At 40.2% G+C, this 283,756-nt stretch overlaps 1 protein-coding gene across 1 annotated transcript; it reads left to right on the top strand.

Moving 5' to 3' along the window:
* Positions 1–34,293: 34,293 nt before the first annotated feature.
* Positions 34,294–240,766, top strand: zgc:172282 (leucine-rich repeat and fibronectin type III domain-containing protein 1-like protein). Its single transcript, XM_037775218.1, has 11 exons — positions 34,294–36,088; positions 124,034–124,143; positions 152,890–153,106; positions 153,925–154,076; positions 154,797–155,050; positions 155,210–155,453; positions 155,583–155,740; positions 157,209–157,589; positions 213,563–214,212; positions 224,603–225,667; positions 239,880–240,766. The coding sequence occupies exons 3-10, from the start codon at positions 152,914–152,916 to the stop codon at positions 224,608–224,610; spliced, it is 2,040 nt and encodes a 679-aa protein (XP_037631146.1). The 5' UTR covers positions 34,294–36,088; positions 124,034–124,143; positions 152,890–152,913; the 3' UTR covers positions 224,611–225,667; positions 239,880–240,766.
* Positions 240,767–283,756: the final 42,990 nt, after the last annotated feature.

The following is a 283,756-nucleotide window of genomic DNA, read 5'->3' on the forward strand; positions in this document are numbered from 1 at the left end:
TTATGATTTACTGTGACAATAAAGTATGGCACTGGTGCCCGGCGTTAAACACAATTGCAATTATTGATAAAACAGAGCAGAAGACACAGCGTTCTATATAATCTATGCAGTAACAAATGTATTACTGATAGAGCACTAGGGAAGACGGATCACTGCAATGCTCATTTATCTGCTTACATATGTGCACATACACACACAAAATGTGATTGTTCTTTATAGAATATCCACAATCCATACACATTTATAAAAGTGGTGCCCACACAATGTGCTGATCTGCTGCTTGAGTCAATTAAGCGTATGCATAGAGCAGAATGCCTGACTGACTCTCTCCAGTGTCCCATGACATTTTCTCCTGTGAGAAAAAAACAAAGCTGTGAGTTCTATAACTGTATCCTGGTTCTAATCAGTTCTCACCTCACCGTGCAGTCTTGGTATGCAGTGCAGTAACTGATGATGCAGAGTCATGATGGGGCTGCTGTTGCTGGAGTTAGAGAAATGTAATCATGGGAGAATGGTGACTATGAGACACATTTCACTGCTCTGCGGTGTCACCTTCAACGGGACACTTAACCTCAATTCAAACTATAATGGAATGACAGCAAAGGTGACATGGGCCATTTTATTGCTTCTGGCGATTCCGGGGCCAAACCAACAATGTTAATGTGAATTCTCAGTTTGAATGTCATCCCCTTTTTCTCAGGCCTGAAGCATCACACTGTATCTAACGGCCAGGCCACAGAGGCCACATGAGCGGCACGTGACGGCTGCCTCGCTGAACTGCAGCGTCTCTCACATCTGTGGTGTCCACACCAGCAGCGTTTCTGCTGCTGCTGCCAGCCCTTCCTTTCTACATAAAATTTGCCTTTCATAACTTCATTATAAATGTGATTCATATTTATTCAAGACAGAATAGGGTTAAGATTATACAGCTCTGTGTGTTTCTCTACCTCCACGATGATTTTCTTGCCATCCATCATTAATGAGCGGTCCGAAAAGTGAAGAGTTCTACCCGAGAAGAAATCACGTAATTTTTGTTTACAGACAGAGAGCACATAAGAAAAATACTGCCCTTCACCTGGTGTTCTTTTAACTTATTAGTATATCATAATTATAGCAGACCTGGGGTTTCTGCTATGACTACTGTGTTTACAAAATTAAAGGTCAGTACTCTATTAATTTATGGAGACCTGTAAGTAATTGCTTTTTCACAACCCTTTCTTGCAAATATTTCAGAATAAAAGCATTGTGTTAACGGATTAATTGATTCTTTCCACAAAAAAAACACTTTTACTTTTTACACTTTTAAGGCTTTTACTTTAAAATGAAGACAAGAAGTGTACTTTTTTTTTGTCTGTGACATATTCTACAGATATGGACATTGAAACTGCAGTAATGTTGCTGGTATGATGTCAATATACTGTCAAAAGAACATTTTCACTGTCTGTTGCTGCTGTGAACCGCGCACGTTGCTCGCTGTAATAAATAGGCGAGACCTCAAATCTCTAGAAGAGACGCAGCTGACACGCAGCCAAGCGGTCTTTTCACACCACTAGCCAATCTTTTCATTGAAAGATTTGAAAGATTTTGTCCACTGTGCGGATCAAGCTCGGTGACCTTGGGCCGGTAAAGAAGTAATTTTCCGGGGGCAAAGCAGATTTGGTCCTGTGTGTGCCTGCTCTGTTCTGTAATTTCCATGGCTTTCCGTCACATTGCTTGCACTGAAAACAGAGGAGTGCACTAGAGGGTACAGAGTCAACACAAACCGGGTTGCACAGTTCATTATTGGTCTACGAAATATGGCTTTACATCCAGATACTCGGATTATATTTGAATGCATGCAGAGATGTTGTTTTCCTCTGGAAATAGTTTTGGAAGTTGTTGTCAACAGCTGATCCATTTTTCATTGACAGAGGCCAGCACTTCCATCAACAGGTGAGCTCCATTCGCACAGCTGCTCTGATAACTATTGTATTAGTGAATCAATATTCATGATGTCTTTGTTATGCAATGTATTACTACTCTGCTGCTTATTTATATACAGGATATTCCACTTTGTCAGCTTGTATTTTTAGTTTTAGTGGAACACTTGCAGTACTCAGCTTTTCAAGCCGACTCTTTGTTATTGATTTGTGTATTCCCTAAGGCTCTGGCTTGGTCGTACAGTAATTCCTACTCAAAAAGACACATCCCTGCTTAGCGGATGTCCGTTTTGACTAATTCGTCTTGGCACTTTTATAGACTCCTATTAACCAGTGATTAACAGTTGACTTGAGACTATTATTTTGTCGTGCAGGTTTGCACTCCACTAATGCATCCTTTTATTGATTAATACCGTCTACCACGACTACCGTCGCCTGCTGTGATCGTTATCTTCTCCTGCCACTCTACTTTTTCCTCTAGTGTCTTTTTTGTGTGTGTGTGTTTGTGTGTGTATGTGCAGTGAGTCAGACATTTTTCTTCAACCCCCCTGGGGGTCTGCACTCTCTGCCCTGTCTGTCTGAGGAGCCCACACAGAGCCCCCCCCAGCCTCAGCGGGGCAGAGTGGTGGCGGTGGTAGCTGTGGTGCTGGCATATCAGCAGTATCTTACAGTAGAACCTGGAGGGCAGGGTAGGAAGATGGGCCAGAGTCCTGTAGAGTTCTGGCCCCTGTTCCACTTTACTGTGTTTCTAAGTTTTTACAGCAATAAACAAACCCTCTCCTCTCCTCCTCTTTCCTCTCCATGATTCCTCTCTCCTGCCTCCTCTGGATACTCTCATTACTCATGTGCTCCAGTGGAGTTGGCCGGGTTAGAGCTGCTGTACCTGAAACAGCACTCCCTCTCTGACTGACCTCGTCTTCCCACTGACATTTCAAATACCTCCTTCTGCACCGAGGAGTGGGTGGAGGGAGGAGCTGTCTCAGGATACAGAGCTGCTTTAACAGGGAATTCAACACTACCTTTAACCAAACCCATGCGGGCTCAGTTTTCAAGGATAAGGGGAGGGATGATACTGATATTATGTGAAACTAGAAAACCTAAGGAATCCATTGGTACCGAGCATATCATGCTAGCTTGTTGGGAAGAACGCTAAATAACGCTATGAAGTTTTGGTAAATTTTGACGAGGAAACACTGGCATGGCGATTTCAAAGGGGTCCCTTGACCTCTGACCTCAAGACATGTGAATGAAAATGGGTTCTATGGGTACCCACGAGTCTCCCCTTTACAGACATGCCCACTTGCATTTTGAATACAGTACAAGTGTGCTATTTTCGCCTATACTAAAATGGTTTATTTCAATATTTCTGCATACTGGGGTCCCTAAACAGTCTTGTAATTACATACATTGGGTATCACTGTAAAGCTGAGACTCTTGTGGATTCAATGAGCCCAATGGTATTCATGTGTGATGATGTTAGTCCCCATAGTAGCCGTTTCATTGTAGTGAGATCATTCCTTGAAATGTGACCTCACTAAAATGACCTGCTGTGACCTCTAGGATAATCACAGCCTCATGAAACTTTACAGCCATAAACTACAGACCTAGGGCATCCAGAGGATGGATGTCTCTTAGATAGATTGATAATAAGGAGGTTTATGAGCAGTTTCCAGAACAGAAGTGCTCGCCATCTAATAGCAGAAAAATGCAATTCTTGCAGAAATCTCCAAATGTCAAAAGTTTTTGAAACCAAATCACAGCATGGCTTTTTCCGTGGTGTTTCTCAAGATCTTGCTGTCTTAATGTGGTATTTTGGAAGAATTATTGCTAATTTTTCTCACTTCTCTTGTGGTAAAAAATTGATAAATTTAGCACCAAATCGGTGTAACAAATGGTATCAACCCAAAAATTGCTGCAACAATTTATGAGACATAATAGAGCATGGGAATTGCCATCATATACTTGTATTATAATGTTCTAAGCCCTGATACACTTTTTATTATTCATTTTAATTAATCAACTAATTTATTTATGAATTAATTTCTATTTCTTATTAATGACTAGAACAGCTTCACACGCAGTGCTGAGCTTCATCTCAAATTAATCTTCAGGTTCTCAGCGTTCAGATGAAGTACAAAAAAAAATTGCGGCGGTTAGTATTACCATTTTTAATCATGATAAGACATTTTCATACCATTTCATCTCTACTGACTACACATGACATATCTGTGATGTCAACCTATAGTGATAGTGAAAGTGTCCACTCTCATCTTGAGGACAATCCATAAAGAAACAGCTCAAAACAAATGAGAAAGAAGCATAAAAAAAAAACGTCCAGCAGACCTCAATTATAATAATCTGACTGTAAAATCCCAAAGAATAAATCACATCATCACTGTTGTTGTTTGGTTGGAGGATATCTCAGTGTGTTCTCTGTTCTCTGAACGTGCTGTTTATTTGGACTTCAGTATCACACTGCTGAGTCTCTCTTTAGCATGAAAAATGAGCTGTGTGAAAAGCCAGTGTGTGATTAGTCACTGTGTTTTTGAAGCTGGGACGGGCCAGTCTGTGTACACCACAGCTATATGCCATGATGATTAATTCACTGTGGGGCTCTTGTATACATTTGTTATTGTTGTGGCCATTTGAGCGCATGTGTGTGTGTGTGGCAGCATGTTACAGTACCTATCTGAGTGAGTGTATGTACAAAAAGCTTACTCGTTCCTTTGTGTACGGGATATTTAGCAGACTTCACATATTGCACATCATACACTATATATACATATATGATAAATTATCTGCTATTGCATGTTGGCAGAGATCAATCAATTTCCTCTGTGAATGGTAATGAGAAAGAGGGGGAGAGAAGTCAGCAAACCTGATGGTAATATAGCACCTGTTCCCGTGGGAGAGGAAATTGTAATAGATGAAATGACTGTGGAAGTGTCTATCTCATCTTGCTCTCTTTACTGTATCTCTATCCCATACTCTCCCTCTCTTTCTGAGACACTGTTTAATGCTCAAGGCAGAAATCTGCATGTGTCATTCAGTGTCAAATCTGTTTATTATGTATGAAACGACACTACACATTTAGATCTTGTCTTGAAGCCTCTCCTTGACAAAATAAAACCACATGTAACTGTTCCAGTCAGACCCTGAAGCTTTAGGAGCACAAGGACCCTTTTCACCATTCATTTATGGTGCTATATGTGCATATTCATATTTTCACATGTAAATATTATCACATGCTGTGCACATGCAATATTGTTGTTTTTGAAGATTTGATCAATTGCCGTTTTAGTCTGGCGCCTGCATTTCTACAAATGTGTCTGTGTATGTGCATGATATGCACCGCGGGAAATCCAGTGTGCTCAGGTTCTTAATTTATTGATACAACAATGATAACTTCACCAACACGACAAAGTGTGCCCCTAGGCTGAAAATAATAGCAGAACACCCCCAGAGCTGGCAAGGAAACAGTTTGAGAGACACACACGGGCATATCCGACACACAATATTTCAATTAATGTTGTCAAAAGAGATTAGAGGAAGAGAGAGAGAGAGAGAAAAAAATATGGTATCATGACGAAATGGCAAAATATTTGCTCAAATAGTCTTTAATAAACATTATCGCAGACAAATAGTTGAATTTGCTCTACTTTGATGTAGTTTTTATGCTGTAGAGTGTATCAAGCAAATTGGACGGAATGAGGTCCTAAGTGTTTTCTTCAAACTAAAAGCAATTTAGGACGAACCCCGCAGCACAAAGTGTTTGCTTCCTTATACATAATATCGCTTTATGTGACATTTCCAAGCAATCAATATGTGCGCTTGGCAGTTTTATGTCTGTGCCTAAATGTGGTGTGGAATTAGGCATGGTGTTTACAGGGCAGCGAACAGCCTTCAGCCTTTACTGAAACAAGCCCAAAAAATGGATTCAATATTAGGAAGTCTGTCCGTCTCTCTGCCTGTGCTTCCATCTGTCAAGCAGCTGGCCAGATGTAAACTGTCTACAATCATTTACAGATTTATCTCCCTAATTATGCATCCACTTATTGGTAAACAAATTTAAAAAGCTGGTAAAATACATTTAAAATTCTGCTTTTATTGGCAGCCAGCCTTTCTGTTTTTTGTTTTTGTGAACACATTTGTAACTGCAGGGTTAGACTTCTGACTGCATCTCTAATATTAATGTGTTTCCCAATTCTGGTCATGATGTGGATATAAATAAATCATTTAGATTAGAATGCGTGTGTATGTGTGTGTGAGTGTGTGTGCGCGTGTGTGCGTGTTTGTTGTGTCTCTCTGTCTTAGTGCAGCGTTAGTGTGGTTGATGTGTTGAATGTCATTCAAAACTCAAAGATGTTTTACAAATGAAGAGTTAAGAACATACAGTGAATGGCTTTGTGTTATAGGTGTTCTGTTCTATCAATCTACCTACCTACCTACCTGTTTGTCGAATTGGCAAGATACCCCCTTATCCTCCACCTAAACACATCATTTCATTTCTACTGCCTCTTTGTCAAACATGGTGCCTGCAGCTATGTGAACACTTAAAGCTGCAGTAGGTAGAATTGGAGCAAATATGATTTTAAAAAGTTATTTTTATAAAATGGTCACTATATACTGACAGGTAATCGGAAAAAAATCATGTGCCTTACGTGTCCTCCGGTGCTCCTAATGGCATCTGTAAGATCTTACAGACAGGAGGAAAACAACCAATCAGAGCCGAGCTGGAGCCTTGCCCTCTCTGAGCAGCTGTCAATCATTCGCAAACTCTGATCAAACGGTCAAACTAGGCAGCGCTGATCAAATATGAATTAATATTCTGTTAGAGTAATGCGTATTTCTCACCTCAAATGTTTTCAGAATCATCTTGTAGTGTATTGTTTAGCTGTAAAATGAGAAAGTTTGTGACCCATGTTGAGATAAGTTGAGGAAATACCAAGCACCGCCCAGCAGCCCGAGCACAGCCAATAGGAACGCTCTCTCTGAAATGACCTGTGATTGGCCAACAGAGCCATGAGGAGGAAATTACGGGAATATCCGAGAAGATGCCGAGAGCAGAAACAGCTGATCAGTCATGTGAGTTACAGTAAATGTTTCAGACGTCAGAATTTATTCGGCATAGGCTTTTCCATATCCCATTTAGCGGCATCAACTGTTGTTTGACAAGTTTTATCATGCGATACTTCAAAATGCGCATAGAAATATGTGAATGGAAACACGGCTATTTATTGTACTATACAAGAATGTCAGTTTTGTCTACCAGAATGGGATTGTTCATCGCACTGAGCTTTTTAGATTCTGATTTCAACAGTAGTAGTTGTACCTCCTCACAGTACCTAACACCATGTCATAAATGTTTATGTAATATAGATGTATGTCTGTTTGATAACTGAATAGATCATTTTGCATGTGACGGCTCAAATGATGAAAGACTGTTTAGAAGTTGTGAAGAGGAAGACAATTTCACTGAGATTCAACTCATCAGTTTTCATCAGCAAGACCTGCAAGTGGTTATTTGTGCAAATTGTTGACAAATGTACCGACTGTGCATTTTGCTTGAATGAATGAGAAATTCAAATCTGCTGTGAACAACAAACTAATTGTTCGGAGATTTGAGTTTATTGTTTTGAAACAAATAAAAGCTCATTGAAGGTTTGAGCCAAAGCGAATGAGACAAACTGTAATACAAGTAATTATGTGTGGAAATCAATTGGTTATTCATTAATTAACAAGCTTGATCACATCGCTTCCTTTCTTCTGGTTGTGGCTGCTATCTGTAACCTAACAGACATCTAACACCACATTCAGATGTGAGAAATGGACACTTTGCTCTTCCTCAGTGTTCTGAGCTCAGATGCAAGGAAAGGCTTCCTTTCCCTTTTTTTCAATTCTAACTAGTCCTTTGAACTCCCTTTATCTCTGCAGTTTTTGAGGATTATTCTACTCTGGATGAAAAAGAAACTCATTTCTGTCCCCTTTCCCCTCCCTCATGGCTCTCTCTTCCCTCTTCTCTTTCCAGCCCTCCTCTAATCCCATCGTCTCTCCCTCTCCTCTCCTCTCCTCTGAAATTTCCTCTTTTCTCTTTCTTCTCTTCTCCATTACTGTCCCATCTCATCCTCTATTTTCTCCAATCCTCACCTCCCTTAACCCCCTTTCTCCTTGACTCCTCTCCCCTCTCCTCTCCCAATGCCCTCCTCCTCCTCTCATCGCCTCCTCTCCACTTCCCTCTCCCATCTTTGCTTTGATCCTCTTGAATTTCCTCTCCAGTCTTCACTCTTCCTTCACTCCTCTCCTTAACTCCTTATATATTTCCTCTACTTCTCCATCCACTACTCCTGCATGCCTCTATACATCAGACTGGCAATACGTCATCCAGAATAGGCCTGCACGATCACCCCTGCTTTTGGGGGAAAACAATCCCATGTCCCTCAGAAGAACAGAAGAAGTTGAAACATGTCTCCAAACTTTACTTTAAACAAACCGGTATTAGTAATAACACTATGAAGAAGAGTAGCTGTGTAGTTGGTTACACCGACAACAAATCCCAAAACACTCATCTCCGATTTGTTCACCTGCCATGTCCTAATAAAGATAAAATAGAGAGGCTTTATGGCTCAAAGGAAGACCAGCACCGAGGCTGCGCTCCCTCTTGGGGGAAAGAAACTCACTGTCACAGGAGAGAAAATGGAAAATGCTGAAAAGCTGTTGTGTGTAGCGGGTTGACCAAGGCTTTCACAGTGAGATTTGAGGCACATATGATCAGCAGCGTAACATAATTGTGATTGGCCCAAGTGCAATTTCTTTTTTTCGGCCCCAAGCACTCTGGACAATTGCAAAGTAGACAATTGCTATGCCACCATGGAGAGTCTCATCATGCATCTCCCATACTGCGAACCAGCCTCAAATCAGCACCACGGAGAGTGCCAAATTTATCAACACTAATTTACCAGCCTGCCCTGGACTCAGCGGCCAAATGTTAGCACAGACACAGATTTTAGTAGGTGCACATTCCATTTTCCAACATATGTGATCAATTAAAGTGCTACAGATTTAAATCCTTGATCCCAATCCATAAAAACAAAAATAAACCACCCCTTAGAAGTTTATCCTGCAGGTCTTGTGCTCCACAAAGTCATTAACAACACTGCTTAAGAACCATGTCTTTTTTTTATTGGTATATCCCGGCCGTGAGCAACGCAGCGCAACGTGGTACACCGTTTTTTAACTGAGCTTTTGTCAGACACCCAGCTGTTGCTATTTATCACCTTGAAATCACCGAAATGGACCAGGAGCGGCTGATTGGTGAAGTTGAAATGAAGAGTTATCTATACAATACCTCCTCATTTCACTACAAATAATGAGGTGGCAGCTGGGTGGCGGGAGATCGTTGAAGCGCTGTCAGTGTGGTAAATCACTAAGTAATGCTGGTGACAGTGACTAGCATGGCTAGCTAATGTTGGCTTGTGTGTGGGAGGCTGCTGCAGCAATACAATCATACATTAACGTTATAGCAACGTTAGACTGTCGTCTCCAACTAAATCTAAGCCTGTGGATCTAACAGTTGCCTATTAACAGGCTGTTTATTTACAGCCAATGCTTAGCCTAACATGATTCAATCAAATATGTATAGATGTCTGGATAAGCAAAATCCGGCCACTGTGTTGGACGGGAGGACGACTGGAGGGGCATGGCAGCGATCAATCATAATTTATTAAGGTGGTATGCAGGTTCAGGCAAGGGCACAAAATAATTATTAGACATGTGTATAAAACAAACGTTGTGTAACAAGACATAAATGCATACGCACTTGTCAAAATTACAATCCAAACACATGTCAAAATTGCATTGAAGTCTATGGGATCTTTGATTTTCTTTTCCCCAAAATGGGGCGCGGCCTTGTCTTTTTGCAAAGTACAGTAAAAGTAGTATTTACGCCGGTCTGATGTATGGCTGTTAACATTTTCGGTTTCTCCGTCTTGCCTCTCCTCTCCTCTCCTTTGACCTCTTCTTTTACTCCTCTAACTCTTTCACCTGACTCCGTCTCCCGTCCCAAAGCGACCCGTCTCCAAACAGAGAAGGGGAGAAAACAAAATCTTGACAAAGCCCGGGGATCTGCCCTGCCAGTCCCTTCCATCTGCTCATCTATTCATTTGTTTGTGTTCCCCCATCCCATCCTCCCTCCGACTCTGGTGTGTGTCTAACTGCCCCCCCCCCCAGCTTGCTCACACACACACACACACATACACACATAACACACACATGCATGCGCACACAAACTCTGATTGCGACCTGACGGAGCGTTAAATTACAGCCTCACCAACACTGTTGTGAGGGAATTGCTGTGTGCTCTGCTCGCTGTCTCTTATCCTCTCCTCCTCTCACCCTCCCTCCTCTTCCTCGCTTCTTCTCTTCTATCTATACAGATCTTCCTCTCCACCCTGAATCCCGCTCCTCTCTCGACCCGTTATTTTTCCACTTGCTACTTTTCTGTTTGTGTTTTTTTTTATCATTGCATGTCTTGTCTCTTCCGCTTTCTCCATTCACCTGTTGATCTGCACACCTGTCCTCGTGGGTCACTTGGCCTTTGACCTTTTTCTCTCATCTCCTGGCATCATTATTTTTATCCATCCCTCTTCTGGTCCTCTATGCTGACATCTTCTTTTGTTAATCTTATATACAGTGCTGCCATACCGGCTCTTCCCGTTCCCCTTCTCTCCTTTTCCCCCTACAGCAACCACATGTTCTGTAGCTGCTCTTCTTCCTTTCTTTCCCCAAAGTCCACCTCCTTTATTTCCCTAATTCCCCTATCACTCTCTCTCTCTCTCTTGCGTTTCCCATCACCGTTCTCCTCTCTATCTTCCTCCTTTCCTCCTTCCCTTCTCCCTCCCAGCGCTCATTACCATGTGTGTGTGTCTGTGTCAGGTTTAATCCTGTCAGTGAAAGGTCAGCAGCAGGGATTTCCCTGGGCATCACAGCTAGCAGCTTTAGCACTCTGCATCACCAGCCTTATGCTCTATATTAATAATAGCGCCGGCAGCCGTGGCCCTTAATGCCACCAGCCTGCATGTTAAACAGCTAACACCTAGCCCCAAGCTCAAGTAACAACAAAAGCCTGCTACAGTGTAGGGTATTCAAAAGACCAGCGGCTTTAGCACTTATTGTCAACAGTTAACGGCAACAGCCTTTTTTTTGCTGCATGGCTAAAAGGCTAGCAGCCGTGGCAACGGGGTTAAGCACTGAGCCACCATCGTTTTGCTTAGAAGGCTCAGGGAGGTCAGGCAGCATTTGGGTTATAGCGCCCGTTACGCAATGGATTTTACAGATATGAAATCTAGCAAATGTTCAATACATATGTCATACAAAACAATATTTGGAAATGTGAACTCTATCACATTTCTACAGTATACAGCAGAATATACTTAAAGCCACTTTTCACATGATTCAGAAATCATACATGTTTCCACATACAGTAGTCTGTATCTGGAAATAGAAATCATTTTCTTGAAGAGCAATATTGTTGCATAAATTACTTCTTTTTTTTTTGAAGAAAATAATGCACTGTACTCATATTATGTTGTTTTTAATAGATGGGAATATATGTTTATTCGTATAGTAGTGTATATGTGTATACGGCCGGTAGGGGAGGTGGATGGGTCCAACAAACACAGGACTTTCAACCAGGAGACCGGTGCTTTGTTTTGTAAGTTACGTTAGTGATGTTTGTGACTTGCTTTTAGTACTTACGTTATGTTGTTTCCGTATGTATTTTACTTAGTTTACATTCTTATTTTAAGCCCAACCATGACATTTTCCCTAAACCTAACTAAGTGATGTTGTTGCTTAAACCTAAGTGAGTGGTTTTGTTGCCCCCTGCTCGTACTGCACCTTCATACACATGTCTAAAATTCATGCCTCGATGAAGCAAAATGTGACACTAACACGCAATCCTCTGGTGGATAGGCGGGTCTTACACGCTTTGGCGTGATATGGGGTTGTATATATCCACCTGCTGTAGCTTCTCTTTGTAGAGCTAAACTACATGAAGGTAAAAGGCAAAAGAGAAACAGAACGCAGGTTTGCGAGATGAAAGCAGACCCAGTCATTCAGAAGTCTGTCAAGGTGAGTGCGCCACAGTAAAAGTTGAAGTGTTGGCGGTCAGTAAATGTCAGTGTTCAATGATGGCTGTATTCTAATAGTACGAGTATAGCAATCTAGCAAGTGGGAGTTTGCTGGCTCAGCTCCCTGGACTAATTGTAGATATTCAGGTGTGACAGAGAAGGAGAATTTCTCAGGGCAACAAGTGTAAAACTACCTTTGACAAAAACCTCCAATGCCCAGTGACCGTTATACAAAAAATAATGGAAACTAAATAGACCAGAGTTCCAGAGTGCATTGTAACGGAGGACAATTAGCTTTTAAATCAAATGTTACAAAAGACTGGCCTTATGGTCTATAATAATGAAAAAGCCCCATCAAGAAACGACAATACAAAAGAGAAAATACAAAATGAAGTGAAGCTTGATAATGATTTCCAATTCCTCTTGCACAGTTGCAGTAATCCAATTTAAGACCCTCGGTACATTTAATTTGGTTTAGGCTAATATTGCATTTTGGCTTAAACTTTGTCTCAGCGAACCCTAATGACAGATCTCTGGAGATGCAATCAGTGTCCTGAGAGAGCATAAGAGTCTAGGGTTGGAAGGAAAGGCTCCGGCCACCAAGGGCTCATTCATTACTTTCATTTTCTCTTCACTAAGTTGGTTTGGTATAAGAAGTTGATGTGTCCCCGAATACCCTCTGTCTTGTTAGTAGAGATTTGATTTAGTGCTCCCTCCAGAGGGCCTCACACAGGCCGGGCACAGCGGTAATATATTACTGAGCAAATCAAAACAGGATTATACCATGCAAAGCGAAAGTTATCTTTGGAAATGGGAAATAACTTGTAATTTGTAACAGCAGTATTATTCCATTATGTGATGTAAGACTATTGTGGACCCAGCTGGTGGTAAAAAGACTCCAAATGAGATCTAATCAAAGCAGTAGCCTTTATGTTATAGTCTTTTGTGTGCCAACTATTTCACCTGTTGGACTAAATTTGACATCGGCATGACTCGTTCAAGCTTAGAAGGCCTTTCATCTCCTGAAGGCAGGGTTTAATTAACCCTCTGAGACCCACAATAGACGTGTTTTGTCTTTTTTAGGGGGATACAGGGGGTCTTTATGGGGAGATAGCAGGTCAGCAGTATATGACACATAGAAGTGGTGTACATCACCTGAAAGCTGGAAACCTGAGGTTTTTAATTTGAGATGGAGCTCAGCACTGTGTGTCAAATTGTTCTATTCATAAATCAGAAATAAACATGAGAAATTAAATAATTAATTAATTAATTAAGATAAATTGTAAAAGTGTTTTAGGGCATAGAACATTATCATCAAAGTAAATGATGGCCATCCCCAGATTTGGTGCAAAATTTAACCATTTTTTACCAATCAAAAATGCTACACCCTCTGAAATACATTAAAGTCTGTCGGGATCGGGTTAAAACCGTGGGATGAGGTCTTATGTGTCTTATATTTCAAGATTTATAGAGAGCTACTGCACATTTCAATGAACTTGTTTGTTTATGCTTATATCTAAATAATGTATGTCTGAGGTCAGGGAAGCTTCAAAAAGCCCTCCTTCAAATTATGAGCGGGTGCTACATATTCCTCTGCTACAAGGGGTTGTCAGCCTCAACTAACTCTCCACTTGTCAACAGGCTATTCATACATCGTTGTGTCTAAGGCTCCACATTTACATGTTTCACCCCCGCGACACGCTCGATGTATTAAAAGGTGATGGGGCTGCGAAGAAAACATTGTTGTTGCTAAGAGAGAAGAGAGAAATACAGTAATCCCTGCAAGATAAACATGAGCACACATTAGCATCGCTCAAAGATACTTAAATGCCCATTATATGGCAATTCAAAAACAGATACATAAGCATGAGGGCTCCAGCACGGGAGCGCATACCTTTATTATTACACTCTCCCATGTTAGCACTGAAGAATAAAGACGGCAAGCAACTAACAAGCACTGGAAGGAGGCTTTGTCTAACCTTTATAATAACTCGGGGAATTATGAAATTGACCTGGGATCATCCACCCGGCATGTTCGCCTTATCCAGGGCATCAAATTCAAAGATAGAACTTTTCATTATAGAGTTTCAAGCTATGTAAAGGATAAAAAGTAAAGGTGGCTGAGCTAAATACAGAAAAGGGGAACTGTGTGAAGGAGAATGACATCCCTTTAATTAGGTTAGTTATGTAATAGCTGTGCCATCCCCTGAAGAAACTATTTGTGCCCCATTATTGAATCCGAACAAATCAACCCCGAGGAGCAACACTGTGCCTGCTACTTGAATTTCATCTTAAAATTGCCTGCCAAAGGCATGTGAAGTGTACTCAAACTTATACTGTTCTTTCTTTGTTTAAATTACGATCTTGTCTACCAATAAGCAATATGATTTTGTGGGATATCTTGAGGGGGAAAACAAAACAATTAACTACCAACTTCCTTGTTTAAAGTTACATACTGCCCATATGCAAATCTAGCCTGTTTGTTATAGTTAGATTTTTTATGCATGTTGCTGTGTTTTGCAGCTGTGAATTGAATTCTGCATCCATATCTTCAGAAATAACCCTGATTTATGTTTGAGTGTGGACAAAAATCGAATGTAACAGCATACCTAATGACATTAGGCTGAAATTGTAGTCTTGGGAAACACTTGTTTACACACACACACTAGATTAAAGTGATGTAAAGCAGAATAATTGCATGCATAATAGTCTTAATAACATGGATTTTCCCTTTATATGAGATGAAATTGTCCACTTACTAGTGATACTGTGATTAACCCAGATAACATGTTTGTTCTGCCAGCAGCTGGTTTGCCGCAGCTACTGGGTGTTACTACTGATTAGCATATTGCCTGTTTGTTTTCACCTCTTTCATTTAGTTGTTCTAACAAGGATAACAGCCTCCTATTATCGGGAGTCCACATTCATAAACAAACACACACTAACACACTGGAAGGTTCACACATAATAGCGCAGCGGTACGCACACAGACACGCAAGTGCATGTGTGCACAGAAACACGCAAACAAGCGTGCAACACACTCCTCTGCAGAACTCCCTTATCGTTTTCATAATTTCTCATCCGATCTGGAAAAGACTTGTCTACGAAACGTTAATTATTTACTTCAAGAAATATAATGCGATTAACGTGATTAGCCCATGTATTCATCTTGTATGATCGTATTTAGGTGGGGATTATTTTAAGAGTGTGTGGGCAGTGTGGAGGTGTGTGTGAGTGGTTAGATGTCTGAGCATGCAAAAGAGGTTTATGTATGAATGCCTTTAAGCACTTGTGTGTGTACCTGCATGCGAGTCTATATGCGCCTGTGTGTATGTGCTTCAGCTGCAGTGTAGTTATGCTCGGTGTCCTTGAAGCAGTGCTTTAGTAGCTGGGGAGCTGCTATTCACTGTTTACAAGGCAGACACTAAAAGAAACTATTTATTGATGGAGGAGGACTGAGGGTTCTCTTTTTCAAGAGAACAAATCCGAACCTGGAAAAATGAGACCAATGTGTGTTGAGAAACCCCCGGTGGAAAGCTGTTCCAGGTGGGGAGAGGCCAGCTGTATCTGTTATGGATGGGTGAAGGTGCACAAGGCATTTATGTAATTATGACACCCTACCAGCTAAGTACCAGATATAAAAATCCTCAGCTTAAAGGTGAACAGTTACATAAAATTATATAGACATTTGTGTCACTTCTTGAGGTCGGAAGTTGAATTGAGGGCACAGAGGAACTTCTATTTTCAATAGATGTGATATTAAAACATAGTCCAAAACATGCATCTTTTGTATTTGCTAAATTTGTCTTTCTATTGTTTGTTGCTGGAAAGGTAGTGAACAACAGGTTTATCAGAGGTTTTTCACTGGAAACACCTGTCTGTCGTAGGTGGAAACAAGGCTGCTAGCCAGAAAATCAAAACAATGAGCTGAAACGCTCTGTATGCGACCAGAAAAAGTGATGCGCCCAGTATCTTTTTTTCAGAGTGCTCTGACTTCTTTGTGCAGCTGCTCCGAGCGCTTCTAATTGAAAATCTCTGAACTTTTCTGCCAGAAAAAAAAACTACATGGATACTTCTTGCTACATAAAAAAATACAAACCAAACACTTTTTTTATGGTGGACTACGAAGGATGAGTTTATGGGTCTTACAGCCGGAGGAAAGAAGCTGCTCTGTAGTCTGGTGGTAGGACAGCGGACACTTCTTTATCGCTTGCCAGACGGCAGCAGGGTGAGCAGGATGTTGCTTGGGTGGGTAAGTGTCTTTTAATATCCTTTGAACTCTGCGCAGGCACCTCACCTCATCGATATCACTGATGCTCGGTAAATGGATACCAATGATGTTATGGGCGGTTTTAATCACCTGCTGCGGAGCTCTCCTGTCCTGGGCCATACACAAACCATGCCAATTTGTAATGTTTCCGAGCAGGATACTTTCTATCAGTTCTCGGAATTTCGCTTTTTTACGTTTCCGTAAGAAATACCGCCGTTTCTGAACGTTTCTGAGCTTCTGATCTTAACCATGTTGGAGATGTGAGATGACCATGTCAGGTTCTCTGTGATGCCGACTTCCAGTTACCTAAAACTTGCTCCCCCTTGATGTAGACAGGGGTGTGTGTATTCGGCTCCTTTTTTCTAATATCAATGATCAGCTCCTTGGTTTTGCTAATGTTGGGCAGTAGGTTGTTCCCTGAGAACCAGTCTGCAAGATCTTCCAATCCGGCCGATGATGGTGGTGCCATTCCCAAACTTCACAACAGAGTTCTCTCCATGTCGGGTGTGACCACCAATCAAACCGACCACCACCAGAGTGCTTAGTTTCATGGGGGAGATTGTATTGAATGTTGGATTGAAATCAACAAACAACATTCTGATGTAGGTGTTGTTGTTTTCAAGATGTGTGAGGGCTGAGTGGAGGGCAGTGGAGATGGCATGTGGATCTGTTGGCTTTGTATGCAAACTGGTGAGGGTCCAGGGATGTTATCAGGCCCAGCAGCTTTACTCATATTCACTCTCACATCTGCTGTGGAAACTGACAGTGGCCGGTCCTCTGGAGGCGAGGGCAGACTTTGACAGCTGATTCTTTGTTGCGGAGATGAACGAGCATGAAAAGGAGTTAAGCTCATCCTGCAACATGGCCTCACATGATGGGGAAGCCACGTCTTTGGTGTTGTTGGTGTTGAGGTCTCTCTCCAGTCTCTCGCCTCCGCTTTGCCTCCTTGATGCCGGCTTTCAGTCTCGCTCTGGTGGGGGAATTATTTTACTGTCTTTGTGATCAGCACATCACCGACACATTTGCTGATGTGTGATGTCACCGTTTGTTTCTCAAGTTTGATGTGGTGTCTCCTGGATGGCGGCATCTCTGAACATGTGCCAGTCTGTGCAGTCAAAACAGTCCTGTAGCGCTGCTGTAGCCTCGTCTGTCCACACTTCGGAGTAAGTTGGCAGGAGAAGCAGGGAAATGTGATCTGATTGTCCTAAGTGGGGACGGGGGAGGGCTTTGTAGCTTCCAGGCATATTCGTGTAAACATGGTCCAGAGTATTGTTTCCCCGGTGGACAAACTTGTTGGGATTGAGGTAAAATAGATCTGAGGTCGGTTTGATTAAAATCCCAGGCTACAATAAAAATACCATCCGGTTGTTTTGTCGTTTCACTGCCGATGACCTCATACAAATCCTGTAGTGCATTTTTTGAAGGAGCAAACAACATCAACAAAAAAGCTGATTCTCTAGGCAGATGGTCGGCATCTTAATATTGAGAATTCAACATCTGGTGAACATTGTCCATCAACTTCGACTATGTTTGAGCACTAAGCATAATTGATGTAAACACAGAATTTGCCTGCCTTTGTATTACAGGACCTCCGGACCGGTGTGGCCATTATGTTTTCAGGTTGTCTGTCTGTCCGTATGTAAGTACATATGGCCCATTCTCGTGAATGCGATATCTCAGTCTGGAGGGAATTTCTGCAAATTTTGCACAAACATCCACTAAGGCTCAAGGATGACCTGATTGGATTCTGGTGGTCAGAGGTCATAGGTCAAGGTCACTGGGACTTCACATCCATCCAATTCTCATGAATGCAATATCTCAAGAAATGCCTTGAGCACATTTTTTTTTCAACTTTGGCACAAGCGTCCACTTGGACTCAAGGATGACCTGATTCAAATTTGGTGGTCAAAGGTCACTGTGACCTCACAAAACACGTTTTTTGCCATAACTGAAGAATTCAAATGCTAATTAGGACAATTTCAAACAAACGTCTAATAAGATAAAGTGACAAAGTGATAACATTTTGGGCAGACATGGATGTAAACTGCAACTTGACTGGTTGAATGAGGCATACAACTGCGAGATGGTAATTCTAGTTGTCCTGAACCAGACATCAGCCAGGAGTGGGCTGGGTAGTGGAATAGCCTTAGGTCCAAGGTGGGTTATCTTGGCATTTGTTCTGGCTGGTCTGGCTGGGTGGTTGGAAGATGTTGTGGGCAGTGATTGTCTCAGGGTCCGCTGCACTTAATCCAATTCCCATGCTTCCTTTTCCGATGTTAATCAGTGTATTTCTCTCATGGGCCATAAACGCCTCAGTAAAAAATAACAAATTAAAACCAAAATTTAGCAAAGTTCATGGGAGCTACTGGCCACCGCATCTGCATGCGCTGCCGTCACAATGGTTTCACATTACACACTTGACCCATTGTTAATATAAAACTATTGATTAGTGCAGCTTTAACTGAGTTTTTTTTGCGGCCTCATTTGTGACAGTATTTTGTATATATGCCGTCCTATATCTTTCTCTCTCCATCCCTCTTTGTCTCTCAGTTGATGTGTTGTTCTAAAATATGTCCTGCACAGGTCTCCATAAATATCCTGTCAGGAGGGTTCGGATAGCTATTTGGAGGGCCAATAAAAACAGACCCAGGGGCAGGAGCCAACAGACCCTCGTATGGTGGTGACTGCACTGCTGCTCAACCTACTCGGAGGAAGAACATCAATAAAACACTGATGTTTTTATGTACATGCGGAGGGCTTTTCTTCTTATTATTCTATGTTCGTACAGTCATCTGTTCCTATAAATCTGATCATTTGTCATTGCGATTATGTTTTTTTTTTTTTAATTTCAAAGTAATTATGATTGTTAGTAGGGGATTAATTTCCTCTCCAATGTATGGCTATGAGATTTCCAGAGTTACCCATAAGACTCTGGTCTGTGCTGGTCAAGAGAAGGAGCGAACCCCCTCAGGAACAAGCCTGTCATGGAGCTCATGCGAGAGACAGGAGACACGGGAGAATCAGTGGATCAGAAGAGTGTGAGCGTGTGAGAGCAAAAAGAGCCAGAGGGAAAGTAGAGAGGGACAGAATTGATGTTTATTTTGAAAAATTCCCTGGAAAAATCAATGTGTTTTCAAATTTAAACAGCAACAGATGACAGAGATGTGAAATATGGAAATTGTCCCCGGTCTCATCTCTCCAAAACACATAGTTACAGTTTCATCAAGCAACAAAAAACGCAGCAGATTGGAGTGGATGCTCTGAGCAGTGAACTGTTCTCTAACTTCTCTCTCCATCTGCTTTTTATATTTCTCATTTATTCATAAACATTTTGTTTTCCTCCTTAACTATATGCTTCTCCACTTTCCTTTTCTTTCTTTATTGTTTCCTTTTTTCTCCTGCTCACCTCTCAGCTATCTTTCGGACTCTCTGTCAGTCACTTATTTTCTCTCTCTCTCTCTCTCTCTCTGTCTCTCTCTCTCTCTCTCTCTACACACACACATACCTACACACACACAAGCAGACAGGGCAGTGAAGCAGATGCAGTTGACGCTCTGCACCAGCGAAGCATAACAGTGTAGTTAGCCTGCTTGGCATGAAACAGAATGCCTCAGCACGGAACAGAGCAGAGCACAGCAGGGCTGAGGGCTTTCTGGAGCAGCGGGGGCATCTCACATACTTGTCACGTTGTGAGTTCAAGTCCAGTGTATCACCTGTTGTTGCACATTGTTACCTCTCTCTCTCTCTTTCTCACACGCACACACTCCTGTTTTGTTTTCAATCTTTATTGGAAACTATCTCACACAGCTACAGTATGAGGGAAAGGATAATGAGAAGAAACACCTACACAATCTACTTTAAAGTTACTGTGTAAATATCTCAACAACTGTTATATGGACTGCCATGACATTTTGTACAGACATTCATGGACATCAGAGGTTAATCCTGGAGGACTTTGGCTATCCCCTTATATTTCCTATAATGCCACCAGCAAATCAAAGTTTCCATTGAAATATCTCAACATTTACCTGACGGTTTGGCACAAAATCTATGGTCCTCAGACTTACAGTAGACTGTATATAAGAAGTGCATGTAGTCATCGTGACGTATCCATTGGTTTTGTGGACTGCCGTTTTGAAGCATTGAGTTCGGCAGTTCGGCTGTCACCATGTTGTTTTTTTTGCAACCAGAAGTGACACCAAAGGGTGGAGCTAAGTACAACCGAACGCCGAATAAGACATTTTTAAGCGAACAAAATGTTCAAATTAACTTTCACGAACTGAAAACCCACTGTAAAAGGGTTAAAGTTCTACGGCGAAAACGCTGACATCTCCCAGACGGGACAACGCCGTGGTAGCGACCTGTCAATCACAAGGTAAACTGAGGTAATAAATCAAGTGAGAAGTAGGGTCATTTTCTCATAGACTTCTATACAATCAGACTTCTTTTTGAAACCAGAGGAGTCGCCCCCTCCTGGCTATTAGAAAGAATGCAAGTTTAAGGCACTTACACTGGATTCCCTTCTCAGACCCAGAGGATGCCCACACTGTTCCCAGACGATGAATACTAATAACTCTGGTCTTCTAGTGCCACCATGAGGTTGCCATTTTCACTCAGTCAGTAAAATGTCTCAACAAATATTGGATGGATTGTCATGAGATTTGGTACGCATTTTCATTACTCTCAAGATGAATTGTAATAATTTCTGTTCATCCCTTAATTTTCCATATAGTGCTGTACTTTAAATTTAGTGTTATTGGGCAAATCTTAACATGCTGCACCGAGATGGTAAACATACCTGCTAAACATCAGATTGTGAGCATTGTTAGCATACTGAAAGAGCATTAAGCTCAAAGCAGTGCAGCCTCACAGAGCAGTAAGTGTGGCTGTAGACTCTTAGTCTGTTTTTACTGCATATTGGCCTCGACAATGACTTTTAAAATGGGTGTTAATAATTCATACTGCCTTCATACATTTTCTGCTCATCTTGTCCAGGGTAGTTGGGAGCATGAACTGGGCGAGTTGCAGGGTATATCTACAGTCTGTTATAATAGGGCTAACTCACATACAAGACTCACATTTACACCTGCAGGCGTACATCTAAACTCCATTTTCCATTTGTCTGTGCTATGCTAATCTGCTATGCAACGCTATGCCGTGCCAAGCTGTATAATGCCATTTCAAGCAAGAGCAGAGTGGACCATTTATCTGTGCTTGATCGCTCCATTTTTCTTGTCCTGACTTAATCTAAAGTCAATCAAGCCTATATCCTATGCTGTGCCTCGCTGTGCTTTACTGCGCTATGGTCTTTCATGCTGTGCTGTACAGTACCATATCAAGCTGAGCTGAAATGTGATTTTCCATGTATAGTGCTGCTCTGTACTTTCGCTACGCTGTGCTGTCCCATGCCATTCTCTATACCAGAGACCTGAGGACGGTGGCGTTGCCGCAGTGCTCAGTTCACGCATGCTTCAGTGATCGCAACTATAAAATTCTTTGATGAGCCGTTTGGATCCACGCCATAACCATTTGAGAGTCCTGGAAACTGTTTAACAGCAACTCAGTGAACTCGGTGAACCGTTCGCAGAGTCGGTAATACAGTCAGTGGCAAAGTGTTGAGAAGGTTGAATAATAGAATTTTTTTCGAGTAAGGTAATAGCTGCAACTGTCACATCTTTTAAATAAAGACTGAAGTATTTCTGTTTGCTGCTGCCTTTTATTAAATCATTCCTTACACTGCACTGTAACTTGTATTCATGTATTTTATACCTGTCTTATTCTATTTTTGATTTCTATTATGTTGGATTTTTAATGACTGTTTTGAATTGTATTTAAAAGTCTGTTTATAATGCGTTTTTTTTTGCACTTTGTCCTGATGCTTTATGTTTTATGTAAAGCGCTTGCTGCTGGAATACTATACTATATAAATAAACTTCCCTCGCCTATGTCCAACTGTGTCATCTTAGCTGTTGAAAAGCCCAGTTCCAGCTCTCTATAAGGATTACAAAGATGGTATTGTTATACTAATTATTAGACTTGTTTGTTCCACATCTTTGCTTTGAGTCCTGCACGGTAAGTAGTTCTAAATACATGTAGTGCAATTTAATGAGCGCCAGAACTTTGAGTGATAGCTGCTGGCTTGACCTCCATTACTGAAAAAAACTATTTGGCCTTTACAATTTGTTGGAGGCATGTTGATTTATCTTTATAAGTTTTAAGGCTCCACTACAATAGATTTCATTTCATTATTACTGTCTCTGATAATGTGTCACCCTCCTACATACCATTCTCAACATACAATACCAAAACCATACTTTCTTTATATATCTTTTTTTAAAGTAAAGAATGTCGAAAAGTGCACTCAAGCACTTTAGTCCAGGCATGTTTTAATAACTGAAAGGATTTCTTTTCCCTTTTTTTTGTCCTCCTAATGGATGTGAGGAGGACAGCAGTGCGCTGGTTCGCTTTCACTGACTCATCACTTTCTAATTTGGGAAGCAACACATCTGCTACTAATTAACGAGACTGATTGAATCAAGGCTTTTACGGGCACACACATGGGTGAGCGGGCAGACGCACAAACACACTCACATGGGATCATTTAAGAAAGGAACCAGACACTGTTCGGGAAAACAGAAGTTTTCTTTTTTCAGTGTCTGTGGCTTAACATGTCAGGATTGGGAATGAGAAGTATTTTTTTTTTTTTATTATGTCTGATCCTTATTATTAGAAGTATTGCTCATTTGCATCACCTCAAAATTTTCAAAAAGCCAGTATTTTATTAAAGGAAGAGGGGATCTATAATTATATATTTATTATAATTCATTATTATTTCTCAGAGCTAAACTAACTCTGTCTTCTGTTCCACTAGCTCACTTGTTTGCTCACACACATTCACCTCCACTCTCTCTCTCTCTTGATTCACCACTCACTTCCCATGTAACACAAACTCTAGGTGTTCACTTTGGCCACCGTAGTTCTCCGACACACTAGGCACACGGGAGAAGTTTCATGTGGTTGCAGTCTGCAACCTCACCGCTAGATGGCGCCAGGTTCTACACACCTACACACTGCACCTTTAAGCCAAATTGCTTTGCATTTAGGATGTAGTAGTCTGTGTGGCATTATAGTGATAAATTATTGGATTAATCATCAATTACAGTTGATCTTCACATATTCTACTCAGGCAGCAATATTGTATTGCTACATCTTGACAAGAATAACTTGCTTCAGGTGAAAATTGGTATTTCCCTTTCACTTCCTTAAACTTACTATTCACATCATTAGTTGTGTTGTGAATACAACGTTTCCATTTCATGCATGCGGACCCAGTTTTATTGCTGCCTTTCTCTCTGTCTGGTGTTTGCTGGTGTCCGTGTTGAATATTTTCTTATCTGAAACACACTCACATACAGTTTGTTTTCTAGCTGAATATTTAATCTTGACACAAACACTAGAAATAGCATCTTCATATGCACCTTGTTATCAGACTTATCAGACAGAGTGCTTTGACAGCTTCACCTGATGCACGCCGTCTATCACATTTCAAATATATTATATACCTATTACCTGCACACACACACACACACATACTCACAGGTTATCTGGCTGAGTATTTGACACCAATACACAAGGTAGAATCTCAAGAAACGTTATATCTACGGCGGCTGTACATGTGTTCTGCATGTCTAATTCCCTCCCTAACACAGCAAACAAATAGTAAGAATGATAAAATGTCAAAGTAAACAAAAGACATATCTGTTGTGATGTACTATTCATACCTCATGTTTAACTGCACTTTGAATCAAAGCTCGGGGTAAAATGTCAAACTTTAATTAAAAGTAAACCAAATGTGTTTTTGAAGACACCGTGACACATTTACCCTTTTTTCGTGTTTAACTGGAGTCTTATCTCTCCACATTATTTGGTGTCGTACTGTTTTATTACATTTTCATGTACCTACTGTGTGAATATAATAAAGGGTTAGATCATGCTCTTGGTCATGTTTACTCTACGCCAGTCACAGATTTACGCAGGATTCCGTCTTGGCAAAAATACCAGTAACACGTCATTTTACAGGTCGTCAAATTTCATGGTATTAAGGTGATAATTAGCAAGTAACCTATTTGAAATTCCTTTGGAATTACTGCCAAATTACCCCAATATTTACTACAACATTTATCGAAAATTACTTTATTATAAACATCATTTAATAATTAGATGCTAAAATAGCATATAATCGTTAAAATAAGGCCCTTAGGCTATTTCCCTATTGGGAAATAGTTGAATATAATTATTAAATAATGTTTATAATAAAGTCATTTTCAATAAACTTTGAGGTAAATATTTGGGTAATTTGGCAGTAATTCCAAAGAAATTTCAAATAGGTTAAAAATTGCTCAATTTCAAATTTTACACTGTTTTTACTTGTAGACACTGGTAAAGACAATTTGTTAAGTTATATGAATAAAAAAATACCTTTTCCCTGAATCTCTATTCACAAAAATGCATATGCAAGATGCATACACGATTACTTTACTTCACTCTCAGAAAAAATAACCTGAACTGAGAATAGACTACTCACTCGCTGATACTGAATACAGATAACCTGAGCTTAATAACCTTTTCTTTCTCAGATACAATAACGTGTACTCAGTAACCTGCACTGGATTGAGAGTGCACTGACCTTAACAACCTCTATAGTGCAGAATACAGAATGAAAAAAAAGGTAGTGAGTCTCTCTCCTCCTCTCTCTGATGGTCTTTCTCCACCTGTCACTCAGTCATACTCTCTGTATTGACTTTTCCTCTCCTCCTTATCTTCTTCCCATCACTCTTTCCCAGTCTGAGCCCCCGGGAGATAGACATTTGCCAACTCTATCTCCTCTCTCCAACTCTCCTGTCCTCCATCTACTGATCTCCATCAGTCTATCTCTACATCCAAGTCCCACCCCTCCTCCCACACACATCTCTCTCCTCCTCTTTCTCAAATTCAGCGTTACTTAAGACCAGTTAAGTGTACAAGATCAGAATGTTCTACATTATTACTATCACTGTACACTTCACTATGTTATATAAACCTCACTCTCTGTCTCTACTCCATCCCTGTCTCTACTTTCAGGAGTAATGGATGACCGTGATGTGGCGGTGTCAGGGTCTCTACCACGTTCTCCGTCGCTGCACTCCCCCTCCATCTCCCTCTCTGCATCAGTGTGGTGATAGAGAGCCAGTCTTTCTCTCATGTTCCTCTGTCTCGCTCTCTCCTTCTCTCTCTCTCTCCGTCCGTCCCCCCCACTAATAGATGGCCATGGTGGGGTGGATGTGTCAGGAGAGGCATGCGTGTTGGCTCCATTAAACTGTAACCTTGCTGCTCTGAAGGACGATCCTATAACACCTCTGTTTCTCTTTCCCACACTCTGATTCTCTCATGGAAATAAACAGGTACCCTGGGAGCTTGATTCATTTTGTTGTCAGAAATTTCTTAAAAACTTCCCTTGCCACTGGAAAAACATAATAATTGACTAATTTATGAGCAATTACATCAAATTGCTAATTACTAAACAGCAGAAGTAATTAGTTGCAATACATGTTTCATTACTTTTCTCCTTTCCTCAACCCAGCATGGTCAAAGGTGCCATCCAAACAACTCCAAAGTTGCCTCATCACGTCACATTCTCTGTATTATACACGCAATAAAAAACAGAAAATGAGACATTTGGTTTAACAAGCAGCAAGCCGATGGTTTGAAGGTATTTACTGACCATCAATAGTTAGCTAAGCACCTAGCTTGGCGCTCCAGAAGTCTGGTCCTCAAAGTAACCTGACCCGCCAGATGTTTGTTACACAGAACCATCTGAGAAGCCGACATTGGAAACTGTTTGGAAAAGGGCGGGCACTTTCAGAAGAAATTCTTGGCAGGCGACTGAATGAACCATCCGTCAATCAAACTCTTGACGAAGCCAGCCGGGAAAAGAGCGAAAACATCTTTTCCATTGAGAAAATCCATCAGTGCCGTTCTTTGCTCTTCTTTCAATAAAGAAATACTCTCCAGTTCTGATATGACTGATGCTATTGCAGCATCTACGCTAACCTCCTCAGGAGCCGCCATTGTTGTTCAAAACGAACTGTCGCCCCTTTGTGTCGTCAAACACCTAAGACACACCAGTAGCTGCCTGTAGGTCCTCACAAGATGCTGATTGGTCCGTGCATTGGCTTGCCGGACAGAAACGCATTACTTGAAGCCTGACAAGATGGATTTTAGTGTAGTATGTGTGACATCGCAAAAATCCAGCTGCCGTGCAAGGTAAGGATCACACACCCTTCGACTGAACAAAACCCCTCCCACAAACACAGGACTTTCAAACAGGAGGCCGCTGTTCCAGACCGGTGTTTTGTTTTGTAAGTTACGTTAGTGACGTGTGTGACATGTTTTCTGTACTTATGTTACGTTTATTCCGTACGTATATTACTAAGTTTATGTACCTATTTTAAGCCTAACAATGACGGTTTTCCTAAACCCAATTAAGTGGTTTTGTTGCCTAAACCTAAATGAGTGGTTTTGTTGGCCCCTGGTACCGCACCTACATACACATATATAATATTCATGCCTCGGCGAGGCAAAACATGACACTGACATGCTGTCCTCTGGTGGACAGGTGGGTCTGTTACACACTTTGGTGTGATATCGGGTTGAAATGTCAAAGTAATAGAGCAGTACGGGGATTAGTAACTGTCACGTAATTACTGAATTTCAAATACTACTTGTTATCATAAAAAACTAGGAATATTGCTCTATTGCATTACTGCCCAACACATTATTACATATATAAAACAAAACAGTAAGACCTATTGAAGCAACAGCAGCTCTCCTAAATGACTCAGGATACCACTGAGCTCATGAAGCTCAAACCTCCCTGAAACCATGTCAGACCAAATATCATTCCTTAATTTACAGAATGGAAGTGTTGTGGTTCACCTTTGAGTGGTCTCTTTTGGCCAGAGCTTTCTTCCAATTTGGTCTCACCTTAATTCAGTAGTGTGACACCGCTGGAGAGACAGCGCTGGGTGAAGTGGTGAGTCAATCCGATGTATTTTTATTTCTTCTTAAAGCAGCATGGTGCTTCAAATGTGGAAGCTGATGGATCTTGTCTAAGCCATTGGTTAGCTGCCTGTGTTCTCTATTTCACTGATATGGGACACAAAGAATTGTGTTCGGACAAGCTGTCGATGCGGTGAGGAGCTGGCAAAAAGAAAACAATCAGATTGTACCATCCATCAGCACTGTTTCAAAATAGACGGTGCCAGTGAAACAGTCTTAGGATCAGATTGAAGTGAAATGATATTTGTTTTGATCGTGCTGGTTCAAATTCTATTTCATCACAAAAGAAAGATAGAAAAACTGAATTCTATTAAGACAGATATCTCCCCAAGATGAGGTGTGAGTGTTGCCAAGGCTGACTGATTGATAGCAGTGGTCTATCTTAACATTACTTTCCATAAAATAAACTGTTTTAAGGACACTAATTTGAGATTTTGACCTTTTGTGCAGAGAAATGCATTGTGCTGAAGCTTCGTCTGTTCTAGACCTACTGGTTGATTTGTCTGTATTAACAAGAGTCACCTCTGTTTCAACTCTATTCTGCATTTCTAAACAGGAGTGTGTTGTGACATGAATAAGCTTAATATATCTCTATAGAATATAATAAAGATAAGTGTGAACTTCACCGGTAAAGTCGATGAACCAGCCTCTGTTCCAATAGTCACCCCTGATCCTTTCTGTGAAACAGGCTTGTAGGCTTCTAAATGAAACACTTACCTGGGGCATTAACTAATCAATAACGATCAATGACTAAATTGTCCAATGGATTGTCTGTCAGCCTGATGCACTGATCTTGTGATCAGCTGATTGATTGATTGGTTTATTGGCTGGTTGGCCAATGTTGAACTGACAAGGGCAGACAGGCTGTGAGGAGTGGACAGGGTGTTGACGTGTGATTGTCACTTGAAAGGAGATGTGTGTGTGTGTGTGACTAGCAGACATGCACACAGGCACTAAGATTATATATATAATATGATTATTAGAAAGAAACATGCAAAACAATTGTTAATCCTCACATGAACTGTTGTGATATGACAATAATAGGGACATGGCACTCCTCCAAGACACTAATAACAGCTGTGCAACCAAAACGGCCAAAAGCCATGTTGTAATTTTTGGAAGTGAAGTGAAGCAAGAGTCGAAACCTCCAGAGACCTGGCAGTGCACACCTCCTCAAATACAACTTTTGGTATCATTTAAGGTTCTCTATATGGAATTCAGAGCATATCTCTTGCCTCCACACGGCTCTCAACAAGGTGACGGCTGAGCTGGCGACTCGCAGCTAACGGTGTAAACAACGGCAAGCAGTGCAGAGCGGCGGCCGTGAACTAGCAGAAAGACTTGCATGCACTAAACTGGCTATGTTAACAAAGCAAAGAGAAACTCAGATTACAACACACGCAGAGGGAAAGCAACTTCATTCACTCGACTTCATTCACTCATCACATACTGGTGCTTTGTCGGACCCCTCTGCGTCCCTTTTCGGTCGCAGTAAACACATGCTTAATGTTGTGAATTAAACAAAAACACTTGCTTGGGTTTAGGCAATTAAACCACTTAGTTAGGTTTAGCAAAAAACAACATGGTTGGGCTTAAAACTACTAAGTTTGTTGAGTGAAAATGACACTGAACATTGTGAACACAGGACCTGAACGAACGGTTGATTGTAAAGTGACGCACGAGACACAAACAGTGGTCTCCTGAATGAAAGCCCTGTGTTGTTGGGCTGATCAACCTCCCCTCCCGCCCGCCCTGTGTGTCTCTTTTGCTCTTTAAACTACGTCATCACAGCACTTTCCCTGAGCATTTAATACTGACGTGGATGGGTTTATATTATAGTGAAATGGAAAGCCCAGTGTGCCAATTCTAAAGGGTGCCTTCTGTGTCGGAATCAAACGCCGACGGTTGTGACAAAGCGTCGGTATTTGGCGCCCTGGGAATGAGAACGGGCTGGCAGTGCACAGCCAAGAATGACTGTGTGACTCAAGTTTGTCAAACATGGCAATTCCACATGAATCATAGGTTTGTTACTTGAAATTATATTGTGTATTGTGATTTGATTGTACTGGCTAAGTCATATGTATTGACTGATGATATTTCGTTTAATTTGTATGCTCAATTTTCAAGACAAAATCCCTTGCAGCAGTAAGGTATTGTCCCTATTTCTGTCTTTTTGTGTGTCATGTTCTTTGTACCCCTCTATTCTCTGTTTATCTCAATTTCTACAATTCATTTTTTTCTTCTTTCCTCTCCTCTCTGTTCATTCCTTGTACTCCTCTCTCCCAGGACCAAACACACTTGTCCTGTTTAGAAATCACTCAAGCGGTTTAGTGCATTGTGTCCTTTTCAACTCTTCCTCTACTCATGCCTCCTCTCCAAATTTGGTGACTTTAGAGACAAAAAAACCCCCAGCTTACCAGGCTGAGTGACAGACACCCCCACACACACACACAAACACACACACACACATGCTCGACTTATTGTCAACTATTTTGTGATGTCGATCCACAAAGAGAGCAGCCACGCAGAGAAATGATAAGAAACAAACTGTGGAGTGTTTTGGGAGGGCGGCAGGCAGGGGGGAGGCGATGACGAGAGTGTGTGTGTCGGGTAGAGAGCAACATGGATGTGAGATAAGTGTGTGTATGTGTGTGTGTGTGTGTGTGTGCGTATGTAAGAGAGCAAAAGAGTTAGAGTGAGAGAGATCAGAGCATGTTGAGAGGAGCTTTTGGCTTTTCTCTCTGAGGATAAAGCTTGTTCCGGCCTTGTGCTGCTGAGTCCTGCTGCAGCTCTGTCCGTGGTGCTGAATCGGCTGGAGGGTCTTCCGTCTCTCTTTATCTCCCTCCCTCCCTTCCCTTCTTACATTTTCTCTCCTCCTCTGTCTTTATCTCTTGTGCCCTCTCATTGTCTTCTCTATCTCTCCCTCTCAACTTAACAGACGCTTTGTTGTTAAGAATCACAGCATGTTGCCACGGCAATGTCAACACGTTCAGTATTGAAATGTCACCTCAAAGCAGCAACAAATACATAATGAATATACTAAATGACATGCGAAAATTAGTGAATCAGAAAACATCAGCTATAAATAGAAGGAATTACCATGGTAAAGTTTTTTTTTTTGCATTGGAATACATTGGAATAGTTTCCTCTATGACATATAAGGATGCAACTAAAGAAGTCTATAGAAGATGACTGCCCTCAGCAGAAAAATAACAGCATTGGTAATTTATTTTTTACGTTTACTTCACAAGGACTTCTCAAGGTCTCTTGTGGACTCTTCTGTCTGTTGTTTCCAGGAAACAAAGGCAGAAGTAATTATTATACCACCTCACAGCCTCTTAAGGAGAAGGCCAGGTCACACATGTCACTATGACAGGGAGGACCAGTGTTTGTATCTTTTTCCTACCAAAGTCAGTGTTGTTTTCTTCTAGCCATGATGATTCCTAGCCTCAACTAAGTAGTTTTGTTAACTATGACTATGATTGTTGATTGATTATGATTTAAGTATCTGTTGTATCCAGACTGTATATAAGACGTGGACATAGTTACCGTGACGTCACTGGTTTGTAGAATGCCATTTTGAAGCCTTGAGTTTGGGATTTTGGCCATCGCCATCTTGTTGTTTTTGCAACCAGAAGTAAAAGGGTTGAGGGTGGGGCTAAGGACAACCCAACGCTGACATTGAGACATTTTTTAGGTGACCAAAAAGGTTATAATTAACTTTCATGAACTGAAAACACAGTTTGAAAGGGTTAAAAGTCTAAGACCAAAACACGGACAACTCCCAGTTGCAGGTAGCGACCTGACAATCACAAGCTAGCCACGCTCTAAAGCATCCCCTGTTTTATGGTCTATTTGACACTAAATGGGACGATAATTTACTAAATGAAAATCATGTTGTATTGAAGAAAACTTGAAACTAGCGATTGAGACCATAAACTCATGTTTACAATGTTTACTGAGGTAATAACCCAAGTGAGAAGTAGGGTCATTTTCTCACAGACTTCTATACAATCAGACTTCTTTTTGCAACCAGAGGAGTCGCCCCCTGCTGGCTATTACAAAGAATGCAATTTTAAGGCACTTCAGCATTAACTTCACTTTTCAGACCAGCTCCACTGGTTGTACCTTAAACTAACCAACTATAGCAGTGCCATATTAGTCATGGTTCACATGGATTGTTCTGACAGGCAGTGACAAAGGACCTATTATGCCGTTTAGTTTGAAAGACTGACATGATAAACTATATTTTATCATTTTCAGTCACCTGCATTTTTCGTATCTAATCTAATAATTGTTTGGTCTCTAAAATATTATGAAAAATGCCCTTTGCCATTTCCCAGAAGCCCCAGGTGACATTTTCAAATTGCTGGTGTTGTCCAATCAACAGTCCAATACCCAAATATTTTTAATTTACAATGATATAAAACATATAAAACAAGCAAATCGTCACATTTTAAAAACTGGAAAATGCCCATCTTTAGATTCCTCGATTATCAAAATTGTTGGTGATTAATTGTCTATCGACTAATTGCTTAACCAGATAATTATTTATGTGCTAAAGAAATATTTAGCTGCAGTGCTGTTATACTTTTTTGACTCCTAGAATGTATTTTTATGGGTTTTTAGGAAAGAAAGTACATATTTCCTTGAGTTAAGGGACGTAAACATCTTGCATATCAAATGCCTTGCAAAAGGAAGTGCCCTCTCACCTTTCCTTTAAAGCAGTGTGATCACAGCCTGTCCTCCAGTTCTGTGTTCACTGAGTCTGTATTTTTTCCTCCAGGGTTTATTAGTCACACTGGTCTGGTAGTCTGCCACCACATAGACCTGCTGTCTATTTAGGGATAAATGTGTTTCCAGTTTGCGTGAGGATTGTGTTGCTCTCTCCATATTTGTGTGTTCTGTGTTAGCGTTTGGTTTGGACAGATGCTGTGAAGGGTTAGCTTGACTGAATGAAGCTGTGGGACCAGCTGGCGGATGAAACCTCTGCTTTGGCTCAGTGCAGTGGTGAGAATTAAAGGTGCTGTTTGCTAAATGATTGTCATATTTGATTGTTATTAGAGGATATTGAACAAATTATGCCCCGCATGCAGAGTCTCAACGGCATTTCTGAGGGCAGTAAATATTTGCAGAATTCTTCTATCAACACTCCTCTGTATCGCTTCTTATCTCTCTCACCTTCTTTCCAATCCTTTTGTTTTCATTTGCTTATGAACTCAATACCATGGCTGGATTTGTATGTGTCTGTATACCTATACTGTATTTACACAGCTCTGGTAACACAATTCAGTGGGATCCTTCAGGTTAGGGAGGATTTATCATTTGAGGTTCCCAAAATGAGCACATTTAGTTTTTCCCTGGGGACACCCAGCCTAATTAAAACATTGCAACTATGGATAGGAGCCATCAGAAACAAGACTCTGACCCATTTTCCTGTTCTGACCGATAGCTAAAGAAATGCTGCTGCAGGCTTATTAAAATCTCATCACATTACGCCTTCAAATGCCACCAGAAGTGACTTTCATGCATGTTGTTTCCCAAAATAAACTTCCAAAACCTCCCCACCTCGAATTTTGTGTCTCACTCAGTCCATCTCTCTCACACACGCACACACACATGTATTTATCTTTTATTACACTGACCTTTAGCCTATACAGCCCAGAGGTGTTTCTCCTTAGATTGAGGTTATAGAACATGAAGCAAAGCGTCAGAGTTTTCATTTTCCTGGCGCCCCATCTAATCTCCACCCGTTCTCTTAATGTGTTTCCTCTGTTATTCTCTTTATCTCTTTATTATCCCCTGCCCTCCCAGCCCAACCACCACCAACAACCACAACCCTGAACTATGTGGTGTTCTGCCAGCATTGCACCATATAATTCATCCCATCTCTTGCTAATCAGAGCATTGTAGAGCACTCACACTTTATAATCCATGAAATCCTGCAGAATCTATAAAGTGAGCACAGTAATCTGCCTCCTGCACCAGCTGTTTCATCCGTTTTTCTGATCCTAGCATTCATCGCCGCTGCTACTGAGTAACCGTGCCATCAGATGCTTTGGTTATCTATGTCAAAGAGGAAGTCACATACCTCTGCATCTATAGTGACTCCTAAACAGAAAGGTCTACACTAAATGCCACAGTCATTTCATGTTGTTTAGTGTTTAGCCATCTGATTACACTGTTATCAGGCCATTAAATAGGTGTTATCTGTGGTTATAAGCCCCATAGATGTGGGCCAGTAGGGCCCTGCTACACCCAATAGTAGGTTTTATCATCTATTCCATGTCTTGGCTTGGTTTTGTTGTCAATGTTAGGTTTCTGGCTGCTAGCGGTAGCTTTATATATACCGTACAGACATGAAAGTGGTATCAATCTTCTCATCGAACTCTCAGCAAGAAAGAAAATACGCGTACTTCGCAAAACTTCAAACTATTGCTTTAAAAGGTGCAATGTGTAATATCAGGCCACATGTTCCAAACAAATAGGGGGTAGCATTTCACCTCTACAACTGGGTACACACAATCTAAATTCATCGGTTACTAAAAAAAGCCAACTACTAACTAACAGTAGGGCACTGTAACCTTTTCACATTTTTTGATAATGTGACTTCTGAATGTTTTGAACTAAAATTCCGGCCAGATTTACATATTGCACTTTTAAATGTAAGATGTAGTTGCCAGTTCTGTCTCCAACGGCAACCAGGAGTCCATCTAAGGAAAGTAACAGCTTAAAATCAATTTTCAAACTAGAGACCATCTTGCTTGATGGGATCACACCAGCCGCAAAGCCAAATCGGGCCAGCGGTGTACAATACCCCCCTAACCCGGGCACCCTTACTCGGACCACACCCATCTTCAAACTCAACCTTTATTTTGATCTCGCCTACACTCTTGTAAAGCTTTGTGACCCCAAATTGGGCCGAGGGCGTAAAAAAACGCCTCTGTGGTCGTTCCTGCAATATCTCCAGGTGCCCAATTTGGATGATATACAGGGTGTGTTTGGGAGATTGGGAGCATATTTAGACGAAAAGAGAAAAAATGGGATTTTAATGGGTAATTTTATATTGTTATTAAAAAAAAAAAAAAAAAAAAAAGTTCTTTGTTTTGGATCCCAGAACATGCATAGACAGTATTTAAAAAAAAAAAAAAAAAGAATAAAAGTCAAAATCACTTTTGTGTTACCTGAAAAACTTAAAGTCATAATAAATAATACTAAAATCATAGTGTAGGCACTTGCATTTGCACGGCCCTCTTGAGGTCCCCGCCCCTCACTTTGAGGACCTCGCCGTGTCGGTGTGTGTGTGTGTCTCCAGACAGACCCAAACTATCTCGGCTACTTCTCCCAGGCAAACGCCCCATCAGCGATGGCATCACGCGCAGTCGTCATAACGTCTCCATCCGTTATTACCAGCTTGTAAATCCCGGAGCAGCGATTTGTCCATAGAACAGAGTAGGACGGAGGACAGAGGACACGGAGGACACGGAGGGAAGAAGACAGACACACAGGAGAGAAGAGGAGAGGAGAGGAGAGGAGCGGGTAGGCGTATATCGCCTCCTGGGACAAAAAGCCGCGCAGTGTGAAAGTAACTGCAGGAGGAGGACGGAGCGCTTTTTAACGACAGGGAGGAAAAAAGGACATGAATGATTTGAGGCTGCATGGTTTCCTGGATTAATCATCTTTTTTTTCCTGACCTATAACGCCTCCATCCATCCATCCATCCATCCACCGGGCAGCACGCACACTGCTGTCCGGCTGCCTCTCCTCCTTTGGAGAGAAACCGACGCCGGAGAGAAGAGAGAGGTCAAGACAAAGTCACTTCTGTGGCTGAATAAAGGAGGTGGACGAGCGTTTACAAGCTCCTCTGATCCTGCAGTTTATTTTGTACTCTTTATTGTTTAATCTCTTATACCTTGAGGCTGAAAAAAACACCTCCCTTTACGACCATGCAACAACAGAAAAAGGATGATTAACCAAGTGGAGATGCAAAGTGGATGAGTGAGATGTGATGCTGGTGTTTCTATAAAGGGGAGTTTAAACGTGGAGACCGGCTGAGGAGCCCAAGAAAACGACGCTTCACCGAGTACAGAGACGTTTCCTCCCTCTCCATATCCATCCTTTCTTCTCTGACTGGATCCCAGCGATATTAACCCCCCCGACGTGTTGGGTGTTTTCCTTAAAAATGACCGATTAACAGGAGTCTTACGCGAGGAGAGCTCATGTGGAGACCGAACGAGTGCGCAACGCGGCGGTGCGCCGGTTTCACGGCGTTTTTTTATTTCCACGCGCAAAAAGCTCTGTCCCAGTGGATCAGCAGCGGCGGACACCGGATTGCTGTAGGTTACCGGCTGCCACCGGTCCCGTAGGCCTGCCTGCCTACCCCTCTTTTTTTTTAATGCAAACTCAACGGGAACTAAAGTGAAACGCCTCGCTTGCCCCATCACCACCACCACCACCACCGCTCCAGGAGCCCCGGTGCAACACCATACATAGGCTATAAAAAAGAAAAAAAAGTGGATATATTTGTTTTTGACAAATGATCTGAGCAGGAGGAGGATTATTTAACATATAGGCTGAGTGGAGTTCTTCACCTGGCTTGTCAAAGAAGGGGGAGATAACCGGAGGAGAAACAGCCTCTACCTAACCGGAGAGGAGGAGAGGAAGAGACGCACCAGGTATGACCGTCTCCTTTATCTACTTTTCTCATCTGTCCGATTATCCCTCCTCTCCTCTCCTCCATCACCTTCTGCTTTTTTCTGTGTCTTCTCGCTTTATTTGTGCTGCAACGTTTTTTAAAAGGGTTCATTTGCAATTTTTTTTAGGAGAGCTGAGTTGAGTGCACAGAGATGGAGAGAGATGGAGAGAGAGAGGAGGCAGATGGGGAGATAATGGCGCTGGTGTTTTCTCTCTCTCATACGATTTACAGATGGTGATAGGTTATATATTCTGTAGATTAAAAGACAGAGGTGGAAGGAGGTGGAGAGAGATGATGAGGGGGTTGTAAAGCATGCAAAGTGTGAAGAAATAGGTCTGATGAGGAGATGAGATAGATAACAGCATGAGGAGGAGGAGAAGGGGGCAAAGAGGAGAGAGAGTTTAGAGGAGAAAGGGGCGACGAGGGAAGGAAGGATGGATATAGATATGGAAGAAACACTGAAGGGATGAGAAGGTTGCAATTGATTAAACTGGGGGGAGAAGTGAGACAGGAAGGACTTAAAAGGAGTTGGTATAGAGGAAGATTACATGAGGAGAGGGTGCTGAGATGGAATAGAGAGGAGATGGGCTGGGTGATAGGAGAGAGGTGTTCAGGGGGGAAAAAGGGAGAGAAGAGGACATAATGGCAGGTGAGAGAGAGGGAGGACTGCTGGAGAGGTGAGTAGAGAAAATAGGAGAGGACAGGAGAAGGTAATGGGTAGTGGGCCAAGAAGATAGGAGGTAGGAGATAGAAGAGGAATGGGAAAAGAGAGAGAGAGAGCAGGTGTTTGCAGCTGGCATTGAAATGATCCCTTAAGAAAGCTCTAAACAGCATCATGCTGGAGGCCAAGTGTAGAATACCCTGACAGTGCTTTGTGCTGCATGGTATTATCCAACGGACTGCTGCGTAATGGTCGTTGCTGCACCATGGAGACAGAAGGAGAGACACAAGAAGAGAGAGAGAAGAAGAAGAGGGGGAGACAGCTGCACACAGTTTAGTTTGCCATGTCAGCTCATCAGCTCCTCTTTCGTCCCTAACTGCCCAATTTGCATTTTGATGGGGTTTTTGCGATGGCTCTAAGCCACCGTAAAACACATGTAAACACACATGCAAGATTAAATGAGGTTTGGAGGGGAAGTCGTTCCGCGGTTTTACTGTTTCTGTCTCCAAATGTTGTATACCTGTGGCTTAGCTGAAGCCTTCAAAATCTTTCTCTCATTCTTTCTTGCTTGTATTGACACATCATGTTTGAATGTGGCTTGGAAACACTGGCCAAGTCTAGTTTTTAATGCATTTCAGATCACAATCTTAATGCATGTAATCATGGTGCACAGTTAATCAGGATCTTAACATGCTGGGAAATGCTGGAAGTAAATGGCATCATAAAGGGCACTCTCTTTCAGCGTGTATCTTTGATCATGACCCCATTTGCACCACGCCATTCACTCAAACACTGTCAGAAGATTTTATTAGGATTGAGCTTAGAGCCTCAAACTTGGCAAATATGCCCAAAGAAGATTGCCGGCTGACTTTTTCCCTCCAAACCGACACGAAAATAAATTTCAATCATGCCCGTGTGTAATTAGGAGTTGATGTAGTCCTAGAGTGGGCTGTAATGAGCTGGGCCTGGATTCTCTAAATCATCGTGGTTACTGACATTTCTGTCACACTGAGCGTGCCAAACAGGCGCACAGCATTCTGGGTTATAAGCTCATATTCTGGTCAAGCTCTTCTTTGAGATGCGTCTTCATATCCCACTCATGAATACCACTATACATGAACAGAATATTCTCACACTGCCATGGAAACAGAGTTTACACAGGCGATCAAAAAATAAAAATAACATTTTTAAAGAGCCTCAGGGAGACGTTGTTAGGTGCAGCTATTTTATTATTTTAGTTTTCTCATGGCTTAATCCTAAAGAATCCTTCAGACAAAATGGATATATCTGTGCATGCAAGCACACTGATAAAGAACTAATGTTTTCAAAAGCAATGGCTCTGAGCATTTTCTGGTTATGCCGCAGTGAGGTGAGACATAGAAATTGGACATAAACTGTTTAATGATCGCAAACAGCCCAATTTGTGAAGTCCCTGAATCCATGACACAACTCTGAATGTTACGTTTATTCATGTGGGAAGAGCTATTTGTGCTCCCTTTTTTGGAAAAACACATTAATTGTTTTTGGTTTGTTCTTTTAAAACACCTTTACTCATTGTGTGAGTCATTTTCGAAACAACTGAGTGCACATAAAAGCCCTCAATTGCTAACTTAGAGCATATTATAGCACACTGAGGGCTAAAACAACCTTGGGCTGCCGAGTTCTGCCCGGGGTTTCTCCTTAAAGGGGAGTTTTTCCTTGCCATTGTCGCAAAAGTCACGGGAGATCTCTTGTTGGGTCTCTAAATTATAGAGTACGGTCTAGACCTGCTCTATATGAAAAGTGTCTAGAATTAACTTCTGTTACGATTTGATGCAAATGAATTGAGTTGAATTAAAACAAATAAATCTATTTCATTTAAAGTTAATGTAATAAAGTTAATGTTATAAACGTCTTGGTCTTTACTGCGTTGCATTAGAATGGTGCTACAACTTGATAAGCATATTAGTATCATAGTGGGCAAGCAGTTTAAATGTGCTAAGACTCAGGGCCTGCCATACCGTATAAGCAAATGAAAATGACACCACTTTCTTGTCTGTACTATAAATACAAAGCTAACACCAGCTGCAAGTTAGCTTAGCTTAGCATAAAGACTGAAACAACCTGTCCAAAGGTAACAAAATCCACGTACCAGCACCTCTAAAGTTCATCAATTAAAATCTTATATCTTGTTCATTTAATTTAAAAGTGCATACCCAAAGTGTAAAAGTGACACGTTGTGGGGCTATGTGCTGGACAAGTTCTGGGCAGTAACTTCCTAGTTTTTGAATGAATTAAACAAATGAGATACAATGTGTTAATTTGTTAAGTTTAGAGGTGTTGGGTGGATCATGTTATATTTGGAGCTCGTCTAGTTTCCACCGGTTTCCAGTCTTTATGCTAAGCTAACTGGCTGCTGGCCCAATATTTATATTTACCAATGAGAAAGTGGCATCTTCCGTTTCATCTAACTCTCGGCAAAAAAGCCAAAAAACATATTTCTCAAAATGTACTATTCCTTTAAACATCAGATGTCAGAATGGATTAAGTAAGGACAGATTGGATTGACAGACTCGAATATACTGCGCAGCCAGTTCTAAGGGGTGTGCAGGAAAGGCAGAAATTCCCTGCAGAGAGGAAGGCCAAAGACACATTTGACCCAGATTTCCAGTATGAAAACAGTCCGTGAAAGTGGCGCTCCATGATCCCTCTGGCTTATTAGGGTTTAGGCTGAAGGTTACAGAAAACATACCAGAGGGATAACTGGGGCCAGAAAGCGTGAGAAAGCCGCTGTCAAAACCATCCGATCATTTTGAACATTGCAATCATACGTATACTGCTGTCCTATCACTCGGATGGCTATAGAGTCACTCAGATTAGCAAATGGCTGGGGTCTTTTTCTCCCTTCTAATTGAGTTCAGCAGAGGTGATTGATGGGAGACGGCATGGGACAATTGAAAAGGGAGAGTCCATTAAAGGAATACTTCACCCCCAAAATGACCATCAATTACTCGCCTCATGTTACCTTGAACTCTTGAGGAAAACTTTCTTGCATGCCTCCATGGCAAACGACAAATTCAAAAATGAGAAAGAGAACATTTTTGATACATTGAAGTAAATGAAGGCCACGCTTCACAACAACAAAACTATATCAAAACACCCGTTTACAAACTCTCACACAACTCGTGCACTATAATCCAAGTCTAATTTATCCAGTCGTATCCTCACTATTTCCAAAACACATATTCGCTAAAACCTTACTACTTCTGCAAGAACAGTCTCACATTGTTTTGATATAGTTTTTCTGGCCCACATTTACTTCAATTCATCAAGAATTTTCTCGGTTTTTGGGTTCTCAGTTCACCGTGGAGGCATGAGAAAAAAAACAAAGTTCTCTTCAAGAATTCGAGGTAACACTGGGTGAGTAATTACAAATAGTCGTTTTGAGGGTGAAGTATTAACACTTCCACTACTTCTGCAAGAGTTGGCAAAGCGCGGTACTTCTTGTTTACTGTACAGTTTATTGAATCATGTTGAGTCAATAAAGCAAGGAGGAAGGCTTGATTCTGAGAGGAAGAAGCATGGAATAAAATCAGTCCAGTTTTACTTTGCTACATTATTACAACAATCTGGGACTCTATAAAAAAAGTTGTACAATGGATTACACAATTATGAACCCTGAGTTGCATAAGTCCATGCTAATAGTGTGGTTCTGACTCACCAGTGGCCATGACTGATTGGCTAGAAATGACACACAAGCACCTTTTGAACTGACTTCGAACAATGGACCCTTCGTTTTTTTTTGACGCCATGTAAAATATCTTTCATTCTGTCAACCTCCGATTGAATAATGAAGCTTGAGAGAAGTGTAAATTCTGGAGGAGTGTAAGTCTAATTGATTGATGTGTCTGTTTGAGCGAGAGAGACGGAGCAGAAAAGAAATGGGACTCACACAGAGAAGCTCAATGAGTTTTAGAGAGAAGGAAAATACAGTTTCATCTCTGTGGGGAAATGATGTACAGAGGTCTGCAGGTACAAGCGAGGCTCGCGCAGTGGTGTTTGTTATTCAGACTGAATGTTTATTGCAACATATCCTCATACATTGGTTTGTATGATATCTTACAAAAAGTTATTCCTCATTTTCCGTGTGTTTTCCTTTGAATATTCAGCAACACGAGTCCAATTTAGGTTTAGGAAAAGATCGATTTGGTTAGATTTAGGCAACAAAACTCTTTAGTTAGGTTTAGGAAAAGATCTTAGTTTGGATTAAAAAAGTCGCGTTATCCTAGTATGGAAGTTATGTGACAAATAAATCAACATTGACTTCTGGTTTCACACGGTACGAACACCTGTCTCTTGGGTGAAAAGTACAGTTTTTTTTTACCCACCCTTCCACCCCTACCTCCTATCTACACAGCGTTTGTCTCTCTTTATACTATACCTGGGTCACGATTACGTGATTACCCCAAGTGAAGGAGTTCAAGTATCTCGGGGTCTTGTTCGCGAGTGAGGGGACGATGGAACGTGAGATTGGTCGGAGAATCGGAGCAGCAGGGGCGGTATTGCATTCGCTTTACCGCACCGTTGTGACGAAAAGAGAGCTGAGCCGGAAGGCAAAGCTCTCGATCTACCGTTCAATCTTCGTTCCTACTCTCACCTATGGTCATGAGGGTTGGGTCATGACCGAAAGAACGAGGTCGCGGGTGCAAGCGGCCGAAATGGGTTTCCTCAGGAGGGTGGCTGGCGTCTCCCTTAGAGATAGGGTAAGAAGCTCAGTCATCCGTGAGGGACTCGGAGTAGAGTCCTTGCTCCTTTGCGTCGAAAGGAGCCAGTTGAGGTGGTTCGAGCATCTAGCACGGATGCCTCCTGGGCGCCTCCCTTGGGAGGTGTTCCAGGCACGACCAGCTGGGAGAAGACCACGGGGAAGACCCAGGACTAGGTGGAGAGATTATATCTCTACTCTGGCCTGGGAACGCCTCGGGATCCCCCAGTCAGAGCTGGTTAATGTGGCCCGGGAAAGGGAAGTTTGGGGTCCCCTGCTGGAGCTGTTGCCCCCGCGACCCGATCCCGGATAAGCGGTTGAAGATGGATGGATGGATGGACGATTACGTGGATCACATACAAATTGATTTTGTGAGATATATGAATTACAGTGCATTACTTTTCGTAGGTATGGCTACGAATGGTGTATGCGAACAGCCTGGTTTATTTGTACACTTTGGTGTATGGATATTTGAACATACACAATGATGTGGCTGCAGTAAGGGCCTAACGTTTGCAAGATGAAAAATTGGAGTGATGTTGCAGTGATGAAAGACGTGCAAGAATGGACAGGCTGAAGAAATGGACAGATGAAAGGAAGGGAAGAAAGAAAGGCGAAAGGCTGGAGGTAGAAAGAAGAAAGAAAAATGGAACATAGAAGGCTTTTGGGGGGAATTGAACTTTATTCAACAAGACGGGTCAATTTAGAACAAATTCTGTGTTTGGGTGAAGCGGAGAGAGGAGGAGGAGATAAGGAAATGAGGGGAGGGGAGAAAGGGTTGGTGAGGAGGAGGAGGGGGAAAGAAAAGGACGGGACACACGAGAGGAAGAAGGAATCAGAAATGAGAGGAAAAAAAGAAGAGCAGAAGGTGAGAATATTTCGTCGTGAAGCTCTAGGTGTTAAGACTGTGATATGGCAACACGCTGTTTTATAGTTTTTAATGTCCAAAATATGTCATCATGATGCTCTCAACACAGCGACATGCTGTCCACTACAGTAGGGGTTTAAATGTCTACACAGTTAGTTTATGTGTGCATGTGCATGGCAACAGATGCTGGTTCAGTGGCGCAATCCCACCTCACCGGGGAAGAGCGGGTGAGAGATGCTGCTGAAAGAGAGAGAGAGAGAGGTGAAGAGAAGGAGGGAGGGATGGTGCCAGTAGAGAAAGAGAGGAGCGAGCGGCGTGCTGAATGCCAAGCAGCGTGGTATTAGAATGGTGCTGTGTTGAGAAGGCAGGCAGTGGGATATAACACCGCTCAGCTAAACCACAGTATCCTGTAAGTTCCCAAACTTCTTCTCTGGGGATGACAGATTTATTGTCTTCTTTTTTTCTTCTTCAACCAGTATCAGGCTTTGCCAATTTTAGACTGTGCCTTATTTGTTTGTTTTCGTCACAGCCCCAAAACAGATTTTGCCGATTTATTATGATTATGTAAACAGTCTACAGCCTATACAGTCGACTATACAGTTATAACCAGTAGCTATGGATGCCTCAAATTTGTCATATGGGGATCTATTTTTATCATCCTTTCACATCTTTGGGTCTTGGGAAAATACTGGTGTGCAGCAGCAATTCTCTGCCTTTGTTTCTTACTACCATAGACTGTATATAAGAAGTGAACATAGTCACCATGACGTCACCCCTGTGGACTGCTATTTTGAAGCCTCGAGTTCGCCATCTTGGTATTTGGCCCTCACCATCTTGTTTTTTTGCAACTAGAAGTGACACGAAAGGGTGGAACTAAGTACAACTGAACGCTGAATAAGACATCTTTAGGCGACCAAAAAAGTTATAATTAACTTTCATGAACTGCAAAAACACTGTGAAATGGTAAAAGTTTTACGACGAAAACATGGACAACTCCCAGACCAGACAACGCCGTGGTAGCCATAAAGCATACCCTGCTTTATGGTCTATTTGACTCTAAATGGGACCATAATTTACTAAATGAACATCATCAGAAGACTTGAAACTAGTGATTGAGACCATAAACTCATTTTTACAATGTTTACTGAGGTGATAAATCAAGTGAGAAGTAGGGTCTTTTATTCTTTATTCATAAATATTCATTCATTTTTGTTTCTCTATAATTTCACTTGAGACTGTTATGTTCATTTTGCCCTAAAGGTCTTAATTAAATGAGAAAATACTCAGTCATTTTCATTTGTGAAGTATTTAATTCACACAGGAGTATACAAACATAGGTTTCAATATGTCGTTATTTCCTATGGACTATTTATTCCTTGAATTACCAGAAAACATGCTATATAATGATATGTATCGTTATCAAGATGTGAAATGATCTATATCGTGATAGAAGCTTTTGGCCACATCACCCAGCCTTTTGATTAGTCTTGGTTTTATCTGGTGGAGGTACCGACCTCTGTAAAGTCACACACAGCATGTCATTATGTATTTCTACATTTACTCATTTGACAGATGACTTTTGTCCAAAGCGACTCACAAATGAGGTACAATCCAAGCCATGGCGGATCAAGGCAAAGCATTTGTCACAGCCCAAAGCATTTTTTATATGCTTCACCTGGCTTGAATTCTAATAGATTATTTAATATATACTGGAATTAATACATACCAATTGAGTGTCACCTTCTTTTGAAATGAAACCGAGTTGTGCATATGTCCAGCTCATATTGTTATGAGGAGTTAAATGTGAATTTTAGTCTGAAATATATTTAATTTGGGGGCTGGTTTTTACCGGTCAGTCATCCAAAACTAACAACTAGGTTACATGAGGGATTCCAGTATTTTGTGTTCCCAACCGACTATTTTAGGGATGTGGAACATGTGCCTCATCCAGTATGGGAATTTCAATCTTGGATAGCCTCAAAAGTCTGCCACTGGGGAACAAACAAGGGCATGTGAGGAGATGATATGATCAGCCATGACTGGTAAAAACATTAGTCCTATTCCTGCCACTTCTATAACTCTGCTGAAGCCACATCAACACGTCTGGTCACATTTAGGCATGTGAATAAATTATTGCATTTAAAATCATGATTACAGTATTAAATTAGCATATTTTATGACCATAGTGGCCCACTGGTACTTTCCATTAATAATTTGTGTTACGGGGCGTAACAGGCTATCTCACCGTCACTGCGTATTTAGAGATTTATGGCTCTGCTGTAAGCACCCACAGCTTTTCCAATTAGTCCACAGTGTAAAACCAATCCACCAAAAAATAGAAAACAGTCTTAATGTAGAAACGAGTGGCTAACCCCGGTTACCCAGTTACACTATTACTAATACTGACTTGTGCTCTTGCTTTATAATAAAAGCCATAATCAATATTGTTTTACTGGGAGGCTTTTACATTGAGTGCAGCTTTTACAGTTTACTGTGTATTAACAGCATGCAAATGACATTGCCGTGGTTAGATTTTAATATTGCATAAATACATTGAAACACTAATTTCCTTGAAAAAAATATTTTGTATAAAAGTCAAATAAGCATAGTTACTGTAACAGAAAAAAAAAGTTAAACAGGTGTCTAGACAGTTAATTAACAATTGTTGATAACTTGGGATTTTTGTTCAATATATTGATTTTATATGAATTCATCTTTTAATATTGGCTTTTTGTCATAATAATAATAATAATACATTTTATTTGGTGGCGCCTTTCAAGACACCCGAGGACACCTTACAAAGATACAATTAAACATAGAGAGATAAAAACAACTGGACATGACAGAGACACATTTATGCAGACACGTATGATGAACTGATGGACACTACAGAGTATAGGCCAGTTTGGACAGGTGGGTTATGTATTTTTTTATCTGGTCACATCTCGTTTCAGTAATACCTTACATTATGTTACACAGAAATGTGAGTAGTTGCTAAGGAACAATAATGAATTACTCATTAATGCATAGCTCCTGAATAACTCTAATTGGATGACTAATGAAGAGTTACTGGAGAACAAACTGGGAGATACTATATTAATGAATCATTAGAATAGGGTTGTCATGATACCAATACTGAAACGATACCATGGCAAAAAGCTAAAACATCAAGCAAAGTAATGGAATAATAGGTGACAGGACATGGAACTTAAATAACTTTTAAAATAACTTTAGAATATTTTGACAATGTTAATGTAAGGCAGTGCAGGATGTGAAAAGAAGCCATAAAACAAACATTTTTGGACCATAGTGTGTTCATATATTTTAATATCCAACCAAGACTGACTCGGAGAAACTGTTAATTTAAATCAGCTCTTTACAAGTTCACATCTCTCCACCATCACATGTCACGCTGCTTCTTTTGGCACGCCCACACTGCCCTGCTGTCACACATCGACGCAACTCATAAATATTAGAGATGCACTGACCGATGGGCCGCCGATCAAACCGGCCGGTTGTCAGCTGATTGGTCATTGCTGGCGACTGGCCGATCAGTCTCTTAAATCAGATTTTTTGCCGGTCATTTTTACACATGTGTGCCACATAATGTTGGATGCAAGCAAGCGTTGGATGTAACATCAGATGCTCTATGTCCACTGTAATGTAAAACAAACCACGTATCTGTCTGGAGAAAATGTAAGTTATTTAATAGACAATGTTTTATCATGAACATGAGATTGAAGCTCAATTTTCCATGAATTAAAAGTTAAAAAAAATATTTTTGTATTCTGTCAGTTATAGTTCTTCAGAAGAAAATCGGAACCAGCAAAAATCTGAATCGGCAGGTCCGACTTTTAAAAAAATCGGTATTCGGAAACAGCCAAGAAAATTTAAATCGGTGCACCTGTATATTCTTTTATTAAAACACTGTCATTCAATTGTAATAAAAAGGAGTATAGTTCCGTTTTTAACAGCAGGGTATTGCGATATCTTTCTAGTATCAGTATACCATGCATCACTATAAGTAATGATTAGTTTTGCAGTTTCTGTGCAGCTCAATGGTTGTTAACGGAGTTAATTAGGAACTAGTCATGAGGAAAGTGCTCTTTTTCCGATTCACAAACTAACCACTCATTCATTACTAATTACTTAATTGTTAGTTACTCTTTTTCTTCACCTCCAAGTAAAGTGGTACATCAGTATACAGTTTAAACTTTACTTGTCGTTCTCGTCTTCTCTTCAGTGAAACAGCTGTTCTGTGTCTGAGCGTGTCAGTCTTCCTGTTTGTACCCTCGTGTTTGCGTCCGACTGTACCCCTCTCTCCCCTCTCCTGTGTAATTGTCTTGGTCTGGGGTGACGGAGCAGACCTGACAAGCGAACCCAGATAGTGAACGGAGATAGATTGAAGAGGAGTGTCTGCTCTCTCCTCTATCTCTTCCCATCTATTACTCGCGTCTGACAGAGGCAGCGCAGCATGATGGATGGATGCCTCTCTCTATCTCTATCCACTTCTCACTCCATTCACTCAGTTTCGCTCTCACTCACTCATTTTTCTTCACTTGGTTTCTCTTCATCTTCCCGTCACTTGCTTCCTTCATATTTTTGTAATTTGTCTCTATGTTCTCTCTGTGACTATATTTTTCAGTCTTTATTTGTCTCTCTTTCTTCGTCTGAGGTTCTCTCTTTATTTCCTTTAGCATGTGCATGGTGGTTAAGGTACTGGGGCAGAGTTATCTATCATTCTGTGTTTGTTGCCATTTATCAGTCTGCTGTGTCTCAGACATGAGTGTCTGCTATCGGTGCTCACATTCAATTCTCCACACTTATTGCTGCCGGCATGGTAGCTTGACTTTTCAATTGTAAACGAACACAAACATGCGCAGGGCACACTTGGCCTAAAATAAACCTAAATTGAAAATAGTACAGCTGATGCAATTTAGAAGATAAGTTGTAGTAGTTCTGGGCTAAGAAAATACAGCCAGCACAGCAATATAGCTTTCCGTAATGGTTTCTTATAATGATGTGTCCTAAATTGTAGTTAGAGTATGTAGCTAAATAGACAATGCACATTGATCAACAGAAACAGAATGTAAAAAAGTTAACCAAATGGATAATTTTCATATGGTGTCTCTGGCCAGATATTAATATGTATAGTATCCAATGACTGTCTGTAATTGTTATGGCAGGAGCCAACAGAGCATGGATGGGATTTGAACACTCTCTCTTCATTCCCTGCTTTAGTAAAATACTAAAATTCATAATATGCTTTTCTTCAGTAAATAGTAGCGCTTTATATCTGCAAAATGTCTCTGAAATGTTACCCGAGACAAAATCTTTATCCCAATGCAGCTGTGGTCGCTTCACTCGTCGATGCTGTCTGTGTGGATGTCTTTCATTAAAACTGCTGTCTGCTATTTATTTGTTCACTCCACTCTGTGATTCACTAGGTTGCAACGCTTAGTCTTTGCAAGAGATTCCAGTGCAACATTTTTTTGCAACAGTTTTGACACCTGCCATCCTGGAGTGCAATGGGTTACATTGGTAAAATAAATGACTGGAAATGGATCGGGATGTAAAACCTGTTGATACTGATCACAAACAAATCCCTTCTCAGTATCAAATCATGCAGATTGGCTCAGGATATCCGTAGTTGTTACACTGTTGCACACATTAATCTCTAACACACACACATTACTAGGGCTGGGTAATGGCATGAATCTGGCCTTAAGATGCATATCATGAAACGGGGGTAATGATTTAATATATTGTGATACTTTAAACAAGGCGATATATTGCGATGTTTTAAATCTAATTTTAGGAAAACTGTCATAGTATAAAAAACACACCATCATATGCATAAAATCAAGTAAAAAAAAAAAAGTGTATATCATAAAGTGGGCTTGTCTCTAAAGGGGAGACTTGTGGGTACCCATAGAATCCATTTTCATTCACATATCTTGAGGACAGAGGTCAAGGGACCCCTTTGAAAATGGCCATGCTAGTTTTTCCTTGCCAAACAATCTATACAGTGTTTTGGAGAATCGATACAGTATCGCAAAACACAATATCGCAATACTCAAGTATATCGGTATTGTCTTACACCACTACTTTATACATCACCTTGCAACCTTTCTGATGGTTGATGTTTGCAAGAATACTAGACAAAGCCCACAGAAGTACTGGCATTCCTGTGCTATGTGGAACAAATTGTGTTTTGCAGAATGAACACAAAAGAAAACGTGGCCATGGTCCACATTGGCACATTTCATTGGTGAAATGAATTGAGTTTGCTGACGGTTTCTTAATTTACTGTGGGAAAGAAGAGAGTCTGAAAGAAATGCATTAACCTCCCAGTTTGAAGATCACATACCAATTATACACCACATGTAATGATTTCCCCATGTCTGATGTACTTCTACGTCTCTCTGTGTGTCTATCTCGAGCTTGTTCTTTCTGAAGTGTGCTCCTCATGCTCTGGTGTGTGAGAGTGCTCTGATATTTGTGTACAGTGGTGTGTGAAGGTTTCATTTGGCAATTTAATCCACTGTTAATGTCAAGTTTAAAATTAATTTTCATTGTGACTGAATATGAAACTGCCTAGCTTTTTGTCCAGGGCTGACCAGGCCTTTTTTGGAGCGTGGCACACATTGTTGTGCAGGATGTCAAGAGATTTGAGGCCTAATTACTGAATGCTCAGAGACACCACACTATTATAACCATGTCGGTACTGAGCACAACATTATGAGTTCAACATGAACATGAACAAGACATTGCAATTGCTAAAAATAGTTAGAAACGTGTTATTGCAGACACAACTGTGATAACTAAAATACACAATATTCTGAAGCAATACGGCTGCCAATTTTTAATACGATTATTTATTTTCAATTTTATAATACTTACAGCCAACTATACAGAGTCATTCACATTGTTTTTTGCTGCATTTGTCCTTTCTTTATTGCATTTGTTCCCTAAAAACTACACTGGTAATTTCTAGTTTGACAAAGTAATTGCAACTCAAGGTCCACTTATTAGCTTTTTCCAGAGCTTTCAGGAGCATCTCACAGTGTCCATCAGCCCCATTACCAGTCCTGCTGCTGGAAGAGATACAGAGATGTGCTTGGAAGCTCTAGAAAAAAGCCTTGAGTTAAGAATATTTTGTAAGCTGTTTTTGAGCTCAACAATGAATTTTGAGGTTTTGCAGTTTCTAGGTTTCCAGAATATGTGGCCCAACTAAAACGAGGTCGTTTTGTAAAACTGTATGAAAAAGAAGGAAAAATACCACAACATTCGTTCTGATTGGTCAAAAGTCTTGGCATTTGGTGCGGACATACTTTGGGCAAGTATTTAACAGTACAATTTTAAACATTTTTTGATCACATGAAAAATCGCATTTTTATAAATAGTCAAAGTCAGGATTTTTGAAAAATTAGAAAAAACTCCAACATTGTGTTTATTAAATGTTTTCCATATTAAATATTTTTTATATACTGCATATGTGTGCATATCTTTGATATTCAACCTGTTATGAGTTCAGAGATACCAAATACTTGATTGTGCTCCTTGTAGTTTCTGAGACACAGCCATTTTCTTATTATTTGGGCACATGGGACTACTATTTTTTTAGATATAAAAATTCACTTTTCAGCTAAACGGTTTGATTGATCTTGATCCAAATCATCCATGCTTAGGCAAGCCCAGAGAAAACTTCCACCAAAGGAAATAAAACAAATTCAGTTGCGGGCACAAATGGGTTAAAATATAATTACCTCATTATGGTCCCACCCTGTGTGTGTGAATGTACAGCACTTCTATCGTACTGCTCAGTGCACAAATGCACAAAGGGCTCTTGGGGCTTTAACGTTGTAGACTTTCTTCCCCTAATCAGTGCACACTGCAAACAGTATTACAAGTGAACACACAGATTAATGAATGCACAGAGCCCGGCTCTTATAGAAGACTTCCTCAGCACTTAAAAACCTTCCCATGCCTCTTGATCTTGACGTCACAGAACATTTACCATAACATAGGATGTAATGCGCGCTCTTTAGGGCATTGTCTGATGCGTTAAGGGCGATAGGTGTGAGTATGTCTCCCCGAATTAATTTGTAGCTACACCTACTTCATAGAATTACAAGTAATAAATTCCAACCTTGTCATCGGTTTTGAAAGCAGGGACAGTCAACCCCTCAGCCTTGATGCAGCCCGCTCAGCAGTTCACAAAATGAGTGTTTGTTAATGCAGGATAAAAGGACAGACCCTGCTGAGTTGAAATGGTCCACTTGACGCGCCGTGAGCCTGATAGTCTGCAAGATAGTCGGGAGAAATAATTAGACTTGAGAGGGCAATCTACTGTAGATAATGGCGCTCTTCCGGACCTAGCAGGTCAGCAATAGTTGTGGTTTGTGCAGCGGACGGGAAACGGAAAAGTCATTGTTTATCAGTGTTTGTAGCTTAGCTTTGATTCTAAGCTGGACCACCGCAGCTTAAATCTATTCATCTGATTTACATGGCTTTGCTTTGTCTTCTGAATTATACACAACACTGGAGCTCTGTAACTGGACATTGTAGTATTGACTGTGCTGTCATTGTATCACGCGCTTACAAATTCCCTCATGAGACACTGGGGAAATTATCTCACTGCAGCTTTCTGGAAAGCTTGTCAGTGGTTTAATATCAGAGTTTAACATCAGAAATTGCACTTCGAGCTCGCCCTCAAAGGCACAGCACTCTGTAAGTGCTCAGTGTAATTTGTAAACAAGAGTGGAAAAACCCACTTGCCAAAATTTCAGCCAATTGAGCTTTAATTAACAGTCTCAATTTTTAGGATAATGCGACAGTAAGTAAAAGAGAAAAGAAACATGCTTTACTATTGATTCCCTGTGTGCATAATATAGTGTTATTGGGATCAACCGCAGTTTAAAATCAATATTTGGAGCATATTTAGTTCCAGTATTAGAACAATGTTGATATACTATATCACCCCACAACTGTTTTAATAATCTGGATGGACATTTTTTTTCCCCCCCTCCACATCTGGCATTTTATTTCCTCCCAAGTAACTTTCTAGTTTTACTTCGGTTTAAATAAATAAATAAATAAAACACTGGGGTACAGCCATCCTTCAGTCAGTATGGGGGGCTGGGAGCTTTTACAAAAGTAGAATATGGGTTATATTTCCTTTGAATATGGAAGTGATGCTGGCAGAGTGGAGGCTCACTCTGCAGATGCTGTTTAGCTCACAGATCATAGGACATGAAGACATACAACACACACACACACACACAGGTATGTATTCGGTTATTCTGTCACAAACCCAAGCACACAAGTTAGCACTCATACTCAAATATGCAAGGTCTCTGTCACACACACATGCACACTAATTTTTTTCTACTTTACAGGCGCCTGTGAGGCTCCTGATGCATATTTGATGATGGTTTGACTGACAGTGGAGAGGCTTATGTCTGTAAGTGAGTAGAGACCAAGCAGCAACTCATATTGAGAAGAGTGCCTTAGGGTGGAGTACCACTGATGGTAGCTACTGTATATACTGACAACCTATGGCTCTATTACAAACCCATTCAAAAGAGTGCCAAATCTCTCTCAAAATAAAATGTTTGTCATTATGGTTTCAAACACATTTAATGTGTCCATATTAAAGATAAGATAAGATAGGATATTCCTTTATTAGTCCCACAGTGGGGACATTTGCAGTGTACAGCAGCAAAGGGGATAGTGCAAAAAACAAGAGGCATCAAAACCTGCAATAGGCAGAATGTTTTTGGCATCATCGGGCAAAAATTCCGTAATAACCTTTCAGCATATTGTAATTCAAGTACTCTGAGAGAAAAGTAGACTCCTGCGCCTCCTCATGGCTCTGTTTTCAGGCTTTAAAAAATATGTGACAGAAGACTTTGGCCAATCACAGGTCATTTCAGAGAGAGAGCATTCCTATTGAGTGTTCCTATTGGCTGTGCTCCAGCTGGTGGGCGGCACTTGGTATTTCCTCAACTGATCTCAACATGACTGCCGGGTCACAAACTTTCTCATTTTACAGCTAAACAGTACACTACAAGATGTTTCTGAAAACATTTGAGGTGAGAAATAGGTATTACAGTAACAGAATATTGATTCATATTTGATCAGCGCTGCCTAGTTTGACCGTTTGATCAGAGTTTGCGAGTGATTGACAGCTGGCTCATAGACGGCAGCTGGACGGCAGACTCTGGTTTATGTCAATCTTGCAGATGCTATTAGGAGCACCGGAGGACACAGAGGCACATGATTTTTTTTTTTCAGATTACCTGTCTCATGCACTACTGTCAGGATATAGTGACCGTTTTATAAAAATAACTTTTTCTATCATATTTGCTTATTTCTACCCACTGCTGCTTTAAGGTTCATAGAGAGGTATATTCTCTGATGTGTAGGTCTTGATTAAGAGGTTGCTATAGGTGCTTAGCTACCTGCTCAAAGCCAGACTTGTAGAGGGTCCTTTAGTCCCATTCCTTGCTGCATTATTCTATAGTAAATGTGAACACAGATAATGATTTTTTTTGTTGTTTCTAGCATTTAATAGCTACTGCGGCTGTAAAAGCATGTAAATAGCTAACACTCATGGGATACGTTGTTGAATGTTGTAAATTAATTGACCACTTAGCCACACTTGAAAAGGGATCATTTACTGCATCAGTTTGAAGTGGTGTTCTTACATTTCAAGTTGTCAACATCCGCTACGCAACAGAAAATAAAGCATTATTCATAATATATGACACTATATATAGTATGGCTCTGTAGCCCTCCTCGGCTTTACGGAGCTTTTCATAGTGAGTTTCAGTGCATTGTTTAGCTTTCCGGCCTGCAACTTTACTGTTTTGTTTCACGGAAGTATTGCTTTCCGCTGCAGCAGGCTGCTATTTTCAGCAAAAGAAAAACACTGTACACTACCTGCTCGGCACCAAACAGCAGACATACACAGTTACAGACTAGCTGATGAACATAGTGCAGCATTTAGCAGCTAAGACTATAATTCACTGTCTGTTGTAGCCAGAAATGATACTCACTCTTGCCAAACTGTGTATCGTCCGGGTGTATTTCTTGGCCATATAGGCACAAGCAGCGCCCACAATGCCTCAAATGTGCCTTTTGTGTGACTTGTGCAACTTTATCTTCCAAGCTAAAAGAACATATGTGGTGATACTGCACTCATTAAAATTAATTTATATAATTTACTACACTATACTGTTCTCTTTTAACGCCAATGTATTTAATTGAGCCAAAAGTAGATATTGAATGCAAGGACACATTTGGTTCAGTTTCAGAAAGCATTTTATCATAGTATGCAATATCATGCCACGAAATATCGCGATATAAAAACGTGACGACATGCATCGTCGAGATGAAAAACTGAATCGCGATATCAGGGCATAATAGGTGCTACGTACAGACGTACATACCATGGACGTATTAAGAGAACTGGATACAGCGTTGGAACGGGACCGTCTTCATTCCTATGAAAGTTGCTCAGTGGCGCATGACGCCTAAATGGCTCGAGTTCCGTCTGGAAAAGTACCCCGATCTTGGGCACATGGAACATGCGCAATAGTGTCCACTCGGTCACATGACTTGGTCACGAGATCCCAACGTCACGCCGTCGTCACGACTTGCGCTCGAGGCTCGGTCTGGGTCTCATTCACATGAACGGAGAAAGGGAAATAACTCTGGATTTGGCTATTAGTTCATTTTACAACTTTAAAAACTTAATTTTTTTAATTAGGGCTATTTAGGTGTTCGTACTGAGAAGTTGATTCACTTAAAAAAAAATTATCCGCTGAGTTACAGACGTCTCTTTCACAATGTCAGTCTATGGGAAAAAAAACCTGACTGACACAGAAGTTGCCAACACGATGAAACATTACAATCCGCTCTGTCCGGAGTATCTCATCCACTGCTGCTGTTTACACAAGCAGAGCACGTTAGCTGGGTGGTTAACAGCTAACTGTAAACACGCGTAAGTTATTTAGTTGAGTTGTGAATGACTTTAGTTCCCTTTAGTAAGCCGTGTTTCAGTGTATGTGTCCAGGGAGTTTACTGTGAAGGGAGGAATGGAAGACGTGAAGCGGTGATGCGCTGTTATTGACAAGGATGCAGACTACTGAGCCTCTGTGTCATCAATTTATTATCTTCATAAAGTAGGGCAGCGTATCCCTCGGCTATACAAGACTGAAACTAAAGCTGGCAGTAGGCTGTGTAGTCTAACTGTTTAGGTTAGTTTCTCATGTATCTTACTGGTAAACTGATCAGCTGGCTGAGACAAAGCACACTTTTTCAGTGATATATTTTCATCATTCAAGCTTTGTTCAAATTATTGTTATAATATCGTATCGAGATCGTGAACCCAGTATTGTGTATTGTATTGTATCGTGAGCTGAGTGAATCGTCACACCCCTATACTCCTTGAAGCTTGTTGGTTGGGGATTGACAGCCCAGCTGCCAGGAAACAAATGTTGGCATTGGACGTTTCTGCAAACCAGGGATACGTTGAATGGCAACGTTTTTGCATTCGGTCAGAGAAAGTGAAGTAGTTTAAAGAGCAAAAAGGGCGGCAGAAGGGAAGGGAGGTGGATGGGTCCAACAAACAAAGAGCTTTCATCCAGGACACGCTGTTGGTGTCCCGTTCGTTATGTTACAATCAGCTGTTTGTTCATGTCCCGTGTTCACAACGTTCAGTGTCTTTTTCACTGTACAAACGTAGTATTTTTAAGCCCAACCATGTGGTTCTTTCCTAAACATAACGATAGTGGTTTTGTTGAGTTGTTACATTACGTCGGTATGTTGTTACATTAATATTTGAACACAAACCATGATCTTTTTTTCTAACCTTAACCAAGTAGTTTTGTTGCCTAAGCCTAATCAATCATTTCACAACATTAACCACATGACATTGCGTTTCGGCAAGCGCGATACAAGGTTGACATGAAACATATTTTTGGTTCAGAACCGTCGCCATTCAACGTATCCAAGGTTTGCAGAAACGTTCAATGCCAACATTTTTTCTGGCAACTGGGTTGGGATTGGACTAACAGACAGAGTAAATAAGTATTATCATTACACACTAATGTTTATATCATTTAGCCCAAACTGGCCATCAGAGTAGCAAAGTCAGTGTTACAGATCCTGGCTCTGATAGGTAACACCCAGTATCATCAACTGGTTCACTGGACCAGTAGAGGCTAGATGAGGTCAGACATCTGGCCGGGGCCTCCCACTCAGCCTGCTCTTTTTTCACATCGAGCCATGAAGATGCCCCTCCACTAGAACTGGGAGCTATTTGCCGCTGATGTGCCAAGCACTCCATAAATCAGGTTATAGTGAAGCACAAATTACTCAGCAACAGCCATAGGGAAGGATTGTGAGAGCCAAGATGGCTGCCATTAAAAGCCGCAGTGTCCAAACAAACCCTGATTGGTCTGATTTGTGTGGATTTCCTCACTTTAGCGTTCAGGATCGGTGTGGGTTTAAGAGTATTTTCAGTATCATCGCTGCCCACAGGACATTTATAGCTTCAGTTTAATGGCGTCCAGCATTTACTGGCTTGACACAGTGTGTGTGTGTGTGTGTGTGTGGCAGCTGTAGAGGTCCAGCTGTTGTGCTTTGCTGCCAACTCATTGAGCTGTTACAATAAAGTTGTAGTGTGTCGTCTCCATGCCATCCTATAATAATCCTGTCGATATTTGAAGGTGTTTATTATTGCTGTTGTTGGGTGTACACCTTGCCAGTCCGTTTTGGTGGTTGTCGTGGGGACTGCGGCAATGATTAGTCTTTGTAATGATAATTGTTGTTGTCTCAGCCCCCCCCTAGGAGAATGCATAATGAACTGAGCCTATTATATAACAAAGACATAGGTCACAATGTTAGAAAATAAAGTGCTGTTTGGAGAATTCGTATCAGGCTTTGCAATGTGGCTCTTGTTGCTCATCGAGTTACAGTACATTTGCTAAGATTGACACACACAAGCAATTAATGTTGATATCTACATTTCTACCACATGAGTTGAACAAATCAGTTCATGCAAAGATAACATATGGTGCTCATATCACACCAAGACCTTATTAACTCATCAAATAAGCTAATGCAAAGATCAATTATATGAGGAATTAGGATGTGTGACATTGTTCTCCGTTACACCCAGTTACATCAGTCTAGATCCTTTGTAGGGCTAAAAGTTCATCATCATCACTTCCTTTTCTGACTTTCCCGTAGAGATTTAGGCAGTGTGATCTGAATCAATAAGTAATGACCCGTTGACAGGAGGATACAAATTCTGACCACTTTATATATTTGCATGTAAGTATGTTTATCTAAAAATATTTGGCTCCACAATAGTTACTGTGCATGTATTGACACAGCAATACTTTTTAGTTTTGTAGTGTGCAGAGCAAAACCCTGCATCACTTGTCTATTCAACATCCAGTGTACATTTCAAGCAAAACATGAAAAGCTGACTTTTTGAATATAAGAGCTGTTCCTCTGACAGCATAATGTGGAAATTGCACACAACACATTGTGGGCCCATTCTGCCAGGTGTCTGAACTCAATGTTAGCTGCCAAAGAGCTGTCAAGCAACTATTTCAATTTGTTATTAGGAGAGCAACTAAGAGAAACCCAGTGTGTTGTTGGCCTTGTGTAAGCAGTTTTCTAATGATAAATAGTGGTTTATAATTTATTGAGCCAGTCATATACAGTTCAGATCAATTGTTTGCCTTTGTTGCTGTGTCCTCATCAAGACATCAAAGGATGAGGTAATTAAAATCACTGTCAGCCTATGATAGTGAAACTGCATCGACCTCAGTGATAAACAATTAAAACGTTTGAAGAAAATGTCCACTGCAGCAAAAGCGTACATTTGTATGCCTCCGCGCCGGTGACAGCTATAGTCCGTCTGTCCGACCCATTCTTGGAAGGCAATACCTCAGGAACGCCTGGGGGGAATTTCTTCAAATTTGCCACAAATGTCCACCTAGACTCAGGGATGAACTGATTATTGATTTGATTTTGGTGGTCAATTATGACAATTTCACACAAATGGCGTACAGAATAAAATGATGAAGTTATGACATTTTGAACAGACATGGATGTAAACTGCATTTTGACTGGTTGGTGGAGACATACAACCATGAGGCGGTAATCCTAGTTCTGTATGCTTTTCTGTAATGCATGCAGCTGAGAGAAGCTACAGTAATGAAAAGACATACCTGTTCATGTCATGTAGGATATGGAGATTTACATTACGGGTTTGTCAGATTCACATGGGATTAAGATTTATGCTATGAATACAAATCGCATGATATTCCTAATGTGAAAAGGGCTTTTGTCATGTAAATACATCCTCCTTTTGGCTTCAAGATATAATCCTTAAGATTTCAGACCAGGTTGATTTGGTAAACCGAGTTTTAATAATACAGGTCCATGATTTCAGTTAGATGTCGCACACATATTGGCCATTGGGAGCCGGCTAGTATGTCAGAAATGCAATAAAAAAGTATACCTGTCAAAGGGGTAAATGGGAGTTCTGCCGTACATAGAGAGCAGTGAGCAGAAGGTTTGCAGTTGAGACGGCTTTTCTAGATATGTGTTACTGAGAAGGAGAAGATCACTGAGACTTTCTTTAACTTCCTTAATGTTGTCTTCACTGGCATCAGAAACATGTTGGAGAAAACACAAGCAGCCCAAGCTGGTATCTCTGTAACCGCTCTGACATTACATTTTGTAGCTATAGCTACGGTGTCTGCCTGGCGTCTGCCCTCTGGCAGGTTTATAGTAAGTAAGACCCGCCCTCTTGAGAATGGCAACCAATCAAAAATGACAAATGATAGCCTGTGGGCATGACAAAGGTCAGCCAAACAAACCACGACGGGATTAATCACATTAAGTTACTTTAGTGGAAGACTAAAGAAGACCATCAACAATTTCGTCCAATACGGTAATACTGAAGTCATGAAAGCACACATGCACCGGTATTTGTTTCCACATCATCATCCAATTTGTGCATTTGTGTTTCCTGCAAATATCTTGCTGGTACGCAGTTTGAAAGGAAACCACTACACAGAGAGGTAATTAGAAAGCAAATCTAATGGCTAATGCTGACAATGACAGCCTTGAATGGTATTAAAAAATCTTGAGGATTATAACTTTAACTGGCTTAATCTTGATTCATTTATAGTGAACAATAATTCAATAATTGCTGAGAAGTGGATTGATGAGGGGACCGGTGATGAGGACACAGTTCCGACTGAATTCTGTTGAGCACTGGACAGGTGTAAAGACTACTGTCATGTTTCAGTTAAGAGTAACATTTATATCAAATAGAAAATCTGCCTGACAGTCCGCACTGGCTGGTGTGTGTTAGAGCTTTGATGAATAATGTTCACGGACATAAACTGCACTTCTCAAGATCATAGAAATTGTGTGTATGTAATCTTCTTTATGGTGGCTTTCGTCTGATGCCGGTCCCCAGGGTTTTGAATTATCGCAAGGGAGTGATTGTTACTTTGAACCAAAGTTTGCATCTTTTATTCGCTTCTTCTTTAATTCCTTTTCATATACACGGAAAATGGGTAACTTGCATTCAAACGAGGCATCGGTACACATCAGAATCCCTTTTTTTCCTTCATTCTGTGTCTCTTTTAGTTAACATTTAATTCAACTGGGGATACATAATGGATTGAGTAAAATACAATGTTCCCCCAGCTGAAAGTAAGTGCCAAAGAGATTTTTTCTTTTTTTTTTACTGGAGTGTGATTTTCTTTTTAAGGAGGGAATATAAATTTTGTATTTCCCACCTGTTCTCTCAAACAGGCTGTTCTGAGGCATTTTTGATTTCACAGGAATTCAAATTGTATTTGAACTACTAAGTTTGCTGCAAAAGTTACCAACATATTATTTATGAAACAATTCAGAATTTGGATCATTTGTCAGTATCAGTAAAGCTGTTTTCAATTTTTCAAACTGATGATTTTTGATTGTTGTTTCAGTGACTGTGACTAATCTGTTGGTTTTTAGTTTCCACGGCTGCTTATTTAAAGGTGCAGTCGTTAACTTTGAGCAAATATGATAAAAAGTAGACAAATTATAGACATAACAGTAACAGAATAATGATTCATGTTTGATCAGCGTTGCCTAGTTTTGATCGGAGCTGCGAGTTTTGCGAGCAGTGATTGACAGCTGCTTTAGAGACAGCTCGGCTCGGCTTTTTTTCACAGATTATCCGTCTCATGCACTACAGTCAGGATATAGTGACAGCTTTATAAAAATAACTTTTTATCATATTTGCTCAAAATTACAGACTGCAGCTTTAGACCTAGTTTACATAATAGAGAGTTGGCTTTATATTATAGGGAAATGGGATAGTGGATATTACTGTACATGCTATTGGTCCCACCTTTATACATGCATATATATATATATATATATATACACAGTATATATATATTTTACCATATTTTACCTTCTAGTTGTCTCGTATTCCAGTTTGACATGGCAGTACAAGCACTCAGGATAGAGTTTTGAAGCTCTCTCTCTCTATTTCTTTCCTGTCTCTGTGTGTTTTTTGTTTTCAAATCGAAGTAAGCTCCAAAGCTTTGCTCCAGGTGAGACACAGGAAGGATAAACAGACTTGATGTGGAGTTGAGGGAAGGCGAGAGGTTTATCTTCGGCACCAGGTGATGATTATTTCATTGCGGGTAGAAAGATAAAGTGATATTCAGTAGACTGTCAATGAGGTGGCAAGGGTATGTGTGTGTGTGTGTTTGCGCGCACACACACACACACAGAAATGGTGGATGAGTCTGCCGCTGTAACTGCGGGCATCGAGCAAATGGTTTCTAATCCCTACTGTTATCATCACATATATTATTAATTAGACAACTTGTAATCTTCCAGGTATGTTGACAGTTGTTTATAATGATAAGTTAATTAATGACCTGGAGTCTAGTCTTTTAAGATAATGCTTTGTTTAATTGTTCATTATTTATGAAAGGAGTAATAATCTTTCATGCATTAGCTAATCAGTGTTTATCAGCAGAGGATAATTAAATGTTAAACCTTCTTAAGTGTAAATAGACACCACTAGCTAGGAAAGAAATACAAATTATAATTTTATTGTCTACTGTTTAGCTTTCCGATGTTGGCCTTGCTCTGAAAGATACCATTGATCAATATTCACTTCCATTTCCTCCCTCATGCTCTCCGTCTATATTGGTACTTATCCATATGTTAATAAGTGAGATATTCTCATCTTCTTTTAAACAGACTGATGTTATCCATGCTGTACTACAAATTTTGCTTTCAAGAAAATAGAAAATGCATGACACATAATCAAATCTGCTGGGGTACATCAGATTGTGTGTATTCATTATCTGAGGAAATGTAGTCAGGTGTCATTGCACATGAGTATTCACCACCCCTTGTCAAGTCAGAGTGACATCTTAATGAAAATCCTTAAAGATTTAGAGCGGTTTGGGGAAGAAAAGTGTTTTTTTCCCATATGGATTTGTCTCTCTTTGCACATCACTCATTAGCTGTTGTCATACAATGCAGCAAATTAAGAAAAGCACAAAAAGTTCACCACAAAAAGAAAAAAAACAGCCCTGAAATACATGCCTCAGGAACCTTTCCATAAATTAAATCAAGTCCAAGCTAAATGAGTGTGTTGATGAATAACGGGGGAAATGTAGAAAAAACTATTTCCAATTCAGGTATTGCATTTCAGCGTGAAACGGTCTGGTTGTCTTCTAATTTAGTGTTGCTGACAGTGCAATACACAGAGACCAATTTGTCACCGTACTTTGTGTTTGTGCGTGTTTGCATGCTCATGCAAGTTACTGTAAAGGATTGTCCACACAGACTACAAGTATGTGTGTTTGTGTGTGTGTACTACATCAGATCTCCTGCACATACACACATATAGTTGGTGTGGCCTTTTTCTTTTCAGCTGTGTGTAAGAGCAGACATTTTATAGATTGATAATCAGTGCAGCATGTTATTTACCAATTGATCCCCATCAACTCCCATTATTTAACTGGAACAGCCTCCACTGTCTGCTTCACTCACAGACACTCACATGTTCACTCGCTGTCTAAGTCTCTCTGTGTTTGTCTCTTGAACACATGCACATTCACACTCTCGCTCTTTTTGTTAGATGGAGGTTACATCAATACTGGGGTTTGAAACCTTTTTTGCATCTTAAAAGAAAATCAATTATAGCCAGTGACTGGCATGTCAATGTCTGCAGCTTTGAGACGTTTTCCAGTTGTCCACAGCTGTGTGAGTGTGTCTATCTTCTTGTCTGATCGGGTGTCTTAAATGTCTGTCAGACATGAAGGAAAAAAAAAAAAAAAACACCTTACAAGTCGAGGTCAGCGGCTACTTTTGATATGCTACCAGTCAAACACCTGCAACTGTGTGATCACAGCAGGATGGCTGAACTCTTTCATATGAGTTTGATGCGGTATAATGTTTCAGTTTCAAGACTTTTACTATTTCCTGGAAAAAAATACCTCCAAAACTTTTGTTGTCATCCAATTAATTTTTAGCACTTAATACATTGGTTGCATCCAAAATGACACACTAACATGCTATTTCGTACGCTAAAATAGTATGTGAGATTTTTTTAGTATGTCTGAAACCAATAGTACTTGAATTGCATACTATTTCTGGTGAAATATTACAGTATGCAACGCTGGACATTACGTTACAATGCAATGGGGTAGTGATGACGACAACGCTCATAGAGAATGTTGACGGACAGCTCTGTAACATCAACAACACTTCAAATTAAGTGTAAGTATAATATTTCACTTTGGTAGGCGTAATATATTCTTTGATTTGATTCTCATAAAACATGTTTTGGTCACATGAGGTTGGAACCTGTTACCATGGTTACGCGTCTCCAACCGACAAGGAGGTGACAACGTAAATTACTGCTCAATGCGTCCAAAAGCATACATACTATCCATCCATCCATCCATCTTCAACCGCTTATCCGGGATCGGGTCGCGGGGGCAACAGCTCCAGCAGGGGACCCCAAACTTCCCTTTCCCGGGCCACATTAACCAGCTCTGACTGGGGGATTCCGAGGCGTTCCCAGGCCAGAGTAGAGATATAATCTCTCCACCTAGTCCTGGGTCTTCCCCGTGGTCTCCTCCCAGCTGGTCGTGCCTGGAACACCTCCCAAGGAAGGCGCCCAGGAGGCATCCGTGCTAGATGCCCGAACCACCTCAACTGGCTCCTTTCGACGCAAAGGAGCAAGGACTCTACTCCGAGTCCCTCACGGATGACTGAGCTTCTTACCCTATCTCTAAGGGAGACGCCAGCCACCCTCCTGAGGAAACCCATTTCGGCCGCTTGCACCCGCGACCTCGTTCTTTCGGTCATGACCCAACCCTCATGACCATAGGTGAGAGTAGGAACGAAGATTGAACGGTAGATCGAGAGCTTTGCCTTCTGGCTCAGCTCTCTTTTCGTCACAACGGTGCGGTAAAGCGAAAGTTGTTGTTGCATACATACTACTGTTACTAAAAATATGTTGAACGACAGTACACATATTGGGTATGTAGTGTATAGTATGCAAATTCGGACGCAGCCAAAGTACAGCAGAGGCTGATGGAATGTCATAAGTTTTGCAAGTGTTTGATCATAAAGCAACAGACAAATTAAAATGTGGACCTGATGATGGTGCTATGAAGGGTCAGGGGGATCACCAAAGGCAATAGTATTCCTCTTCAATGGGGCTATGAATGTATGTACACAAATTCCATAGCAATCCATCCAATAGTTGTGGAGACAGACTCAAAACCACAAACCTCATGTTGGCACTAGAGTCATTAGGATACATGGTTTGGGGACCATGAATCCATCCAGGTGATGTTGAGATATTCCACTGGATAAGTGAAAACATTGACTTACTAATGGCGCTAGATGAAAAGTCAGGGGATCACCAAAGTCAGTATGGCTTCATTCTCCGAGGACCGTGACTGTCTTTACACAACTTCATAGCAATCCATCTAATTGTTGTTTAAATATTTCAGTCTGCACCAAGTGAAGGACCGACTGACAGAGCATCCTACTTGAGTGTCTAAAAAATGGAACCAAACAAGCAATACCAACCAGTTGAATGCAATATAAAGATGAGCAATATAGTGCCAAAACATTGTTCTGTTATTGTGCTGCTGGTATCAGAGTGGCTTTGCACCGCTGAGAGGCTGACATCCCATTGAATCTCAGGGATTCCAGTGGGAAAGCAGCGCTATACTGTATTACCCTGTGTTGTCAGGATCAAGTTGGCATGAGAAAATCAAACCTCAGAGTTGACAGGATACTGGAGGAATTTCGATATTACAGCCATAACATCATCAAAAAATGTCTTTATACTGCATACGCAGCTGCTATTTCGGAACAGGCTCAAGATGTTTAATAATTTGCTAAAAGAAAATTGAGGAAGTCACCTCCCGGTGCTTTTGTGTTCTGCTGTGAAACGATAATGGCTATTGTTCTTAATTTTGGCATCATGGCACTAGGAGGGCTCTTATCTCTGACTGTTGCCAATAAGACTGAAATCCTGCATTATTTTTAGCGCTGCTCAAAATTGTTTTGAATGTCCTTACTCAACAGAAGCTTTTGTGTTGGCTCTAAACCCCCAAGCTAATTTGCTTAAAAGGAACAAATTACTCAGATCAAATTTCTCCTTGTCACACTAAGTTTTAGTACATTTTGAATTGCCTCAGGTACACCACAAACAGGTCTCAAATTACAACCACTAGAGGAGTAGAAAGACCTGTGCAATGTAATTCAAACAGACACATACACTACATTATATTGAAAGGTGTTAACAAAAGCATTATTGAAGGTAGCGCCCAACTAAAAATAATTTAGCTAGTTATTTGCTTCATTTGTTGGCAGCTATTAGCAATAATAAACTTATAACTGTGGGTGAAACTAAACTTTTGCATGCAGTAAGGAAAGTAAATGTAAGTATATTACTCATGCAGATAAACTAAAACTAGAACACATTTTGCTGGTGGAAAATGTGTTGAATGTCCATAACATGCAGTGCAACCTTCACTGCAAGCATTTATAACATCTCTGTGCTCTCTCTCAGACTTAATTTACACCGGAGAAAAGTGAGTCATTAGAGCTGTATACATCAGTTCTGACACAACATGATGATAAGTGCAGATAGAACACGGTCCGCGATAATCAGAAATAATGAAACACTTTGTAAAAAATTCAGGACAAATGCAAAGTATGTTTATGATGTTGAAAATATGTCCATAAATGTGAAAAGCTATAGAAATAATGCTGGGACTAGACGGATTAAAATGTGTCCTGTTAATGGGACCATTTGCCCTTCTTGTGTTAAATAAGGCTGAGAGGAGAAGGGTCGGAAAAGGGACGGACATGAGTGAAGAGATTTAGCGTAATTTTTCAAGAGACGAGGGATGCGTGAAGGTGAAAAAGACGCAGAAACAGCCAAATACAGGGCGAGAAAAACATGTCCTCATTATGAGGCGTCCTTTCTTTTTTTAGGAAGACGCTCTGCTTTCTTGCTCACAGAACAGCCGAACAGAACACAATGGCCGAAACACCAAGGGAGTTACTATTTCATTACTCTGCACGCTCCTCTCCTGCCTCTGCCCTCATCCTTCCTTCCTCCTCCCTCTCCTCATCCCACCATCTCTTCTTCTTCCTAAGCTCCTCTCCCCCTCGGCTCTCCTCCTTGGTTCCAGGTCGCCATGGTGACTCAGCTTTTCCCCGGCCAGCGACCAGAATCCCAATCAGACTCGCCGCCCTCACACACACACACATGCACGCACAGCGCCAACGTGGCGATGCCAGAGGCCTGATGAGAGTAATGACAGATTAACGAGTGTCTATCGGCCACAGCTGACCTCTCCTTGGGTAGCTCATAAACAACTCATCTCTCTCCTTCTTCTGTCTTCTTCTTTCTTTCTTGTCCTTTGCTTTCGTCCTTTGTTTTCATGTCTTCTCTAGTTGGTAGTAATTGGGTCTACAACAGGTTTGCTTCTGCTGGAAGTGATATTTTATTGGTCGGAGTCTATCCCACCTTAGGCTAACCATCTACACTCTTACGATGCTATAAGGCACTTAAGATAAAAAATGGCTGGCAGATGCTTTACCCTCGGCTGCCGGATAGTGACAGATTATGCTACATTACAAATCTGTAAGGTCTTTGTACGCTGCTGTGGCACTAAAGTCCTACACTATAGCTGAGCTGTCAGTGCTGATACATTGGTACTTTTTCTGCTGGACACAAAAACAAGGAAGATAGGCACTATTTATTTATAGTTGCACTAATTACTATCAAGTGCACCACCAACCCAAGTGCAGCTATCACGAGTTCAACATCTGATTCATTAAGTCCACTTATGTAAATCAAGTCTGTAACAATTGTTTTTTCAATTAGAATACCAGGGGCACAGCCATAAGCTCATATGGTGAGGCACTGCTAACAATGCAACAGACTGGAGAGCAGTCTGTGATCTCCTGCTACAGCCGAGTGAGGAGGCCAAGTGATGAAGGGCTGGCATAATGTTGGCAGGCAGAGAATGGCACCCTTTACTCTAAGGTTCATTTAAAAAAACACTTACGATTATTAGTAGTAACGTTTACCTTATTGATTCCACTGGCACTTAAATACCTTTCAATTTATTTCTTATTACAAGAGTCACTGCCTGGTGTGCCTGTGAATAAATAAAACCACATCACCGAACTAACAGGCATAAACATGACAGCCAGCAAGTCAGCAATGAACCAAGAGTGCAGCAAAAGCAGCAACAACAATGACGAGACTTAATGCACACCAGTTAAGGCCCAGACACACCAAACCGACATCTGAGAACTAGTGGCGACGAACGCCGACAATTGCGTCACCTCACGTCGCCAGCATCTTGATCAAAAAGTTACACTCGAACACACCACAAAGGCTGCAGCCGACGGCCAACTAGTACGTACGTTCTGCACCTGCGTGAGATGAAATAACTCTCCATACCAGCAGGTAGTGGTAGTCCGTATTCCGGAAGACCGAGGACGGCGGATATACAAGCCGTTGTTATGACACGTACGTGACACAAAGCAGCGTTTGCCGACCATTTTCACACCACTCGCACTCACCACTTAGCTTCATTCCAGATGGCCATGCTGTTGTGAAAATATGCAGGTATTGGAGTGATCAGATGAGATGAAGATGAAAAATAAGAAGTGCCTTCTGTCTGTGCCCTCTTGATTTTACTCATTGGCTCGCTTTCCTCACTTCCATTTCTCTTCTCATGCACTGATTCGTTTAAGCTGAGCAGCCGATCAGAATGATTTCTCTCACCAACGGGCTCCGCCGCCGGTTCAACATGCTGAATCGGCCAAAAAGCATCCGACACAGGCAGACTAAAGCCAACGGTGTGGGACTCACCGCAAAACTAGGGCGACAGACGCTCACCGACGTCCCCAGACTGGCTGACGGCCGACCATCAACCTAGTGTGTCAGAACCTTTACAGACTGTTGACTAAACTCATAAAAGCATCAAACAAGAATTTTTAAATATGCCAAGACATGACCATAATTTTGCCATGACATTTACAAACAGACATTACTCTCACCGAAGTTTACTGCTTGTCAGTCTCCTCCTTGTCTAGCATGCTAGATTTGTGATCCAAAATAGGAAATAAGGTACTATTTAAAGGGACTATTTGTAACTTTCAGAAATGCTTCTCAACAGCGACACCTGTAGCCGTGAAATCAACGAAAGTCAGCGTCGGGCTCGCGCTTGCTCGCTCTAAATATACCTGAACGAGCGTCGCTCAAAACAGTGAGGCGACACACGTCAGCTAAAATCACAATATCACTCTATATTTCAGCTGCTTGGCAGTAATGTTGGCTGACCAGATGAAAGTCTCTCCATGAACATGATTTAGATCTGATCCTAGTGTTGGCTTTTCCTGCCTAAGTGCAGGTTGAGGCAGCGGGGCTCTGCAGCGTGTCTCCCGGCTCTCTCCGCCCGCAGCCGGAGAGAGCAGAGGAGACACCGGCACCCGGTCGGTAACGAGAAGACAACGTAACTCTCTGAAGAGCTCCGTCACTTCACAAGACAAGGGAAAGCTCTGTTGGTCTGGAGGAGCTGCAGCATTTATTTCTGCACAAACGTCCCCTGTGCATTCACTAGATATTCTCAGAGCTAAACTGCAGTGTGTAGTGAGCGCGCGTTCACGTCTAGAGGTGGAGGACGCGCGCGCTGTCTGAGTGAAGGAGAGCAGGCAGCGGAGACGAGGCTCCGGCCACACGCGAGCGCGCATATGTGAACGCGCATGTGTGCCGACCCGCTACATTTATACGCTAAAAAGTTACAAACAGTCCCTTTAAGATAAACTAAAAATGCTTCCATTGATGGTTAACAACTTCAAGGTCAAGGTAGCCCGGCCCCCCAGTGCCCTGCTATTCTTGTGACTGGTTGGGAAGCGCTATCGGCGATTAGAGCAATTCACTGCAAAAGTATTGCACCTAAGAAAGACCGCAAGATAATAACAAATATCACCACGAAGACAAATCATGTTTTATCACACAAGCTATCAGAAGAATTATCTTCCCAATCAAATAAATAGGCATTTCCACAAATCATGTTAACAATGTATGTCTAGATTCCGAAACATATCTGGTAAATGTTCCCACGGAAGCTCTCTGCAACGCCAAGGTGGTTAACTGTAACCAGTAACCGCTACACTTTGTGATAAGCCAGTGCATTACTACACAGTGGACCCTTTTATTGTACTGTAGCTTATCACCACTTTCTACTTATGTGACTGAGCCAGAGTCTAAGAAACAAGAAACAAGTCTCTCACCAGCCTCCTATTTACCATTCACTGGCCTATTACTGGCTGAATCGGTTAGTTCTGATATGGATATACGCTCAGCATGTCTCCCTGTAGTCTGTTTTTTTTAGCACTCATCATGCACTTTGTTGATGATTACATAATCAAACAACACACAGTAAAATAACCCTCAGAAGCAGTGGGTATAGCATAACACACTTCCATTAAAAAGCTGAATATATCTGCTCTGAAATCCAAGTGATAGACATTTTTAAAAGCGTGGTCATGGATGGATTCCAGAGCCACTATTAAAAAACTCAATAATTCTGCTCTCAAAGCTGAAGAATATACTGCATATTTATTTTAAAGCTTTTAGTGGAGGAAAGGATGCATCTGGTGTCTTGCCAATGGACTTTAGTAAAAGCTTAATCTATCGACTGGTTCCTTTCATGCTTGAAGTATGCATGAGCAAAGAGAAATCTGGGAACCCTGAAAAATGCCTTCTTAGCAGCACATTAGGTGTGCAGTCATTTATTTAGCTCTAGATGAGTTTCAAATAAATAGTGAATCCATTTTTAATGTAATGTTATCATGACGCAAACAAACAGATGAACTGGAAGTACATCAACTGTTTTATTCAGACGATACACTGATGGCCTGTTTTCAAGAAATCTGAGCTATTCATCTAGACACTTGTTATGTTTCTGATATATTGTTAGCCACATGTCTTTTTCTCTTTGGAATTTAACATGCATGATTTCACGTCTTTTCAAGCAGTTCTTCCCTAGAGGAATTAAATATGCATATTTCTATATGTAGCACAAAAAGACCTCTTCACAACATTCAAATACATTTACATACAAGTACTATCACCAGTGAGACAAGTGTTGAATATTGCATCAAAAATAAAACCTCAAGATTGAAGTATGACTGTCTTGCTGCTCTTGGGGTTTGCGACCCAGTTACTGTTCACATATCTGCCTCCATATTGACATGAACAAAAGGGATTACATTAATGCATTTCTCTAGACGTTCAAGACACCAAGAATATCCCAGAGATATTGGCTTTTTGGGGGGACAAGATTGAGTCCTGATGAAATAAATGCTGGTGCTTGGGATGGCCTGGGGTCAGGCTAGACTGGCTTATTGAGTATTCTGCAGGTATTGCTGTGTCATCTGGGATTGCAATGACAAAAATCCTCCACACAAGCTGTGATGCAATTTACCATATTACATTTATTACAGTGGTGTTCCTTCCATAACCACAACCATCCCCCAATGGGGATAAGGAACAAACAGTCAATCATTTCTCTCTGAATGGAAGTAGAGTTGGATCATGAGAATATAAGAGTAGTCCTCGCCATAGCAACGGCAGTCCATTTTTCATCATAAAGGTCAATTCACTTTAAATCATTTACAAAATGGGTTGCAAATCAGGACTTTGGCTTGTCATGTGTGATTGGAGTCCGTATGTTGACTTTGAAATCAGCTGAAGTGTTTTAACAAAGTGATTCATGCTAATAGCAGTTGTAAAATTATTAAAATTGAGAAATTATTTATAAGCATATCGCCCACCAAGTACGGGAGTGTGCTTGGCCCACACAATGGAAACCACAAGACCTTAATATACTGCACATGGCAAAACATTAACCTCCCCAAGCCCTAGCCCTAGGAGAAAATGCCTACATAATAAACCATAATGCTTACAGAATATGCACATTTCTGGACTCTAAGGTAAGGAATAAATATCTGAAGAAGTACATTTATTTATATTACCATTCCAGAGTAAATGGAAATGCCATAAAGGAAAAAAATAAGATTTGTATCCTCTCCAAGTGAACTAAATTTCAAAGGGAATATCGCCATTAAAACTAAGAATCCCATGGATAATGTCATTAAATAACATAAAAAACATTGAAATAGTAATAAAAACAATGAATCATCAGTCATATATATGACTATATTTATGAGCGGTTTATATCCACAGATTCATCTCAGAAAAGGTAATAAAATAATATAAGGCTTGTTGGTGTAATGTGCTTCGATTTAGCCATCAAGTGGCCACGAACAGCCAGCCAGAGCTCCCACCAGTGAAAGTCAGTCAAACTTTACTGAGATGGCTGCTGACTCCTCCCTGAGGCTCATGTTGACTTCCCGTCGGCCAAAGTTTTACTGTAGAACCGTAAGTAAGTATTTATCTCATGTTTTTGGCGAAAATAACATGCCGTTGGGAAATATTCTGCTAGATTAATGTCTGTGTGACTGTAATAGCGGACGCAGTGTGTTTCGAGTCATGATGTGTTTCGGTAATTTAGAAAGCTCGGAATTTCTAGTTTCCAGAGATATCAAATATGCTGTTGTAGACTGATGAGAAAAGCATCGCAGATCTTTTGAGCAAAACTTGCTCTTTATATTTGCGAAGGTTATATTTGTACGACTTTATTGTTAAAATATTTGTAATAAGTCATAGTTTGTACAACATACTGTTGGATTTATGGATTCTGAGAGGTGAAGACCCCATTTTTTTTCAAAACTGTATAACATGCATATCTTCAATAAATAGACCATCTTCCATTGCAACTATTTGTAACTTTGACACAGGGGTCAGTCGGGCTCAGGGGGATCAACTATGTAGTGCATTTAAAGGGCTTTTACGCATTCAGTGCAGATACAGATGACATGATTAACTTGAATTGCCTGGGGCAACATCCCAAAGTATCTCAATTTAAAAGCACACAGCACATTGGCTGGAAGAGACAGTGAAAACCATTTAAATGCACAACTGCATTCAAGTTTTCACATCAGAGCAGGATGTTTATGTCTATTCTGAGCCTTAAGTTCATGACCTAACACTTGACTCATACCTCACCTATTGTATAGTAATGCTCTCTACATTTATGCAAAATGGACATGGAGTAAATGGTCAGTATAAGCAGTCCACAAAAGAAAAGCTGGTGATGTTAACATGTGTTTCTGAGCAGGGCTTGTCAGTCACACATTACGCCTCGCTGTGCTTCCACTTAACACCGCTTTCCACCATTGTTTTGGTTGCGGTGACTCAGCCGTGGCTCACCACTGGCTGCACCTGCAGCGGAATTTGTATTCTCAAAGTACACTGAACAGCACTGAGAAGCCATTTTTGAGTACAAATGGGAACTTAGGCATGCACTCACATCATCACAGACAGACTGATGATGTGGCTGTGAGTCATTTATTAATTGCTGATGTAAAAGATGTTGCTTTTAATTAAGAAAATAAATAAAATATAGCTTTGAGAAATGATAGCTGGCATCCACGATCTGCCCACTGGCTCCAGCCAAGTTACAAATGCTGAGGATTACCGTTTCTAAGACCTCTAAGATGTTTGTGTTTGTCTCTGTGAAAGGGAATATTTTCCCTGACAAACATTGTTCCCCTGTGTGGCAATATATTGCTTTTTATGGCTCGCTGGGCACTATTTATAAAATGAATAAATGGCACAAAAGAAATAATGTGTGTAGTTTTGTAATGGCAAAGCTTAAATTGTGACTTGTTGGATCAGGCAGTGCACACATGGTCAGTTTCAGGAGCATTTAGAAAGCATTTTCACCTCATTTCATCTATTTTAAAAAATCTAATCTTTTAAATGCAAATAGAAATGTAAATAGGAGGGAGCAAAACAGGCATAAAAACAAAATATGTATGTTCTCATAATGGATTTCAGATAGGCCAGGATATCTAGCAACAAAATAAAAGAAAATACTGCTTTATTGAATATTATCTTAATCCTTCTAAATACTTTTGGCACCCTGAAATGGGGGACTATGAACAAAATGGCCCATTGAATTTAAAGTCATTTGACACTGTATAGTTCAAACAAAATGACATTTGAATTAACAAAAATATTGTGCTTATTTAGGGGACATTCATTTTGACATTTACAAAAATGTGGCTTTGTCACAGTACAGCGGATACATGTTTGACTGCAACCTGATCTGATTATGACAGCGATCCATTGGCTGAAAAGATGTCAGTCCTCCCAGAGGTTTCAAACTGACCATTTTAAACCAGTGGGTCAATACTGCAGATGGACACACGTCATAGACATCAATGCCACTGGCTGTGAGATGCTGCTCTTATTGCTTCTTTCTCCTTTCTTTCACTCTCTTTTCTTTACACTTCTTTTTTTCCTCAGAGAGGCTATAAATAGCAGCTCTGTGTCACCATCTGGCTCCACAAAGGCTGCTCACCTCTGTGTGTGTTAGTCAGTGTGACTGCTGTGAACTATGTCAGCCTGTTGGCTCAGACACCGTTTTACTGTGGCCTCTGCAAAGCAGCAATAGTGTTAAGCCAGTTGGCTGGTGGCACCAATCGTAGATGCGGGATAACCTGCCTCCACTGCTGCACTGCTAGCAGTACAAAAAAACAAAACACCACAGTTCTGTTGTCCAAGCATTGCCCTGGTGCCCTGCAGGAACATTGAATTGTTCATTGTCCATTTGTCAACCAGTTGAGAACTGCTGCTGTAAAAGTTGTTTTTCCTCCATTTACAGAAAATTCTAGCCTAGAGCTGGATGATTTTGACAATGGTAATGTCAGCAATGTTGAAAGTAGTGACCATAAAGCACCTTTTCAAATAGAGTGGAAACCACTCATAGTGATCACATCTGTCCGGGTCAAATTGATCACTATAAGTGGATGATTATTATGACCACATGTTTGTTGTTGTGCATCATTTCTCATGCAGATTAGCATGTAATTGAAGTTTGTATATTTACTACATGAATACAAAGTAATAAAAAGGAGTAAAGTAAAAAAAACAAAACAAAAATTAAATTAATGTTAATGTAACGTAGTTTTAAAATGTTTTTCCATATGTTGCCATGTATGAAAAGACCCAAAATGAACACTGTAAGCGGACTACTTGATTGCTATAAGCAAATCATTTTAACAGCATTTGTATAGGACTGATTCTGTCCCAAGCTTTTTGATCCATATAAGTGGTTGATCACTGTAACCGTGATCACTATAAGCGGTTTCCACTGTATTAAAATATTACCAAATAACAGTGCCCAAAGACTAAAAAAATGCCACAACATTTATTTCTAATTGGTCAAAAGTCTTGACATTTTATATAGATATACTTTGGGCGAGTATTTAACAGTACAACTTGACATTTTTAGATCACATGAAAAATCACACTTTTATTTATAGTCAAAAACTAACATTGAGTTTATTTAATTGTTTTCCATACAATACTTTTTTACACTGCACATGTGTGCATATCTTTGATATTCAACTTTAACAGACTTCATAGATACCAAATACTTGATTGTGCTCCATGTAGTCTTTGGGCACATGGGACTACTGTTTTTTTTCCTACAATATAATGGAGTCTATTGCAAAAACAGTAGTCCCATCATGTGTCCAAATACTAGATATAGTGTGAAAAAAAAAAAAAACACTTTTCAGCCAAACTGTTCCACTTCCACCAAATGATAAAAAATGTTGGCACAAATGGGTTATGAGATGGAGAATGTAAAAGGAGCTATAACATTAATACGCGTGCAGCAACTGCCTCAATAACCCCCCTATATATATTCTCCTCATGCAAATCAGCACCTGTAACAGTGAGTTGTAACAAATTCCATGACTCCCTGTGTTATACAATATCACATAAGGAAGATCAAAATGATCAAATCTATATCCATACATAATTCCGCGCATTTCATATGCAAATGTGATCTGTAGTCGAATCACAGAGAGGCTTCATCTGGATTAGTCCTCGCTGCGCAAGGACTAAGGTTAGTGTGTCAGAAAATGTGATGAACACAGGATTAATGCCATGACAGGTGGACCGGATGGAGGATGAACTATGCGTGCGGGTGGGTGGAGAGATGTGCGTTGGGATTAAAGCAGGCACAGTCTGGACCTCTGGCTCTCCATTGATCTATTCAACCATCCGTCCATTAATTCAGCAGCTCATTCAACCATGCGATCCCATTCCCCTAACCATTTTTTTAAAAGCTAAATTTATCAGGTGTGCCTTGCAATTTCTAGATTCAATGAGACTTCATGAATACTCATTTTTCATGCTCAATTCTTATTCCTTTCCATTTTGATTGCGGCGGCACGGAAATGATCTGCATCATAAGTATGCGTTTAAAGTGGCGTATGCGAGATGAAAAGCACAAAGGAGGGTTATAGATTTCTCTCGCTGGCCCTCCTTCACACCACCAACTGTGTTAAAGAAAGCGAAAAAGACACAGAGAAGGCTGTGGGCAGGAGGACGTGAAGAGAGGCAGACAGCAAGACAGCTCGAGAGAAAGAGAAAGGCAGGGAGACGGAGAGAGGAAGAGGGCGGCAGGGAGAGAGACGAGACGAGAAAAGAAGGTGGTTGGTAGCCAGCTGTTACTCCATGATGATCTCCTGTCTCGCCATGCTGTCACAGATACTCACAAACAGCATTAACTCCTACTGGATTACATGTCCGGCTGCAATGTACGGAAAGTTGCACGGAAATCATTTATGTGACCAGAACATGCCAGTCAAGCTGACATTTTTAGTGTGTAAAACACACAAACTCCCTTGTTATGGGATACAGCTGTCTATGTGAGTCTTCACTGCTTCTCTCTCTCTCTCTGCATGTGTTGTTTTGTCTCTTTCTGTCTGTCTTTCTGTCTGTTACCCTTTCATTTGCTTTGTATTACTCACTGTACTCCCCTCGATATGTGCTCTCAAGGAAGGAGCCAGCTATGGTGGAGCCTGGAGAAAGATCTAATTTTGCCTGTTCTGCTCTATTTCTCAGCATCTCTGTGGTGCTTTATGTTGTCCTGAGAGCCCTGCAGGAAGGAAGGAACAGTATCAGCCTGAATTTCCACCACACACACACACGGACAGTTTTTTTTTCTACCACTTTAGGTCGAGACCCAAAAATAGGACATGGACCAATCCCTTGTGGTTCCCCACATGACAAGAGAAGCAATATGCTTTAATGAACCTTCTTTTCAAGGCAAGAAACTAAACTTCCTAATTGGATTCTTGGCTGAAGAACTTCTCGGACGCCTTAGTGAGAACGATATTGTCCAAAACACAATAAATTCAATTCTGGAAAATAGAGTAATTGTAAGAAATACATGGGCAATGTTATGAGAAGAGTTTCCACAAAAAAAAAAAATCATCCATGGCAGCAGGGTGAGAGTTGTTTAGAAAGTAGAGTGTATGTGTTATACCTTCTCGGTACCAATTTCTGTAGCTTCAAGTACATAGTACCAAGTACGACCCCTTTGAACCTTTACAACCTGAGCCATGGATTCAACAGGGTGCCACAGATGTTTCAAAAGGATCCTTTTTACCCTCAGACTCAACAGTGTCAGGCTGTTCTTTAAGGATTTTCTGACAGCACAATGGTACTGTGGATATGCCACTTCCCTTCATCCCAATGGTGTGTTATTGCCCTGAGATCTGGTGAATAGGGATGTTACAATACATCACAGCACATCATATCCTCCAACACAAAGCTCTAAATTCATGCATGTGGTGAATTGAATAACAAACCACGTTTTGTCCACAAGCCACTGAGCCATGTGAGGCTGTGGTTGTTCATATCTGCTGTTTCTGTCACAACATGTTATACGGTCAAATTAAAGGGAGAACAACTGAATAATTGAGTGGAGAAACATAATGAATACATGTGCTTCCACACATGGCATTTAGGGCTCACTGAATGGTTTGTATGATGATGCAAATCGTCTGCTATGGCCTTTAGGGATGCACCAATACCAGATCATATATCGGGCCAATTGACTCAAATAGCTGGATCGGGTATCGGTGACAATGGGTCCGATCTGTTCAATTCAGTTCTGTTTATATACTATATACATTATACACAGGGATTTTAATTCCTGTTTAGGATTTTACCAATTTCTTGCTGCATGATTTATTATTTTGATGATAAATAACAATTCAGTACATTTTCATCTATTTATTTATTTGTTACATTTTGTTTTACAAAGCAATGTTTAAGTCAAGCCTGATGTTGCTTACACACATAAAAGAATGATCCCAGTCACTTCCCCACAGTGAGGCATACAGCTTATTAATTAAACACTGATATCGGATGAGTACTTGGTATCGGCCGATACCCAAAGCCCAGGTATCGTATCGGTTTTGTGACTGAAAAGGTCGGCTCTGTGCATCCCCAATGGCGTTCACGGTCACTAGATTTCAACCCAGTTGAACACCTCTGGAATATTTTGAAGCGACAGCGCCATCATCAAAACAGTGAAGAATATGTTTTGAAGAACAATGTTCACGGGTGACGCAACACCTTACTAAGACACTTTATGCTGATTCATTTACCTTTAATTTGTCACCCTTGTATGTAGGGCTGTGTATTGGCAAGAATCTGGCAAAACGGTAACTTTTGTATGCAATCAGAACAGTGGGATGTGCATTTTAATTTATAACAGTCCTGTAACATGCAACATCATACTGTAGCACTACTTTGAATGGACACATACACTGAGAGGGTGCATATCTTTGCAAGTGATATAAAATATTTACTGAGTTAATCTTTGCATTTAAACTCTTAATTAAAAAGTTATAGTGTTTAAGAGAATCAATACAGTACCACAAAACATAATATCGCGATACTCAATGTTTTTTACACCCATACTTGTGTGGGAGATTACATTCATTATTCTCTCAACTTTATTCAACTTTCACTATTTACTAATTCACAAAAACAATTGGAAAATGGAAACAGTAGTCTTAATTTCAAAGATTCAGTTTTTTGTTGTATTGAAAATGCAGCTAATTTACCAACAAAATGCATTGAATCAAACAGTGAATATTGTTAAATAATGTCTAGTGTTTATGTAGTGTCATTCCCTGGAACCATGAGACATGCTAGGTCAGAAAGATGCATATTGCTGCGTTCAAATAACTAATGTGGGAAAACATTTCCCTCCAGAATGAACTGGTGGGAATCAAACAGGATGGTGCCATCGTTCAATAGCATTCACACTAAACTCAAACCCTGAAGCCAGATGCTGCAACAGGAACTGGGATTCCTCAAAACATTGTTTCTGCTGCTGTCTGTCGTTGGCTTGGAGGCTTGACGAGTTGTGCTTTTTGAGATGGGAATTATGCATTGAGCTTTCATTCTCACGCTGATGGTCAGAATGCTTTCTTGAACTGCAGTTGAACTTGCTTACTTAAACATGAATATACCATTTTCATGGAACTCCCCATGCTGCAGTGAATGTAAATCCCAGAGGGGTCGATTGTTGGTCTGGCACCAATAGCCACACATACCCACTGTACTATTCAGTTTAACAGCTACTGAACCGTGTGACCCTGTCCGCATGCTTTATACTGATGTTTTATTTATGTATATGCCAGTCATTGTCTGGAGAAGCTAAGGGCTTGCATAAACGGGGAGATGAACTCGATAAAGTATATACAGAGCTGAGTATGTGTGTGTTTGAGTAGGTGCAGATGGAGAAGCCTTTGGACTGAAAATCATCACCTTACACTTCAGTCTAAAAAAAGACTGACAATATTAACTTTAAGAATAAACTCCTTGAGGGGAGAGTTTATTTAAACACTGTGGAGTCAACTCTGAGTAGGGGGCAGGAACTGCATAATTTATGTTTATTTAAAGTCTATTTCTTTCTGAATAAACTACTGGAGACAGGCAGAGGTAAATCTCTAGTGTCCTTCCTACCCAAAGACTCAAAATTTGTAAATGTTTCATATTGTTAGGCTCAGTTCATGGCTGCCACTGGCAACTACTGATTTTGAGCAGCGAAGAAGAAATGATTGATACATTTTTTACAATGAGTTTAACCTGAACCGAGCCATACAACAAAGATAGTAATCATATCACATCCATACATGGTCAGTAGTAAACAGCTGTTAAATAATAATAATAGTCACAATAACTATATTATTTGTTTTATCGGATCCGGAATCGTAATCGGTATCTGGAAGGAAAAAAAACGGTATCAGAAAATTTCTACAAATTGTGTCAATGTATTACACAAGGGGCCCTATTTCCATGATTCTGGGCATATGCATAAACACAAAGCCCCTCACCAAACACAAAGCCATACCATGCAGTAGCTATCACTAACATTTGTCTTGGCACGATCGTGGCTGATCAAAAAGTTTGGCCGTGTGCCTGTACAAGCACACACCCACACACCCATGTATCTGCCATAAGGCCATCCATAGGCTCATGTCTAGCCCATCGTATTTGGTTTGGCCATGCATTTGAATCAAGTGGAAGTGTGAAATTTGGCAAAGAAAATTAGAAAAAAATGTCATATTGCCATAGCCCCACGGGCTACCACGTGGTTGCTAGGCAGCGATGACATTTCCTGCGCCTCTGAGCAGTAGAGAGAGAGAGAGAGAGAGAGAGAGAGAGAGAGAGAGATGTCACGTGTCTTTACTCAATGTGACGGCTGGCAGTGCATATTCAAATATCACACCACACGCTCGCAGACCAAAATCCCCTGGTGTGTGATGACAGGCTGCAACTGTCAGCACGTCCCGCTGCAACTCTGTTTCTCACTCACTACCCCTCACTCTTTCCTCACACTGTCTATCTCCTGCTCTCCTGCTCTCCCTCTCCTCACGTCACTCCTTCCCCTCCTGTAGGTTTCTTTCTTCCTGCAGCAGCAGCAGCAGTGAGTGGTCTCATCCCCTCCATCCTGTCCCGTCCTTTCTCTCTGAAAAGCCCCTCCAGTAGCATTATCATGGCTTTGAAAGGTTGTGAAACGACAGTTGTTGCAATGAGACTGTTATGAATATGTCTTTATGTCTGTGGGGAAACGGGTCATTTTTACCAGCCCTGGCTGCGTTAACAGCTGTACTGTAGAGGTCTCTCATTTCTATCACGGACCTAAGTAGGCAGAGAAAGAGACGAGACAGCGAGCCTGTCTAGACTTGTAGTCATGAATGAGCCTGAAGCTGCTTGTCAGCATGTTGTTTGGAGAATCAAGAGATGTTCTACACTAGAGAAATGTGTGGTTTTGGCAGTCACTGTCACTGTTCAGTGTTAAGTTAAAACACACACTATACCCCATGGGGAGCCTGCCATAGTCCCCTTGGATGAGCAGCAACGCACATCAGCTTGTGTAAAGTTCTTCCTCAGATCGTGTCATATGACAACAGACATGGCGTGTATATGCTAATCTGTTTTGCAGATGCGGAAATGCTCAGAGCAGCAATGACTCAACTAGCAGTTTATGTCCATCTATGGAAGCAAACAGTTGTCTGCTTCAGACTTTTGTACTCAAGTAAAAGAACTGTTACTTTAAAATAACTTATACTCAAGTAAAAGTAGTTTGGTATTAGTAAACAAGTATAAATTATGATCACCCATCAATGCATAGCTGTAGGGCATCTGGGATATCTAACACATATGCAATCAGAGACTTTATCATTACTGTGCTTTCATAAAGTGATACCATTCACATTATTCTTGGTGGACATTCAGTCAATTGAAAGTATACATTAGGGCTGTCAAAGCGATAATAACGCGTTAATGGGAAAATCAATTTAACACCATTCATTTCTTTGACGCATTAACGCAGTCGATGTTCTGGCATCATACGGAACTAGAAAACCTAAGGAATCTATTGGTTCCAACCTTGTCATACTAGTTTGTTGCCAAGGAGGGTAAATGATGCAACGAATTTAAGCTAAATTTTGGAGAGGAAAAACTGTCATGGCCATTTTCAAAGTGGTCCCTTGACCTCTGACCTCAAAATATGTGAATGAAAATGGGTTCTATGGGTACCCACGAGTCTCCCCTTTACAGACATGCCCATTTTATGATAATCACGTGCAGTTCGAGGCAAGTCATAGTCAAGTCAGCACACTGACACACTGACAGCTGTTGATGCCTGTTGGGCTTCAGTTTGCCATGTTATTATTTGAGCATATTTTTTATGGTAAATGAAGTACCTGTGAGGGTTTCTAGACGATATATGTCGTTGTTTTGTGTTGTTAATTGATTTCCAATAATACAAATATACATACATTTGCATAAAGCAAGCATATTTGCCCACTCCCATGTTGATAAGAAAGTAGTTTGGTATTAGTAAATATAAAAAAAAATGATATGTTGATAATAATGTTTATGATATAACAACTATTAGATTACATAAAAGTTTGCAAAAAATAATTTTCTTTAGACGGATATTTGCAGCCCATGCATACAACTGATTAGCAATCATAAATATAATGCCTTCTTCAGTGTAGCTTTACGAGAATTAACCAGAAATGAGGAAAAAACTCAGACAAACGACAATGAATGACAATAAATAATAAGAGCAATTAAGTCAGGGCCGTTATTAAGCTCCATAAATTAAATAGCAGCTGCCACTTAAAATTAAGCACCACCAAGGCAGACAATACAGACATGTATAAACAATATAAACTCCACAGCAGCTGTAGCCCACAGGCACTCATATTAAAGCAAATAGAGAGCTGCACAGTTTTCAGTGTAGTGCACACACACACACACACACATACATACAAAACGGTACGTTGCTAGGCAATACTGTGGTTGTTGAGGTGCTCCTCTAAAGACAGATTTACATCCATCACTGAGTTTGTTGTTGTATTCACCATCTGAATGGCATTCTGAGATGTGCGCTCTATGGAGTCCTTCACAATCTGCTCACTCACTTCCCAAAGCATAATATAACCAGTCCTCTCAGCCTCTCTGTCTCACTGCGCTCTTCAAAGTTTTCAAAAACTTTTGAGCTGAATGAGACTCTGCAGTCAAGAAGACACAGCAGAAAGGTCGTACGCTGAAGGTCAAAGTTCCTAAGTGAGCGTAGAAGTCACTGCTGATCTACTATGAACATGTTAGCCAGACCCAACGTGCACCTGTTGGTGCCACAGTCCAGGTGTGTTCAATTTGTTTCACTCAGTGTGCTTGCCGGGTGGTGCATTAAATCAGTGATTACCATTTTTATGAAAAGATAAATACACGAACAAGACAAATCTGGCGAGTCCCGAAGCCCCTGAGCGGTTCCCAAGTTGAGTCAGGTCGAGTTGAGTTCACGGGTTTGTAGTTCTGAACAGTCTCAGCAGGGTTAGGGTTAGACGCGTACAACTATGGTAAGCCCCACAGTGAAAGCAAGATAAAGTTTGTCACATAGTACTCAAATGAGTTTTTAACATTGTTTAAGGCTGTAATGCTTCCATTTTGATTGCTGGCTATTAATTTTTTTAGAGTTTAGAGTGTGAGCATATGGCTATTTCTTGGAGGCTGTACGTACCAGACGCGTTACGAATCAAACTGGAAAAAAAATATGAGTTCATTGTTTTGCCAGGACTAGAGTGGTCGTCTGTCAGGTTTATTATTTGCAGGATTTTCATATTGGGCTTCTTTATGAGGGGACTCGCTGGCTTGAGGGCTTGCTAAGGTTTGCCCTTGGTCACATATATGGTCACCACTTAAAGGTACTGTTTGCAACTTCTTACACTTACACGCTTATAAATCATTGCGGGTTGGTGTTCCATGCTCTTTTGCGTGTGGCTACGCTGTTCCAACACAAACTACACGGAAACACCAAAACCGCAAAGCTATATCTAGTGAAGCCCATCTTGCAAAACAGTGTCAACTAATCCTGCTCCAGCCTCCCGACTGCGGCCAGAAGACACAGGGGGACCGTAGCCCTGGTCTCCAGAGCCGGAGTCGATGCTGTGTCTGCTCCGCTGCCTGCCTGACTGCTTGCCTTCACTCACGCACCGCGCTCGTTCTCACTCACTCTCTAGCTCCACCTCTTATGTGCATGCGCGCACAATACAAACTGCAGAAGAGTTAGTTTAGCTCTGAGAATATCTAGTGAATGTACAGTGGACGTTTGTGCAGAAATGAATTCTGCAGCTCCTCCAGACCAACAGAGGTTTCCCGTGTTGTTTCCTGCTGCTGAGTGAATAGACAGGGCTCCGGAGCCAGTAACGTTATCGTCTCCGACTGAAACTCTGGTGTCTCCCCTGTTCCTTCTGACCACGGTCAGGAGGCTGAAGCAGGCAACACAGTATCAGCATCGATTCATGGAGAGACTTTCGTGTGGTCAGCTAACATTACTGCCAAGCAGGTGAAATATAGATTGATATTGTGGTTTTAGCTGACGTGTGTTGCCTCATTGTGTTGATCAATGCTCGTTCATGTCTACGTAGAGCGAGCACAAGCACGAGCAACAGGACGCTGACTTTTGTTGACTTAACGGCCACAGGTGTCGCTGTTAACAAGCAATTTCTGATTCTTACAAACAGTCCCTTTAAAAGAATACTTCACCCACAAGATGACAATTTCTATATCAATTACTCACCTTGTGTTACTTTATTACTTAAAAGACTCGCACGGATGAGTAGCGCGCCTGTGCAGCGTGAGACTGGTTATGCGTAAAGTGTTTTAAATAGTACTGTTTTAGCAAAGATCCATGTGTTTAGGAAGTAGTTAGCATACGACTGGATAAATGAGACTTTGATTGTACTGCACGAGTAATGTGAGAGTTTTTAAACAAATCTTTTTTTATATGGTTTTGCTGTTGTTAAACGCTGCCCCCGTTTTTTAATTCTTTGTTCACCGTGGAGGCATGAGAGAAAAAAATATGTTTTCTTCAAGAATTCAAAGTAACATGGGTTGCAAAATTGATGTACAAGTAATAATTTCGTGGGTGAAGCATTCCTTTAAAGTCATGGAGTCGTGATTCTTTTCAAAGGCTTTTTCTTCAGCGGGGGTGATCAAACTATAGGAGCTTATACTACTGCAGGCTGTAAGCCCTGTGCTCATCTCACTAATCTAATGTATGGTAATGTGCGCTCTCAATATTTAACACCACATATGCTTTTCCACGATGACCTAAACACTGGGAGATTTCATCCGCTATGTACTCTCTCATTCTCTCTGCCCATCTCTTTCTCTCTAAGCATTTACATCGTGACGTAGTGATCTATCCAAAAGTGTCGGCTCTCAATACTCTCAGGCTTAACAAGACTTAGTGGAGTTCATATTACACACAGACACACACACACACACTGCAATGCAAGGTTTTTTATAAGTGATCAAGACAGTTGCACAATACATGGGTACTGATAAATGAAGTATTAAAGTGGGCTTTTAAGCTGTCATCTCTCTCTCTCTGTCTCTCTCTCTGTCTCTCTCTCGTTCTCTCTCTCTCTCTACACACTCCATTAGTATAATGCTGTTTAATGTTTTATAACAAAATAATCAAAGCTGAGACAAATATTATTGCCATAATGTTGGAGCCACTGTAGTGTTTAGCATTAATACAGATCTCTACAAAACACACACACACACACACATACAAACACACTGAGTACGTTCTCCAGTTTAGTCCATTTGATAAATGAATCACACAGCTGCTGTAATTGTTACACTGCAATAAACTTACAGTCCTGCCTTTCGTGCCTCCATCCATCCATTTAATTAATCACAGTAGTAGTGGTAATTTAAACTACTTGGATCTTAAAAAAGCCATTAGGTCTAAGTTAGAGTGAGAACTGTTTAGCAGTTAAACAAACATTTTGCTTTGGTGCAGTTGCTTTCTAGTCAGTTAGCTTTGCGAATATGTTACATTTTTAAACTGCAGCAATATTTATTTTTAGAGTTTGACAATCTCTCTACTGTATCAGTTTTGTTGTCTTTAAAACTAAACTAGTGTTACTGTAAGACGGTGACATGTGTTTTTCACAGGGGCTTTGTGCAGGAGTATTTCTTGGCCAGGAGTACTAGGCCAGAGGAGTCGTAAAGTCATGCCACTGACTATTATAATATAATATAATCAATAACACAGCAAAAGCTGTGTAAAGTTTGCTAAGAATAGCTAACATTAGCCACCATATGTTACTGGTCATACCAAACCAAGTAAGGTTGTCGCGGCAAAACCCCTTAGTGTATTGATTTAATCACAAGTGCATTGTATTTGCTTATAACTTCAACTTTACTATACAATTTCAACAGCAACCAACTTTTTTGGAAGTGGTGTTATGAATAAGCAATCTACTTTTGAAATGTTCTAAATCAGTTTTACCAGTTTTTATATACAGGAGATAATTACACATTTGTATTTTAACTTGAAAAATGGTGTAACATACTGCATGGCCAGTTCAAGTAGCTGACAGATGCATCATCAGTCCGGCATTTTCACCCTCCTGCTGGAGATAAATTGTGCCTACTTCATGTACAGTTAGGTTTTGAGTATGTACTTAACAGATTTTGGACAGATGAAGGGTAAAGCGGGCTGCTTGATTGAGTGGCCCATCAGTTCCAGTGTGACCTTGTGCAGTGGGAGCTTAGAGGACCAGAGAGGGAGATGAAGCTCTCAGCTTATGTAAGTGGTGTCACATTCTGACTTTGCTCCAATGCTAACTGGACTGGCATGGTCTGGTCCCCTATGATAGATAAGAGGCTGTAGCCCCATCTGTGTATGTGTGTGTGTGTGTGTTTGCTTGTCTGCCTGTACATGTGTTTTGTGTGACAGAAAAGTAGTGAGTTGTTTAACTGCGTAGGTTTGTGTGAGTCATTTTGTGTGTGTAGGAAAATGAGACAAAGAAGGTATGTATATGTGTTTGTGTGGTTCATTAATAGCTTCGCCAGAGATACATGCATCTCATAGATACCCGCAGACATCAAGGGATGGAAAAAGATGTTAAGGAAGGGAGGGGGAGAGGAAGAGGCTGATAGAAGGAGGGTGACAGTGGGTGGAGAAAGATCAGACATCCAATGTGATTTATTGGCGGTTATGAAATCTGTTCCATACACCAACCTTTTTTCATCTGTGTGTCCCCTCTGAGTTTGGGGTTTAGAATGGTTTTGGCTGCAGCTCAGTGTGTGTTACAGTATGCGGTATGTATGTGGCCGGTGCTGGTTACTTTTGACTTTAAGGGAAGATGACTTCAACAGCCAACATCTTTTTTTTTTTGGATGCATTATCATGGACTGTAAATAAATTGACCAATCAGAATCGAGTATTCAACAAAGTCGTGTAATACTAATGTCTACGTTTTCTTTAGTGTATAGTCGCCTGAAAATAAGAATTGTTGTGTTTTTTTTTTTACCTTAGAATGAGCCGTTTATATCTACATACAGAGCAGGTCCTCTTTTCACGGAGCCTACCGCCATGTTTCTACAGTAGCCCAGAACGGACAAACTAAACACTGTGTTAACTTTTCCTGCTTGGGCCGAAGTTGATAATGTTACTCGCTCCCGCGTCGTTGCTGCTTCACCGCTCACTTCCCACGGACACACACACTCTACGCACTGGCTCTGCTCCAAATGACCTACGCTACCCTTACAACAACTGGCTCTAGATAGGGCCATTCGCGTTTTCACGTCAGCCACCGTAGTTGTGCTACACGCTTTGCACAAGGGAGAGGCTTCAATCCGTTGCATTCTGCAATCTGCACGTAACGAGCAGAAATTGTTGCTGGACATTCGTAAATGCACAATAAATGAGGAATAACTTTTCGTAAGATATCATACAAACTGTTGTATGAGGTGATAAGTGATAAAAAGTGATTTACCAACACTACAACTAAAGCTGTGCAAATTTAACTCTATAAAATGGCATCAGGGCTGACCGTAGATCTGCTGTATGACGCTGGAAACAGGGGCGCTCACTAGCAAACAAAAGCCTAATTATAGCCAAGCAGCAGCTTCATCAAAAAGCCTGTGTAGGATGTAAAACAAAAATGTATTATACTTTAAGACTGTAAAGAAATACCAGTTGGTATTAATTATGTACTGTATATGTTCATATTTCTACTTACAGTTGTGCAGAGAAATATGGGGCACTCTCATTTCTCCTCAGAAGGACACTCTGTCACAACAGCTTTATTACGCTAAGCCTGTATTATACATGTGCTTACCTGACAGTTGTGCAGTGTTTGATCATTTCTGATGAAGGTGATCTAACATCCAAGTGGCCAGAAAGATGAACCTGTCACAGAATGTTAGAGAGATGGGATCTTCAATGGAGGTTTGATCCAACACAGAGCTATAAGACACAACATCCAGTTTTTTAATGATTCCACAGAGTTATTGGTACTGATAGGATACCATCAAAGGATAGGATATTTTTTTTTTGTTTATTCCTGGCATCATTATTTCCCAACCATGCAAAAATGACTTTAATAGAAGTTAAAGTCAACTATTAGAAAATTACTTGAGCAAAAGTCTCAAAGTGTTTGATATTTACTGTACTTACTTCAGTATCAAAAGTATTTTTTCTGATATATCTGATAAATGCATCAGTAAAAATACACATTTTATTTAGGAAATGTAGTGGAGTGAAAGTGAAAGTTGACAGAAATATAAAAACTCAAGTAAAGCACATACCCCCCAAAAATACTTAAGTACTGTGACAAAGTATTATTACTTCATTACATTACACCACTGTCCAACACAAATCTCCCTGATATCTTGTATGTCCTCAGGGAAAGTAAGGCAGACCGTTGCTTGTGACTTTAGCAAGTTCATTCCTGGACTTTTTATTGCCATTAAAAGTGAAGAAAAAAAATGTGTTCTGCACCCATATCACCCTAATCTGTTTAGCCATTCTTATTTCTAATCAAAAAATGGTTTTCCAACGTCAAGGACACAAGACCTGCGGCAACAGCAAAATGGAAGACCGAGCTACAGATAAGAAAAGACAAGTTATTGTGTTTACAATATACTGTATTTAAAAGCAGGTATAAGCATGACGCAGCAAAATGCAGAACGCTATTTAAATGACTACATCTGTTGTGAGCTCTCTAGGCCACACTGTGTACACAGGCACAGTCAGAGGACTTAATATGCACTGAATTCCACCGCTGACTGCCGCATTAGTGCTTACCTACTGCATACATTTGTGACAAGCATACTTTGCGATTGTGCATATGTGTGATAGAAATGTGTGTGTTTGTGTTATTTTGATATGTGCCATCTATTTAAGTGACCTAGAAATGCATCTGTTTGTGCACAGTGTTTTATTTAACAGCAAAGCAGCGATGCCAAGGGTTGCCATTAGGATGACGCATGTTGGGTATGTGGAAGAGGTCTGTGGTGAAGTCTTAATCATTATTCCAGAAAGAAAATGTGTTTATCGCGAGTTAAGCAATTCATTCATTTTTATGTGGAGAACAGGATAATAGTTTTTTGTAATTAGACAGGCGCACATGAATGTTTTTTTTTCTTTCAAAAGAAACAGATTGTTAATTGAATTGCAGCTCTTTCTTCCTAACCTGTTTTTTAATTTTTTCCCCATGAAACTCACTGGGATCTCATCTAAATAATCTGCATGATTTTAATTGATGTAACTCACTATTGCATGAGACATTCTCAATTTCTCTTGGCAACGTCGTTTATTAAAAAAAGAAAGAAAATGCATTCATTTGAACTCCCATGCCACCTCAACTACATAAATTCCTTTTTTCTGTCTTAGCTCTGTCTTTCACAAACATGGACGTGCTGAATTACATTTTAATGATTTAATGGATTGTATAATAAAAAAGCTGCTCATGTCTCCAGCGATATCTCCAAATGTGTTTAAAATGCAAGAGGCATACACTTTTATTTCCAATTATCCCTCTTCAGCTGACTGTGTTTTAGACAAACACACAGCTCTACACATACATATATACATATATCTGAACTTAGTAATGAGACATCACTATTATGGCATGGGTCATGTATCATGTTAATTAGATTTAGTTCATATTCAGTCACAAATGTGGCTAATGGATGTGTGCAATGTGACCGTTGTTTTTGTTGCCACTAATACCAGTTACGAGCGATACCTGACATCCACAGCTTATCACATATGCAGCATATTAATGCTGTGCTTAAGCTGTGAGATGGACTGTTTGTTTGAACACAAAAAGCTGACACTTAAACTCCCCATTTGACATTGAAGGAATCAGAGCCAGAGTCAGATTTATGTGTAAGATGTAGGGATGTCACAATACCAGAAATGTAGTAGTCGATATCGATACCAGTGAAATTCCACGATTCTCGATATTTCATTCAGTAAAACAATAAATGCCATGTGCTTCAACATCCACTCCTTTATCACCGTTTGCATACTGGTTTTTGTTATGAAGTTAAACAGGTCATAACTCTCTCACTATTATCTATTTTTAGATTGCTATTTTATACATGCTCATTTTGCTTCAAACAACTGGATTTATTCAAGTTTCTCACCAAAAACAAAATTTTACAAGATTACATTTGAACACACCATGATAATGTTAGCATTTACTTTTGTCCAGTTTCACCTTCATCTCATTTTTACTGAATAGTACCTGTATACCTGAATAGAACACACTATAATGTAAATCAATGGCACCTCCCATTAACGTTAACTAGCTCTTGTTCTGCTGATTTCAACACAGATTTGTTGCTTACGATGTAGCATTATCGGTGGAAAAATAGGGTGCGTTGAAAGTTAGTTTACTGCGTCCCAAACACATTTTCTTTCAAACCCCAGGGAGTCTCGAGCCCTGACGGTTCCTACGGTACATGCGGTACTGTAGAAAAACCATCACATTTTCAGAATTTTGGCATCAAATTGGTACCGAAGTATCAGTTCTCGTGACATCCCTAGTAAGATGCTCTAGAGTTCTGCCATCCCAGGACTTAGTATTAAGTTTTGTGATGTGTCACCTGTTGTGTTTTTGATTTACACATCCACATTGTGGACAGGATATCATGGTGCAGAAAAGGACTAAAGACTGACTAGTTGCATTTATCCTTTTTGCAGATAACATACTGCACTTCTGTTGTCTTCATCGGGCTGTGACCTCCGGCAATTAGGTCATTTAAAAAAAGTGTGAAGCAGATACAATAAGGGTCAAAATCTCTAGCTCTAGTATTAGGAGGACAAAAGCGGATTGTGCCCTCTGGGTAGTAACTGAGTCGAGTTGCTTCTCCAAGTTAGGGTTTAGAGGGACAGTGCGATGGGAGGTGGATCAGTGCATCAACTGCTTTGAACCATATTGCCGTGATGAAGTGGGAGTTCAGGTTGGGATGAAACTCTCACTTTTCTGATCAATCTATACAATCCAATCCGCTGTTACGGTGATGAGCTTTGAGTGGTAACTGAAATGATGAAATCCCAGGTCAAGTGGCTGAAATGGCCATGCTTTGTCGAGTGCCTGGTGTCACAGAGTGAGGATCTTGGATATGGGATGAACTCAGAGAAGAGCTGCTGTACCGCATTTTTATGTTGACACGACTCAGCTGAGAACGACTCCAGGTCTGATCCCTTCAGCTGTATTCTGTGCACATTTGGGCAGACGAAGGCACTGAAATGTGATGGAAGGACTGGATATCATAACTAGCCTGGGAAGATGGAGGATGTGGCTGAAGGGTGTGTAGGTTCCTGTTTCTTTGCCACCTGATAAGGCAGCAAAAATATATGGCTGGACGGTTAGATTGATTGATAGATGACTGTTTATCCCCTCGGTTGACTTTCCAACATGTTATGCATTACAGAAACACCCTCAAGTGGGAGATAGAATGATTTATATGCATCAACAGATTCCCTCCCTGCAGTCATTGGCACTAATGGACAAACCTATCTCCAGGGTAACCAAAGATAGTTTTTTTTTTTACGTCTCACCAGTCAGGTATGTGTTTTCCAGCTGATAATTGTCACTTCACTATGTCTTATGTAGGTCTCGGAGCAATTTATAAAGCTCTGCTATTGGTATCAAATAGCCTGCTCTTGGATCAGTGTCTAGAGCGCTTCATCTTGGTGATCTTGTTCATCATTCACAGTGCAAACTGATCCTCTTTCAGCCGCCTGCGAGGCTTACTGCCAGCTTCAGGCAGAGCTCGGCAGCAGTGGACCCAGGTGCAAGGATGTTTTGTGCACCCATCGCCAACACATCCCCTACCCACCCTACTCCCTTGCCAGCTTCACACAGGGAGGCAGACTGAATCTTCTTTTGGATTGGGTTCCCTGTGGGGTCCCACAGGACCATGTGAACAGGAGCAGCTCAACTGCTTTGCCTCATTTCCATGATATCTCACTTGCTGGTGGAAGCCGAGGGGGAAATAAGGTGCAAATCGCACACTGATAGTACGACTGGGGTAATTCAGAGATTAGAGGGACAGATTGTGAACTGCAAGATGACCGCTTCAAATCCCCCGGACTAGCCAGGAATATCATGTTGAGGGAGTTGCACAGATAATACTGTGCGACTGCATTGAGTAGCTTGTTCCTGTAATGGGTCTGCCTTAAACTGTAGAAATTGTACCTGTCCTGTACTTGTGTCTTGTGTCTCTGCACTAGTGTTTGCAGTTAATAGACCTCAGAAAAGGACTTACACCCGGGTGTCGTACTCTCCGGTGTCTCTTTGCTCTCTCTCATGCTGCCTCGCTCATGCTCTTTCATCGGTATCTCCTCCATCACACACTCACTTGGATCGGCTTGAAAACACTTCCCTCCTGCCTATCTCCCTTCGCACACACACAAAATGCTGCTTCCTTTTCCCTCAGTATGTAGAGAGATAATCTGCATAAACAAATAAACTGAAGTTTGCAAAGTTATTGGTCTTTTTCTACTGTGTGCATTTGTGTCAGGTGTCATTTTAGAGGTGTGTGTGGAGGGTGCTGAAGGAGATCAAAGAGCTGTGTGTGTGTGTGTGTGTGTGTGTGTGTGTGTGTGCTCACGTACAGAGGTGGTGGAATCGAATGATTTTCTGGATCGCTCAAATGACAGATACTGTTTAACTGTCATACACGCACACTCACACACACATTTCATTATCTTGACAGTCACATACACACACAACCAGGTTCCATCCACTTGACGCTGACAGCCGTTCATCCTCACATCCATGCAAACACACACCTGGGAGAACACAGGTTTCATCAGGCTGACAGCGACTAAGCCTGTTTGACCAGCAGGGGTCCTTGTACACTTTGTCCCTCCCCTCCGTCTTTCTCTCTCTTTCTTTTTCTATCTCCTCTATCCTCACAACTCCTCTTCTCTTCATCTCTCTCCCCTCTCCTCTCCCACCAAGTGATGTTCTTCTGCTCTCATGTTTTCCCTGCAGCTCTTTTCTTCCTTCTCTACTCTAAATCTGCCAAAAAGTACTTTTTTCCAACCCTGGCAGTTGTTACGTTGCCATGTTGCCTGCCGCCAATGCAATACACTACAAGCTGATAGCCTGATTACAGTATAGGTGCCTACAAAATGATTCAAACTTTGATTCCGTCTATGTCCTTCCTTTCATATTTTAATAGTACTGCACCAAGTAAACATGCACGTTTGAGAATGTTAGTTACGGCCGTAAAATTAAGTTTATAACAGTGCATTCTTGTGAGTGAGGCATACGTCACAGTGTATGTAACAGTTCAAAACATTGAAACTAAGTTAAGAAATACTGTCAGAACTCTGAGACAGACGGAGCCATGTGAAGGCAAAAAGAGAGACAGAAGCAGCGAGAAGGGAACATACTGTAGACGGGACGGAGGGATAAAAGCAGCACTCTGGGGACGAATCTCCCTGTGATGGACGGGAAAGTCAACTCGCTAAGCTGAGAAACGGGAAACGCAGAACGACAGGGGTAGAAATGGAAATCAGACCAACAAAAGGGAGGATCCCCTTTGGGAGAGAGGAACGGGAAACTCGGAGACAGAAGGGAAATACAGGTAGAGAACAAATGACAATAAATATTCATAGGCCTATATGAGAAACCGCATATCTGGAGTGAGTGACGCTACTCATTAAAAGCTCTGTAGCAGCTGCATATGTGATCTGTCTGTTGTACCAGAGCTCTGTATTTCCCCTTACACAGGGCTCCTGAACTCTGCGCAGCCTCAACAGTGCCCACCATAAATCCCTTAACGGTCACACTGCAGAAAGCATTAAACATGAGTGCACAAACAAACGAGTAAACAGAGATTGGCTCTTAGTGCTCCTCCCGAGCACCTAATAATGATAATACTGATTAGTAGGTAATAAAAGATATACAGCACAAGGCCATTACTGGATTTATGTCCCCAAGGACCGCACAGGGGGGGGGGAGAGATCGGAGATCGCTTCCTGTCTAACACAAACTATAGAGAGATTATAGTCCCTGGTTATTTATATATATTTCATGAGAGAAATAAAAAGGCCTGCTCAGATATTTAAACCAGCTGAGAAGGAAATAAAGTGGAAGGCAGTGAGAGAAGCAGAGAGAGAGTGATTCCAGAGGGCATGTGATGAGCATTGTGCAGTTATAGCAGTAATCGATATCCAGCGGAAACTGATCAGCAAGAACCGAGAGAAGAGGAATATAAATGAGGAGGTGGAGGGAGCGATGCTGAGGTGGATGCTTCAGAGCGGATTTCTCTTCTCTCGTCGTCATTGTTATTCCATCTAACTCGGTTCTAGTGCTCTTCATTTTATCCCATTTCTCCTTTTTTTTCCTACCCTCCATCTTGGATAGAGATTCTTCCTCGAGCCTGTGATTTTCTTCACTCCCTCCATTCAAGCGGGTGGTGTGATAGCATTCATTTTGCTAACAGTGAGAAGCTCTATTGCATTGGTGGGTAAATGGGTGCCCTCCAGCACCAAGCTGTACGACAGAGTGGTGGCAAATGGTACACACTGAAGCTCCGTGTGTTTTTGTCCCGAGGCTGCTATCACATGCTGCTCTAACTACTGCCACTAAAACTGAGAGGCATATAGATACTGCAGTATAACACAACACACACGAGCAGATACAAAACTGCGCACAAACCTGTAATGCATCATAAACCTTTGCATAAATACTATGCAGAGATTGTAGATTTTTTTTTGTAGGGCTGTTAATCGATTAAAATATTTAATAGCAACTAATCGCGTGATTGTACATGATTAATCTCAAATTAATCGCACATTTTTTATCTGTTAAAAGGGTTTCTCAAAAGGAGATTTGTCAAGTATTTAATACATATTGATTATTTTGATAGAATATAATTTTATCAACATGGGAGTGGGCAAATATGCTTGCTTTATGCAAATGTATGTATATATTTATTATTGGAAATCAATTAACAACACAAAACAATGACAAATATTGTCCAGAAACCCTCACAGTTACTGCATTTAGCATGAAAAATATGCTCAAATCATAACATGGCAAACTACAGCCCAACAGGCAACAACAGCTGTCAGTGTGTCAGTGTGCTGACTTGACTATGACTTGCCCCAAAACTGCATGTGGTTATCATAACGTGGGCATGTCTGTAAAGGGGAGACTCGCGGGTACCTATAGAACCCATTTTCATTCACATATCTTGAGGTCAGAGGTCGAGCGTTATTTAACCTCCTTCCCGATGAGCTAGTATGACACGGTTTGTACCAATGGATTCCTTAAGTTTTCTAGCTTCATATAATGATGATATTCTTCACTCTAGCTTTAAAATGGTACAACCTTCGCAAGATCAATTGCATTAATGCATTGAAGCAATTAGTGGCATTAAAACAAATTTGTCGGTAACGCGTTATTATCGTGGTAACTTTTGACAGCCCTAGTAGAAATATATATATGTTTATATTAAAATACATGGCATGATAATATGGCATGTTGAGCTTTGAGGGACAGTTTGCACAGTGTTTCCCATTTAAAAGACATGCATGTCCTTAATGGATGCTTTTAAACAGCTTGTGTCAAAGTGTACATGCAGTGGTTACCATTAAGTCCCCAGTCCACGTCTTTCAGCTGTCCTCCATTAGTACTGCACTGGCAAAGCAGCCTCCTCTTTTCCCAATAATGTACACTGAGCACCAAGAGAGAACATTGGAGCACAAACTTTTATTTTCCAGTATAATGAAGCATTAAATGCATCTGTCTGTATGAGAGAGAGCAGGGCTGTGAATACAGCTTTGAATATTGGACAAAAATACTCACTCTGAAATTTTAATCTCTCATTCTGACGCTCCATTATTAACCCTGAAACGGCCCTGTTGCACACGATGTGTGATAAACATTTACAAGATAAGAAATTATGAATCACACTCAAGTGCAAACAAGACTGGTTGGAGGAAAAACCGGCACACACATGCCCAGGATTTAAAATTAAAGCCGTGTCTTTCCTTCAACCAAGGAAGTTACTCATGTTGCATGCTGAGTGGGGTCATGAAAGGGTGTGCGACTTCAAGTGTGAGAAGTGCTGGTTGTGTGCATGTATGTGTGTTGAGCAGCATGAGACACCCGCTGCCAATGGTGCCATGTCATGAGTTATTTCTAGGTCTGACAACCAATAGATTGCTTTGGTTTTCACACAGTTTCCTAGATGAAACAACTGTCACACTATCTGAACATAAAAAAACCCTCAGATGATGATTTTGAAGCCTTTTTTATTCATGGCATTCCCTCTCTTCTCTTTGTTCCTGTGGCTCAGTGAAAACCAAGATTACAACAGTGTTTCTAATAACCTATTACACTCCCATTCATTACAGTATCACAGCTTCTGCCTCAGAGTGCAGTGCTAATTAGCAACTGTTTACACATTAAACTCTTTATAAAACCTTAAATCAAATAGGAAGAGTTTTCAATGACCGGTTTCAATCGCATTAGGAAGGGAGGAATGATTAGAGCAAGCAAAACATGTTTCAATAATCAATGGGCACCTGACTATTGCTTTAAAAAAAATGTGATCCTATCTTTTAATACCTAGACCATTGTGGGGAATGTAACAAATCAATAAGCGGACTGCTTTATGGAATTATTGGCATTTTTTATATGATTTTTGCATCAATGTGATGATTTACTACTGTACTAATGGCTCGTTATTTTATCCATTAAGCTTTTATTATTTGATTTTCCAACAAAAAAAATCCCAGTATAATGCAAATATTGATATGAAAAAAAGGATTGTATCCACATCACCCATCTGCAGTACTCACAGGGTGCCACTTCATTGCCGCCTTCATTCTTTTCATCTTCATCATTATTGTCACTTTTTGTGATATTTTCCTGCCTTGGCGCATTAGCATCAGTCAGCACATCAGCACACTCACCTTTGTTTTTGCTGTCTCTGCAATGCAACATTCGCTACACTGGAATATGTTGAGCTTGGGGGGAAGTGGCATTATTGCTCGCAGCAAACACTTCCAGCAGCAGATTCTTTGATGAGAAACGTTGTCAAAAAGTGTTTACCTTCCTCCCTTTTTATAGCATGTGTCTTCGGCGCTCAGATAGCTTTGCTTGCATATTTTTTACTCCTCTCACAGTAGGCGTAGTGGCAGGGAAAAGGAGCTTAGGCTCAGGTGGCAGATTGGCAATATTGCCGTAGGAGTCATGAGGGATAACTCACTACAGCCTGACGGAGCAGCGGGGCCGGCCATGACTCAAGATTGAAATAATCTTATTGTAACGAGAGAAGAAGTGTTTGTCAATAAGTCATTTTCTTTTCAATCTTCGAAGATTAAACTCATATTACTTGATGTTCTTCTCGCTGAATAGATAGATGGGTTGGAGAGAGAGGGAGGACAGACGAGAGCAAGAGAGAGCAGCCAGATTGAGGGCGAAGAAAAAGAGGAGAGAGACATCTTAGTATTCACGCGTTGTTTACTCTGTGACTCACTATAAACTAGTCATACTTAGTGTGTTAGAATAATCCCACGGGGTATGTGAAAAGGACGGTGGCAACCCTTTTGTCAGATTCCTTTTGGCAGCAAATCAATTGCTTTGTGAATAATATTTAAATAGTGCAATTCCTGGAAGGGAGAGCTTACAGCTTGTGACCAGTGGAGCCCATTTAATGGAAGCAGAGATGAAGATATGTTTACGTTAGGAATAAGATCAGTACCATTAGAAGACATTGAGACTCTCCTGCAAAGCGGGCGGATGCACAGAGAGCGTATTACCCTGAATGAATTCTACCGACATATATGAAAGGCTGTGAGTATACTTATTGGTCATATTACATGCATGGCAGGCTGTGTGCATCACTGTGTCAGAGTGTGTGTGTGGGGGGCTATATTGTGAATACATCATGCAAAGCCACATCTATTATTTAAGTGTTGTAGTGATGGTGTGTGTTTTCTGAGAAGTGGAAAATGATGCTACTCTAGCAAGGCTGCTTCATCTCACACATGCAGCTGTGTTCGCTCTCTAAACACACACACACACACACACACACACACACACACACACACACACACACACACATGTGTAGAAGTAGCTGCGGCAGCTCAGCAGGAGTGCTGTCAGCCCAACGGTCTGATTAATGATTTTTTCTCCCGCTTCTTCCTATCCCATCCTCCTCTCTGTCTCTCCCAGCCAGGTGTGGCCTGTGCCGGCAATGTTGCTCAGAGTAAATCAGCTGTTTGCCGTACTCGGGTTAAAGCTGATCCCGTTAAGCTGTTTACACGCACCTTTAAAACCCGACGACTGAGTATCGCGGTGACTAAACCTGCGAACATCTGTGAATATCTGTGCACCTGTGGTGAGCCATCCACAGTCCACTAGGATGAAACCACACTGTAACTGTTTAACCGACTTTAACTCTAATACAAGGGGAAATGAATGATAATCCACACAATGATATCAATAATAGTAAGCATTTATGGAAAATAGGCCCCTGATACAACACTCCTTAAGTTTTAAATTCCTGCTTTATGCATAATACAATGTGATTTGAGAGTTACAAAACCCTTGGCATATTAAATTACAAGCTGTAGTAAGTTTGCTTATATTTACCAGAAGGGAGAAGGACTATGAGCGGTTTCTTTTTTAGCATTTTCCTAGAATTTTTCACAAAAAATATACTGTGTTAAATATGCATGCACGATGGGCCTGTTGGTAGCCAAAGTACCACTAATTCAAAATGTTGTCATGAAATCGTATGTTGAGTTATGTGTAATATACTCACAGGAAGGGTCTTAAGCCTCTGACATTAGCCTTCCTAATGACAGGTTTCTTATGGTGATCCTGACATGTAAGCTGAAACTGCCGTAACAGCCACATTGTTGCTCTGGAAAAGAGCTACTCTAAGCTAAATCCCTGATATGTGCCTATCATGTTTTAAACATGCTCTGCACTCTATATTATAGTACTTTCTATAGTGGAAGAGAGACAAGACATTTAAGTCATCCATCACCAAAATGTGTACTCACCAGTTGGCAGAGCTCACAAGGCGGCCTATGTCAAAGAACCTAACTCATACTCTTTGAGAGAGATTTATTTTGTATGGCTGTTTAACTCACTTGCCACCTGTGAGCCAGAGCATAGTTGACTCAGTTTTCAGTGCTAACAGTGCCTTCGCAGAGCTCCCTTATGTAGTCTGAACTTATAGCAACCTGCTCTAGAGATAGTTCTTAAGATGACTGATGCCCGGGCCACGCTGCCTTCCTCTACCTGTGCGTGACGGCTACATCGCTGAACTGCTGCTACTCGCACACGTGTGGCGTCAACACAGACAGCGTTGCTGCAGAGTTTTCCTTTGATTATGGCCATCAATAATATAATGTTTCATTTTATTTAATTAGGCTATAAATACCATTAATAATCATTTTTTAGACAGACAAAGGTGTGTTCAATAGTAAATAATATAGTTAAAACTAACTATTTATATTGTATTCATGTCTGTGACATACATATACAGTATAGACATTGAAACTGTAGTGAAAGGTGTAATGTTGCTGGTGTGATGTTAATACGATCTTTATCTCTCTACTTTTGCTGTGAAACACGCGTCAAGAGAAAACAGAAAATACAACTGATAGGGATGTCTTTAGTTTTGCAGCTATTTGGTAATAAACCAAAGTATTGAACACATATTCTGACCATATGGAGATACTAAAGGGAAGGTTAAAGGATTTCCAAAGTGATTACAATTGATCCAGAGGAGCATATGAATGCTGGATTCAGACATTTGACACAAAACTTTTTTTACCTACACAACTACAAATGTTAACCTCATGGTGGCGCTAGGGGGAGGTTAAGGGATTGTCAAAGTCATTACAGTTCATAATTTTGGCACTGTGTATATACAGTATATGTACCAAAATGAATTAATTAATGTAACCAATCAAAGAGAACAGTGCAGCATTTGAGTGTGGAACAAAGTGGTGGATTGATCGGCTGACACCAGCACGGCTAAAACCTGATATTAAAAACATGCATACTCATAGAGCAGTTGGCATAATTGGCATATCTGTTTCCACTAATGCAATTCCCTTATTTTGTCTTTCTGAGTAGGGGTATTGATCTAGGGATTGGCTGGCCTGAGGTCAGTTGATTAGACTAAGGCTTATATTAACTATTATCTGATTTGATTGAAGCCTGTTGATGCTGCAGGGATCTTGTTAGTGTTGATAATTTAATTCCTCCTGATAAGAGTGAGATAACCCTTTGTCTCAAAAATAAAAATATTTAGTTTAAGTTGTCGACGGGGGTCATGATTCATTGTGTTGTGACACTTGCTCGACACAGATATAACCTGGGTGATGACACTTGAAGCATTTTTTTTTTATGGCTGTCAATGTGTCTGGATCAAGTTTCAAAGTTCTTCATGAGGAGATAAAACGTTCCCAAAAATACTCTCGTTGGCTTCGACTGCAACCGGTTCTTACATGTTTTCAAAGCTTTGCCAATTTCTCACCATGTGTCGACTTTTGTCGGGTCTTTTTAAAAATATAAAAAAAAGTCAAAGAAAAAGTCTGTGTTAAATAAACCTCAAAAGAAGTCTGTTGTTTTAGCTTGGGCTCTTGTTTTGTTGACTTTTTATCATTCTCATGATATTCCCTATTACGGGTTAAAATAGTTATTGCGTGTGCTCGCGGTTTTATACAAATTCAGATTGCTTTTCCGGGGCACATGGGATCACTTCATTAGGACAGCTTGCTGCACCACAGGCCAACTGGCATCCAGTCAACACACACACACACACACACACACACACACAGTCTCTCGCTCTCTCTCTCTGTGTTTCTGTCTCTCTGATACATACGTTTGAGGCTGCCAACAATGTGTAACCACTGGTTGCTGGATGAAGTTGTCACAATGATAAAGTGGAAAAGGAACAAACAAAAAATAGAAATAGACAATGAGTGTTTAAGAAAAAAAAAGAAGATGGATAGTGAGGATAGAGGAAAACAGGAAGTGGAAGCAGTGAGAGAAAATAAGGTTAATGAGGAAGAAGCTGGAAAGTTGACAGCAAAGTGTGGAAAAGGGAAGATGATGAAATAGGGAGGGAGAAAGGGCATAGTGTGCGTTTTGGGTGTGTGTTTGTGTGTGCGTATCCCCTCAGGGAAGCCTGAGGATGACACTAGAGTGCCTAATGTGGAGCAACCCTGTCTCTCTTTCTTCTTCCATCTGTGTCCGTATTTGTCTGTCTCTCTATTCTAACTATACCTTAATACAGACTCTCTTTTGCCATGACTCGCTCACCTTCTTCATTATAATCCTGCAGTTTTTGTTTTCCTTTTCACCTGAGAAACCCGCCGGGGGAATGCTGCTTTGTGTTTTTTCCCTCGCTGAGTTGGCCCTGGCACCACTTAGCCCCGGAGCTAAAAGGTGACCGGTGGTGCTACAGTGAGCCTGTTCCCCGATGCTGCAGCTTAACAGACTAGTTAAATCTCCATCCAGCAGCCACTCCACTCGCAATCACTCACACTTGAACTGTTACTGCCGAAAGTGGTCACTCGACTGTCTGTGGCTGGCTGCTTGTAGAGTTGACTCAGTGCACACTCCTCTGTTAATAGACAAAAACAGTGGTAAAGGAGAACTACAATGGGTCCTTAGCATAGAATTACAGCTTGTTGAAATGTTGGCTTTGTAATTATAGTTATGGAAAGTAAAACAGTGTAATCTTTGTATGATGTCATTAGTGTGAAAGAATGGAGGCAGAGCCCAGTTGAATTAAAAGGCAGTGGTTTAACATTGCGATAATACAGTGGGAAACAGGAGGTGCGTGCTTTATGCAATTGTTTCAAATAAAGTGCATTTTCATTTTATCAACCCTTACCCTGAATGTAGCCAAATGTATTCATGTACCTAAACTAACATCGCATCTTAAAGGGACTGTTTGTAACCTTTTAAGCGTATAAATGTAGCGGGTCGGCGCACATGCGCATTCGCATATGCGTGCTCGCGTTTGGCCAGAGCCTCGTCTCCGCTGCCTGCTCTCCTTCACTAAGACAGCGCGCACGTCCTCGCTGTCTCGCTCCACCTCTAGACGTGAACGCGCGCTCACTTCACACTGCAGAAGAGTTAGTTTAGCTCTGAGAATATCTAGTGAATGTACAGGGGACGTTTGTGCAGAAATAACTGCTGCAGCTCCTCCAGACCAACAGAGATTTTCCGGTGGGGCTCCTAAAGGAGTTACGTTATCGTCTCGTTACCGACCGGGTGCCGGTGTCTTCGGCTGCCGGCTGCTGTCGGGAGGCGATAACGTAACTCGTTGAGGAACCCCGCTGCTGAAGCCTGCGCTGAGCAGGAAAAGCCAACACTAGGATCAGCATTGATTCATGGAGAGACCTTCGTCTGGTCAGCTAACATTACTGCCAAGCAGCTGAAATATAGAGTGATATTGTGGTTTTAGCTGACGTGTGTCGCCTCACAGTTTTGAGCGATGCTCGTTCATGTCTATGTAGAGCGAGCAAGCGCGAGCTCGACGCTGACTTTCGTTGATTTCAAGGCCACAGGTGTCGCTGTTAAGAAGCATTTCTGAATCTTACAAATAGCTCCTTAAAGGAACAGTGTGTACTAACTATGTTTTCATTAGTGCATTCATCCTCGAAGTCCGTACTCCGGTACGGATCCAGATCGAACCACAGCTGTTACTGGACTGCAAATTATACTTTTCATATGTATTGTTTGTATTATCTATGAGACATCGCCGCAACAAAACGAGTCAAAATCCTCCGCTTTCTCCACTATAAGCAACGCTTACAGCAATCACATTCAGCGCCTCGTCATCTCCATGACAACAAAGTTTAAAAAAAATAACAATTATTTACACAGTGGAACTTACAGCTGACAACGGAGATTGTCAGCTGTAAGTTCTACTGTGTAAATAAAGTTTGTTTGAGAGGTGACAGCACAGCTTCTACAGCAGGATACTAGCTAATAGCCTAGCTTTCGAATGTGAATCAATCGCGAGACATTGCCGAAATGCAACGTGTCAAAATCCTCTGCTTTTTCCAATGTGAGCAAGCTCGTCAATCGAACGAAGCGATTCTTAGTTGTGTTTTCATTAGCTTAGAATGAGACATTCATATCTATATAGGGAGCGGGTCCTCTTCACAGAGTCTGCCGTGTTGCGCCGCCATGTTTCTACAGTATCCCAGAACGGACAAACCACAAAACAAACACTGGCTCCAGAGAGGGACTTTCACGTTTTTACATTACCTAAAGGCCACCCTAGTTCTCCGACACTTCTGTGAAACTGAGGTAATGGGGCCGCAGAGTGCAAAACCATGGTACCATCAGCCGACGTCTGACTTCCGTTATTCCTAAAGTAGTGTTATTATGGTAAGGATGCCCTCTGAGCGAGACGAAAGGTGTTACCACGATTTTTCACTTGCCGGTTAACGTAACCACAGTCTTGGACAGGGAGTAGTTAGCGGAGGGTTACTCAGTTGGTTGCAATCTGCAACCACACCACTAGATGTCACCAAATCCTACACACTGTACCTTTAACCAATGAAGTTTTACTTAACCAAAGAAGCTATAAATCAAACAACCAACATAGACTGAGCTTTGGCAGACCTCAGTCAGTAAATGAGCTGGAAATGCAGTTGTACACAAACTACAACAAAGAGAGCAGAGCATCAGGAGTCCAGAAATGAAAATCTGAAAATGGCTTTGACCAAGAAGGCAACATCTTGGAAAATGTTATTCATTTTTGCTAAACTGAGGATATTACGCATAACGTAGCATGGGATGATGTAGACTTTGTAATATCAAAGATATCTCAGACTAATTAACATTAATGTGACTACAGTGCGACGGCTCTCGTTCAAACTGACTTTATTCACATTGTCAGTCAGAAAAGAAGTGAGTTACTTCCTAATTGCCACGCAGATGACCAAAAAAAGATTAAAAAAACAAAAACAAGTTAGGAATCTCAACCTTAACAGCTGTGCCTCACAGAAATGTATGTTGACTGCTCATACACGTACACAGAAACACACAATCACAGGTGTTTCTTGTGGGAGTGAAGCCAAATGGAGAGTGTCCCTGTTCTCAGTGATTTTTTCATATGTAATTATGTCTCCATCTGTCCATCATCCTCGTGATGAACCTTTTCTTTGAGGCACAGGAGCTCAGGAAGCAGCAGCTTAAAAAAACAGCGGCACATACCAAGACACAGAGTGATATGTGATTAATTTAGTGTGCTGCTGTAAGGGAGACATCTGAGGAGGAATGCATAAATAATTTATGGATCATGTTACTGTGAGGTATACAGCTGCACACCAAATGTGGTTGAAGTGAATTTCATCCACTATAAGTTGGCCTGGGGTCAGCGGAAGTCCAACAACCCCGGAGCTGTTGGGACTGAGACGACATACAAATACTGCTAATATTCAGAAGCACTGCCCTTGTGTCTGCCCATGAAAATGCAGATCTCCAACCATATTGAATAAAAAAAAAAGATGTGAAACTTTTCTGGAAAAAACGGTACCATAGCAACAGTGTCAAACTGAAACTGAAATCAATATTGGACGATGAAATTGCAATTCTAATTGAAAATGAACTGACCTATTCAGCTGGTAAAAACGAAATAAAAGAGGTGCGCTAAATATGATAAGAGCAAGAACGACAGCCGATAATCTGTGAAGGGCACGATACAACCACTTATCACTTGCTGTTAAAAATTCAAAAGAACACCCTCACATTGTTGTCAGAGCAGTCACTCACAAGACAAAAAGACATCTGCGGACTAAATCTGGACACAGAGAAACAAATCTTCACACACATCCGAGGCTATTAGGAAATCCAACCTGAGTTCATTTTGCGAAATAGGACATCGAGCTGCAAACTCATTTCAGTCAGACGGATACACGAATATATAGATATGATAATGGCTTCAGACTGTCGCACATTAAAGAGAGACTTCTCATCCTTTTTTTTCACCCATGTCTCTATAAATCACTTCTCACTTACGCTCGCTACAGGAGGATTTCTGTCTGTTCCGTCTGCGTCTCAAAGGCCGACTGTGGATAGATTTTAAAGCAATTCAAACTTCACTTCCTGGATCCTCGACTGAGCCTCCAGGGGCCGCGAACGGAGCGCAGTGGGTGGCAGTCCACCATCGACCAAGAAGAGCGCTTATACTTCAGACTCTTTCATTTAACTTGTGGGAAATTTTAAAAGTAAAATAAAGGGGTAAAGCTGAAATGCTGTGAATGATTGATGATATACTATGGTATGTATGAGCCGGGGTGAACTCAAGACAACTTCCAGGCAATTAAGCAGCCCCGCACACTCATAGTCACTCTTTTATTGTTTCATTTAATTTTTTTTCACTTCCAGAAGAACCTAGTGCTAAATATAACAACTTTTTTAAAGCGTTTTTTGCAATTTTCTGCAGCTCTCCAGTGAATATAAGAGCTGCTTGTTATGAAAGGTGAGCGAGAGGTTGGTGAAACTGACCATCTGTGTGTGCATCGATCCACTGTACTTTACAGAGAGTACACTCTAATAGGCTGATATATTGTACACTTAACATTATTATAGGATGACAGTAGACTGCACTGAACACTTAATCACGTCTTTCAACATTTCTTTCTCCCTGAAATTTCAGTGTTTGAATTGAAAGGAACATTTTGACTCTGCAGGGGATTTGGGCAAAATAATCACGGTTAGTTTGATTCCAGGTTTATGTCATGTAAATGTTGTGTGTCTACACTATTATGTTTGTGAATGCATGGCCAAATATCACTTATATCAGATCTGTAGGGTATGAATACTGGGTAAAAGGTGTTGCAATAGACATAACATGACTGTAAACTGGCATATTTTCAACTAATTTGGGGTTTAAAATCAAATGTTTTGCATAGGGAGGGACAATATGAATATTAATGAGGTGGGTCTGAATTTTTTTATTTAATTTTATTAAAAAGCAAAGCCCTCCCCAGCAGCATTATTAATATTTACTTTTCTATGGACTCTCCATTTGCCTTATTTCCCCAGTATATAAAATAATATTCCTGCCACTCTCTAGTTTTGTATAAAGTGCTGCTAAATAAACGATAATTACAGCAACCAAATGAGTGAACTGGGCATACAGCAGGCGGCAGCCTTGTGGATGACAAGGAACTTGAGCGCCATAATATTTTCTCTCCAGTCAATACTTGAAATTGATATGAATTTGTTTTGTTTGTAACTGACAAACCAAACACCTAATTTTTCCTGCTTGGGCCGGAGTCGATTACGTTACTCGCTCCCGTCACCGCCGCTCTCTCTCTTTTACTTCACCACTCACTTCCCACGTAGACACACACTCTAAGTACTGGCTCTGCACCAGATGGCTCTAGAGAGGGACATTCAGATTTTCGCCATTTACCACCAGATCCCACACACTGCACCTTTAAACCTACAGTTCAAAATTGAATACAAAATTGCAATGAAATGTAAATTTTATGCAAAGGAGCTCTGATATCGAAACTATAGCAGTATCGGCAGATTTCCAAATTTACATCAGTATCGAATCAGAACTGCAAAAAGTGGATCGGTGCAGAAAACAATACATCCCCCTTTTCTGACCACCCCTTCCCACTAATTCCCATACAATCCCTTATATAACTTCAGCAAACACTAATAAAAATGCCCTAATATCCTCACAAAGAAAGCATACCGTTGCTTATAATAACTTTGTTGAATGAAGCATATAATTGTTTGGCTTCAGTTCAGAGTCGGTCTCTGTAAGTTGAGAGCCTGTGGACTTTAGCCAAGATGAAAACTGCATGAGAGAAGGTATCCCCCATCTGTCTTATAGCTTTGAGGCGTGCTGTTGCATCTAAGAATATTTGAATCAGGCCATTTTTATCTTATACATGTCTCGTTGCCAAGCGTCTGATATTAGTAATTTTATGTTTGCTGGCACTCTCAGGCGTGGCTTTTCAAAGAAACTGAGGTTTAAAGAGATGCATCAAATAGGCCTAAAAAACAGTGCAGTATGTATAGGATGGCTTCATCATCACTGTGTTCTTCATTAGCTCTTAGATACAGTGTTTTATAAGTGGATAACATTATCCAGTGTCCTAATTTGAAAATGGCTTGAGGCTTAAGAGGTTGCCTGTGCTGAATGCAATATCAGCTGGGATAAATTAAGTGAAATTGTTGTCTTTTTAGTGTGTATTGAATAGGAGTCTAATCAAAAACGCACAGTGGGTGCTGTCCTTAGGCCAGTTTTTTTTGTCTCCAAAGCAGACATGATGTAGTAAATGGACTGGATATTTTGTCAGTAAATGGCACTCTTTGGAGAAACTCCACCCAGCGCATGTAGCAGCTTCCGAGGTGTCTCACAAGCGCTTATGTCTGAATGCTAACGCCCACAATTTTGCAGATAAATCCCCATTATGCGTGCTTATCGCAACCCTGAATGTGAGCCTTAGTGAATGCACTTCATTTTCTACTTTGGCAAAAAAATACGAGGATCTACATGTCATGCCAGAAAGCATTCAGTAAATTAATTAAAAGTTGAAAGGGCCGCAGATAAAGAGGGTGACAGAGAAATAGAGATAGAGACAGGGTGCGACAAAAAGAAACAGAGGGTTTGACAGAGGATTACATTAGTCTGAGAAGAAAAGTCACTATCAAACTATACTATAAAGTCCCTATATAAAATCTCTATTGCAAATAACCCATCAGCCATCAACAGTTTCTCTAACATATTCAGATTTTATTGTCACCTATTACAGTATGTTTGGCAACTCTGACAACCTTTGACAACAGCTCTAGTCGCATGTCTTTAAATGTAAAAAAAATAGAGAGGGCTGAGACAGAAAAAAGGAGAGAGACAAACAAGCAGAGCTGACAAGGATAAAAAAGAAAGGGTGGGAAGAGAGGGAGGCTGCAAAACGAACCGGAAACATTAGATGAAACACCGAAAGACCAAATTCTCCTGTTAAATTGCACCAGTAATGAGGTCCGGGGGAAACCAAGTGTTGAAGAACAGACCACAGGATATATGGTGCGTCATAGTGACCATGGCTCACTGCAGCAATATGTGTGTGTGAATGGAAGTTTTTTAGTGAGGGTTGATTGGGTCATATTACAAAGTTTAGATCAGCCAGCCCCCTCATTATCACTGCACACACACACACGAACACACACACACACACACACACACCAGCATGGGGTGGATAAACAGAAACATGAATGACCACTGCACAGTGAAGGAAGGCAATGAGGAGCAGGTGGGGAGGGGAGGATGAAACTGAAGGGAGGCGAGCAGATAGAGAAGTGGGAGGAAGGCAAAATTACAGTCGTGACATGGGGGGAGGACAGGAAAACTAAAAAAAAAAAGTAGGCAAAGAAAAAGTGGAGACATACGGAGAGAGGTTCGAATGAAGCATATTAAAATTAAGTTTAAATTTAGACAGTAATTGTAGGATGAATTCAGATGGATAAGAAAGTGCGGACTGCACAAATGAGGATGTAATGGATAGAGAAGGGACCGGGGGAACGGAGGGCAGGCAATTCGAGGAGACACCGATCAAATGAGGTGAATAGAGTGAGAGGGTGACAAATGTAGAGGAGGGGAAACAGATGGAGGGAGAGATGCCCAAATGGAGAGAGCGTTGGGATATTGAATAGAGGGGCTGACAGGATGGAGGGAGGGGGGATGATGGTGCAGACTTAACATGCCAAGGTCAAACTGCTGTATATTGAAACTGAGGAGTAAAGTTCAGTTCAGTTCAGACAACTTTATTTATCCCCAAGGGGGCAATTCATTTGTAGCATTCCCAGTCCATACATCCATACATACAACAGACAACCAATAATTAGTTAAGTCAAAGGAAACATATTAAAGGCATAGGGCAGTTGGAGGGACAAGTTACGATAAGAACATTATAAATAGGATTATAGCAATAAAAGCCAGAAAAATAAGAAACAATATATGAGAACAACATATCTTAAAGTTCCTCTAAATAACAGTCATTTAAAATGGGTATGGTCTGTGTTCAGCAGCTTAACAGCAGAAGGGATAAAGGACTTGGAGTAACGATTTGTCCTCTAAGGCACTCTACAATGTGCAATCGTGGGCTGTCCAGGACAAAAGTAGACAACCGACTCTTCCTAAGTCTTGCCCCTTTTTGCTCTGTGCTTCAATAACAGTTGAGCAAACTTGGAACCCGGCAGAAGCTCGGTCAATTTCCCCCTTTCCTTTTATGCTGTTCAAGGGTAAAATTACAATAAAAGCGACATCACATTTGTGTCGCAATCTTCACAGACACATTACATTGTATATAGTCACGGTTACTATGAGGAACTTCTATTTTATGTTGATTTCGGCGGTCCCTGTGGACAAAAGCGGTAGTGTTTCCGAGCACCAGACTCCCTTTAGAAAACCTCTCATTTTACTGCAGCAGGGTCTGACAGTTTTCCCCAAGCCGTTCTGGTTCTCCATGCGCCTCCCTTCCGTCTAGCAGACTTAGCAATACGGCCTGGGCCTCCAGCAGCGTGGTGTACTGTAGGTGTTGGCTCCCAGCGTGGGAACGGGCTCCGGCTGTAAGAGGAGCCGCTGCTGCTGGAGGCAGAGCTCTCCACCTCCCGCCGGATGCACCGCTGGAGTTCTGAACTGAAGGAGTTTCTGATGAAGCTGCATGATTTTGTCTGATTTCATTCCTTTGTTTATATCATCTCTGCTTCATGCCACCCCAAAGTAACTTTTGGTGTTATTTATTTGATATACATGACGTCTAGCATCCCAACGGGAAAAGTTACCTGGGTAAAGTTTATCTTCATGAATATATCTGAATACTGTAGTCCTTGCTGTCGGCTTCTCAAAGCTATATTGCCTGGTGCCCAGAAACTATCTAATAATAATACACAATGTGGCACCCGGATAAAGGAACAGGCGTCTTCATGTTTCTTTTTGCCAAGCTTGTCTGACGTAGCAACAGTAACTAAGGGGGTAGGACTAAGGATCAGTCAATTGTGGTGAAAATGTTGGTTGACAGTCAAATCAAATCCTGGCTCTCACCAGGAGACGTGTCCACCATTGGCCGATTTAGAGCTCTGGCAACCAAAGATAGCCTGGACAGTGTTTAGAAATTTGGGGCAAGATTTTCACAATGCTGCTATGATGTGTTTCTATAAACCAGCCAATTAAAATCCAAAATGAAATGATATACAATACACTGGCCTCAACAGACTGGAAACTTTCTAGAAAGTTCAATTTACATCGTAGAGCTACGACTCGCCGGGTATTCATGGCACGATCTGACACGCCTCAAAATTGATACCGCACAGTCACAGAGACACAGATCGTGACCAAGATTTCATTAGACCCATCTCGCACAGCGTGACATGCAATGAACCTGCACGATTGCGGTTATCGCACAGTGTGTGGGGCCTTTAGGTGAGAGAAATGAGGAGTGAGGGGACGAACGGGACATTGGAGAGGGTGCAAAAGAGGAACTAGAGTGCTGAGCCGGGGATATAATATAAACTTGCTTATCTGGCGAACACTCTGAAAAAAATTGGAGAAAATAGAAGGACAGGGGACGATGGTAAAAATAAAAATAGGTTGGAGAGTGCGAAGAGAGCGAGGGAATTGAGAGGGGGAGATGCAGCAGACGAAAACAAGGTGTGATATACTATATTGATAGACGGAGAGAGGTTAGAGACAGACAGTGGGAGAGGGATATAGAGATAAAGTGAGAGAGAGAGAGACAGGTGGCGGTGTTGTGTGGGAGGTGGGGAGAGCGCGATGGAGAAGTCAGTGTTAACTGCTTTGGTCTGGCTTTCTCCCTGAGACCTATCACAACCTATCAACTCACTCTGGTGGAACACACACTCTCCGTCACACTCATACACACACAATGCAGTGCCTCCCCGGTGATGTGGACAGGCTAAATAGAGAGAAATAGTAGTGCTGTAAGTGGTTGGGAGAGGGAGAGAGGGGAGGGGGGGGATAAATTGTTTCAGATGAGAGAAGCTGGTGCAAGATTATACTTGAGGGGAGATGGAATCCATTTGAGAGAAAGGGTGGTGTACCATTTAGTGTAAAGTCTACAACCTGCCTGTGTTTTGCTTGCGTAGCTGATTGGGTCAAGGTCATGGACTGGCTACGGCGAAGCCATTCTGACACACACTTCAAAAGCTGAGCTCAAAAACCTAAATTATGAACATATTGTCAACTTTGAAGGTCTTTGTTCTCAATGTGCTTTAATATGTTCTTATCTGACAAATGTATCACCGCTGCAATTGTATTTTTGGCATTTTGTAAGTGTATGTGGGCTGGGCACTTGAATGTGCATGACCTCATAGGCTGATGTAAAGGGGTACTCCAGCAAATAGGCATTGCATTTCCTATAAAGTCGGGGCAAAAAATATCAACATTGATGCAGCAGAGACTGAGATATCCTCACTTTTAGTTTTAACCAATGGTCAAGCTCAGTGGGCAACCTTCGGTTTCTAAAAGTGAAGCCTATGCGGAAGTGCCTTAGACTTGCATTCTTTCTAATAGCCAGCAGGGGGCGACTCCTCTGGTTGCAAAAAGAAGTCTGATAGTATAGAAGTCTATGAGAAAATGACCCTACTTCTCTCTTGATTTGTTATCTCAGTATACATTGTAAACATGAGTTTATGGTCTCAATCGCTAGATTCAAATAGACCATAAAGCAGGGTATGCTTTAGGATGTGGCTATAGTGATTGACAGGTCGCTACCGAGGTGTTGTCCGATCTTGGACTTGTCCGTGTTTTCGTTTCAGAACTTTAATCCTTTCACAGTGTGTTTTCATTCCATGAAAGATAATGTTAACACTATGGCAGTCCACAAACCAATGGGTGATGTCATGGTGACTACGTCCACTTGGTATATACAGTCTGTGGTCAAGCTCCAAAAATGTTTCATTCTACAGTTCCTATAATGCAACTGTATAGCATGTGTTACCAGGCACGTCCATCTTTTAAACTCCAATCCAGTTTCGAGCACAATATTTAAAAAAAAAAAAAAAAAAAAAGTAGTCTCCAACCCATGATGACATCATCAGGGGCATTTCTCAGACCTGACAAAGCTCCTCCACAGCCACAGTAGATAATCAACCGTCACAGGCTGAGTAGTAATCCCCATGACTATCAGATGATTCATGAGGTATAACATTGGGGAAGTTCCCTTTTTGGTATTTTCTCTTTTGCTATGCCACTCTATACTAGTATACCATATTTTTTTCCAGATTAATTCGGACAAACAAACTGAATTTAAAGGCTCTAAGAGGAGAAAGGGGAGGCAGACAAGAAAGGGAGGAGAAGATAAGGGCAAAAAAAGAGAGGCACAGAGGACACCAAAGGCATCTGTCAGTCATCATCAGCCATGTGGCAAAGTTGGCCTGAAGGCGGGACAGAGCGATTATGCTCCAGACATCACCGGTCACCTGCACACATGCACACGCACACGCACCCACACATACACACCATCAGAGCCAATGCGTTTACATGCAGAACACCACTGGGTAAACCTTGGTTTGACAATTGCTAGCAGAATGAGGGTAAGTGGTGTTTAAGATTCATCCTAGATAACCTAACGTTAACTGTCTTGTGTGTTGTGCTGTTCAGCTGCCGAGTGTTTACTTGTGATGGGTTCATGTCAAAAGTTGTTTTAGGGATCACCTCCTTCGTTTGGCTTCTCTCCATCACACTGACTCACAAGCAGTCATATTGATTGACACTGAACCCCCAAGAGACCGTAAAGACAGACAGAAACGGTGAGATACCGTTTATATGCAGTAAAGTCTCTCCAGTGTTTTCTCCAAGTCTTTTTATCAGCTCCCTCCCTCCTCCTCCGCCTCCTCCTCTCTACCCTCCATTTCTTACTTCCCCTCTATTTCTTTTTCGGTCTTCCTCTCTACCAGTCATCTCTTAGAACTAAATTAAAACTTCTGTTCTCTATATTTCACAATTCAACCTGTTTTTGCAGAAGAAGCCGCATCGTGGCTGACGGCCAGGTTTCAATACATGAATTAGTCATTCCCCCTTTATTCATTATTAAAATAAAATGACTTATCATTTATTTAGTGCAGCCATCCCACCCTAGTGCAAAAGATATTATAGTTACCAATAGTCGTATCTAGATTTGTAAACAAACATGTTCCCCAGATCTTGTGCTGTCCGTCGGAAATAATTGATGTCTTCGGTTGTTATTCTACATTTTATTTCCCTTTAACGGACTTAAACCTATACAGAATATTCATGCTGCTGCCTCAGATTCAGAGTAAAATAAACATCAAGCAGATCACATAATCCTACCGCTTTGCAGCGTGGCTCTATTTAAACAATAGCGCAGTAAGAAAAGCAGGATAACAAATGAAACGTCCGATAAATAATAGAAGGAGGCAAAAAAAAGATCAGATTGGAGGTACCGTATCAGCGAAACAGAGGTGACATTATCAGCAGGCTTGTACACTGTTTGGAGTCGCATTATCAAGGATGTGAGAGGCTTATTTGCCGGTATACAGAGTGAGACGGATTCATAATGTGAGCATGAAGGAGAACAAACTAAAATGTACGTTGTCCGACTTATCTCCCGGTAATATGTATGATAAATGGGTGGGGATGTATATGTGTGGTGATGTTATGGACTGTTGTATTTAGATATGTTCATCCTCTTCCTCTTTCCTAATCTCTAATCCCTCGCACAGCTGGGGCACTGTGTGTGTGTGTGTGTGTGTGTGTGTGTGTGTTTGAGAATTGCATTTGCATGTGGATGTATGTCTCTGTCTGTGACCTTCTGTGTGTCTGTGTTTGCAACGAAGGTCTTTTCAAACTGGTTTAACAGTATTTTGTTAACTGTGCTGTGCTATTTATTTTAAAGATTACATTATTTCCAACCCTTGGCACAATAAAGAAGTTATATTTTATGAAGTGATACATCATTGTCCCATCAACCCAATTTTTGTTAATGTATTCTTCTTTGGCTTAATGTCATTCAGAGCAATGTCCAAAGCTTGCCAAGGCAACACTATGTTATAAGGTTTGTCAGTCCTCCGGGCCTCTGTACACCACACAGAGGAACATTTTGGCGGTTCACGTTTTCACGCATATATTGGCCTTAAAAAATTAGCAGTTTAACGTGTGAGAAATAAGGAAAAACAACACAAAGGCAACATTTTTTCTGCAACGGGAGTTCAGACTTGAGCTTGAGGGAGTCAGCTATTATTTATGGCACAGTTGCCGATGTGTCTGTTGCATTAGAAAATAGATAAACAACAAAAAAGACACTCTCTTTTGAAGTCATCCATAGTGCATCTGTTGTGATATCAGTTATTTTGTGAAGGTGGATAAATAATTGGATTGGAGCGAAATCTCACCTATAGTGGTATTATGGGGACTACTGGGCAGATGTGTTACGGCAGGGAGTTGGAGAATATTCCTATTTTATTTGACTTATTTTGAAGACATTTTACACGCAGTATATTGTTCTAAATAAAGGTTAGTTGTTCACGCTACTCATTAAAAGGTACAGTGTGTAGGATTTGGCGGCATTTAGTTGTGTGGTTGCAGATTGCAACCAACTGAGTAACCCTTCGCTCACTCCTCCCTTTCCGAGACTGTGGTAACGTGAGCCGCCGAGTGCAAAATCTAAAAAGACAACTTTCGGAGCAACTAGGGCTGACACGAACATCATTTTTTGGGCTTCAATGAGTAATATTCAAAGGTATTCTAAGCTTCGCAGCATGGCATGCTGACATTTTGTTCTGTCTGTCTGCCTCCATCTCCCCTGTTTAAGTGCCCGAAAATTACAAATAATAATTCATGTTGAATATGAATAATGACTAATGTTGTGGGATTATTCCTTATTTCATGGGCTATTTTGGGATTTATACATAATTATTACATACTTGTATAAAAAAAAAAAAAAAACGAAGCATTCGAATACTGATTTGGAGGTCGATTACCATGGCAACGGTTAAAGCTTCGAAGCATTAGGGTCAGCCCTAGGAGCAACGAATGTTAGACGGTGGATGGCGGTGCCACAGTTTTGCACTCTCATTCACGTTACCGCAGTTTCACAAGCGTGTTGGAGAACTACGGTGGCCTTCAGGTAACGTAAAAGCGCGAAAGTCTCTCTCTAGAAGGACTGTAGAAACATGGCGCAGCAACATGGCGGACTCTGTGAAGAGGACCCGCTCCCTATGTAGATACTGTATGAAGGGCTCATTCTAAGCTAACGAAAAAAGACAATTCTTAGTTTCAGGTGATTATAAACTAATGAAAACTTAGTTATGAATATTATATTCCATTTCTGCTAATAGATCCCCCAAAATGTTACACACTGTTCATTTAATAATAAAGATATTTTCATCCAATGCTGATCAAATCTTGGCCTTATGTACTGCAGCTATGCTGTAGCTGTGATCCTCCTCCAACCATTGAGTGCATGTGTAACGTGTGAGAGTGCCAGAGACAGCTTCCATATTTACAACACTGTGTACAGTATGTGCATATGTGCGCTTGTAGGCACAAGCGTTCGGGTTTTTAAGTGCACTGGGCACATATGTGTGAGCATGGCCAATGACACAACATCAGAGCTGGATATCAAATGTTACACAGTGTCCAGATCACTGCGTGCCCTTGGTGTTACACACTTACACACACATAAACACACATAGGCACTTACTGTGAGGTTGTGTGTGTAGTGCTAAAAGGCTTGGCTGTCAGCCGGGAGCTTTTAGAGGTCATCACATCAACATGTAACCATAGAAAATGCTTTCTGATAGACATTTTTGCACTTCACTAATATTCCTGGTAATTTCTAGTTTATTAGATTCATTAATGTTTTTTGCATTTGGCAGACACCTTGCTCACACTCTGTATTTGACAAATGGACTCCACTGAAATAATGTTTCTGAGATTCATGCATTATTTCTGCTGCTTTCATGCTCAAGGAGTGTGTTATGTGACTTCTGTATATTGCTTTGTGCTTTTATATTTATTTATACATGGCTGCATGTATTTAAAGTCACATGGTGCTGTCCTATATCCTACGTTTTCCTTGCTCCACCTGCTCTCTTTATTTTTTATTAAAAAGAAACAACTAATAGGCTTATGTACCCTACTATAATTGAAATGATCTCATCAAGGAGATTAAAATTTCTAATCAAATCAAGTCTTGATAAACACCACGGCAGGTGTAATGAGGTCATTTCGAATGTTGACATTAATTTCTCGAGAGAAAAGCAGCTTCGATGATTTTTTGATTAAATGGACTCTGTGATTAGCAAACAAGTGGTCGCCATGGTAACAGTTTCTCTTCATGCGTTGCATCTTGCATGTGTCCTTTAGGTGGAGGTCTCACATGGATTCTCTGTCGCTATCTTACCTTTATCTTCTATGAGAACGCCAGTCGCCACTAACACTGACCCGTACTCAGAAGCCAGACAAGTAGGGAAGTAGCACATATGTGCTCTAACATCAGGAAATTTGGGTCATACGCACTCACACTTTACCTCCTAAAGGGTTTTTCCATACATGTGCTGGCTTGGCTTGACTGGGTTTGACTCGGCACCTGGGTCCAGCACTGTAAGGATTCGCATCTCCATTACAACAGGGCTACCTGCTTTAAGGTGTGTGTGTAGTTAGTGGTCAAAAGGAACGGCTGTAAAATTGGTGGATAAACATTTAATTTCCCAATTTCTTCACAATAAAAGTCCCCCATTATTCCCATTGCTTGTTTTCTTCCTCCCTGCGGTATTAATAAACTTGTCTTTATTAAGAATAACCACTAACAAAGCACTTAAAAATTGGAGATAAACATTTAATTTCTTAAAAATTCTTCACAATAAAAGTCCCCCGTTGTTTTTGTTGCTTGTTCTCCTCCTCCCTGCAGTATCAGTAAACATATTTTTATTACAAATAGCCACTTACAAAGCTCTGCTAATTCAGAAATAAACATTTAATGTCCTATAAGTTCTTCACAATAAAAGTCCCCTGTTATTTTGTTATTTAAAAGCTTTCATAATGAAGCAGCAAAATCAGGTTGGGTTTTCATCAGCAGTATTAACACAACTCCTGTACAGCTGAAAGTGAAACAGTAAAATAAAGCAGATATCTGAAAGAACAAAAAGGGACGCTGGAGAGAAACTACAAACCACAGAGATTCAGTTAGAAGCTACAAAAGTACTGAGAGCTGAACACACACAGACTTTTGAAAACATCTCTCTGGTTTCCTACACAGAGTTGAGCCTGGGGGTTCGTCACGGGTTCACAGAGTTCACACTTTGACCTGACACCGGAGATGATCCATCTCGGGCGCGGCTCGGCACAGCCCTACTATATGCTCCTCCACAGCCTTCATAATGTATTACGGTGTCTCAGCAGCAAAACTGGAACAGATGCGTTTTTGGGGTCTTGGTTTGGTTTGATGAGTTTACTAATTTTGATTGTTCTTGAGTGTCCAAGGATTCAAATCAACAAGCATTGAACAACTAAATATGACGATGTTATACTGACACGGTTAAAACTGAATGCCAATGGACAGAACAACAGTATAAGAGTAAATGCATTCAAGACATTGAAAAAAGACATACTTTTACCTCGGTGACATCAAGACCACAGCAAAAGAGGACAGTTTTTCATTCCTTGATGGATCTCAGTAGATTAGTCCAACATCTTTACCTCACTCTCAACATAATTACCTCACACCAGTCACACTGCTGTGTTCAGTCCCTCAAGTGGCTCCAGTGATGAGACAGTAAGGGGGACACAGAGAGAGAGAGAGAGAAAGAGGATTGTGAGTGTGTGCTTCAGTATCCGTATGGCTGTGTGTTTATGTCATGTCGGTTGGATTGCAAAGCAGAGCAGAGCAGATGGGTTTATAATGAGGAAACAGAATGATTCTGATAATGATGACCAGATAATTATACTGCATCTGAAGGAGGGAGGAAGGCGCGGGGCGGGCGGCAGTGGTGTGGTGGATTCAAAACTAAGAGAGTGGAATGGATGACAGAAAGAGGAGTGTGTGTACACAAAGAGGGGTTAAGAGAAACTGGATTCAGGGCATCATGAGAAACTGGAGGAGACGAGGAGCAGAGAAGATGAGATGAGAGCCAGGTGCTCGAAGGTTATTAAAACATCTTTAAATATCTCTTACTGAAATATCTACACCGTAGGTTGGATCCCTGTAAAGGTCTTAATAGAAGTTATGCAACCATCAAAATGCTTCTCATTTTCATGCTGACCTGTTCTAGGTAATACACTTTTAATATTTTGGGCATGTTTTGGAGTTACATGTCTACTTTATTTATGCTGATGACTCATGACTAAGCTACTTCTTATATCCACCAATCAGACCAGCTTTATCTATTCATACTTAACTTCCAGACAAGCAACAAATGCTACTCCAGCAAGAGACAAAGCTGCAGTGGGTAGAATTGGATTAAATATGATTAAAAAAAAAGTTATTTTTATAAAATAATCACTATATCCTGACAGTAGTGCATGAGACAGATAATCTGAAAAAAAGTCATGTGCCTCTGTGTCCTCCGGTGCTCCTAATGGCATCTGCAATATTTCACAGACCGGAGGAAAACAACCAATCAGAGCCGAGCTGGAGTCTGCCGATTCAGAGCAGCTGTCAATCACTCGCAAACTACGATCAGTGAACTGTTTAGCTGTAAAATGAGAAAGTTTGTGACCTGTTGAATAAACAGCCAATTTACCAAATGATGGCAAAAAAAAATCTGCCCATTCTGCAGGTTTCAGTACATACAGTAAATACAATTTTATTCGGCTCTCAAGGGGATGAGTTTTTTAACACAAATGCATCTAAATAATTGATTCACACACATAAAAGCAACTTAAATATAAAAACCTAATATTGTAAGAAAAATGCTGAAATATACATAAGGGTTAAAGGCAGTGGCCAATAACCACAGCAACCATTATGTGACAGTGAAGCTGAGGTTAAATACAAATTGAGAAAATGCAGTAATGGCCAGTGCCTCCCAGCAGGAAGGTAGCACTAGTGTGGATTAACACAGAGTACCGACTGCGAGTCCCACAGAGCTCATTTCATTCCTCACATGGTGACACCCTGCCTCAACTTCAATTTGTTGGGCTTAATATTGTCAAAGAAAGAAATGTCTATTAGAATCTTTAATATGCATGGAGTATCATCTTTTTATTTCCCACCTCCCATCATTCTCACTTAGGAAAAGGCTCAATTCGCAAACAAATAACATATATGAGCATATATGTGATGCAAATCTATACAAAAAGGAGAATGTTGAGAAAATACAAAATGTTCTTTCTTGCCCAAAGGAAGTATATTTTTTAATAATGCTAATAACATCTTACTTTTTTTACTCCTTGACAATATTGAGTACATGTTTAAGTATAATTATTACCTGCTGGTGTTTGACATTTATTAGCCTCTTTTGCAATACTTTATGGTGGTGCTAACTTCAAACATGTCTGAGAGTGGATGGGTGCTGTTGCATCGCTCAGAAGATGGTTTGAATCAGTTTAAATGACAAATTCAACACAATTCTTTCATTGTGAATCTGTCCCTGCAGGTGTTGGAAAGTCTATCACTTTGTGTGCAGACACCTTCAGAGACCTGCTGGCACAATGAAATGTTAGCAGGTAAATGTGACGGTACATACTGTATCATACGGATTAATGCTGCAGTGGGTAGAATTGGAGCAAATATGATTAAAAAAAGTATTTTTTTTTATAAAATGGTCACCATATCCTGACAGTAATGCATGAGACAAGTAATTCTAAAAAAAGTAATGTGCCTCTGTTTCCTCCGGTGCTCCTTATGGCATCTGCAAGATTTCACAGACCGGAGGAAAACAACCAATCAGAGCAGACATATTGAGATTAGTTGAGAAAATACCAAGCGCCGTCCACCAGCCGGAGCAAACTTTCTAATTTTACAGTTAAACGGTACACTACAAGATGTTTCTGAAAACATTTGAGGCAAAAAATAGGCATTACAGTAACAGAATATTGATTCATATTTGATCAGCGCTGCCTAGTTTGACCGTTTGATCAGACTTTGTGAGTGATAGACAGCTGCTTCTGTTGAAGCCTGAAAGCCTGGAAACAGAGCCATGAGGAGATGTAGAAGTCTGTTATCTCTCATAACAGTTGAATTACAATATGCTGTCCTGCCACTTTAAAGAGAAAGACTACATAAAAAAACAGAATAGGTGACAAAATTAAAACATACATATAATGTATACTGTAAAATAGTATGCTTTATACAGTGGAAACAGCATGTGCATATATCATTTTCAATCGCCAGATTGAAAGCTCTTAGTCACACCTCTGCACTTCGCCTACTGGGAAGTTGATAGTTGAACGCGTGCTATTGTATAATAATGAGATATGAAATGTGAAAAAAAGAAAGTAAAAATGAAAACCATAAGAGAAACAGAGAGAGGCTATCAAGAGGGGGTTCATAGGCGAGCTTGAGAGTGGAAGGTAAGAAAAGATAGAGGAAAAAGAGAGGAGTTCCCTGCCTTCTTCTTCTTCATCAAAACAGGTTAAAAAGGGGAAAGGTCTGTTTACTGTGGGTGTTTCTGCCCTGTTTATTTTAATCATTTAGACCTCTGACATTGCCTTTTTCACATTACTCTTTGTTTTTTTCTTTTACTTTTATATTCAAAGCTAGAATATCACATACTCACCTCACGGACGCCCTTCTTTTTGCTTTACACACTTTCCCTTTCTCCCTTCTTTCTTTCGTATTCATGCACACGCACGAATATGCACACCAAAGCTCACTGACAGGTCATTTCGCCACAATCTAAAATAGCTGAGTGGAGAGAACAGATGCTAAATATAGAGGCAAACTGAGCAGAATACCAACGACTTTCAAGATCATACAATAGAGACGAGCGGCGCGATGGTTAACACGAGTCGCTAAGGCAGTTTTTTAAAAAGACAGGTTCGAGACCTAGAGGTGGTTAATGGGAGGCTTAAAATAGATTTAAAATAATAACCTCATGAATACGCTTCATTTAATTGGGCTTTTGCTTTAGCAAATCTCGGAAAAGTTGAACAATTTCATAGAAGCAAAATGATGTTAATAGATGGTCATGTTAAAACCAGTTTAAATGCATAATTGGATACAATTTGAGCACCTCTTCATATTAAGATATTTAAGATTTTAAATTAAGCATTTCTGAGCATTCAACAAGTTCACCATGAAGCCATAATCTCATTATGTCAGTTATCAGTGTTGCTATTTTGTTGTATTGTCTGTTTTTTGTATTACCGAATTAGCATTAAATCAAACATTAAATGACAGACTTTAGTTGTTGGGGTCGTCAGCATTTATCATATCATGTATGTATCATGTATCACCTAGCACTAAGTTGGTTATCTTGGGGTAATTATCCTAATTACCCCATTCTCTCAAATAGTGCAATGTATCCTAATACAACGTTTCGTATGATATCGTACACAAAAGTTATTCCTCATTTTTTCAAAATAAACTTCTGTCTTCACAGGAAACAACTTGATTAGGTTTAAGCACCAAAACTAATTAGTTAGGTTTAGGAAAATATTGTGGTTTGGGTTAAACAACACCGGAAGTGGCGGAACTTAAGTAGGTATGTTACATGACAAAAACTATTTAGGAAAAAAAAAAAGACTTGGTTAGGTTAAGGCAACAGAATTAAACTAAACTACTTCAATTTATTGTTTACATACACATAATCTTTGAGAATCGAGTTTGCAATTGTAACTATGTGCTTGAAAATAGTGACTGTGACCTAACCTCGTACAACGGCTCGTATCATATATACAAAAAATGATTCCTCATTTTCCATGTGTTCTTCTACGAATGTCCAGCAACACGTGTCAATTTCCGCTCGTTACATGCATACAGACTTTTCAAAATAAACTTTTATCTTCATAGGAAACAACTTGTTTAGGTTTAGGCAACACAACTACTTGGTTAGGTTTAGGAAAACATCGTGGTTTGGGTTAAAATAACTACGGAAGTGGCGCAACTTAAGTACGGAAGGTACTTGACAAATAAATCAACATTGACATTCTGGTTTCACACGGGATATGAACACTGGTCTCTTGTGCGGTGTTATTCGCCACTCTTTAATTTTTTCTGATTCCCGATTATCTGGATTACATACAAATTGATTTTGTGGGATATATATGAATTACAGTGCATTACTTTACATAGGTATAGCTACGAACAGTTTACGAGAACAGCCTGAATAGTGTTATGGCCTTAATTGAATTTGTTCTGTTCCCATCCACACTCTTTCTAATATAGTTTTAATGCTAAGTTGGGTTTTGTTTCATAATTATTTGTTTACTCTTTGCTGGATAGCTTTGGCTGCTTTTGCACACACAAGTAATGCAGTGCAAAATAAACACTGTTATTTGATAGGTCACAGAATCTAAATAGACTGTAGGGATTTAATACAGAACTGTGATCTCGGGCTGATATACCATACATGTATTTATACAATAAACAACATTGCTTGAACAATTTTTTAAAGGGATCATTTTAAAAGGGATTTTTTTCTATTTTATGATACTACAGATACCATCCAGTAATTAAAATGTAACCTTTGAGATTGTGGAGTGGTTGGATAGCACCTGAAATGAACATGGGCTTAGTGCGAGGAGGGGAATATGTGCTCCTGATCAAAAGAGAGAGGCGGAGAAATTAAATAACTGGAGAGCATAATTTAGCAATTCACTGGGCACAAAATGTTCCCGCCATTAATTAAATTGAGTAGATGAATTAAGTAATACCAGGTTAAAAATTCTAAATACAAGTTAACAAATTATTATCATTACAAATAAGTTTTCCTCCCCTAAGACTTACTAGGCTTAATAGACTTTTCAAATACAGATGGGATTTTTTTTTTTTTTTTGCCTATTAAAAATTGGCATATAGTATTTTAAGATGGCACCCTGGTGGTCCTTAAAAGCCACTCTACAGAGGTTTGCTTCACTTTAAAGTATCTCATTGAAGCCAGCAGCACCTGCCACAAGGGACTTAAACATAGCTGCAGCATCAGCATATCACGCCACAGTATAATCCTCGTGTGTATTATTGTTTTGATAGTAGGCTACATAATAAAGTGTGGAGCTTCATAAATTGTAGAGAAAACAATTAAAGTGAAATTCTAATTAACGCGACGCTGTCACTGTGCTAGAAAGGATGCCTGTTCATCTGTGTGACATACTTTTGTTTTTTGAAGGGAAAGTGGGGATGCCTCTCGTGACAATAATTAATACATGTAATGTCAGAATCACATTGAGTGTGTGTGCGTGTGTGTGTGAACTACAACGCTGACAACCGCCAACCAGAACAAGCATGCAAAAAGAGCTGCCATACTAGTGCTGCTGTCGCTGCTCACTAAGACGCGTTGTTGTGTTCGGAAAAATATGTAGCATCATCTTTATTACTGCCATTAATACATTATCTGTGTGCATTCACCTGTGTGCAGAGTGTCACTTGAGCGTCTACTAAACGATCAGCTGTCCCGCTGTTGTGTCACATTGCTGTTTCATGTCTTAGTGATGAGATGACTTTGGGCCTCTCTGATGTGAGTAATGATTTTCTAATAACCTGCAGCTTGTTAGCTCAGCTGGCTGAAAAACTGACTGCCAAAGTGTCTGCGTACTGTTTGACGAGTGTGTGTGTGTGTGTGTCACTGTGTACTCTTTCCTAAAACACAAAGGTACAGACTGTCAGTTTCAATTTGATGGCACTTTGATTCATCTTAGGACGAATTGTTCAAGAAAACTTTTGCATCAGCGCCCTTATTCTTAAGCGGCAAAAGTATTTTTAGGCTAGGCGTCGAAGATTTATATTAGGTTCTGACTTCCAGGTTTCTGGGTACTGGGTTTAAACACTGTGTGGAGGAGAATTGTGGGAGGGTTGAATCCAACAATAAAGGAGAGTAGGTTTAGACGTTGAGCATAGGATTTTCCTCATGTGTGCAGATAAGTGACACTATAGGCTATAGGTAATCTACTTTTTATACCTGGAGACAGGAGTGTCAGCCTTTAAATATGATGGCAGGAAGGCTTGGAGATAAATTGGACAGTCTCTCTTTAGAGCATACAGCTATAACGCAATATATGCTGACACTGAAGTGCAGTTTGAGGTGTGAAATGTTTCTGATAAAGAAACAAATCCTCTACTTTTTACCCATTCGGGTGGCAATACCGGTTGGCTGTTAATGGGCGGTCACTACTTTGATCCAAATTGAAATATCTCTACAAGTATTGGATACCTTGCCGTTGAATTTTGTACATACATCCCAACCCTGCCTCCTATAAAATTACGTTCCCATACAGCTAAACTGAATTGTCAATTACTTTTCAAAGGAAATATATTTTCTCCCGGTCTGGGATGCACCGATACCGTATCAGATATAGAGCCGATACTTACTCAAATAGCTGGATCGGGTATCTGTGACAATGGGACCGATCTATTCAATTCATTATATGTTTATATACTATATACATTTTATACTGGAATTTGAATTCCTGCTTAAGTTTTGACCAATTTGTTGCTGCATTAAAATTATTTACACCTAAATGTAATTCCTGTTCATTTAAGATTTTTTTTGCCAAGTTACTGGTGTACAATTTATTATTTTAAGAATAAAAAACAATTCTCATAATGTATGTTATGTTTTCTATGCATTTATTTGTTAATTTGTTTTTACAAAGTTATAAAAGCAATGTTTAAGTCAAGTACTGTTGCCTTACACATAAAGGAATGATCCCAGTCACCTCCACACAGGCATACAGCTTATCAATTAAACACTGGTATCGGCTCGGTACTCGGTATTGCCTGATAACTAAAGCCCAAGTATCGCTATCGGTATCGAGACTGAAGTCGGATTGGTGCATCCCTACTCCCGGATTACTGTCGCAGTTTTAAACAGTTGTAAACGGATTTAAACATGTGGTTAACATTGCTAATTGAAACAAAAAAACAAACAAAAAAAAAAATCGAACAAACCTACTTTGTTCGGATAATGTGAAAAAAAAAGATTTAACAAGTGAACGTTGACTTTTAGTTTCACACGGGACACCAACACTGGTCTCCTGGGTGAAAGACCGGTATTTGTTAACTTATCACACCTCCTCCCTACGTCATCTTCCACGAACTATCATTACAAACATTTCCCTCAAAACGTAATTCACAACGGAGTTTCGATGTATGGGTACGGCATTTTTAGGAGACCAGGCTTCAGGATGAATTATCATTTAGTGATCCACTGAATTTGTATCTAACGCCATAATCAGGCCAAACTAAGATGGTTACCAACATTACACCTGCTAAACATCAGCATATAAAGATTGTCACTGTGAGCATGCTGATGTCAGCATTTAGCTCAAAGCTAAAGTACAACCGCACAGAGCAGTTAGTGTGGCTTTAGACTCTTGTTAACGCACAGTGCCTCTGTTCACCTTTTTGTCCAGTCAGTAAGGACACCATTAGTGAAACTGTTGGCAGCTATTTATTTATGATGGCAGTGATGCAGTGCCAAGGGTTACAATAACCTACGGATTGGATGTGCAAGCTTTATAAAGTCAGGGATATCTATATAAAGAATCATGCACTGACCCTTGTCTTGTTTCTCTGTTCTCTTTTCTCAGGTCTTTGGATCCGACTCCCCGGGCCATCTTTTCTCCTTTCGGTCCATCTACCAGTCGCCACAATGCATCTTCATGTTGAGTCTTAATAAATCACAGCACACCACATAGAGGTAGGCAAGGATACACATTCAGCTTGTACTTTGCTATCTTTTTCCCTATATGAATTTAAAACGGTGCTAATTGAGGGATGCAAATTGGACTCTGCTGGGAACTGTGACATGGAGCATGCACTTACACAGCATGCACTGTTTCTTTTATATTGCATCTGAAACATTTATTGCCAATTCAGTTTCATAAAATGTTAATGATCCCCTTTGGGAAGTTATGTAAATTCATGTATAGGATATTACATAATGCTTTAAAATACACATAATATACTTTCCTTACAATAACTAACTATAACAATAACTAAAAATATATTTATTATTTCAGGGAACAATTTCTCCCTCTTACTTGTGGAATTTAGTCGTGCATGTGTGTTATATAAATAGTATTATGTTTAAGTAATTTAACATGTGATTACTGCATATGCATGCACCTGTGTATGTGTGAGAGTGAGTGGGTAAAAATGTACGCATGTGTCCACCTACCAAATGTACCATGATAATAGGAGGATGAGTGTACTTGTTCACATGTGAATGCAAATGTGTTCACTCTCTCTCTGTGGCTGTAATGTGTGATGAGAGCAGCGCAGCGGACCGTTGTGCTCTGCCTCTGTTACAGACGTATTAGCAGGGCTGTGAGAGCTGTGAGAGCACAGAGGCCAGACAGGTTCGCGGGCAAGCAGAGATAGTGCTGCTATTGATACTGCATATATGGAAGACAGATGGATGCATGTAAATCAAGGAGGGATAGGCTGTTATTATACAGCACTCGTATATCATCAATTGTCACATCGCCTGCTGTTGTCTAAAAGGTTATAACAGAGTCTCTTGGTAGGATATGCATTATTGCTGAAGAAGTGAGACCTCAGTGTTGCCTATAGCACTGTTACTCTATTAAGCTTTCCTTAGATATAGGGATGCAAAGAAATATATACTTTGAAAACTCCAGTTTGATCCATTGCACTCAGATTTGTCAGGTGAAATTGTAACTTTGAGGACAGCACATTTTGCTGTCTTACAGATCTAGAGATCTCTATGTACTGTACTATATATAGTGATTTTTTTTGAAAGGCTGGGATTTTGTTCCTCAGCTGTCATCTGGTATATACACTGGTATCAGCTGTTTGTGAGTTAAGTACAGCAATTTGATGTCAGAAGTATTTGACCGAGTCAGGCCACATTTAAACCTTTATAAACCAGCTGGATTTATAACAGGACAGATTGTAGACAGTGGAGATTTTGGCAGTGAGCCTGTCTGAGCACAGCGCGGCTTAACCATGTAGACCATTGGCAACAAAGGTCAAATTACAACAAAATATGCCAGAAACAGAGACCAACATGACCTACCAATCAGTGGGAAGAGCTATCAAGAGCAATTGTAGACCTGCAATGATCTACTGACCATTTATCCAAGAAAAAAGAAAGATATAAATTGAGACTTTGTCTCCTCTAAAACTGCCCTTTGTCAGATTACACTCACTGCCTTTTCATTCACCTAGGTGCTGTAGGGTAGATGTGTATAATCGCTGCTACAGAACATGGAAAACATCCACCCCAGAGGCTCTGCTACCTCTTCAGTTTCTACTGCTTTTGATTTATTTCAGGAGCACACAAAGTTAGAAGCTTTTTTTATTGGGCTTTCTTTCTGTTGGAAGTGTCATCCATTTGTGACTACTGGCATGGCAGCTACCCAAAAAACAGTCATGAAGACAAGTCAGGCGATCAGTTAAAGCCATAACACTTCTCCAAACATTTTCTGGCAGTGTAGGCGAGCGATTTTCTCCAACAGTATTTCCTGTTATTGCTTTATATCCCCTGTTTTAATGGTTGTAAGCACTTCCACCATTTGAAGTCCTTTTTCTTTGGGGGGGTGGTGGGGGCATAGCAGGTCAACAGTATATCTCACATAGAAGTGGTGTACATCATCTGAAAGCCAGGAACCTGAAGATTAGTTTGAGATGCTGCTCAGCACTGTGTGTCAAGTTGTTCTAGTCATTAATCATAAATAAGTATGAATTAAATAATCAATTATTTGGCTGATACTATCCTGTACATCGATTTGATGCTAAATTTAACCTTTTTTTGACCACTCGAGAATTGATACAAATGATCTATATTACCCTCAAAATACCACATTAAGACACCAAGACCTCGAGGAACACCACAGATAAAGCCATGCTGTGAATTGCTATCAAAAACTTTTGACATTTGAAGACTTCTGCAAAAATTTAAAAATCACTACAATTAAATTGCTACTATGGAGATTAACATCACCACACATGAATACAGCTGGGTTCATTGGATCCACAAGAGTCTCAGCTTCCCAGTCATACTCAATTTATGCGATTCCAAGACTATTTAGGGACCCCAATATGCAGAAATATTCAAATACACCATTTTAGAATAGGCAAAAATAACACATTTGGTACTGCATTGAAAAACTGCATGTGATTATCATAAAGTGGGAGAAACGTGGGTACCCAAATAACCCATTTTTAGTCACATATCTTGAGGTCAGAGGTTGCATGCCAGCTTTTCCCCTCCAAAATTTAGCGTAACTTTGGAGCGTTATTTAGCCTCCATCCAGACAAGCTAGCATGACATGGTACCAATGGATTCCTTAGTTTCATATGAAACCATTATCATCACTAGCTTTAAGACTGAGCCCGTTACGACCTCTTCAAGACAGTAATATCAGTTGGGATCACTGGCGATCCCATGGATCTCAGAGGGTTAAAGTCTGTTTCTTCCAATGCTACTGTAAATCTATCACTCTACATAATAAGACACAAACTATCTGTCCCAATGTGAGTGTATGCTACACAGCTCAGCTACACTGAGATGGAGCTACATGTATACTGAACAACAGTATAGTCAGAAGAGGTCCTATGAAGTGTAAGTCCGCTACAGAAGCTCTCTCCAACCAACCTTTTACATCGCATTAACTAGCTTACACACCATTTTAGAAGTGGTTTGGAAGATGATTTCATTTCAGAGGGTGCAGAACAATTTGAACCACTATCCTTGTTTTCCTCTTGCTCGCATCCTTCCCTGCCTCCCTCACACTGTTTTATTTACTGCCAGCACCCAGGAGAAACATATGCCATGAACAGTTTATTAGAGTGGACTAAACTGCAAAGACATCCAAGATATTTTATATTTCAGTTTGGAGGAACAAAAATAGCCACTCATCCAACACTGGCGGAGGCATTTCTGACATTCAAATAACTTTTTCAAGAGTTTACAACGAGACAACTAACTTTTTATCTGCCTAATAATTTCTAAGATTACTCAAGATTTCTCCTTTGAACTATCTGGTATCTGTCACAATACAGTCTATTCCTGTTTCTTTATCCCCTTGTGAAATCTTCAATGGTTACATATCTGAATGGAATAAAGTAAACGGCGTGGTATCAGTGAGGTTTCAGCTTATCTAAGATTAGTTATCTCGGAAATTGAAGGGGATTGATATGAGAGAATCGGATATTTGAAGTCTACATCTCCAGAGCTAAAGATACACAAGTTCACAAAGCCTGGAATGACTGGAATAGGTCACACTGATTCCTTTGTGTCTCTCTGTGTGTGTGTGTGTGTGTGTGTGTGTGTTTGTGTAATTGCAATGCGATTCTGAGGGCAGTATAATGTATGTGTGGTGAATATACAGGATTCACTCTTGGTTTGTGGTATCTCAATTGTGTTTTGTCAAGTTGCAATGGTTGGATTTCTTTACATACATGCATACAAATACAGCACATATACACAGAGGAATTTAATCTTGTTTTACCATCAGTATTGTGTCTTTTCTTAAAGCTGCAGTGGGTAGAAATGGAGCAAATATGATTAAATAAAACAGATTATTATAAAACGGTCTCTATATCCTGACAGTAGTGCATGAGACAGGTAATCTGAAAAACATCATGTCTGCAGGAATTTCACAGACCGGGAGAAAACCAATCAGAGCCGAGCTGGAGTCTGCCATCCAGCTGCCTTCTCTGAACAGCTGTCAATGACTCGCAAACTATGAAAATATGAATCAATGTAATGTTAGTGTAATGCCTATTTCTCACCTCAAATGTTTTCAGAAACATCTTGTAGTGGACTGTTTAGCTTTACAATGAGAAAGTTTGTGACCCGGCAGCCATGTTGAGATCAGTTGGGGAAATACCAAGCACCGGCCACCAGCCGGAGCACAGCCAATAGGAATTATCAATAGGAATGCTCTCTCTCTGAAATGACCTGTGATTGGCCAAAGTCTCCCGTCACAGGCTAGATTTTTTAAAGCCTTAAAACAGAGCCATGAGGAGGTGCAGAAGTCTAGTTTTCTCTCAGAGTACTTGAATTACAATATGTTGAAAGGTTATTATGGAGTGTGCTTCCAATGATGCCAAAAAACATTCTGCCTACTGTCACTTGAACTTAGCGGTTAGAAATGTGAAGTGCTCAAGTCAACACATTATGTCGAGTGCTACTCATTTAATATACAGTAATAAGTTGCGAAACAATGAATATTCACTCGTTCTGATGCAATTAGGGATCCTGCACACCTGCCTCTAATTAGCGAGGTGATGTGAGTACTGCAGTCTGTGGTATTCTCTATATTTTGTTCACACATGCATAAGCGGATACACTCTGTATTTCTGGGAAAATGCTCAGTCAATCCAGGTAATTGGTAGAACTAGCATGAGCATCTGAAATATGTCGAGATAACTCTTTTTTTTCAAACCCGCTAACCTGTCCATGCACTCAAACCAGTGAAAGAAAAAGTAATGCAGAAGTCCCTTAAACCTGCATTCTTTCTAACAGCCAGCAGGGGGCGACTCCTCTGGTTGCAAAAAGAAGTCTGATTGTATAGAAGTCTATGAGAAAATGAGCCTACTTCTCACTTGATTTATTACCTCAGTAAACATTGTAAACATGAGTTTATGGTCTCAATCGCTAGTTTCAAGTCTTCTTCAATACAGCATGATGTTCATTTAGTAAATTATGGTCCCATTTAGAGTCAAATAGATCATAAAATAGAGTATGCTTTAGGGCGTGGCTACCTTGTGATTGACAGGTTGCTACGGCGTTGTCCGGTCTGGGAGTTGTCTGTGTTTTGATCCTAGAACTTTAACCCTTTCACAGTGTGTTTTCAGTTCATGAAAGTTGATTCTAACTTTTCTGCTTGCCTGAAAATGTCCTTTTGAGCATTCAGTTGTACTTAGCTGCACCCTCTCGGGTCATTTCTGCAATAAGTTAAGATGGCGAAGGCCAAAATGTCGAACTTGAGGCTTCAAAACGACAGTCCACAAGCCAATGGGTGACGTCACGGTGACTATATGTCCACTTCTTACATACAGTCTATTACTCAAACACAAGAAGAGCAACTTAGTATGCGTAGTCCTATACATCAAACTTGCAACTGAATACAATTACTGCAGCTTACAGGTCTGTTCATTTAATGTCCTCTACAGTTGGAAGAGCTTGGTAGTCGCGAGAAGAGACTGCAACTTCATAGTCTTCAAAAGTAATAAGTAAACTTAGAATTTGGGTCTTTTTTTACCATTTGTAGACGACAGTGTATTGAGGAGCATCGAACGAGGCATTTGAGCATTTCTGCAAGTCTGCTTTGTCAGCCTGTCCACATTGGCAAAATGCCAAATGTGGTGCCTTTTTTTCCCGTTCACAAAACTGTAATTTTGTTTGTGAAAACATGCCAGATTCAATTTGGTTTGGAGTATGCAGCTGGTCTCACAGTGCTGTCGATTCATGAGGCTCTTACACCATCACTGTGTGACGTCAATTACTCACACAGGTCAGATGTTACGAACAGTAGAACTGATGAAGCCTCTTGTATCTATAAACATCTTGAAGATTACATCACATGGAGACTAATTTAATAACATATGCAGTGTTTTAGATGCACCATGTTTGTGGGGCCAATGGTTAAATATTTTTTTCAGCAAAGTGGGGAAAATAAATTCAAAATGACAATAAATAGTTCTCATGTTTTCTACAGTGTGTGTTGAGTTCCCTCCATGTCCAGTGTTAGCCATACACCATAATGAAGAGAGTCTTCCAGGTCCACCTTAATCACTGTATGCATTAGTAGATTAGATTAGATTCAACTTTATTGTCATTGAACATAGTACAAGTACAACGAAATGCAGTTTTGCATTTAACAAGAGTGCAAACTAGTAAAGTGCTGATAAGACAATATATACAAATGAGGATATATTGGTGTATGTACAGTACATAGGCATATACATATATACAGATTGTAATTAAAGTGCAAGTGATCAACATGTCGTATTCAATGAATAATAGCGTAATTATAAGTTGCATGCTGATGGGATATTGTATAACAAATTTGTATAAGAGTATTATAAACAATAGATGATATATACAGGTGGAGTTATATCTAAACACAGAGAGAGTAGAGAGTTGGTAGAGTAGAGACAGTAGTTGGTATTGCTCATTTATCATTGTTACTCTGCTACTTTGAGAGAAAAAAATTACAAATAGTATGTCTTTCAGCATTGCTAAATTAATATAATGATGCATTTAGGGGTGCAGTATATTTTTATTTAATTTCATCTAAAAGCAATTTTCAACAATTGCAAATGTCGGAATAAGTCAAGATTAATGACCGCGCCATGGAAATCCTTGTGAAAAACATTTTTTCACAGTATAATCATGATTTAATTATGGTGTTTTCCACACCATAATTAAATACCATTATTGTCAGTGAAACACTCATTTGTGCAGGAAGAAACATGCATCTCAGGTTATTGTTTTCATCATTTTCAAGGACGTCGCTTATCTCACCCTGTTATTCATCAAGCTCCAAACCCATCTAAGTAGGTTATCTAAACTCTTGCTCTGGGATCTTTCAAAGACATAAACATTCTAGCAACTCAAGTTGTTTTACTCTGCAACTCAGAAAGCACAGTAAACACAGCAAACTGATATAGTGTTTAGTTTCTAAATGCATCCTCTCTGTGCTGCCTCCTTCTATTCCAGATGGTTGAAGCTAAATGATTTGTCAGGAAACTGTTTGTGGTTGTGCATACACAAATGCATTTGCAACTGTGGGTATGCATTTCTGTGCAATCTGTACATACACAAATGGAAAATGTGTTATTATATTAAGAAAAACAGTGGCTGTGTTTTTAATCAATCAATCAACCAACACAATGCTGTTGGTCTGATCATCAAAAACTTGTCATTTCGATGCACAGTCTAAAAAAATCAGCTCAGAACAGACCTGTCAAACCCTATTCATCTTCTGTAAGTATTTGTGTATGCTGTAAATATGTGTTTATCCCTTATATAATAATAATAATAATAATAATACTGGGTTTCGGTGTCAGACATATCAGGTATATGATATGTATATGTGTCAGGTATATGATAGTTCAGGCTGTTCTCATACATCGTTTGCAGCTATACAAAAAGTAATGCACTGTAATTTGAATATATACCATGAAATCAATTCATATGTAATCCATGTAATCGTGAACCAGAAGTATAAAGAGTGACAAACGCCGCGTAGGGAGGACGGAGTGGGTCAAAGAACACCGGACTTTCACCCAGGAGATCGGTGTTCGTGTCTCGTGTGAAACCAGAAGTCAACGTGGATTTATTTGTCACGTAACTTCTGTACTTAAGTTATGCCACTTCCGTAGTTATTTTAACCCAAAACACAATCTTTTCCTAAACCTAACTAAGTAGTTGTGTTGCCTAAACCTCACCAAGATGTGTCCTGTGAAGATGGAAGTTTATTTTGAAAAGACTGCATGTAACAAGCGGAAACTGACATGTCTTTGCTGGCCATTCGTAGAACACACGGAAAATGAAGAATAACTTTTTGTAAGATAAACAACCCGTTTTATGTGGATAGGTCACAGTTACTATTTTCAAGCACATAGTTACAATTATAAACCCAACTCTTAAAAATCATGTGTATGAAAACAATAATTTGCCGTGTTTTTGTGTTGCCATAACCACAGCAACATTGGCCATATTATAATTGCCATGTGCAAATTTCATATATCATAAAAAGTGAGATTTTTTTTAAAAACCTTGTAATTGAACAAGGGTTTTGCAGAATTGTCCAATCTTAACATTCTTGTATGTCGACATAGTTCTAATGTGACAAGAATAAAACAATGGGACATAGTTAGTTAACAGAGAAGAAAACTGACTAAAATGAGCTCCTCCGGTGAACAGAAATGTCCTTTATGTACTGATTTCAACTGTTGTAAATGTGTTTGACAATAACTTTATTAGACCGTTAATTCCCCCAAGGCAGACATCTGCAGCTGAATACTCTTGATCTCATCTGGTTCAAGTGGCAACATCTTGAAGAAGGGATAACACCCCACGAACATTGATGGAGATTTCTTATAATTCCATGAGATGGAGGCGAAGGAGAAATTGCATTGGTGTATTGCCACTTGAGTGCCGAGAGCCCACTACACGCGCAATTTCTAACTTAAAAAAACGTTACATTCCCTGTCTTTGTTCGGGACAGTAAAAAAGAAAAGACTACTCCCAGAGTAGGTGGATAAACATTAACTGAAATGGCCACAGACATTAACTTGATTACTCTCTTAATGAGGCTGTACGAACTGGATTAGAGGCAGCTTGGCGTTGGCAGGTGAGCCAAATCATTAGGCTGATCAGTCAGAGCAAACCACTGGCCATCAAATGTCAGATTCCTGCCCACTGGCGTACATGTTGGGGAACAGCCCCAGATTCAGCACCCTGGACAGCGGCAGTGATAATTGCAGCTCCAGGATGGAGGATAATGGATAAAACAACGTCTAATGAGATCATTTTCATTAGACGTTGTAAGCTGGGAAGAGTGTCTGACTCTAGCTGCTCTTTTCGCATCCTGCTGTGTGTTTATTTTGCTGTATCACTCCACAGCCTGTCTCACACAGCCCTTTCCATCCAGATGTGTGCCAGTCTACCCCCCCTGAGCTGTGACCTTCGCTCAATGGCATCTCGAGGCGTGTCTTCTCGCTTTGCCTTTGTACAATCTCACAGGTGTGAATATACAACATGCCAGCACATATCACGACAAAGGTAAATAACTTAATAGATTTCGCACCCAGAGACCCTAGATAAATAGAGAATCTATTGAAGCTGAGAACCATGACAGCCATGTAATTCCCTAAGCTGCGTCTGAAAGCCATAATATTCATATTTCTTCATAGCAATAAAACCATATTACCATATGAAGGCCATAGGATAATATTATTATCAGCAAGCTCACTGTGTGCGCCTCTCCAGTGGCAGGGATCAGTTCAAAGCGCAGCCCAAAGCGTGAGTGCATGTGTGTGAGAGAGAGAGAGAGAGAAAGATAGTGCGTGCATGTGTGTGTGTGTGTGTTGTATCTGTGACTGAGTGTGTGTGATCAGTTCCCTGAAGCGACAGCTGCACGGCAAGTTCCTGAATGGAGAAAGCTCCTCTGTGATGACTACCAAGTGGCACACGCACATCTCTCCAACCTCTTTTCTCCTCTCATTTCTCTTACTTTCTACTTTCCGTTTCCCTCATCTTTTTCCTTTATTTCCCTCTCGTGACCAGCTTCTTATTTCCCCATGTTCCTATTGGCCACTCTCCTTTTCTCTCTTCTACTTATTTTCACCCTCTCTTTTCTACTTCCCCCATCCCCTTTTTCTTTTTTTCTATAATATTATTACTCCCCAATCACCATAATCGCCGAATCAGAACCGCTTGCTTCTGCTCTCTGCAAAATGAGACGCATCTGTCACACAGCTAAAACCTGTATAAAACCTTTGAATAAGAGCAGAAGAAAGAGGGGAAGGAAGGAGGAAAGGAATGGAGAAAGCATGAAAGGAGTTAAGGAAAGAAAAAAGAGAAATAACAGATGGTAGGAGGAAGAATGAAAAGGGATTAATGAAGGAACTATTAAGAGGAGGCAAAGGGAGTAAGGATGTAGGGAAACCTGATGAAAAGAAAGGGGCCTATATTTAGGAGTGTTTCAGATTGGGAAGCGTTTGATGTCAGAACCCCATTAGCTACAGTAGTGAGTATTTGGAGAGATCTTGCTGTATAGACAAAATGTGTGTGTGTGTACGGGAGACAGAGATAGATGGAGGGAAGCAAGAGAGAAAACCTTGCATTGTGTGCTTCATGGTCCCTTGGCTTGTGAGCCTCAAGGCCATGGCATCAGTAACCTGATTATGGCAGGTTCAAACGTAAAAAACACACACATATAAAGATGAATCGGACGACTGCTTTGCATTTGTTGTCTTTCCCGTTTCCATGCCTTTATGCTAACAGCAGCTCTTTAAAGTTTACCCATTTTTCAAGGTCGACTTGGCTGTGCTCGTTCCAGCATATCAAACAGCTGACGATCAAACAGCTTCTAGGTCTTCATTTTCCCTTGACTGCCTTGGTTGCTCTCACAGTGCAGTCAGGTTGCTGCCTTTGTCACTAGTTTGCAGTCTCTCCATGATATGATTACCTCTTTGCTACTCGTCCTAACATTAAAATCAGAGGAATGGGAGTAGAAATGATTGCAACCTATATTTCGACAGTGGAACAGGACAGAGAGAGACATGGGAGGGAAAAGTTGTGAAATGAGGAGGTTTCACATTTTCAACTTGTGCATTAAAGGCCAGAAATTTGAGACACAAAAAGTGGAAAATATGTATAAAAGTTTTTTTTTTATGCTTGGCTGACAGAAAACATGTAAAAACAGACACTTTGAAGTTGTGGTCTCTGCTTCTGCTTCTTATACTGCAAACAAAGCAGCTCTGCCTTGCTGCCACTCAGAAAAAAGGAAGAATAAAAAAGAGCGTAGGATGTTACAGGTGTACATAACCACAGCGTTCCCAGTTTTAGTCTACAAAGAGGCCCTTGTTGCATGTCCCCCTCTCTCTAATAAATACAAATCTCTATTAAAAACACTATCGGGTCCAGGTGGATTTGAAGAATAACATTCATTTATCCTAACTGTTGTCATACACCGTTCGTAGATATACCTACATAAAGTAATGCTCTGTAATTTGTATATATACCACTGAATCAATTTATATGTAATCTGCGTAATCGTGAACCAGGAAAGGATAAAGAGTTACAAACAACGCGTATGGAGGAGGTCAGGGTGGATGGGTGGGTCAAAAAAGACTGTCCTTTCACACAGGAGATCGGTGTTCATAGCCTGTGTGAAACCAGAAGTCAACATTGGTTTATTTATCAAGTAACTTCCGTACGTACTTTAAGTTACGCCACTTCCGTAGTTATTTTAAACCAAACCACAATCTTTTCCTAAACCTAACCAAGTAGTTGTGTTTGCATTAACCTAACCAAGTTGTTTCCTGTGAAGACCAAAGTTAATTTTGAAAAGACTGTATGTATGTAACAAGCAGAAATTGACAGGTGTTGCTGGTTATTTGTAGAAAAACGCACTAACAATGAGGATTAACCCTAATAAGATATCGTACGAACCGTTGCACGAGGATACGTTGATTTAACACAAAAAAAACCACATGCCATCTTAGGTGGGAAACAGCAAACAAATGCTACTGCATGATGTAGCAGAAACACGGCCATGGAAACATGAACTGATTCACATTTTAATTTGCCAACTGACTGTCAAAGTTAACACGATAATAACGCTTTTAATAAAAAAAAATGTAACACCACAAATTTCTTTAATGCATTAATGCAACTTGATAATTTGTAGGCTGGGGCGGGCTCAGTTTTAAAGCTAGAATGAAGATATTGGTATCATATTCATTCATATTCCATTTTCACAGGGGTTCCTTGACCTGAAAATAGATTACATATCTATAGATATACAATATTATTACCCACGAGTCTCCACTTTACAGACAAGCACACTTTATGAAAATCAAATGCAGTTTGGTGCAAATCATAGTCAAGTCAGCACACTGACACACTGACAGCTGGTGTTGCCTGTTGGGCTTGAATTTGCCATGTTATGATTTGAGAATATTTTTTATGCTAAATGCTGTACCTTGAGGGTTTCTGGACAATATTTGTCAGTGTTTTGTGTTGTTAATTGATTTCCAATAATACATACAGTATGTACATTTGCATAAAGCAAGAATATTTGCCCACTCCCATGTTGATAAGAGTATTATTGACAGTCCTAAAATTAACATTACACTAATGATTTGGCAGACGCACAGAGGATTGGAACCAGACTCAACAACAGGCATGCACAGCTTTATGTTACACAGGTATATAAATAGCATTATTGATGTTTGGAGCTGACAATTATATCAAACAGCACTGGTGAGAGCGAGATGTAGGTCTGCTCAAGGGACAGATGATGGGTTACGTGAAGGTATCCCTCTATCAGAGCAGAAAATGAGAATGATATAACCGACATGGCCCCAATTAGACATTGAAATGATGAGAGAGATGTACAGTTTGTAATGTAGCGGGGCAGAAAGAGGGACTTATAGATGTAGGTATTAAATATCATGTTAGACTAAAAGAGGACGAGAGGAAGCAGAAGAGATGATCGGTATCACAGAGAGGAGACGGAGCAGCAGGGACGCATGTGTGGTTAGCCTTACAGTAAAACAGAGGCCGTGGTTAGTATTACAAACGGACTGCAGCGCGACAAGCATTGATGCACTGTGCTAGCAGCCGCAATCACCTCATTATCTACTGTACTGACAGGGACAGGGCAGAGCGTTGGAAAGGAGATACAGAGAGGAACACAGACACGGAGCACAAAACTGAAAAAAAAGAAGAGGATGACAACGACAGAAAAGGAGCGCGAGATTAATAGATTGAAAGAAACAGGATTGGAGACAGAGTGTGAAACGGCAAGAAAGAGAAGTAAATAGAGATAGAGGAGAGGAGGGCTAAGGAGTCATGTAACAAAAGAGCCATTAGCAAATGTCTGTTTCTCTCCCACTGCTCAGATCTCTGAGAGACAGCATCAGTGTGTGTGTGTGGCTCAGATCCCAGCGGTGTATCAGTTCCGCATTGGAAATGACGGTTTGTCTGGGCAACTGTGTGTATCAGCACCTGTGTACCTACGCGGATGTGTGTGTTTGTTTGTGCCGCTGTGTGTATTTGCGGGGCAGCCAACTCTGGTCGGCTAGCTGGGGAGAGATTTTGATGACGGGGGTTCACAGAGAAACTGTGACCTTCTAATCAACAACATAATAACATTGACTTTGATATGACTGTGTACCACTATGAGCCAACAGCATCCCATAGTCACAGATACAGAAGCAGTATTTCTAACAGGAGCAACACAACAACAGCATAATTTTATTTTTCTGACTCGGGTTTACTTGAATTTCTATTTTTCTGAGTAAGTTGGTCACAATTACAATTTTTAGAAGGCTATCTTGAGAGTCTGTTTTGTGAAAAATGAGATGATCTATGCTGTTTACTTACACTGCTTGCCAAAATCCGACTGCGTAACACACTAGTGCACGTCTTCCCTCAAATTTGACTAGAAAAGGCTGCCAACAAGGCGTGCAGATGGCTGTGAAATTATCAACTTTTCTGAGCCAGTTTTCTCATGTTTGCATTGCTTTCTGTCACGTGTAAAGTATTTCTTTATTCTTTCCTAACATTCTCTTTGATGCTTATAGTAATTGGCTTGCTCTTGCATGTGCACCCATGTGCCCAGATATGTTTAACTTGATAGGATTTCTTTATTTGGCAGTCTTATGAAAACTAAATGCAACTACTTGCCTGGCACAGTCATGCTCAAGCATCTCTGTGACTGAGTAAAGCAGAAGGTACGGTTTAATGGGCTACAGCTCACTGTCAATTCAGAATCTGCCAAACCAATAATATAGTAACTATAAAGTCACTGTGTTATACCACACTTGCCAACCTTGAGACCTTAAAAAATAAGAAGGATTTCAAAACTGGGGGTGCTCTCCGAGAAAAAAATTTAATTTCAACGACTTTGTTTCGTATATTTTGGTGACTTTTGAAGAATGAAAATAGCAAAATAATACAGTATATATACAGTATATATATTTACTCACTAACTTCTTTAACACATTAACGCAACTTGCAATTTTTCGGTTGTAGCGGGCTCAGGTTTAAAGCTAAATTTTGGCGAGGAAAAAAATGGCACGGCCATTCTCAAAGGGGTCCCTTGACCTCTGACCTCAAGATATGTGAATGAAAATGGGTTCTATGGGTACCCACTTAGCGTTAGGGCTAGAGTGAAGATGGCATCATATGAGACTAGGAAACCTAAGGAATCCATTGGTACCAACCATGTCATACTAGCTTGTTGCGAAGGAGGTTAAATAATGCTCCACACATAAGCTATATTTTGGCAAGGAAAAACTGGCATGGCCATTTTGAAAGTGGTCCCTAGACCTGAAAATGGGTTCTATGGGTACCCACGAGTCTCCCCTTTACAGACATGCCCACTTTATGATAATCACATTTTATTTTGTGGCAAGTCATAGTCAAGTCAGCACACTGACACACTGACAGCTGTTGTTGCTTGTTGGGCTTGTTGTGATTTGAGTACATTTCGTATGCTAAATGCAGTACCTGTGAGGGTTTCTTGACAATATTTGTCATTGTGTGGTTAATTGATTTCCAAAAATAAATATATATATATACATTTTTATAAAGCAAGTTTATTTGTCCAACTCCCATGTTGATAAGAGTATTAAATATCTGACAAATCTCCCTTTAAGGTACATTTCAAACAGATAAAAATGTGTGATTAATTTGCCATTAATGACGATTAACTATGGACAATAATGCAATAAATATTCTAATCGATTGACAGCCCTAAAATATATACATACATTTGCATAAAACAAGCATTTTTGCCCCCTCCCTTTAAGTTCCTCCCTTTATGTTCCTTTAAGGTACATTTTTAACAGATAAAAAATGGGCGATTAATTGCAATTAAATATTTTAATCTATTGACAGCCCTAATTATTTCCAATGGTTTGCGTCGCACCAAGATGTCTTTTTGCTGCATCCATCCTTTTTGCTGCGAGCAGTTCTCTTCTGCCGGGAAGCGACATTTGGTGTAGCTGTATTTTTCTCCGGTTGGAAACAGTGAGGCTTGTTCACACTATACAGCACCAAAAACAGATTGTAATAACAAAAAGGAAAAACAAAGTGTGAAAATTTGTCATAAATCTGGAGAAATTCGGGAGAATTGTGACCCCTGGAAGAAACCAGGAGAGGATAATGAAAAACAGGTATATCGGAAGGGTTGGCAAGTATGTGTTATAATGTAGAAATCTATATTCTACCTTTCACACTAAAGAAGAGCAGTAACAGAACTGTATCAAACCCATGCTGAAAGCAAGGTTGTAGTCTATGTTGCATAAAGCCTGCTGACCCATGCACACCAACATGTAACATGGATTTATTCATAGGTCTCTGTGTTGGCCTACATGGGGGATATGTCTATTCAGAGGTGTATACAATGAAACCAAGTCAATGTGGCTGTGGAGGTTAAACGCAGAAGGCCAGATAAGGTTGAGGGAGAAGAGGGGTGATTGCTTTTCTATCCTCACATTTACATACAGTCTTTGGTATCGCAAACTGAGTTTAGAATAGGGTTAATTGCCCTAATATAACTCAACTTGTGCAACACATTTAAAATCATTCTGAAGTATCAAATCATTTTTAAGGAATGAGACCGTTAAATTGGAATAAGGAGTGGGGGGAGACTATACATAGCTGAGGCAGCTGCTGCACTGGCAGGAAGAAGAACTAGCACAAACTTTTCCCAATGATTTCAAAAGGTGAACAGCACACCTCGTAGGCTATAAAAATACTGATCCCCACAGAGAGAGTGTCTGCTCTCTCGTCCTCCTCCGCAGAAGGTCAGGGTCAGCTACAGAACAGCACCACTGGAGCCGAGAGGGATTCAGTTTCTCGTTTGAGGACACTTTGGCAGGCCAGATCCTTGCTGGCACTGGGGGTTTGTACCCCTGTCCTCCAGCTGAAGACTGGTCTGAGTGTGTGGCGTCTGAACGGGGAACAGATTGTCTATCGGAAAGATCAAAAGAAGCTTATCAAAGATTTATGGTGGGTTTCACCAGGGGCAGGGCGAAATTTAGTTTGACCTGCCTCAATGTCTAGACGTTCACATGACAGACTTAAGGGTGAAAAGCATCCAAATATCTCATATCAATGCCTGCATGAATGTTTTCTTACATAAGCTAAAGTCAAGTTAAAAACAAAAGCAACAGCATTGAAATTGGAATCTTTTAACTGGAAAGCAAAATGACAAAATACTCACATACTAACAGAGCCAGTGGTGCAGAATCTAGCAGAGAACAAAACAACTGTCAAACCATGTTTGGCTAAAACAACCAAATCTATTTTAAATAACATTGAATCAAAAGACAAAAGGGCTGTCATGGTGCAGAAAAACACCGACTCTGTAGCTCTATGGAGCTCCTTGTTTTGGATTTAATACATGTCAGTCATACTGTGTCACACTGTCGTCACCAGTGGATGGAGTTTTCTCAGTATCTTGTGGGCTCTTTGGTTATTATGATATCATCCATAGGACTTTCAGCTGATGATTATCTTGTCAAAGTTTATTTAGCTTTTTAGTTTTTTGTCAAACTACTATTTTCAAGTTTGAGAATGGACTTCATGCTTAGTAATTATCTTGTGTTGTAAGAATAATTACTCTGTTAGGATTTTTATACTGTGAATTCTTTGCCTAATTCATTGGGCAGTACAGGAGAACAGGCTAATTTGTTTACTAAGTGAGGCTTGGCTACTACTAAACTGTCATCTTTGCTGTGGTCTAGAGGTTGCTGAACAACTCCTCCCACATTTTACTCACATTCATCTTTCAATGATTGCGTTGACAGCCGATCAGACTTTTGTCAGGCTATTAAATAGGCATTATCGGTCGCTAGAAGCACCATACAGTACATGTGGGTCAATAGGGGCCTACTACAACCAATAGTAGGTTTTATCATCTATTTACATGGTAGATCACTGAAAGAAGGCATAAAAGAACATGACAGCGACCTCTAATAACCATAGTAATTATTACAGGAGCAGAAGCGAAAGTCAGGCGCTGTAGTAAAGACAGCATGAATCTCCATGAATCTCCAGCATGGGGTGGAGGTTGGAAGCGATGGATAGGACACAAAACACAGGGTTGTCACCCAAGAGGCCAAGAAAAGCATCTCGTGTGAAACCAGCAACGTGTATTTTTCTTTGATTTCACAAGTATTAAGTTACGCTTTTGAAACATAGTTATTTTAAGCCAAAACACAGTGTTTTCCCTTAAATGAACTGCTTTTGTTGCTTAAACCTAAAGAAGTTGTAGTTTTGTTGCCTAAACCTAAAGAAGCATTTTCAATTGTGTTCAAAACATAACGTTTCATTCAGTTTTACATGTTCCTTTTAAGTTTTGCTTTCACTTTTACAATGTAATAGGCGTAGTAGGCCCCTATTGACTCACATCTATGATGCTTATAGCAACCGATAACGCCTATTTAATGGCCTGATAATGAATCGAATCGGGTGGCATTGACGGCCTGCTGCTCAATTCCCACAGATATGAGTTTCGGCATGATAAGAAGGCAAAAATGACTTTCACCCATGTGATGAGGGACTCTGGAGAGAGTCTGGATGCACTTTGGGGTTTTTCCCAAATTATGAGGAAAGTTAAATGGTTGCATTTACTAACACATATTTAAAACATCTCCCTCTTCGCACTTGTAAAAGCAGCACGATATATTTGTTTTTATGATAATACAAGGACACTTTGATGCAATTTGTATCTTGGACAAAAATAAACTGTGGACCACTACGCTGTTACTGCACTCTTTATGCAACACAAGCACGGTCTCTCTCTCTCTCTCTCTCTCTCTCTCTCCCCCACACTCACCCTCTCTGACGGCAACACTCCAGATTCATTACTTGCGAGATCTCCAGACCAATCTTGCACTTTCTCACAGCCCCCATACACACACTCTCACTACACCCCCACAACCATAACACACACACTCTCTCTCTCTCTTCCCACCTCCTCACTGTTACCATCCATGTGTCATTGGCTGTTGCTAAGTTACAGGCCCCCACCAAGTTATTTTGCGGCCAATAAAAGCTTTGCCTTCACCACTGGTTTTGACAGATACCCCATTCTGTAGGAGCACTTTGTTTTTGCTTTAGCTTTATCTCTTTTCATTGCCGAGCCTCGCCGTGGTCAAAGCCTGTCCATTCACTTGCTTTCATGCCTTTTCACGCTTTGATGATTTCAGTTTTTTGCTCAAAAATCTCATTCCCTGTTTACCTCTTTTCTCTCCTTCCCTCCATTCAAGGAATATAACATAATGAAGTATAATTATCGAGGAAGTGAGCCACGCAGAGAGTAGGTCAGGTGTATAGTTTTGCTCCGGCGACAGTTGACATATTATTGATAAAAACGGAAACTGTACGGATTTGTTTCACCATTAATCACGATGGCATTATACAGAGATTAAGCTGCAGCACAGCTTTGTACACTTATGGGTACATATGCACACACACACACACACACAACCATGCACTCACTTAAACTAACACACACATAGACTAGTCTAATTCAAGCAAACTTTGAGTGTGTGTGTGTGCTTGTGAATGTGTATATACAGTATGTTGGTGTGTGTGTGTGTGTGTATGCAGCAGATGGATGATGCTGCTTTCGAGGTCGTTAATAACCCAGCGCTCTCGCTAGGGTAGACGCTGCAGAAATAGCTGGAGAGCACACACACACACACACACACAATACATGCAGCTATTCTCATGTGCACACAAAAACGTGGACACATAAGCAAGCACTTATGTACCGCAGCAAGCAAGCCTTTAAAGACACACACATAGGCTAGTAAAGACAGGGTTCACACGTCCATAAACAGATTTATGCATACACACAAAAATGTATGCAACATACACAAGTTTCAGGGTATATGTGCATGAACACAGCTGCGTGTGCATATTCAAAGAGGCAAATATGATAAACACTCAGTAAGCACATGTGAACATGAACATGTTCATGCTCTTGCACAGATACAGTAAATTATACACAGAAGACACTCTGCAGTGGTTCTGCAAGAAAGCTGACAGGGTGATCCATCTCCATTGAGAGGTGCAGTGTACTCTGGCAAAGCATGCTGGACACAGCATAAGTGAGGGGCCGGAAATACACACACACGCACGCTCACATGCAGGCATGGATGAATTGCTGCTACTGAGTGCAAAGATCACATCAGTGGGTTATCTGCAATTCCAATTTAATGAGCTAGGGTGCACAGAACCAGGTTGATGGTGATATAGCAGGTAATCTATAACATATAATAAGGTAATTTATCAGCTATCACTGACTACGTTTACATACACTAAATATTCCAGTTTGTGCCCTTATTCCGAAAGAGACAATATTCGTACTAAGCTGTTTACATGGATAATAAAAATGAATATTCCACTTATATTCCTGTTCACATGTGCATACTCCGATTAACCAGTGGTGGACTTGTTTGACCCTGCAAACACAACCTCCCTCTTTCATTCCTTCAACCACCGTCTTGAAAGGGTCGCTGCAGCGATATTAGCTCATATCCAAAAACCAGTTGGTATCCAAGTCTTTCATAATGTTAAAAAGTTGGTGTGTTTCTCCTTCCAGCCAGAAATGTGGGCTTTTCTTTAGGGCTTGCATCTCTGCAAACTGACGGCTAGTTGGTTTGTGTACAACGCACAGAGCTGGCCGTAAACAGGAAAGAGCCCGCGTGTTGCAAACTGCCGTTAAAAACCCCAATTGAGACGCATATTCCGAATGCGCTGTATACATGTCCAAAGAATGCTCTTTAAATCGGAATAATACTGGAATATATCCCACATAATTTATCAGAAAATGCTTCATTTGCATTATGCTGTTTACATGATCCGTATCAAATTCAGAATATTGCCATATTCAGAATAATAGTGAAATATTAGTGTCCATGTAAATGTAGTCACTGAGAAAAACATGCAATACGTTTATGTTTATGTCCACCACATCTGATTTATTATGTCATCAATGCAGATTTTAAAAGCGTCATCATTTCTGCAGTATTCCAGTAGTGTTTGCAAGCACTGTTGGGTCTACAAATCCCATTTCTGCTAAAGTAATTATCGCTCGCAATTTAATCTGCTTTCATATGCAAATACCACTATTGTTAACGACAGGTGCACAAGCAACTTTGAGTCTCCAAATACCTCCAGTAAAAGGTCGCATGTTGAGGCACTCATTATTGTTGTCAGCCTTTATATTGTTTGTTGGGTAAGCAAACACTGAAATCATCTTGATAAAACAGTCATATTACAGCGTAAAGGTTGTCTTCTCTGTGTTGTTGATACACACAGTAGATCATTTTTATGTAACTAGAGGTCTACTCCAGTGGGAGTGAGCCATGCTGATCATGAGATCAAAGGTTGCCAGTTGCGGTAAAATTTATCACCAGAGGCCCTGGCAGTAAATTAGATTCTTTTGAAATTCATGAAGACATAACATCACACAACCAGGAGGACTTGAGGATGGAGGCAATACGGGGCTGCCACTGTAAAAGGCATCCTTCGATGAACAATTAAGATAATGTGAAATGAGATAACATTTGCTTGCTCAGAGGTTCCAATCACGCCTCGCCTTGTTAAGCCAGAGATAGCAAACTCAAGTGGGAAGGATCTGAACTCATTTCTGGAACTTCATAAATCATTTTGAAAAATGATTCCCATAATCCCTCACTTTGGGGTATTAGCCGAGCATGTGGGTCAAGTCACAAGGTGACTGAGAGTGTCTTCCGCAGGTTGTTACTGGAAATGTCTTTGACTATCTAGACTTACTGAGGTGAACTCTGTAGAGCAATTTAAAGCTTCAATATGCAGAAAGTTTTTGGCATTCATTGGGCAAAATTTCCAAAATAACCTTTCAGCATGTCATAATTCAAGTGTTCTGAGAGAAAACTAGTCTTCTGCACCTCCTCATGCCTCTGTTTTAAGGCTTTAAAAAGACTAGCCCGCGACAGGAGACTTTGATCATCACAGGTCATTTCAAAGAGAGTGTTTCTATTTAGCGTTCCTATTGGCTGTGCTCCGGCTGGTGGGCGGTGCTTGGTATTTCCTCATCAGATCTCAACATGGCTGCCGGATCACAAAGATTTTATAGCTAAACATTACACTACAAGATGTTTCTGAAAACATTTGAGGCGAGTGACAGAATATTGATTCATATTTGATCAGCGCTGCCTAGTTTGGCCGTTTGATATGATTTCGTGAGTGAATGACAGCTGCTCAGACGGCAGACTCCAGCTCGGCTCTGATTGGTTGTTTTCCTCCGGTCTGTGAAATCTTACAGATGCCATTAGGAGCACCGGAGGACACAGAGGCACATGATTTTTTTCAGATTTCTTGTCTCATGCACTACAGGATATATGTCGGGATATAGTGGCTATTTTATAAAAATAACTTTTTTTAATCATATTTGCCCCAATTCTACCCACTGCAGCTTTAAAGGGGAACTATGCCCATCATTTTCAACATTCATACATGTTTTTCCTCTGGTCTACGACAGAACTCTCTCCCAAATCCAAAAACTCAAACTAGTGATGTCACAGGGTATAAAGTCTGGAACGGCTCCAAAGGCAATGCATGGCAGACTGATGATTAGTTTTCTTTTTTATACCCAAATGAGCTTTATTCTACTGTAGTGTTCTCAGTTGTGAAACAGAAAATGTTCCCATATACTCAGAACATTCCCCTGGGTGCTCTCAGTGTCATCTAGAACATCTCTCCCCATTCATTGTCTATGGAGCAGTACCAGACGTTACACTTGATGACATCACAAATTTAACAATTTTAGCACTCTAGTTTTTGGATTTGGGAGAGAGTTGTTCATGTTTACTAATATTTTTGGACTGTCATAGACCATAGGAATAACGTATGAATTTTGAAAATGGGCGTAGTTCCCCTTTAAAGTAGGCTAACCAATTGTCGTCCATTATCTTCTCACTCCCCCAAACATTTATCCTCACTAACTGCACTCTTTTTTTCCCTTTCTACTGACTCATGTCTTCCAACTTGTACTGTTCTCCGTAATCATTTTTCTTTCTTTCTGCCTCTTTCTCCATCCCTCTAATATGCTTATTTATGCGTATGAGTGTGTAGTGATTTGCGTTGCCAATTGCTTCAGATGGGGCTGTAATAACACCGCTTTCTTTTTCAAAGTTCTCTTAGTTTTAGTTCTTATAACTGCTTATCTGTGTGTCTGACCCCTGCTACATTCTTCTTTTTGATCTTCTTTAATGTCAATGTTGTAAACACTGTTGTTGCCTTTTGTTTTCCATTAGCCTGGTAATGCATTATGTATGCAGTTAAATAAAGGGGATTATAGCTGACTTTAGGGTACTCTAATCACATCTTGTTCTTTCTGACTGAAGAGCACGGACTTCATCAGAAGAAAGTCCAGTGTAATGGAAAGGAGACTCGAGCTCTCTGCTTCTTGAAACGCAATTAACACCGTGGCATTGCAGTCTGCTATATTTACAATAAACGCATTAGTAAAGACATCCCCTTGTTTCCATTGATTGGGTGTGAAACGGTGAAGAAAAATACACTGTGAGAAAAGAACACAAGGGGCTGTCTTTAATCTTCACAGGTAGGGTCGATATGACCTGTGAAGGAGATTTTGTTTTCCCTTAGAAAATGGATGTGCAGGCTGTTTTTGCAGAGTGTTGCTAATTACTGCTTTCTTCAGAACCCTCCAATATTACTGAAGCAAAAAGACTGTTTTCATTCCCCGCAAAGTAACGGCACTTATAGCTGCTTGAAGTGCTTTGTGTATCTCTTGCATTTTCTTCCCATAACTAATGACCATTCTCTCGAAAAGACGTACATTCAAATCCCAGCATTTGCAACACGCATAGCAATGTAGCATTCCAGTCTGCTACAATATCTGCCCTAAACACATTGAAAAATACTCTGCCTGGGAGAAGCTGATTGATTCACAAATGCAAAGCGGAGATCATACTGTCAAGCAAAACAAAGAGACTGTCAGTGTGTGTTTGTGCCTTACTTTGCAGAAACACAAAAACATAAACATTTGTCACTGCTGGAGACATCCCCAATGTTCTGGCAGCGTTTACAGTCACTTGTAGAAAATGAATATCAATGCAGAGCTCCCCAGCGTAATTACTGAAAAATGATGCTGGATGAAAGCAACATTATACCACATTTTAACGACCTGACATTTAGCACAATGATGGTGGCGGTCTGGAATTCGGTGGGCGAGTGCAACGTGTGGTCTGATTTACCAGCTAAATGTGATGGTACTGCTCTGTTTTTCCTCTATCCTGCAAACTCAAGAGCTGCGTCAAGACTGACTCGCTCGTTATTCTTTGTGATTAATGGTTTTCTTAATTGAAATCAAAAAGATGCATGAACGCAGCATGCTAAATAGAAATTTTCTCAGATTCCAACCCCTGGAGTTACTCTTTTGCATATGATTGAAACGACATGGTCTGTCAGCATGGTTTAATACAATTTAATGAACTGAAACTCCATGTTGATGAAGCTAAAAGTGCTGAAGTGGCACAGCCTGCAGTCCTGTTCGTTTAAAATTACTGCCACCCTTCTCAGCACCACACTATCCCCACTGGTAATGACCTTAATTCCCAGTCAGAAGTTTTCCATGTGGGTTCCAACTGGGTAAAAAAATTCTCATTTTAAGCCCATATATTCGTACCATTTTAATGGCTTGGGTTTCACACAAAAAACTCTCATGGGTTTACCAATCAAGACCACTAAGTCCTTTTCCAAGACCAAGCTTATACTGTGATTTAGTCATATTTTTGCAGCAGTAAAGTATTCCGAATATCATGCAGTATGAGACTTTGAGTATGACGGTGTATAAGACAGCCAGTCACTATCACAGCTGGTTCAAACCAGGTGGAGTTTCATCGAGTTGGAACAGAACTGTCATGCTCTCAACCCTGCAATAAAGATGCATCAACAGTTAGCATTTGCAGAGTATTAGATTGTCATTCAAATCATTGCCAACGACTATAATGGCCCAATCTAACTGGTAACAAGGGCAGACAGCTTGGATCCATTTTCTCTTGTGTTATTAACTCTCCATAGCTGAACAAGCACGTCAGCGAGTAATGGTGGGTGACTGATCGCTATCATCCTCACCGAATTACACAGGAAAAACCCATACGTCTGTAATTGAATAGCCTCTAAAACACACATAGTCCGGATGTGTGGGAAAACCAAGTGAGGTTTGTGTAAATGTTTAAAATAGAACACTTAATAGACAGTACAGTTATGCTGTACACGTGGAAGCCGGATGAGTGGGTGACCCAAGTGAGGGATGTGTGTATTTAAAATTGCCATCGGTACCAATTTTTGCAACATTAAAGATACTTAACAATAAAGCCACTGTAAAAGGGAATGAGATAAGGTGAGGGATGGATGATGGGGGAGGGCATGAAGCGAGTAGGGAGAGCGGGCGAAAAAAGAAAGATTGAGGAGGAAGCATAGATGATCATGAGAAAAGAAAGGGAGGGAAAAAGTGAAGTGAATTACACCCTTTAGAAAGGGAGTTAGGATCTAAGAGGCAGGTAGGAAGATGATGACAAAGAGGGACGTGAGATAGAAATGGAGAGGGAGCATGAGTTGGGGTGAAAGAAGTTGCATTAATTACCGAGAATGATGGACAGCTAGGGCATAACATACAAGGTGACGGGAGGATTATAAATAATGTAAGACTGAGAAATCGCTAGCAAACTACTTTATATTGTTTGTATAACATGATGTATTCACATGGGTATAGAAATAAGGATGATGGAGTGAGTAAAGAGGGAAGAGAGAAAGCATGGATTGAGGAAACAGGTGAATAATGTGGCGTATGAAGGGAATGGGGATGGGGAGGTATGGTGGGGGGAATAATCAAGAGTAATGGAGAAAAATATATTGAATGACAAAGAAAAAGCTTGAGAGGGAGTAAAGACTGGTAGAAGAATAGAAGTGTCTCTGCGTATGTAAGTTACAACTAGTCATTGCTCCACGTTTCAAATCGTGGAAGGATGGAGAAGCATCAAATTACAGCGAATCTATTTATAGCGGGCTCATGAGATTGCACGCACTCTCATTTGTTTGTTTGTATGTATTTGGCAGATCCGGTTTATTGGATGATAAACAGGGGAATCCAAGATAAAGAGAGAAAAGCATCACTGGGTATCTTGTGATGCTGTAGTACATTATCATCTCTTGATAAAAATGTTCCACTGAGGGTTTTAGGAGTATCAAGGGAGGAGTAGTACTTTACACAGGCCTCCTACTGAATACAAGTCCAATGCTATTGATTAGCCTGGTAGTCACACTGGGAAGGCTAATATACTGCTGCCCACTAGTACACATACATATCACACCACGAGTTTTGAGTCGTGTAGTGCTGGAAAGTGGAAATGGTTTGAGTCCCTCGCTGTTCTACAGCAGAAAGACAACACTATTTGCAAAGAGAAGGTGACCCCATTATATCTGTGTTATCTGTGCAACTGAAATAAATTCATGACGCTAAGTCAAATTAATCAACGTATCCTCATACAACAGTTTGTATATCTTTTGTTGCATTTGTGCATTACTTTTTGTAGATATGAACGGTGTATTAGAACCGCCTGAATTAATTTGTCCTAATGCACAAAGTGTTTATCAGGCCCTGTTCAGACCTGGTATTAACATGCGTCCTCAGTGATCCGATCACAAGTGGACAGCTTTAAGTACAGTTGTGAACACACTCAAGACGCATTGAGATCGGATCTTTCAGACCACATTCAGAGGTGGTCTGGGCCACATATACATATGACCACATTCTTTTAGCAGTGTGTACACGAATGCGTCCTGGCCACATTAAGGACGGCCTACCCATCTGATGTTCAGCTGGGATCCGCAGAATCACCGCGCCCCTCAGGTGAATAAACATCGGAGACAGAGGGGCAGTGGGAACACTGTCTGGAGTACAGGCGCATAAGAACACACAACCGGTTCACATCCGTTAAATACGGTCAGTTTTTATCGGCCAGAGCTAAAGGGGGTGCCTCGGTTGACGCAGAGGGGCGTGACAAAGCGGCGGTATTTGACAACCTGAACGGGCTGCACACCCTGCGTGCTGTTGTTGGCTGTGTGTTACACTCTTTGGTTAGGCCAAAAAATGTATTGTACACAACTAAATAAGGAGAAAAGAGAGAATACAGACAAAGGGAAGGGTCTCTGTAGATACAGACACCGCCACACATTTCTAGTGGAGCATCAGTGATGATTGAGAGGGATTATTTTTGTATCAGTCTATAAATTGTTTTTAAGAAATTCTTGCAAATTATACCTTTAATAATGCCAACCATGATTTGGCTATGTAGAGTGGCTACCCAACGAGCCCAGGTCAAAAAGTACCTTTATTTTTTGTCACATTTATGATTTATGATGCACTCAATAACCAAATTTGCGATTCTAAATGACACTGTAGAAAAATCAATAAAATTAAAGTGCAAATAAGAATGTGGTCTAAGACTGTGTGTCTTGACATATTTTTCAATTCATTAATTGATTTATTGTTGAGGTTTGATTTGATTAGATGTAGCTGTGTCACTATTGCTAAACTGGGATTAAAACAACTGTCTATTTAAGCCTCAATAGGGAGGCATTAATGATCTATTATTAACCATTTTCATACCATGTTTTATTCACAAACAGTTGTGGATTCACTTACAGCTATGCAATTTCAGTTGTGAGCAGACACAATTCTGTTCTACCACATCATGTCATCGCAGACACACTGGTGAACATCTATTGTGACGCATCGAGGGGCTACTTTTTTCCAAACATGTTGGAAAGACTTAGACAGGTGTTGTTGTAAACAGATACTGAGTGAGGAAAGGATGGCCCTGAGGGGGTTAAAGTGGTGTAAACTGGAAAGAGAAAAATCTGGCTGACAAATTGTGATGGAACTGTGTTGAATCGTGTGTGTCCCCTGAGTCCTGAGAGTGTCATCATGCCCACCACTGTCAATTTGCACTGCATACTAAAAAAACTAGACCAGAATACTGAAAAATAACAAATCAGTTTGATGTGGATAAGAGCACAGACTGAGGTGTGTTTGTAAGAAGCCTTCATTATACAAGCTGTTGTGGATGAGACATGCAAGTAAGGCTGTTATGGATATTAACATCTACACTCCACACTTATAATACACCTTGTCAAAATATCAAACAGGTACCGGTGAGGAAAAATCCCCAATGTGCCTGAGGAAAATGCCATCTCACCATGCAGCCGCATGATGATAGAGCCCATTATGAGCTCACAGCATTGTGTAATTCAGTCCAGCTCCTGAGCAGTGTTATGATCTACTCCTCCCTCTCCTCTCTCTACCCTGATTTTATTGTCAAGTTAAAAAGGGAGTTGTTTTTTTTTAAAGGAAGTATTGTGCTCAATAGCAGCTTGACTGTGGAATTACATGTTTGGGTCAACTTTGTAAGCAGAAGGTCACACAATTGTACAGTATATAATGCTCGTGGTTTTGGTCTATTTTGTTTTTTTTGTCTGGTAAAAATAACACTTTTCAGGCATAGATGGGGACTATTTCAATGTGTCTCAGTATGAAAAGACAAAGACAAATAAACTATTTGAAAAGAACTACAGGACTGCACATAGGTTTTCCATTACTCGTCACTTTTTTTCTTTGCAGTAAACTTGGCGTGATACATTATAGAGCTTATAAAACTGTATGTGCAAGACAGTTTTAGATCAGCTCACACTACATATTTAATGTCCCTGTATCAAGCCTGAACTCAAGATGATATAGAGCACTGCCAGCTGTGGGTCACCTCAGCTAGAGAGCAATGCTTAACAAGATAAGTGTCCTGCGGTTAGCAGGCTAACCACCAAGCTACCAACGATAGCATTTATGTTTCTGGTAGGGCTGTTAACGCAAATTTGTTTTAAGGCCACAGATTTCTTTCACGCATTAACAACAAATGTTTGATTGTAGTGGGCTCAGTATTAAAGCTAGAGTGAAGCTTGTCGAGAGGGAGGCTAAATAACATTTCAAACTTTTTGGTGAGGAAAAACTGGCATGGCCATTTTCAAATGGGTCCCTTGACTTCTCACCTCAAGTTATGTGATTGAAAATGGGTTCTATGAGTACCCACGAGTCTCCACATTACAGACATGCCCACTTTATGATAATCACATGCAGTTTTGGGGCAAGTCACAGTCAAACCAGCACACTGACACACTGACAGCTGTTGTTGCCTGTTGGGCTTGAGTTTGCAATGTTAAGATTTGAGCATTTTTTCTTATGTTAAATGCAGATTTCTGGACAGTATTTTTCATTTCTATGTGTTGTTAATTGATTTACAATAATATGCATATACATACATTTGCATAAAGCAAGCATATTTGCCCACTCCCATGTTGATAAGAGTATTAAATACTTCAAATATCCCTTTAAGGTGCATTTTGAACAGATACATTTGCAATTAATCGCGATTAAATAATGAATTGACAGCCCTAGTTTCTGGTAATGATGAAATAAAAAGGAACCTCTCATTTTGCTTTTACATATTTGTAAATGCTTATACTGTACATGTATGTTTAAACAGTTTGTCGTCTTTTTGACCAAGTTTTCTTCCCGCCAGTTACCTTGTCTCGAGGGAGGCAATCTTTGTTCCCACTTCAACTTATCGCTCATGTCTTTCTGTCTTCCAGTTGCCCTGTTCCCAGTGGAGGATAATGGAACGGCTGTGGTTCTCTTTGCTGTTGCTGGCAGCAGCATGCAGGGGACAGCCGTGTCCAAAACGTTGTATGTGCCAGAGCCTTTCTCCATCGCTCGCTATCCTCTGCTCCAAGACAGGATTGCTATTTGTTCCTGCCGCCATTGACCGGCGCACCGTGGAGCTACGGCTCCAAGAGAACTTCATCACAGGTAACGTACCTGCCAGTCTGTCCTGTATTCCATTTCATCATTAATCAAGGCAGCTTATTAAGACAATTTTGCTGTTCATCCTCATCAACCATCGTCGTAAGTGATTTCCTCAAGGGGGAGCTTGTTGCATTCTATAATATTGAGCAGCCGGCTATTGACACTTTAAATATACTGCTGAAATTCAAAGGGCACAGTGGATGCAGTGAGTAGAGTGTGTCACATGTGAATGATAGCACTGAAAACAAATGTTGGCTCAAGTCACAATTCGTTTTTGTTGAACAAAACAATACGTAATATTTCTCAGGAGTCTGGGTATTTCTTTTAAACTTTCATACTTTGAAACTTTTTTGTTTTGTCATTTAGTCTAGCAAATCTCATTCATGATTCATCTCCTTATATCAAAGAGCTATCTCACATACTTTGAAACGTACTTATTTTTAAGAACTGATGTGTTGCTTTATCCTTTTATTTTAATCTGGATTTCTTTTAGCTCTCACCAAGGCAGCTACCTAATCTTCCCAGGCTCGATTTAAAATAAATTATATTCTATAGTTCGCCAAAACAAAAGACACACAAGCTAAACAAAGACGGCTTTCACAGGGTCCAGAGAGATAATTTGATGCGCCATTAACAATATCACACTGCCGTAGTTATTTAAGTCACATTGTTCATGTCCAAATCAATGTCAGTTCAGTACTGCCCTGTGCAAAACTCATTCTTCCAACCCATTTCAGGCAAACATTTGTGCTTAAAAATATCTGGCCAATTAGGACTCTGTTGATGGAGCATCTCTTTGTGTTTATTCTGCTCACTTCCAGCTGTCCGAAGAAAGGACTTTGCCAACATGACCAGCCTGCTACATCTGACCCTGTCCAGAAACACCATCAGTCAGATTCTCCCTTCAGCCTTCAGTGACCTGCGGCGACTGAGAGCCCTCCACTTAGACTCTAATAGATTAACTGTGATCAAGGTGAGACTGAAGGATGGATTAATGATGGGAAATGGGAATGAATAGTCAGATGGATCATTGAACTGATAAACGGACTTAGAGGCCTTTAAGTTTGGATGGGCAATCTTGGAACCCTTCGGCTATCGGTCTGATGACGGAAAAGCCTCTGGGGGCAAGGGGCTATATTTCTGGGGTTCCGGTGTAGCCAAGACTTTCTTTTTTCCACGCGCTGCTCATTGTTTCAAATTGTCCAATTAGCAACATGAGATGCGAGACTGGAGTTGGAGTTGAGAGACAACGTGTACGACCGGATAGTTTCAAAAGTAGCCAGTTTACAAGTTCATTTTAAACCAATAATAAGCCAAATCATCGTCAGACGATAGCCGGTTGGTTTCCAGATTGCATTTCGGCCAATGCGTTCCGCCTCTTTTGCTCTCCACACCAACGCCTATTCAACCAACGCCTGCTTCAATGTGATTGGTCAATACTACTCGGGCTACAAACGAAAACCAGAACGCTTTCGATGCCAAAATCTGGTCCCGTTGCCTACAGATTCAACATGTGAATGCAGAATCTTTTTATAGAGATTATTGGATGGGTGGTTACTGGATACACATAATTGAACAATAGAGCTACAATTACAGAAAGATACATATAACATGTCTGTAGATAGATACAGTATCTTTATCATGCTATTACTGCGATGCTTCTCACAGCATGTTTTGCTTTTTCATCAACCAGGATGAACATTTCAAAGGTTTGACCAACCTTCGTCACCTGATCCTTGCCAACAACCAGCTCCACTCTATATCTCCCCATGCCTTTGATGACTTCCTGTCCACATTGGAGGATCTCGACCTCAGCTACAACAACCTAGCCCAGGCGCCCTGGGACACGATTGGGCGCCTAACCAACGTCAATACCCTTAATATGGATCATAACCTCATAGAACATGTTCCCCAAGGGGTATTCACCAACCTACACAAGCTGGCCAGGTAAATGGTTAGATGAGCGGATGATGAACAGATAATGTAATGCATATCAACTGAGTAAATTATTGTTGATCTAATAATAATAATATATGTATCTCTCTCTCTTCATCCCTCTCTTCTTGTATCCATCCCTCATCTTCTCCCCACCCCGTCCTTTCACAGGCTAGACATGACGTCCAACAAGCTGAAGAAAATTCCCCCAGACCCATTGTTCCTGAGAATCCCAGTTTATGCCAAGTCCAAAGGTTCCCCCCTCACCTCCCTGGTGTTGAGTTTTGGTGGCAACCCCCTTCACTGTAACTGTGAACTTCTGTGGTTGAGAAGATTGACAAGAGAAGACGACCTTGAGACATGCGCCTCTCCCGCTGACCTCAGTGCCAAGTACTTCTGGACAATCCCTGAAGAGGTGACATTTTGAGCTTCACTTGCAGGAAACTAATATTAAAGATGTCTCACAACCTTGAAACCAAGACAGACCTTTAATAATTGAAATGATAATATAAATAATGACCATATTCTTTATTTTGCCCTTTAGGAGTTTATTTGTGATCCACCAGTTCTGACCCGTAAGTCGCCACATACAGTGGCTATGGAAGGCCAGCCTGCCAGCCTGAAGTGCAAGGCGAATGGCGACCCAGAGCCTGAAGTCCACTGGATCAGCCCTGAGGGGCGACTTATATCGAATAGCTCCAGGTACTAAGACTATTTCTATACACTTCTACTGTATTGTCTTGTTTAATTACTTTTCTCCATAGGCCTATAGATTGTACATTTTCTCAAAATCAAAGGCAAGGTGTTAATTTAGGGCATGATGTGACTTGTCCTCTGAGAGCACCGCTCCATATTCAATGATGTCAGAAACCTGGCAACCCAGTTGGCAGGTGCAGGAGAGGGTCTGTTTAAATATCCCTCCCTGTACTGCTCCAGCTCAGTGCTATGTGCCAATGTGCAATCGAGTCAGAAAGTCAGACAGTGTGTCTCACATAATTTTTGTCTTGGCTGTAGTAGTAGGGCGTAGGCACATGACTCGTGTGGGCCAACTCTGACTCAGGATTAGAAGGCAGTTGTTGAGGTCACACCTTTCTCACATTTCCATCTGGTAAACTAGTTGGCATAATGTGTCAAATATGTGGGTTTGGAGTTATGGTTTTGCATATACAACATGAGTTATAAAATGTTACAATGTTGAAGTATATCACAGCCCTTAAATTCCTTTCATACTTTTTGATTTTGCATTTATGTAGGCATCTTTAGATTTTTTGATCAGAAAAGCTAGTTTATGGATATGAAGCATTGTTGGATTTTTGGCAAATACCATTTGGGTTAATGCTTATACTTTTGGGGATGAAGCCCACAAGCAGTCAGCAACATAGCCCCTCAGCCTGGCAGTCATTGCCTTGATTCTGGATAGAGTCTGACTGGATGCTGGTGATGGAATTTGGCAGCAGCATTAGGTGCTTGAGGCAGCAAAGTACAGGTGCAACTAAATGGGCTGATGAGAAGAACAACAATTAGCAATTGGCTCCTGTGTGGGTGATAGAGAAGGAGGGCTTACGTGACTGGGAGGTGTGGACCAGAAGGGAGTTGCCTCTTAAATTGAAATTGTCAGAATAATGGGGGATCATTTTGCAACCGCTCAATGTGTCTTGCTCCTTTCTACATTAAAATGAATGGGGCGCAAAATGGCCTGGCCCATTTAAAGTTCTGACTATAGGAATGACACAATACCAGAAATGTAAAATTCCACGATTCTCCATACCAATTTGATACCACACTAAAAAATAAAAGTCAAACAATAAATCCCATGTACTTAAACATCCACTCCCTTATTACCGTTTGCATACGTTTTTTTTTTGTTTGTTTTTTGTTAAACAGGTCATAATTCCCTGTCTATTATCTATTTTAAATTGCTGTGAAAACATCTCCTTCAAACAACTGTATTTATTCAAGTTTCTCGCCAAAAACTATATTTTGTAAGATCACATTTGAACACATCATGTTTGAAGGTTTGTGGTTGCCTTCATCCCTCATGACATCCCTATCTGACTATGCCAATAGCCTGACATTTTTAGAGTATATGTTTGTTACTTTGTCGTAACATTTACATTTCAGTTAATGTATTGAATTAAATCACTTAACGATGCATCTCAATTTGTTACAGGACTTTGGTTTTCCCTAATGGAAGCCTGGAGATCAATGTAACATCCCTGAAGGATTCAGGTAACTTCACCTGCATTGCCTCCAACGCAGCAGGTGAATCCACAGGAAGGGTGGAGCTAGTCGTCACGGCGATGCCCCATCTGGCGAACAGCACAAGCCGCAGTCGAGACCCGTCCTCTGAACCTGCCCCCTCTGACATCCTGACGTCCTCCAAGGTTGCGCTGCCCAACAACGAGACAAGAGGGGCAGACCGGAGGGTCTCGTTGGTGGAACTGACAGGGAACTCTGCCCTCATTAGATGGAGCAGTCAGACTTCATCAACTGGAGTCAGGATGTTCCAGGTCCAGTACAACAGCTCTGGGGATGACACACTGGTTTACAGGTCGGTTTATCTACATTACCAATTTATTGTCTATCTGTCTGTGTGTTTTCATTTTCTGTCTAAAGTACAGTATAGATGTTGACTTCCATGAATTCTATAAGGGCTATTTGTAAAAGACATTTCCGTGCCTCAAAGTGTTTGTCAGTGTGAGTGTGTGTGTGTGTGTGGGAATGAAGTTGTGTGTAAGTTAATCAAGAGGCATCAGCCGCTGCTCTGAGGATGGGAGCAGATGATAGATGATATGAATGGAGATTAGCCAGTCATCCAGTCGTAAAAGTCTAATCAACTGAGATGATAAAGACCTCTGTAGTGGAACAGAGCCATCGCCGGGTTCGCTGGGCCTGGGCCAAATGTGATTGTGGCTGTTTTAATGCTTGTCTGTCAGTTTGCCTCGGTACTGCGTTGATGTGCTGATCTGGTTGCCGCATTGTTAAATTGCTGGTTTTTCCATTATGGCTCCATAATATTTGTTTCCTAATTTGTTGGACTTGACAAGGACACTTGTTGACTCATTACTTTGTCAGATTGGCACCTCTTGATGCTACATTTGGTAAAATCTAAAAGTTTCAATGTAGAAGGAAGTAATAATGTCATAGATCCCTAAAACAAACAGGTACCTTCTCTGCTTTGTGTGCAGAACATGCTACTGTACACACAGCATGCTGTCACCCCAAGTATAAATATAATAGTAATGAACACCGATAGAATTCCAATGGATTGAAAGAGCAGTTCAAGGTATTATGGCAATTCTTCTTGACAGTGGTGTGATTGCAGCCATATAATAATATTAATGTTATCAGTGAGATGAGCCTTATTTAATGCACATCATTTGAATAGGTAGAAAGGTCAATGTGTGGCAAATCATATTAATCATAGAACTAACTAGAAGTAAGGGCATGTCTGACTATTGTGGACCTGTGCATGAGAGTCAAAGAATTTAAATGAATGGTCCAATTGGTGTTTTTGACAAGTCAGCTTTCTTGTGTCATGATGTTCAACACTGAAACAACAGTAGCAAAATATTTTATGGCAGACAGTCATTTAAAAAAAAAAAAAAAAAAAAAAAACACGGGCTGTATCCGAAATCGCATATTATGCACTACATACTCAATATGAGTATTGTTCAACATACTTTTGTCTGAATAAACAGTAGTATGTATCTTTTCGGACACACTGAACTGTAATTACCACGTCACTCCCAGAGAGCCTCCTTGCCGGTTCGAGACACGTAACCATGGTAACCCGAACCAACCTCATGAGACCAAATGATGTTTTGTGAGAATCCTAAAGTCTGAACTAATTTATATTATGCCTATAGCAAAGTCAAATCTTATACTTACACTAAAGTCTTATACTCCGGGGTGAAATATTGATTCAATGATCAACGATCCAATATCATCGATGCAAATTGAAAATATCGCTAAATATCATCATTAAGATGCGCCTTTATTTTGAAATTCCCACTTTATATTTATTGTTTTTATTAAAAATAATAGATTGTTTTTTAATTAAATATCCGGTAGAGCTCAGCAATTAAATCATATTTTATTTGCTTTTTGTGAGTTCATATAAACGTAACTGATTGTGTTTAATGGGTATATGATATCGTCTCATATTGATCGCAGGCCCCTGAATTGAAGTGAATCAAAATCGTATTGTGGCAGACTTTGTGATATCAGCTATTATTGTATCACTGTCCAAAGAATCAATATATCATATAATGATGAAACATGTGATTTACATCCCTACTTAAACTCACACTTAAATTGAAGCATTATAGATGTTACAGAGTACCATAAACGTTGGTGTTACTACCGCATTGCATTGTGGGATATTTATGCCGGTGTGGTGTCCACCGTTTGCATACTGTAATATTTCATCGGAAAAAGTATGCAATTCATGTACTATTGGTTTCATACTAAGGTTTTGGACATACTCACAAACTGCTTTAGTGTACTAAATAGCATGTTAGTATGGATTTTCAGATGCAAGCATGACTTAACTACCACAGAACACATGTGTGTGTTCCAGTTAAGGTCTTTTCTAAATCTTGGTGGTCATTGAGAATCTTCCACATTCCCTCTGTGCAAAAACCCAAAGCACTGGCAACATAATTGCCAAATCTCTCGGAAAAGCCTGGTAAAGCCCTGTTTATTTTCAGTTCTGAAGAGTTTTCATATGTTGTGGAGTTGTCATGGCAACAGGTTAGGAAAGTCTCCCAGATCTCGTTATGAGTGACAGGTGGCTTTAATACTATCACATACGAGCGCCGCTGACTATTAATTTATTTCATTTTTCAGAGGTGCAAATGAAATGGCCAAATATATCATTCTGTCTTCCGTGATTACAGAAGTAAATCAAAAATGTCTAAACTGCCCTGCAGAATTATCGGATAATCAATTCAGCTCTGCTTGGCCTTTTTACTCTTGATCAACAGCTGAAATCGTCTCTCGGGGGAAAAATAACTCTTGAAAAAAGAACCTGTGATAGAATATGTCAAATCCATCCGCGTTGACAGGGAATCACACAGCACCTGTTAATTTGTGAAAAGTCGACACTTGTGTGATGAGGAAATGGGGGTCTCTACTGAAAAGTGATTATGATGTTATTTCGAAGCTAGAGGACACTTGTTCATTCAGACAGTTCAGTTAACTGTGGGAGACAAACAGCTTCTTACAATTCTAAGCATGGCAACCAATCTCCTGCATAACAACCTCCCATCTGCACCTGCCCGTTCAAGGTAGGAGGCAGTTCTTTTCTGTACCTATAGCCAAGTGACACAGTTGATCAGATATATGGTCGGCATTTTTTTCTGCAATAGCCATTCAGTGTATTTATATTCAATAATGATCTCTATATATAGTAGTTTTTATTGCCAGTGGCGGAATCTGCCATTCCTGTGCCTGATTCAGATTGCCTTCTGAAGGAAAGAGGGATTTGCAGGAAAATGATGCATGCATGTATTCAGCATAATTTGATCTAATTGATATCACTGTTTACGGATTGCTCTCTTTACAATGTGAAAGAGCTGTATCAAGTCACTGCTAATGCAAACAGTAATTCCTACTACTGCTGCTTCGCATTCATAGTGTCCAAATGGTGAAACCATAGAAATAGAATAGGAGTTGAAAGGACATTCCCATTTAAATCAGCGTAGCAAGATGGCCAGAGCGGCGGACACTTTTATGTGTACCGTTGCCATTGCAAACGTTGTAGCTGGCTAACTTCCGTATAAAACTAAATCGAATTACGGCAAGTTGCGGACTCACTGAGGTGAGGGTTTGCATTAGCGACTCACAAGCAGTGGGGTAGTAACGTTACGAAACATTGAGAGCCAGAGTAAATGAGTAAAATTTGACGACTTAATGCTTCATCCACACACACTTGTCCCAGTGTAGGAAAGCACAATGCTATTGCCAGATGAGTGTACACTTTGTGTTCGGCTCATTTTCTGTAACCAGTGTAGAATTACAGCAGGGTCGAAATAGCTAGTGGGCAGGAATGCCATTGTTCCAACAGCCCATTATTCCGAAACACCAATAGTCCTAAAAAATGTCCTGACAACCCACTATCCCGAACAGAAGCACATGGCTAAATATTATGCAAAATTACATCATCGGTGACGTCCCAGTACTTATATTTGTTTCCTACCCGCCATACTCTGCCTCTGGTTGGCTTACCCTGCCATTTTACCCTAAACCTGATTAATCTCACTCCTCATGCCTAACGTTAAACGTAACCAACCAATCCGACCAACGAAGGCATTCGAGGCATTCGAGGCAACGAGACGGACTGTAGTCACCATCACAACTAACAACAATCGCCATTTCTTTTGTACAACTCCTATTACTCTTATTTTGTTTCAGTGGGTCGGCTTTGGCTCAGTGGTAGAGCGGGTTGTCCACCAATCGGAAGGTTGACGGTTCGATCACATATTGAAGTATCCTTGGGCAGGATACTGAACCCCAAATTGCTCCCGAGGGCTGTGCCATTGGTGTGTGAATGAGTATTTAGATTAGATCCTGATGGGCACCTTGCATGGCAGCCTCTGCCATGTACTGTGTGTGTGAATGGGTGAATTTTGACATGTAGTTTAAAGATCTTTGAGTGGTCGGAAGACTAGAAAGGCGCTATAGAAATGCAAGTCCATTTACCATAACACAACATGGCTTTTATTGTGAAGAACCACAGGAAACATAATGTGTTTGTCACTGCAGTTTGCGCTAACCGCAACTGTTCATCAAAAAATGCTTCTTCAAAACAAGAAAATGGTCATTACAGCATTTTTTTTGGCAGCAGATCATCATTTAATTTTGCAATGAGATAATGGAACAAGAAAAAGCAAAAATGTTGAGTTTTTAGATGAAGAGCTGCAAGAGACAGACACCTCCTGCAAGGTAACCAACTTCACTGTGTCCTGCTGCTGTGTGGAAAACATATTGTACCATGTGAAGCATGAAATCAGATCGTGGTTTACAATCATTTATGACTTTGTATCTTATTAAAACAATGTGAGTTTGTTTGGTTACGCTGTAGACAAATACACCAGTAGCGCTGCTCTTGTATTTAATTTCATTGCTTAAGGAATATTTGCTGTAGTAATAAACCACACTTGCTGCTGTCACGGTAACCACAGCAGCAATAAGTGTCGCCATATCAACCAGCACTGAAATCTTAAGGATTACAGCTTCAGGGCAGGATAACCTAGCCATTGTCAAATGAAAGAGGAGATGACATCAGACATAAATGTGGGATACATGGATGCTTGAGCTACACTGCAGCTTAATGTTAATCTTAAATACCTTGCCTATGTCGCTGTCTGATCCATCATGCTACCCGATCCACATTTGTCCATGTTGCAGTTTAAAAATGTGTCATCTAATCTTACTTCATCACATAAGATCCTGGCTGAAACATGATACCATAGATGGAGTCATATGGCATCGTGAGATTAACATCCATTAGAAGGCATCATCATTGCACCAACTCTGGACTGAGTAAAAGGAAAAAAAACAGCCCTGAGTGTGTATGTGTGTACAGTTCCTCTCTTCTGTCTTTCTTTGGTCAATATCCATTAGGAGGGGTGAGGCACAATGCCGTGAAGAGAGGAGAGGTGGAACGGGGTGAGGAGGGCGGGGGAGGGGGGGGCAAAGTGCTGAGCAGCAGAGAAGGCAGGAAATGGGGAAAGAGAAAACAACATATTGGTGCTGCAAGGAGAGGCCATTTGAGCTTAACACATATATTTAGCTTCACATGCTGGTTATCTCTGTCTTTAAAACTGATCAATGTCACACTCGTTAAAGCTTCATCAATACTGATTAGAATTGATTAAAAGAAAAATCAAAGTGCGTTGCTTCTTCGTAATCGGAAAGTGGAAAGATTGCTTTGTGACACAAGCAGTGAAGATAGCTTATGGTAGACAATATTTATGTTTGTTATTTTTTACCTGTATTTATTTGTCTCTGTCAGATGGTATTTTAATCAGATCATAAATAATTTAAATTAATTCTCTGGTGTTTCAGGCACATAGAATGATAGCACAATGTACTGCATAATACAATTCTTGAATTTCTTCCCCCCTACTGAGTAAATTACTCCAGACAGAGCCTCCACATCACAGCTTCTTGTGATCTATACACTGCCCTCGGTGTCTTTTTTTATTTCACTTTTTATTTAAGCAAGCAGCTAAATTTGGAACCATTTCCACTTTATAAAGACCACCAATAGTCTAGATTTCCTGAGGAGCTCAGAGCATAAATAGGGCTCTCTGACGCAGTCTCAAAACCCCCCGACTACTTACGATCAATGCCATTATAACACAGAGTGTGTGTGCGTGTGTATGTACTCGGTAACCCTGTGTCTGAGACATGCTCTTCAAAAACCACTGACTAATATGATCAATGTCTATTCAAGTGTGTGTTTATGTGTGTGCACACTGGACCAGATGGCAGCTGTGTTCTAGCCAAAAACCTAATGTCAGTTTTAGTGCCATCGATGGCAACAGACCTCTGCAGGAGGCTTCTCTAAGAGTCTCTAGTGGCGATGTCTCTGTGCATGTGTGTGTGTGTGTGTGTGTGTCTGTGTCATTTAAAGTGAGACTGCGTACGCTCACAGTGACCCTCATGTCTCTTCTGCACCTCAAACAAAACTACAAGGTACACAATATTTGTTTTATGTAAAAATGAAGAAAGTAACATTACAAAAGTTAAATCTAAAGATTCAATTCCAGCATCTACAGACACAACACAAGCGTCTTGAGATAACTTCTGTTGTGATTTGACATTATACAAAAATAAATTAAATTGAATTGAACAACTGCCATTTCTTTTAAATGATTTCCTTTTTGATTTTCTCCTAAACAATACTTGTGTTTTATTACTTTTATTAATTTACAAATGCTAATGTGTTTATTTTCTAAATCATTTTTGGACATTTTATGCCATTATTAAATAGTGATAGTGTATAGATGACAGGAAACGAGGCAGAGAGAGACCCAACAAAGGTCCCAGGCTGGATTCAAACCAGGGACATTGCAGTTGATGGTTGGCGTCTTAACCCCTCTTAGCTTTTGCAAAAAATATCTGCTGGTAGCAAGTAGAGCAAACTTTAAGTATTTCATGATTGTGTTTAGGCATTTGGTTTAGGTTGGGGAAAGATTGGGCTTTGGTTAAATCATAGACTGTATATAAGAAGCTGACGTAGTCACCGTGACATGACCCATCGGTTTGTGGACTGCTGTTTCAAAGCCTCAAGTTCGTCATTTTGGCCGATGCCATATTGTTCTTTTGCAAACAGAAGGGACACCAAAGGTTGGACCTTAGTACAACCAAACTCTATGCAACATATTTTTAGGGAGCCAAAATTCTACTATTAACTTTCATGAACTGAAAACACACTGTGAAAGGGTTAAAGTTGTAGACGAAAACACGGACAACTCCCAGAACGGACAACGCCGTGGTAGTGATCTGTCAATCACAAGGTAGCCACGCTCTAAAGCATACCCTGCTTTATGGTAATAGTGCCCTAAACAATTTAATTTTGACACATCATTTTACTACCCAGATGAATGAGATAAATCTACACCTAGTTTCTTCTCAACTTGATGCCTCCTCGTTAAGCTTCCTGTATTTCTTTTCATTTACGTCACATTTCCTGCCTTGATTTTCTTTCCCTGTCTGTTATATTTTATTTTTCTCCGGCTAATCTCCCATTGCATTTTTCCTGTACTGTGTGTGATTATTGGTGGCCTTTAAAGATGTCTGTAATTCAATGTATGTGTTCCATAGTGAATGGGCCTTTTAAAGAGAGGCGGGGCCTGTGCTTTTAATCCGACTGTGTCAACAGCTTTATAGAAGGAACATAATAATTATCTGATTGCAATGGATTTTTTCCTCCTTTTTTATTTGCCCTTAAGGCTACAGCACGTAATGGTGATTGTGTAAAGGAGAGTTGCCAAACTGGGAGTTTCTAGGTTGTTGTTTAACCTGGTGTCATTTGTGTGTGTATGCATGTTGATTCATGCTGCTGGTAGAGCTTTTGTGACAAGCGACAATTGTGTATTAAACATACTGAGCTATGATCAGTCAAAGGTCAAGAAGGATCAATAGCCTTGATTCAACCGCAGGCCTCGCCGGGGATAGCACATTATCTAAACAAACAAGCCTGGCATTAGCTCGGCTTTGTAGCTGAGCAGCCCGATCCAGAGCTACATTAGCCTAAAACTAGACTTTTCATTTCAATATGATTTATAAGTTCCTGTCAGAAGGATCCAAGCTTGATGTATCGGTCGGTGTTCACATTTGGCCATTACGTGGTCTGCATTACATTTCCCCTCTGCGCCTGTAACACTCATTCTGTCACTGTTGGGAAAATGACAGCTGCATCTCCTACTGAGAGTGAATCCTGTCATGTGTTGTACATATTTCACGAAACGGAATGAAATGAGCACACGCAAATGGAGTCAATCTCCATCACCGGTCTTGCCATTGCTGTGAGTGACACCTGTAACCATGGCGATGCTTGTTATAGACCAAAGATTATTTCTTTTACTCTCAGGACCACTCAACCAACCAGCGGTTTATTTGATGTAATTATCACCTTTAAGCTGCAGCACGCCTCTTTTCCCTGTCTCAGTGAAATACTGACACCCCTACAGGCAAAAAAAAAAGAGAGAAAAAGAAAAACATGTACTTTTATGACATTGCCATCTTCTAGGTGTCAAATGCAAGTATGCATGTATTACATATTGATCAGCCAAACCTGTAGGTCTGTATATATCTTGCTTTGAAAGCAACCACCTTTAGCTGCAGTGCAAATGCAGCGTGACTGTAGCATGTGATTTCTAAGGGCTAGTGAATGTACTTGTGACTCGGCGTATGCAGAAACACATTGACCACCTAATGGATGTGGTCCTGCTCAACATATTGCAATGTGAGCGGAATCTGACTTGGCAGTGTTGAGATCTGCTAATCAGAGCATCCTGTTTGAGGATTCAAATTGAAGTGGAAACTTCAACTGTAGCATGCATTGCTGCATTTATACCAGTTACGGTATTTAGAGTAGACTTTGTCAACAATATGTATCATAAGCAGAGCCAGCTGGATCAACCTTGTTTTTACTGGTAGTGCTGTTAACACCATTAGCTACGAGCCACCGGCTCAGCCATAGCCATGTTGAGAGTTGTGTGGAAGCAATTGATATGCTCTGAATTTCGAATTTAGCACCTTTGATAAAATAATTAGACTGTGAGTCTATTAAAAAATGTAATCGTAATTAATCACATGATTGTCCATAGTCAATCGCGACTAATCGGAAATTAATCATACATTTTAATCTGTTCAAAATATACCGTAAAGGGAGAATTGTCAAGTATTTAATACTCTTATCAACATGGGAAAATATGTTTGTTTAATGTAAATATATATATATATATATATATATATATATATATATGTATAATATTGGAAATTAATTAACAACACAAAACAATGACAAATAATGTCAAGAAATCCTCACAGGTATTGCATTTAGCATAATAAATATGCTCAAATCATAACATGGCAAACTCAAGCCCAACAGGCAACAACAGCTTTGACAGTTTTTCCAATGTAGCTTAAGTTGGGAGCGTTATTTAGCCTCCTTCACGACAAGCTAGTATGACATGGTTGGTAGCAATGGATTCTTTAGTTTTTCTAGTTTGATATGATGCCAGTAACTTCAAACTGAGCCTAAAAATGCAAGTTGCCTTAATGCGTTAAAGAAATTAGTGGCATTAAAACAAATTTGCGTTATTATCACGTTAACTTTGACAGCCCTACTTTTTTCATTTTTTTGCAGTGTTGTGTCAGCCTTCAGACATACTGTATGTTCCCACTCCATAAAGCACACACTTTAATTCTGGTATTGGAGCGTGACAGGGTTTTAAAGGTACATTCACGGTGCATTAATCTTCTGCCATCAATGCAAAGCACCATAACACGTGCATGAGCACACGCTCACACACACACACTGTAAATAGATATCTCTTCAAAACCTAGTTTTAACCTCACGTCGTCGATTCTTCTCTAAAATTCACACCACATCGTCTGTCTGGATCACGTATGAGTGAATACGTTGTCAGGTGTATGCGGGATAAGGTGTTTGAGTGTGTGCGTCTGTGTTTCTGTGTCCAGGTTGATCTAAAGAATTTTATTCGTCTCACATTTTCCTCACCTAGCAAGGGCAGACAGAGGTCAACGTGGCCCTTTTCAATCACACAGAAACACATTAACACCCACAAACACACACGCAGACTGCAGACCACTGCCTGTGACCTAACTCTCTCTCTCTCTCTGGTCTCTCTACCTTTTCTGCATTGTCCGTAGTTTGTGGTTCTTAATGGACTCACAGACACATAGAATCTGCTCAGCCCAGCAGAGTCAGGAAATAGGGACTAGATAAATAGCTGCTCTCGTGCCTGTTTAGCAGTTCTTTACTTTCAGAGATGCTGTGCACATTTGGTGACATTAGCAAATGCTTATCTTGCATCCTATCCTTGCATGGATGATAACAAGCTTTGAGGCTGACGTCTTATTATTTGTCAGACTCAATCATCAGACCCGATGCAGCTCTGATTGAACAGGGCTATTTTCCTCCCACAGCCAGGGAGAAAGGGTTAAAGGATAAGTATTGTCTATTCTTTAATCCTCTAGATTACCTTCAGTTCTCTTCTGAATGAATATAGCAGACGTTACACTAAAAGTATAAGATGCTGAAACCTATCAGAGTGACTGGTGTGATATTAATAGTAAATTGTCAAGCATCATTAAATTGAAATATGAATGAAGTGATGTCGTTGCACAAGTAGTTTTTATATAAGTATGTATATGCGGGTTGGATAGGGGCTAAAGGGTGTTGGGGGGGCAATAGCATGGGAGCAGGTGATGGGAGCATCTGGGGCAAAGATGGGTTGGCCTGCATGTGGGTGTGTTGAGCAGGATGGGGAACAGAATGAGGGTATGCGTGTGTGTGTGTGTGTGTTTGTGTGTGTGAGAGCAGGTGGGTCAATGCAGCTTACATATATATTTTTTTTGACATGTACAGTATATGAAGCAGAAACAAGCTTGTTCATGTGTGATGCGCATCTGCCCATTTTTGAGCATGTTTAATATGCATATGTAGGTTCAGGCTCAGGTTACGTTATTTGGTAGGTCATAGGTAGATTTGGTTTGCAGTAAAAAGACTAGTTATCATGACAGATAACAGATAATAGACAAACATGATAACAACACTGAAGGCTCCACTGATCACTAAAACCACTAAAATACAATGAATAAATATGAATAAATAAATAAGCAAGCGTTGCTTCTATAGCATCTGTACAGTGTTGCTACGACTTGTTCATCTGAGTGATGGCTGCTGGAGCAAAGCTATTTCGATACCTCTTAGTGAAGGTTACAGTTCATAGCCCCACATAAAACCTGTGGTTTTGTTTAAAAAAAAAACAACAAACCAACCAACTACATCAATAAATAAATAAAACGTGCTTAGACCGAGAAATCCATTTGGCCAATTCTCTCATGTCAATCTTGATTTCTTCTTCTTTCTTATGTATATTTCATAACTTCACAAATCAGTAGACCTGATTTCAAGTAGTAACACAGTTCCCCATGCAATTCATTGAGAGTTCCAAGGAAATCCGTGATGTTAGAGAGGAGAACGTAATGTTTCAAGAGGGCTGGGCGATATGGCCAAAACCTTCCATCCCGATATAGGTCATTTCATATCTGGATAACGATATATCACGATATAGCATGTCTTCTGGTAGTTCAATAAATAGCCTATATGAAATAACCTCATGATAAACTTATTTTTTACATTTTTGTATACTCCTGTGGGAATTAAATACTTGACAAATGAAAAGTTATTTTCAAAGAACTTTTCTGAGAAATTTGAGTTAGTGTGTGCTTGTTATTGTCAGTTTGGACAACGTAATTGCGTATCACGATATCTCGAAATATGATTTCATCATCATCATTCCATTGAAAGACGATCAATTATCATATTGACTTATCGCCCAACCCTATTTTAAATATTTATTAAATATGTTAGAATTTCCTTCGATGCTCACAACTCTGGGCAAGTTTTTAGCTGTTCAACAAGGCTGCTGTTAAAAGGCTTCAAACGTTTTCTGGTTGCACGATAGACAGAACGTTCTCTTATCATTCTCTTATCATCTTATCCCTATCATTGCAGAAATGTCAAGATGTTCCCTCTGTGTTACTTATGATTCAATTAGACTTATTTTTAGTTTCAATGCTGGTTACCTGGCAACATTTTAGACTCATTTGTTCAGTTCAAAAAAGTGTTTTTTTGCATTGGTGTGTGTGGATGAATGTCTACATGTGTGCAAGTGAGAAAAAAACAGAAAGATAGAGAGGCTTTACTGGACAAAATTGCACTCTAAAGACTTTACTTTAACTTTAAACTTGCACTTAGACAGTTCAGCAAGTACCCCACCCTACTAATATTGGCCCAGTTTTTAACTACTACTGTAGTATAAGTGCAGTGCAACAGGATGAAAACAAATCATGGAAATGTCATGTGGTAAATTGAGTGATATGAATAATGAGTTAGTCTTGGTTAGCCCCGTTACGCACTAAATTATAATTTAATGAGTTGAGCCCTGGCCACATGCGTCTGACCTTGAAATGGGAAATGATATATCACATGGCTCATAAAAACACAGGGGCAGATAAAACATAGTGTGTGGCAGCAGCTTGCTTTAATAATAACTTCTTTTGACACAGTGACAATTTGGATGAAATTAGTTGGTTTAAGCTTCTGATCGCTCAGTTAGTTACTCCCGCTAAAATATGCTGCTTTTTAGAGGCTGTTATGACGGCTGCTTCCATTTCAAAATCGTTACAAAAAAAAATATCGCGATAAATAGGTGAATCATTTTCTTTTACCACCCATAGTATCCAGTTCCTCCAATTAAAAGAAAAATGGAAAAAACTGTTGAAAAAATTGTTAAATCTCTCTTTAAACCTGATGCTCCTGTTGTTACAACTACATTACAATGGAAGCTGTTGCCATTAACAACCAGTCTAACATACAATAAATACATTCAATTAATTGATGCGTGCAACACCAAAGAGAAGATATTCAGGCTCATACCGGCATAATACGATATCACCAAACTGATATATCTGTCCGATCATTACGCACGCACACGTGCATGCACGCTTGTGTGCACGTCCCCAAACCCACTGGTGGCGATGAGTCAGTTTGCTGTAGGTCATTGTCATTTAATTGAATGACTCACTGCGTTCGTACTAATGAGCTTAAGGGCCTAATGACGAATGACTGTTCACACACGCACACGTGTGCACACACGTACACACACACACACTAGCAGCGCTGGTACCTGCTGTATTTGTGCCAATTAAATGCAGAACTAATGAATCAGATCAGAGAGGTTAAGTTCAAAGACACTGAAGACATGGTCTATTTAGTCATCTCTTCTTCTTCTTTCTCTCTTTCACATCTTGTTCTCTTTATTCTTCATGCACGCTTCTCCTGAGTCTATTTCTCGTCCCCCATTTTACATCTTGTTAATTTTTTATGCTCTATCCCTTTTCTTTTTTTAGATTTGTACCTCCCCTTAAGTCTGTATCACTTTCCTAAATCCCAAGTTTTCTGTCTTTGCTCTATCACTGTTTTCTTTGCTGCGTCATTCCAACTTTCTTGCGCTCCATCCCCATCTTTACTCCCCGTTCTTCTGCTCTCTTTTTATGTCCTTTGATTTTATCCTTCCTCATCCACATGCTTCCCCCTTTTTCTATTCTTTAACTTGCAGTCTCACCCTCCCCGTATCTCTTCCTCGCTCTGCCTCCCTTTCCTCTCCTCTGCCGGATATTTGCGGAGCTCAGCAGAACGCCGTCGGCTGCCCGACCCATAATCCCCTTGTTTGGCGTCTTGTTGCCGTCATCATCCCAAATCGATGTTTGGTTATGCTGCGACCTCCCCTCTATCTCCCCCTGCCAGTTTCCTTCTCTTCCCCCCGTCATCCATCCTTCAGCTCCTCATGGATGGAGGGAAGAGTAATTAAAAAAGATACACTTTGAGAGGAGACAGAGGGGAGGGGAAGGAAGGGGGAGAGAAGTGAGAGGAGGAAGATGGAGTGAAGAAAGAGGCAGCAGGTTAAAGGAGGAGACTGGAGCGGGATGGGGAGGAGCAGAGCAAAGAGAAACATGAGAGGATGAGGGGAAAGGAGAAAAGGGGATTTGGATGGTAAGTAGGGATAAGAGACGAGAGACGGTGGATTGATTGCATCCCGCAACACTCAATGAAATATGAGTAAATAAACTCTTCATTAATGATTGAGTTTCCATCATGTGCTCGCTCAAGCTTAATATTCAATCAGGGTTTATCTTTGTTTTAAGCTGCCTAGTGGTGTTGAACTCAGACCTCCTTATGTGACAGCAGCTGTGAGGGCCTGGAACATCACAACAACATGGTTCATAAATGTTAAGGTTTAGGAAATGCTTTAATTTATTTAGTCATTTATTTAGTCATTGGTGCCTACACATTATGACATTATGCCAAGCATATTTTCAGGGCATTTCCAATGATTATTGGGATCAATATGAATCCATAACACAGGTTCAGGTCTTATGTCATGCATGAAGAGTCATAAGTGTGTACTCAGTGCTCTGATGGAGATGTGAGGCGAGGGTTGTGCATGATTGAAGTGAGCAAAAAACTGTGTTGACATTTAAAAACTCTGGCTGTTAACCTATAAAGTGCACATTGTCTTTTGTGACTACGAAAACAGCTCGATGAAATATTTAATTTGCACATTACGGATGTGTGGAGCTCCCCATGTTTTCACTTGACTTTCCTCCTACAGTTCAAACACGCACATGCAGGTCAGCTAAATTAATAATACTATACATTTACCATTTACTTATCATGTGGGAGTTTGTCTGTATAGCCTCGTGACGGGACCAGATTTTTTTCCTTCTTTTTGCAAGTTATTTGCAAGTCTTGAAAAGTCTTAAAAAACACTGAATTTAGTTTCTGCCACAAAAAAAAGGCCTTAAAAAGTCTTAAAAAGTCTTAAATATTCCCCCTTGCCTGCAGTAGGCAGTAATGTCAGTTATGAATTTATAAAAATGGTGGGTTGTCATGTGACATTATGTACCCATAAACCAAACGCGGGATTGTTGGGATGTGTGGGAACACTGTCACTACTGCTAGCTACATTAGCTTGGATTGCTTAGGGGCTCATAATGTGCAAATGTTGATTATACAACCTTCTTCTGAAGAACTAAAATGAAGTCATTATTTTCAACTGGTTAATCCATATATTTCCTGCTAAATATTCAGGTTCAGGTCCCATTAATGTTATTAATTATATCATTAGGAATTATTGTTACATACTGCTGGGAAGTACTGAAAAAAATGTGATTTAATTATAAGTACCTCTAGGTCATATCGTCCCCACTGATTTTCCATCATACTAGCCGGTATGACTGAAACAGAATTGTATTCTATGTGGTATAAAAACTGTCTTAAAGTACTTACATTTAACCTGGTGAACTCTGCAGGCTCCATATTTTTCCCCATGCATGGGTGGCTAAGCGACAACCACCCTTTAATGCTGAACTGGAATGAATGGATAAAATTAATTAATGGAAAAATAGATCCACTTATAGACAGTAAAGTATAGTACTCCATTAAAGCGATAATTATAAACAATTTCACTATTTTCTTACCTTTATTTGCCGATTTGATTGAAAAAAAACAGCCTGAGATCATCAAGATAAGGATCAATAGTAAACAAGACACGTCTAACCAATCCCAATCAGGGAAAACCAATCCAATATATTGAGTTTATCGCAGTCCAATTTAGTTCAGTAGTAAGCTAGGATCAGATAAACAACGTATTAGGCATTTTTGTCCTTGTCCTATTTGTAACTGCTTTGCAATGTACACAGGGTAATGCTTGTGCATATGAAATATACAGTACATATATATATATACACAGCTATACGTTTCACCATTATTATTTGGTTACCGTCTTCTCTCTTGGTGTGTTATGTCAATGACATTGATTACTATTCACTCCCCGTCCTGATTGAAGTCTTATCCTCTATCCTTCCTCCACTGGGGTGGGGGTTAGGGTTAAGGGTTATTAGCGTTTATGTTTAGGATTAGGAACAGGATGCAGGGAAATGAAAGAGATGTTACTGAAGGAAAAAAAAGAAATAACACTGTAGCTGTGGAAAGCTTTTTTACTTGTATATATTATGAGATTAAGAAGGATCCAAAGTTTCCACGGGCAAATATCGTATTATTTGGCTGCCGTGAAATAATTAAGAACAATTTTTAAATATTAAAGAAGATAGAAAAATACAAATATGAAAAAAGAAAACCCTTTTTAACCTTGTTCGCCAACTTTGCATGCCTTAATAGCTGTTTATGAATAAATTCTGAAACATCAATTTATTGTATTTTCTATGTCAAAGTTACATTATATTTAATTTTCTTAAAATGTGTGTATTTTCAGTCACTTCCTCATCATGTTCAACACATAATCAGTCCAACCTTGAATGGTTCCCCCTCCGTCTAATAACACTGTCTTTATCCTGCTAAATAAAGGAACAAATTGGTCTTTAGAAAACATTACTCCTTGTTATAACTTGTTCGAGTTGAAACAGCCCTACTATAAATACGTTTTTGTGCATGAGTGTTTATGTTTGATATAGATCAAGAACACGACATGTGAACCTATAATGAGGAAAAGGTCTGTTTGCAGGTCATGTGAAACATGATTACAACAGAAGCATTGATGTTATGCTCTGTAGATATCGTGGTGAGATCCTCTCTTTTCCTGTTGTTATAGACGTGAAACATAACACTCTGATTGGCTCTCGTTCCCTCTTTGCTTCTCTCTCGCTTTCATTCTCTTGCTTGATCACTCCATTATTCATACCCTCTTACTCCTTTCTCCGGTTTCTTCTTTTATTTCCTTCTATCTTCTAATCCAAGCCTCCTTCTATAAATAAACAGACACATGCCTCCACACATACGTATACGGCGATCCGGTATTATCCTGTACCGGGTCATACATTTCTATTTCTCAAATGGTGCATGCAGTTACATAGATCTGCTGTATTGGCTGTTTGCAGCTGTTGTCTGCATCAAGCCCCCTTCCTATGTACGTCTTTCAGTCTTTATCCATCTCTGTCTATTGCTTTTTTAATCAGTTTGATCCCATTAAGATTTCATTGTTGTAAGGCTGAACCCCTTAGAGGTTAAGCTATAATACATACATATACTAAAGAGTTTGATTGGTATAATTGCTGTGTATTTTACCTCACCATATCAGAGCACATTATAATTAGTTGTGGACATTAAATAGTCTGACCCAGAAACACTGGGGGTTATCTCACTGTGGACAAATTAGTTTATTCAAGACTTAATAATGCTGTTTGATTTGATTTGAATCTATGAATTTAAAATGTCTGACCCCTAAAAAATGTCTGTATCAACCCATTTATTTCGTATTTTATTGCTTATGGGTGTGAAAAATGCATAAAACATGTCTTTCAGCTGCATTGCATTATAGTTTAAGAGGACAGTATCACCAGCCAGATTTCTATCCAAATGTAGCTCAAGTTTATACGGAATTTCCAGAAAAAATCTTCAAAAGAAATTGAACATTTCCATTCACTACAGTTATGCAAGTATTAGGGGTTGGTTCATCGAGATGAACAGCTGGTGGAGCAAATTCTCCAGCTGGATGCCATTGAACCATTGCAGAAGAAGAGCGGCAGTCAAACTTCAAACAACGGCAAACAATGTGGAAAATGTGATGGAAATATGGCATTTATGTTTGTTTCATGTATTAATTTGAGAAACGCTCTAATCCGATCTGATCTTTTCGTTACTTCAGTGGCGTGGAAGCTTCATTTGTTGTTTCAGTCACATGCTTCATGTATATCTTGATTATTCTCTGAGTCTGTTGCATTTTCTTTTTTATTGATACACCATTTCCACTCAGGTGGTAGATGGAAATACACTTAATGTAGAAATTATTATCTCATGGATTCCTCTCAAAATCAATTTTGAATGTGAAAAAAATGCAAGTTCTCTTACAAGTTAACACCAACAGCAGGCCGTATTTTTTTGTCATTTTCGAAACAATCTAATGTCATTCTCTGTGGTCAACCTCCTTTATAGCTGTACTAAAAATGCAGTATCTGAGATCAATGTCATTATATTTACATGTAATCATTTGGTGAATTTGTCCAAGTTGTCGTGTACAGATGAGGTACAATACAAGCCACAGTAGATCAAGGACGAGCCTGCCTCAACACTTCCACCCTGACACAAGGGCCACAAGGTTGCAGGTGCCTGAAGTAACACAAGTCATGTAAATTAATTTTAGATAGCAAGACCCTCATACCTATATCTACATTCATACCTACAAAAAGTAATGCACTATAATTTGTATATATACCAGGAAATTAATTTCTATGCAACCCACGTAATCGGAAACCAGGAAGTATAGAGAGCGACAAATGCAGCATAGGGAGGAGGTCGGGGTGGATCGTTGGGTCAAAAAACACATGAGTTTCGCCCAGGTGACCTAAACCTAACCAAGTAGTTTTGTTGCCCTTTTGAAAAGACTGTATGCATGCAACGAGCAGGAATTGGCACGTGTTGCTGGACATTTGTAGGAAAACACACAAATGAACCGTTGTATGCGGATACATTGGTTTGAGAGCGTATAATTGTGCTGCACTGTAGATAATGCTGGGATTCAAACCCAGGATCTTTTATTTACTAGACAGGTGCTTGAACCAACAAAGCCACAAAACCAGTCATCATATACATCGATCAGCCATAACATTAAGACCACTGACAGGTGAAGTGAATAACATTGCCATCTTGTTACAATGGCACCTGGCAGTGGGTGGGATGTATTAGACAGCAATTGAACATTTTGAACTTTGAACTTTGTGTTGGAAGCAGAAAAAATGGGCAAGCATAAGGATGTGAGCGACTTTGACAAGGGCCAAACGGTGATGGCTAGACGACTAGGTCAGAGCATCCCCAAAACTGCAGCTCTTGTGGGATTATCCCGGTCTGCAGTGGTCAGGACCTACCAAAAGTGGTCCAATGAAGGAAAACCGGTGAACCGGCGACAGGGTCAGACCCAAGGCTCATTGATGCATGTGGGGGGCGAAGGCTGACCCGTGGTGTCCGATCCAAAAGAAGGGCTACTGCTGTAATTGCTGAAAAAGTGATTGCTGGTTCCGATAGAAAGGTGTCAGAACACACAGTGCATCGCAGTTTGTTGGGTATGGGACTGCGTAGCCGCAGGCCGGTCAGGGTGCCATGCTGTCCTAATGTTATGGTTGATCGGTGTATATGCTTGGCCATATCTACGAGACTCAGAAAACACATCAACAAACAAACGTGACCCACAAAAGCAAGCCCCCTGTTTTTGTACACAGGTTTAAAGTGTGTTACAGTGGAATTGTCCTTTGAAGGTATAAGATGAAGGACTCATACAAAGATAATCCCTTTCAATCATCACTCATGACCCACTAGAACTGTGTGGTGGTGTTTGTTTCTACAGAGACTTTCCAGCCCTCTGCCTGTTTACTTTCTTTTCTTCTTATTTTGCTGTGTTTGGGACATTTCTGGGTTTCAGCAATAGCATTTTATTCCTCTGATTCACTACTTTGTTCTCACTAACGCCGCTCCCTCTCTTCATTCACTCTTTAGCTCGATCCATCATCACTGCTCTCTCTCTCGTTGAGCCGAGGAAGAGGAGCCAACTTTGAATGTGTTTTAGAACTGCAACTGACAACTGTAACATATTATACATTTAAACATTTAAAACCTTATCTAAATTAATTAAGAAAGATCGATTCCCAAATGTGGTTAATGTCAACAACATATTTGAAGTGTTTTAGATGCTCTTTGACAAAAGAACACGTAGCAGCTTTGATATTAATAATTTATCAGTATTACTGAATAATTACTGTACAGTATTACAGAGCACTAATCAGCTATTCATAACATCTGCCTGAGCCATGAGTACATGGAGATTAAGGTTGCCATAGGCAGCGAATTGTTTCCACCAACAGGAGCCGTTACACTTAATAAATCAGAGTGAAGGGTGGTGTTGCTGAGGAGATTCTGCATCGTGTTTACAAACCTACACGTTCTCAGTTAGTCACCTGTGTTCAGCTGTTCAGTTTCTGATGACATTATCCCGTATGTAAGTGTGTTATAGTGTAATTAAAACAACTGCACCGAGCAGTTTTGTTGTGATGCTTCATGTTTAATTATCAACGCTTTCCAATCATAAAATTTCTCGGGTTTTGGCTCTCCCATGGCAATAAACTTGAATCACAGCCTTGTTAATTTGTTAAATGTGCTGCAGTAATTCTAAGATTTATTCTGCCCTTCACAGACATCAGTCATTACATTCAAAAAGTAGTTTAATAATCCTCCCATAAAATCCAGTCATTATAATAGCTAAGCAACCCACATACGACCTTACAGACCAGAAATATCTATTCTATAATAGTTTTGTTTAACTTTTCCAGTCATGCAAACGCTGGTAATGAACAATATTTATAGTTTTGCATCTAATGTCAACGCCTGCCTGACATTTAGATGTAATTTTTGAGCTGTATTCCCGAGAACGCCATCTCCCTTCTTTCCAAATGACATCCAGCAGACAAATATAGCTTTCAGTGTACTGTTCTTTGATCCTCGTTTACATAAACATTTTTTAAGCACTCGCCTGATGCTCTTATCCGGGACCGACTTACAATGACTTCAAAGAAGTGCATACATTCATTTCCACTTCACTTTTATTCATGAATTTTCATATTATTGAGATGCAAGGCAGTGAGGGGGGGGAAATAGGGCAGAAGGAAGAGTGAGAAACACAAGGAGGAAAGGACGAGGAGCGAGATGCAAGAAACATGGGGAGGAGTTGCGGGTTAGAGTTGAGGACGGATGAAAGAGAACAGAGGGGAAGGTGAAGAGGAGAGGAGAGTGACTCGGAGAAAACAAAAAGAAAACAGCGAAGGAGTGTGGAAGGGCAAGGAGCAAGATGAAAAGAGAGGGAGGGAGGATGGGGAGAAGGGTACGGATAAGACAAAGGGGAGATAAAAGAAAGATGAAATGAAGGAGCAAAGGAGAATAAGGTGGGAGGATGGAAGGAGGGAAGGATGCCTCATTAGGAGGGAGGGCCCTGCCTCGGCTCCACACAGAGGACCTGCTTTCAGGGTCCTACTGAACGGGCTTTAAGACACAACTCAACACACAGCCACCATCTCTTATTCATCGAGACTGAGAGAGACCGGTGGAACAAACTCAGATGAATAACTGATAAGAAAACAGGAGAGGCTCTGCACACACACACACACACACACACACAAATCTGAGAGTTATATTGAACTTTAGAAGACACACACCTGGACAGACTGCTGCCAGTGAGAAATAATCAAAAGTTTAACAGCTACTGAGCGTTCACTTTTTCCTCAGCACTTGAATCTCTGTGGTATCTGTAGACTGTTGTTTTGTGTTTTTGTGTTATGGATATGTGGTGATATGTTGCTTTGTCCAGGATTTGTGTCAGTAAAATAAAAATAGAAATCAATTTGGGGTTTTCTCTTGGTGAAAAATGAATGAAGAAGTAGTCTTTGTAAACAAAAGGGGGCTAGGATGCACTTCTGGGTGACCGGCGCCATCACAAAGCTGGCGCGCCGAGTTTGGAGAGATGCCCAGACGATGGGCTGTCTGGGGCTCCAACAACTCTTTTCTGCCTGGAAATATGTTTGTTTTGTGTTCCTTTGGAGAAAAGTACAACAACATGAAAAACACTAAGAGAGTGCAATGCCAAGTCATGGTCAGAGCTACAGTAGCAGTCCCAATTATGGAAAAGAGACTGTCAGCCAGCTGAGAATACAGTAATGTAGATGGAAGTAAAGGAAGTGCAGCTTTTATTTATTGTCTGAGAGTGAAACAAATTGCCTTATTAGCTGACAAATTAAAACCTCATGCATTCTTACTAGGTTACAATTGTAAGGTGTTAAAATGAAATTAAGAGCAGTTGTGAGATGTATATATATAAACAGTATATATATATTAGGAAGTGACTTCTATATTACTGCTGAATCAGCACCTTCTGGTTAGTATATGTGACTGTGGCATGGCAATGTTGGTCTGTCAGTCCAGACTGGAATATCAACAACTCCTGGATAAATTGGCTTACAAATTTTGTACAGACATTAATGTTCCCAAGAGGATGAATCCTACTGACTTCGGTGACCTTTCCTTTAGCACCACCATAAGGTTAACATTTGCTGTTTTTAGTGAAATATCTCAATACATAGGGGATAGTTTGTCATGAAATTCGGTGCAGACATCCATGTACCCCACAAAATAAACGGTAACAACTTTGGTGATCTCTTAACTTTTTATCTGCTGCAATAATTGTGTCATTGTGTATAACAGACTATGGCGCAGTTCTGACGTCGTACTCTGGTGGACAGTTTTTGTGTCAAAGCACTGATTTATTACGTAAGTATCCGTGTATTAAGCGGGATAATGTACAGCTAGCGGGTGGACCTGCATTGCCCTGTCGGGGGTTTATTTCACAACAATAACCGGCTCACTGCACATTATCCCTTACATATCGTATGGTAATAAGGTAACACAGATAAATTGTATAACAATATACCTGCTAAACATCAGTATATTGGCATTGTCATTGTGAGCATGTTAGTAGGCTGATGTGAGCATTTAGCTCAATGTATCTCTGTGCTTAAGTGATCCCTCACAGTGTCACTAGCATGACTGTAGTCTCATAGAGCTTATTCAGACCTCGTTTGGTCCGGACTTTCAGACTTTTCAGTTTGATCCGACACAAAAATTTGGATGGTCCGCACTTACGGACCAGTTACAGGAAGTTCTTGCAGGCTATTGTCAGAACCGAAAAAAGGAAAAGCAACGCAACGATTCAAAGCACATGGGGAGAGAGGAGACAGTATAAAGAGTCAGTTGGGAAAAAAAAGTCATAAATATTCCGACGCTTTTCAATTATTTTCCGAGAGGATGAGAGAGAGAGGACACGAGAGGACGGGAGAGCAATGCCCCCTGAAGATCACAAAACTGCGGCAGCGGTGTACCAATGCTGCTGGTAGTAATGCCATAATAATATTATGAGGGCGGCAAATAAATTAATCTGTTCATTCTTTTTTCTCCATTCATTCAAACTGCAATAGAAGGCTACCTGCTGAATTGACAACACGCCGACATCAGACGCACGCCCATCCACAAATCCCTCAATTTGTTTCATATTACCAGCACTATGTTTCTCAGTATGGTAAAACAAAGACAGTGGAGTTTATTATGGGTTATTCATAAAACACAGTAGCACATCTGTATTGGCTAAGACTGCCATGGTACATTATATTTTCTTGATTTGAGCATTTAACTTGATCTAATAAATTGCCTTTTTTATGAGATTATGTAACCACACCTTGGTGCTGTGGTGGGGAAATACAACCTGTCTCTGTCTGTTTAAACCACACAGCACATTACCCTCTATTTTGGAAGTGAACATTAAATATGAAGCCTACCGAGTGCCGTAACACATTATGTTACAGGAACATCCTCAACACCTCTAAAATGACTCAAGCAGATGAGAATAAGTATGTTTTGTAATTTACAAGCCACAGATTTGATAAATGATGACTCCATAAATGCTTCTGTAGGCATTTTACCACATCATAGCAGCAGTTGTTCATAATTATTATGTGTGGCCTCTGTATTAAAAGGTAGATCTCTGAGTATTGCCACTGGGAAGAGTGCCCACAGGCATGAAGTGTTAAAAGGTCCCGCAATTTTTCATGTCAGAGGCACGTTGATTTTGATTGTGTTGTTTCAAAGCTAAGCATTTTATGTGTCTCTAGTGTCCTGAGCTAATGGCCTCACATGGGCACTGAGCAATCACTGGTAATTGTTGAAAACAGCGTCCCGTCATTGCTAATAGGCCGATGTCTCAGTAGCGGCCTCTTTTAATTGGCCCATTTGAGTTTGCTACACTCCGCTGGGGTGTGTACCGTATGTGTGTGTGCACATGTGACCCCATGCATGCTCATGTGTGGGATCTGTCATTAATTACGGAGGTTGGTAATAAGTATTCCTCTCTCACCGTCCTTCATGTCTGCGTCTATTTGTTCATCCTCCTCCTTCCTTTGTCACACTCTCTCTTCTACTTTGTCTATGATTCTCTCTACCTCCTCTCTCATCTCTTCACTTTTTACCCAGCAGGAAGCTACAGTAATAGCCAGCTCTTAAAGGGACTGTTTGTAACTTCTTACACGTACTTGTTCCCTCCGGCCGCGGTCGGGAGGCTGAGGGATGAAAAGCCAACACTAGGATTAGCAGTGATTCATGGAGAGACCTTCGTCTGGTCAGCTAACATTACTGCCAAGCAGCTGAAATATAGAGTGATATTGTGGTTTTAGCTGACGTGTGTCGCCTCACTGTTTTGAGCGATGCTCGTTCATGTCTATGTAGAGCGAGCTCGACGCTGACTTTCGTTGACTTAACGGCCACAGGTGTCGCTGTTAACAAGCATTTCTGATTCTTACAAACAGGCTCTTTAAATAATCGGCACACACGCATACATACAGATAGCGAGACCTCAACTCACTGCTATTAGGTGCGTTTCCATCCCCATGTCTGGATGCACATTTTCAATTTGCACATTAAAAAAACTCAGTAGAAATGGCGAAAATTTGAAACAATCTTTAAATGTCACAAAAAGGTTTGGCTGAGGTGGAAAAGTTGGTGTAATTCTAAAATCAAAATGCGACAAATTGAAGTGGAACAAATAAATGATGACGTACATGAAGCGTGTGACTTCAACGTCCACTGAAGCTTCTGCTTCACTGAAAAATAGCCGCATCGCTCCACAGAGATCTGATGTGACCTCCAACCTCACATTAACATGAAACAAATAGAAAAGTCATATTTACATCCAGTTTCCTACATTGTTTTTCACCATATGAGGTCTGACTGGCGCACTTTTAATCGCGTCATCTTGTTGCGCCCTCTTCTTCTGCAGTGGTGTGATGGTTTTCTGACTGGAGAATTGGCACTACCTACTGCTTATTAGGGCTGTGTATTGATAAAAATCTGGCGATACGATACGTATCATGATACAGGGGTAACGATTCAATATATTGCGATACATTGTGATACTGTAAGCAAAGTGATATATTGCATTTTTTTTCAAATGTAATTTTATGAATCATAGTACAAAGAACACACCATCATCTGCATAAAATCCGTGCAAAAAGAAGTTTACTTTTTATGGAATCAGAACAGGCGGATCTGCATTTGCATTTATTACAGTCCCTATGACATCCAACATCATAGCAATAGGGCACATAGTTTTTGAGAATCGATACAGTATCACAGAACATATCAAGATACTCTATATTTTTTTTAAATTCCTTACACCCCTATCGCTTATCTCGAAGAACCAACTCCTAATAATTGCATAACAGTAGTGGATAGGAACTAGTATTCATTCGCATTTTCTTTCGCAGATTTTCTCGAAATTCGGTTAAAATTTGGATGGAAACATGGCTATTGAGGCACACGTGGAAAAGGTGTGAGTGCTTATTATGAGGTTTAAAAACAAGGATATAGAAAGAGCAAGGAAAGAAGAGGTGAGAGTGGGATAGATGGAGATATGCATTAGTGTGTAGAGGAGAATAATCACAACCAACTAACTTTGCCTAAGCTCATAATTTGCTTTTGTGAATGTGTGTGTGTTCATGTCTATTTCTGTCAGTGTGTGTGCCGTGTGCTGTGCACACAGGCCAGCATGCAGCCTATAACAACTGATCCATGATCTGTGCACATGCATGCATGAGAGCCTGTATGAGTGTGCATATAGTGTTGAGTGAAATATTTATTAATTATGTAAAGGCAGTTATTTGCATGTGAATGTGTGCTGGTTCGACCGGTGTGTACAGACGTCTTTGTTGTTGTCTGTGTAGACGCATTTCAGCTTAATAGTGTTATTGTGTTTGCTGACACTGCATTTGCATAAGCCAAGTAGATCATTTGCAAGGACTGTGTGAGGGTGTAAACATGTAACCAAGCCAGCTCCCTTCAGTGCAGAACATCAGTATTAATGTTTTTTTCCCCTGTTTGATATATTCAACCAGCCGGAAAATGGAGTCTCCCTTTCTCCACATTTTTACTTCATACTCTTTGTTTCTCCTCTTTAACTGCCCGTCTAACTTCTCTCTCTCTCTCTTGCAGTGTATCTACTTTCTTTCACTTTTTTTTTTCTCTCATGCATACTTACAGCAAGTTAATGCCTTTGAATTCCCTCTGTTTCGATGCATACTGTACATTACCAATCAGGGCAGATAATCCGAAACGATTGATTTAGCTAGGTTTAGACAAAAAAAACTACTGAGTTAGGTTAAGGAAAAGATCGTGGTTTGGGTTAAAATAACTATGTAAGTGGCGTAACTTAAGTATGGAAGATACGTGACAAATAAGTCAACATTGAATTCTGGTTTCACACGGGGTACGAATACTCGTCTGCTTACGCAGCGTTTGTCAGTCTTTATACTTCCTGGTTCGCAATTACATGGATTACACACAAATTAATTTTGTGGGATGTATACAAACTACAGTGCATTACTTTTCATAGCTATGGATGGTGTATGAGAACAACCTCCACTATGGGGTTTTACGGAGAGCTTTGAAATGGAACATTTGCTATACAGTAACAGCAAGCTCCCAATTTAAGTCAATGTCCCAAAAACTTCCAAAAGTATGCATGTTTAGTGCCACTGTTTATCACAACTTACAGTATGCGATATCTAAACAGACTTTGTATTGTATTTTGAGCTCAGGGACCTTACTCAGCACATGAAGGACAGTGCGTTCAATTAAAGCCAGAAAGCAAAATGTGATTAAAATTGGGAGTTATGCGGCTTCCACGTAGCAGCAGCACTACATTAAAACTGAAGGGTTTGAGCAGGCCTGGATCTTCTGCTTGACTGTATTGAACTGAAAACATGTTTTGCTTGAGCCCCTAAAACCTCCGGCGTGTATCAAGTACAACTTGTCATTGAACTCAAAGTCTATCGCAGCCCTTACAAGACTCTTAAGCCATTAACAAGCATCAGCCTCAGCCCCACTCTCTCCCCCTATGGCCCACTTAGATGGATGTAAAATTAGGCTTTAATCCGCCAGCTGAGCCAAATACATGCTCCCTAGTGTCAACACCGCTCATTCCATAATATTTCATTTCTCTCTCTCTATGTCTTTTCATTCCCTCATTTCCCCTTCTTCTTCTCCTTTATTTGTCTGCCTTCCTGTATTGCATCTATGATAGATGTACTAAATTTAGTACATGGCCCCCACTGTCAACACTGCACTTTAAATGAATTTAATCTCCTCTCTCTGTCTCGCCGCCTTTGTATCTGTTTCTCTCTTTTGCCCCCTTTCTCTCTCTCTCTCCGTGGTTGATGGGCCGTGGGCGGTTTGTGGATCGATAGTTTTGATAAATGGGAGGAAATCTGGCTGTGGCTCTTGAAAGTCCAACCTATTACAGCTGGTTTAGGAGCTAACTGGTTAAGTGTCTGTGTGTATGTGTGCGTGTATGTGCCAACATTACTTACAGACGAGCAGAAACAGACAGGAAGAGAAGCAGACAGGCGGTATATTACATGTCGTGAGCTGGTTGAGAGATACATATTTGCAGCGAATACCAATGCCCTGTGGTCACTGTCCAACAGCAGAATGGCTATTTGATTATTCTTTATTCAGATTACTGTTATCACTCTTACTTATTCAAATTATTTAGCATTATTTTGCCACTATTGCATATTTCTAGCGTGCACTCTACTCCTTTCATGGAGCGTGCACTCTACTCCTTTTTTGGCGAAATCGCCAAATTATAAAATATGAGAGACGCGGTCCTTGCAATTGCTTCACAAAAACATACCAGCACCTTGCCGCGTTCTACCTGATTTGCATGCAACTCCTATTTTGTTCTTCAATCTTGTGCATTTCAAGGTCACACAAATAGCAATGTGTCGTACTGCCGCTTGTGACAGTGTGAAAAAAGAGCCTGCAAAGTGAATTGGACATGCAAGGAGGGAGACAGAGACAGGTAGAGGGAGTTAGACGGAGAAAAACACAGAGCCGTGCCTCAGTGTTAGGTACAACTGTGGCAAGAAAAGTGGTCGCAATTAGGGCTGTCAAACGTTTAAATAATTAAATCGCGATTAATCGCATAATTGTCCATATTAAATTGTGATTAATCACAAATTAATTTCACATATTTTTTCTTATCTGTTCAAAATGTATTTAATACTCTTATCAACATGGGAGTGGGCAATTATGCTTGCTTTATCCAAAGTATGTATATATTTATTATTGGAAATCAATTAACAACACAAAACAATAAAAAAATATTGTCCAGAAACCCTCACAGGTACTGCATTTAGCATACACAATATGCTCAAATCATAACATGGCAAACTCAAGACCAACAGACACCAACAGACACCAACAGCTGTCAGTGTGTCAGTATGCTGACTTGAATATGATTAGCATAATGTGGGCATGTCTGTAAAGGGGAGACTCTTTGGTACCCATAAAATCCATTTTCACTCACATATCTTGAGGTCAGAGGTCAAAGGACACCTTTGAAATTGGTCATGCCAGTTTTTCCTCGACATGGTTGGTACCAATGGATTCCTTAGGTTTTTTACTTTTTATATGATACCATTATCTTCACTCTAGTGTTAAAGAAATTAGTGCCGTTAAAACAAATTTGCGTTAATGTGTTAGTATTGTGTTAACTTTGACAGCCCTAGTTGCAATATATCAGTTATATCACATCACAGAGTATTGATTCTATATCATATCAGGATATACTACAATTTCATTGTGGTGTGGTTTTAATCCTTAATCCTTTGGGAGGGAATCAGTGGTATTGTTTTCCATTCCCTGTATCACTGCAGATAAAAAAGGCCTTCTTCTATTCAAACAGTCAACAGCCACACATGAAGATAGTATGGAACAAGACATCACAACATCACATGGTGATAAGGATGGGAAAGTTTGCTCTCCGTAAGATCTTAGATGGTATTTGAGAGGACATATAATGAAATATAATGAGTTTCTGGCCAAGTAATTTTATTACTTAGAACCAAAATGAACACATAAAATGGCAAGAGTTATAGCTCCAGGCTTCTGGCCAAAAAGACAACCTGCATGGATATCGGGTCTGAATAATTCTTGCCCTACTGAGGCAGCACTTGTTTCACAAGTATCTTCATTCATCTCTCAGTTTCCATACAAACGTTGAGATTTATATTATTTGATATAACTCCGTGTGATAGATTCCTGCCAGCCCAGTACTGATTGCCTAATTCATAAATGTGTGAATCTAAAACAGCATGAGTGCAAAGTGCATTTGACACCCTGACGGTTACTGGACGTTCACATCTTAGAAGTATAAATGTACATAATCAGTGTACAAAAAAGTAATGTGACTAAATCCACTAATCTAAAAATAAAAACTACAGTCCACCTCTAGGTCACAAAGCATTTGAATAGAAAGTGGTGACTCACTGGATGTCCAAAGGGGAGCGCAGCAGGACGGCTTTTAAAGTAAGTCTCTAGATCAATCTTTGGTATTGAACGGAGTGTAGCACTTATCATTTGTACGTTATTTGTTTGGAAAGGTTGATTTAATGGTCAAAAACAGCTATTAAAGAAAGAAAGATACATGTGAGATTGTATATGCAACAGAAGTAATGGCTTCCAGTAATGCACAGAAACATAGACACTAACTTGAGGGATGCTTAAAGCAATCACAGTTGCCAACAATATTTATTGCTTTTTAAACAGTTAAATATGACATATAACTAAAATTGATTTATCACCTCTTCAGCACCATTGTCAGTGCTGTTAAGAAGCTCTGAACAGCAATGTGACTGCATTTGCTCTGTTTTGAGAATCATGGGAAGAACTTTAACCCTAAGAGACATACTTAGACCTGTTTTTGTCTTTAGGGGGTCTTTAGGAGGAGATAGCAGGTCAAGAGTATAAGAATTGCATTTTTCGGTGATTGGATTGCGAGCAATTCTGTTCTGGAAACTGCTCAGAAACCCCCTTGTTGTCAATATAGCTAAGAAAGCTATACATCCTCTGAATGTCCGAGGTCTTTAGTTTGTGGATGTGAAGTTTCATGAGGTTGTGATGATCTTAGAGGTCACCACAGGTCATTTTATACAGTGAGGTCAAGTTTCAAAAAATGGTCTCACTAGAATTGGGTACTATGGGGACTAACATCATCACAAATTAATACAATCAGGCTCATTGTATCCACAAGAGTCTCAGCTTTCCAGTTATACCCAATTTATGCAATTCCAACACTGTTCAGGGACCCCAGTATGCAGAAATATTCAAATATACCATTTTAGAATAGGCAGAAATAACACATTTATTTTGCCTCAAACTGCAAGAGATTATCATAGAGTGGGCATGTTTGTAAAGGGGAGACTCGTTGGTATCCATAAAACCCATTTTCATTCACATCTTGAGGTCAGAGGTCAAGGAACCCCTTTGAAAATGCCAGTTTTGCTTGGCACCAATGGATTCCTTATGTTTTCTAGTTTCATAAGGTACCAGTATCTTCACTCGCATGAGTCAACTTTAGTAAATGTTGACTTTTAGTTTCACACGGGACATGAGCAGTGGTCACCTGGGTGAAAGTCCTGTGTTTGTTCCAAATGAATTATTATCTCAGTGAAGAAGCACCATGCGTGTCACTGCTGTGGTCTTTTCTTACCATTTTTAGTGGTGCATCAATCAATGCCGTACTGTATGTCTGGGAAAGACTGTGTACAGCAGGTTGTTGTGTGCGCTGGGCTTATCCATCTTTAATCAGAGGCCAACAACTACAGTTTGGAAATCTTTCTCTCCCTCTGTACTGCCTTCTGTTCCATCATCCCATATGCGTGTGATGTCTGTCTCTGGATAAAATACTAAAATTGGACTGTTCACCAAATTTATTTGTCTCTTTCAGCATTTGTTAGTGCAAGAAAAGCAATTTGAAAATGCGTAAGTCCCACCGCAGCAATGTTTTGTTTGCACACAAAAACTGCCATTTACTTGGAGTATATCTGTATTTAGTCTGAAAAGATATATGAAAGAGATGAAAGACAGCTAAGTGTGACTATCTGACACATGGCTTACTCCCGGTTTAGAGACTAAAAGGATATATGCGATAAATATGCATATAAAAAAAATGGTTCCGTTTTACTTCAATCAACATAATATTGGATTAATATGAATAATATACCTCTCGCGACTCCAGTCACTCACTAATAGTTAACCAAAAAAAAGGATGTGGTCAGGGTTCATTGTCCCATTCAGCTCTAATTGCTTGGCCTGCTGAACATTTTGTTTTATACATTTTTTCTCTCTGTTTATCTGTGGAGTGACAGATGAGACGAGGACAGAGATGAAGAGAGATAAGAGTAGAGGTTCTGCTCATAATTCAGCGCAGGCAGAGTGACAGATAAGCCAGACTTGCACACTGTAATCCTCTGCAGGTCTGCACAGACTGCTGATAGTTTACTAAGGAAATCGACTCAGTGCTTATGGAAATCCACGGACAAAAAAAATACACATTAATGGCAACCAAGATGCTCTGACATGACAGGTAAATTACTGTAAATAACCATCAACAACGCTCTCTAAGGCATCGCACATTACAGATGGATTGAACAAAGTGCTCAGAGTACAATAATAACACCAACAATCAAGTGCAACCTTCCATACACACTCAGGCTCAGCTATTGTGCTGTTTCCTTTAAACATATATTATGCATGTTTGCAGATGCATTATTGATTTTGAAATGTTACATGCTTCTCCCAAGGTGAATGCCTCTGGCCTTAATTCTTACTATGGCCCTGTAACTGCCCCTGGTGCTGCGCTGGCACCCTAACAACATCCCTGCCAGTGACTGTACATGTGGCTATAATCAGGACTGATAGAAATACCTTCCCTTCGCTGGAGCTCTCTTCAAGGCCTGTGTCGGAAAGCCATTTTCCTACCCATGCTAATGTGGACTATATGAATTCCCTGTATTGATACCAGAGCTGCTCTTTGAACTATAGACTCTGTGGTTGTGGCTTTGCTGGGGACGGCTGGAGGAGGGATTAGGTTTTGACTGTGTTTGTGTGGGTCTAAATCCCTAACAGAGCAAGCTGACCTCGGGGCGGATGGAGAGAAATGAGTTCATCCTCAAGATAAACACACTCTCTCCAGCACACACACACACACACACACTTCGTCTCAGTCTATCTTTCTCTCCCCCCCCCCTCTCTCTCTCTCTTTCACATACACACAAACACACACAGTTTGGTTGAATAATGGCCCAGTGAGTGGTGTGCCTATGGGGAAAGCTGTCAGTTTAATTGAATCCAGTATTTTCCATTCTCCCTGCCTGCTAATTGATTCTGTCAGGCTCTTCTACTTGACAAAGAGACTGGCATTTCCTCCTGCTTGGTTATGACTGTCACAATACGTGTGTGTGTGTGTGTGTGTGAGATTGTCCTTGCACATTATTTACTTAAGAGCGACAGGAACCTGTGTGAGTGTCTATCAATGTGTTTTAAGCACATTACTAATTTAGGAGGACAGGACAGACCAGATGGCCAAGTGTGTGTGGGTGTGTTTGTATGGGCCCGTGCTATGTACTCATGCTCAGATGTGTCCATATTAACACTTTTACACATTTCGTTTATTACAAAAAAGACGTGAATGGGTCTTTGAAATCACTCAGTCCTCACAGATACAGCGTATGAACATAGTAGAGCTGCCCCCTCTTTGTCGATTAGTCAACTAACATTTCTTTAGTCGATTAGTAATTTTTATGCTATTTCATGCCGAATGACTTAACACAACATAAAAGTGGTGCTTTTGTGTGATTCTTTGTGGAGAAACTCAGATCTGTCGATTAAATCAACGAATCGATTAGTCGACAAAATCGTATGAGTGTTACTTGACTAAGAATTTCTTTAGTCGAGAACAGCCCTAGAACATAGTATGTTAATAAATAATATCAAGTTGAGCTGCAAAGATTAATTGATTAGTCGTCAACTATTAAATTAATCACCAACTATTTTGATAATCGATTAATCGTTTTGAGTAATTTTTCAAGAAAAGAAAGTCAAAATTGTCTGATTCCAGCTTCTTAAATGTGAATATTTTCTGGTTTCTTTACTCCTTGACATTTGAAGACGTCATCTTGGGCTTTGGGAAACACTGATCAACATTTCCCAACATTTTCTGATATTTTATAGACCAAACAACTAATCGATTAATCGAGTGAAAAATTGACAGACTAATCGATAATGAAAATAATCGTTAGTTGCAGCCTTAATATTTCGTAACCCGAACAAATGATGGCAGATTCAACACATGAAAACATTACAAAACATGTACTGAAATATCTTAAAAGGTAAAACTTGGTCCAAGCACCACCTTCACCTTAGTTATTGGTTCTACATTGGACCACTTTTGGTCACCAATACGACGACATCTAAGGTTTAGCCCCACCAATCTACATGATTAGAATACAAGTTAAAAGTTAAAGTCCATGCTTAGCTGTGATTGGTGCATTCAGGGAAAGGGGCAGTGCTTAGGATCATAGTTTAGTAGTTAGTAATTCATGAAATGGCCAATGAAATGTTTTATATACCACGTTTATAGAAAATGGGAAAAGGTCAAAGCTATCAGTGAAAAAGGATTCTGACACAGATACTTCAAGTTCTGTTCTGGTTCTAAAAATAGGCCTATACTCTTTTTTTTTCTCATTGTCTAACTTTGTCTGGCTGTCTATCATTATGGCCAGGGGAGCATTTTACCAAGGTGTCAACAGCACCTACATCATTTTTATTTCATTACACGTCAGCAGTTGATGTATTGCGTTCACTTCAGTCCAGACACTCCAGGCCCTCTCCGTTGCCCTTTCAAACGATGTGAGATTGGCAGCGGAGAAAACACACACATATGCCTGCCTGCATAATATACACACACCGATACAGCGAACACAATGTTTTGACCAATATGCAACCGGCATATGTCAGTCTGACAGTTGGTAGGTTAAAGAATTGCTGCGATTTTTATTGAGAAACAAAAGTATTTCTTCAAGTCTATCAAAAATTCAGTAGTACCATCTTGTTCAAGATTTTTCCAAAATCTAAAGAGGACCTATTATGCTTGTGTGCTTTCCTTTAGTGTGTTATATAGTTTTTTTGTGTATGTAAAAGGTCTGAAAAGTTATAAAGCCCAAAGTCTATGCCAAAGGGAGTTGATCTCCCCCACGGCAGCACTGCTCCTGAACTGCCTGAAATGCTCTGTTTGAAGTCCGTAACATGGTGATATCACCAAGTAACACATTTCATAACGGCTAGTTTGTCACGCCCTTAAACAAAGCTAGTTAGAGCGGAGCTGGAGCAGAGTCAAACAAAACCAAACAAACTCAAACAGAGTGACAAAATACAAGTATGCGCCTGAAAATAAGCATAATAGCTCCTCTTTAAGTAAAGACAATTACTTTAAACCAATCAACTTCTCTTCAACCAAGGACCAAGAATATTTAAGCCAAACTGTCCTGGTATATCAAATATATAGAGAGAAGGGAGAATTCAGTTCACTTGTGAACTAGGAATGCATGGATCCAACTTTTTTCTTTCCCCTATACGGATTCTGACACCAAAACTCAGTTTATCTGCTGATACCGTGTACTATTCTAAGACCAGTGCTCTCTTTTGGTCAAATATAAAGTCTGTAATCCTCACTGTGTGGTACTTATTGGAATCATTTTATGAAAGATAGCATGAGGCCAGAGATTGCTGCAGGGCGCGGCACAAAAAAAAAAAAAGTTGGCATCTTGCCGTGAATGAATAAATGTAACTGATAGCAGAAACAGTGAACTTCTATAAGGACATTGACAAAGAAACTGGAATTAATGTGGATCGGTCCCATTACAGCCAATACCTGTTCTGCTTAATAAGGCCAATATTGGCTCCAATAGAATTTTGAAGCACGTCTCTTTTTTCAGCTGTTCGACCTTCATTATTTAAGAAGGTGCTTTTTATTGGGATTCTTGTGTGGATGGTGCTGATTCAGGACAGCTGGCACTTACTTAGCACTGTACACTACTGTATGGTACAATAAAACACAACTCTATAAAATATGCAACACGTTTACTATACGGTTTGTGCCTTCTACAGAAATAAACAGGATGATATAGGGTCAGTGAGCATCATGCATTGCCACTTGAAGGTTAGTAAGTTACTTTTAAGGCTTGTATAAGTGAAATAGTGCACATCAAAAATAGGCAACCAGGTTGCTTGGCAGGCAACCATTTATGTTAAATTGTAGTCTGCCAACTTGACAACGTCTCAGCATTTTTCAGGCAGAGCCACATGTCACTGTCTGTCTTCCTGACTATTTATTTTTCCTGTTTCTGTCAGGCTGACTATCTTTCTGTGTTTGACTGTGAATCTGCCCACCTGTCTCTTCATTCTCCTTCAGTCCATCGCCTGCATCCGCTCTAGCCACCCCAACAGAGTACATACACACAACATACAGTAGACACAACTAATCTCACAATAATCTCTGCCCAGATTATCTCTTCCCGCTGGAACGGGAGGCAGCACAGAGGGAGAGAGGAAAAGACAGATTAGAGAGTTATGGGGTCAGTTAGTAACTTCTCCACTTCATAAAGACGCGTCTTACGAAACAACGGCGGCTTCAAGAGCTTTACGGGTATTTAACTTTGATAAGAACGTCCTCAGATTGGCTCATTGTGCTGCGTCAGAGTGACAATTTTAGAAAAGAGTGGTACAGCTTAGAAGAAGCATTATCATTTGATATGCTGCATTTACTGAGTCACTGTATCTAACAGCAGCGTGAGTGTATTGGAACAGAGTTTATCTGGAGCTGTTGCTTCTACAACTATTTTTTGTAGACACGCAGAGGTGGCTGGTGTTGTTAAGCTTGTAACTCAGTGTTTTCACTGAGCATTTAGAATCATAATCCTTTATGATACATTAAATGTACAGGGTGATTTTAATTATGATCTTTTGACATTACCAGTCAAGTAAATTTTATTTATATAGCTCATTATCACAAAAGGCAAGTTTGCTTCAGGGGGCTTTTAAATCTTTACAGCATACTCTGTCCTTTACAACCCTCGTAAAGGACAAGGATCCTACCAGGACATATCACGAGCACAAGCTGCCTTGTTTTAAATTAAATAATAATTTAAAACAAACAGAATAGATGTGTAAAATGTTCAAATTAATTGATAAATAAATGGGTAAAATGCACATGAACACAACACAGGAAACTGAGAAACAAAGTGAAGTGTAAATTAATTCCAAAGTAATTACACATACTTTCCCCATGTCAGAGTTCTCCTCCGGGGCTGTGGCCTCATTTATTTTACATTGAATATGCAAAACCATGGGGGCGCAATTAAAACACTTATGGATCTTTCCAGATGTGTGATTGGCTGAGTAATGTCCAATCAATCTCAATTTGCATATTGAGAGTAAAATAATCTAGGTCTCACCTGATGTAAAACCTGGATTAGTTTACTCAACATAGATATTGCGGAATTCACTGATTTACAATTTTGTTTTCAATTCTATGGTTATTTGTCCATTTGTTATTTATTCAACATGTATTGTTGATTGTGATATATTTAAGCTCATTTATTTATTTAATTCATTCATTTATTGTCATACAAATCAAGTTTGGTTAACGGCAGTAGAAGATGTTGCAGTGGTATTGGGTTGGAAAGTACATCAATTGTGTAATTTGGTAAAAAAAAAAAAAAAACTGTTCCATCCTAAAATGTATTGTCAACATGTTTAGCAAGTTAAGCAAATCCTAATATGTGATTTAAACACACACTACCACTGTTTCCCTGTACTATTCCCAGGGGTCAGGATTAAAACAAACCCGGGGTCAACAGTTACAGTGTGATGCTACAACACAGGCCATTATTTAAGTACAGTATTAATATAAACAATACCGTGATGTCATGTATTTATCCCATAAAGGTCACCATTGTCCTCAAACATGGATGTTATGTCACGGTATTAAGTCAAAGATCATTACTGTACAGCAGCAGCAGAGATTACTCTCATCACATGGAATATTATCTTCTATATTCAAACAAAAGGGTTAGGAAATATCCCAATCTTTTCACTGTGCAGTATAGATTTTTTTTCCCGCAGTTCTAATGTGAATACAACCCCTATTTAAATGGCTTTTTTTTCTGGGAGCAGCATGGATAAAGAGACCACCACAGCAGGGCCTTAGTGTTTCCATCCCTGCTGAGGTCCTTTATCAAGACACTTCCTATCAGGCTTATAGCTGACCATGAACTCTGATCTCTGTATGCATGTGGAGAGGCAATTACCCTACAGAGATCAATAAAACGCCTCACTATTACCAGCAAAAGAGGAGCAATGGGTTGGTTTAAAAGACTGTAATTTACGTGAAACTACATTATTACATATATTATACAGAATGTGTGATTATAGTAAAAGTCAGAAGTTCGACAAAACCTGAATAAAGTGAAAGCAGAGGTTAATAGAAAAATAAATAGATCTCAAAACACATGTAACTGTTTGTCAGACGTAAAAAAAAATTGTAATGTGTAATGTGTCATAATATTATTCCAAAGGTCATTCCTGAGTATTAACTCAGGAAATTACTTTTTTTCATAAAATACTTTGTTTCTTTTCAATCACAGGGTTAAGCCGTAGGTAAATCCTATATGTCTGTATTATTCTATCAGATTATTTCTATATTTATCTCGTATAGGACGTCTGCCAACAAAGAGCCACGGTTAGCGCACGGCAATAAATAAAGTGTTTAAGCTGAATGTTAAGTCTCTGCTTGTTGTTACAGACAATAGTAACAGTGGGGGATTACCGCTGACTTTATCTCATATAGGTTATCCTCCACCCCCTGACTCAATGAAAGTAAAGGTCATGGATCGCTTAGTATTGAATCATGTGTCTACCGGAGATTAATATTGATTTATTGTATCTTTAAGGGCACAGTGTTAATAGTGAAGATTAGCTTTGTTCAAACAGAGAACACAGTGACAGCACCTGTGTGCATTGCAGTCGTATATATATTTTAAAGCAGGTCGTAGACAGCTTATGGAGATTTAATGTAACTTCGGGTGTATAGAGCACCATTAGATCAGCTGACCTACTTATAAGCAGCGCCATTTGTACACTGTGACCGTGCTTCCATAGAGCTTATGAAATGTACATCAGCCGGCTTCGACCACCACATGAAAGACAGTTCCAGTCCACACTTATGCAACCACTTACCTCCCATCCCTCATTCACTTTGCACCGTGCATCCCCACTAACAACCTTCCCCCTAAGGTCTGTTCCATATTGAGCAGCAGCATGTCATGTTCAACCTATGTCCACCACAGAGGGATGCCATTTCCAGCTGCATGCATACCTTATTCAAGACTTACTGTACCTGTAGTCACCTTCCCAGTGAAGAGGGAATTATACAGCTGTCTGGTAACTGCGTATGATTATGTGATTTATTGTCATTATTAAGTGCTCACTCTTTCTATAGCATTCTGGTATTCTAGGGCTCACTGTGGTCTTCTTTGTGCAATGCAATATAAGGTGGGACCTTTCATGTGAAAAAAAACTGCAGACAGAAGGGTCATTTATATTCACATTGAGAGTTTTGAATGGAATTTGGGTATTGTAGTATGATTGATTATATTATTAACAGTCAGAAATAATACATTAACCAACGCAAAAGCTTCTTTTGGCAGAACTGTTCATGCTCATTGAACAAAGAACTGCTTATTGCTGTGACACTGTTGCTAAAAAATGTATGGCTTCTTAGTTGTGTCAAGAGATGTACCTGGAAGCATCAACCACAATCTATTAATTATTCAGCTATTGAACACGATGGGAAGAAGAAAAAAATCTGCTTTTCTTGGCAATACATTTTGGATCAAGCACACCCACTGGTCATGTATTATCACGCTACATGTATTTTATACTAGTATACAACATAACACCTCACTACAACAGCATTTTATCCCTTCAATTTCATTCAAGCTCAAGTTCAATGGCTGTAGAGCATGGCAGCCATGCGTCTATGGCAAGGAAACTAATACTGTTGGATTCAATGATCACATAGAAAGAAATGTGGTCAGTCTGAATTTATTGATATATACCATGAGAGATAAGTGGTCAGATTGTATTTCAATAGGCAAATATGAGCATTGCTAATCAGATATTGCAATCAGGCAGGCAGTTCATTATTTTACACTTTTCTTTTCTTTCTTCACGTCATGTTTGAGGTACCAACAGGACAAGCAACAAGCAACTCAATCATGTTTTAAGGGAATCTTATTTCCTCAACGATTGCGGTCGCAGTTTTAAACACGTGGTTAACGTTGTGAATTGAAAAAAAACTACCTAGTTAGGTTTAGTAAAAGATCATGTTTGACACAGGGCAGCGGTCAGCGCTCTCCATGGGAGAAAATCCCATGTTTGTTTGACCAATCCATCCACCTCAATCTCCTACCTACGGACTTTGAATAGAATCATATTTGTGATGCGTCAAAAACACGGTGCCCCGGCAGCTCTCTGGTATTACAGTATTAATTATAAAATAATCTTAAAAAAAAAAAAAAAAAACATAATCCGGGAGAAAATATGTTTCCCTTGAAACATAATTGACAACACACTTTCGTTGTATGGGAACATAATATATTTTTCTATAGCAACTTCTCCTATTGTGTGGGGGGATCCTCCCAGTGAGCTCTCAAGCCAGCTGGAAGCCCCTCCAGCATGCCTCTCCAGCAAGTCCCAGGCCTGCCCTGGGGTGTCCTCTCAGTCAACCGTGGTTGGTATACATTCAAAGGGACGCACATGAGGGGTTGGCATCCCTACCAGGTGCCAAACAACCTCAGCTGGCTCCTCTGAATGCAGCGGAGCGGGAGCTTAACTCCGAGGCCCTCTGGACTGCCTGGCTCCTCACTGTGTCACGCATACCGAACCCAGTCGGCGTGCGGAGAAACCTCATTTTGGCTGTTTGTATCCATAATCGTATTCCTTTGGTCACTACCCAAAGCTCTCGGGCCATAACTGTAGGTCAAAATACAAACGCATCTGTAAATAAAGATTTTTGTATGGTGGCTGCACACCAGTACTGCGCCTGAATTTATGTAGCCGCTTTATCTTACCCTTTTTTTGAGAGGGAACCAGAGCTTGACCCTGATACCGTCTAAAATTCAGCAGCCAAACGCTCCAATGCACACAGGAAATCACAGTCTGTTAAGCAAAGAGAGGACATCATTTGTGAACAGAAATGCCATCATAATGTCACAGAACTGGACACTCGCAGGCTTCGCCTCAGATTTGCTTTCATCCATTGGATTTCCTATCCATGTCCGGCGCACACCGTGAAAAAAGACCAAACCATAAAGCCTTGCAATACCGCATGCTCCCGACACATCTCGGAATCCTCTAGCATGCTTTAATCACTTCAACTCATTTGGCAGCCAGCAAGATAAAAAAAAAAAAATCATCCCATTATAGTCCCCACAAAAGATAATGTAAATTGGTATTCGGCGTTTAGTAAGTCACAAAAGAAAAGTGGCCATACTGCGCTCATAAATCCCAATTGTAACGGCTTTTAAAAATGAAGAGAGGGGAACAAATTAACACGATTATATGTAGCTATCTTTAAACAGTATTCAAAGAAGGAAGTGATATTTTCTGTTGCTACTAATGAGACAACTCCTGTAGTTATGTATGAAAAAAAAGTCACTTTGGCTTGTTTATAGTGCACGGAACATCTCAGCCTGCTAATCAGAATCAGTGAACATCGAGAGTTCGTTCAAAAGTAATAACGGGGATTGCTCTGTGGCATTTCACTTTAAAGAGCGCAAGTACATCTCCATCTGATATGATGAGACTGTTGGAGTGCCCTGTTTCTGTCTTAGCAATCATAGAAATCTTATTAATAGAATGTAGATGAATTGGAAAGACTGTTGGAAGACATATTTTTCTGGTATTTGCACATTAAAGTGTCACTTCAGCAAACTTAGGCCACGCGAGAGGTGCTAGATTCCCCCTATAATTATACACAATACAATACACAGTAATTATGGAGACAGTGTTTCAAGTGTGTGTGTGATTAGTGTTGAATCCACAACACACACTACAATTAGGGTGCTTTCCCAAGCCAACATTTAGTCTGTTTTAATCGAACACTGGTGCGGTTCAACCCCTGGTGCGGTTCGTTTGGGCAGTTGTGAACACAGTAATCTTACTCTTTTGCGGACCAAAACAACCGGTTCAAAACCGTTTGCGAGAGGTGGTCTCAGACTGTTTCCAAGCCAACCAAAACACAGGTATTTGTTGAGATGGATACAGGTAAACGACAGGTTAACATGAGTGGGAAAGGACTGCCCTGGACTTCTGCAGATGTCCAATGTTTTTGCTTGACATCTGGACCGAAGAGAACACACAGAATATGCTAAATAAAGTCCACAAATATGGTGAAGTTTATAAAGTAATTGGAGATAAACTCGAGGAGAAGGGATTCATGCGCACAGTAGATCAGTGCCGACTCAAAGTGAAAAAAACTTCAACCGCAATATATCAAAGTCTGCGATTTCCTGCATAGATTTGTCAGCTCTTGATTAAAAAAAAGAGGAATTTGTTCCTTCGTACATGCCCCTTAGCAAATTTAATTATTGTATTTGATCCACTTTAATTTGTGCAATATGAAACCAAGCCACACTAAATGGAAAACAAACCAAAAGAATCACTTCTACTCTGATACTGACTAGCCAAACATACTATGGCTTGTGAAAACGCCCCTACATAAGGACTAAAACATGGGAAGTTGAGGTGTCAAAATCTGTATTAGTGAACCACCACACTGGAATAGGGTCAGTATCATCGTCTTTACTGCTGCCGCAGGTGTTCAGAAGGAGGTGAAATGGGGGAATACTAGTTTTTGGAATTCTTTGTTGTGCGATCCCCTGAGATCAAAAGGGTTCACCTTAAAAAATCCAAGTCTAATTTAAAAAAAACCTCAACAAACTGTATCACTATGAAGAAAAGTCAGGAAAAAGTAAGTTTGATTTAATGCCCTACTTGGACATCAAAACATCTGGAGATGGTGATTGCATGGAGTGTTTCCCAACCTTTTTCTTTAGGGGACCCCTTTTCTATCATTGAGTAAACTGACCACCCATAAGTGACATATGTTTATGGATATTTCCTATTATATTCAATGCATAACAATAGAAGTACAGAGCAACTGATGCACTGTACAATTAACCCAAATAGTGAACGCAATAACTGTAGGAAGTTTGTGTAAAACGAGATATTTGGATGAGTTTTGAACAAACTATTTCCTGTGAATATTGCATCAGAGATGAGTTTTCCTGTTATTTGTATGGACTTTTAATACAAAAAGGTATTTCTTTGTAGGAAGTTGTTTCTTTGTCTTCTTTGTCCTTGTCTTTATAATTTTAACAATCATACAGTACAAACTGAATAGGCTTTTTTTTGACAAATTCAGTGTTTTCTTCTCCCTGACACTTGGCCATTGTTCTATTAGCTCTTTAGTTGTATTAACTGCATTCTTTTCTAATGCAGGACAAGGCTGTTTAGCAGAGAAGGAAGGCTGTGTGAGGTCAGGTGTCCTTGTCCTTATAGATTCTTTTAAAGTTTATATCTTAAACAAGAATCCAAACTTTAAAAATAACAATTTAATTTAGTTTTTTTTACAGAAATTAATGAAATGCTAAGATATAGGCCAACTGTATATTTTTTTAAAAAGGTTCACACCCCTTAAAAACAAGAAGGCCTCACGACCCCCTATGAAACTTTGGCGACCCCTAGTTGGGATCGGGACCCACAGGTTGAGAGAGAAAAAAGGACAATAAAAAGAGAGATGAAGAATAAGAAAAAGTTAGTAAAAAGTGAGAGAGTGAGTGCCTCCAGCCTGCCTCTGGTTAGCTACAGATTCTTACACCATTATTTTGTTACTGCTGTCCTCTTATCGTCCTTGTTAGTGAGTGTGTGTCACAATTATAGTGCTGAAGTCAGCAGAGGGCTCTTGATTGGCTCCTAACACTTGCTCTTGAGACTTGAGATCGGCTGTCTGGTTTTCGCTTTTCTTTCAAATGGGAAATCAGCCAATCACAGAGGTGTTAGCTTGTTGTTACCAACTCTGGTGACTTTACTGCTCTGTTGTGTGTCACACACTGTAGGTACAGATGTGATCTCAACATATTTTCCAGACAGTAACATCAGCAAACACCAAAATTAGAGATTTCCCAGCAAAGTTCTAACTTATGTACACGAAAATATTGGCTCTCTACCAAGATTTATATGTTAAAATAGTCTTCTGAAAACTCCATAATGAAATCATAAGCTGTAACACACTCTATAATGTGAAATCCACACTGGACACAAAGTCATTTGCAAAAGAAAGATATTCTGTGAATAATGCAGCATTATTTTCCATCAACCCCGACTTAATCGATAATACTTCTCTTCTGAAAAACATAAAGAAAATACTAAATTGATTTAAAAAGGGGCATGCAGAGTGCAAAACAAATAGGCAAGGCATATTCCACTGTACAGATCTATAATTTGGATTTGGTTTTCATCATTCTCTGCTCTTCATAATTGATCGAGCTCTATATTGGCTCGCACTCTATAGGTTGAGTACCGGGGACAGCTGGAGTTCATCAATGCAGCCGCTTCAATTATGGCTGCAATGTAATGAAATCTAGTTCTTTTGTTTGGAGGTTGCCCCTTTGCCCCTGTGGTTTTATCAAGCATTAACTGCACTATCCAGTATTTCCCCTGTTCCTGCTTTACACTTATCAAGAGCTGACAGTGACATGATATCATTATTTTGTATGCAGGTCCAGATAATTGGATACAAAGGAATTCTGTGCCTAATAACAGAATCACACTAGCTCACATTTCAGATTTTTTACTTAAGATATTTCAACTCACAGACTTTCTAAATAAAACAATAACACAAAAAAAAGAACAAAAGTAAGAAAACACTCACCCTTGAGGCTCTCTCTCTCTCTCCGTTTGTACTTGTACAACTTGTGTTACTTCAATAGAAATCCAGAGCAAAGCATTAATATAAGAGGAAGGGAGGCAAAGCAGAAGTAGTAGGAGGTAAAGGAGAATAGTTGTAGGGCGCAAAATGGAAAGAATTAAGTGTTTGAGTAAGGAGGAGGAGGCAAATACTTATAATGTATGGCAGAAAACAGATGAAGAGCAACGATGATAATGACACAGGTAATCTTGAACAGCATGAGCTACCCACTCACAAGTACTAAAGAGATTTTATACCATCTTGCCTTTTAGTAGTGTCACTCATTTCTAATGAGCTGGTTACAAGAAGATACATCTATAAAGGCAGAGGTCCCTTCTGCAAATTGTTTGATTTTTCTAATGTCTCAGAAAGAAATATTAGCACACATATGGCCAGCCAAGTGCTCGATGTGCTGCGAGGTAACTAATTGATGCTGACGGTCCAAGCAGTGCTGTTGTTGGATGTCTTTAGGAGTTCTTTGAAGCTCAGTTTTTACCAGCCGTGACAGTGACGCTGGTATTGTTTTCACCTGTGGCAAAATGTGATCCTGGAGACGCCTACTGTGGCAGAAATGACCACAGTAGGCAGTTTTGAGTACTTTGTCAGGTGTTTATACTGTATGTCTGTGGACAGATTTTGTGACCGTGATAGCGTCGCAAACGTGCAAGAAGCAGTCATAAAACTTCACAGATGTGTAGTTGAGATCAAAATGAAAGTCAAGTTTGAAGATTGGTGTGGTCCGAGCAAGGGCGACGAAAGTAGGGATGAAGGAAGTGGCCTGATTTGGCGTAGCAGCTGGACTGATCCCATCTCAACACGGTCTCTAGTTTTTACGCTTCTGTCAAAGAATATGAGGTCTGAATATGATGAACTACTTAAAACACACCAATATAAACACACCCGTCTTACACTGTGAGGCTATGAGCCGCTTATTTTATTCTACAATGCTTCCTTTGCCACCAGCATGACAGCAATCATTTAGATTCCTGTCTCTAGTTTTTTCCAGCCTAAAACATGGAAAAGTCATGCAGTCATCAGACAGGGAGCAGCCTGTTGACATGACAATAGATTTAATACCCTCTTAAGTTAACGCATGTTAATTAATATTATACTATAGCCAAATTAAACAATAACTTGGTTTAGCCAAATGAAACAATGACTTGGATTAGCTTTTCATCTTGTATGGTGTCAAGGAATGACAAATGACATTTTAGTTTTATAGCCAGTGTGATATCTTCTTCTATTTCTGGCTACAAATAAGTGGACTCACACACTTCTTTATATGAATCAAATCAAACCCAAAATAATTCAAGCTTTCAATTTAACATGTTGTTTAATGACCCCTAGCTGATCGACTACTTACAGTGCAATTTGGTGTATTTAGTAAAAATTGTCCATCTATTAGGTTGAATGGTTGGATAGGAGCAGGACAAGGCCATTATAAAACATACTGTATAGTGCAATACCTGCTATAAAGTCCATGCACGGAGAATGATGGAACACACAGCTTTCCTACTTCCTACTAAAATAGGTTTCGAACTTCATGCATGCTTCATTAATTAATTATTGTGAATTATGGGCGAACTCTAAATTTGTTTAATTTGATCATCTTAAGATACAAATTCCTAAAATTTAATTATTAATGTTTTAGGAGAAAGAATAGTTCCACATGTGACGGATATAAATCAGTAGATGTAAGGGGAGCTTTTATTTTGAAGTGATTACTCCATTGCAAATGTGTCTGACTACATCTGCTCTGGGCAGTGAGAAGATATTTCTAATGAGCTCTCAGGTCTCAATATGTTAAGAAAAGGTTAATGACAAGCACATTTTTAAAGTTACAGTACACAATACAGTAATTGTATTGTAATATTGTCTGAGAAAGCAAATGGAACAGCAGCGCTGTCATTTTAGTTGTTATGCCTGTCCGTGTGGGTGCTTAAAAAACAGTGCAAATTATTTAAATGCAAATGTTCTTGCAACGTTGTCTCAACTCTGAAATCTGATCTGTCTGAACGTGTGCGTGTGAGAGAAAGACAATGAATAGAAAATATACAGACAGAGGCAGAGAAATTGGAGATTGGACATTAAGTAGGAGAGGGCTGAGAGAGGAATGGAAAGACATCAGGACAGGGAGGTTTACAAATGGAAAAACAGAGAGTGAAGGGGAACCACAGAGGGAGGGGAAGTATACAGGTTGTAGAGAGAGAAATAGAGGCTATGGTAATAAAAAAGACAGAGCGGGACTGTGTCAAAACACTGAAATCTAAGAGACCAAGCCGCTCGGTGGAACTTTAAAAATACTGACTCAGTTCTCCAGGGGAAGATGAAGGGCGACGGCTCACCTCCTAAGAGGGAGCAACAGGGCCGGGGCCTCGGCTCCCGAGGTCCCAAAGGGGAAGTCAACACAGAATGGTTAATTATGTGCCACTTATTTCCATAATTAGAGCTTGTAACATCAGATTCTGTCCCCTGGGTCCTGTGAATACCTAATGGATACTCTACTCTGCAAAAAATGACAAGCTCTGAAAGTGTTTTTTTTTTTTTTAAACATTCACGATTCAAATAAATGATATCACTGCAATTGCAGATGCTTGTACGAGGTTTGAGAAATCCCGTTTAATGCACACATCCATCCATCCATGTCCAGCTCAGTGACACGTTTTGTGTCATTTTTTGCAGTGTGTCTAGCAGGACGGACAGGGTGTGTGTGTGCTGCAGGAACTTTGCTGTCAACCCTTTGCCCTCTTCTACTCTGTGCCGCCTGCACTGGAGGAATAATTGGCATATTAAATTATTTATAACAGCCGGGGCACATTATCATAAATATTCACTTGACGTTTTGCTTAGATCAACAGTCAGAACCCAGGGCTCCGGATGTGACTTCATGACATCTCATATGAGTGTGTATGCATTTTGAGAGCCCGAGGGGCTGATTGATGGACAGTATTTACAAACAAAGCGTCCTCCCGTCAGTCAACATAACTGAATTCAGACAGCATGGAAATGTCAGGCTCATGCACAGACGCAGATGTGCACGTGAGTATACATATCCGCAGTGGGCATGGACATGTCAGACTGGGCACACTCGCACACACACACACGACTCGGCGGTGCAGCGCCCCTCGTCAGCCGTCTGTTGTAACAAGAGCCTTTAACGAACCCGTCACTGTTCTCGCATGAGACAAGACCATAATGACATGCTAACAAAGCAGAGCTGCTGATAACAGGTCTATTAACATCTATTAATGCCGTTTGGCCACAGACACCAAGGCCTTCATCAGCCTCAGACTGACTACACCTCTGCTGTACAGACACAACGGCAGCTCTTGGGCATTGAATACTGAATCCAATGTGCATGTGTTTGAGTTACATCAACCATCCCTATAATATGATAGTGCGAAAGGCTATGAGTTGAACTAGGGCTGCACGATTATGGCTAAAATGATTATTACAATTATTTTGATCAATACTGAGATCACGATTATTTATCACGATTATTGATAGGTTTTAGGGGCAAAATATTTTTATTGCAAATTCACATTTAAATAAACAGAGCGCTGTTTTCACTTCCATGTTGTGCTACATTCCAACTGTCAAAAACTCTAAATGCCATCCTTTTACTTTGTCATCTTTAGATGTTATTTACATAAAAATACAAGTCAAATGATTAGGAAATGAAAGTGGTATCTATCTACCTACCTGCCTACCTAAATATAGACTATGACGTGGCTTGACGGGGCTAGTTTTCGAAGAAAGTATGCAAATTCTGTTTTATTGCATTCCATTCCTAGTTATCAAACAGTCAGATGGCAAAAAGCGCACTTAAGTCGTGCTTCGCAACAAACAGGCGAGGAATAACCTGGGGAAATGAGAGCAATCTAGACAGTAATTACTAGTCTTCGATTGCAGTGGTGTTGAAAGCCGAGATGAAAAGCCGAGAAAGGAGAGCTGATGACGGGGGGAAGCATGTCAATATATACTGTATTCTCTGTTAAAATGTAGAGATACATGAGAAAATAGGCCTGATGGTTTCAAAACACACCGAGCAATTTTCTCTGAATCACACCTGGAAAATGTGCAGAGACGGCGACATTACCATAGCTGTTCAGTATTCAAGATGATACATGTGCTGTGACAGATTGCTAGCTGTCACACGCACAGCAGCACAGGGGGGAGGAGGCCTTGCTCCCCAGTTACAACTGGTCGCTGTGAAATGTCATTGGGTCTCTCAGTGGGGGTTCAAAATAGTCATAGTCAAAATGTGGGTGCAATTTTTATTAATAGGCTTTATTTACACCAAAGTTCAAAGACTAAACTGTGAAGAGAAGAAAGACAACTTAGTAGATGTCAGTAATCTTTCAGTAATTGTAAGTCCGTGGAAGTCACTGAGGTGAAAGTTGGGTTGAAATTAAAATGAGAAATAAGAGTAAAAATAAAAATAAAATAATGTAAACACGTGACTGGCATTTCAAGGGTTACAATTTGGAAACATGCCTAACATAAAGTGTGCAAGTGATATATAGTATCACTTGCACATATTTGACTATTTGGTTATTCGTTCTTTGGGTAGGTAATAACAGTATACTATAATAGTAATAACCATGTTTTTTTTTTAACCCCTCAGAATTACAAACATGCATAAAACACACCAAACCTTCATAACACCAATACCCTTCGAAAAATGCTTCTTATTCAATAACAAACAACACTGCAAACAACAATACTGTAGAATAACAGAATCCTTAAAAAATAATTAAGTCTTTAATTAAGCCGAAAGACACGTGTTGAAGCGCTACGCCGTCCATCTCAGCCGAAAACGGAGAAATGTCTGGCTGAGTCCTGGAGCTCGTTTCTGATTCTTATGTCAAAGCGAAACACATGCGATGCTAGGGCCGAAAGGAAGCCTCCGCAGGCTGCATTACGTACGGGTTTACAGCCGGGCACTGCCGGGCACTGCCGGGCACTGCCGGGATTGGCGGTGCGTATAATGCGCAGAGACAGCAGCCTCAAAACGCCACCGTTTAAGTGGAGAGGGCCCGCAAACGTGACTTTGAGGTACGTCGGCACTCGCAAACAGAGGGATGAGGAGAGGAGACGCTTAGCATGGACACAGCAACCTCAAAATGGCGCTGTTTAAGGGGAGAGGGCCCGCAAGACACTGAAGCTGCAGACAGAGGTGTGCATGCACCATCCACACGAGCCATAAAAACAGCACTCATGGATTCATCATGGTCAAAATTGATACAAACAATGTGAACATTGTTATGAATAATACAAACAAGTGTTCACAGCAATCACAGGAACATAAATGAGTGCTTTTAATCACATTGTTTGAAACAACCGTTATGGCATTTATATACTTTGTAGTGGATGTATTGAATTATGGGCAGGTTTTGTCCATCTCATCATATTTGTATGAGGGTAGGAAACCGTGTGCACTGGTCTATTTAAGGGGTTACTCTTACCGATTTCCACAGCAGCTTAGGTTTTCCCTTTCATTGTATTGAATTCCTATAGCTGTCCTAAGGACCGCTGCAGTTTCCATCTGCAGCCTCCAGTCACATACTGTAATAGAAGTGTTTGCAGTTTACTCGTGTGCAATGAATAGTCCGAATAGTATAAAACGTACATTACATTTGACTTAAAAACATTGTATGAATATGTTCTGTTAATTGTCTAGTCCATCTGAGGACTGTTTCGGCACCATGTGATGTGTGTTTTGTCACGTTGAACATGATGTACTATTGCAGATTTATGGCTGTAACTGTAAGAAAAACATGTTTCAGCATCTTGGTCAGCATAATCTGATTAGACATACTTTGAAAAGTCAGCAGCAGCAAATGGGGTTCAAGTTTAAATAATTTGCACATTTGCTGCAGCAGCAAGGTGTAAAATGTGAAGGGTGTGCTATATCAGCAGAGAATAGCAGCTCCTCAAGGTTTGGTGTGACTGCTCCCTCCGTAGGAAAACAATGGTGCGCACTACTGTAAAGCTTTCTGCTAGTGTTCACGTGTTATCAGCCTTGTTAAAGAAATAAATAAATGAGGGGGAAAGGGGATTATTTTGAGGAGTTGTCGGCTTATGCAATCATTTAAACACACTAATCAGACTATTGTCAGTAGTTTTTGTGCATGTGTACATAAGAGCCAGATCACATGGCGCGTGCTAATCTGTTCAATTCAAACAGTGAGATAGTTTATCTGTTTGTGGATTTGAATGAGTTTTTAGCTGTGTGTGTGTGGGCACACGCACACATGAACGTGCGCCCACACACACTGGGAGTGATAAACCGGGGAGTGACAAAACATAACTGACTGTTGATCTGTTTGTTGTGTGTGTGTGTTTGTGTGTGAGAGAGCAGCGGAGTCGTAGAAACCATTAGTTGTGCTCAGTAGCTCTGTGTGTCTTTGAATCTGAGTCGTGGAGGAAAAGGAAAGCTGTTTAACTCCCTCTGAGTGTGTGTCCGTGGTTGAACCCATTAACTGAATAAATCATCCAGTATGATTGCGGTGTCAAATGGGTTTGCTGAACCATTTCTGCTTTGCCCAGCAGTCCTTGTCCCTTTTTTTCTTTTTTTTTTAAAAGGCATGACACACACTTCGCACAACTGCCAAACACAGTTAATTATTGATCGGTTCGAAATCACATCTGTATAACTTTGGATGTACAAAACACAACCAGATGCCGGCCAGTGAGCAAATTAAATACCATATGCTGATTTCATTACAGATATAATTGAAATTGCTGCGATCATTTTTTTGTACATCTGGTAACAGCGTAGGGGGGGGTGAAAAAGTAAAGCATCCTTCGAGCGGAACGCCCGGATTCATTCTCCTGTGTCAGCAAACACTCAGCCTGTTGAAGTGTCCTTGAACAAGAAGTTAAATCCTTCATTGCTCCAAGGTTTTTCTGTAATTGACCCTTTCTGAAGTCATTCTGGGTGAAATAAGAAAGAAAAATATCTGTAGAAAACTAGGGAAAAATACATGCGCTGTACATAAATGTAAGAGTTGGCTTAAAGCATTAGATTCTGTTGAGAACATTTAATCCTTCAGATTTAACGAGGCAGGTGGTGGTGGTGTAACATCCCCTCTTCCACCTCATCCCACCCACTCACTTCTCGGTTCATGTGCAGCTGCCTTTTTAACAAAGCCTCGGGGCAGTGGAGGTTTCCCGGTTTGATTCCTATTAAGAACAGAGCCCTTACAGGCTGGGGGGCACACCGGGGAATTTTCAACCCTGATTTCCGCCAGATTTGCCCCCATTGCCAAACGTGGGAGAGATTGTGTTTGGAAGCAACTCTGATGGTTTGCAAAGATTATCTGGGTAGCGTGGAAGGGTTCATTGGTTGGATCAGATTGATCCGAGCTGCTTCAGTGATAACATAATTGATATTTATGACCTGGCATATGATCAAGTCCAGTGGTGTGTGGGGTTTACAGATTCATGCCAAGAGTAGAGACTCCTCGCCAATGTGAGCAAGGTGAAGAGGTGAGGTGCATACCTATTACTAATGATGAATACTCATTGAAAATATGACTTTTGGTAGGGATACACCACTTGTGTTTTGTACATTTGGGTACTTGCCAATACCGAGTACAGATATGAGTGCTTAATAATATAATTACAGTTCTAACAATGACTTTGAAAACTTGTTTTATTCTCAACAGATGTTCCTCACTTTCTCACTGTAACAAATTAAATATACAACGAGATGCTGTTGCTTCCACTTTGTGTTTTCCTGATACAAACAGAGCATGGTTTGTAGTAGGGATGTTAATAATTTAAATAGTTTAAATATAAAAACAAAAACAAAGCTGAGGAAAACTCAGAGGACCTTTAAGCTGGTCCACTTTAAAAGGTCAGCCCACCTTAAGTGCGCCTGAGTCGAAGTTGTTGCTAACTTGGGCGCTAGCCCCCTTCACTTTAATCAACAGGTGCTAAGCAAGACTTGGCTTGGGTCTTGAGGAGTTGTAGCATTTCTTCACCGACAAATAAACTGCACAAACAATAATACAATTAATTGATTATTTGATTAGTTGTCAACTATTAAATTAATCGCTTACTATTTTGATAAATCAATTAATCGGTTTGAGGAAATTTAAAAAAAAAAAAAAAAGTCAAAATTCTGTTATTCCAGGGTAAAATGTGAATATTTTCTGGTTTCTTTACTCCTCTATGTCAGTAAACTGAATATCTTTGAGTTGTGGACAAAACAAGACAGTTGAGGACGTCATCTCTTTCGGAAACACTGATCGACATGTTTCAACATTTTATGACATTTAATAAACCAAACAACTAATTGATTAATCGGGAAAATAATCAACAGAATAATCAACAATGAAAATAATCGTTGCAGCTCAACACACACTGCACTGTTACTGCCTGTTTTGCACATACACCGCAGCAGATTATCGGGTTATGTTGCAGCTGGGTGGCGCTTTAACCACAGCAACTCTGCATGCAAGGATGTCTTGTCGGTTAACGTCACGTTGCCGTAAAGTGGTATGGGGTACGTTGGCATTGACCTTGAATGGTTATGGTTAGGATAGGTCGTCGGGCAGGAAGTCTCGCAAGAGTTTTTGCCAGTTTTCGCAAGTTGCGGGTTACCTTCTAGACGCAAACCCTGTGTTATATCAAATAGAAATGTATCACCAGCTAACCCTCACGTTGTGCGCTTGGTCCTAAGTAACATCTCGCTAGCCATTGGTTTACCCAGATTCTAGTTGCATCATTTACTTTTAACGTCATTTCATTTTGTCTGTCATTGCACGTAGGATTAATTTACAGACTGACTGATAACAGATGGACATTAAATCATGCGTCCTTAGACAGGACAAGGGATCATTCCACAGCAGTTTCCCTTAAACAATGCACATACTTAGTTCCCTATTTGTGCCCACAGAAGGATGTAGCTGTCATCACTGACAGATCACTATTCAGTGTAGCCCAGTCATTATGAAACAGAATAAAACTGATCAAATCAACTTGACAAAGAGCTCACTGAAATGAAGCCAATTGACAGCAAATCGCCACACACTGGAAAATGTCACAAACTGGCTGAGATTATAGTGCTTTACACACTGGATCTCTTTCATTAGTTCTTCTCTGTTGTCAATTATTGGCAAAATAATAGCTCACACTACCCTGTCTGGCAGATTCTCACATTGTGAAGTGATGGCAGGGGGATCCCATAATTTGTGATTAGCTAATTGGAAAGGAATTGAACCAAAACCTGACTGATCTGTCATAATATGCTCAATCCAACATTAAAATTGACTTACGGTGCCATTAAACTCCTAACAAGTCAACTGTGTGGATATTGTGAAAAGTGATGCACGGTTAGTAGAAGAGGTGAAGTTGCTCCCTCTGTCTCCATGACAATTTAATTAGAGTCAGTCACGACTTTTACACAACATGTTTTGGAGTCAGATGAGCTCTAAAGGACACTTTTACACACCTTGCTTTGCTTCGTGACAATCGCAGATCGTTTTCACAAACAGCAAAATATGCTGTGTAAATTTAAACAATAAGTTACTTGTTGAAATGGAAAACAGTGCGTCAGACTGCAGATATCGGATCAGAAGCCCACATGTCGCGCTTTGTGGATTCCACTGAAGGACAGCCCTGTTGGTCTCCTACTGATTTCCCCGAAGTTTCTCCCCCTTATAAACTATGATTTAGTTTGTCTCACTGCAAAGATGAGAGGAGACACAAACAGCCCTGGCATGATTTTGTTCAAACACAGTTAGGAGACTTCGCAGTCTGTAGTTGTTTGAAGTTTAATAAGGTGGACGGAGGCGCTGTTTTCTATGACTATATACAGTATATCTCTTCTATTTCTTTCACTACCCCTTTTGAAATAGCTTACGGGAACCCCAGTCTAGCTCTGCTCTCAAATCACGCTGTTACCCTTCGGCAAAACATCGGGGCAGTTAGAGTTTCCCGGTTCGATTCCTATTAAGAAGTCAGTCCGGGGATCCTTTCACACCAGACTTCACAGACACACAAGGTCACACACACACACACACACACACACATACACACACACACAGAGCTATCTGCCAAGATATACTTCGTGGTGGTGGTTCAATGGCATCGATGAGCTTGGCACTCAGACTAGGCCAACCAATACCCTGCTGCTGCCCACTGGCTTTCACAAACATTCACAAACACACACACACACATACACTAGCCTCCCATCAGTCGTGTTTCACTCACTATATTGCAAAGCCTGTGTGTCTCTGTGCAGAGGTGGAAATGCATTTATGGGGGAGGGATTCGGCACAGGCAGAAAGACTTACAGTACATCGGGGAAAATGTGAATGAAGCAGAAGGGAAATATGATTTAGATAAAATGCAGCAATGACATATGGGTGTTTGACAATTCCACTAGTTACACTGAAGACCCCTAGAGGAAGCACAGAGAAAGCTAAAACTAAGACAAGCATTGTCCCTGTGTTCCCCCAGGAAAGCATCCTGCCAAGGAAAAACTACAGCTATGGTATTTACCTCAGGAAAGACCGAGACAGAAGTTGACAATGGTGAGAAACGGGGAATGCGTTTAATCAGAGGATGATGATCTCTGCCGCTGTGGGGGATGGATCTGTGTGAGTGTTTGTCAGATCGCCGGCTTATGAATTCCAACTCTGTGGGGAAATAAGAGCGATGAGGTGGCTATTGTGCCACAGGCGGCACGGCATGGAAATATATGATGATGGTGCATGTGTCACCGCCTCAGCTTTCATATAATAGCACACAACAGAATACAGCGGAGCAATACAAGCAGATCTAATCATAAGTCATTTTGGGACAGGATTTTTGTTGTTGTATGACTCCGCGTTGCTGGTTTGATGGTGGTGTTGAATGGACAGACACAGTTGGACAGAGCAGGTTTGTGTTGGCAGGTGTGTAGGCTTTCTGATGCCAGTTGTTGGTCCGTCTGGCTTCTATGAGAGCAGCTCCACCGTGCAATGTCATTGAGAGCATTGTTGCGAGACATGTGACATCATTTGGCAGACAACACAACGGCCATACTGCTTCTATTTCACTGTCGCACACATTTAAAGAGTAACTTAACACCTCCTGGAAATCTTGTCTTTGCTGACCTCCAGTGGTTTAACTTCTGACCTTGCTGCAGTGAAGGTGAACACCAGAAACCAGGTGACATCCCAGTTGGGTGTGGTCAGAGGTGAAACAGGCCTAAAAGAAGTCAAACAGAGAGGGCAGCAACACACTGCTTTTCAGCCTGGTGCCAAGTTACTCTTTAAATGCCGTTAAATTCACACACCACTATATTTTTTTGAACTTCTTTTTGTCATGAGTACTTTCACACAGAACATGAATATTACGCGGTGAAAAGGCAATTTAACTTTTTTCCGGAACAAGGTCAATTTTGAGTTTTCGCATCGCATATGTTGTCCCTATAATTATAAAGCAGCAACACAGAGGCTCCGTGGTCCGAACCAAGACGACAAACTGTTTTACTCCTCTCAACCTTGTCTTAGGCGGAGCAGATCAGATCCACTCCTTCTGTTCTTAGCTTTCACAATAAAAGCGTGTTTTTCTGTCGTTTATTCGTCACGCCCCCGGTGTGTAAAGGCCTTTAGACTGATGTCACTTATTTATCTGTAATTTGATTGAATCATATATATGAATGTTATCCTTTCTAATTGAAACGTGTCTGCCCAAACACATTTATATAGGTGTTTAGGGATTTGTGTCTCACTTCAGGTACCTTGTGTTACAATACTTTGTCCTTTTCTATGGCTGATTGAAAACTGAGATATTATACATCTTTGCTGGTAATGTTTTATTTTATGGGAGTTTAATTTCATTATAATTTCATAAGAAGTTTCCTGTCAAGAACTGAGTAATTTGGGACACATTTTATGGAAAACTGGCACAGAAAAGCTCCATTTAAACCCAAGTAAATGTGTCATTTACAATATATTTTTTTCTCTGTATATGTTGAATTGTATGCTCGCCTGTCAACAAATTTGCAGTCTCTATTTTTTCCTATAATTAATACAAAATTCTATTTCAGAAAAACTTCTGGGAAACAATTAGGAACTTATGCAAACCTTCTGATTGGTGTTTATTAATTTGTTTAAAGTTATTAAATTGCGTGACATAATACCGTTGTGTCTTTTGTCTTTGGCAGGATGATTCCATCCAGCAGCAATGACTTCCTGGTCCGGGATCTCGCCGCTGGACGCAACTACGATCTTTGTGTCCTGGCCGTGTTTGACGACGTCGTCACATCACTGACTGCGACGCGTCCTTTGGGCTGTCTGTCATTCACCACGGACACGGAGTTCAGCCAGTGCCAAGCACTGCACAGCCACTTCCTGGGTGGCACCATGATCATCATCATCGGAGGGATTATTGTTGCCTCTGTGCTGGTTTTTATTATCATCTTAATGATACGTTACAAGGTTTACAGCCAGCAAGGGGCAGCACACGGAAAATCAGCCATCACGGCGACCGCGCCGAGACCGCAGAGCAACGGACAAGGAGGAGGCGCACAGGTCCAAGTACTCCCTCGCTCTGCCTCAAAAATGCCTGACCATCAGGACGACCAAGTGCTGGCGCCGTCCAGGGCCATGTCGCCTAGCAACACTCTGAGAGACACTGTGGCATTGGTCGAGGAGGCGAGCGGTGGACGGAGCATAATGACAAGGACTGACTCCTTGGCCAATGAGGAGTTGCTCTCACCCACCAAGGCCCGCTTCTCTTCCAGGGTCGCCATTGAGATGAAAAGCAGACCGCCATCTGTCGCCAAAGAGCTCACCTCCCCCAAGGAACTGGCAGGTAGTAGAGAGAGAGAGACAGATAGGGAGATAGACGTAGAGGAGGCAGGCAGCAGAGCAAGGAGGAAGCATTTCAGGGAGGTGGAAAGAAAGACAAGTTGATAGAGGAAAAGCGGGGAATTACCAAGAAGGGAGAGCCCAAAAAAAAAAAAAAAAGCAGTCCAACAGAAAGAGATGGAGGATGAGAAATAGACAATGCGTGATTGAGGGTGTGAAATTGAGCAAGATAATAACGGAGTGTGGAACAGTGAGAAACTGAGTGAGTGTGAACGAGAGGATGAATAAGAGAGATGCCATCCTCGTGCACTGGGAACATAGTAAGAGAGACAGAGGGGGAACACGTGTTCAGTCTGTATAAGAAAGGTTTTTATACTTTTTTTCACATGAAACAAAAACAATCTTGAATTAACCTCCTACAGTGTTTTGGAATTAACCTACAACCTCCAATCCTCCGAGCTCATTGATTTTCGTTTTCTGCTCTTGCCAATAACCAAGCTTAATTTCTAAACAATGGGAGATACTGTACATGGTAGGTAGGAAGAGAACTCACAGCAGGCTTCAAAGCTTTTAAGAAACTACAGAGTTTATTTTGTTCGCCCAAATGAGATGTTCCTGATGCAGCGACCTTGTTGCAAGAAACTGCATTTTTGGGCCTTTTTTCTCATGCATAGCGAGTGAGACTGTGTCAGCGGCTAAAGAAATGTTAGTGGTTTGGAGTCAGAGGAGAGAGGGATTTGGTAATGCAGGTGGGATCACCTATCGCATCCCAGCTAACGTTATTCCGGTCGGTGTTCCTTGTGTGTCCTCCATTAGGGTGCTACAAACTATTAGACTTTAAGCACCCGGAGAAGGCTCGTTTGCCATTAAGAATGACACAACCAGAGCGCTAAAAGGAAAGTTACTTCAGTACAAGAGAAAGGCTATTTAAGGTTAGCTTCAATACCAGATTGGAAGAAAATTGGAAAATCCTAATTTCCTCTTTATACAAATGTCATCATGAGAACGTTTGCAAACTGGATTTGTCTTTTTATTCACACATCTGTGTGCCTTCCTTGTTATAACAAATTGTTGCAACAAGCCCAGTGTTGTTAACTCTTTTCCAATAAAAGAAGCTACCAGCCCTAGCTCCAACTATCGCTAAATCTAGTGAAAACAGTCCGTCATTCGCGCCGAATGAAATGATTGAACAGGCTTATTACAGTCCTGCAACAGCCACAAATACTATGTTTTCTTTTTTTTTTGTCAGAGCATTTGATTTAACTTGATTTTTTTATTTGTATTTATTGATTGTTGTCCAGATGTAATGAGATTTTCAACAAATATAACAAAAATATAATTTGAACAACACTACCAACCCTACCTTTAAATGCTCTAACAGATATATCTGAATATTCTAGTTTATTTTTTATATTTTTCTTTCCATATAAAAATACATAAATAAAATAAGAATAAATCAACAAAAGTAATTTTTTACACCAGTAAAGTGTTCAGGCACTCCCTTGATAAAGTAAAATCCTTACTACAGTATATGTATGGTTAGACCGCTGTATACACTCACAGTTCAGATTTAGCCCCATGGGGTGTTCTCTATATAAATCCAAGCAACTTGCTTTAGATTCAGCTTGAGCATAATCAAATCCCTCAGGGGGGTAACAAAGCAGAATCCGACCGACACATATAATTTAGAAAGAATATAGTATACATAATGCACAAGGCAACTGACGCAATCACAACTATCATTAATGTATATACTGCGGTATAAGAAGCTGTAAGCAGAGAGGGCTGTGGTGGTGGAGGGAGTAATCAGCATGACCAGTTAAAGCAATGTGTTGGGGGTAAGAGGCATACCAGTAATGGCTATAAACGGTATAAGCACTCAGCAAGTAACCTACAATTTATACATACAGCGTATTTACAAAGTTAGAAATGGCAAAACATGCAGAAAAAAAGAAGTAAAAAAGCAAGGAAACATCAATAAAATGATGTTATGATTCATTATGAAAGGAAGTCCACACCAAAAGGAGGCTGGATGATCTTGGACAGCGTAGCCAAGGTCCGTGATGAAACCTGTCTGACCCCCAGAAATAAAATAAAAAATTCTGTGCTGGCCCCTTTTTGAAGATGTTCCAGTGAGTGTAAATGAAAGTTGAGCGTAGTTACGACCCAACTTGCCTCACTAGATATTCTTTTTTAATTTCCGGCTTCAGAACTATTAGTACTAGTTGAGCTTTGGGCTTCCATTCACTGTCTCTTGATCTCTCGCCTCTCATCTGCCCGTGGTTCGACCTCTTTTGCCAACTTGAATAAACTATTTTTAGTTTCTACAGCAGTGGCTACTGAGAGGAAATAGCTGTGAGAAAGCTGGTGGACAGTTGAAACAGAGAGACGTACAGAGACTATTTTTCTCAAGTGAAATTGTAATAATTTATTTAGTTTTGTCCTTGTGCATTCACAGTATTATTCTAGTTGTGCAAAAACAGTGAATGCACAGTGCTGTGCAATTATAATATGATGATATACTTCTTCCTTCACATGCAAGATACTGATGGGAAATTGGTTGATGTAACTCGGTCACTGCCAGCGAAGGCTATTAGATAAAACCTACTTTTTATGTAATCAGGCCCCGGCTCTCTTGATTCAAAACTTTTGAAGTGACTTGCACACGCTCACAAAGATCGCTTGAAATGCTCAATAGTGCTACAATAATAGGAATCCACAAGAGCATGTGAATTTTCTTTTTGGGTAGATTTTCTCCTGTACTAAGCCCACTCCAGTGCACTTCCCCTTTAACTCTAATCCACTCAGGAACCGGGGGGGGGGGGTTCATTAGAACGAATAAATAGAGACACCATTTCACATGAGTGGTTTAAACAGCTGAGTCGAAATACTTTATCAGCAGCTGATATGTCATTCAATTGGCCTCTGAGAATGGGTTGAAATGAGGTGTCATTGAGCCTTGCATTGATAGCGAGAGATCTGTGCGGCGCGCGGCAGCTTAGCCAGCAAGTTCAGGGAAAGTTGTCACCTTTGTGAACTCTGCTGGATCGGTATCCAGTCGGACGTTTATAACTAATTAAATGAGCTCACATCACAGTTTATGACTTTATGAATGAAGATGGTGTCAAGTGCCATACTCATTAATAGGCTACTGGATATTAAAACATAGTAAAACAAGTTGTTTTCTAATTGTTTTTCTCACTTCTGAAGCTATATGAGGGGAAGTTTGTTGATGGCCAAATAGGAGTTACACAGCAGAACAGTTGAGGAGCTCATTTACGCTGCGATGGGCTGGAATTTTCCAAACTGGGATCGAGGAATTAGCTTGAATTTGACTTTGTTGGAGCATTGCGGTGCCACCATATGCACAACTCAAACATTCCCCCTATAGGCCTAATTAACAGCGCTAACCTCATCTCAACCTTCACCGACTGAAGTGCGTCACTCAGAGGAGCTTCCAAAGAGCATCCCAGACCTCGATGAGACAGACAAACAAAGCAATTATTATGGTTTTCATTTTGACACTCTACCCAGGAGGAAAAAAGTTACCGCTGGCCTTTTGTGTTCTTTGCTTCCTCTCTTTTGATTCCAGGATCGTTGGCACTTTGAGGGCAAACCTACAATGAGGGATAATACTCGTGTGTGTATGTACGGGGGCTGTGAGGGTTTCTCAGGGTGTAGCTGTGTCTGTGATGTGTTTCACTGGTTGCTGCATTGCAGAGAAAGGCAACATTGATCTGATCAGAGAGAGAGCGAGCCGCAGTGAGTCAGAGCGCCTGAGGAACAGAGCAACTGACAGATACACAGAGAGGCCCCATTAAAGGCCCACGGTTGTCAAATATGTAACCCGAGATGAAAAAATAGGCACATTGTGGGTGATAGTTCTCCTTGTGTTTGTTTGCTTTTCATAGACTGTTTTGTTCACAAACATATGTATGAACTGGATACATAATCTTGAATTTGTTTTTGAATTCGTTAAATCTTAAAAGTGCTTCTAGGATTTTGTTTTTGCAGGAAAAAAAGGTTACCTGATAAGAAATTGGGTTTTCGCCTCAGATAAGTTAATATACTTTCAAGTCTATCTTAATAAGAGACTCATTTTGAAAGAGTTATTGGCTTCTGTAATCGTTCCTACTGGGGCTAAGGTGATATAGGGATGCACCGATCCAACTTTTTCAGTCCCGATACCAATAGCATTACCTGTACTTTGGGTATCCGCCAATACAGAGTAGCAATTCGATACCTGTGTTTGCTTAATAAGCTGTATGTCTTACTGTATGGAAGTGACTGGGATCATTATTTTATGTGTAAGGCAACAACAGGCTTGACTTAAATATTGCTTTCCTAACTTTGTAAAACAAAATGTAACAAATAAATACATAGACAACATAACATAAATTTAGTGAACTAGTATTTATTATTAAAATAAGAAATCTTAAACCAACAACTCTTCAAAATTAACAGGAATTACAATTCAGTTGTAAACTTTTTTAATGCATCAACAAATTGGTCAAAACTTAAACAGGAATTAAAAATTCCAGCATATACTGTATATAGTAGATACACATAGAATTGAATTGAATAGATTGGCCCCATTGTCACCAATATCCAATCCAGCTTTTTGAGTCAGTATCGGCCACATATCCGATCCAGTATCGGTGCATCCCTAAAGTGATCCCCTCCTAAAATAATGTAAGAAACAGGAGACAAAGTTGACATTCCTCATTCTGCAAAAAATGTATTTGAAAGTTTAACTTCAGTTAATATCAATTTCCAGCAGTCTAAGTTAGATCTTCCAGTCTTTTTAGTAGGAAATTCTGTCTTTGTGTTTCTCCTGTATCCCTGTGCTATGGCTCAGCGAGGAAGCAGAGAGGGAATATCCTACTAAAGAGATAACTTCAATAACTTTGGGAGATATTCACTTTATCTGGCTAACCTCAGCGCTTCTGCAGAACCTTTTAATGCATTTTTTTTTTGCACTGAAGGAGGACTGTGCACTTTGTCCCTCATCCTTCACTGTGCAGTCAAACCAGGGGGGAATCAGGCATGAATATAGCAACCGATAACTCTTACGAATGGCTATGCGAGTAAAGTATTAACATAGACTTGAAAAAATATGAACCTATCCCTTAGTTAGAATAATAAATCAATGAACAAATACACAGTAGAGAACACGGAGATCTAGCTTGTGCCGGATACCGCATGTGGATTCAGCATCTCTTTAAAGCTTCAGTAGGTAGAATGTTTTTGGAATCATTGGGCAAAAATTCCATAATAACCTTTCCGCATATTGTAATTCAAGTGTTCTGAGAGAAAACTAGACTTCTGCACCTCCTCATGGCTCCGTTTTCAGGCTTTAGAAAAATCGAATGACGGGAGACTTTGGCCAATCACAGGTCATTTCATGGAGAGAGCGTTCCTATTGGCTGTTCATTCAATGGAGGCAGCTGTCAATCACTGGCGAATGAGTGAATTCTCAAATGTTTTCAGAAGTGTACTGTTTAGCTCGGCTCAGATTGGTTGTTTTCCTCCGGTCTGTGAAATCTTGCAGTTGCCATACGGAGCACCGGAGGACACGGAGGCACATGATCTTTTTCAGATTACCTTTCTCATGCACTACTGTCAGGATATAGTGACCGTTTTATAAAAATAACTTCTACCCACTGCTGCTTTAACCTGATTATTACGTGACAGATTTATCAATCTATCAAGATTATCAGTAATTATTTGTTTGATACAGTCAAATGATTATTTCAAGCAAAGTGCTATTAGTTTAAGAACAGGCAACCGAACATTGAATGCGTGTGTGTGTGCGCGTGTGTGTGTGTGTGTGTGTGTGTGTGTGTGTGTGTGTGTGACATTGTTGGGACAAAAAGTATGTCCCCACAAGGTAAACCATTCATTTTAAGGGGTTAAGACTTACATTTATATTCATTTTAGAGCAAGCCTTCAGGTAATGAATATAAGTCAATACAATGTCCTCACAGTGAGGAAAACAAGTGTTTATGTGTGTAAAGCTCAGCTACTAAATCCCTGCAGGTCTGTGCATGCATTTGTGTGTAGTTATGTACAACCGCCTTGAGCCAGTGCAAACGCTCCCACAAGGTTAGAGCAGATAGAAAAAGAGCCGACGATAACACAAGGATGTGTGTGTGACTCTGTGTGGAGCGCAAGAGTGTGTTCTCCCCATGGCCCATCCATGACCCTGTAGCCTGTCTGTCCTCCATGTATTTTAATCTATCATCACTCCTTTCAGTGTCATCCCGTATGCCCGGCCTCATTCTTCACTGCCGTCTGTCTCTCTGGATTCATCTCTCGCAATCTCCCTCTCTCTCTCCCCCCTCCCGCTGTGTTTCTCAAGCTCCCTCTGTCACTTTCTCTCGTCTTTTTTCTCCACCAGCTTTCTGACTGTCCCGACATTTCCGCTTCCTTTCTCTCTCTCTCTCTCTCCCCTATTTTTTCTGTGCTGTTTTGCTGCATCTGTGTCAGTGTTTTTTTCTCTGATTCTCACTGGTTCTCTCCATGTCTCTCTCTCTCTCCCTCACTCTTTTTGCTCTTTTTGGCTCGGATTCTTTCTCTCTTTCTCCATCTCTACTCTCTCTGTCTCTCGGACGCCTCCAGCAGCAGACGACAGGCGACCTCATAGTGTCGAATGGAGAGACTTTAAGATCTGAAGGTCTCTTGGCCTCACAAAGAGAACGCGCCAACACTACAAGCGAAGAGTAATGAATGGCACTTAAAACTTGAGCACTGCCTGGATTGTTTTTCCTATAGTCTTCCTACAGTTTCTCCCTTTCTCTCACCCTGTGTCACTACTCCTCACCTGTTTGTCCTTACTACTGTGTAGCATGCTGCCATCTGACCTTTTATTTTGGGGTTTCTTGTTTTCTGGTCAGGTTAGTTCACATAAATAACAAAAAAAACATATTTGTGACTTTCTTCCAGTGGTTTTGAAATAACCCCTTGAGATTCCGGCCTCCATCCTAATACAATGAAGCAAATTGGAGATTCATCTGTGGTGCTCACATCATAGAAAAATGACAACATCACCATTTCTTTCAATAGGGCTGCAACAATTAGTTGATAAATCGGCAACTATTTTGATAATCAATTAATAATTTCAGCAAACATTGAAAACATTGCCTGATATCAGCATCTCAAATGTGATGACTTGGTACTTATCTTTGTCATATATGACAGTAAACTGAATTGCGTTGCTTGTTTTAATTGAACGACAGTCTAATACCCAATATCTCACCTTGGACTCTGAAAAAATATATTATAAAGCCTACATATATAGCTGACTGATTAAGACTTTAATTGTTGCATTGCTGACAATTTCACACACAGTGAATATTTTTCATTGAAATTACTGTCTACTGAAGAAATGATTTTTATGAAAACTGCAGAGAGGTCCTCCATTCAGTAACAAGGACACTTTGTTGATGTTTTTTAAATGTAATTTCTCTGTGCTATGAGCAACACAAATAATTGACCTATTTCCCCTTTCCTGTTGGGTTAAACATGTACTATATGCTAAGTCTGTTTGATTGGTGTCACAATCTTCACGGACACATTACATTGTATATAGTCACAGTTACTACGAGGAACTTTCATTTTGGGTTGATTTTGCCGGTCCCTGTGAAAGCAGTAGGTAGAGTTTCCGAGCACCAGAGTCCCTTTAGAAAACCTCTCATCTTACTGCAGCAGCAGGGTCTGACAGTCTGCCCCACAGTCTGTTGGCACCCAGCAGGGGACCTGCGGAGCAAAGAGGTGAAGCTCTGCTCCTGGCTGGAGGAGGAGGAGCTGCTGCAGGGTGCGGAGCTCTCCACCTCCCGCCGGAGGCAACGAAGCAGTATCTGGGTCTGTGCACGGCGAGCTGGTCGCTGCCGGAGGCCCCACAGGAGTCTGAGCTGAAGGAGTTTCTGGTGAACCTCCATGACTTTGTCTGATTTTGTTCCTTTAATATATTATGTCTGTAATGCTACGTGCCGCCGCAAAGCAAATTTTGGAATTGTTTTTATTTTGATATACATGATGTCTAGCAACCCAATAGGAAAAGTTATCAGAGTAAGGTTTATTATTGTGAATATATCAGCATACTGTAGTCCTTGCTATTGGCTTCTTGAAGCTATCTTGCCCCATGTCCACTTTCTGAGCAGAAACTAATACCTAATTCACACAACTGGCGTCGCCGTGTTTCTTTTAGTAAAGCTTGTCCGACCTAGCAACAGTAACTAAGGGTGGCAGGACTTAGAGTCGGTCAATACCCTTCACCATCATTTCATTGGGGTAGAGGCCGGAATCTCAGGGACAAGCATGACAAAACTATCTGCATAGCTAGATACCACTAAAGGAAGTATCTTTTTTGTCATGTGGGTGAACAGATCTTTTAATTCATCCTCTTTCTTTTCTTTCATTTGTCGTTGAAAGTTTTTGTTTTCCTCTTTCCTGGTCACCCACTTTCTATCTCTATTGATTATCTCTGGATTTCTAATTGTTATATATATATATATATTTATATCACCTGCCTTCTTATTTATATTCTTCCCTTGTTCTCTTTTTTTCTTTTTAATGACATATCTCCTTTTGTTTTCTGTTATCATCTAACCTCACAATTGTTTTCTCCTTTCTTTTTTTTCCCCTTTATCTTGATTCTTTTAATTATATTCTTTTCCAATACTCATTCTCTATTCCCTCCTTTCCGCTGGCACATCCCTTTTCTGTAATTTGCTCATATTGTTTCTTTTTAATGCTGTATTACCTCTCCTTTCCCTGTCTGCTTTCAATTTATAACACCTTTGCCTGCGTAGTTATTTTTTATTCCTTGCGTTCTTTCTATCCATCCCCTCACCACTCACACTGCGTTATCGTCTCCGCGTACCGCCTCCTCCACTCTCCTCTGTACTGTATCACCCCATCTCCTTCATCCATCTGCGTGGTGCAAAGGGTGACGGAGGAGAAGAGGAGAGAGCAGTGGAGGATGATGGAGTAGAAGACAGTGGCGATGTGCTGTGGTTGTGATGGATGAATACATGCCGAGGCATTAAGAAGACTCTGCTTCATTCTTAAACTGACACAATAGGCACTGGCTGTACATAAACGCAGTTAAGAAATATTCCTCCTGACAAATACAGTTAAGAAATGCTCTCTTGACAAACATACACATTACAAATAACAGCTGCTGCAATATACTTCCACAGCAAGTAGAGCTTCATCAATCTTCGAGCAATCAGGCGTCTTTGCTTTCCCGTGTCAGCAGACCTCGTTTATGCAGGCATTTGTTGGATCTCCTGACTACACAGCAGTTACACTCTCACACAGCTCTCACAAAAGAAAAAAACAGATTCTACGATATTAAGAAGAGAGAACCCATTTTCATTCACATATCTTGAGGTCAGAGGTCAAGGGACCCCTTTGAAAATGGCCATGCCACTTTTTCCTGGCCAAAATTTAGCTCAAGTTTGGAGCGTTATTTACCCTTATTCTCGACAAAATAATAAACCGAGAGTTTTGGTGAGTTTTATTTTGTGTGTTTTACGATGCTCCGCTCCTAGAACAGCTGATCGCACAGCTGAAACTACGGCAGCAGGGGAGGGGGTGCGCGCCTCATACAAATCTGCACAAATATATCAGCGGTCGGTTGTCGGGCTGACTGGTTGGAAAATTTGAACATATTGCCAAAACCTAATGGATATTATGTTAGATATGTCATTTAAAGCAAACAAAAAACTGACTAAACAATTCAAAACATACTAAATTGTTAGCTGTGTCCTTTTTTTCATTTGTTTGGCTCCACAAAGTCAGGAAAAAACATGATATTTGTACCTTTACTTCCTCCAGTTCCATTTTCTTTTTTCGTTTTCACTCAGGATGTAATATACTGATAAAAAATAGAAAAGTTTCTTCTGTGAATATTGGCTTTTCTTAAACTTTTAAGTTGTGGCAGAAGTGGTGAAAACAAATGAAACGCAGAACGTTATAAATCGGGCCTGTGGGTAGGATCAAGTGCCGTTCGACTTGGGAACAACAGACGTTAAAGCTGCTTAAAGTTAAATTGTGCTTTACAAACACATGTTGAAGGCAGCTGTATTCTCAATGGTCTGTGTTAATTAGTATTAATTAGCATATCCCAGATCTCACAAGTGCTAAATTGTATCTGCTTGAACTCCGCTGTTTTAAATATTTTGTTCCAGGAACATTGATTTTCTATCCTTTTTTCAAGACCTGATTTCCTACTCTACACCCCTGATGTTTGAATTGTCCTTTTAACCCCCCTTGTTCTAAATAGTCCCTTTTAGAACAGTGTAATGTGTTTTTCCCTCAACCCTAATACAGTCATTTCAATTTGTTCTACTTTCAAACCTTTGTGTTTTTGCTCTCCTGTTTTCTAGAACCCTGATGTTGTTGTTCTGAGTGGCAGATGTGGAGAACGTCACCACCAGGGAGAAGCTGGTGAAAACTGAAGAAAAAAGGCCCTAAAGCTCCTCTCCCGTATCTCCTGTTTACTGTACCCATTACTTTGTTTCCATGAGTATCATGGGGTAATAGACCTGTACTGTCTGGTTTACTTTTAACTGCTAATTTTGGTTCTCATGTCTGGATTGGACAACCGAGTCAAGGCCTGTTGATTGGCCAGTCGCTGCAGAATCCATCTGTCGGTGTGATCATCTTAAAATCACTTTTGAATGGAACGGCACCTACTGAATGCTGTGTATCAGTGGAAGTGGATACAGTGGGCGTAGATCATTTTAAAAAAAAGGAAACACAAAGAGATATGTGGATGCGTCTAAACATAAAAATGGACAGAAAACATGAATGAACTTCTCACAATGTGGAGCAGCATCAACGTGCACGGACAGATACCGAGTGGATGGTGAAAACAGACAGTTAAAGTTTGATGCACAGATAATCACACTCAACCCGGATATACAGTATGGTAGACTGCACAAACGGAAAGGGAATATCATCACACTCTGGATGGGTCTTGTTTTTGGATACAAACACTTGAACGTTAATGGCTGTTTCTGCCATCGACCATAGAGGGACTCTCGACATGGCTCGCTCTAAGAAGTAGCTCCACTCTATTAATCCATGTGGAATAATGTGATTCTGCTAAACTGGACTGAACTGAGCCGATCCTGGAGCTGGAGCTGGATCTCAACCTTGACTGGACCTTGTTATCTCTCAATCCGAAGTCTGTTTCTGAAAAGCACATATAACAAAAACCTGAACTGAGCTGGCCCCAGTGGAGCCTGAACTGGAATTGTACACTGTTAAAGGATTCAGACTGTGAAGACTTAACTGGACTAGACTAACCAGGCCTGTTATCTATTGGTCTAGTCTGTGTATCCTACTGCTCCGCTCCAATATCTACTGCTTTCCACAGGATGGGACTGGTGAGGACCTTGTGGACCTTTACCAGCCTCTCTAACATCTCCCCAGGCCCACTTATACAGGTGAGTAACCTGCTGATTAGTTCATTAACCTAACCAAACAAGCAGCCAAAGGTGGAGAGCTCTCACCCTAAACCCCGATCTCATTAATTAACTTGACATATGGTGACCCACCAGCAGGCACCTTGGCCGTCGACCAATTTTGGGTCCTGCCCCACAGTTTAAGACACATTCACTCTTTGCAGCGTCTCCTCCTGCCGCGAGTGCTCTGTAACCTAATAAGGGCAACACTTTAACGAGTGCCATCTAATTGCTGTCTGCTAGACAATTAGAGAGCCACACTGGCTAAACGATCTGCTTCGTTACTACTCTCCACTGACAATATCACAACAGGCAACAGGCAACAGCATCCCCTCCTCCTGTTTGTTTTCTCGCTCCTTTAGAGTCACTCCTTATCTCATGCTCCTCTCTTCCACTCTCAATCAGATGTCTCTTGTTTTTTTTCCTGCCTGCCTGAGGCCGTGATCGAACACTGGTGGAGAATATAATATGCTGGCTGGGAGGATATGGTTATGAGCTAACACCACAGCCTCGGGGATGGGTTTTGGAAAGAGGATGTGGGGGGGTCAGCAATATCCCTTTAGTCACGGCTGATGTCTGATGCTGCAGAATTGAACTCATCCTGTCCCCAGGTTGGGGAGATTTTCACTGTCAAAAATGAAGTTACACATTCATTAGAGGTAATCAATAGCATAATCTGTTAGGGAGTCAAATTCCAAACATCTAGCTCCCGGCCGAATGGAGAATCGCTGGAGTTATAAACCTATTTAATCTCCAGGAAGTATATTCAATTATACCTGAATGTGGGTGTAAACAAAAGCAGCACACCAGTAGCTGAATAGTGCCCTTTTACACTTTTGAATCATCCCGTGCCATGTTATGTTCCTAAACTACTGTTTAAAGTGCTCTCTGCTGGACTGGAATTGAAACATCGGTCCAATTGTTTGCTAATCAAAGATTCATGATTCTACAAACTGCATTGTATTCATTCAGACTTATTTCAAGGAATAGAACTACAGTGTTTACAAAAAGTAGTAGCTTTTCAGACTACATATATACTGTATATTAAATACCATTAACTATAATTATCATGAATTACTCTCATTTGACAAAACTATAATTAACTCTAACAGCAGTTCTGTTTCTCAGAGTCATGTTTGTGCAGTGGTGTTGAATAACTAATACATGTAATTGATTGTCTATTCGCATTATTACTTTACTTGGCAATTCCAAGTTAATTTCAGTTTGGCCAAAAATTATTTATTCAGCCTGACGCCCATGAATACGCACCCACATAAACAGACGTTTGATGTTTTTTGAATGAGAATCTCCACATTTTGTCTTTTCCTAAACAAATATGACCTACAAACTTACAAAATAAGATAGAAGATTCCATAACTTGTTTTTAGGGCTGTCAAATTTACATAAAATGCAAATTTGTTTTAACGGAGTCCATTGGTACCAACCAATGAAACCAAAGGTAGTTAAATTATGCTCCAAACTTATTCTAAATTATGGAGATGAAAAACAGCCATGGCCATTTTCAAAGGGGTCCCTTGACCTCTGACCTCAAGATATGTGAATGAAAATGGGTTCTATGGGTACCCACGAGTCTCCCCTTTACAGACATGCCCACTTTATGATAATCACATGCAGTTTGTGGCAAGTCATAGTCAAGTCAGCACACTGACACACTGACAGCTGTTGTTGCCTGTTGGGCTTGAGTTTGCCATGTTATGATTTGAGCATATTTTGTATGCTAAATGCAGTACCTGTGAGGGTTTCTGGACAATATTTGTCATTGTCATGTGTTGTTAATTGATTTCCAATAATAAATATATACATATGTTTGCATAAAGCAGCATATTTGTTGATAAGAGTATTAAATACTTGACAAATCTCCCTTTAAGGTACATTTTGAACAGATCAAATAAATATGTGATTAATTTGCAATTAACTATGGACAATCATGCGATTAATAGTAATTAAATATATTAGTTGATTGACAGCCCTACTTGTTTTTATCTTTTTTGTTTGTTTGGGCATTTTATTTTTATATCTGTCATCAGTGGACTCATGCAGGACATCTTATTATGTTGATATGAAATATGTAATATTCAAAGGACAGGTAAAATAGTGAGATTATACAGTGATTTCTGCTGTTTCTGTGTGTTGACTAGACAGCAAACAGCAAAAGAAGTTATTTTTTTCATTTTTAAGACACCAGTAATGACAACTATCTCTAGTTTTAATTTACATTTTGACAACAAAGTGACACAAACACTTTTGTTGTTCTTTTAGTAACAATAGCAATGAATCACTCAATCAGTCCTTCTGGTCCTGGTACACAAATACAAGTACCATCTAGCCATCAAAGGCACTTCCATCATAGTTATCTCTTTATATACATCTATAACTGTGTAACTATGTGTTTGTGTGTGTTTTCTCAGAACAGCATGAACAGTATGAGTGTGATTGCAGATGTCAGACACCAGAAGCTGTTTACGTAAACAAACATTTCCTATCTCCGTGGTTGCTGGTGATTGTTTGAGCCATCTTGTCCATCTCTTACACGCACACAAACACCAGGGAGAGAAAACATAAGACAAATACACAAACTAAAAGCATGGTATAAAAATAGAAATAGCTCTGTAAAGCTCTGTAAAGTGCACGTCATAAAGTGTCCTCAGTTGTGTTCCAAAGTTAAGGAGAATACCGGTCTGTCGTCTATCTTTATCCTCAGATTCTCTGGTTGCAGTTGTTGTTCTCATTCACATAAAAAGTGTGTATGGATCGTATGCGGCATTTTTAATTTTTCGCCTGAGTGACAAGCATATTGGCTGTCGGCTAGGTAAAGTGATGGATAAATATATTTAAGCCTGTAGTGATTCGCAGTGTCTAATGATGTATTTTATTGCACCGGAGGGATAAGATGGCAATGGGAGAGCAGGTAAAAAGGACATTTGATTTTTGTGATCTTCATTACAATCGATATGGTTGTCGTGCCGAGGAAAGATTTATTCATTTCATTCCAACTTTTTAGAAAGTTTTAAATGTTGAACCCATCCGGGACTGTACAGCCGTTTCCTTGCATCCTATCAGCTCTGTCTCGTGTGCTAAAGCAATGATTGTTTACACGACATTATCAAACACATGATGGCAGATTTTATAATGGCCTCTCCAGATTGCACGGTATTAGCTCCATATTGGCCAGATTGTACCGATGCCTTTGTTCCTCTAGTGCAGTGGTTCTCAAACTTTTTCTGTCATTCCCCTCTTTGGATGAAGAAATATGTTCATTCTAATAATGTTTTCAAAAGAAATAAGTCTTTTGATGGTTGTTTCTTGTAGTTTATTCAGTCGGTAGTCCTAATATGTTGAATAGGTTGGTAGGATGAAGGTTAAACCACTTTTTTACTGACGTGACTGAGATGTTATGTTTCTAAATGTATTCTTAACTTGTTGATTTTCATACTGTCAGCTGAGTTTTCAGACATAAAATACACACCGGTCTCTCTTCATCTCCCACCGCTTTCATTATCATTTATATTTATATATACAGTATGTAATTTATGGTGCTGTTGGATTGCTGCTAGACCGCCCTGTTATAGGTGCATGCTGGAGAGAAAAGGCAAAACGACGAAAAATATGGATTGAAGCAGAATATTTCGTTAAATAAAAACATGAAGTGAATTTTGGAAATATTTAGGCTACGATCTCTCTTTTTTTCAATAAATTGTGACTTTTGGACCAAAGACTGAGGCAATTACTAGAGATGGGTATCGTTAGGATTTTATTGATACTACTACTACTTATAGATACTCCTTATTGATTTGGTTCTTTGTTGATACTATTATCGGTTCTTTTTCACAACTAAATAATTGCTTTGAATTACACTATTTTAAAAAAAGAATAAATTCAGAACGGGATTATAATTTATTTATATTTTAAATGTTACTTTGAGAACCACTGCTCTAGTGTGACATATGTGAATAGAGCAGTGGGCAACCTCTGGGTCTGAAAAATGAAGCCAATGAGGAAGTGCCTTAAACTTGCATTCTTTCTAATAGCCAACAGGGGGCGACACCTGGTTGAAAAAAGAAGTCCGATTGTATTGAAGTCTATGAGAAAATGAGCCTACTTCTCACTTGATTTATTACCTCGGTAAGCATTGTAAACATGAGTTTATGGTCTCAATTGATAGTTTCAAGTCTTCTGCATTACAGCATGATGTTCATTTAGTAAATTATGGTCCCATTTAGAATCAAATAGACCATAAAGCAGGGTATGCTTTAGGGCGTGGCTACATTGTGATTGACAGGTCGCTACCACGGTGTTGTCAGGTTTGGTTGTTGTCCGCAAATGTCTTACTCATTGTTTGGTTGTACTTAGCTCGTCCCTCTCGTGTCACTTCTGGTTGCAAAAGACCAATATGGGAACAGCCAAGAACCAATTTGGCAACAGCCAAAATGAAAAACTCGAGGCTTCAAAACGGCACTCCACAAACCAATCGGTGACATCACGGTGACTACGTCCACTTCTTATATGCAGTCTATGGGATAGACGCTGAATTGTGACATCTGTGACGCTGACTTACAAGAGCATATCACTCCAATAAAACACTGTTTCTAACATGTCATCACCCTGTTTTAACTCATGCGTGGCAATATGAGAAAATATGTTCCATCAAGATCTCTTAGCAGGAGAAACGAGTCTGTAAATCCAGGCTTTATTTGCTTTCCTTTCTCTGAGTCATAAAAGTGAATGAAGCTTGCCAGATGCTCCGCAGACACCTTGATGATGATGATGATGACCGAGGTCACCGAGGCACATTAAGAGCTTGTTATCTTGACTGAAATAAGTCCATCTTGTATGATTACAAATATGGTGTGTGAGGAGGCCATATGTGCACCAATTACATTTTCATGAAAGTCTCAGTAGTGTGATTTGTTTTTTGCACTTTCTAGGCTCTGGAGGAAAAATGTCCAGAACAATTTCTTAGCAGGAAGTCACTGCCAAACTAACTGTGTTCAGTCTTTATGCTAAGCTAAGCTAACCAGCTGCTGGCTATAGTATTATATATTTACCTGACAAATATGGGATGGTACATTTCTTCATTATTCAGAGAGAATGTCACAAAATGCGTTCACAAAAATGTCGGACTATGCCTTTAAACTGCCACAGAACGGTGACATTTTGATGTCTTTCAACCTCTCAAATCCACAAGGCATGATCTGGTAATCCCTTAACTCATGATGTAAAACCAGACACATGTTTCCTGTTGCACCGCGTCTCCTCAGTTAAAACACTTCATGTGAACGGTAACATGGGGCTTTTTTTCACTTGATGTGACAGCTTCCGTCTGTGGTCGTTTTGCGGCAGCATTTACGAGTACCTCCCAGCAACCATTCAGTTTATTTCATTTGAGGAAGCTCAGCGAGAAACACGTACATGTAGTTGTTATTGCAAACTTAATGTGGAGGAGATGCAATGTGTGCTCCCTCTATGTGGGCTGTTGGGGCCCCACGCTACGACTTCCAGTTAAGCAGCATGTCACATCTGGCGGCTGATGTGGCGGTGACGTAGCTAGACGTGGCCATGCATACATCACTGCATTTGTCTAGAACTGTCTGACGTCTCTCACACACACACACACATACACTTACATATCTAAAAATGACCCTGGGCTCATCACTGCTGGATCCTGCCCTCATTACATATGGCTTTCCTGCTGTGTGAGTGAGAAGCATACAAAAGAGGAAAAAAGGGAAGAACACATGTGGAGACTATATGCAAGGAAAGTGTGTGTCTCCAAACTGTGTGTGTGTGCACCCCAGTGTTGTCTGACCTGTGGTGATGTAAGATGAGTGTCCTACAAGAACATGGCAAGGTGAACAGTGCTTGCGGTAAAGAGGAGAAGAGAAAGAGGAAAGTGAGAAGATAAAAGTGAGACGGAAGCGCAGAGGGAGGACAGGAGAATGATAGAGAAGGAGAGATAGATGAAACAGGGGTTCAGATGTACTGGGAGCAATAGAGTGGGAATATGGGGAAGAAATGTTAAAAATAGATTATACAAGGGAGAGATACAGAGGAGGAGCAGGGCTCGGTGAGATAATTCAAAATTACCATACACGTGCTTGTTCAGTGTACATGGTCTTCTGGCGTGTAGAGATGCTCCAGCAGTGATCTTATCATGCCAGTATGGCTTCTTGAATTGCACTGTTAGGGGAGAGAGCGGCATAGGGGAGAGGGGCTGCATAAGATAAGCAGCTTTCTGAGTGAGAAGAGGTAAAGGAGAATGGGAAAAGGCAAGGATTAAAAAAAAGGAGGAGGAGGAGGAGGAGGAGGATAGGAGATGTGAAGATGATGGGCAAGCAGGAGAAGAAAAGGAACAGCGGGGAAAACAGAGGGAGAACAGCGAGTGGGATGTGCGGAGGATTACTCGAGTGTGCATTGAGCTCCGGCTGTATTGTGCAGTAAGGTGTCTTTGGTTCCTCAGGAAGAAAAAAACATGGTAGTATGAATAATAGATGACACACACGAAGACAATGCATGTTTATTTTTGCGAGCGTTTATTGTGTGACTCCTTTTCCCCTTTTTAAATGCTTGAAAAAAAGAGATCTTGACAGCGGGGCAAGATAACGCACTTGGCTGAACACGTCAACACGCGGTGAGTCAAAAAAAGATTTCCGTTGAAAGATCCCTCCCATTGATACGTGAGGACGATGTGAACTTACTGAGCATGTGTTGATACTTCAGCATGAACGAGTGCGTCCCTGAGTTATTCAGTGGAAGGATTCATGTGTCAGTCACACTACAAAGTTGACATTTCTGCCAGTTGCCCACCCAGGAAAAGCATCTGGAGAGTTGTGAATGCTAAACTACCCTGAAGTAGCCGAAAAAAAAATACTTTCTGGGCAGTGTTCAGCACTTAAATGTGAGCACCGCTGGGATTTGTTCTGCAAAAGATCTTGCTCTCGGTGTTCCCCGCGTCAGCTCGTGAAGGTCAGCGATGCAGCATATTCAGCGCTTTAAAAGCACCGCTGTCGATTTGTGTATTTATTAAAAGTCTACAGCCAACCACCTTTATCCCATCAGACTTCAGAATATGAATTTTAAAACGACAACTATGAACAGTGATGATTTTCACATGACTCCCTGTGTGGAATATTCCTTCAGCGTACCACTGCTTTTACACTGATCTCAGTATATTTGCACCGTTTCTTAACAATGAAAACAACACTTTAATGATGAAACAGTGCTGAATCTATTAGATTCTTTTTTCTTTGCTTTAGATCACATCAGTCAGACATCAGATGCATACTGCAGCATTGAAAGTGATTTAAACTTTCTGGCTCAGGACAGCAGAATTATCATTAATTGGCTCGGAGAGCCTGTGATGCCAACGAGGGAGCAGCGATTATATTTATAGACATTTTAAAAAATTTAACACGATAGCAACCGAGACTGGCTGACATTTAGTGATACACGCACTTGTAAAAGTCAACTGAGTTGCAACAGAGGGGAGCGCACGTGTGTGTGTGGGTGTGCATTACTCATTTTGTGGGGACATAAATAGAGCTGCAACGACAGAAAAATAACCGCCAACTATTTTGATAATCAATTAAACCTGCAGTAGGCAGAAAGTTTTTGGCATCATTGGGTAAAATTCCATAATAACCTTTCAGCATATTGTAATTCAAGTGTTCTGAGAGAAAATTAGACTTCTGCACCTCCTCATGGCTCTGTTTTCAGGCTTTAAAAAAATCGCCTGTGACGGGAGACATTGACCAATCACAGGTCATTTCAGAGAGAGAGCGTTCCTATTGAGGGTTCTTATTGGCTGTGATCCGGCTGGTGGGCGATGCATAGTATTTCCTCAACAGAGCTCAACATGGCTGTTGGGTCACAAAAATTCTCATTTTACAGCTAAACAGTACACTACAAGATGTTTCTGAAAACATTTGAGGAGAGAAGTAAGCATTATGGTAACAGAATATTGATTCATATTTGATCAGCGCTGCCTAGTTTGACCGTTTGGTCAGATTTTGCGAGTGATTGACAGCCGGCTCTCATAGACAGCAGATGGACAGCAGACCTCAGATCAGCTCTGACTGTTTGTTTTCCTCCTGTCTGTGAAATCTTACAGATGCCATTAGGAGCACCTGAGGAAACCGGAGGACACAGAGGCACATGATTTTTTTCAGATTATCTGTCTCATGCACTATTGTCAGGATATAGTGACTGGATTAAGGTTAGTTTAAGGTTAGGTTTAGGTTGTTAGGATTAGGAAAGTAGCGGTGAAGGTTAGGGAAAGTCTCCAGGAAACAAATGTATGTCAATGCAATGTCCTCTAAAGTGATGGAAACACAGCGGTGTGTATGTGTGTGAGAGACGGTATAGAAGCAGCGGCTGCAGAAAGCAAAGCTATAATTGAATGCTGCAGATTTACCACTCAGCATTAGTTGATATATAACAGTCATATATATAAACCTCTCTCTCTCTCTCTCTCTCTCTCTCTCCCTCCCTCTCTCTGCTTTGTGCCGTACACCAGCTTTACCTGCATCTCATCCGCTCCACAGAACTGGAAATGTTTAATGCACAGTTCACCTTCAGGATGCAAACAAATGAAAAAACAAAAAAAAACAAATGGGGTAGCACGATTCAGCAGGTTACAAAATGATACAGCAAAACAGAAAAAAAAAAAACTTCAGCCATTTACATATAAATGGTGGCAGATGTGTTTTCCCAATGCCAACTGTAAACTCTATTTAATGGATGAAGACTTTCTAGGTTGTTATTGCACTGTGTAAGGGTGGGAATCACCAGAGGCGATTATGATACGATATTATCACAATACGATATTATCACAATACAATATTATCACAATACAATATTATCACAATACAATATTATCACGATACGATCTTATTGTGATTTTAAACATTTTGCGAGAAGATATATTACGATATATTAGCATTTTTCAACTGCAAATTATGCAGTTTGTCAACATCTGTTTAATCCAATAAGATACAGTTTTCACTCTGTTCATCTCAGAGTTTTCATTCACATGTCTTGAGGTCAGAGGTTAAGGGACCCCTTTGAAAATGGCCATGCCAGTCTTTCTTAATCAAAATGTAGCGTAAGTTTTGAGCGTTATTTAGTGTTCCTCCTGACAAATTAACATGACATGGTTGGTGCCAATGGATTCCTTAGGTTTTCACACATAGATTCACATGATACCAGTTTATTCATCATAGCTTTAAGACTGAGCCCACTACAAAATATATAATAGATTGACACTTAACGTCCGTGTATCAATATTGTCACGCAAAATATCGCAATACTATGCTGTATTGATTTTTTTTCCCCCATCCCTAATGGTGTACTTTACAGCCCGATATTCAGTGTGGCATAGTAATAGAAAGTTTGGAATAGTAGCCAGTATTACTGCAGTGCATTATGTAGGTTCAAACTGTATTTACAATAGATGAAATGCATTTGAATGCAGTATGACATTTAATTAACCTAGCTTAATTTCAAGCATCACACGATATTATAAATATGTGAAAATGAATGTTTGTCATTTTTTAAAGTCTCATAATTACACCCTTGTGTTAATGTTTCCATGTCTTATTGCCTACCAAGTGACACGTAATGTAAAGTGTTAATGAAATACCCACTAAATCGATGGAAGTGCAAGCATTCCCACAACACATGTCAACGGCTTTGAGTTAGCACCCTTCCATTTATCTCTCTCGGCAGAAAGCCATTTCCTTCTGCAGGCAGGAGAGAAAATGAGACGGTTGTTGGATTCAAATCTTGTGCAGGTTTGCGGTTTAGCTTCAGACCAGCTCTTTGGCTGTTATATCTGCAGCTTTCTACCAGAAACGCTGATGCAGTATATTTGTATCGGGGAGAGAATGAGACAATGGGAAGATTTGAGTGTGTTGAATTTGGAGATTGGAGTCTTTAAGTTGTTAGTAACATAAAATGCTCTGTAGCGACCTATTGGTTTACTGGCGGATAAAGCTTTACGTAAACAATGGTGTCAAGGTGAACTTTAGTATTGAGAGACTTTTGTTTTAAAATGTCAGGGTGAACAAAGCTCTGGAGTTGTCGCTGCTAATTGCTCAGTTTATTATATTACATTCTTGCTTAGATGGGTTCGAGGGTAAAGGTTTCTAGGTTTATTTTGTGAAGATGTGGTGAATATTTATCTTGCATTAGATGTTTGATTTGTCATTTTTAAAACAGGTTTTTAGGGGATTAGTGTTTAATGTCATACAGTGTTTACAGGATTGTTTTGTTCATGTACGGGTAAAGCTGCAATGATTAATAGATTCATTGTCAAATATTAAATCAATTGCCAACTAGTTTTGGAAATCAATTAACCAGTTTGAGTAAAAAAAAAAAAAGAGTCAAACTTCTCTAAATCCAGCTTCTTAAATGTGATTGTTTTCTGGTTTCTTCACTCCTCTATGACAGTAAACTGATATCTTAGAGTTGTGGACAAAACAAGACATTCAAGGACATCATTGTGAGCCACTGAGACATTTTTCACAATTGTATGACCTTTTATAGACCAAACAACTAATCAATTAATCGAGAAAATGATTGAAAGATTAATCAACAATGAATATAATCGTGAGTTGCATTCCTAATGTATGGTGCAGTTCTGACTAAAGACTAAATACAGTACTACTTTCCTAGGGCTTTCAAAGTTAACATGATAATAAAGTGTTAACGCAAATCTGTTTTAATGCCACTAACTTCTTTAATGCATTAACACAACTTTTAGGTTGTAGTGGGCTCAATTTTAAAGCTAGAGTGAAGATAATGGCATCATATGAAACTAGAAAACCTAAGGAGCCATTTTCAAAGTGGTCCTTTGACCTCCCACCGCAAGATATGTGAATGAAAATGGGTTCTATGGGTACCCACGAGTCTCCACTATACAAACATGCCCTCTTTATGATAATCACATGCAGTTTGGGGCAAGTCATAGTCAAGTCAGCACACTGACACACTGACAGCTGCTGTTGCCTGTTGGGCTGCAGTATGTTATGATTTGAGCATATTTTGTATGCTAAATGCAGTACCTGTGGAGGTTTCTGGACAATATTTGTCATTTGTTTGTGTTGTTAATTGATTTCCAATGATAAATATATACATACATTTGCATAAAGCAAGCATATTTGTCCACTCCCATGTTGATAAGAGTATTAAATACTTGACAAATCTCCCTTTAACATTTTTAACCTTATAGTACATTTGGGAAAGATAAAAATGTGCGATTAATTTGTGATTAATCACGATTAACTTTGGACAATCATGCGATTAATCACGATTAAATATTTTAATCAATTGAAAGCCCTATACTTTACATGTTAAATAATGCATCATTGCTTGAAATAAGAAAATAATGCAGCAGAGACATCCGTATAATGCTAAATATTGCTTGATTTTTGCTATAAACCATGCCGTCTGAGATAAAGAAATTAGCTTTGAAACCACAGTAGTGTCACTTTATCCGTGTTCAGATGGGTCTAGACATCTTTTTAAATAATCATCAGTGGAAGTTCAACTGTGATTAAAATAATAGTCAGATGAAGTTGTGGTTCACATTAATCAGAGAGTACGGTCATGTCTCTTCGTCAATTCAATCCATATACATGTTGCAGCGTATTAGAAGAGCTGGCAGTAGTTTAATCACTTGGACCAACATTTAGTGGAAGCGAGAGCGCATATCTCAAAGAATGCCAGTGTTAGTCAGTTCAAATACCTTGGATGTAGTTTGGGTGTAAGCAGGGCTGACGTCACAACCCCACCCTGTGTGCCATGTCGGAGGGTGGAAGAAGTGGGTGGGCAGCTATAAGGAACAATGGCTAATTAATTGTTCTGTCATGACTTATTAAATGGGACCTGCTGGAGGCATTTGTTTTGTCTGTGTATTATTAGTATTTGTAACCAATAACATTAAACCATACACTATTGCTGCCAACCACTCAATGAGCAATTTGAGAGTAGCACCAGGTTTCCCCCAAGAGGACTACTTACAATGTGACAGCTAATCATTTTAGCATGCTCACATTACACTGCTAATGAGGCCAGCAGTGGGAGATTTGTTCGAGTTTAACAAGGAGGTTGGTGGGCCGGCCAAGAGCTTTCCGTCACATTTTTCCCCATAAATCTATAGTCACTTAGCAGAATGCAGTTAATAATTTGTTTTAACAAGAGAATCGACAGCCAACACCATGTGGTTTTAATGGTATTTTCTGGATTCAGGGCTTTTCCGACATGGAAATCCTGTAATTTTACAGTTTTAACTGTTTTGCGTGATAAGCAGAATGTGGATATGACATGGATCAGTGAAAAAGGTTGAACAGAATTGTTTAACACTTGATTACACTGGATTCCATCCCTTGTTAGTTCCAGCATCTACAGTACACTAGAGCACTGAGAATGAGGAAGCCGGCAATTTGTCTGCCTCGGGCTTGACTGTCCATCACTGTGTTAGTCTTCATTTTTTCAAATAGGGAACAGAATAAATGTGAGTAAATAATGTGGGCTGTAGATGTTTTTTTCATTAGAGCTGCCCAGAAAGTAGCTGCCTGTCAAGGCCATCCCTCTGCAAGTTAAGGTGGATAAAGTGCTCTTTGTGATTTCAAGTATAATCAGCTGCTGATTTGGCCAGGTCTGATCCACAGAGATGCAACTGACAGAGAAAAGCTTTGTGGCAAAATACACACACACACACAAACACACACAAACACACTTAAGAGTGTTTTACCCACACACAGCACAAATGTTATCCAGACAAACAGCACATTTCTTCTAGCTAAACACAGCTTTTTGCCCAAGGCTGAAAATATGGAACAGCTGTAGCTAACAGGTGTTGATAAACTCTGTTTTTGCGATTGAAAATCTTCAGATCTTCTGCAGCAAAAGGTTGCATCATCTTTCTATTTTGAAACTTTGGCTCCAAATCACATTTTCTTTTTACTTTTAGTACATACTGCAATGCCCTTACAAAGTGTGTACTTTTGCATCAGTATGCATACGATTGGGACATACTACATCACAACATTGCGCCTTGAACTCTGACCCTCTTGCTCATATATGTGATATGTGCGCAGAGGATTGTGGGTCAGAATAGCCAGAAAAGCATGCTGGCTTGCATCCTGCAAAATGTGACCGGATGTAGTAGGACATCCTGGTACTTTTGGCATACTGCATTTGACATACTATGTATTAGGACAAGAGCTGTCAAAGTAAGTGCGATAATAACGGGTTGACGTAAATTTATGAACGCAACTTTTTAGGTCATCAGGGAATCCAGGAATCTATTGGTACCAACTATGTCATACTAGCTTGTTGCGAAGGACGCTAAAAAACGCTCCAAACTTGTGCTAAAATTTGGCGAGGAAAAACTGGCAAAGCCATTTTCAAAGGGGTCCCTTAACCTCTGACCTCAAGATATGTGAATGAAAATGGGTTCTATGGGTTCCCACCAGTCTCCCCTTTACAGACATGCCCACTTTATGATAATCACATGCAGTTTATGGCAAGTCATAGTCAAGTCAGCACACTGACACACTGACAGCTGTTGTTGCCTGTTGGGCTTGAGTTTGCCATGTTATGATTTGAGCATATTTTTTATGCTAAATGCAGTACCTGTGAGGGTTTCTGGACAATATTTGTCATTGTTTTGTGTTGTTAATTGATTTCCAGTTATAAATATATACATACATTTGCATAAAGCAAGCATATTTGCCCACTCCCATGTTAATAAGATTGTTAAATACTTGACAAATAGCCCTTTAAGGTACATTTTGAACAGATAAAAAATGTGCAATTAATCGCGATTAATCATGGACAATCATGTGATTAATCATAATTGAATATTTCAATCAATTGACAAGCTAAAAAGGCCTGTTATCAGGACATACTAAATATTTTTCTGGCACACTACATAGTATGGTGGTATCTTTATTGGAACGCACAGTATATATCTCAGAATTTAAATTAATTATGGGGTATCTATACCCCAAACACCTTTAGCCATTAGCCGTGATGTACACAAGTTTTAACGGTGAATATATTCTTCTTTTGAGATGAAAACAAAAAAGTATTTCAAACGTTTCTGACTATAAAACCACAGTAAAATGCAAGCTAATTAATTTCTCTCTCTCTTTGTCCTTTTTACTTTCAGACCCAGTGATCAGGAGGAAAGCCACGTCTCAAGTCAAGAAGGAAACAGACGAACCGATGAAGAGATAAGAAAAAATAAAGTAGCAGGGTATCAGTTGGCCAAATCGCGTCAATTTCAGCCTTCATCCTCATCAAAATCATCTCCTCACTTAACTAAGTTTACAGGCCCACAGTTCTACATTGAAAATCTAATTATTGTGAAGAAAAAATGCTGTATGACTGTATATGACTGCACCACCTGCATTGTTAACATCATGGTTGTAGTCATCCAGGCCCTCTGCACATCTTCATCAACATCCTCATTATCACCGCGGCGTGCGTTTACGTGCACACACAGCATGATGGATAACAGGTCAGGCATCTCACTTAATGTCCTCTTTCAAAAGAGTTACATCTTCATATGTGTCTGACAGATATCCCTTTATATTAATCACCAGAATGACACAGGTGCTCTATACTAGCATCTCGCTCATCATTGCCATGCTTTGACTTCAAGCTGGTTATTGTAAATGGGATATGTGGTAGGTGCAATCTCAGATATGTGCTGCCCATGTGTGTGTGTGTGTGTGCACGTAATTGCTCTCCCCAGTGTCATTATTCTCATCATGATTGTTGCAGTTCCCTGCAGAGATGTACATTGGTAGAAGAGCAAATAGACAGAGAACCTCAAACCTTTTGACCCATCTCAGAAGAAACACACCCACAAAAACAAGAAAAAACAAAAGCTTTGTCTTCACTTCCCCCCCCCCATGTGCTCCCTTCACTTTTTCTTTGGGCTTTATCTTTTGTATGTGTACATACAGCAATTTCAAATCTTATAGTTTTGTACATGTAATTTTTATGGTGTGTGGAATTTTTTTAATAAAATAAAACAAAAATGGACGAGTCTTTTGTAGACTGCTGCATTGTTTCTATCTTCTTCTTTTTTTATTTATTCTATCTCCATCTTTAATTGTTCATATAATCAACCTTTTGGTGATTTAAAAACACCAGGTATAATTATCGAGATGTAGCCGAAGTTGACATTTGTCAGTGCAGGTGAAGGTAAACATTGAACACAGTAATTTCATGTTTTTCCACCAAGCTTAAATCTGACATACTTTCAACTTTGAAATGTACTATTTATTGTTGTTGAGATGTATGCTGTTGTTGGTGGATGTAAACACATATGGATACATTTCAGTTAATAATAATAAGTGTGCAAGTCGATAAGAAACAACACACTTTTTAAGAAAAGCACAGACAATTCAATATGACTCCTCTAAAGTTGCTAATTCCACCATGCTTTAATGCTACACTGGTAACAGTGGTAACTGATGGCCAGCAGCAGTTCTAGGTCTAACAGTCCCTCCGCCTCACTCCCGCCGCTCCAGAGCTGCGTCCTTTCTCTTCCCAGCAGGCTGCGACCACACTTACCCCACTGACAAGTGTTCTGTTATAACAACAATTGCCATTTTCTTTTGTACTAGTCAAATGACCACCGAAAACAATTCAATTTCCGTTCTACACCTATTTCTATGCACTTAACACTGCAGGTCCCCTCAGCACTACAGCGCTTCATAAGGCCAGCAATTATTTTTTGTTCACTCTCGCTCAGCCTTCGTCAGGATTGTTTTCGGCCACAGCAAGCAACCGATTTAGAGTTAAAAGTTAGCGACTATAGCTGGAGAACATAGTGGAATATTTAGCAGCTAAAAGAGTCAGATATTCCCCTCAGGAGTTGGTGGAGACCAGATGAGAGATGAAAAGAGAGTGAATATTGGACTCACATTCGCCAGGTGGACAGAAACGTAACAAATAGATGTTCATGTTTGGTTCAGTAACTGCAGATTTGATGTTACATTTATTCATGTAAAAAATATATATTCAGGTGAGACTTGGCATCAGTAATCATTGACCTTTCAAACTGGAAAATCAATACAGCTGCCCTGAAAATACTGCCAAATGTGTCCTTAGTTATCAGTTACTAAAACTGGTTTTGGTTTTGTGCATTTTAGGAAACATTAAAGTTCAACTGGCTGACTGCTTCACATAAAGCCCTGTTTAAATTGAGCAGTACTTTTTAAAGGAAGGTGTTTTGTTCCCTCACCCCAGTTCTTACAGTTCTTAATGCTTCCTGTGAACATAACCTAAATGCGTCTGCTTCCTCACCTCCCTCCTCTCCTATTATCTCCTCCTATAACTTCACTCCTCCCCTCATCTATTCCCCTAAGCTTTTCACCCTCACGCTCTCTTCTCCTAACCTCCAATCTTCTCTCTCTCCTGCTCTGTTTTTTCCTCTCAACTTCAATACCCAATCTGCTCTACACAACTCCATCCGATCACCTCCATCCCTCACTTCTCTTCTCCTCAGTTCTTGGCGGGCGGCCAGCAGCAGATCAACTCCCCGCCATTTCTGTCTCCTCTTTCTCCTTTACTCCCATCACCACCTGTTAACTCTATTTCCTCTCCCTTCATACGCACACATGAAGCAGAAAGAATTAAAATGGATGAGGTATAATGAAAGGAGAAGTAGGCTAAAATATATCTTTCCGAACAGAAGTACAAAAAGGGAACGGCTGCTCTAATATTACCGCAGCACCATCAAAGGCAGACAAAGAAATGGAAAAAAAAAGTCATCCCATGAGCTATCAGCAGCTGTAGAAAATGTGGCACCTGGGGTCTCATTTTAAGAAAGATCCTAATATTAAAATATGATTCATGTTTCACACTTTGAGCTCTATACCAGGCGGCAAATACGATTATGCCAGGAAATCAACGCAGCGGAGTAGAAAACAAAGTCGAACGCATCCTGATGAGTCATTATTTTCATTAATTATTAAACGGTCACCTTTGTCTCAAAAGTTTTCTTCCAAGGGTATGAATAAAACAAAAGGTATTTAAGCTGACAACATGCCATCATAATCACCGTGGTACTGTATTAAAAAATAATCAGTTATGCTACTGAATTCATTAATTAAGCCAAATATTTATGTCAACATACTTTGCATGGTATCAACATGAATTTACAGCATTGAGAAGTTTTTGTTCATTAAAATGTAAATCTATGCAGAAAGGTGCTCCACATTTAATCAGACCATCTTTCTCCACGGGGGCAACTCTTTGTGTACGTATTGAATTCCTGTCATGTAGCGGTCTAAAAAAAAGTCTACACACAGACAAAGAAAGACAGATGTCAGCACGATGGTATTAACAAGAAATACAAAGAGCACAAGAACTTTTGTCACGGTGTCCTTGGCCGTCCTTAGTGCGAATTATGGAATTATGGAATGAATATTTCGTTCTGCTGCTTGCTAAATCACAGCCTTGAAAACCTATTCATTCTAATTGGTTAGAAAATTAAAACATTTTTTTTTTTAAGAGAAACTTGTAGCCTTGAGTGAGAAGCCTTGAACACACGCAGATGCCCTCCCTACAAGTAAAACACATATGCGAACACATTCACTCAGGAAAGACGGCGTGAACACAAAGGTGCGTGAAAAAAATTTGTTTTTTGAAAGCCGCTCAAGTTTCTCCTCAGAGGTTGAGCTCAAGTAACTGCCTTCCTCCATGCTTGAGTGACTTCTCCAGTATTTGCTCTGCGTGCCATTACTCCTTGTCTGACTGCTTCTTGGGTGACTGAATGATTTATTTTTAAACTAGACTTTAATTTCCTGTCTGTGCCATACAAACAAACAGCAATTTCTTTTTGAAGATTGTGAAGTTTCTCCCCTCTTGGTAAAGTCTCGGTGGGATAAAAAAAAAAAAAATGGAAAAAGAGAGCGCTGGAAGATATGCGGCCAACATCCTAAAAAATGGGTTTAAACCCAGGAAGTGTAGCTGGATCTCATTTGCAAGTGTTTAACGTTCCCTCCTCATCCACACTCGGGGGAGTCCACTGCTACACCCGGATGTGTTATGCCTTTGAGGACTGCCGTCTACTCAGGTGGAGACTGGCCAACTTGATTTGAATTTCCTGCAATTCCTTGCAATTTTAGGGTGTGAAGTGGTTTTGACGGATGGAAAATGTAAAACTACCTCCAAATGTGAGCTATTTTAGCCGGATTTTGCTTACATTTTTGATATAGGAAGAAGATATGGCGAGCACCATGGCTACATTTTCAGTCCAAAGAGGGAAGACCTTAAGGCCCCATTCATATATGATATGATTTAACACGCTTATGATTAGCACCAAATATGCATCTCCGTTGGCCAGATCTCAAATCTGATGAGCTGATTTCAGGGTCGGTGGTGGTAATTAGGGCTGTAATATTGATTATTTTATGAAATGAGCATTCTACCGATTATTCCATCGATTAATTGAGTAAACAGATATAAATATTTTTGCTTTATTAAGGAGCAATAGTAAATATACATAAGACAGGTCTCTTAAACTATAATAATTTTAAAGGTTTGTGTATTATGGGCTACTCCTATAAACATACTATAATTTGAATTGATCAAATTGTGACAAATTCAAAATCGATGTGTGTCGACATCACTGGAACTGTTTTTCTCTTTGTCGCTTGTGACAGAGAGGAAAAACAGCTCCTCTATTTTCAGCTACTAAAACAACCATTATCACAGGGGACAGACTGGAAAGACCCTCTAAAGGCTACTTCCACAGACTGCTCAGCCAGTGACGTAATTAAACATGTGAGAAGTAAAGATTACGTATGCATCTCGGAGAGCAAATTTCTCTCTTGAATTATGATAAATACATTATGTTTTTTCTGCACACAAAAAGTTTGGGTCTCGATCCCTATTTTTTACCCTGTAATAAATGTCTTGGTCTCATACTGAAAAGTGTTGGATGTGAGGAAACACGTTTGCTTGGAGGATCTCTCACTCTGTCACGCCTAAGCTCCATCAAGCCTCCAGCCTTTTATCCACATTTGAATTTTCCAAACAACTGAGATGAACGAAGATGGCAACAAGTGGTAAGAGAGATTATATTTTTAACAGACTATGACGACACCCCTTTACAGTGTCTCCATAGTAACGGAGGATGAAAAGGTTTCATGCCACTTCACTCCCCCTCTTTAGCCCCTCCACACCAGTGTCCCTCCACATGATGCATATCACACTGATCACACATGAGCTGTCTATGAATGAACGGCCACTTGGTTTTCTGACTACTAAAGTGCACAGTATAGCTACAGTTGAAGCATCAGCTTGAAGTAGCTGCACTGCTGCTACTTTAATTCTCCATCCACGACAGGCAGTATTTATAACATCCCTCATCACTTGAGCAAGGCATCTGGATGGACTTTTAAGACGAAACCTACTTGCTAAGCAAAGGGAGCGCTGGTGATGAAGGCAATTGTTTGTAATCAGCAGAGCTCAGTATTTACAATAACGGCACCTCATGGTGTTTTTTCGTTTAATCTTCTGCAGACAACCATCAGATGTGTTTTAATGAGGACAGCTCACAGTGAGAGATAACTGGAAAAACTCGTCTCTCCCCTGGTTTTATCTTAGGTTGGATGCACACCGCAAGATCTCATCAAGTTTAGTTCAACTAATTAAACCCAAAGTTACCGTACTCTCCCAGCCCAAATTTTCCAGATGAGGGAACTGCTGTGAGAAAGCCACAAAGGAAAAACATGATGGTTGGATTCGGAAAAAAACACATTTCTCTGAATTTGTATGCGCGGAACTACTTAATTGGGGCTAAATCTTGTCAAAAGCATGTAGCGTTTGTCCACGTTTGGCAGGAAGTAGCAGGGGGGCTGCAGTGATCTGAATCGCTATCTAAAGGAACAGCATGGAAACCTGTCCAACCAGTGGAACATGCTGATTGGTGTCACATCATTGTGTAAGCCTCCCTCATTGTGCTGGGACTTTACATAATACATCTGATATCACACCTGCACAGTGAGATGTGGCATGAAAAAACAACCTACATCATTAATATGGCATGTGCATCATCTATGGATCATGTGTGAGAAAGAAATAAAAGAAGTTATTGGATTTATTTATCGTCAGCAGCTGTTTTTAATTTCTTTTGTTGCATTAGTGATACGGTTTATGGGGTGAAAATTAAGGTTTCCTCTGGGTGCTGCAGTTTTTCTTCACTCTCCAAATCAGATTAGGTAAACAGAAGGATCAAAAATGTGCATATGTGAATATCTGGAAATGAAAGAAAAATAGAAAAAAATAAAATAAAATTAGTAGGGCTGTCAATCAATAAAAATATTTAACTGTGATTAATCGCAAATTAATAACACATTTTTTATTTGTTCAAAATGAACCTTAAAGGGAGATTTTTCAAGTATTTAATATTCTTATCAACATGGAGTGGGCAAATACTGTATGCTGCTTTATGTACATGAATGTATATATTGATTATTATAAATCAATTAACAACACAAAACAATGACGAATATTGTCCAGAAACCCTCACAGGTACTGCATTTAGCATAAAAAATATGCTCAAATCATAACACGGCAAACTCAAGCCCAACTCAAATCAGTGTGTCAGTGGGCTAACTATGACTTGCAAGTTGTGTTAATGTGTGAAAGAAATTGGTGGCATTAAAACAAATTTGCATTAACGCGTTATTGCGTTAACTTTGACAGCTCTAAAACTTAGTTATTCTCACGTCATGACATGTCAACTTTGGTTATTTTAAAGGGATAGTTTGGGTGTTTTGAAATGGAGTTGTATGAGGTACTTATCCATAGCTCAGTGTATTACCGACAGTAGATGACGGTCGGCACGCCCCCAGTTTGAAGAAACAGACAGGAGTACCAGCACGGGAGCAAAGCAATGCACTGCTGTGGACGGGGCCGTCAGCAAAACGTATTTTAGCCTCCTAAAATCAAGGCTCACCTAAAAAACAATATCAGTTTAAGTGTACGCTATATTTAGAATAGTTTCACCGCTTCACCTTGCCGTCAGACAGACCCTTTTCAATGGGGAACTGAAGCTGTTGTATACATCTATGCTCTCAAAGCCACCAGACTCCATTGACAAAAACAGTAATTTTACATCGCAGAACACAAAAGTTGTTGATCCATCGCTGCCTTGATCGGTTAGTTTGCCGACCGCCATCTACCGTAGGTAACACACTGACTATGGATAAGTACTCATACGCTCCCCTTCAAAAAATTGGAACTATCCCTTTAAAATATTGACTCTGCCTCTGCAGCACATTTTTTTGATCAATTTAATAAGACTTTAAAAAATGTAAACATGCTGCTGAAAGCTGTTTGTGTGGAGCTCTGCCGCAGCTGCCAGACTGCCACAGCAAGGCTGCAAGATGTCAGTGTAGTCACTGTGTAGAATCTATTTTCACATGTAAATCTACAACATACAGACAGCTTTGATTTAAGTTGCATGCTCCAGCTTTATCTGATACTGAAGATAAGTCAAATATAGAATCTTAAGAGGTTTGTCTCACTAGAGAAATGTTTTTAACTAACCCAGATGGTAGCAAACGGGGCAATCTCTGTTGTCACCAAGCTTACTTAAACAACACATTTAAGCGTTCCCTCTCACATCCAAGTGAGGTTTCTACGTGACATGAAGTGGTGTGTTCTTAACGGTTATTTAATAGATGCATTTTGCAGAATGTAGAGAAACACCGCATGACTCAGAGGCTGCAATTGTTTATGTGGCTTCTACTATACAAAGATTGTTCTTTGACTTCTGTCAAGAGTCAGCAAAGTGTTTTTAACTTAATGTGGAGAGGAGATGGACAGGATGTTAGACATGAAGAGATGCTGATGTTTGGTTTTGGCCATAGTGGTTTTTGACAGTAAGAGCCCCAGCGTCCATTTATTGTTAATGGAGAGTAGCAAAGAAGGTCAAAAAGAGGCCGGAGCTTTGAGAAACCACAGACAGCTCTTTCATAAGTTTGGCGGATTTGAAATTTGAGAGCTATTGCATTTGGTTGAAAGCTGAGTTTGTTTCTCCGATTGCAGCTGCTTCGACCTGGCTGTGAGCAGTGCTAGCCGTAAACTCTTATGAAAGCCTTAAAAAAGTATGAAAAGATGAAAAGACATGAGAAAATGACAAACATAGAAGAGACAGTGAAAGTTCCACAAGTCCTCAGAGTCTAGTTAGAGGACAGCGTTATCGAAATGATCCCATCAAAGATAAACAATCCGGTCAGCCAATCAGAGCAGAGATTAGACTCGGTGGAGGGACTTGATTGAGATGTTACCGCCAGTGGCTGAAATCATCTCAGGCCAATGTGTTTGTGTTTGTGTGTGTTGTTTGTCTGTGTGTGTGTGTGTGTGTGTGTGTGTGCGTGTGTGTGTCCAATCCAGGCCATCATGTCTTATCTGCCATCACCACTCTCCCTGATCTTTCCATCTTTAAATAAAGGGACCATATCTGCAGCCTGCCATCCGTATATCAATCTCTACGCTTCACTGGATTTCAGACCGTGGAAAGGCTGCTTAAATCCTAAGATCTTTGTGTAGGAGTTCCTAATTTGAGGAATAAAATGCATTTCATTTAATATAATTTGTTTCAATAAGTTGCAACTTGTGTTTGAACTTTTTGCCTTTGAAAGTCCGATTCATGTTCACTCAGCCCACGCCGATTATCGAGAAGCATGGCCTTCAACTCGAGAGCAAAATGTGCTGAACTGCTGCTGGAGGGGCAGTTAAAAAGTTTACAAAGAGGAAAATCTGAATGCACATTTTGGAATAAATTACATCTATTGGTTTTGAGATATGCTGAGGTTCTGCTCTTTGTATCTTTTTCTGCATTTATTTAACCAATTATTACAAACTTTAGAAAAAGTATAGAGTTCAAACCAATTCCAACATAATAGCCCTTCTATAAACTATGGTTTGACATTGTCAAAGAGGTGTCTGTAGTGAGTGGTGTTGTATGGAGACAAATGGGGGCCACATTTTTTTGTTAATTTGAAAGATAAAAACTGTAAATGAAAAACTTAAAAAAAATTATAATAAAGAAAATATAATAAATAATTTTCTGTTTAAAAAAACGTTTAGTACCACTTAATTTTACAGGTCCGAAAATGTCATGGTAAGTAGGTGATAATTAGCAAGTAACCTATTTGAAATTTCTTTGGAATTACTGCCAAATTACCCCAATATTTACCTCCAAATTTATTGAAAATTACTTTATTATAAACATCATTTAATAATTATATTATGCTATTTCCCAATAAATGATAATTAGTTAATACATTTAATAATAATAATAATAATAGTGATAATAATAATAATAACCACTTTCGATGAAGAGCAGTGCACAGCTGCTTCTCAAGCTTAAGGGCCCTATTTAAACTATATATATATATATATATATATATATATATATATACATACAATTAAATATGATATATTATATTATATATAATTATTAAATAATTATTAAATAAAATAAGTGCCAAACTTATTTTTCTAATCATAGTGACAAAACATCTGGCCCCTATTTGTCACCAGTATTAGATTGCATTATATTGTAACGTTTCCCAAATATTTTGCTACCAGCATACAAACTGCTTCCCTCCAGTGAGGATTCAACTGAAATACCCTACGTGTTGGTTTTATTGTTTTTCTAAGTATTCTCAGATTATGATTATCTATTTTTTTTACATTATCTATACAATGTTTGTAAGCGGTATATTCTACTGTAAATAAAAATGATTGAGCTTCCCCGAGAGGATGCATCTGTTGCTTTAAGAATCTCTCAAAGTGTGCACTGAACAGACGCTCAGCAGACAGGGGTTAGTCTCCACTCCCACTCAAATGAGCCGTTATGTGTCAGCGCAGCAGAGGAGCCGACCCCACCGGGAACGGATGTAGAGAAGGACTGAGTTTACTCATGCTAAATTAGTAATCAAAAATAATCGGACTATTCCCAAAGCAAACTAAAAGTTCCTGAATGTCGATCTCTCACTGTGTGTTGTGGTATATATACATACTGAAAGACGATCATAAACAAACTCATGCCCTCCTTCTTAGCGACGTTTAACTGAACCCTGAAGTGTTTTTTGTTTTTTTTCATACATGAATTTCTGAATACAGTATTCAGATTAGAAAGTACCCCAGTCATTATTATACTGACTTCGCCCAGATGTCTTGTCATATCTTATTGTAGCATCTCACCGAGTACACCACAGTGATATTTACTGTACAAATGCAAAGCTAAACATCAGCCCTTCCAAATTAACTGCTGCCTTTACTTATACACTTAACAAGCCTGGGTCAATCCTAAAACCCTGATACTGTAGAGAGATTTAAGTGATCATTTAGTAAGGTCAGTAAGGGGAGCCAACCAAAAATGAGAATCATTATCTTGGACCGATGAACCCTTTCACGATTTCTGTCCCAAACTTACTGGCTTAGAGCTGTCGAAAATGTGCGCACTGTACAGTAATACGAACTACTTAATTTGAGTGCTGTGTGTCACGGACAACTGCCTGTACTGAGCCGCATGCATAATTCCTTTGACAAGCAGCACCTCCCCCCCATTATTTCCATCAGCAATGTCATGTACCAATTGTGGATTTTCACCCATTTGTCTCGGCCTTGATTTTCTGGGCCGTTGCTCTTCGCTCTAGTCAAATCCTCCCCTGCAGCTGATTGGCTCGTGAGGGAAAGGCAGGAAGCTAGTCTTCAGAAGGTGAGTTTATTGTATAGTATTTAGTTAAACATTGTTAAGAAACACCCACTCATACCGGTACCTTATTGAATAAAATGATATAGACTTGAAGAATTCAAAGCTGTAGTGGAGATGTGAATGGGCCTTTTGATCCATTTATAGTGGCATTGCTTTGCCAATTACAGCGTTTACCTGCGATGTTTAAGCAACCTCTGCTGCGGAGACCTTTTTAAAAATCCATCTGTGATCCCGCAGTGTGCTGTGAGTTTGACTTCTCTAAAGTTCAATCCCAATATAACTGACTGTCGTACATCTGTTTGAGACATCTGTTGTTCAGTTCTTTTAGTGCTCCCAGTCAAGAATGAGGGCATTTTATGCATTGTTTTCTATTCTTGTTACAAGTCATTTTCATCTCCTCATCGTTTCATGTTTTTGTGAATACAATCATCCTCATCTTTGACCTTTAAATACTCGGTACTGGGGCTGTCGTAATAATCTTTTTTTAATTATTTGCAATGGGAGCACCGCGTATTTACACTATGCTACAAACGGCAGCAGCGTGACAAGGCATTGAGCGTCCATTCTGTGCCGAGCGCTGCACGTTTGGTAATTTTTCCTGGATTGCCTAGAGTTGAAAAATGTCAAGCTTTGGGTAAAATTCTGTGCTCGTCCCTGTTACTTTTTTACCCAGCTGTCCAATCACAATGGTGGAGGGGCGGGACAAAGACCGACCATCGCATCCTACATGTGACACAGGCTACAAGTGCTGAAGAACAACAACAATGGAGGAGAGTTTCATAGCAATGAGACGCAACCAAAGCATTTCAGCTGAAAATAAAGCTGTGCCTCATTGCCCTTCTGTGTTCTGCACTTAACAATAAACAAGTATTTTGTTTGATTTAATTAGCAATGATTGAGGCCTGCCCAATAACAGTCTAACAACAAATCTTATAGCACTAAAATCAGGAACAATTAAGTGATTTGCAAAATAAAATGGCAATAATACTGCATATTGCACTGTTGAGCCTCTTTCTCTGGGATGTAAAGAGAAAGTTGTGACTGAGCTGCGACTGCACTCTGCCGATTGTCCTCTCTGATAAGATATTTATAGTGTGAGTTTGTCTGCAGGTACCTTTGAATTCTATAGAGACATCAACAATATCACTGACATTTTCCACCTGCTCCGGTCTGAGCATCTGCTGCTGCCTGGGTCAGCTGCCTCTCTGGTGGCAGTAGCAGCTTGCACTCATCTTTTTTTTTTCTTCTTGTGTGTGTTTTATATCTCTTTTTCATTTCCTCAAAGTTCATTTAAAGTGGAACCGTCACAAAACAGCATAGTGTTGTGTGAAACTGACCACATTTCTAGGTGCATCCAGATTGTCTACAGTGGATACATTAACATTAAATAGGTGTGTAAAACATTTAACAAGATGCAGTGCTTATACTGACTAGGTTTCCCCTGGAATTCTGATAGGTGTTGATGAAGTAAAAATAACATGGTCAATGCCTGGTAGCATTTCTAGGGCTGTCAAAGTTAGTTATCGCATTAACTAAAATTAGTTTTAACCCTACTCATTTCTTTAAACAACTTGCAATTTTTAGGTTGTAGTGGGCATCACATGAAACAAGAAAAACCTAAGGAATCCATCGGTACCAGCCATGTTATACTAGCCGTATGGGAAGAATGCAAAATAACACTCCAAACTTAAGCAAAATTTTAGTGAAGAAAAACTGTCATGGCCATTTTCAAAGGGGTCCCTTGACCTCTGACCTCAAGATACTGTACGTGAATGAAAATGGGTTCTATGGGTACCCACGAGTCTCCCCTTTACAGACAAGCCCACTTTATGTTAATCACATGCAGTTTGGGGCAAGTCATAGTCAAGTCAGCACACTGACACACTGACAGCTGTTGTTGCCTGTTGGGCTGCAGTTTGCCATGTTATGATTGGAGCATATTTTCTATGCTAAATGCAGTACCTGTGAGGGTTTCTGGACAATATTTGTCATTGTTTTGTGTTGTTAATTAATTTCCAACAATCAATATATACATAAATTTGCATAAAGCAGCATATTTGCCCACTCCCATGTTGATAAGAGTATTAAATACTTGACAAATCTCCCTTTAAGGCACATTTTAAACAAATGTGTGTATAATTTACGATTATTCATGATTAACTATGGACAATCATGTGATTAAGCTTGATTAAATATTTTAAGCGATTGATAGCCTTACTATATAGTAATTTATTTTTTGAGTCAGTATACCCGTAGATCATTTCATCCATTACATGAACAGAGTTATAGACAAACAACCTGACAGAAGTGAGCTACAACTGAATGAGATGCACGAGTGGATTTGGCAGAAGGGGCTTATTTAGCGACACTTTCAGACCGACTTTGGGTCTGCATGAAAAAGCAGCCAACTGGTGACACAGCGGGGGGCTTTGGCAAAAGAACACAGTGTTTTTAGGCAAAGTTCAACATTACATATGGCATATATCTGCGATGAAAGATGAAATAGTTGCTGCTGTGATAACTTTCCAGAGTTAAAATTCTGTCTTTGAACTCATTAATCTGTTACTCCAACTGGACTTCCTGGTCGGTACTTCATTATCTCACCGGTGCTAAAACAAGACACCCCCACCAACGCAGCCCCAAAATTGTGTGTACCAATCACTTTATGTCAAACACACAACCAGAAGTATCCTGATAATGCCCTTGAAAAGTATGGGGCCACAGCGGTTGAAAAAAGGGAAGGATGTCAAGAACAAAGAAACTCAGAAAAGTGAAAATAGTAATAGGGAGAAGGGAAGCAAGAAACAATTTCTTTTATTTGAGAAAGGTGGGGATGGAGAGTAAATGGAGGGTTAAGTGGTTATCAGAGAGATAGAAGTGGAGAGCGAAAAAGGAGGAAGAGAGGAGAATAGTATAGGGTCCAGGAAATTACAGAGAGAAACATAAGTCATTGAGTCTACCTTGACTTCAAGGATGCTTACCCAGATTGAATAGAAGAAAATAGAACATGGAGTTCTCCCTGATGAAGAATATGTTGCCTTGGTGATTAAATAACTCTCCTGCTACAGAGAACCAAGGCTTTACAAACATGTGAAAGATGTGGGAAAGTATATTAGGCAATTAACAGACTGACTAAGGTTACATGGAACAGAATAACTCAAATTCCAAAATCGCAAACCTTACGGGGTGAGTGTGAGGGCAAGAAAAAATGAATGTGGTAAAATATGCCTGCATAGGAGGCCTGCGAAAAATGTGAAGGTAAAGGAAAAGAAAAAACTATTGAAAATAATATGAAATATGTCGCATTCCGGAGAAAACTGTGATTCAAGGATGGTTCAGAGTTGGGTAAGGTAAGTATTTCTTCAAGTGTTGAGGTTCCAGGGGGTGATTCTGCTGTTCGGACTGAAATGGAAAGGCCATAAAAAGTAAATTAAAAAGGAATGAAACATGTAATCATTGCTGTATAATCCATGGAGCTGCAACCATGCTATTGAATACAAAAGAATGCCTGGAAATCATGAATTTATGTAACAACTTGACACAAGGAGTGCTGAATAATAACATATTAGCATTTCAGCTGCTTTCAGCGCAACACAGCAATGCGGATTTCATGTGTCTCATGACTTCAGGACTCACCAATAAGGAATACCCCTTTGCCAGACGCAAGTAGCAACTCCTTTGCCCGAGAATGGTAAAAAATACTGGGAGAAATTGAAAGCTTATGTCAATCGATTTACGATTTATAAATCAAAATCGTGACACACCTATTCATAACAAGACACGGCCTCTCTTTACATAGTACAGTACATTGCTATTTTCTAAACTTTTTTTCAAACTTTATGAAATCCCAAATGGGAAAATGTGGCTCTGGTTCTGTTGAAAATGTGTGAAAAGACAACATTTCTCATCACTTTGCAAGGAAAAAAGAGCCAAAAAAAGAGACATAAATGAAGAAAAAAAAAAAGACATGAATACCTAAAAGTAGAGATGTTGTTATTCAAGGTTAGGTCAAGATACACCTATCCATCCTCCTTACTGGTTGGCATAGCAACACTTTTTCTGGTATGCTTTGCAAAAACGGCAGAAGAGAATAATAAAATGAATCACTCCCATTAACTGACTAAACTAAAGCACATATACTTAGAACTGTGTTTAAAGCCCATTTGTGCACCTATTTACATTGTTTTAAATACAGTTTTAGTTTAGTTCATATTAATAGTCTATGAAATAACAAACTTTCCATAATGACCTTAATTATGACAATTCGTATAATCACCTTCTCATCCTCACAAATGTGCAGGATTTTCCTTGAAGTGCAAAGGAAGAAGCTCTACAAGACAAGAAGAACATTGATAAGTGTATTATTTCCAAGATCTTATAGTACCGTATTCACGTCTTAATGCATATTACTTTATTTTTACCACAAGGTAGTGAAGCTGTGTTAATTAAGAGCCAAGTTCAGATCTGTTAGCACTACATCTTATGATTGGATGTGAGTGTTTTCTCGTAAATGTATATCTCAATATTTTATTCTATGAAAGATTTACATTAATTATATGTCTTCACACCTTAGCTGCAAACTTGTGCCACCCACCCTCCTCTCCCTGCATTTAAAAATAGCTTTATCTCACTACATAGAGCGGGAAGGGAACAGAGTCCTGCAAGCAAGGCAGAGGAACACTTCAGTGGTTCATGACAAGTCAGTTTCAATGGTTGGACTGTACATCATGATACAGTATGTGACAGAGATGTTAAACACAAAGACAATTAGTGGAAAGAAAATGTAAAATGTTCAGCTCAGAGCTACAGTAGTATGCACATTTTTAAAATAATATATTATCTACGAAATTCTGTTTGGTGTTCATACAGTACTTCTGAGAAATATTGATCAACGTGTCAAGCATTTTAATTAGGGCTGTCAAAGTTAACGCGATAATAACCGTTTTGCGTTCCAGCAAATTTGTTTTAACGGCACTAATTTCTTTAAAGGACCATTACAACCCATAAAATACAGTTTTCACCTGCCAAAAACTGATTGCAGCTCCTACCTGGTGACTGGAAGTTTTTTTCTACCTCAGAATGGTTTGATTTCATTCATGAGGATTATATCTGACAGATTATGGCCCACTCAGTCCTTTGTACCTGCTGAAATTCCTTTAAAAGGACCATTACAAACCATAAAATACAGTTTTCACTTGCCAAAAACTGATTGCAGCTCCTACCGTGACTGAAGGTCTTTTAGGTCTCAGAATAGTTTGATTTCATTCATGAGGATTATATCTGACAGATTATAGCCCACTCAGTCCTTTTAACCTGCTAAAATTCCTTTAACGCATTAATGCAATCGATCTTTCGGAGGTTGCACCAACCGTGTCATACTACCAAGTCGCAAAGGAGGTTTAATAATGCTCCAAACTTGCACTAAAATTTGGTGAGGAAAAACTGTCATGGCTATTTCCAAAGGGGGTCCCTTGACCTCTGACCTCAAGATATATGAATGCAAATGGGTTCTATGGGTACCCACGAGTCTCCCCTTTACAGACATGCCCACTTTATGATAATCACATGCAGTTTGGGGCAAGTCATAGTCAAGAAAGCACACTGACACCATGACAGCTGTTGTTGTCTATTGCGCTTGAGCCATGTTATGATTTGAGCATATATATATATTTTTTTTGATAAATGCAGTACCTGTGAGGGTTTCTGGATAATATTTATCATTGTTTTGTGTTGTTAATTGATTTCCAATAATAAATATATTCATAGATTTGCATTAAGCAAGCATATTTGCCCACTCCCATGTTGATAAGAGTATTAAAAACTTGACAAATCTCCCAAAAGTGCATTTTGAACAGATACAAAATTTGTGATTTATTTGTGATCAGTAACAATCAACTATGAACAATCGTGTTGTATACAGTAACTAAACACACTTAAATGGGTGTGGTTTTATACGTGTAGTATGACAGGTACAGTAAATACAGTAGATACTCCTGTACTTCCTCGACAAGTACCCAGTTTACGACTAGTGCTGTCATACATGAACTCTCTGATCACTTTGCTCTTCTGCCTCCACTTCAAAACGCGACAGATTGGGTCGCGATTTCACGATCGACCCATGCCGTGTAAATATTGCCCTGTCAGTTCATTATGCAGCTGCTGTTGTTTCAAAGGGCAACACAATCTTTTCTTTTTTTACATAACAGATGAAACGCAAGCGGAGATGAAAGAGGGAATGAAATGATAGCGGAGACGAGAGGAGGAGTAACGGCGAAGGGGGAGGGCAGGGAGGATGGTAAGATGTCAACGCTGCCTTATCCGCCTGTACAGTTACACACACACACACACACACACATACAGCTGGGTTGTAGTGATGAAGCACATGGCTCAGGATCTGTGCCCTTTCGTTCTTCTTTTCTCTTTCTCATATCTCTTAAATCGTGTGTTTCCATGTATCCCCCCCTCCCCTTACATCTGTCCTCTTTGTCTGTATAGCTTCCTCCACATCTGTGTCTGAGCATCTGTCTCCTTTACCCTCCATCTCTGGGTCTGTCTTTCTGTCCCAAAGGGTGTGTCCTATTAACTGTAAGTTAAGGACAAGCTGTAGTGGAAGGAAATGAATCTCCTCTCCTCCCATCTTCCCTCCTTTGGCCTTCATATCAGCTTTACTTCCCACCCTCCTCCTCTTCCTCTTCTTCTGCCCTCATACTCTCTTTTTCTGCTTCTTTTCTATCCCTCATTCCTTTCCTCAGTCACTCCGCCTCAACACCCGCTCCATCATCCATTCCTCCTCTCTTCTTTTACTCCTTTGCCCTCTCATTACTCACTTGCCTCATCTCCGTTTTCCTCCCTTACCAACAAGCCAGTGTGTGTGTGCGTGTGTGAGTGTGTAACAGTGCGTTACACTTTCACAGTGCGGCGTGTTTTCTTTGATAGTCTTTTGGCTGGCCTGCATCCCAGTTCTTCCCTCACATGGCTGAACACACAGACATTAAGAAAAAAAGATTTTCTTTTTCCCCCCCTCTGCTCTGGCTCACTATCCATCGCGTTCGTCTTCGCTTCCTCTTGTCCCTCTTCTCCGACACCTGCAGATGGCGGAGAAGAAAGAAAACAAGACAAAAGAAACGAAAGAGAGATAAAACAGTGGTGATGTTTAAATTGGGAGCAGGAAGAAAGAAGAAAATAACATGTGTATACATGCACACTGATGTGTTAAATGAAAATATGCACAGCTTCCCCCAATATACGTTGTTTTGAGCTGTTTTAAAAAGTGTGTATGCGTAAATAGTGAATCCCAAATAGGATATACAGTATGTCAGTATCAGGGGAAACAACACACTCAGTGATGTAGTGAGAGATCCAGCGAGTGATTAGACACTAAACTGATCTCATATCAGGCAAACAGGGATTCAGTCAAGCTGCCAGATAGATAGATGCCAACTGAAGCATGGCAACAACACACTCAGGCACATGTAGCCACATACGAGAAGGCAACATTCTACCATTGTTTAAAATTGCATTATGCCTGTATCAATTCACATAATCTATCTGCAGTTACAAATTTGATGAAATAAATCACACAAAGTGTTCCATGAATTCCTGATTATAATATCGTATAACTGCAGATTCTTTATGGAAGTTGGACATTTTATTTATGTTTAAATATCTATGTTGGTAAAATGTGTTGTCTTAATTAAAAAAAATGCTTTGTTTTGAATCCGTTTGAACTCTGTAATAGAAATGGTCCGCCAGTACCTACAGTGGTATTTTTGCTTATTGTGATGTCATTGCTTGGAGTATCTTCAAATGCTTCATATTCCTAAAATCTGTACAATGTAAGCTAATAGGTCACATAAGTCAATAAACCATGATAATTGATTAAAATATTAAAATTGAGTCATAAATATAAGAAAATAAAGATCAGACATGTTTTTTTCATAAAATGTTACTAAATATACACACAAAACATTTTGATCCAAAAGATTCCTAAATGCAAAAACATGAATAAATTATTTTGATTGCATTTGTAATATGCACGCTTTTCAGTTTTTGAGATATGATCATTTTTATGACAGATTGAGCGCAAAGGCGTTTTGATATTTTTGTTACTTTGTGGACAAAATGTAACGTAATGACGTCATGAGAGTACAATGTGATGATGCGAAAAACAGAAAGCTTAGCTTCCTGTTGCAAAATAAAGAATGTTCTTGCTATTATGGCTTTTATTTTAGATTGATTTAAACAGAATCATGCAAACAACGACCTCCCGGAGCCATTACAAGGCAATACACTGGTGCTACTGCGTGTTGTCACCACATTTTGCACCACACGTAACGCAATGATGTCATCATGAGCGTACAAAGTGATGAGACTGCTGCAAAAAGAATGAATGCTCTAGCTATGTTTTTTTTTTATTTTAGATCGATTTAAACAGAATCATGTAAACTACGATTGCCCACGGGCAGACCGCGAGACGTCTATTTTTAAAGGGAGAATTTGTTGAATAAATAACATTTCATTAGCATTGTTATTGTTTGTTTGTAAGTGTATTTGAAGAAAACAGACAAATTGTAAAATGAACAAAATCAGGCAGTTTATGATATTTTCATGTATAATGCCTTATAGGGGCGCTGCAAGGTTGTGCAGTGGTTAGCACTGCCGCCTCAAAGCAAGAGGGTCGCAGGTTCAAACCCGGCGTTGGGCCCTTCTGTGTGGCGTTTGCATGTTCTCCCCGTGTTAGCGTGGGTTTTTTCCGGGTTCTCTGGCTTACTCCCACAGTCCAAAGTTAATTGTTGACTCATAATTGCCCGTAGGTGTGAATGTGAGCATGAATGGTTGTCTGTCTATGTGTCAGACCTGTGATAGTCTGACGACTTGTCTAGGATGTACCCCGCCTTCGCCCAATGTCAGCTGGGATCGGCTCCAGGCCCCCGCGACCCTGAACAGGATAAGCGGTTACGGATAATGGATGGATGGATGGATGGATGGATGGATGGATGCCTTAAAGGGCGAAACCAGTCATTGCTTTAGTTTTAGGTCAAACTGTTTCAAAGACATTTCTAAAGCTGGACTTCTGAGACAGAAAAAAACAAAACAGGAAAAGAGGTAGAGGAAGAGATCGGTCTGCATGAAAATGAGGAGCAAAGAGCCGCGGCTATTCTGTCTCTCCAGCTCTCCAGCTGGGTAGTTCGCTGGCATTCTGCCTTCACTGGATGCCCGCAACACAGATAGGATCATCCTATCATGGCACTCATTAGGAATTCAGACGCAGCAATATCACAAAAACTGCAGATTAGCTAAGCCTTAATTTCTTAATACAGCTGGGCAGTTAGCTGGCAGTTTGCCACTTCAATAAGACTCAGCTTTAGCATATTATCATCACATCATTGAACTCACTTAGAACATAACAAAGGCTTACATTAGTGAAGCTTCTTAATTTCACATGCAGTGTAATAGTTTGCTGGCATCCAGCCACTTTGAAAGGCTCTTAAGTCATTATTTAACCCCCCCACACACACACACACACACACACACACACACACACACACTCTTCATCATTAAGGCACATAGCCATAAGTAGATATCAGATAGGCCTATCTACCAAATAGGAAGCAAGCACAATCTGATTTTTAAATGCGAAGAGAAAGGTATGAGGAGATCACTTCTGTAGCGAGAAAGGTAAAATAGACACAACAGCTGTAGAGGATCATATAGAGGATACAAGCATGTGGATGAGTCATCTTTTTGTTTGTGTCGTGTCCTCCTTCTCAACTGTTCAAAGGTCAAAACATGTTTTGTTCTCAATGTAAAAAAAAAGCAAGAAGTATCATTCCCTATCTTGATATATCTGTGCTGCATAGGTACTAACCTAACTAACTGTAGCATACTCATTCTACTTCAAAGAATGAACTTGTTTTTTAGTGATTACTATATTTCTGTTATTATATTTTGTCTACTGAATGCATTGATTTGAATACAGGCGTAATTGCTTTGGCTGTGGAAAATAAAGCTTAAACTCGAAACATTTATCTTACGAGGTAACAAATGACTGTTGAAAGTTAATATTACTAAATTTGCATTTCACAACAAACTATATTTATCAACTTAATACATGGTGGCATGTTGTATTAGTCGGAATTGGACGTGTCCGCAAATCCTATTTTATACCACTCTGGCAGCCTGGCCTGGAGTCTGTTTGCAAAACAAAGGAAATCCACCGACTGAAGACACAGTATTCACCCAACCAAAAAAACATCCAGGCAACGTGGATGAATACTTTAATTAAATGATTTACGAGCCAACAATCCAAAGAATATCATAATACATTTAGAGCAATTATTTTTCAAACATTGTGCAAAGATGTTAAATATCATGAATTGGTATGAAAAAACTACATAAGAAATGGAAAAAAAAAATTGATCATATCAATTTAAGTCCTATAACAATAAGCCCATTATATAAGTAATAGAAATCATATTATTGAACATATCTAAACTGTCACACTTGCCCTAAACTGACACTGGAAGACAACTTCAAAAGATTAGTAAAACCTAGAGTATTGTCTAACTCATTTTTATTTCTTTTACCAAATGAATGTCAACACATTCTCACTCCCAACTCAGCCGCTTGGTCAGTATCCCCCGGCATCGGAAACTGACGCACCGGGTACCGCTCTTGCGTTACTTTTGGATGGGTCAGGGACAGCGTGTCAATATACGCTCGTTGTATGCATAGTGTCTTTTCAAAATAAACTTCCATTTCCACAGGAAGTTAGGTTTAAGCAATACAACCACTTAGTTAGGTTTAGGAAACGGTCGTGGCTGACATTAACATCACTGATGTAACGTTACTAGACACGTGACTACCAAGTGACTAACCGCTCCCTGGACTTACATGACTCACAGGACTAACTGGACTCACGGGACTCAGGGCACTAACGGGACTCATGGGACTCACGGGACTCACGGGGACTCACAGGACTAGTGATCACAGGATTCATGGGACTCACGAGACTCACAGTACTCACAGGACTACTGATCACGTGACTCACGGGACTACGTGACAAAATAAGTCGCTGGTTACTTTTAGTTTCACACGAGCCACGAACAGTGGTCTCCTGGGTCTATGTCCGATGGTTGTTTGACCGATCCACCAGCCCCTCTGACCGCCAAGTAATGCCGTGGGTAGGTTTACATTACAGGCATTACTTCAAAGCCTGGTGTGTCGCTTACATTCGCTAAAGGGCACCATCGTGCGTCGGTATGAGATGCAGAGGGGCACTTACCAAATGACGGTATTTGATGAGTTGGGAGTGAAAACTGGTTGTGAATGTAAGCACATGATAAGTGCCAGTTTCAAGAGCATGTGTCTATTAATTTCTGACCCTGGCCAGTCTGATATCAAGCACTCAAATTGGTAATCAGCTTTCAAGTACATGCTCCCCCGTCAAGCCAACTGACCTCTGGACACTGGTCTGCTGCATTTGTGTTCTGCTGTGCATTCAGTACAACCTCCATTTAGTCCAAATGGTCACTTCTGAGTAAATAGTAATAATTTAGGGAAGTGTTTTTGACTGATGTGCCTTTGATGATAAGGAGTCAAGCAGCTGCTTAAGCGCTGCTAAAATGTGCCCCTACTGCGTCTGGGTGATTTAGAATACATGCCATGACTTCCCTCCATCAAGTGAGCAAATCCAAACCCTCCACTCCCATGTTTACTGTCACTCTGCAGTGTGAAACATGCGCTCAGATAAATATACCAACGACGGGCCATGAAGGGAGTTCTAGTCCCAGTTGTGGCTGATTAAAGTGCTGCAGAGTTGGACCAGAATGAACAGAATACCGGAGTGAACTGAGGAGGGTTTTGATTGACAGGCAGCTTGTTACCGCTCCAATTAGAGAGTGTTTACCACCTCTCGCTGTGTGCATGTGTGTGTTTGTGTGTGTGTGTGTGACTGTGTGGATACTTATAGCAGCGTAGGTGTGTGAGACAGCGTGTCTGTTTCTGAGTGTACGAGTGTGTTTACAATTCCTTTAGCAGTTCTGGTCCTCTCGCCTTTAATTGATGTATGTTGTATTGACAGCTTGGTGCGGCACATTGACAGATGGATGGAGGGAGCAGGTCTCTAGAGGGAAGTTGGGGATTGGTTCAGCTTTTTGTCAGTCAAACTGTCCTCTTCCTCTCTTGGAGCATAATCTATTATTTATGTTGTTATGTTACAACGGAGAAAGAAAAGTGATGGCCATGTTTTAGATTTTAAATTATATGTTGCATTAGTTAAAGAAAAGAAATAAACAGTCTCTTTCGTCATATTTTAAACATAAAAATAAATATAACTGTTTGTTGATGACAACTGTAAGAACATACATTTACAGGTCTTACCCCCGAAACAGAACTTCTCTTTTTGGGTAATGTGGATATTTGTGTGGTTGCTTACGAGCTCTAGGGCTGGGAATATCAATTAATCTATGCATCACGATTTTTATGTTTTTTACAATTTATTTATTTAATGCCAGAATCAATATGTTTGCTTCATTTGAGTCTACGCAGAGGTAGAGGGAAGTTACCGCTTTCATTGTTGTACTCTGAGTGACGTGACGTCATATCCGTTCCATATCCGTCAACCAAAACAAACCGCAGCCGGGCCGCAGCGAGATGAAACGAGAAAGTAGAAAACGGTGGGTCCGGTGTCATGGACAGGTAACGTTATCGTATTAAGGTAACGTGCGGTCAAGTCAACCGTCACTCTCATCTTTGTGGTCAAATCAGCCGATGCTAAAACTGTAGAGCCCCCATATAGTGACATCTATGTTAAATGCATTCAAACGGCCCCGATGGAGCTGACCATGGATGTATAAAGAGAATGGAGCTGACGGGAGAGCTAGCAATGGACTTGGCGAAGATAGTGAAAGTATTCCTGTGTGACTACGTCCGGTTTTCAAAATAAAGTGTTAACAAAGGGAACAAATAGTCATACTCTTTTAAAAGAGTTCATTCCCGAAACACTTTTGAGAAGAAACAATCTTTATCTCTGATTCATTGTTCAGTGTCTCCACCACACTCTGCTTGGTCATTTTATCAGCTAAGTTAACTATATACTGTATTTTCTTTTTACGTTTTTATCTACAAAGTCTATTCTTGTTTTAGACCTGATTTTAGTGCAGCCAGAGCGATTAGCTCCATTCATTCTGGGGCCATTTTTCCATGTCTCTTTTAGCAGTGATGGTAATAACCTTGACATGACAGCCCGCAGAGGTGATGCAATACACTGTAGTAAAATCAAAGCTCCCCAGCACACCATATGGTCAGTCGAGCATCACTCTTCTCCGCTCTCTCATGACCAAAGTGCACTGTGATTTGAGCTGTCAGTAATGTGCAACGTTTCTTTAGCGGCGAGAGAGACTCACTGAGGTGAATGACAGACTCTGTCCTCCTTTCTTCTCTATTAACTTACATAAGAGTTATAAAGAGGAGGGATGTGTGCTTCTGTGCATACTGTATAGGGCTACCATAGTTTGTGTTGTGTGGTGTGTGTGTGTGTATTTGCCTATATGTACACGATAGAATACTTAATGTATAATATCCAACTATGAACATGTTTCTCTCATTCTGCTGAGTGTGTGTATGCGTATGTTTGGTGTGTAATGGTGAGGGTCAAGTTTAGGGTAAGGAGAAAAAGTTTCATAGATTCTCCTCAAACATGAATGCATGTGTGTGTGTGTGCATGTGTGTGTGTGTGTGTGCATGTGTGTGTGTGCGTGCTGAGATACTGAGTTCGACGTTGTGTTGCGTTATGTGCCTCAGGTCTCTGCTCCTCTTTGAAGTGTGAGAGCTGTGTGCTTTTGATATGAAGGCATTTAATAAGCCTCACTCACTCTCTCTGTGTATGTATGTGTTTGTGTGTGTGTGTGCGTGTGCGTGTGCGTGTGTGTGTTTGTGTGTGCTTAGTACGAGAAATCTAATCTGCCTTGCCCTCTCAATGTGCAATGGCCTATGTAGGTGTGTGCATGTTAATTTGAATACATCCAATAGACCCTGACTCTTAGCACTACATATTGTTAAGGTTTGTGTACTCGCTTCATAACACACTTCCATGGGCTACATGAAAAAAAAAAAACAGATGCATACAGTAGGAACATGAACACATCAAGCCAAACTTGTGCTTTATGTGGTGTTTAAAAGGAAACATATTTACACCAACAGTGAGAAAGAAACATCTACGAATGGCCGCACCAGCAGACGACCTGGAAAACCGACTGACAAACAGGCACGATGACAGATAGTGAGGCAGCTATGATGGGTGAGATGGATCGGGAGAAAGCAGGCAATCCTAACAAATAGACCAATTAGATCTGTCTTTTTGGAAAACAAATGAAATTTAAATGAAAATAATTTATCTCATATAATACAGTATATATATACAGCTTTCCTCTTTGTTTTTTGTCTTTTCATCTGATGTTAAAACAAACTTCCCAATCTGGCTCATCCAAGAAAAAGCCAGTGTTGTAGGGCTGCTTGATTATGGCAAAAATCATAATCACAAATATTTTAGTCAATATTGAGATCACGATTATTTACTCACGATTACTTTGGAAGCATCATGCGTTTAAAAAGAACATTTTGTAGGCTACATTTTAAAGTTAAATACATCAAACTGGTGCACTTCGAGGGCAAAATGAAGAGGCTAGATATATTAAGAACTTTGTGCTCTAATAAACAATTGAATCATAAACACATTGGTTGTATAGATGTTAATAAGATGACGCGGCAAAAAAAAGCACACTCACAAAGCATGGTATAAATGAGACGGGGTCCGTGTTTCAAGATGGGCCAGGCGTGTTGCCAAAATCACTGCATTAAGGACAGTCTGCCTATCAGCGAGCACTAAACGGCGAGGTCCGGGCGAGGGGTGCAGTAAAGCGTCACCTTCACACCGGGCCTTTCAAAGCTGACCCGGTGCAGGTCAGTGTGCACCACCACGGAGGAAATATGCCCCACCGAAGGGTGCAAAAGTGTTCAGGAAAGGGGTGCACTGGATTTATAACACAAGACAAAACGAGAGCATCATTGTGAAACAGAATGCGGTAAAATAATTGTTTTATGTTGATTAATGGTGTTGCTTTTTTTTCCTTTATTCATGATATAAATAACTTCATTTGTATCTTTAGTCACAATAGCTGCATGGCTTTAAGGATGGCAGTGTGAACCCTACCGACTTTTCTGATACCTTGACTTTTCCTCTTTTGCCACCAGCAGGTTTGTGGTATTAAGTGAAATGTCTCAACAAATATTGTAAGTAGTAAGTATGTACGTATGTATGTAGTACCACCAATGTTGGATGACTCTCCATCTAACACCTTTTCCTGGTGATGCTTGGGTTTATGACAAAATACTTACAAAACTAATGACACTCCCATCAGCCTCAGTATGCTAACAATTGCATATCTGCATACGTAAAACACTTTTAATGTTCTTGTGTACAAAATATTCTCTATAAATAAACTTCTGTATTCTTAACCCTGTTTATCATACACATTATACTGTGCACAGTGTGGGCTGTCTTGTATATATTATACCAAATCTCAGGGCTTTCCTCCATCTGTTAACTTTGCCAAGTGTACACCACCTCGCCACGCTAGTCCCGACTGAATCACATCCATCCAGCTAGAACACCAGTCGTCTTCTAGCCCCCCTCTTTTCTGTCTCTGAACTCCTTCTCTAATTATCTCCCAATTAGTGTTTCTTTTATTAGAGCTCTTTAGGTTAGACCTCGCAAAAACGACTGCCTCTCCCTCTCTCTCGCTCTCCGTTTCCTCCTCTCTCTGTTCGAGCCTCTTGTTCTATCTCCATCGCGCCACTTCCAGCTTTCCTCCACTTTGTCTTTCATCTCTTCTCCGTTAGCCTCCCCACTCATCTCCCACTAGATCAGCCCGCACGCTCTCGCTCGCTCTCTCTCTCTTAAGCTTCTCTCGTACTCGCTCTCGACCTCCTGCTGAGCCCTTGCTCAGCAATCTTGTCATTGCACACTAAAAACACCTTTTATCAGATGAGATTTCAAAATAACACATCACCCCATGCTGTGCGTTCGCGCACACATTAACACCTTCTGCATGTGACACATGTGCATAACACACACACACACACACTGACTGACCCACGGTGTCGATATGGTTAAACTGGTTAAATACAGTCGTACACACGCCGCGAAATTCGGTGTGGTCCCATTCTTGTATTTCTAGCCTGTGTGATATTTCCAGTCGATGCTGGGAGAGCTGACTTGGGAGGAATTCAGTGTTTTGCTGAAGGACTCTTGAGCAGGATGAATGGTCGCTGTCACACGGGATTGAGCACAGCCACCGCAGCTAAAAGGACAGTTTCCCAGCTAACTACCGTTCGTCACCACGCTTGTCCGTGTGCTTCCAAGTGTTTGTCAGTGGAGTGTAGCAATGAGTGACAGCTGAGGAGGAGGGGATTTGACATGTGGGACATGTATTGTTTCCATGGCATCGCAAGACACCGCTATGGATTCAATTACAAGCCTACGGACACTAATAGAATTCGCATTTTCCTCTTGGGCAGTTTTTTGTTTTAAGACTGTATTTTTACCAGTAATTATTGACTGCAAATGTCTCAATACCAAGTTATTTATATTAGGCCACCAGCTGAGAAACAGGGTCTGTATTTCCAGGTGTGTGTCCCATTGCTCACACTGCTTTCTGTCTGTTAATCTCATTATTCTCCCATCATCTTGGCTTTGTTGGCAGCTTAACTCAGGAATGGGATCAAGCTGGATTAGGTTTCTTTTTTAGGATACCTAGAACAGGTTCCTCACTCAATTTGTAATTTTGCATCATTTACCTCACTTTACCTGACTGTTCTCTCTCCTCTACCTCTCTCCATCTCTCTCTGTTGCTCTCTGATGATCATTCTGTCTCTCCATCTTTCTAATATTCACCACACTCGCTTCTCCTTTGTCGTCCTCCCATCAATCCCCGTCCCTCTCTCCTCGTCCAACTCCCGTCTTACTGATTAAAATGTGTTTTGTGAATTAGACAGAAAAGAGAGTCGTTCACTTCTGTTTGTATCCATGCTGCATCTAGTTCATTCAGTTTAAAACGCACCATATGTACATACAACTTCTTGTTCACACAAATATAGTAATTTAATTACACTTACCATTTGAGTAGAAGCCTTAGGGATTTTTTTTTATGGATACAAAACACACCAGGAGGTAACAAGAAGTGTTCGTCTCCAGCCTTTTCCCAAACAACAACAAAAAGTTGATTGTTAGAGTTCCAAATAAGGAAAAACATAGTTACATAATCTTATTGTTGTGGAGCCAAAACACTGTTTCTGTAGCTTCACATTCCCAGTAATTTATTGTATTTATTGTATTTATGTATTGTATTTATTTATTTATTTATTTATTTATTTATTTATTTATTTATTTATTTATTTATTTGTTTATTTATTTATTTATTTATTTATTTATTTATTTTTTATTTTATTTTATTATTTTCTTTTCTTCCCAGGGCTTGAGCCTATTTTACCCAAATTAATAATTCTGACATCATTTGAAAGTGACATCTGCAACTAAAGTAATTGCAGTAACTCCAAAACTCGTAAATGTTGGATATTTGTGTTATTTGCCTTGAGCAGTTTGGAGTAGCCTAACTGTATGTTTATTTTGTACTGTTTTGAACTTGTTTCTATTCAATTTCATGTTTTGAAAGAAGGCGACATGAAGCTGCATTATCTAATGCGTGTTACATGGATTAAAAGGTATTTTCATTCATTTTGTTTGTTTGATGTATATTCCAAGCAACTTCAATGCTTACCTTATGATGGGCAAGACATTGAAGTCCAAGTATAAGGACACTTTGCTGTAAGGCCAGGAGGAGCTGAATTGGTTGACTCACTCCACCACCTGAGCTACACTCACCCACTACTGACAGCTGTCACTAAGGTTGCTTCCTCTTTTTCCTCATTTAATCTCTTTTTCCCTCTCTCTCTCTCTCTCTCTCTCTCCCTCTCTCTTTCCGTCTGTCTTTTTTCTCTACAACTCTCACCACCTCTCATTTTGCTCTCGTCTGTGTGTGTGTGGAGTTCCTGATGAGGTTAAGCACATGATTAATGGGTCTATCTAACAGCGTTTACACTGCACTCATCTCCACTTAACCACACACGTACACACTCTCAGCTACACACACATACACACACACACATACACATTCACGACAGCCTCTCCTGCACCTCGTCGTCGCCCAGGGTAACAGTATGTAAATGGTATGCAGATGACAGGAAGTCAATTAGGAGACCAGAGAGCTATGACTCTGCAGAACTCCATTAGTGAAGCACTGATCAGCTCGCTGACTGTTTATCCCTCTCTCTCTTTCCATCCTATGTTATCTATCTAAGTGTGTGTGTGTGTCTGCGTGTGTGTGTTTGTGTGTAGAAATAGGGATTGACCGATGTGTTTTTTTTTATAAAGAAGGTTGTTATCTAAAAGTAATGTCCAGACCTAAGGATATATTTTATAGAAATACTGTAATAGGAATATTCCAGTGATGTCTCTCACTCGTGTGCTAACATGATTAATGTACACATAAAGTATTATAGTAATATTTTGTTTGTGTACATTAATCACTAGGATTACTATACAACACAATATTATCAAGGCTTGGGCTTTAAACTAACAAAATCTCACAAGGTACTAGGAGTGGGGGGAAAAAAAACGATACAGCATAGTACCGTAATATTTTGCATGGCAATACTGTATCGCTACACGGACGTCAAGTATTGATCTTTTATTATATTAACCTCTTAACAATTCGACACCCCGTCAGCGGGGCCAGCCGCTATTCTGCCTTTCAGAGGTTGTAGCGGGCTCAGTCTTAAAGCTAGAGTGTGTTAATTTTTGGCAAGGAAAAACTGGCATGGCCATTTTCCAAGGTGTCCCCCTTTACCTCTGACCTCAAGATTTGTGAATAAAATCTCTGAGATGAACAGAGTGAAAACTGTATCTTATTAGATAAACAGATGTTAAACTACATAATGTGCAGTTGAAAAAAGGTAGGCTAACAAAAATCGCAATATATTTTATTACAATAATCAGCATAAACTTGTGACAACACCGGTGTTACCGATTCACCGGACATTTTACAAGAAAAGACGGCGCTCAATATATGTAGAGCGCTTACTTTGATCTTTACCGTCGGGTGGCTGTGTGTCTGGCCTCTCCGGTAGAGCTTTCGCTGCGGGGCTGCAGGTTTCAACCTGGCTACGTCCTCCTCACGGCGATTACCTCATTAACGTTATGGTTCCCTGATACCATTGGGTTTAAATCTAAAATATTGCCAAATAGGCACTTTTGCTTTTCGCTTCGACACCAAATCCTCGGCCATCATCTTGTCTGTCAACTCTCTCTCGTCCCATGTGTGTGAAATCTGACTCCTGCTACTCTATGCTGAGATTCCGTATGGAGCAGACGCGTGCACTGTCAGATTGTAGCATCCGTCGTCCGACTATTTATTGATAACCCGGTGCTGACACACCTAAATTAACTATGTGGGTTTTATTTCTGTACTTTCTGCGCGTCTTTTCACTTCACTTTAGTCTCCAACTCTAAATATGGCCCTTTATCCGCATCTGTCTGAACTCTTTTTCTTGTCCTATTCCCTTTCTCTACATTCAACTCTCAACAAAATGTGTCCTATCCATTTTATGAGGTGCAAGGAGCATAACTGCAGCCCCTTCCCGGTGTCCTCTCCCTTTCAAACGTCTAACCTTTCTCTAAAAACATCTCATCTTAAATCATGCATGACTGTACCTTCGCCAGTCACAGTCGGTGAAAATAGGTTGAGGGACTGAAGCGCACCTGTGTCTTTTTTCTTACTCCTCTCTCATCTTTCCATCCTGTCCCCTCTCTTTCAGTGTGTGGTTACACAGTTAACCAAAGTGCTTCCTTCATTCCTTCCTTCCCTCGCTGTCTATATGTTCCATTTGGTGAGCTCTTCCTCTTTTCCTCCTCCATCCTATCCGTCTTGTATCTGTGTCCAGTCATGCGGCTGACAATAAACCCGTCTCTCTCATCTGATCCTTTCTTCCTCCTCTTTTGCTCTCACCTCTTTACTTCTTCCCATCAATCCGCTCCTTTATTTTTAACCTCTATCTTCTCTTTCCCCGTCTGTCGCCCCTTTCCTCATTCCCTTCCCTCTGTCTCTGTGTGTGACCGGTCATGCGTTTAACAGCAAAGGCAAGCAGGTAGTTGCTGCACACCAGGTTGATTCACATGGTACACTGAGTCTCTGACTTGCACCTGCCTAGCGCAGACACACTCAGGAACAACCAACATTCACAGGCTTTCACCAACCATCCATGCACTGCATTTATACCAGTCAGTATCTCAACAGAACAAAAAAAAAACTGTATTGTGTCACCAAGTGTATTTTGATAATACTTTATGATTTTATAATTGTGAATGTTTATACAGCCTGCAGTTTGTGTTGTGTTGAATTTCATTGAGAGATGCTTGTTTCATATTTTTGTTCCTCCAAACTTGCCTTTCAATATAATGCAGCTCAATGCACAAAGTGCATCGTATTATAGAGTTAAAAACACACACAAGCAACTAAAGCAATAGTCTAAACTAAACATTTTAATTAAGGTAGTATTCATTGCAAGAGTATCGTATTATAAGTATTGTTGCATGATATTGTGCAGGTGTTTCTCCCTTTAAAAACAGACCTTGTTATTTACATGATTGGGCTTAAATTGATTTAAAATAAAAACCATAATAACTAGAGCATTCATTCTTTTTGCAGCAGAAAGCTAAGGCTTCTGTCTTTCGCGTCGTCACGCTGTACGCTCGTTATGACATCATTACGCCAGAGTATTGCCTCGTAATGGCAGCTGGAGATTGTCGTTTGTATGATCCTGTTTTATTTGATCTAAAACAAAAACAAAAAACATAATAGCTAGAGCATTCATTCTATTTACAGCAGAAAGCTAAGGCCTCCATCTTTCGCGTCATCACGTTGGACGCTCATTACGTTACTTTGCCTGCAGAACATAAAGCGCCTCTGCAATCGATCTGCTAAAAAAGTGAGTGTATCTCAAAAACTAAAAAATGTGCATAGTTAAAATAGCTTATGGAGTAAAACATATTTTGTTCATGTTTCTACATTTACACATTTTTTGGATCAATATGTTGTGTGTGTTTATTTAGTAAAAGTTATGAAAAAACATGTCAGATTTTTTTTTTTTTTTTTTAATTTATGACACAATTTAAATACTTTGATCAATTATTATGGGTTATTGACTAACATAATCTTTTAGCCTAGGTTTTACAGATTTTCTCCCTTTAAGGTACATTTTGAACAGATAAAAAAAGTGTGATTAATCGCGGTTAAATATTTAATACGATTAACAGCCCTAACTTCAGTTATCAGTGAACTTTTTAAGCACTGTTGTGTGGGCTTGTGTATGCTGTGTTGACGCACACGGGGTTTCTTGTTTGCTCATTCCCCAACATATCTCCTCAAATATAAGCCAAGGATTTATATCCATCTCTCACAGGTAACAGAGCAAATAGTGTACTTGTGCACTTGAAAACATGAGCATCCCAAATCCCCCAACACACACATACACGTACATTTAGATGTCCCTTCAATGTGCCATCAAAATCTTAGTGACATATGCTAATGGAAAAAGCATGTTCATCCTCTAGTATGCACATCTCAACATACACACATTATGCATTCAAAAAAACTTGTTTGCTGAAACACACAGTGCGCACATGTAGCGTAAACACACACCTCAAGGAAAGTGTGTTGAAAGCAAAGCGTGTGCAGCCGCGTGGGCTGCAGGACGTGCTGTTATCAGCATCAGAACAGTTTGAGTTCCAGATAATTGAAAGGAGTTGAGAAATCTGTCTCACTCTGTCAAACAACCACACACACACACCAGCACACAATTTGGGGGAACCAGCTTCAATCACTTTTCCTTGCTCTTTCATTTTGTACAGCTGTTTTGCTGTATCATAAAAAAGATCTCACCGCAATGCATAAAGTGCTAAACAATTGTTTAATACTGTAAAAGGCTGTTATGTATCGCCAAGAATACAAGGTGAGCTTTGATTCTGATGCAGGGTGCTGTCACATACTTGCAGGAAGTGTTTAAAATAAAGTGATTTCAAATACATGTGGAAAAAGTGACAGTGAAAACATTCAGCTTTTTTTCCATTGTCATTTTTCCGTGTTTGTTTATATCTGCTGAGATGTGTTGCCTCTGTCTTTCCTTCTGTTTCTGTTTCTTTCATTTGCTTGTATCTCTTTCAGGGAAGAAACTATCTAAGTGCTGTCACTCACTGTTCTCAAGTTACTTGCGTTTTTCTCTGCTGTACTTGTCTAAATGGTGGCTAGAAAATGTGGCTGGAAACGATAACCCTCCCTGTCTCTGGAACTACATTAGTGACCCTGCCGCTCAAGGATCGGACCGTGCCAAAACCTCCTCTCTTGGGTTTCGGTTTCCACTTTTTGCGGATAAATAAGGAGAAAAAACAGTTGTATTTTTGTCCCTGTACCAGCTGCCTCTGAGAGGAAGCAGTTGTGCTGAGAATAAGTGGAGCAGCGACAGATTTACTTAAATCACTGAGTATAATAATTTGACAACAGCATACTTCTTCACACACCACGCACGCATTTGCAAACTGGCATCCCCAGAATCAGAGTGGCACAAAATTGGAGTGTTTGTATTTCTGAGTGCAAGCTGATTTTTTTTTTTTTTTTTTTTTTTTTAAACAATAAACCACAAGAGGATATTTTTTACAGCGATTTCACAACAGCCAAGAGCAGTTTGTAGGCTCTGCAGTGACAAACCCTCTCAGTTATGCTAAAATCACTTTAGTACAGCCTCAAGTGGATTATTGCTTTTTATGCAACAAAGGTTACAAATTATAATGCATAAAAGATTTGTTCTCAACTCATCATTTTATGCTTTTAATCAATAAAAAAATGAATTAAATTTTTCCACTACGACGACCACTTTCCTTACCATCCATCATGTGTAAAAACACAACCACTCATGCAGACTTGAAAAATCATTTTCTCTTCTTGTTGTTAAAAGTGACTAAATGTTTCATGCTTTTAAGCTAAAACAAACAAACTGGCTATCAGATTTCAGTCGTGGCGATTACGACTCAAGCCTGAGCTCGATGACCAAACTCTGGTTGGATTCTGACTCAAAGTGAAGAGCCAAGGTCTCCATACTCGAAGCATTTCACTTTCAGAGCCTCAGATTGGCCCAACAAACTCAGATTTGCCCTGAAGGTTCAAGTGATCCTGTCACTTTTCCAGTTGGCACCCATTTAGTATAACAAAGCCTTTACCCTCCCTCCCCTCTGTATTTTCCTCCATCTGTCCCTTTTCCTCTTCAGCCTTCTCAATAACTGCTCCCTGTCCTTCTGTTTCTATTTCCTCATATCTTTTTCTTTACTATTTTTTTTGTCCCATTTCTTTCTTAGCGTTAGTTTTTGTCTTGATTTCGTTCATCTCAAGGCTATTCGTACAGTAATTGAGATGTGACTTCTATCCTCGGTGGAGCTCACCAAAATACAACTCGTTCCACTGCTGCTGCTGCCTAAAATAAACCCATGGGAGGAGGATAAGAGACAGACTCCGCTCGGGGTATATGCATGTGTGTGTGTGTGTGTGTGTGCACATGTGTGACAGCAGAGAGCAGCTGGACAAAGGGATGTAAAGAAATAAATGGAGGACATCTTCTAGACTCCCCATGGAGAGAGTAAAGCATGGGTGGATTCGGAGAGGAAGGAGGAGGAATAAGAGGCAGGAATTGAAGGATAGATGGATTTGTTGTGTGCATCCTCCATCTCGCATCTTAAAATGCAAACAGACAGGGGCCTGAAAAAAAAAAAAACAGGAGGGCGGAATGATCAAAATGGTTCAGGAGTTGTGAGACAGTGACTGATGAAAATGGAGGCAGAAGACTGAAAGATGGGATGATGTCAGAAATAACAGATGAGACAAGAGTAAAGACAAACATCAATGGGAATTAGGAAGATATAGACCAGGTGACAGAAGGTGAAACAACAGGCGAAATCGGCTGAATTATTTTAAGTAAAATGGCCTAAGCTCTTCATTCGCAAAATAAATGTTATACTTTACAATTAAAAACTTCAATTCAGTCTTTGTGTGATTGTGACAGCATATTCACTTAAAAAGTTTTGAGCTGTGATTCCTAACTAAAGATTCTCGTATACCACAGGGGTATTTCTGCAGTTGCCAGGGGATACGTGGAAAGATTGTGGAGCAGAGCAATTAATCTGAAAACTAGAATTACCGCCTCGCGGCTGTATGCCTCCGCCAACCAGTGAAGTTACAGTTCACATCTGTGTCTGTCCAAAATGTCATCACTTTATCATTTTGTCCTGTTAAATATTTGTGCGAAATTGTCATAACCTTTGACCACCAAAGTCTAATTAGTTCATCCTTGGGTCCAGGTGGACATTTGTGCCACATTTGATGAAATTCCCTCAAGGTATTCCTGAAATATCCCGTTCACGAGAATGGTCTTGACGAATGGACGTACGGAAGTACAGACAGATGGTCGGACCAGCCGAAAAAACAAAATGTTTAGATAGATATTGAGTCAACTAAAAAACCTGAGCAATGTACCTGAACAAAGTAATAATGGATAAATGGTTGAAAAGTCCAGCTTCTTCCACTCTGTCATCGTACTCCACTCAAACATAACCAAACCTGCCTAAACACTGACTGTTCATTTGTATGAAAACTAAATTGGTATATCCACATTTATAACATTAGATTCAATTGAAATGAAAATATTTAGAACATGATGGGTGGTTTTGGTGAAGGGCTGGAGCTACATCAGACAAAGAGGCTGAATAACTTTACTCTTCATGTTGTGCGTAACAGCACCTCAGAGCTCTTAGCTTGGCTTATTTGCTTAATTAAACTTCTTCAAGTATGAAATTTAGCTGCTCACTGTCATCAAGGGACATGTGGTCAATTAAACATGTTGGGATCTGCAATAATCTGACACTTTATTTTGTTTCCTGATCCCTAAATGAAAAATTATTGTTGTGTGTAGTTAAATTCTTTTTGGCACGTCAAAGCCTAACATTTTACGTTCAAGCTGACCTACATCTGATGTCACTTCGTTTATACAAACACTTTTCTGCAGACTATTGGAGCACTATTCTGTCTGCTATGTTGTTAAATAAAATATTCTCGGTCCCTAGATGTTTTCTTCAAGTATTAATAGCTACGTATTTTGCGGGAGAAAAGTGTATTATTTTTAGACTTGGCATTAAGAACTCCAGCGGTAGTCCCGAACAGTGTGAGTCACTTGCCGTTTCACATGCTGAAATAGAAGTTTTGTCCTGGCTGCACAATATTACAGTGGGCATGTTAGCGTTGACATCTAAAAGTCCCTGCTAAACCTGCATGATATAATTGGCCTCAGGGACCAGCTTGATATTATTTCCCCGACAGCCCCACCCAGCTTTTTAAACCACTCTGAATCCACTTGTGCAGTCTATGACAGCACAGCATAAATAATGCAGTGCCTCTTATGATGCTCATGCTCTTGTTGCTTCTTACAACTCTTAAGTTCTACAGGAGTGCTTAAAACACCCTGAAATGTTTTTACACTCTCTTTTACAAAACAAATGAACAAAAAACGACAAGTGGCAAGGGAGGAAGAAAGAAAGAAAGAAAGACAAGGTCAGAGTAAGAAAAAGGAGGATGGCGAATGAAAAAGACCCCAAAAGATGTCTGTTGTTTATAATACTCCTCTAAAGGCCTGTGGGTCAGAACAGATTTGAGAAGAGACTTCTTTTAGATCCGAGGAGGAATGTATGTCAATGTAGAAGCAGCTACCATAATATTTGGCTTTTGGGAAATCAATGCTGATCCTAACCTGGCTCTTTCAACTACAAAAGTCTGAAGAGCTGCTTTGATGTATCCTACGACGAAGCCGGTAAAATGTTGGATCAGAGTGCCCAATTTCACCGTTCAAAAACCAAGATCACAGGATATCAGTCATGGTTTCAGACTGCAAACGTTCTCTTAACCACCTACATTTACAGTACAAACTGGCACAAAGTGCCTGAATCTTTTCCCCTTGTTTATGTATTAAGTCAAGTCCCTCACGTCTAAATGGCAAATTAAACATTCCTCTAAAATACAGCCAAGCCTTTGTGCAGGTCGGCTATTAGGAATAATCTGGGATCCCAGCATGAGATCCATAAATGTTCTTTGTAGTAGCATAGACTTAATGCGATGACCTTCTCCTCAGGGTTTCCAGCTCCTAGAGAGCTTATCTGTGTGATCTGTAATAAATATCCGCAGTAGCTGCCACTGCATGCCAGCAGCGTCTTTTGAACTCTCAGGATAAAGAAACACCTACAGTTTGTTTTGACATAGACAAGGTTTTGATATTAGAGATATTCAGTATTCCCTTTAACAGAGTGTTGCTTTAAAGGGACGGTTTGAGTGTTTTGAAGTAGTGTTGTAAGAGGTACTCATCCATAGTCAGTGTATAACCTAGAGTTGACGGTGGTCGGCACACCCTGAGTTTGGAGAAAGAGACAGGAGTATGGGCACAGGAGCAAAGCAATGTACTGCTGAGGATATAGGGCAGCAGCTAAATGTATTTCATCCACCTGAAAGAAAGGCTCACCTAAAAAAAATCAATATCAGTTTAAGTTTCAGTTTTCATTTCAGTCAATAGATCCCCTAAATGCTACCCACTGTTCCTTTAATAAAATAACTATAAATTACAGTAGGAACACAGATCAGAGAAGAATTATGAGATTAATCTAAGAAGAAAAAGTGCCAAAGAAGTCCAATGTGTTGATTGCACATCTATCTGCAAGAAAGTGGTCAGTACGCTCCTTCAGCTGGAAGAAACAAGGCTCGGTCAAAACCGAGTATATGGCTGGACCGTGTATGGTCAGCCTGTGAATTTGTGGCTCTATTGTTTCACAAATAGTCAGTGGTCTTGTCTATTATGTTAAATCCAGCGGTACATATCCACCAGGTCCGGCGAGGACACTAGGAGCTAGGAGCTAGACACTAGGAGCTGCTCCACTCAACTGGCCTTTCAAGAGGTGACGTACCCTATTGTTAAATGCACCTCATTGGTCCCTGGTTTTCTGCTTGTCTTTTCCAACAGGAAATAACATGACGGCCTGCTCGTAAACTTTCTGTTATTCTGTCTAAACAATCCACCAAAATCTACTTCTGAAAACATTTTAAGTGTCGCGCTGGACGGGCTCATTTGCATAAAAGACTGTTCCTGCCTTTTCATTTTGAAAGAGCAACGCCCAATGAGGAAACTCCAACACTCGGCCGACCAATCATGTAACTTCATCACTCACTCAGTCAGTCACTCACTCACTCAGCGACAGACTCAGGCCCTCTGCGGTCCAGCCAAAAAAGGGACTTGGGCACAAACAGAGCTGAAACTACCTCAGCAGAAACTCATCACGAATCACCAACACGATGGGGTTCCAGGCTCAACATGATTGAGAGAGTATTGGTTCCGGAAAAGGCCATTTCTCAGGTCCTGAAGGCAGACAAGATGAGGCATTTGGTGCCATCATGGCAAGAAATTGACATGATGGAGTGTGTGAAGAAGGCCATGAGTCCACCCTGAGGGACTTCACAGATGCACTCTCAGGTTAAGACTTTGTGACTGTGCTTCACCTGTTGAAAGTCAACACATTGAACCTGAATGACGACAACACTGACGACAATGACTCTCGATTACCTCACTGCGAAATCTCAGGATCCCAACACTGATGACCAGCTGGATATGGCTTCGCTTGTTGAAGGTTTAAAACCCAACACATTGACAGCGACAAAACAGAGGGGACACAACCAGAGCTGTGTCTGAGCTGGAGTCCCTGCTGACCGTACAAAACACAGCATCCAGCAGCATCCAGCAGCCTTCTACCACCACATCACAGAGCCCTGAGGCAGAACAAACACCAACAAAGAAAGCCCAGAAAACACTGGCCAGCTTTTTGAAAACCTCAGTTGCTCTTAACTCTAGCCGCGGCCACCACATCTGCTTCCCCATCTCTCAAAGAGGCAATAGATGGGGAATTGAAGGCCTAACTTAGTGTCCACACAAAATGCAGACAGACAAAGTATCTGTGCATTCAAGTGCTCCCTCAGAAAGAGTGCAACACTCAAGCCAGATAAGGTCGATAAACGGTTCCTGGCTAAAAATCTGTGACTGTGATCTGTCATACTTTGTTTTCTTTTGGAGGTATAAGTTGTAAGAAGATGTGAAAGATACTGTGTGTTTTAAATCTGCTGGGTTTCCAATAGTCAGGATTCAGACATATGATTGCAACTTTGGTTGATTGTTTTGGTTCTGAATCACATTGCGCTTTAAAAAACAATATTTAAAAGATTACAAGAGCTACATTTGCATTTAACCTTTTTATTAATACGCTATCCATAGTGTTGTTATATCTTTAGAAACCAATGTTCATTTTGGGAGTTATGCTGAAATCTCTGATTGTACTTGACGTCTTTTTTAAACGAGCTATTTATATTGTTTGAAACTGTCTTTCCCTCATTGATGACTTGTTGTTCTGTTTATGTTTACTCCTTTCATGCTTATTAGAATGTTACATACTGCTACCTCCAAAAATAGCAAGCGAATAGACTGGTTCTGCGGAGAGTCTAACAAGCTACCTGTTACAATTCCTACCATTTATTTAATGTTATGTAGCAAGAGTGCATTTTACTTGAGTGTTGTTGTTTACCTTTTGAAACCAATGATCATTTTGGGAGTTATGCAAAATACAATCTAAATGTATTAATTCAAATCCAATTTATGCAAAAGTATCAGATTGTACTTGAAGTCTAAACATTTTCATACTTTTTCACACTAAGTTAAATCTGTTCAAAAAGGTACTTTGGCCTAAGTGGTCCGTTATTCTTTTTTTATTTTAAGTTTTGTTAACTTGTAGCGCTATTTTTTTTTCAAATAAGGACATTTGTTTGGGTGTATTGATCAGTAACTTGCAAACTAGTCTTTAAAACCAATACTTTGTCTCAAATTGCTCCATGTGCATTATATAAAATAATCATATAAGACTATCTGATCCTGGCACGTACAATTAATCTGTATATGCATGTTCTGAAAATATTTTAAATCATGTGGTATAGGATAAATAAGGCATCAGGTTTTGCATGAACTTATATACACTCATGATACTGCTTGACAAAGGTCTGGTGCTGTGAGCCAGGTAAATAGACTTTTTAAATATGATTCATTGGTTGGTCCTCATGTGAAAATCTCTGCTACTTGAAATGAAAGAAGCCCTTGCTGAAGAGTCTTGTAAATATAGCCTTTAAAGACTTCGCAAAGGACTGTAATTATTGCAAAATCAAGAAATATTGGTGTTAAGTGCATGGTGCAAAAGCCTGCTGCTACGGATGCGTATCTATGTCACCATGCAGAGATAAGCACATGTTGTAACTGGAAATATTCCAAATTATTTGTGTCTGATTAATCTCTACGTAAGTATGTGTAAATCCCCACAATAACAGAGAAAAGAAAAACAGTCGTAAAAAAAAACTGTCTAATCCTTGAAGCTTGCCAGGTTTCTTTCATGGGTTGTCAGGTTGTGATTATTTTTGATAAATGTACTTGGAACACGTTGGCTTTAATTTGGAGGGTCTTAAAACATTTCAACCCACGCCACGACCCATGTGAACCTTTTTTGCTCTCATCCAGAGACTCGAGCTAAAAAGATAGGGTAAATATAATAAGCGAGCACTTTGGTAGTCTCGTCATGTGTAAAAGCACCACAGGTAGGAGGGCCTGGGCTGAACCATATTCGAGAATCATTTATAGGGAGGCTGCTTGAAGCAGGTACAAGCTGGCACCCATTGGTTGAATGGTTCCCAACAGGTTACAACAAATGCTAACAACTGATGACAAATAGCATGTGGCACATTTGTCTGTGTGCTGTAACTAAAGTATTTTATGTTTATCCAAGTTGTTCCTCCAACTGTAACCTTCACGTCAAAAAAGCTAATGTAGCTATGAAGCACGACTACTAACAACAGGCCGAGACCCACATTGGTTGTCTACTCGCCTCCTGTAGGGTAACAAAACGTGCACATTGCAGTCACATTTTCAACAATTTCACGCACTGTCACGGTGAAACAACATGGATACTCTCCAGACAACAAATCAGAGAGAGGCTAGTCTTTGATAAGATGTAGTTCACCTGCCTGGAAATGAGGAAAAACTGCCAATGCAGCACCACTTGCAAATGCCTTTGGAGCTTTTCACTTTCTCTAGTTCTCAAACACAGACCCAGTGATGATTTGATGACAAGATCCCCTGCCTCTGCTTTCCAAATGACAATTTCTTCTTTTATCTTTGTTTTGACAACCAACGTCAGTGTCAGGAGCTGATGGTATTTTCTGTGTTACTATTTTAAATATGCAGACTTATCTGTACTTACTCTGATATTATGAAGGCAAGAAGCAAGAACATAAACATGAATGTGTGACCTGAGCTATCCATAAGCTCCAGATGCTATGATGTAAATGAGATATGATACAGTTTCTTTTATCAAGAAAAGGGATTGACCCTTTGAACTCTGCAGTAGAAATGGTCCGTCATTGCCTACTTATTATTTATTTTTTTCTTATTGTGATGTCATTTCTTAGAGTATCTTCAAATGCGTCATATCCATTAAATCTGTAAACAGCTAAAAGTTATGTAAGTCAATAAACCATAATAATGAAAAAAGATATTTTTCTCAAAAAATGCTACTAAATAAACAAACAAAAAAAGTTGATCCAAAAGATTTCTAAATGTAAAAACATGAACAAAATATTTCTCAACACTCCATAAGTTATTTGAACAATGCACATATTTTAATTTTTGAGGTATGCAAATTTTTATGAGCATATCAAGTGCAAAAGCGCTTTGATAGTATTGTTACGTTCCACACGTAATGTAACGTAATGACATCATCACGAGCGTCCATCGTGATGACGCGAAAGACAGAAGCCTTAGCTATTTGCTGCAAAAGAATGAATGCTCTAGCGATTCGTTTTTTTATTTTACATGGATTTAAACAGGATCATGAAATGAGCTCCTGCGGCCATTATGGGCCAATACTCTGGCACCACCATGTGTTGTCATCATGTTTTGAACCGCACATAACCTAACATAATAACATCATCACGAGCGTACAACACAATGGTGCAAATGTTAGAAGCCTTAGCTATCTGCTGCAAAAAAAAGAATGCTCTAGCTATTATGGTTGTTATTTTACATTGATTTAAACAGGATCATGTAACCAACTATCCATTTTTAAAGGGTTAATACAAACACAGTTAGTCACTAGACTTGGAGAAACATTTATTGGCTGTGTATAACCTGCTGTTAGCATGATATTTACAAAAGCACATATCCATGAAGAAGCACAGTGTGTATGTATCTCTGATAGCAGCCCGATGGGAGCAAACATCATTAACAGCATCCCAAATAATTCAATCTAAATTGTGTCTAAACTGAACCTGAAATAAATAAAATAAGTTAGTTTCTAAAGCTGAATTACACGCTATATTCAGACAAAATTCAAACAGTCAACACTTTACACCTAAAATATGCCAGTCTTGCATCTACATATGGTACAGTAAGGAGTAAGGAAGACAGTACCAGCTACAATAGCAGCAGGCTGTACTGTAGAGTAAACAGGTTCCTGCAGGTCATGTGAGCATGTTGTCCAGTTTCCTGCCTTAACCTGATCTCACCTCTTAACCTAGTTGCTTGTGTGCATGTAAATGTAGTCAATGTGCCTGCAGCTCTCCTCTCATATTTGACAGGTTTAAAAACAGAAATAGACTGTAAATTTCACCTTCACATAACATTTTATATTTTCAGTATAATAATATAACTTTGATTATTGGAGCTTTTAATGCACTCTTAAACGGTAATGTTATAATTTGCCTGGGTTAGAATGAGATTCTCTTTTACTTCATTTGGGTTCTGGGCTGGGAGAGTTAACAATTCCCACCATATGAAATCTTTATGCATATTAATTACAGTATTTAAAGTTTAGGTATCAGTGACTGCTACACTCCGTTAGGTCAGCAGCATATAGTGCATAAGGAAAAGACCACCACTGAGTATTTAATAATACATGGAATAGTGTTAAAGAGATTATGAGTAATGTAGTGCAGTCTTCTGGCAGCACTATTAACTACAGGCTGGGAGGCTGCATTACTGTGGGGACAGCCTGGAGAGGATTATATAATAGCACCAAAGGAGATGTGACTTATGCAGACAAGCCACTGGCTGGGATAAAAAACCCTACGGACCTGTGTCCACCAATCGCCTTTATGTATTTTTTAGTTAGAAGTGCCCAACAGAAACTTTTTATCTTTCAGCACCTGGCACTTGAAGTGCTAAAACACATGCAGACTTCTCTGCGCTGTCGACAGCTTCTGTAATAGAAGGCGAGTGACGATGTAAGAAGACGTCCTCGGAGGAAAGTGTTCTTTAGCCTAAGGAGGAGGATGACACATAGACCTGTAGGAGATCTTTCATCCGGGCCCAACGGGGATTTGGAGATTATGAGTAACGTACAACAGTAATAACAGCGTACTGCTGGCTGTGTCTGTCGGCCTGAAGGTCTAATTCTTTCTCTGTGGCCTTAAGATGGATTTATCTGCAGCTTCAGGAATGGATTCACTCACAAATAGCCTAATTGATAAATAAAGGCTCCCAGCAGCAGATAAAAGAAATGATTCAGAAAAATAAAATGTGTGCTTTGTTTTTTGGTTAGGCATCTCTAATTAGCGTGTCTTTCATTTCATAAACATCCATTGTTTTCTCTCACTTTGAACGGTAATTAGAATCATAATATTAGAATAAAAATTGCATACTCTTACACTGTCATCATCCGCCTGTGATATTCACTGTAATTCAGGAGTTTTATCACAAGGTGTTGTATAAAATAATGTACTACCATTTGCTCTCTATACCTGTGTTCTTGCCCTCTACCTCAGTGAACAAGAGATTTCCTGTCAGGGAAAAAAAACGAGAGCTTTGCGATTTACTCAAAACACAGCATGTTTCAGGGTGTATTACATTATGATCTATCGAGGCTACGGTCTATAAATTCTCCTTGTATGATGGTTTGTGCATTGCTGTGGGGTATTGCTCTTGATTTGTAAAGGAGCTGACACCAAAACCTAGCA

This window comes from Sebastes umbrosus, chromosome 7 (assembly GCF_015220745.1).
Source record: "Sebastes umbrosus isolate fSebUmb1 chromosome 7, fSebUmb1.pri, whole genome shotgun sequence".
Classification (NCBI taxonomy): Eukaryota; Metazoa; Chordata; class Actinopteri; order Perciformes; family Sebastidae; genus Sebastes; species Sebastes umbrosus.

Coding starts and splice junctions, on each gene's coding strand:
- zgc:172282 (XM_037775218.1), top strand. CDS start 152,914: ATGGAACGGCTGTGGTTCTCTTTGCTGTTGCTGGCAGCAGCATGCAGG. Junction 155,741..157,208: donor CTTATATCGAATAGCTCCAG/GTACTAAGACTA, acceptor AATTTGTTACAG/GACTTTGGTTTTCCCTAATG. Junction 157,590..213,562: donor GATGACACACTGGTTTACAG/GTCGGTTTATCT, acceptor TGTCTTTGGCAG/GATGATTCCATCCAGCAGCA.